General features: G+C 49.7%; 12 protein-coding genes across 28 annotated transcripts; 7 read left to right on the top strand and 5 right to left on the bottom strand.

The window, feature by feature from the left end:
* Window positions 1–7,668: 7,668 nt before the first annotated feature.
* Window positions 7,669–13,798, bottom strand: LOC116451343 (protocadherin-10-like). Its single transcript, XM_032124659.1, has 4 exons — window positions 10,707–13,798; window positions 9,498–9,556; window positions 9,305–9,393; window positions 7,669–9,089 (listed from the first exon to the last, which is right to left on the bottom strand). Exons 1-4 carry the CDS (start codon window positions 13,191–13,193, stop codon window positions 8,842–8,844), a joined length of 2,883 nt encoding a protein of 960 aa, XP_031980550.1. The 5' UTR covers window positions 13,194–13,798; the 3' UTR covers window positions 7,669–8,841.
* On the top strand, window positions 13,218–18,699 carry LOC116451700 (translation initiation factor IF-2-like). The gene is made up of 7 exons (XM_032125369.1): window positions 13,218–13,342; window positions 13,949–14,094; window positions 14,140–14,215; window positions 14,294–14,667; window positions 15,118–15,187; window positions 16,799–16,950; window positions 17,913–18,699. The coding sequence occupies exons 1-7, from the start codon at window positions 13,218–13,220 to the stop codon at window positions 17,993–17,995; spliced, it is 1,026 nt and encodes a 341-aa protein (XP_031981260.1). The 3' UTR covers window positions 17,996–18,699.
* A 3,733-nt stretch (window positions 18,700–22,432) lies between these two features.
* Window positions 22,433–33,172, bottom strand: ZMAT2 (zinc finger matrin-type 2). The gene is made up of 6 exons (XM_032124664.1): window positions 33,070–33,172; window positions 29,195–29,288; window positions 28,614–28,737; window positions 27,507–27,580; window positions 25,370–25,515; window positions 22,433–23,885 (listed from the first exon to the last, which is right to left on the bottom strand). Exons 1-6 carry the CDS (start codon window positions 33,085–33,087, stop codon window positions 23,742–23,744), a joined length of 600 nt encoding a protein of 199 aa, XP_031980555.1. The 5' UTR covers window positions 33,088–33,172; the 3' UTR covers window positions 22,433–23,741.
* Window positions 33,173–33,191: 19 nt separating this feature from the next.
* Window positions 33,192–38,921, top strand: LOC116451344 (histidine--tRNA ligase, cytoplasmic-like). Of its 3 annotated transcripts, XM_032124660.1 has the most exons (12): window positions 33,192–33,404; window positions 33,494–33,613; window positions 33,936–34,031; window positions 34,820–34,945; window positions 35,100–35,207; window positions 35,649–35,747; window positions 36,060–36,153; window positions 36,291–36,418; window positions 36,503–36,745; window positions 37,437–37,553; window positions 37,866–38,012; window positions 38,233–38,921. In XM_032124660.1, exons 1-12 carry the CDS (start codon window positions 33,207–33,209, stop codon window positions 38,287–38,289), a joined length of 1,533 nt encoding a protein of 510 aa, XP_031980551.1. In that variant the 5' UTR covers window positions 33,192–33,206; the 3' UTR covers window positions 38,290–38,921. The 3 variants fall into 3 exon arrangements, with proteins under 3 accessions (XP_031980551.1, XP_031980552.1, XP_031980553.1); XM_032124661.1 differs by lacking the exon at window positions 33,936–34,031; XM_032124662.1 differs by lacking the exon at window positions 37,437–37,553.
* A 93-nt stretch (window positions 38,922–39,014) lies between these two features.
* LOC116451345 (histidine--tRNA ligase, cytoplasmic-like) lies at window positions 39,015–53,540 on the top strand. The gene is made up of 13 exons (XM_032124663.1): window positions 39,015–39,123; window positions 39,821–39,910; window positions 41,558–41,677; window positions 41,860–41,955; window positions 42,696–42,821; window positions 44,825–44,932; window positions 46,630–46,728; window positions 48,899–48,992; window positions 49,130–49,257; window positions 49,342–49,584; window positions 50,719–50,835; window positions 52,192–52,338; window positions 53,036–53,540. The coding sequence occupies exons 1-13, from the start codon at window positions 39,025–39,027 to the stop codon at window positions 53,093–53,095; spliced, it is 1,527 nt and encodes a 508-aa protein (XP_031980554.1). The 5' UTR covers window positions 39,015–39,024; the 3' UTR covers window positions 53,096–53,540.
* Window positions 53,541–61,042: 7,502 nt separating this feature from the next.
* APBB3 (amyloid beta precursor protein binding family B member 3) lies at window positions 61,043–65,376 on the top strand. Of its 2 annotated transcripts, XM_032125306.1 has the most exons (13): window positions 61,043–61,147; window positions 62,028–62,218; window positions 62,549–62,625; window positions 62,885–62,942; window positions 63,124–63,264; window positions 63,615–63,742; window positions 63,860–63,865; window positions 63,947–64,061; window positions 64,148–64,235; window positions 64,391–64,474; window positions 64,616–64,731; window positions 64,858–65,040; window positions 65,135–65,374. In XM_032125306.1, exons 1-13 carry the CDS (start codon window positions 61,099–61,101, stop codon window positions 65,354–65,356), a joined length of 1,458 nt encoding a protein of 485 aa, XP_031981197.1. In that variant the 5' UTR covers window positions 61,043–61,098; the 3' UTR covers window positions 65,357–65,374. The 2 variants fall into 2 exon arrangements, with proteins under 2 accessions (XP_031981197.1, XP_031981196.1); XM_032125305.1 differs by having other exon boundaries at window positions 64,616–65,040; window positions 65,135–65,376.
* Window positions 65,377–65,461: 85 nt separating this feature from the next.
* Window positions 65,462–67,163, top strand: SRA1 (steroid receptor RNA activator 1). The gene is made up of 5 exons (XM_032125403.1): window positions 65,462–65,561; window positions 65,806–65,931; window positions 66,140–66,354; window positions 66,541–66,649; window positions 66,757–67,163. The coding sequence occupies exons 1-5, from the start codon at window positions 65,537–65,539 to the stop codon at window positions 66,975–66,977; spliced, it is 696 nt and encodes a 231-aa protein (XP_031981294.1). The 5' UTR covers window positions 65,462–65,536; the 3' UTR covers window positions 66,978–67,163.
* A 663-nt stretch (window positions 67,164–67,826) lies between these two features.
* On the bottom strand, window positions 67,827–169,019 carry LOC116451723 (ankyrin repeat and KH domain-containing protein 1). 12 transcript variants are annotated; one of them, XM_032125396.1, is made up of 38 exons: window positions 168,665–168,943; window positions 154,081–154,234; window positions 134,162–134,318; window positions 133,205–133,352; window positions 132,186–132,333; window positions 130,885–131,118; window positions 129,276–129,370; window positions 126,623–126,860; window positions 126,231–126,422; window positions 124,695–124,804; window positions 116,199–116,286; window positions 115,456–115,583; window positions 115,152–115,295; window positions 114,370–114,472; window positions 105,115–105,858; window positions 98,228–98,373; window positions 98,004–98,115; window positions 97,101–97,246; window positions 95,505–95,647; window positions 94,471–94,684; window positions 93,075–93,250; window positions 92,121–92,283; window positions 90,939–91,034; window positions 90,525–90,641; window positions 89,334–89,508; window positions 88,528–88,981; window positions 88,017–88,094; window positions 85,743–85,889; window positions 84,202–84,312; window positions 82,498–82,647; window positions 80,578–82,193; window positions 75,506–75,700; window positions 74,162–74,416; window positions 73,045–73,220; window positions 71,956–72,120; window positions 71,470–71,516; window positions 68,226–68,399; window positions 67,827–68,055 (listed from the first exon to the last, which is right to left on the bottom strand). In XM_032125396.1, the coding sequence occupies exons 1-37, from the start codon at window positions 168,941–168,943 to the stop codon at window positions 68,246–68,248; spliced, it is 7,998 nt and encodes a 2,665-aa protein (XP_031981287.1). In that variant the 3' UTR covers window positions 67,827–68,055; window positions 68,226–68,245. The 12 variants fall into 12 exon arrangements, with proteins under 12 accessions (XP_031981287.1, XP_031981288.1, XP_031981281.1 ...); XM_032125397.1 differs by having other exon boundaries at window positions 74,162–74,413; window positions 75,521–75,700; XM_032125390.1 differs by lacking the exon at window positions 71,470–71,516 and having other exon boundaries at window positions 67,832–68,055; window positions 168,665–169,019.
* A 711-nt stretch (window positions 169,020–169,730) lies between these two features.
* SLC4A9 (solute carrier family 4 member 9) lies at window positions 169,731–181,903 on the bottom strand. The gene is made up of 20 exons (XM_032125368.1): window positions 181,635–181,903; window positions 179,903–180,063; window positions 179,555–179,704; window positions 179,378–179,439; window positions 179,122–179,279; window positions 177,381–177,465; window positions 176,946–177,100; window positions 176,234–176,350; window positions 175,879–176,053; window positions 175,507–175,640; window positions 175,134–175,405; window positions 174,409–174,464; window positions 174,130–174,312; window positions 173,871–173,984; window positions 173,089–173,250; window positions 172,758–172,936; window positions 172,446–172,518; window positions 171,471–171,539; window positions 170,433–170,606; window positions 169,731–170,054 (listed from the first exon to the last, which is right to left on the bottom strand). Exons 1-20 carry the CDS (start codon window positions 181,901–181,903, stop codon window positions 169,731–169,733), a joined length of 3,072 nt encoding a protein of 1,023 aa, XP_031981259.1.
* Window positions 181,904–184,622: 2,719 nt separating this feature from the next.
* On the top strand, window positions 184,623–191,089 carry HBEGF (heparin binding EGF like growth factor). The gene is made up of 6 exons (XM_032125280.1): window positions 184,623–184,736; window positions 184,979–185,155; window positions 187,091–187,268; window positions 189,135–189,290; window positions 189,406–189,498; window positions 190,592–191,089. The coding sequence occupies exons 1-5, from the start codon at window positions 184,694–184,696 to the stop codon at window positions 189,476–189,478; spliced, it is 627 nt and encodes a 208-aa protein (XP_031981171.1). The 5' UTR covers window positions 184,623–184,693; the 3' UTR covers window positions 189,479–189,498; window positions 190,592–191,089.
* A 2,192-nt stretch (window positions 191,090–193,281) lies between these two features.
* Window positions 193,282–224,887, top strand: PFDN1 (prefoldin subunit 1). Its single transcript, XM_032125100.1, has 4 exons — window positions 193,282–193,362; window positions 193,568–193,734; window positions 208,825–208,909; window positions 224,724–224,887. Exons 1-4 carry the CDS (start codon window positions 193,330–193,332, stop codon window positions 224,805–224,807), a joined length of 369 nt encoding a protein of 122 aa, XP_031980991.1. The 5' UTR covers window positions 193,282–193,329; the 3' UTR covers window positions 224,808–224,887.
* A 2,234-nt stretch (window positions 224,888–227,121) lies between these two features.
* CYSTM1 (cysteine rich transmembrane module containing 1) lies at window positions 227,122–251,604 on the bottom strand. 3 transcript variants are annotated; one of them, XM_032125097.1, is made up of 3 exons: window positions 251,502–251,604; window positions 239,749–239,996; window positions 227,122–227,574 (listed from the first exon to the last, which is right to left on the bottom strand). In XM_032125097.1, the coding sequence occupies exons 2-3, from the start codon at window positions 239,975–239,977 to the stop codon at window positions 227,468–227,470; spliced, it is 336 nt and encodes a 111-aa protein (XP_031980988.1). In that variant the 5' UTR covers window positions 239,978–239,996; window positions 251,502–251,604; the 3' UTR covers window positions 227,122–227,467. The 3 variants fall into 3 exon arrangements, with proteins under 3 accessions (XP_031980988.1, XP_031980990.1, XP_031980989.1); XM_032125099.1 differs by having other exon boundaries at window positions 251,536–251,596; XM_032125098.1 differs by lacking the exon at window positions 251,502–251,604 and adding an exon at window positions 250,494–250,518.
* Window positions 251,605–272,131: the final 20,527 nt, after the last annotated feature.

The following is a 272,131-nucleotide window of genomic DNA, read 5'->3' as shown; positions in this document are numbered from 1 at the left end:
TCTCCTCTCCTCTCCGCTCTCCCTCTCCTCTCCTCTCCTCTCCTCTCCTCTCCTCTCCTCTCCTCTCCTCTCCTCTCCTCTCCTCCCTTTCTATTTCCAAAACTTCCAGTGTTTAAGCTCAGGTGAAGGATCCTGGCATTGTCACTGAGACAATTGCTTCTGCTCCAGCGGTACCAAAATTACAAGGTTGCCCTATATTTGAGGTGGGAGGCCAAAAATTTGGGTTAGCCAGCAGAGCCTGATGGGTGTGCAACTAATGGGAGGCATGATTAGTGCAGGGCACATCCAGGCTTTGGGAGATTCCTGGGAAGCCTGGCTCTAACTGAGAGAAACAACAAAAAAGTTTGCTTGATAGCTATGCGGAATATTGCCCTGGGCTCTGTGTTGTATGCAAATGTGATGCAAATATGGAAGTGTCCAAATTGCCTTATTTCTTGCTGTGGCCACAGCAGTGTGTTTGGCTCTTTTGGGTTAATGAAAGCAAAAAACTGTCATCATTGAATCCCAGAATAGCTGTGTTTGGAAGAGATTTCTGAATAATACTTAGTGTGTCATGTGTCCCCTTCCTCTGCTCAGAGCAGGTTCCTCAGGACTGAATCCAATCAGTGATTTTATTGTTTGCTTCCTTGGGATCAGCTTTCAGCATTTGAAAGCTGAAAAAAGTGGATTTATTTGAAAGGTTTTGCTTGGTTTGTTTTGAGAGAGATGTGTCCATATCATTCTTGTTTCAGGGGCCTTTCTGTGTACCCGAGCTTAATAACGTTCCCTGCCTTTGTCAAGCCTGCTGCTCTCTGCTCATCTTCAAGGCAACAACCAGCTGTATGTGTGCCAAAAGGTTTTACTGGAAAAAAACCCATAAAGCAGCAAGCAATCCAGTTAAGCCAATGAATGACAGCACCACAGCCCCAGCCTAGAAAGCACTGAGACCTGCATCCAGACTGATGCTTAATTTGCCACCAAAATAAGTAAATAAATCAAGCCTTAAGCACCCTGAGGTTCATCAGGGAAACAAAAGCCAGTGCAGACTAGCAGATTCCTCACTAGTAACTGGGAGGAAAAAAAACCCCTGGAGCCCAACTCACAGTATCAGCCCTTGCAACAAATCCAGGCATCACAGTCCCCTATATTTTGCAAACTGCAGGATATCAAGGGCTGCAAATTTCCATCAGCCACCCTGGTCAGACTTTGCAGCATGGAAAATTGCCCCTGGCCTCTAATTTTTTTTTTCTTTCTTCAACATTTTGGTCTCTTTTGGTCAAAAGCACACTCAGGTCCGCCCCACAGGAAGATCTGCTGTCTCTTCTCTCTGTGCAGGGCTTCAGTCCCGAAGGGCTCACAGAAAGCTGCAGCTTGAGGGAATCTGGAGCTGCTTTATTTGTTCTGGAGAATATCAGACAATGCTGTTTTCCCAATTTTTTGCTAATACAAACTTCTTGTCAGCCTTAGTCCACTGCCTTGTTTACCACTTCATGGCTTTTCTACTGAATCCCAGAAAGAAACCAGACACACAATCCTAATGAAAAGCTCAGCATGTAAAGAGAGAATTTATATTTCAGTTCTTGCCTTTGCTATTGGTTTTACAAGTGATTGCTCATCAGAAACCAATTACCCCAGAAAGACTTGGGTTTGGGTCCCTACTGATGTTAGCAGGATGAATAGCCTCATTTGCAATCTCTCAACTGGAAAACAAAAAGTAATGATAATAAAAAAAAAAAAAAAGTCTTTTCTAATTCTCTCTGTCCCCTTGTAATTCACAAGAAAATTAAACTAATAACTCTCTCTGTGAGCGTGTTATGCAGATGCCAGGAGTCAGGGATAAATGTATGAAACTATCCCAGGGAAAGTCCCCCGGGAAGGAACCTCTGAGCAGGCAACTATTATGCCTTGCAACACTCAGAGCTTCTCCAGCAATGCAATCTGTGCAGAGAGGAGGCTGTTTCAATTTCCTTTCTTCTCCCTCCCCCCTTTTTCGATTGAATTCCACTTGCAGGCAGCAAAAACTTCCATGGTTTTTTGCTGGGCTTATTTCCCACTCCATCTCCATTTCCCATTTGCATATAGAGGCCCCTTTATGAAAAAAATTCTCCCTGCCAACAGAATCAAGCCCTTCAGAAGTGGCTCCCAGTGGCTTCCTTCCTAATACCTTCAGCAAAAGGCGGGAAGGCTTGGGGGTGACACGAGGGTCCCCACTATGTTGCCAGGCTCTGTGCTGTGATTCATCCCTGCAGCTCACATCCAAGTTTTCAATTCATTTTTTCCCATTTTAAAGAAGAGATAGCATTAAAAAAAAAAGTCTGCAGTTTGTCCCTGCCCATCTCTAAGGGAGAAGGAGCAGGAGCAAACTGCTAGCTTCTCCCTTGCCAGATTGGAGTGTCTTGCTTGTCAGCTGTGATTTGCTGTGTAGTTCCACCCTGGTTTTTGGACACCACGACGCTGGGCACAGCAGGGCACAGGAGGCACAAGCACAGCAGACAGGATGGTCCCGTCCCAGCTGTGCATCACGTGGGGAACATGGAGGGGGCACCATTTCACCAGGGATCTGGCAGTTTGCAGCCGAATCTTCATGGGTCTTTATGGATACACAGAAAAAGCGGAGCAAAATAGGGATGCCCAGATGTGACTGGGTCAGGCTTCTGCAGGGTCAGATTTGATTGAAACGCACTCGAAGCTACAGCAAATATAACATTTGGACCCAAAGAGAGGCAGAAAAAGGCTGGAGGGTGGACCCTGCAGTGACAGGAGGAGCCTGCAGGAGTCTGTTCAGATATCAAAGGAACATGACCAACAAGGTGTATGACATCTGATGGGCATTGAGGGAGTTAAATGGCCCATGCCATGTGGCACAACGAGCCAAGAGGACTCTTGGGGAACATAGGAAGAGGATTCAGCCCCAGACGATCATCCTTTCGATGATCTCCTTACATTCTGGGGCAGCTGTCAGACTATTTTGCAGGGAGAGATTAAGAGGAAGAGGTGGTTTGGGTAAGCAAATGGATTATAACATTGCATTTCCTGGAAAGAGGAAAAAATAAATTTTGGTTTGGGGAAATAATTTCAGGATCACATTCCTGAAGTTTGGTCTCTTAGGGGATACTCAAAGCAAATGGCAAATCTTTTCTTCTGATCTCTGGTAAAATGCCGGTGTCACAGAGGTGCTGGGCATGTCTCCTCTAAATGATATTAAAAGAAGATCAAGAAGGGAAGTGGGGACAAGATGGAATCCTACAGGTGGAACTCAAACCTAGATTAAACTCCTTATATTTAGATCCCTGTGTGGACATGTTCCATCTGTACTCTGGGGGAGTTTTGGAGATTTAGTCAATAGAGACTGAACAACTGCAGAGCAAGAGCAGTGATAAATTAATCCTAGAGCCCTCAGCCATCGCCCTTGGCAGTGTGAAAAAAAATTCCTGTTAGCTAAAATACCAAGAAATATGGACATGGACTTAAAAGTAGATTCATCAAACCAGTCAGGCTCCCCTGTGATGCTACAGCTGAAGCTAACCTCTGAATTTCAGATATACTTGGGCTGAAAAAGTCCCTGTGTAGGGATCTGCGTTATTGTCTGCACCGTGCTGAACTCCAGTGCTTTTTAGAGGAAGATTTGGGTACAGAAATTGGGTGACTCACTGCAGCAGAACAGAACAAATTCAGACAGCTCATCTTTTCTCTGGGTTCATGCAACAGTTTAACCCCAATTTTTCTATTTCCCATGTAGCCTGCTATCACAGAGTCTCTGCATCCTGGCCTATCAGAAATCCTACCAATGCTCATAATCATTTTCTTGATTGATGATCGCTTTTCCTGCTTCTATTTCCTTTGTATGATTTATTTTCTATGCGGGCAAAATGTATGATAAGACAATTCCGGAGCTATTTAATGATATTTTCTCTTGTAGACATTATTGAAATGGATGGATTGGATGTGAAGACTTTAGTGATCCTTCTGGGAATCTTCACTCTCTCTTAATTTCTTCTGATGCATTTTTTTCACCTGTTGTTGCAGATATTCTTAGCGATGAATTAAAATAAATATCTCATCAGAAATGCCTGCAGATCCTCTGAATGTATTCCTGATAGTTGACTGCACAAATGTTTTATTTTTCAATCCGTTTAACATGAACTTGTTTGCCTTGCTTCCTGGCGCTGGAGAAGCACTCTGAATTCCGAATGCTGAAATAAAAATCACTGCTATTGTTTAAAACATGCAAAAATGTATCATTTATTCAAATGTAAGATTTGTAAGTCATTGAATTTCATGGGAGACGAATCATTAGTCAAAGTGCAGACTGCACTAGGGGTCATATTTAATTTATTTTCAAAGCCTTCATTCGTGCTTTTTGGTCCAGTGTGTCATAAGTTATTCAATACACAAAGGTGTCTACTTATGTCTCAAAGTAATTAAGCTGATTAAGTCATATTATCACTAACAAGAAGCATTAATTCCACTTGAGTGAATGCTGCAAAACAGAGCCAGTGACATTTCCACTGCTTAAACTGAAAACACATTATAGGCTAACTGGGAAGCAAAAGCTTCCCTCAGTCCTGGCCTGTTCCTGCATCTGATCTCTGTGGAGGAGTTGGCAACTGATGTTTTCAGAGCAGTGAAAAAGGAAAAGGTGCAAAGGAGCAGAGAAAATCAGCACGTGACAATCATGCAGATGTTTTTGAGTGTGGCAGAGGTTAAGTTTTATGACAGAAGCTAAAGGATATTTATTTCTACAAAACATCTGCTGAGATCAAAAAGGAAACTGGAAGAAGTGATCCAGCTAGGAACAGCAGGCTGTTCTGTGTGGTGGGGTTCAGGGAGACATTTAAGACACTGATGCAATTCGAAAAGAAATCTGAATGGATCTTGACCCAGTCTTAAATAAATTAAGGTGTGTTCCAGCATTATGAAGAGAAGAGAAGAGAAGAGAAGAGAAGAGAAGAGAAGAGAAGAGAAGAGAAGAGAAAAGAGAAATTTCTAGCATCTTTGGAGGATCTAATTAACCACTGAGTGCCACAGACTGGGCTGGATCCAAGGTCTATGCAGAGGCTCCCACTGGTCCATGGATTTTAGCTCTGTCCTGCCAATACCACGCCCTCTGGGAGCTGAGACCCACCTGTATCCATGGCTCTACCCAGCCTGACCCAGCTGCATGCAGAGTGCTGTGTCCATGCTGAGGCTTTCTGGGGAATTTGCTGGCTGCTTTTTGTTCTGTGCGTGGCAGGTGGGAGTAGAACTGAGCATCAGCCCTTCTGGGTCTTTCCCTCTGGCCTCTTTTCTCTCTACCTCTGGATTCATTTTGTCTCTCTGGGATACATTTTCAAGTCATTACAGAGATACAAGTAATGTTTCCATCCGAACAGTCTATTCAGCAAGAGCACAAACCCCCTGTTTGTGCTGGCGCCCAGAAGCGCCGTGTGCCTGCCTCGCATGGCCTGAAGCATTTTTGCAGCCAACTGCACCACATGGCAGCTTTCCCACTGTCCTAGAAGCAAATCTCAAGCTGGCTGGCATGTCCCTGAAAGCCAAATTTGCCTCTGGATCTCTGAGAGAGCTGGAACATGTGAGAGGGGCATCTAGAGAGTGTTCTGCTGAGCAGATCTCCAAAGGAGCTCTCATGCCCAGTGCATTACCAGGCTACAGAAACCAGCTAATGCTCATCAGCTGTGCAGGAGTGTAAGCACAGGGAGAGCTGTAAAAATAACTAGTTGTAGGGCAAAGACCTTGCATTTTTAATGAGACCCTGTCCCTGTGGGAGATCTTCAAAGGAGATCTCATCTATTAGATGGACGATTCTGACCAGACATGCCCTTTGAAGAGGGATAGTAGTGTGCTTGAATTACATTTATGCAAGTCCTCTCTCCCCTAAAGCAAGTCCCTTTTTATTGTCCTTTTTATCAATATGGTGATTGAAACGAAAGATTGAAACTGAGCTCTTGTCAGTGTAGCTTTTCCTTCAACTAAGCAGAAGTGGATACTCAGGGAATGTGGGGTGTTGGGGCCTGGGCTGGGTGCTGTGTTGCTCAAATCCCTTTTGGAAGACGCCTGACCCATACAAACGTGGGGGTCAGCAAGGAGTACAGAGGTGTGTGCGTATCTATCTCATCCCATGGGCTGATGGTCAGGAGTAATGGAGAGGAGATGAAGGCAATTCAGTGGGCACCAGTGAGCCTTGGTAGCAGGAACTTAAAAATGCCAAGAAAATACACTGAAGGGTGACAGGGAGATGGCAAATCTGTCCCCTTGATTGCTCGACCCCATGGTTTTCCAAAGGCAGAGGTGTAAAATGTCACTTTCAAAAGCCTGTGGTTTTAGGGGTCAACTTTGAGATCAATTTCCCTTTGGGGAAAATCTGATACAAAACACCACTTACATGTGTTTATTTAGATCTTGGATGCCATGAAGCACAGGATGTGCTGGGTGCTTTTGCTGTGTGAGCTGGAACACAGTGAGCAGCTCGGCCCTCCTGCAGAGGGGCTGCAGCTGAGCCCCCGTGGGCTCTCTGCAGAGGGGCTCCAGTCCTCTCCCAGTGCCTGACCAGCACCTAAAAATGCAGGGAAGATACTGCCAGAGTTAATCCAGGAGGGGGAGATGCTTGTACCCTACAGGGAGTCAGGTCCATTTGATGCTTTTATTACTTCTTGAGGCTGTTATTAATCTTATTGTATCACTTTACATAATTCCCTTGTTCTTTTGAAGCACTGGAACGGGCTAATGCTGTACAGAGGTCTCAGGCAGTAGCTGTTTGGGGTTCTTTCTTACCCTTAACGCTCTCTAGAGACCCTTGAAAAATGCACTTGGCAGCATAAAATCCTTCATCCTACCGTCTAATTGGGACAGGGAGTATTTCATCTACCCGCAGTCAGGCAGATATGAGCTGGGACTGAAGTCACCAGAAGCAGCCAGGTCCCTTTCATGTCCAAAGCACCGTCCTCCCGGGCCCCTGACTCCCACGAGGCCCCTTTGAGTGCTCCCTACCCCCTGCTTCCACTGAAGAGCACACTGCCCACTTGTAGACAAGGACTTTTCTGGGTTAATCCCAAAAGCCGCATTGCAGCCTCCCCAAGCCAGTCACCAAGTGAGTACACGGTATGAGAAGGACAACCACAGCCTGGCCACTTCAGGACTTCATTTGAAGTGGAAACACTTCCCTCATCAAGCCAAGAGATATCCCACCAACAGATACAGGCTTGACTATTCCCAGGGAGCTGGTCCCTACATGTGGCTCATACCCAGGCTGTCTCTGTGGCTCCTGAGGCAAGCTGCTGGTCCCTAGTGTCCAGGGGAAAGGGTAAATTAACCAGAGAAAGCACCATAACAGCCACAAGCTGTTATGCCGTTCGTGCCACATCCAGCCCCTCTCCCCAGCAGCTTGTGTATGCCCACACCATGGTGCAAATTCCCCCCTGCCCGAGCTGGAGCACGGAGAAAGGAGCTGTGTGACATCTCCAGCCCCTTCTGGCCATGAGCCCAAAGTGCTCCTGAGTCCAGGGGAGGAGGGAAGGGGACCTTGAGCCCCCGGAATCCAGGTGAAGTGAATAAAATGAGCTCTCGGCATAAAAGGAGCTCTCTGCTCCAGAACTCCGAAGGCCAGAAGGACAGATGTATTTCCTGGAGTTGGGAGAGCTGTGCAGCAATCCCTGCTGTCGTGTGCAACTCAGGGACAGCCAGGAGCCAGGGTGAGCTATTAAAATACAATTTATTGGTACAAATCAGACATAGTGAAACAAACTCAGTTTAGAAAGAGCTGTCATGTTCTGCACAGATGGATTCAAAATGAACTGTCCCGTGACCGGAGCAATTGGCAATGGTGACAGACAGACTGGTGGACAGGTGCAGGGTGTGCAAGGCAGGGGAGAGACTGTTCTGGGGCTGGAGTCCTGCCCTTGAGAGCTCCTGACTGCCAGCTAAAAGTTCTCAAAGAGAAACAGGGCAGACTTGGAGATGTTTGTCCTACGCAGGTGGGGTGCCCAGTGCAGGGGGTCCTCCAGGCATTCAGGACTTGGGGAAAACAGAGATCCGAGGGAGGGCAGGGGCAGGAGGGAAGAGACTGTCACCTGTGCTGGGGTCACTCCAATGGTTGGGAAACTGTTTTTCATTCACATGATGTTGCCTTGGGCTAGAGAGCTACCCAGCAGGGCCTCACCTTGTGCATCTCTCAGGTACTTAAGCTAGCAGCTCTTCTGGCCATCCGATCCGTGTGTGCACACGCTGCTCCTGGAACAAAGGCTGTCTCTGTCCTGCACCCTGGCTATGTCCAGCCTTGCAAGTGTTGGGTCAGGGTCTAAAGAGAAGCACTCATGAAGCCCGGGTTTTGCACTCACTTCCCAGAGAAAACAGATGCCAATTGCTGCTCTAGACATGCAACACATCCCACTGGATCTCAGGGACAGAGCAATGGTCACTGTCCCAGTGTGTAAGGTCAGGCTTGGCTGGGTCTGCATACACTTTCCGTGCCTACTGGGACAGAGATACAGGCATGCAGCTCAGTACATTCACACAGCCAGACAAGACAAAGAAGTGACAATGTTTACAGAGAGGAATGGTCCCTAAGGGGACATGGGAATGGGTAAACTCAAGGCAGATTTGCTTAAATCTGGTCATATGGACCTCAAACAGCACCTGCTGCCAACACAGCTCTGCAAGATGAGATGGGAGAAATTCCCCCTGCCACCACCCCCCTATCCCTGTAATTTTCAGTCTCTTGCTCCTTAAATCCTTCCCCCTTGCTCTGTTGAGCCACTCTCCCAGCATCCCATAAAGTCTTGAGCAGTCCATACATGGAGGCATGTGCTGCGGGTGGACCTGGCAGCTGAAATAATGCAGGAGATTCCAAGGATAGAGCCATCCAGGCTATTTCAGGTCGTTGTTGATAACCACACTGTCATGCATGTCACAGTAAGTTGTCATCTTCTTCCTCTTGCCAAAGGTGGAGAAGCTGTTTTTGTTCTCCCGGCCTGGGAAGAGGGGCCCATCCTTGCTGGAAAGCAGAGCGGGGGTGCCCGGGATGTAAACGTTGTGCTGATAATCCAGGGCTGGGTACAAGGGGCTGTACTGGGGTGTCCAGATGCTGTTGGGGCCTGATGAAGCTTTCTGAAACTCTGGAGGAAAAATGAGCTCAGTAAGATCGGCTCAGGTCATATCCACACCCCAGGATGCAAGTCCTGTGTCACCAACCTCCGTTCTGGTGCCTGGACACCCCTTCCACCCACAGAACTTCACCACTGCTAGGAACAGGGATGTGACCCCCCCCACTGCACCTCCAACAAGTGACCAGAGGGTCTGGTCTTCCCAGCCCCAGTGTCCCAATACTAACCAGAGACAGGGGTCACCAGCGTGCACAGCCTCTCGTGCTCCTTCTGAAGGGCTTTACGGATTTCCCCCACATCTTCCAGGCTCTGGGAGCTAAAGAGAAGAGACCGGTTCAAAGCTGTGTTGGAGATAACCTCCCCATTCCCATATCCCCCTTCCACCTGCTTCCTCTGTTCCCCCAGTGCTGGATTTGGTACCTTTTCAGGGCAGGTCGCTGTGCGCTTGGAGGCAGCCAGTCTGTGTTGGGCTGCTTGGCCTGGAAAACACAGGGAAGAGCAAGGCTGGTTATTGGGACTCTCTGTCAATCAGCCCTGGGACCCTTTGCCAAACAGCCCAGCCCTGCCAGCACTAGGCTTCAGCAGGCGGGGATGCAGGACCACATCTCCACTTTCCCTGTGCCCTTTGTGGAGAAGCAAGCAGCACATTCCCCTCTTGGGGAGCCTGAGACAACGTTGAGTCAGCTTGTTCCCTTCTGGACCTTCCTCACCCTCCTGAGATACTGGGGTGGTTTGGGGCTTGTCCTCTGCCTCTGGGAGTTTTAAGTCTGGCATGCTGGGGAGAGACAGGTGGTTTTCCTATTCTTGTTAATTTTCGAAAGCCTTTTTTGCATATGTGATGTTTACTTAGCCCAGGTCTGAGGTACCAAATGGTGAGAGATGCAGAAATTGGCTGCATGCTCGGTGTCCCAGGAGGGCTACAAAAACTACAGGAAAATCTAATTAAGCATTAGGGAAGAGAGTCCAGGGGTGCAAGGAGACACGTGGAGAGACTCTCTTGGCAGAGAGTCTTGGGATCTCCTCGGAAGGGCTGGTTTATTAAAAGTCAAACGTAAGTGGATTAGACGCCTCATCACTCTCCATCCTTGTAATCGTGTTTTGGAGAGTCTTTCATCGGGAAAATTAGACATTCCTCATTTCAATACCTAACAAATGTTGACATCAAAATCCCGCCCTGAAGACCCCACTCCCTGCCTGCTGGCACAGCCTCTGCAGAGCAGCAGCCAGGCCCAGGACACCGCGGCCCCCGCCAGCACAGGGGAAGCAAAGCAGCAGTGATGCTCAGACTGCCCCAGTGTGAATTGCCTACCCAGGCTAAGGAGAAGCCACCCCCACTATCCCACCTCCCCTAGGGCACTGGAGCATCTCTGTTGCCTCTAATGGGTACAAAAGAGGGTGAGAAGGGATTTCCTCTCGCCTCAGCCGAGCCTGACGCTCCCCCGGTAATTAGACCCGTCGGGAAGCTCAGTGGAGATCCCTCTGCCTGACTGCTCCTAATTCCCGCACTGATCAAAGGCTGTGGTTATTCTCTGGGAGAAGCCGTGCCTGCTTTCCCTCGTGGCAGAGGCTGAGGGAGGGGGCTGGGGGCACCCGCGGAGCACTGGTAAGCACTGCTGGGCATTATGTTACCTCTTTGGAGACCTGGAGATGCTGGTCTGGCCAGGACCGCTTCCCGGGATCCTTCTCGTTGTTCCGGGGGGGGCTGCAGGGTTTGAGGAACATGAAGTCACTCTGAGCAGACTCAGGACCAAGGCAGACCTTGTAGCAGTAGCCTGGGGGGCCACCCGCAGGCACATCAAGGCAGGTGGCAGCCGTGGTCCCTGCAGGGGGCTGTGCCGTCAGGTTGGAAGTCTTCAGGCCGTCAGAGGAGGGTCTGGACCCAGGACAGCAGTGGCAGCGAGGTGGTGAGCAGCTGTCCCCTTGGCGGGAACGCTGCTCTCCACGGCAGCGAATGGCTGTGAGAATGAGGATGGCAAGAAGGAAAGTGAAGGAGATGGAGCCCAGGGAGACAAGGAGATAGAGGGTGAGTGGGGAAGATGAGGACGCCTCTGGAGGGAGGCTGAACTCGCTGAAGTCGGAGAGAGTCTGGGGCATGGTCTCCACCACCGAAAGCAGGAGGGACACGGTGGCAGAGAGGGCTGGCTGTCCACCATCCCGCACCTGCACCACCAGCTGCTGCTGGCTGGCATCCTGCTCCAGAAAGGAGCGGAGGGTGCGCAGCTCACCCGTGTCAGGCGCCACACTGAAGAGGGTGAAGTCAGTAGCCTGGAGGAGCTGGTAGGAGAGGCGAGAGTTCAGCCCCGCATCTGCATCCACTGCCGACACCGTGCCCACGAGGTAGCCGGGCCTGGCTGAGCGTGGCACGAGTTCAGTGGCAACAGAGCCATTGCGTGGCATGGGAGAAATGATAACCGGAGCGTTGTCATTCTGGTCCAACACAAAGATGTGGACGGTGACGTTGGCACTGAGAGGGGGAAACCCCGCATCCTGTGCTTGCACCTGGATCTGGAAGCTGCGGATCTGCTCATAGTCAAGGGAGCGCAGGGCGTACATGTGCCCGCTGTCTGAGTTGATGGACACGTAGGTGCCCACAGGCATGCCATGGATGTGCCCATCTGCAATGGAGTAGGACAGGTAGGCGTTTTGTTGGCAGTCAGGGTCCAATGCACTGACAGAGCAGATGGAGGCACCTGGTGCGTTGTTCTCCATCACATAGACACTGTAGGAGGGCTGGAGGAAGCGCGGAGCGTTGTCGTTCACATCAGATACTGGGACGGTGAGGGTGCTGCGGGTCAGCAGGGCAGGCGAGCCCATGTCTCGTGCTGTGATGCTTACGTTGTACTCAGGCACAACCTCCCGGTCCAGCGCTTGCGTGGTGACCAGTGTGTAGTAGTTCCGGAAGGAGGAGCGGAGCTCAAATGGTACATTGGGGCCAACCTCACAGCTCACACGCCCGTTGTCCCCAGAGTCCCTGTCCAGAACACTGATGACAGCAATGACGGTGCCTGGGGGTGCATCCTCCAGCACAGGTGTGGACACAGAGGTGAGGGTCACCTCTGGCGCATTGTCATTGACATCGAGGAGGTGCACAAGCACCCTGCAGTGCACAGCCACAGCTGAGGGTCCGCGGTCCTTGGCTTGCACGTAGAGCTCGTGGAGGCTGGCCCGCTCATAGTCCAGGCGGCCCTTCAGCAGCACCTGCCCACTCCGGGGCTCTATGTGGAAGAGCTCCCGGACACGTGGTGGTGCGTGCCCACTGAAGGAGTACTCAATCTCCCCATTGGGGCCCTCATCCAGGTCAGTGGCATTGAGCTGGATGACCAGAGTGCCAGCAGGAGCATCCTCAGGAAGGCTCACACCGTAGGAGGGCTGGTCAAAGGCAGGCACGTTGTCGTTCGCATCCAGCACCGTGACGAGGATGTGCGCTGTGCCTGAGCGTTCGGGGACACCGCCGTCAAGAGCAGTGAGCAGCACCCGGTGCACACGTTGCTGCTCACGGTCGAGGGCACGCTCCAGCACCAGCTCTGCAAACTTGCTGGCATCACTGCGCGTCTGCACCTCAAGTGAAAAGAAACCATTGGGGCTGAGGCGGTAGGTGTGCACAGAGTTGGTACCCACGTCAGGATCCTGGGCACTCTCCAGCGGGAAGCGGGCACCAAGCACGGCAGACTCAGCCACCTCCAGCACATATTCTTGCCAAGGGAAGGTGGGTGCATGGTCGTTGATGTCCAGCACCTCCACCTCGACGCGGTAGAGCTCCAGTGGGCTCTCGACGAGGAGCTGCAGGTGAAGCAGGCAGGTCCCCCCGGCCTCGCACACCTCCTCCCGGTCAATCCGCTCGTTCACAAAGAGGATCCCGTTCTCCAGGTTCACCTCCAGGTGCTGCCTGGCCCCGGCCCGTGACACGATCCGGAACCTCCGCGCTGACAGGGTGGACACATCCAGTCCCAGGTCCTCACCCAGGTTGGCCACGAAGGCTCCGTGCTCCAGCTCCTCTGGCACGGCGTAGCGCAGCTGCCCCCGTGCCGGGTGGCGTGCCGGGGGCCCGGCCAACAGGAGGAAGAGGAGGGAGCGGAGGAAGAGCTGCCCCCGCCCGGAGCCTGCTCTGGCCCCCATGGCCCCGCAGCAATCCCGGGGACGATGAGTCGCACCCGCGCCGCCGCCTCCTCCCTCGCCTTCGCTTGCCTCTTGCACTTTCAAAGAGTTTCGGGCTCCCGGGGGGCGGCGGAGGAGGGCCTTGCCCAGAGCTGGGGGGCCGAACCGCGGTCACCGGCAGTCACTTAACCCTTTCTTTGCTGGCCTCCGCAAGGGGCTGCAATCCGGGTCCCGGGGCCGCAGCAGAATTTGTTTACCGGAGCCGGACGCACCTGGGGAGGGGACCACCTTCGGGGAGATCCCGTTAACGGCGGTGGGAGCTCCAGCGAGACCGATCGCTGCCCGGGGCACCGGTATTACCCCGCAGATGCTGCGTTCGTCCCCGCGGTAGATTAAGAGGAGCCCAGATCGCGGCTGCTGCCAAATCCCCCGGCCGCGTCCCCCGCCGTGCCGGTCCTAACCTTTACCAGATGGTTAAGCCCCTCCAGACTTGATTACATTTCCCTGCACACCGTTTTCCTTGTAATGCGGAGTTTTTAATTACAGGAGCAGGGGGATTACAGCCCTGGATAAAGCTGAGCCCATCAGCGCGGAGGCACAGAGACCCCCCCCCTCTTTCCCTTTCCCTGCCTGCTTGCACCCCCGACACCCCGCTTGCCCACACCCCCGCGTCCCAAATCCCGCTCCCCCACCGTGCACCCCAGTGTCAGCCCCCTCGGGCTCTCGGGGCACGATCCTGCCCAGATACCCCAGGATCTGCCTCCTCACACCCCCAGCGGTGCCCCCACCGCGGGCACAAACTTTCCGCCCCCCGCGGAAGGCGAGGGGGAGGCGGGAGCAGAGCGAGCCGCTGGTCCCCCGCCGGCCCCCAAAGCGCGACAGACGGCGTCCCCTGCGCCCCACCCGTCCCCTCCCCGCCCCGGTACCGCTCACGGTCCCTCCGCTGGCCGATCCGTTCTCCCCGCAGACCCGTCTCCAGCCGCCGCCGCGCCCGGCCAGCTCCGTGCGTCGTCTCCCACCGTCGCCGTCCCCGGGGGCGCTCGGTAACGGGACGGGGCGGCCGCTGCCCCCGCCCCGCGGCTGCTCAGGGTGCGGATAATCCCCTAACGATCTAGTTAAAGGCTCGAAGGGGCTCGGAGCGGCTTTAGCCGGGCACTGATATTTCACCGCCTTTGTCTCTGCTTGCCGGTCCCCGTTGGGAAGGGAACCGCCGGCCCCAACCGCTCCCCCCACCTTGCTCCCTACGGGGAGCCGAGTGGGAAGCAGGATCCAGGGGCCACCGGGAGACCGAAGGAGGCAGGAGGCGGCGGAGCTGGAGGGGTTTGTCGGGCTGGGAAAAGGATTTTGTCCCTGGGAGCGCAGCGAGACCCACGCGGGACGTGCCGCGCTCGTGGGGTCTCGGTTCGGGAAGGAGGGCTGGCAGGGGCGGGCAGGTGGAAGGATCGGAGCGCCTGGGGCACGCGTGGGCTCACGGGTGAAATCGGGACGGCTCCCGGTAAGTGAAGCCCAGCCTGCATCGGCAGCGCCGGTCACTGCCAGCCTGTCCCCCGCGCCATCTCCCACGCCAAGACCACCCCTGGCGGCGTCGTTGTCACCCCCGCCCCGATCTGTTTCTTTCTAATCCCCCCCCAATCCCCGATTTGCGCCCCCCCGCACGCCCCCCGCCCCTCTTTCCATCGCCGCCCAGCCCTCCCGGGGCTGAGACCCCGGAGGTGGGATGGAGTGGATAGCGCTCCTCCAGGAGCCGCCTCGAGTGCTGCTCAGGCCAGAGGGGGATTGAGGGTGGGGGTGAAACGGGACACAGAAATTTTCGGGGGTCTTATTTCATTCCCTCCAGTCCTTCCCCCGTCTCCGACCAAATGCATTCTGCAAAATCATTGGAGCGGCTCTGGTCCTATTGTTTGATTTAGAGTAAAATATTCATCACCACCTCCTCCTCCCCCAGGTGCACCGGCAAGATCCGAGACTCCCCGACTCCCTGCCCGGTCCTTCCCGCCCTTCTTCAGCTCTGCTTGGTAATGCACCCCCCACCCCCAAACATCTTCCTCGCTGCTTCCTTGGGGGGGGCCGGGGGAACCCTGTCATGTCCCCTCTTGCTTCCCTCCCCTAACGGAGGTCATAGGATAGCCCCATTCTGTTCCTTTCCTCATCTCCCCAGACCTTGCAGTCTCTTCCTGCTTCCCTCCCAGACCCCATGATTCCAGGGGACCAAGGTCAAACGCAGCGGGGAGGAGGGGCTGGCCTTGAGAGGGAGCACAGACTTGTTCCAAGGATCCCTTTCCTGAAGGAAATGGCACAGGCTGGGGGTGCTGCAGAGGGATGAGGAATCCAAAGAGGAGCCTTTTTTGGGGGAACAGAGCAGAGGAGGGTGAGCAGCAGGATGGGGGGGATGGAGTGGGCACAGTGCACCGCTAACACCCTGCTTTGTATCCTGTAGATTTTAAGGCCCCTCTTGTGCTGCAGAGGAGTGTTCAGCTGCCAGCCCTGTTCTCTCTGGGTAGGGAATCAGGATGCGGCTGGGAGCTTGTTTTTGGAAAATGCTGGAAGCTAGAAGGGGGTATGTCTGTCTGAGATGTCTTGGCACAGGCGGGCGGGTGGCCAGTTGCCGCAGGTCAGCACTGATGTGCCTTGGCAAGGCCAGACGGAGAGATCAGGGTGGGATGTAGGAGGAGATGCCGCAGGTTGAGCTGCCTTGGAAAAGTCATGCAGAGAGCAAAAGACTGGGGGGGGACCATCACTCAGCTGCCTGTGGGCACTAAACCTTGCCCAGCCACCACTGTCACTCCATTTTCCTGCCTGCTGCGTGCTGGGGCAGCAGAAGGGGCTGCAAGAAACGCTGTCCCTGCCAGACCACACAGCCCTTCCCCCAGCTCCCCAGGGCGCCCGTCTGCCCAGCCGTGCATGTGGCTTCGCTGCTCCCTTCTCGCTCCAAGCGGGAGCAGTTATAGTTTGTGGTGCCCAAGAGGGCAACCGCAGTGGAAGTGGGAGGGGTCTCCTGGTGGGAATGAGAGCAGCCCTGGCCCTGCAGCTGGGAAGTCACTCTGGGGTTGCTTCTGTAGGGTCAGGTGCTGGGGCTTTGGTCTGTGAAGCCACAACGCTCTCTGCAGCAGGATGCCCTCACCAGTGCTTCTTCCGCTCCAAAGCTTTGGTTCCCTGCCTTCCCTTGGGAGGAAAACCCATGCCCTGAAGGGGATGGTGGCCATTTTGGCGTGTTTATCAGGGCTGGTGGGCACTCTGCCTGCCCTCGTGTGCTGGGATGCAAGATATGACACATGCCCATCTCCTTTCAGGGACAGGATGAGAAAGTAAGGGCATGAGCTGTAGAAAGGAAATTCTTATTAAGGAAAAATCTTTACCATGAGGGTGGTAAAACACTGTCACAGGGACCAGACTGGGGAGGGGATTGTCATCCTGCAGATCCTTCTGAGCTGCACAATCTAGTTCTGAGTAGGGATACCCCAGGATCCTCCAGATGTCCCAAGAGAACGAAACCCTTGTGAACCCGGAAAGTCCCAGTCACTGAGCAGAGGTGAGTAGGTCACCAAGGCAAGGGAAAGAGCTGCCCAGAGAGCCCAGCCTTCCAGAGCACAGGTCCCAGATTTGTCAGGAGCCACTCCTCTTCACAGGCACCATGCCCGGGGTGGATGGAGCAACGAAGGATGCCGGGACTCTATTCCTACTGGAAGTCCTTGTCCATGGGCTTTGCTCTGCAAGGTGCTGGAGTTGCTTAGCACCCTCCTCTTCCTCTGCAGCGGTGCAGGAAGAAATTTTGTACCAGGTTATGTGTTCCAGGGGGTTTGTAGGTGAGAAGATGTAGCTGAGGTGACCAATTCAAGGCTCACTACTGGTGGAAGGCCCTTGACTCTCTTGGCCAGCCACACATGGGGACAACTCCCCCAGTCCCTTCTGGGATAGGTGGAAGCTGAACACAGGCTCAGCTCTGAGCAGACCTCTGCAGCTGTCACCTCCTTTTGAGCATTTTCAGGACATGGGGCCCAGTCCTGCTCAGCCTCTGGGGGAGGCAGTTCTGACTCCTTGTAGGACACAGACTTCAATGGCAGCTCAGGAAGCCAGGTCACCCCTCCTGCTCTGGAGGGGGGGAATTTCTTGCAAACCCAAGCTGCCAAAGGAGCTGTTCTCATGGCTGGTGTCTTGTTCAACTTGAAGTAAGACACTCGGGACCCAAAGCAAAAGCAAAGGGATGTGTCCCCATTATCCTGAGAGCTGGGACTACTCATTTTGTTGTGGGCATCCTCTTAGAAGGTTTACCTAAAATGTCCTGAGGGAATGTTTCCTTTCTGCTGGGAAGGACTAAGGAATGGGGATCAGTGAGCAGGAAAGAAAGGTGGGCAACAGTGTGATGATTGCATGGGGGAAGAGCAGAAGCTTTGTGAGAGAGGTGGTGACACCTCTCCTCTGTCAGGCATCAGTGTGACTGGTGTTGGAATATTAGGCACAACACCTGTGCTTGAAGTTCTGAAAGGTTAAAAAACTGATTTAAGGCTTGGAGCAATACCTCACAGGGAGAAGTGTAAGTGAAACTGCCTGAACTCTGTGCAGAAAGAAACCAGAGGAGAAATGATGGTAGGGCCAGGGAGGTGTTACCAGGAGGAAATGCTTTGGACAGTTAGAAGGAATGCAGAGCCATGGCCTGAGCCTGACAGCTTCGTGTATTGGGCAGTGAGAGGGGATCAAGCTGTCAGGATTTTCAATGGGGTCTGTGTCTTTTGGTGTCTGCAGATCCACGTGGAACAAAAGACTCCCAAGCTCCCCAGTGTATCATGATAAAATGGGAAGACTGGGCCCGGGAAGAGGGGTTCTGATTGATCTTACCTCCCTCAGCAAAGAAACCACTGCAGCTCTTCTACTCATGTTGAAGCTGGGACCCCAGTGAGGAGGCCAAGGGGCAGAAGTTGGAGTGGATGATTCCTCTCCCCTCAGGCATCTTGCAACACCCAAACAAAAACTGTGTGCCTGCAGTTCACATTGAAGTCCCACATCCCTGGGATAGGTTGATGGTTTCAGAAGGGAATTGCAGGAAAAGGCATGTCCTCCTTTATCCCCATTTCTAAAATCCTAATTCTTCCAGTCCTGGGCAGATATGGGGATGTTTCCTGCTTCCCTGTCCCTTCTTTCACTTCATTTCTCTGTCTCCATTCCCAGGATAGGGACCACCTCTACCTTCCCACTCTTCCCTGGTCCATGCCAGGGACTTTGTCCCCCTGAGACACACCCCACCATCCCCATCTTCTCCTGGGAGCTTTGCAGATCCTCCAGGTCTCCCTTTTCTCCCCCACCAGCCCTACTTCTTTCCTCTCTGTCTGAGAGATCAGTCATCGAGGGTGTCAACGCACACGCACCCGACTCCCCCGGGAGGATGGGGAGCTGGAAGCTGGGGGTGGTGTTCTGCTGCGAGAAGGCAAAGCTGCCATCAGCAGCCGCTTTGATCTGGAGACAATTACAGACGAGTGTAGGACCCTGCTCCACTCAGCCAATAAATAATGGAATTTGTGTGTTGACACAGACAGATTTCCCCCAAACTGTCAGAGAAGGGGAGACGGAGTGAGTGAATGGGAGCCCGAGAGGCTGGAGGGAAGGGGAGAGAAGCAGGAAGGAGAAGGAATGAAGCAGGCCTGTGGGAAAAGAGGGAGAAGGGAAAAAAAAGAACTTTGGGAAGGCAACACTGATGGGGGGAGCTGGGCAGGGAGGAGAAGGAGCCTAAGGAACACATATTTGCACAGGGGAAGGAAAATCAAGACAGGAACTGTGGGTGGAAAGGGGGGGGGGAGTGCTGCATATGCAGCTGGAAGCAGAGGGGAAAAAAATCTGAAGGTGGAAAAGAAAGAGAAGGAGGAACAAAGGCATGGCAGTGTCCCCGGGGCTCCCGGGCTGCCTGGCAGATCACACGCTCTCCGAGCAGGGACCATATTCCCGCAGCCCTCCGCAGAGCGGCCCTGACCCCCCCGAGGCGCTCAGCACTGCGGAGCTGGCGATGGGGAGGCACGCATGAGTTGGTGAAATGGTGCCACTGGTGCGCAGCCAACAGCAGAAATTTGCTCTGAGATCACAAGTCCCTGAAAAACCTCCTGTGGATGCCCTGTCCCCATGCTCCTCCTGCTCCTCCCCATCTCCCTCTCCCTGCTCCCTCTCCAGCCTGGAGCTGTTTGTTCTCTGGCTGGTGATGGTTTTGTACTTCACTTACAACAAAGTAAAACCTCCCTTGTGCTCAGGAGCTCCACACCGAGCCCAGCAGAAACCATCCATCCAGCAACCCTCCAACCTGGATGCAGCAACAGACCTGACAGGGATGGTGGAGGCACTGGGGTTGTCTCCTTCCTCCCAGTTTGGAACACTCAAGAGCCCTGTTTGTTCCCTCTTGGTCCCATCTGTGGCCTGAGCTGGCTCAGCCCCAGAAATTGAGTGTGTGGAGTATGGCCCAACCTGCTGAGGTCTCCAGGCCAAGCACCACTTCACTGTGTGTGTCTGTGGCTCCTAGCTCGATCCTTTTTGCTGAAACAGGCATCCAAGTTTCCCATCCAAGCTCCAGATGGGAAGCAAATACCTCCCAGTCCAGGGATTTTCCCCTCTACAAATCTTCACCTCACCTTACCTCTGCCTCCCACCCCTTCCTGAATCAATGCCCAGAGGAGCTGTGGCTGCTCCATCCCTGGAAGGGTTCAAGGCCAGGTTGGATGGGGCTTGGAGCAATCTGGTCTAGTGGAAGGTGTCCCTGCCCATGGCAGGGGGTGGAACTGGCTGATCTCCAAGGTCCCTTCCAACCCAAACTATTCCAGGATCCTATGATTCCTATTCCCTTTTGCAGCAACACCAGGGGCTGAACCTTTGTCCTTGCACAGATCAGATTCTCCCCTGCGGGCCCTTGTTCCCCCCACATGAGGAAAGCAGGACAGGATACAGATTGGGCCAAGCATTGACTGATCCAGGTGGCTCTCAGTGTCCATAGAGCTGGGAGGGTGCAGGAATACTGGCTCTGGAGTGGTGTGGGATGGTGCCACAGCAGGTTGACTGATGGGAGTGTGGGAGACCCAGGAGCTTCAACAGAGCAGGGGTTGGTGGCACAGACTCCTGGCGCCACTGCACCAGATCAAATCCAGGCAGGAGGGAGGGTTTCCGGGGATATTGCCTATGGATGTTGTTTAGCTTTAACGTTGGGAAATGGCAGGAATGCCTGCCTAACTGGGGCAGCAGTAGCTTGTGGCCTGAGCAGTGGGAGGACTGGAGCTCCTGCCAAGCGTTTAAATCGTTCAGGATGTAAAACTGGTGTAAATCACTGGAAAGCCAGGTCTTTCTGCTAATAAAGTCACATGGAATGATTCAGCTAGCCCAGACAGGGTAACACACAGAGCCAGGCTGGGACACCTTCGCCAGAATCACTTCAGGTCCCTGGTCCCAGTCATTTTACTGGGATGGTGGGAATGCTGCTGCTGCTGCTCATCTAGTCCCACGCAGGATGCGAGGAGAGTGAGGGCAAGGTGGATCAGCAGGAGAGGGCAGGGTTGAGGAAGTGCCCAGAAGCCTCCCAGGGTGCCCAGGAAGGGAAGAAAGAAGAGCAGCTGGGTATTCGTGCTCAGCCTCTCCATGAGGCCTCAGCCCTTCATCCCAGGATGAGGCCAGGGAAGAGGTCTGGGAAAGAGGAAGTGGAGGTGGCAAGAGAGATTTGTGTTTTTTCTGGGGTCTGCTGTGACACCCAAACACTGCCATCAATATTTAGTGGGATGGAGGCAAGGGAGGCCAGTTCAAGCCGAGCACAGTCCCCAGCCTTCCTCCAGGTCCTCCAAGCCACAGGTCACGAGCAACTTGCACCGCTGCCCAGGCACTGCGAACAAGCACCAAGGTGGCTCCAGGCACCTCAAAGCACTTTCAGGTTGAGAGCAGGCAGAACATCCCAGCCTGGATGAGCAAACCATGCAAAATGTCTCTCCTTACTCCACCAGATCCCAGTTTTAATTTGTGGAAGAGCTAATGAGAACCAGTAGGGGCAGAGCACCCTGGCCCTGTTCAATGGTGAGGAGGAGAGCTGCAGAACTGGGTGTTCTCCACCTCCAAGTAAAACCCCAAGTCCTGACCCATACGGGCACATCCAGCGCCTTAAATTCAACATGGAGATGGTGAGTGCTAACAAAGAGTCATGGAGAACCACTGCTCCAGCACTGAGGGCTGAGAGCCAGGGGTTAACACCACGCTAAGCAGCCGTGGGAGCAAAGAGTTAACATGGCTGGTACAGGGAATGTTATCTGTCTCTTCTCTAAATATTATTTCCTCCCATGAAACCAGCTTTTCATCCTTGGCTAGAGGCAGCTCCCGCTGCTGGGAATCCAGCAGGAGCTTGTATCTGCTGCCGCACACACCACTGCTCCCAGCAAGCTGCTGAGACAAAGAGCTGCGCTCCCCTGGCGCGAGCAGCCCCAGCACGGGGAGCTGGAGCTGGGGCTTTGGCCCCCAGGGTGCAGGTGGCCTCGGGATGGGCTTGGGGACAGGCTTTACACCAAAGAGGAATCTCATTAATGAAAGCACTGCACTGTGGAGGGATTTCCTCCCTTTCTTGCAGGGACCAGGAACAGCAGGCAGGGACGGGCAGGGCCAAGTGGCAGGAGGCCGTGCAAACCTCACCACCACCCCAGGAAGGTTTTTGTGAGGCTGCCCATTTCACACCTCACCGCTTGGGTGTGCCAGGATGGACAAGAACATCAGGATACACCGTGGGAAAACCAAGACAGCAGTCACTGGCTCCAAGGTCACAAGCTGGAAAAGATGGGGGCTGTGGGGCAGCCTCTGCTCCCTTCTCAGCAGCGCCAACTGAATGGCTGCGTTGAGGGGCTGGGTGTCTGCAAAGCTGGTGGCTGGAATAAAATGGCTGCTGTTAAATCTTCTCTGAAACATCCTAAACTTTTAATGTGTATGAAACCACGGCAGCATCCCTTTCGCACCCCGGAGGGCACAAAGGCGCGAGCGTCTCCGCTCTCCCATTCAGCCAGAGCCACGTGCTGCAGCCTGAACAGCGCTAGGAACGTGGCTGGAATGAAAGTTGCCCTCCCAGCCCGGGTGTTCAGAGAGCCGAAGTCAAAGGATTGCCAAGTTAAAAGGGTCAAACCTCCAAGGACAGCTGTATCTGACTGGCTATATATCATTTCAATAGCATCTTCAACGGGGATTATAATCTGAATTGAAGCGGAAAGACCTGAGGCAATGAAGCTGTCAGCAGGCTAAGATTAAGGAATTAAAACAGCAGCACAACATTACAGGATTTGTTCTAGATGTATTAGAAAGAGCAGGCTAAACACTGCAGCCTTCCCCAGGCTGGAAATTTCATACGAGCACGGAGAAGGGCAAGCACAAGGATTTCATCAATATACATAAAAAGAGAGAGGAGAGCGAGACAGAGCTACGAAAACCCAGCCATGCAAAATATAAATCCTAACTGCAGATGGAAATGAGTCACACAAGGTTTGACTGAGGTAAATAAAAGCAGAAATGAAGTGGATTTAGGGGGAGGCAGAGGTGAAAAGACACTGACAGCCAGTAGACAGGAAAAAAATGGCCCTTAATATACTAAGACTGGTAAAATCTGGAACACAGCCCAGCCTGTCTTGGACTGCCTGATGGGAAGCAAGGTCCCAGCCCTGAACTCCCTTCCCCATCCATATTCTTACACCCATCTCCAGAATTACTTTAAAAAGCTAAGAATGATAGCAGTGGCCTGCCTAGGGCAGCTGGGAGCTGAGCCAGGAGAGGAGGGCACACAGCTTGCCTCTGCCACCATTGGGGTCCCCAGAAGGCTACCCCAGCTTTGTGTTGCTGGGAGACACCAGCAGCTCTTCTCAGTGGGAAATAGAAGTTCTCAAAATAAAGAAGGCATCAAATTCCCACCAAAGGGCCAATTAAAACGTTCCATTTATTTCTGGCAAATTGTACACAACTTTCTTTCATTGGCTGTATCCTAGACCAGTCATGGGGAGGAATTTCTCCCCTACCTTAAACATACTGAAATTATGGGATCAAACACAAAGAAAATGAGGGAAGTCTCCCTTGCAGATAAAACACACAGGAAAGTTTCAGCAATCCAGACTCCATGCAGCCACCAGCTCTGCTCAGCACAAGCCATAAAGATGCACCTCTCACACTGCTTACTGTGGCACATTTCCTTCCATTATGAGCCTAAAAGCAACTGACTCCCTCCAGCATCTCAAACATAGCCTGGGTGACAAGTAGGGCCTGGTTGACAACTAGATTAGTCCTGAACCAGGCCAACTGTGCAGAATGGCTGCACTTTATTGACAAAAAAAATGTACCCAACAGAGCACTTCCCTGCACACACACGGCCACAGAGCAGCTGAGCAGCCAGATCTAGGACACAGAAGGAGAAGGGAAGCTAATGAGAGGCAGAGCTTGATCTGCAGCACAGGTAGAGCATGGAATTGCTTTTCAACTCTTCCAGCCAACTTCTACTGGGAGATTTACATACAAGTCCTCAATCAAGTCTTTGAAGTGTTATCCAGAGTTCCCTGGGTAAAAACAAGCTGTTTAGGAAAGAGGAGAGTCCAGAGCTGCTCAGTGGTTCTTTTTGGTTGAGCCAAAACCAGAGAAACCCATCACAGCTGCCATTTCATCATCCTCTTCAAAGGTCAGATCTTCCTCCGCCCGCCTCTTCTTCTCTCTCTGCTTCTCCTTCTTGTAGGCTTTGGCCTTCTCCTCCTGCAGCAAGGGACACAACAGCAAAACAATTTGCACCTCCTGAGCTGAAGGAGTTTTGAGACACCAGGTACTGCACAGTTAACACAAATCCTGCCCACAGCTGCCAAGTTGTGCCTGAGGAAATAAACGAACAGCAGAAATCCTGGCCTGCAGTCTTCAAGGAGGAAGTTTACCAGTGAATTCAGACCACCCCATGTCCCAGGCCAAGAGCAGAGCCACACACACAAATAGACAAAAGGAAGCATTATGAAACTCTCTTCTGAGCAAACATCACAAGTTTTGCCTGGAATTAAGGCTGAGGCAAGAAGGAGCTGGTTTAAAAGCAGGAGGCCATTCCCTTGTCCAACGCTTCATGCCAGTGACTGTGATGCCTGTTGGCTTCCAGCCTGGCTGAGTGACAGCTGCTCACTGGAACAGAAGCCGAAGCTCTGAGCAGCTTTGAGGGGGGTTTTGGCATCAAAGAGTTTGCGCTGCTCTAATCAAAGTGTTTTGCTCTATGAGGATCATGAGCCCTGGAACGGAGCCAGGTTTGTACCGGGTGACACCGAAGGATGGCTTCAGCTCCCAACTTAGCAACTGCTCCCACCCTTCTCATCACCATCTGCTGTGCCACAGCTCCTGAACACAGCTGTGCCCTGGAGAAAGCTACACCAGGAGTTGCTGCTGATTTCCTTCTTGCCATCCATTGACTGGCAGCAGCTTTTCAACCCACAGCACTCCCTTTGCTACTGGGGCACCTCCCTCCTATCCCTTAAATGGATGGGGCTCAGCAGCACCACATCCTGCCTGAGAGCAGAGCACGGGGCTGCTCTGTGAGTACCCTGAAGAGCTCCCCTGTGGTGAAGCAAAGCTCAGGGCTTGGGCAGGGAGACTCCAACAGGCAGTGATTTGTAACCTTGGGTTATGTCGCTGCTGATAGAGGAGAAGCAGCCATAGAAGCTTCTCAGCTGCCAGACCTTTGTTGGGTCTTCAATTAAACTTGATTTTTGTGTTTATTAACACCTAAGCCCCAGTTTTGAGAGAAATCTGCTTTTATTATCTCCTCACACATCTCCCACCACACCATACCACTCACAAAGCCCTTCTACACTTGGGGAGGCCACACAGAAGCAAGTGCCATGTGGAGGGGGATTCCAGCAATCCTAAGAACTGTGGAAGATAATGGATGAAGATGCAGACCTGCTACCAGACCACACAAGTTCCAACACAACCAGTGGGAGACAAAAAATGGGCTTATGCTGTTCTCAGTGGAAATCTGAACCATCAAAAATTATCCTCGCACAGAAAGAGGGGAAAAGCATTTCCAGGGACAGCAATACAAACTTTTCAAAAGCAAAGAAACAAACCCCACTCATAGGAGCAGATGAGAAGCCCACGCTACCAAGAACAACACTTCTGAGGAACAAGACTAGGAAGCAGGGTTGATTTGGCCCCAAAACATGTTTCTGGGGAGCTTTGCTTCCTCAGTTGTTGCTCAGACTCACCTCCTCACGGAGTTCCTTCATCCTCTCCTCAAAGTCATAGTCCTTCTGCTTCTCCTCCATCTTCTTCTTGTTCACCTCAAAGCGTTTCTTCACCTGGTCCAGCGTGGAACGCTCCACCCGCATGGACATGCCCAGATTCCTCTGGTCTGGAGAACAGCAGTGGAATCAGCAGTGCTCAGCAACACTTCAGTGCTCTGCACAAAGCCTCCATCCCTGATCCCGATTTAAACACCACAGCACCATCTTCCTGCCTGTCATCCATCCCCTCAAAGCAGCTTCCAGGGCCAGACTAAGGATTTCTTAGGTGGGAGAGGTGGGCTTTAGGGGCATACCATAACCCATACAAGAGGGCCAAAACAATCCAAAGACTGCTTGTAACAAGAACACAGACTATTCTTTAAAGGTTCCTTATTTGGATGCTCCCTGTCATGTTGGTGCTCTGATGTTTCAGGAAATCTTGGACCAGTGGAATAAAAAAGGGTTGGAGTGTTGAAAAAGGAGCCAGAATAAAACTGACAGGCTGGCATCTCTCAGCTGTGGGTGATGCTAAACAAGACATGAGTGGCACTCAGAGATCCTGATTACACAGGACATTCCTAGCTAAAGCAGAGAATACAAAGTCAGGCCTCTGATTCAGTAGCTCTTTAGAGCAGATTCACAGTTCTTCACTTGTGGGTAAGCCTGTGCTGATGGGGCCACCCCCAGAAATGTCTCCAACCCACATTCCTGAGTGGATCCAAACAGCCTGTTCACTCCAGCAGCCGTGCACAGGTTTGTCCGAGGGATGCAGCAACACTTGGAAGATTAAACTACACACCAGAAATTAGTAAAAGGGCTGCCAAGAACAAGCAGGTTTGAGCCAGATTTATGGGCTGGTTTAAAAGTTCCCAGACACACTCATACTAAGGTACTGTGCAATCAGCCACTTTCCAACCCCAGCTCAACCCTGCATCTCATGCCCATCCACACAGCCATGCCAGGATTTTTGATTCCAGATTCTCTCAAATGAACTTCTTGCTAATCTCCCAACAAGGCATGTCAAACAAGGCACGTCAGCACCTTCCCCCCATTCACATAAAAGCACACGTTATTACAACACCATGTTTTCTTTTCTGAGCTACAGAAAACCAGTCTTCAGGTTTCTTCTGAACCTCCTATTCTCAAACAGCCCCATGTGCAAGTCTGGAGCACACTCATCCCTGCCTACTTGTAAAGGGGTCATTTTCTGACTTCTACAAGGAGCCAAAAACACCTTCATGAGCAGGAGCAAAGTGTGTCAGTTTGTCCTGCTGCTCCTTTACTTTCTGTACATTCCCCACTCTCCGAACATGTCAAGAAGCAATACCCACAGTCAGGTCAACGAGGGTATAGCCCTCTTTTCCAGGTTAAACACATTACGGGAACGGACTGATAAACTGGGAGTTCTTTCCCCTTGTCCTTGTCTTGACTTAACTGCATCATCACAAAGTGGAGACAAGAAGAAGAGTGAGGTACAGGACACCACCACCACCACCACACTGCTGGACACAGCTCCAGGGTCAAACTGCCCCACTCCTGCCTTCACTCATCCTCTGCCTCCATCCTCACAAGGCCTGATCCATACTCTGGAGCTCAGGCACCAGCCAGTTCTGAGCTTTATACTCAATATCTAGAAAGAGAAGTTTCTGACCCAAAAATGGGCCAGTCCCAGACCTTTTACTTATCTAAGTACTTCTTTACAGTTTCAGTGCTGTAAAAAGCCTCTCTCCAGATTTACAGAGGAGACATCATGATTTGTGGGGTGGACTAGATGACCTCTGAGGGCTCCTTCCAACCCAAACTATTCCAGGATTTGCTGACCCTGGGTTTCTCACAGCATGAGAAAACATCACATGATGGGTGGGGAAAATATGTCCACCAACCAGAGTACACCAACCAGTGTTTCTGCTGGGCTTATTCCACAAAAGTGGTCCAGCACTCTGGAAGGTGTCAGGAGATCAGGGCAGCACCTCCACAGCTCTCATAATGAGCTTCTGCATCCTGATCCCCTAAGCTCCCTGATCCATGGATAAGTGTTCCGCCCTCAGACATGGGTGACAAAAGGAACAGTCCCTCCAACTCAACCAACCCTCCAATGAGGCAAAGAAATGGTCCTTACGTTTTTTGCCATTGATGTGATCCAAGAAGTTAATGGAATCTTTCACCACGCAGTCACATACATTACAGTAATACCTGTCAGGAGAGACAGGAAAAATGAACCCCAAAGTATGAGACAAAGCTCAACCCACAGAACAGCTGCCTGAGACAATCTGAATGTCACCTGGACACTTCTCCAAGACAAGAGGGCCCCAGTGAGGACACACCCCGATGGACAGGGCTGCCATGGAGGTACCAACCCTTATGCTGATGCCCCTCTGATATGATAGAAATCAAATTCTGAGCTGCTCTGCAAGACACCAGCCACAGCATCTTCCCCTTCCAGTCACACCCCACTGGGTGGGATGGACTTTGTGACACAGCCTGCCCTCCCCCAAGGCAGGGTTGGCCACTAGCCCAGGTTTCCATGCCACAGCCTCTCACCTGGCTGCAAGGTAAGCGCTACCATCCCTATCACCTCACAGAGCAAGTCCCTGATGAGCACAGTAGTGCTTTCTGCCCATCTTAAGAGCTGCTGCAGAAGTCCAGCCAGGGCCTGAACTGCCATCCTTGGATGCTGTCCAGGGCTGCACATCTCCCTGGCACTACTGCCCAGGGAGACACTAACAGACTCATTCCTGAGGTGACACAAACTCAACACATTCTTTTCACGCTCTTGATGGCTTAAGGTGAGCTCAGAACCCTTTCAGACTGTGGTGGAACACGATCCACACAAACAGTGGCCCAACACCATTCCTAAGAACAGTTGTCTGGATGTTTTTCCCATTCCTGGTGCACAGAAATCCAAATTAGCAGCAGTCCTGGTCTCAGTGCAAGCAGGCCTGGCTAAAGAAACCCAAGCAGGCAGCAGAGATCTGCCTCTGTTGGTCCTACAGGTGGGCGACACTGACACCAAGGAATAATGTCCAAAGGGGCTCAGCCTGCTGGGTGTCTTCCATATGTTACCCCAGGAGACACAATTTAGGTGTAGAAAAATGCAGCCCCACCATCCCAGGCTCCAAATAGAAAAGGACACCAGCTCCTGGTGCCCTTTGAGGGGTCCCTGCTGTGTCATAGCTTCCCAGTCTAACCAGCATGACTCTGAGACTTCAACAAGACCACAGCCTACCCTCCCATCTCTGACTGAGGGGTAGTTTTGGTGATGACAATGGTTTTCCCCAGCTTGGATTCCAGGTCCACTTTGTAGTCTCGGTGCCGCAGAAGTTCCCTTTTGACGGGCTGAGCGGGTTTGCCTAAAACACAAACAAAAGGTCAAGCTTGACATGCTGGATTTCATGTTCCCCTTGGTGAAGAGGGGCCTGCTGGGTAATTGGGACTGCCTAATTCATGCAGAAAACGCACCTTTGTTTTTAAATCAGTAAAGGATATAATTTCCTGCTCACTGTTTCCTGGTTCCTATTAGAACCAGGTACATCTCTGAGGTATCTCCAGCTCTGACCTGAGTCATATTCTGAGATCTTGTTTCCAGCAGCTGATTGTTCCCCTCTTTCCCCAAAGAGTCAGCCCCTGGAAAAATCCTCACTAATTTCTTTTGTCAAAAAATTATACTCAGTGGCAAACACAGGAGTAAGGATAGGAGCAAGCCAGCTCTTTCCCTTCGGGATTTGACTTCTCACGGCTCTCTCCCTCCCAAACTCCAGGGGTTTGGGAGCCTCACTGCCAATCCAGCACAGCCAGCACACTACTCACCATCTTTCTTCTCTCTCTCCTCCGTGAGCCGCTTCTCTGCAAGTTTCTCATATTCATCCTTGTCCCACTTCCGGCGGAAGTCCAGGTTCTTGGTCTGGGAGGGAAACAAAGTTCATTAACATTTGTTATACAGTCTGATCACCTCTGAGGGGGTAAAGAGGTGGAATCACTTGGCCTGTGAGGTCAGTGCAGTAAATTAGGAGAATTATATTATATCCCCACGTTCTCTGTCTTCCATCTAGGAATTATGGATGTGGTTTAAGATAATCACTCTCAGCATGCCTCTAGCTACTACTAGAATAATTTCAGAGCACTGAAAGAAGAAATGAGTTAATCTTAACAACTCCTGAGATGATCATCCAGGCTTTTGCCTTGAAAAGCAGACTCGAATGGGATTGAAACAGCTTGATCTAAGGCCTGGGAAGCATCCCCCGACAAACACAGCAGTAGGATTACACCTCCTTCCAGAAGTCAAAAGAACCCAAGTTGCAATGTCAGACAAAGAAGCTGTAAAACACAGCCTGAGCTATAGAGTTTGATTACACTGCAGGAGCAGGGAAGGCTGTGCCTGTCTGCTCTCAGCAGTGTGTTACAGGCATCAAAGTGCCGAGTTTGCCATGAAATCACAGGCACCAGTGTGGGATTTCCAAGCGAGCACATGTACAAGCAAACCAGATACAAGCTCTGAAACCCTGTCTGTCAAGGCAGGGCTTGGAGGTACCAGGGAAGCACCTGTACAAAATCCACAGGTTTTGCTGTCCTGCTCCTGCAGCTTCACACAGGGAAGGGCAGAAACACCTCCAAGGCATGCTGGCCCTTTGGGAGCTCCACAGAACTGTCTGGCAGGGACAGGAACTTTAATAGAATCCTGGAATGATTTGGGTTGAAGGGACCTTAAAGATCATCTTGTTCCACAGCCCCTGCCATGGGCAGGGACACCTTCCACTATCCCAGGCTGCTCCAAGCCCCATCCAACCTGGCCTTGAACACTTCCAGGGATGGGGCAGCCCCAGCTGCTCTGGGCAACCTGTGCCAGGGCCTGCCCACCCTCCCAGGGAACAATTCCTTCCCAATATCCCATCCAGCCCTGCCCTCTGGCACTGGGAAGCCATTCCCCCTTGTCCTGTCATTCCATGCCCTTGTTCAAAGTCCTTTTCCAGCTCACTTGGAGCCCCTTTAGGCACTAGAAGGGGCTCCAAGGTCTCCCTGGACAGAGACTGGTGTTCAGTCTTCCCCAGGCTGAACACCCCCAGTCTCCATAGCAGCCCTTGGAGCATATCCATGGCCTCCTCTGGGCTCACTCCAACAGGTCCATGTCTTTCCTGTGCTGGGGCCGTGGAGCTGGACACAGCATGCGCATGAAGATAGGCTGAATTCAGGTGAAGCTGGCATTGAAGAATACAAAGACTATTTTTTTGGGTGGCTTTTCACCCAGTCCCCAATGCAGAGGGCAGAAGTGATTGGGCAAGAAGTCCTATTCCACTCACATCCACTCTTGACCAAACCAGTTCAAGCTCTTCCCAGCGTTTGCCCCATCTGCAGCTCAGGCCCCTGCACTCAGGATCAGTCACGGTTCCACTCAGCCACTTCCTGAATTTCCTGAGCAGATAACTCCCCTTTGGATAGAGCTGCATTTCCCTCAGCATGGCAGGGAGAGCCTCTCAGTTTCACATTAAAGAAAGGACAAGATGTATTTAAAAACACCTCCGGGAGAGAAGGACCCCCCCCCACACCCCACCGCCTTCTCCGTTCAGCCAAATCGAGAATCCAATCACAATCCAAAGGACACAAATCCCATTTGGAGCTACAGCAGCAGCACAGCCATTTAAAGTTCTCTCCTCTGGCAATCCTTCAAATGGAACGAACAACTACTGATAGGGATGAAAATGCCTTGGGGAGGCGTAGAAAAATTCTCATTTATTCCCAGAGCTTCTTAAGCACTTTAAGGATGTCGTAACAGGTTTTATTAACCACCCTGAGCAAAAGAAAAGAAAATATCACCGAGTGTAAATTAACGTTTGGGGGTATTTTCCAGACTCTCCTGCATGCCAGGCATTATCACAAATCGTAGCTGGTGGGAGCCTGCAGAGGGGGAGGTTTATTAGCTGCTTCTCTCTCCTGTTGTAATAAAAGGAAAAGAGTCTTTTGCAGCTCTTTTACCAATCTGCCTCATCCAGGCGTGGGGAAAGAAATTAAACTAAACTGCGTGACAAAATCTTGGTTGGACAATATTTGAAGGGATGTTTCTGAATTGCTCTGGTGGAAGCAGTGGGGCTGCAAGCCCCAAAATCTTTATTTCAGAGCTGGTTTTGGGTGACAAGCCTCCTGTTCCCTCTGGAGAGGGACACCAATGATCTGCCCAGTATCAGCAGCAAAGCCTATTAAATGATACAGGAGTCTCCAGCTGGGCTCAATCCAACGGGAATTCTCAGCTGGCAATAAACCACAGGCTCCACCTCCTTCACGGGCAGACATCCTGCTCCTGACCTCCCCCAGCACTGCTCACTTCATGGAATGAATCCTGGAATGGTTTGGATTAGAAGGAACCTTGAAGATCATCCAGTCCCACCCCCCTGTCAAGGGTAGGGACACCTTTCACTATCCCAGTTTGCTCCAAGCCCCATTCAACCTGGCCTTGAACATTTCCAGGGCTGGGGCAGCCACAGCTTCTCTGGGCAGTGCCAGTGCCTCACTTCTCAGTAAATGGGCTCAAGGAAGGAAAGATGGGCCAAAACCCCTCAAAAACACAGTCCCTGTGCTGCTGACAGCTTTGGGATGTCACTGGAGGTGTTCAAACAGCCTGGCTCTCCAGTCAGGCAGCGTCTACCTTACCCATCCCATTTTAGCATTCACAGAATCACTGAGGTTGAAAAAGACCTCCAAGAACATCAAGTCCAAGCTGCGACAGATCCCCACCTTGTGACTCAGCCCAGAGCACTGAGTGACACACCCAGTCATTCCTTAAACACCTCCAGGGATGGTGACTCCAGCACCTCCCTGGACAGCCCCTTCCAATGCTGGACAACGCTTTCTGGGAAAAAAACTCCTCCTGCTTTCCAACCTAAACCTCCCCTAGTGCAACTTTTGAGGCTGTTTCCTCTCATCCTGTCACTGGTTGCCTGGGAGCAGAGCCCGACCCCCACCTAGCTGCACCTTCCTGTCAGGGAGTTGCAGAGAGAGGTTTCTCCACCAGGACAGGAAAAAGACAACCCTTTCCCTGGGGAGGGAAGGGAAGGAGCCACCTCCACGAGCCATCGCCCAGCCCCTGGGGATTGGTGGGGTCTCTCCCAGGGGGCTGGAGGTGGGTGGGCATCTCCACCCCGGGGGCTGAGGCAGCTCAGTCTCCTCATGCCCCCTGGCTGGGACAGGCGGAGGTCTGGCCCTAGGATGGGAGGATCAGAGAACCGCTGCGATTTGAAAAAGTCCTCCGAGATCATCGAGTCCAACCTATGACCCAACACCACCGTGTCAACTAGACCAGGGCGCTGAGTGCCACGTTCCGCCGTGTCTCGAACACCTCCAGGGATGGCGACTCCACGACTTCGCTGGTGGGCGGGATCGCCGTGGGACCACCCCACTTCCAGCCCTGAAGGTATCGGGGCCTCTCAGGGGAACCCAAACCTCCCACCGCCCACTCACAGAGGTGTAAAGAGCAGGGATGAGCCCCCTCCCACCCCACACGCACTTGCCCACCGCGGCACCCCCGGCCCCGCCACATCCCTCATCCCGCGGCCTGGCAGCGGCTCCGAGCGCGGCGCGGCCCTGCCCCCGGCCCTGCCAAGCCCGGGAGGAGCAGCGGGGGCGGCCGAGCGGCCGGCAGCCCACACTCCGTGGGCAGCCCCGACCCGGAGGACAGCCCCGGCAGCAGCACCTACCCCGCTGCCCGACGCCATGGCGAGCTCAGGGCACAGCACCGGGAACTGTCGCGCGGCGCCGTAAAGCGCGGACGCCCGCCCGGTCACGTGCCCCGCCGCCGTCACGTGCGCGCGCTCCCGGTGTCCCGGTGCCGGCCATGCTGCGGCTCGGGCCCATCGCCGCCGCCGCCCGCCGGCTACCGGCGGGGCCTTGCCCCGGGCCGCTGTGCCTCGCTGGGAGCCGGGGCAGCTTCGCCCGGTCCTGGCCGCCGGCCGGTGACCGCAGACCCCTATTCCGGCAGGTGCGGGCGGCGGCGGCGGGCGGCGAGCGGGTGCGGGTGCTGAAGACGCCCAAGGTAAGGGCGGGAAGCGGGGGCGGCGCCGGTGCTGTACCGCGTGTTCCCCCGCTCCCTCGCCGCTGACGGCCGCTCTCTGTCCCGGGCAGGGCACCCGCGACCACCCACCGGCGCAGACGGCGCTCCGTGACCGGCTCCTGAGCGCCGTGGTGTCGTGCTTCAAGCGGCACGGGGCGGCCGCCATCGACACCCCCGTGCTCGAGCTGCGGGTGAGGCGCGGCGGGAACTCTCTTCCCCCTTGGTGTGGGATGGGGACCCGCCCCAGGGGCTGTGGGTCCCCCTCTGCTCCCTCCTATGGGACTGGGGGGCACCCCCTTCCCCCGGGCCCTCAGGGCAGGTTTGGGGGCTCTCCCTGTGTGGGGCATGGCCAGGTGGACATTCACTCTTGGTTCTCCTTTTAGGGGGCACGGGGAGGTGGACTCAGGTCCGAGGGGGCTGGAGGGGGGATGTGTGTAATGCCCGGTTCGTGGGTCTCAGGGGACCCTTCACCCCAGAGCCCCCCGGGTCACCAGCCCCTTTGCCTCTCCCCAGGAGACGCTGATGGGGAAGTATGGGGAGGACACGAAGCTCATCTACGAGCTGCAGGACCAGGGAGGGGAGCTGCTGGCCCTGCGCTATGACCTCACCGTATCCTGTGCTCCCAAGGGGATGGTGGCACCCTGAGGGGATGGTAGCAGACCAAAGGAGTGGTCACGTCTGCCTTGAGGGATCCCTCTTGCCCTGGCCTGCCTGCAGGGTCCATTGGAGCGATGGCAGCCCCCTTGGCCATCCCATCTGGTCTGGCTGCCATTGTCCTGACCACACCATCCCCCAGCCAGGCCAGGACCCACAGCAAAGTCCCTTCATGCTGTGGACATGCACCAGTATGCTCCACTGTACTGGTTTTATCTCCTCCCAGTTACAGTCCCCACCACTGCTGTGGCCATCCCACCTTGCCAGAGCCACCTGGAAAGGTATTTGCTGCAGGTGTCTATCCCAGGCCTTCTCAACCTCCACATCTCTTTCCTTCAATGTTCATATGGCTGTGCCACGCGTTGAAGTCCCCCCGATCACACTGTGAGAGGGTGGAACGATGAGAGAGGGTCCTTGTGCGTGTGATGTTGTCATACTGTGGGTCTGAAGGAGGAAATGGAGCTGTCCCAGTGTTGAAGGAGCTCCGGTGGTTCACTGTACTCATCCTCAGCCAGGGGAAGGATCTCCCCAGAGGCCGTAGAGTTAGAGAATATTATGAGTTGGAAGGGTTCCACAAGAATCACCAAAGTCTAACTCATGACCCTGCACAGGACACCCCAAGAATGTCACCATGATTGTGAAAAAAAATTGGGAAGCGGCTGGCAAAGGGAAGGGGAGATGGGAGGCTTTGAGGCTCAGCTTCTACAGTCTCCACGTTCCCATCCTTAACTCCTCGGGCCCAGGTGCCCTTTGCTCGCTATCTGGCGATGAACAAGGTCACCAACATGAAGCGCTACCACGTCGCCAAGGTGTACAGGAGGGACAACCCAGCCACAACCCGGGGCCGCTACCGCGAGTTCTACCAGTGCGTGAGTGTTGTGGTGGCCAGTGCTGCCACCAAGGCCACAAAGCCTGCAGGGTTTTCCCGGCTGGAGTGCTTCCAGCTGCTGCAGAGCAGCAGGGTGTGCCTGGCCAAAGCCCCTCAGCTCTGCCAGGAGCTCCCATCACTTCTTCTGTTCCCAGGACTTTGACATTGCCGGGCAGTTTGACCCGATGATTCCCGATGCTGAGTGCCTGAAGATCGTGCACGAGATCCTGAGTGACCTGCAGCTCGGGGACTTCATCATCAAGGTGAGATTGGGGGGGGGTCTCTGTGCCAGGGTGGGAAGCAGTGGTCATTGTCCTGTGGTTTTACACAGGAGTACCTGTGCCCGCTCTAAGGCCTGACCCAGAAGTTCATCCCACCTCTCTGCCTCTTCATGGTATATATGCAAAGGCTGGGCCTCAGCTTGGACATGCCTTGAGCTGGGAATACCAGGAGTTTTCCTGAGGCTGCAGTCAGCAGAGTTCTCTCCAGGACTAATGAGAGTCCCCTGCAAAATTCCAGCAGCTGACTAGATCCATAGAGTCACAGGATGGTTTTCATATCTGCACACCTTCTCTTCCCATGGAATTTGGGTGCTGGGGAAAAGGCACGAGGAAATGCCAACAGCTGCAGCTTCCCTCACACTGGGACAAAAGGAATGACATCAGGGGGTGCCTGCAAGGTAAGCGTGCCTCTCCCTCCCCCAGGTCAACGACCGTCGGATTTTGAATGGTGTGTTTGCTGTCTGTGGTGTTCCAGAGAGCAAGTTCATACCTGCCTGCTCCACCGTGGACAAGCTGGACAAGGTCAGCACTGGGCTCGTGGGAAGACACTTCTGGTCTTGGGGTGGATGTCTTAGGCTGGGCAGTGTTGTGGCTGTTCCTGTTGCAAAGTGTTTCACAGGAGCTAAGATGGTGTTGTGTAAAGGGTTTGAGGAGTTCTTGGGCCTGGTTAAGAATAAAGCCTGGTGATCTGTTAAAAATTCCTGTGAGAGACAGAGGCATGATTAGTGAGATTGCTGACTGTTGTTCCACACAAGTTGTGCACGTGTGGGCTGATGGAGGCAGTGGGTGGGGAGAACGTCCTGCAGCGATGGATGCCCTTCTCTCCCCTCCCAGGTGCCATGGGAAGAAGTGAGGAGTGAGATGGTGGGAGAGAAGGGGCTCTCTCCCGAGGCTGCGGATCGCATCGGGGAGTATGTCCAGCTCCATGGTGAGCACCACGGGCTCGTGCCCTTGGCCTTGTTCTGGGCTGGGGATGGAAGGTGCAGGGCACACGCCCGGCTGGCCGGGGCTGCCCCGGCGGGTGCTGCTGCCCTGACGCTCCTGAGGCATGGCTGGTCCCCACAGGTGGGCTGGACCTGATTGAGCGTCTTCTCCAGGACCCAAAGCTGTCCCAGAACAAGCTGGCCAAGGAGGGGCTGGGGGACATGAAGCTGCTCTTTGAGTACCTGACCTTGTTTGGCATCACAGAGAAGGTGAGGAGGTGTGGGGGCAGGAGGGGGTGCTGCCCTCGTGGGTCCCCGAGCACCCAGTGACGGGGCCTCCCTTGTGCCCTGCAGATCTCCTTTGACCTGAGCCTGGCACGGGGCCTGGACTATTACACGGGGGTGATCTTTGAGGCTGTGCTGCTGCATCAGGAGAACGAGCACGTGGAGGAGGCGGTCAGCGTTGGGAGCGTGGCCGGAGGCGGCCGCTATGACGGGCTGGTGGGGATGTTTGATCCCAAGGGCCGGAAGGTGCCCTGTGTGGGGGTCAGCATTGGGATCGAGCGGATCTTCTCCATCCTGGAACAGAGACTCGAGGTAGGTGATGCAGGCAGTGCATTGGGGAAGGCTCTAGGAAGCAAAATACTGTTTATTAGAAGTCTCCAGCTCCACAGTGCTCAAGGGGAAATAATTCTGGGGAAGAGGGTGGCTCCTCCCATGCCTAAATGTCCATGCACATAAGACAGAATCCTTTTCTGCAGCCCATCAGGATGCAGGCGTGGGGAGCTGAGGGCAGCATTCCCTAGGAGATGTCAAGGAAATGTTAGAGGCAGTCCTGGCTCTGAGCTTGTTCCCCAGTCACTTTGTTCTTGTGTCTTGCCTCTGAAGTTTTCTGTCCTGGGGATTCTGGGGCAATGAATTTGGTAACAGCTGTGAACTCACTCTAATAAACCCCAGGAAAGCTTCTGTGGAGATTCATCATTCTGTGTTTGGTTCCAAGCTTGTGATTCCTAGCAAGTGAAACTGAGGTTATGTGTTTATACCTGAAGAATCAAAGGAGACATTGGAAAGCTGTCCTGGTCCCATCCAGGAGGGTGGCTAGGGTCCCCTAGGAACAGCAGCACACAATTAAGTAGTGTGACACAATGCAGAATCTCTGGGGGGCTCATTAGTGGTGCCCAGGTTGTCACTGACTGAGTGAAGGTCTGGAGATAGATGAGGTGAGGTGTTGCAAGCTGCAGTTTATCACAGAGTCACTCCCATGAGCACCCCATGTCTGTCCCTCCAGGCTTCTGGGGAGAAACTTCGAACAACTGAGACACAAGTGCTGGTGGCTACACCACAGAAACACTTGCTTCCTGCCAGACTGAAGCTCATCTCCGAGCTGTGGGATGCAGGGATCAAGGTAAAGGAAGGACTTGGGCGTGGCAGTGTCACAGGTGAGGGAGGGAGAGCCTGAAGGGAGCTGTAGTACAGCAAGACCAACTCCATTAGTTGTGTGTCTCTCCAAGATCTCGGCCTGTCTGAGACCACAGAGTCATTTGGGTTGAAAAAGACCTCCAAGATCAAGTCCAACCTTCAGATCTAGGCAGGCAGAGAAGAACAGCCCAGAGCAGTAAAGGCAACTGATTGCTGCAGGGTTTGGTATTGGTACTTTACTGCAGTATTTGTCAGAATGAAGTTGGGATAGTGATTCACCCTTCCCACTCCCTCCTAGGCAGAGATGCTGTACAAGAAGGATCCTAAATTGCTGAAGCAGCTGCAATATTGTGAGGACACAGGGATCCCCCTTGCTGCCATTGTGGGAGAGCAGGAGCTGGCAGACAGAGTCGTCAAGCTGCGAGATGTTGCAACAAGAGAGCAGGTGAGAATGCCTTTTTACATCAGGTTTTAAAGTACTTCCAAACTCTGGAGATCACTGAAGTGCTCTGGGCTTTCCCTCAGCATTCCTTTGGGAGGCCGTAGTACAGATCTGTTGGGTGACTCCAGAAAACCAGTCACAAACTGCATTAGTATCTTCACTTAGTCCTTAAACTGTGCTCTTCTCTAATGCTGCTACCTCCCCCTCTCTGTTTGCTTTGTAGGTTGATATCCCCAGAGAAAAGCTTATTGATGAGATCCGGAGAAGGCTGGAGCCCTGAGGACTTCTCTGGCGGGAGCTGCTTGGCTGAACTGCTGTACAACTGGAACCCTCCTCCAGCACCCTTAGCCATTCGCTGCCCGCTGTGGTCTGGGTAACATCCACTAGCCTAAGGCCCATTGCCTCAGCTAAGGCAGTGAGAACAGAGGAGTAAGAGGGTTTTAAAAGCTATGGACGGTGCAGCCACCAGGTTAACCTTCTGGTTAGCTTCTCTGAAGGACGGGTCAAGTTTGTGTGTTCCTAGTACTGCAGTCCCTGTACCTGTACAGCCACTTCCATCACTGCAGGTGGTGGTGACACAGGCACAGATGGATGTGGTGCAGCTCAAGCAGCATCAGGCAGAACTCCAGATTTGGGAGGGCGAATCCGTGGTGTGTTGGGCACCTGCAAGCTCAGGACATGTGGCCAGAGGGGCAGTGGAAGGCCACCCCTGCCCCTATTTGGGTTGCGGGGACCGGTCCCAATCCGCAGCCGGGCGGGCGCGGAGCTGCGGGACTGCCCTGGAGGAAGCACCTGTCCCATCACCGAGGGCACAGCGAGCGGCTGGAGCAGCTGCGCAGGCAGGGGCGCGCGTGGAGAAATTGTATTTTTATATTAAAAAAAAAAAATACAACAAAACAACAATAAACCCAACCCGCACCCTCCGACCTCTATTTCCCCGCGGTGGCGGCGCTGCGCATGCGCGGCCCTCGTCCCGCGGCGGCGTGTGGGCGCGGCGGCGGCGCGGGAGCTGCGCATGCGCGGGCGCGGACCCGCCATGGCGGAGGAGGCGGCGGTGCGGGCCCAGGCGGACGCCGTGCGGCGGCTCAAGCAGGACAAGGCCGATCCTGACGAGGTGTGGAGTATTCCTGGGAATGGGGTGCTGGGGGGGCAGCAGTGTGACTGGGAGGGGCTGGGAATGAGAACTGGGGCGCCGGCGGTGTTGGGATGGGGGAAGAAGGGCTTGGGGGTACTGGGGACACCGGTGCTGGGCTGGGAGAGGGCTGCTGGGCGGTGGCGTTGCGTGCTGTGGAGAACTGGGAGTACTGGTGTAGAGGTTACTGGGCTAGGGCTGGCGGCACTGGGAAGAGGGGTGTCGGGAAGGATGGGAGTGCAGAGCTGGGAAGTGGGGGGGCTGAGGGTGCAGCGGGGACTCGTAGTGGGAACTGGCGATACTGGTGTTAGATTGAAGGGAAGGATGCTTGGGAGTGTTAGGATTGGGAGGAGGATGCTGGAAGCCGCTAGTGCTGAGGTGCATGTAGCAGGAGCTGGTGGTGCTGGGTATACGAATGGGGAGCTATCTGTGGATGGTGATGGGGTCGTGGGAGTCAGGAAATGGTGGGAGTGTTTGCGTTGCCGAGATAGGGGTGCTGGTATCAGAAGTGGGAAGTACTGGAGAGGAGCAGGGAATGTCCCTCTGGTTGCTGAGAAACTGGGAGTAGTGGGTGTATTGAGGTTGTGGAGTCCGGGTGCACTGGGAATGCTGAGGCTGAAGGTACTGTGGAAGGCTGTGGGTGGTCTTATCCCCAGCTCCCTCCTTGTTCCATCCCCAGATTGCAAAGGAAGTGGCGAAGCTGCTGGAGATGAAGGCACAGCTGGGGGAAGATGAGGGGAAACACAAGTTTGTGCTCAAGACCCCGAAGGTAACTCCACACAGCACACTCTCGTGCCCCTCTGCATGCATGTGCACCCAGCAACCCCCCACATCTGTGGGCAGAAGTCCAGCATGGCCACACCTGTCTTTGTTCACATTTCTGTTTCCCTTTCGCTTTTAGCAGCAAGGGGGAGAAGGGTGAAAACATCCCCTGACAGCATTCAAGCCTGATACCCACTACCTTAGAGACTTCTGGGTGCTTCTGTGATTTTCCAGCTACTGCTGGCGTGGTCAGGAAATTCCCTTTTAATCAAGCTTTACTGTAGCTGCCCAGTGTGAGAGGTCTCATATCTGCCCTTAGTCTGAGGGGCAGAGTAATCCCATTTACTGAGCAGGTCTGGCCAGCTGCTGGAATTTCTGTGTCCTCTTGTGGAAGGACCCTTCCTTCACAAGTAGTTTTTCAGTCTCCAGGCCCCTGAGAATAGTGTCCATAATGCAGTTTCTGCTGAAATACTTTGTAACCTGAATGTTTCAGCTAATCAGAGACCAGCTGCTTCTGTGCTGTGGAGACAGTTACAAATATGCTCACAAACAAACCAGGCTGTGGTGATGCCACTGACATTGGAAATCGTAGAAACATGGAATGGTTTGGGTTGGAAGGACCTTATAGCTCATCTCGTTCCACCTCTGCCATGGGCAGGGACACCTTCCACTATCCCAGGTTGCTCCAAGCCCTGTGCAGCCTGGCCTTGGACACTTCCAGGGATGGGGCAGCCCCAGCTTCTCTGGGCAACCCCACAGGGAAGAATTTATTCCCAATATTTAAATGTCTCCAAACTGTCAGCTTTGTCCATTTCCTTTATGATTTGTTTTGTTAAATGTAATTGTGGTGTGACAGCTGGAAAGTGGAAGGGTATTTCACTGCTTAAAAGTGTGGAGAAGGGGATTTTGCAGCCCTGTTGAGTGCCAGAGAAACACAACTGAGTTTCCAGCCCATCTCAGGCTTGTCAGTGGCAGCTGAAGGCCACCTGAGTGACCTGTGGGTGAAGGTGCCTCCTCCTGCCTAACTGCCAGGCCTTAGAAAGTGGAAGTTGGAGGTCTAGCTAATTGACAATGATTTATATCTTACTGAGAGCATTAAGGTGGTCATTGGAATAATTCAGTGATCCTTAACACCAAAGAAATGGGAAGGGAGCATGCCCCTGTGAATCGTAGACCGATGTTTCACTGGTGTTGCATTTTGAAAGATGATTTTTCTCTATGTTTGGAAATTGCAGAGCTGCTGGTTGTTCTACAGTTTCAGAGCATCTGTTCTCTGTTTCCACCTTTGGGGTGGCTCACTGGGCAGGGGTCTGGCCAGTAGGTCTGAATCAGAGCTGTGGACAGGTCCTGGCTGCACTGTCAGGCTTGAAAGCACTGAATCTGACTGCTGGATCTGTTCTAGGTCCTTTGTTTCCTGTACTGTGAAACTCCTGATTTAGGTTTTGCTCTGCAGGCCGTGGCAGACTCTGTCTCAGCTGTGTCCTGATGTTTTCCAATGTTTTTAGTGCTGCTTTTTACCAATATCTGGTGTCTGGACCTGGTCTCTCTGCCTTTGTTAGCAGTATGGCAGCTTCTTCATATTGCTTCTGGCATCTCTCTCACGGCATGCCTCTAACCCAAAGTGTCCTTTGCTCCTTTCCTTCCCTCCCTCCAGGGCACGCGGGACTACGGCCCCAAGCAAATGGCCATCCGTGAGAGGGCCTTCAACGCCATCATCTCGTGCTTCAAGCGCCACGGAGCCGAAGTCATCGACACGCCCGTGTTCGAGCTGAAGGTGGGTGAGGAACACAGCAGGTTGGCTGAGCTGCTGAGGATCCTGCAGTTGAAAGTGTTGAGGGTTGAGTTTCCTTCTTCCATTCCTAGGCATTCTCCCTTTCTCTCCTTGTTTTCTGTGTGCTCTAGGGCTGATCCCCTGTCACTGAAGATGCTGTTTGTTCGTGTGTTGTTTTGTTGTAGGAGACACTGACAGGGAAATACGGTGAAGACTCGAAGCTCATCTATGATCTAAAAGATCAGGGAGGAGAGCTGCTGTCCCTGCGCTATGACCTGACAGTATCCTGCCACAGCTGGTGCTGAGGGGCCTTGTCTGTCCTCCTTTTGGGGCAGTGCCATCCTGAGGGGGAGGGAGGACCCCAAACTGAGAGGGAGAGCATGAGCAGGCAGTGTGGTTCAGTGGGTGCAGAACCCTTGCTCAGTTATTTACTGTGCATTGCTTCTGTTTGGTGAAGGAATGCTTAGAATCATGGAATATCCTGAGTTGGAAGTGCCCCCAAGGATCATCGAGTCCAACTCCTGACCCTGCACAGGACACTCCAGCCATGTGCCTGAGAGCATTTTCCAAATGCTCCTTGAGCTCTGTCAGGCTTGGTGCCATGACCACTTCCTTGGGGAGCCTGTGCCAGTGCCCAAAAACCCTCTGGGGGAAGAACCTTTTCCTGATATCCAGCCTGACCCTCCCTGGACACAGCTTCATGCCCCGTGTGTGGAAGTAAAGAAGATTTGTACTGAGTGGGGTTTCTCCCAAGCAGGGTTCCCAGGCCAGGCTGCTGCAGTACACAGCCCATGTGAGACTGAGATCCAGCCTGAGCTGCTGCTGGAAGAAGCCTGAGGGGACACTTAAAGGCAGCACGTGTGGAGACCTTGGGGAGCTGTGATAAGTCCAGCTGTCTCTTAGCAGTCCTTTGCCCCATGGGTGCTGGGTGGGGAGACAGTGAGGATCCAGCACTGCCTGTGACTGATAATGGGGGGGGGGATGATCCCTTCTTGTTCCCATCCTTAACTCTCTGTCTCAGGTGCCCTTTGCTCGCTATCTGGCGATGAACAAGATCACCAACATCAAGCGCTATCACATTGCCAAGGTGTACAGGAGGGACAACCCAGCCATGACCAGGGGCCGCTACCGCGAGTTCTACCAGTGTGTGAGTTTGGCTGTGGGCAAGGAACTGCTGGGACAGGCTGTGGGCTGGCTGGGCAGCACCTGTGGACTCATAGCACTGTCAGAATACAGGATGGAACGCTGGGTTACGCTTCCCTGTGGCTTCAGAAAGCTCTGAAGGATCCACTAATCTTCTCCTTCGTGTGTCCTTATGAGTGTGAAAAACAACTGGAGAGTGGGAGGGTGGGCATGACAGCTGTGACACGGTGCTGGCGTGGTGTGGAACTTTGTCATCGAGCCCCCAGGTATCACCTCCTTTGCACTGTCTGGGAGGGCAGCTCCTTGCTCCGTCCCACAGTGCTTGCCAGATGGGTGGCTGGGAAGAATTTCCTTCTGATCCCAAATCTGGCTACAGTTCAGCTCTAGGTGTGTTAGCAGGACATACAAACCAGGCAAGGCAGTAGGATACTACTTCTGTTTCCTGTTTAGTCAATTTTAACTTCAACGGAAGGGAAAACCCAGAGGCCAAGTTGCAGAACAAGTAACAAAGTAATTTCCTTTGTTGCTCTCTCATGGTAGCCCGAAGGAACAGCTTTGCTCTGCTCTACTGACACAGTCCCCAGGGACTCATATTGCAAACAATTTCTTTTGTTTGAGAATATTCCTACTTCATTATACAACCCCTGGGAACACCTTCCAGATTTGGCTTGGTGATTCCCATTTTCAGATTACTTGGGGTCATTGCCTCCTGTCTGATCTGCTACTCCAAGATAGCACTCCTAGGATAGCTGGAAATGGTCTTCTAGTATCCAGGCTAAACTTACTTGTACGTGATGGTTTCCTTCCTCTCGTTTAAAGAGTTCAGCTCTTTAAACAGTAGCTGTCATCTCTTGATATGTATTCTTCTCCTTTCCCAGGTAAACATTTGGGAAATGTTTAGAGAAATCTTCCCCTCCTTAGACCATGTAAATCAAGCTCTGTTACCTTTGTTTATCTTCTTTCCTTGGGGATGTTTTCATTCTTTTCTCAGCCTTGCACCTTTTCCTTCAGCTTTTCTTCAATATTATTCACCAGCCCTTGTTTTTTTTTCAGTGAGATTTCATCTGTGCCATTTACAGCGATATCAGCACTTTACTGATTTCCTGTACACTTCCTGTACTTCCTCACCCAACTTTCCCAGGGATTGCATCAGCCCTTTTTGCACTCAGCTGATCAGGAATTACCTATGGGATCCCACCTCTTCCTTCCTCCAATGCCCCAGTTTATTTTGAGAGCTTGGTGAAGCCTTGTTCGAATATATCCACATAACGAAAATTATTCTTGTCCCAAAATCTCACAGAAGACTTTGCATCTGGGGATTCCTAAACAGGAGTTGAGGAAGGGCTCTCTTGTTGCTTCTGTGTTTTATTTCTCTCTGAACACTGATGTTGTTTCCAGTCATGGGCTACCAGCCTAATAAAGCATCTTGATGTTGGGCTTTGGTTCGTCTCTGTGCTAGTTCATCTGGTAATCTCTGGTGGGGACTACTCAGGCTTCCTGATTCCTTTTTCTGTCTTAGCAGTTGAAACTTTGGTTTTGCTTTTCCTGCCTTCCCTAATCATTAACTTGATCGGCATGTGTATTAAAAAAAGCATCCTAAGAATCAAGGTGAAACATTTGGCATTTAGGTCATAGCAGATGGGAAGTAGTTTTTTCCTCCCCTTTCTGGTTCCTTTGTTCTGTTTATTTACTGCTGCTCCTCCTTTTTGTTGTTTATCGAGGATCTCTGTTTCAGAGTGTCACACAGCAAGTGCTGGGTCAGGGGAGCAGCTCACAGTGTACAAACTCTTTGAAATGCAGTGGACGTGAGAGCACTGCTGCCTTCCGTGGTAGAGGTCCTAATCCACATCCTGTCCCTTCTGCATCCAGTCTGTAAGGGACAGTGCTCCCTCACATCCCAGTTCTGTTGGTTTTTGTATACAAACTGCTGTTACCAGCAGTTGAAGCTATTTTGCTGCAGCCATGCTGTGGTGCTGAGTTGCTCACTGCCTTTTCCTCTGCTCCCAGGACTTTGACATTGCCGGGCAGTTTGACCCGATGATTCCCGATGCTGAGTGCCTGAAGATCGTGCACGAGATCCTGAGTGACCTGCAGCTCGGGGACTTCATCATCAAGGTGAGATTGGGTGGGGTCTCTGTGCCAGGGTGGGAAGCAGTGGTCATTGTGCTGTGGTTCTACACAGGAGTACCTGTGCCCGCTCTGAGGCCTGACCCAGAAGTTCATCCCTCCTCTCTGCAAATGTGCTTCCTCTTGTGCTAAAGATTGGACCTCCACCTGGACTTGCTTTGAGTTGGGAATACCAGGAGTTTTCCTGAGGCTGCAGCTAACAGTGTTCTCTCCAGAACTAGACACAGTCCCTTGCAAAAATCCAGCAGCCAGCTAGAATAATAGAATGGTCTGGGTTGGAAGGGACCTTAAGTATAATCCGGTTCCATTACCCTGCCATGGGCAGGGACACCTTCCACTATCCCAGGTTGTGCCAAGCCCTGTCCAGCCTGGCCTTGAACACTTGCAGGAGTGGGGCAGTCACAGCTTCTCTGGACAACCTGTGCCAGGGCCTCAGCACCCCTATAATAAAGAATTTCTTCCTAATGCCTATGTAAGCAGGTGATTGTCATATTCACTGCCTGCAGTAAAACAGGCTTTGGTCCAGGATTCCTGGCCTTATCCCAGCTCCTGATGTCTCCTTAGCAGGGGCATCTGCTCAGTGTATGTGGTGTTGCCTGCAGAGTCCTGCCTTTCCACCCAGTCCTTTTTGGAGCTGAAGCATTTTCTAGAGCAAGAGCTATGCCCTACTGTAGGCTGAGCTTGCTGTTTGCTTCCAGACACCTCTGTTCCCTTGGAGCAGCAGCAAATGGTGCTCGATGTGTAGGTGAGGCAGGATGGGAAGGGTGCACAGGAGCAGGAGAGCAGTGGGTAGGAGTGCTGGATGCATGGGAGGGTGCTGGGATCTATGAGGGACCCGGAGCTGGGCCATTGCTGGGCACTGCAGGGAGGTGAGCACTGCAGGCTGGATGTTGTGTTCCTGTTGCAGCCCCATGGGGCAGCAGGCAGGTACTTCCCCTTGAACCTGTCTGGGGTGAGATGGAGGAACTGGGTGTTTGGGCAGTGGTGAAAGTGGTGCCTTTGAGGATGAACACACTCCTGCAGTGGGGAGCAACAGAGTAACCTGCCTGTGGTTATTCTTGTCTCCTACAAAGCACATTCTGGTTCATGTGGATGCTGGAGGATTCCAAATTCCTGTGCAGTTTCTTTGTTTCTGACTAATTGTAGATGTCCTCACTACCCGTGGAAATGTCGAATCCAGCTGAGCCTTTGGCCTCAATTATGTGCTCTTACAGAGCATAATTAAGCTACAGAATTCACTATACTATCATAACAAAAAAAATCCTCACCGAGGATTTAACATGATCAGATGTCCCTTTGCTCTTACGCTGAGAGTGTAGGGTAGTACTCTGAATTCATGTCCTTGGCTGTGGTCTGTTCCTGAGCTGTTTTCACATGTCCACATGAAAGGACTCATAGGCCCTGATGTTTTTTTTCTCTCTGTTGAGTGGAGGTGTCTGTGGCTCTAGAAGGAAATGTGATGGCTCTGCCCAGGCTTGGTAGATGTCAGCTGTGCGGTTTGATCTGCTCTGGGAAGCTCAGCTCCCCAAGAACGGGAAAGAGAAATTGCAAATAGCAAAAAAACCCCTTGGCAGACACCTCCTATATTCTCTTCCCTGCTTAAAACTACAGGGGGACAAAGCAGGACACTGCTGAAGCATCTGGTTGAGTTCATAATTCCTGATGTGCTGCTCTCTTTCCCCCAGGTCAACGACCGGCGCATCCTTGATGGGATGTTTGCAGTTTGTGGGGTCCCGGACAGCAAATTCCGAACCATCTGCTCCAGCGTGGACAAACTGGATAAGGTATGGGCTGGAGCCCCAGGCTGCAACTGCTGCTGCTGGAGTCTCAGTGAATGAACCATGGTCTGTGAGAATTGGCTGGAAAACGCTGATAAGCATCGAGTTGTTCCCACCTTTCCCTGGAGGGGATTCATGCAGGACACAGCATTCATGGAGGAAAAGTAGATCCTCTGTTTTTTTCTCCAGTATCCCATAAGGTCCTGATGAAAGGAAAGGTGGGAGGGGAAAACTGCTCTTCACATGGGAGGTTGAACATCCCAAACCTTCACCTGCTCAAGGTGCTGCTGCTTATGAACCAGGCTCATGAAAACGTGCACCAAACTAGGCTAGGGCATTGACAAGCCTTTTTGAATGCATCAGGTTTAGTCAGGTGGTGTGAGGAATTACAGTTGTGTCCTGGAATTATAGAACAGCCCAGATTGGAAGGGATCTTGAGAGATCATCCAGTCAAACCTTTATTAAAATTTCAGACTTCAGGTACCAGGCAAGTGTGACATAAGCATGAAGTCTCTGTGAGAGCAGAGGAGTAGAGCAGTGCAGTCACAAGTGACAGTGTGTACTAGTCTGTAAGGCAGTTTGCAGGGGACAGGGCAGAGCAAAATGGAAATCCACAAGTGAGCAGGCTGACACAGTCGTGTTGTCCAGGACCCTGTTGATAAATGCTGTCCTGCAGGGTGCTGCTGTTCTCTTTTGGTTGATGTGATGTTCAGCATCCCTGCTGAGGACGCAGAGCCTGCAGCCTGTGCATGTTGCTGGCCAGGCAGTTCCAGCATGATCCAGGTACGACTGGACAGCACATGCCTCTGGCTGTGTGTGGGACCCTCAGGAGATGGACACAGCAATAAGAAGTGAGGTGGATTGGAGGAGGTGTCTATATTTTCCCTGAAAATAGAGAAGAGGATTGGAAGTGATGAGTAAGAGATCCCTGCTCACTTCATCCACGCTCTGCTGACTTGTGCTGGTAGCGCAGGTGCTTGTATCAGTCATGCTGTGTGTAGCCATTGCTGTTTGTGTGGCGTAGCCAGGTTTGCTGTGACACAGAACAGCCCCTTCAGTGTGCAGCTGCCCCTTTAAGACATGAGGCAGGAAATCTCAGGTTTTGGGCTCAACAGGCTGCCTGCTTTGGAAGAGCACTGGCTGTTGTGAAGGTCTCCAAGGGATTCAGGCCATTTTGTAGCTTTTAGGGAGGAGGGAAAGGTGCCAGTTGTCCAGGGACAACTTTTTATTTGCAGCTGATTATCTTGGCTATAGGCCCTAGTCAGATAAAGATGCTGGAGATCAGACTCTTCAGTGTGTGTACAGCCCTCCTTTAGTAGCTAAGGAAAAGGAACCTTAACATGAAGTGCAATCTAAAGCTTCAGATTGCTTGGTTTGGGATCTGAAGTAGAATTTGGAGCTCAATTTCTGTGTGTTCAGATTCATGTGGAGGACACAATGTGCTTTGTGCTTCAAAGAGTGCTCCTAACCTTCATGTTAAACCCTGCTAAACACAGCAGCTTGTGTCTCATGTGGTCATGGTTCTTTGTTGAAAGGTGAGCTCTGTTTTCCTGTGAGGGCCTCATCAGATTGTCAAATGAAGTCAACTGGAGGAAGTCTCACTCACAGCCCTGCTAGCAGAGATCCATTGCAGAGGCATGACCGAAGTTTGGGGTTTGGGGCCGAGTATGCATGGAAAAGCAATGGGAAGGCAGCACTGGGCTTCTTTCTGATAGGATCATTTCCTTGTGATTTATCTCAGTGGAGCTGGATGTAATCAAAACTCAGGTTCTCTTTGACCCCTTGGTCATTGGGAACATGGCAGCATATTTTGCTTACACTGGGTTTTTTCCATTACCCAAGCAACACCTCACACCTTTCCAGGTGATTCCATGACCAGCAACACTTTCCTAAATGGTGTTTATGATTAAGTACCTAACCAGGGAAACCCCAGCAGCAAGATGGCTCAGATTATACAGTGCTGATACTCGATTCTGGCCAGAAATCAAACAAAAAGTATTTTTATAGGGTTGGGTTACAAACAGGCTGTACCAGAAATGGAGTTATGCACACGTGACTGTGCTCTGAGAGCTGCTACTTCTCCATGCACCTTCTAACCATGCTGACGGGATTCTGCCGTGCAGAGGAGAGCCCGTGTCCCTTGTGCAGTGGCTGATGCCCTTCTCTCCCCTCCCAGGTGCCATGGGAAGAAGTGAGGAGCGAGATGGTGGGAGAGAAGGGGCTCTCTCCCGAGGCTGCGGATCGCATCGGGGAGTATGTCCAGCTCCATGGTGAGCACCACGGGCTCGTGCCCTTGGCCTTGTTCTGGGCTGGGGATGGAAGGTGCAGGGCACACGCCCGGCTGGCTGGGGCTGCCCCGGCGGGTGCTGCTGCCCTGACGCTCCTGAGGCATGGCTGGTCCCCACAGGTGGGCTGGACCTGATTGAGCGTCTTCTCCAGGACCCAAAGCTGTCCCAGAACAAGCTGGCCAAGGAGGGGCTGGGGGACATGAAGCTGCTCTTTGAGTACCTGACCTTGTTTGGCATCACAGAGAAGGTGAGGAGGTGTGGGGGCAGGAGGGGGTGCTGCCCTCGTGGGTCCCCGAGCACCCAGTGACGGGGCCTCCCTTGTGCCCTGCAGATCTCCTTTGACCTGAGCCTGGCACGGGGCCTGGACTATTACACGGGGGTGATCTTTGAGGCTGTGCTGCTGCATCAGGAGAACGAGCACGTGGAGGAGGCGGTCAGCGTTGGGAGCGTGGCCGGAGGCGGCCGCTATGACGGGCTGGTGGGGATGTTTGATCCCAAGGGCCGGAAGGTGCCCTGTGTGGGGGTCAGCATTGGGATCGAGCGGATCTTCTCCATCCTGGAACAGAGACTCGAGGTAGGTGCCTTTGGTGCTCAGCTAAGCACCAAATTAATGGTTAATCCCCCACTCCAGCAGCTGCTGAAGAGAGTGGTCCTTGCCCCAGCATTTGGAGAAGCCAGCCAGGATATAAGCTCCAGTTCTCTCTGGCCTGGCAGAAGATATCTGGGGCTCCCACTGAAGACAAGACCCTTCTTTCCACAGCCCTCAGACACGGCTTCTGCAGCTGCAGCTGGAGGGGGCACTTTAATCCTCAGCAGTAGCAGGTACCCGGGGCAGGTACCTTAGTGTCCCCCACTGCGTTAGGCATCCATGTGAGCCCATGTCCTCGTTGGCAAGGCAGCATTGTTCTGCAAGGGAGGCAGCAGCCTCACACATCTATTTGTCCCACCTATGGCACTACAGAGACCAGACAGGGATCATATGTTCCAGGGCAGGAAGCGCAGTGCCTCTAGGGGTGTTTCCCAGATAGCTTTTTCCTCTTCCACCTCCTCAGAGTTGTACTGTTCTCCGTCCCAATCAATGGGTGTTAAATAGGTCTTTGTAAGCTCCCAAAATGTGGCCACATGTTCCCCTCCCCCAGAAGTCTGGTGTTGGTTCTCTCTTGCCAGCCAGACCCAGCTGGGATTTCTAAATAGAAACTGAATTCCTCCCTCACCACCTCCAGTCCTGGCCAGGTTCGTTCCTTTGCAGGTGACCTTTTAAAGGCTTCTCCCTTCAGCAAGGCAGCAGGAAAATGCCACATGGAGTATCCAGCATCTGCCACAGGGGCTGGTGGAGCATTCAGCTTGCTGCTGTTTAACCCATAGTTAGGAGCTCAGCTGTAGAGCAGACAGCTGCCCGTGTCTACCTTCTCCTGGGTGTGTTGCTCCTGAGCTGCTTGGAGCAGATATTTAGGAGGCCCTTGGGTGTGCAGAAACAGAGGGGAGGTTGTGTTAAGCACACATCATGGAACAACTGCAGAAAATGAGATTCTGCTCTAGGATGGGATCTGTGGGACTTCCCTGACTCTGAATTTATGCTGTTGATCCTTCTGAGCCCAATCCTCTTCACTGCTAGATTGATGGAGTTGGGTGGTCACCCATCCTGCCCATAGAATCTCAGGTGTATCAGTACGTCTGTGGCATCTTTTGAGTCTTGTCCCCTCTCTAGGCCTCTGAGGAAAAGATCAGGACAACAGAGACACAGGTGCTGGTGGCCTCTGCCCAAAAGAAGCTCCTTGAAGAGCGACTGAAGCTCATCTCTGAACTGTGGGATGGTGGAATCAAGGTATGACTGGGTGATGGCAAAGTCGAGAGCTGCCTGGTTCACTCTCTGTCTGGGAATGGACCAGATCTGGCTTTGCTTTGGGAAGGAGTTACAGGGAGCAGGTGGGGAGCAGACTGCCTTCCTGAATGGAGCATTCCTCTTCCCAGTGTCCCAAATTACGGGCTCTCCACGAAGGGCTGGGCAGCAGGACTTGGTTGGCCCTATAACTGCAAGGGCTGCTCTGTGCCTTACCTCAGGACAGATTCCCAAAGCAGGCAGCAGGGCCCTGGTCCCTGCCTGCTGCGGACAGACTGCCTCAGTGAGGGGAGGGGAGTGCCTGGGTGCTCTGCTAGGCTCCTGGCCATGTAGGGACACCCCAGGTGACATGGACTAGGGTTAATGGCCTGGTGATTCCCAGGATAAGCAGTGTCTTGTCAGCGCCTTTGAGCTGTGTTGTGTTATTACTCATTGGCATAATCCTTCCCATTTAGGTTGGAAAGAGCCCTTGACGCCATTGAGTCCAACCATTCACCCAGCGCTGCCAAGGCCACCACTAAGCCATGTCCCCAAGTGCCACATCCACGTGTCTGTTACATCCCTCTGGGGATGGTGACTCTGCTGCCACCTTGGGCAGCCTGTGCCAATGCCTGACTGGCATTTTGAGGAAGAAGTTTTCCCTAATATCCAACCTGAATCTTCCCTGGCTCAACTTGAGGCCATTTCCTCTTCTCCTGTCACTTGTTACTTGGGTTGAAGAGCCTGACCCCCACCTGGCTCCACCCTCCTGTCAAGGAGTTAGGGAGAGTGAGAAGGTTCTCTCTGAGCCTCCTTTTCTCCAGGCTGAGTCCTCCCAATTCACTCAGCCGCTCCTCATCAGACTTGTGCTCCAGACCTTTCCCCAGCTCTTCCCTTCTCTGGACATGCTCCAGCACCTCAGTGTCTTTCTTGCCCTCAGGGGCCCAGAACTGAACATGGGATTTGAGGTGTGGCCTCACCAGTGCCCAGCACAGAGGGACTGTCACTGCCCTGGTCCTGATGGACACACTGATGCTGGTACAAGCCAGGTGCCTTCTTGTCCACCTGCATACACCTGATCTTGTGTTCAGCCACTGTCAACCACCACCCCCAGGTCCTGTTCCATGAGGCACTTTTCAGGCTGTCTGCCCCCAGCATGGAGTGTTTCATGGGGCTTTGTGGCCCATGTGCTGGACCCAGCACTCGGCCTTGTTGGACCTGGTGCCCAGCCTTCTCCATGAGTCCATCCTCTCCCCACCACACAACCTCACGCTCACCAGACTGGCCCAGCAATGCCTGGTTGAAGGGGTCCAGTGAAACATCCCAGTTTGATGATGGTGTTGTGCTTTGGCTTTCTCCCAGGCAGAGATGCTGTACAAGAAGAACCCCAAGCTGCTGAATCAGCTGCAGTACTGTGAGGACACAGGCATCCCTCTTGTTGCCATCGTGGGTGAACAGGAGCTCAAAGATGGAGTTGTCAAGCTGCGCATCGTGGCAACCAGGGAGGAGGTATGGCCTGTGGCAGCTTGCCATGGTGGGGGTGGCTATGTGACCCTCCAGACCCAGTGGTCTTTCCAGCAACTTCTGTAACACACAATATTGCAGTTCCTTGCTCCATGCAGCTTCCTGGAGTAAGGAAATGCTGTTGTCTCAAGCTCTGGAGAGTTTCCTATTATGTAGCCTCCTTGCACTCCTCAGTTCAGGAGCCTGCAGCATGGAGGGGTGATTTAGTGGCCTGCATGGCTGCTCATGCTTTCAGTCCATGATATGGGACCGTCGGTGGAGGTCCTGGAGGTGTGCTCTTGCAATGAGTGAGACTGAACAGAACTTGGTTAGCCCTGAACTGCAGGGCTGCTTTGTGCCTATTATCTCAGGACACATTCCCAAAACAGGCAGCACTGGAATCAGTGCAGAGGTCACTGGCTAGATCACTGCATAGATCACCTTGATCAGTGGCTTTGGAACCAATAGGAAAGAGTGGGAAGAGAATCATTCTCACAACCATTGTGCAGGAGAGGGCTTACTGGGGTTGCTGGTGGGTACCTGCTCTTTCAGGTTCAGCTCTGTGGCTGCTGCAGCCCGCTTGATCCCTGTAGAGGGACTGGTGCCACCTTGGTGTGACCTCCTGAGACACAGGGCCACGGCTGTGGGGGCATGTCAAGCTGTTGGAGTTGTACTGAAGCAACTTTTTGCTCCCCCTGTGTAGATCAATGTTCGCAGGGAGAGCCTGGTGGAGGAGATCAGGATACGAACGAGTCAGTGTTAAACGCCTTCGGACGCAGCTACTCCTTTGCTGGATTCTGGCTGATGGATTCCCTTCCGTAAACACCTTCACCAGGCTGTGCAGCAGTGGGTGGGGTGTCGGGGTGACTTTGAAAGCTGTATTTATTCTTGTCTTATGCCCTTCCTTCCCTGGTGGGAGCCAAGAGGCTGCACTGAGTCTTGCGCCGTGCCCTGGCCCTTGAGAAGGCTGCTGGGAAGATGTTGTGGAAGTGGCTCTGGCAGATGCCGGCCGTATGTCTGCCGCAGCGACCCATGGAGCCCCATGCTGGCAGCAGATCCTGGGGGTTTGGCTGCAGCTTCTTGTTCCCATCACTTTGAATAACCATCCTAGCCCATCTCTCTGCTCTGGCTGCAGGGGAGTGACCTTATCCCCAGCAAAATGTAATGGCGCTGCTCCCAGAAACATAATAAATCTGTCTGTCCCCTGCTGTGCCTCCTGTCTCTGCTTGCTGCTCAGGGCAGGGATTTGCTCACCTGCCTCATTAAGCCAGAGCTGTTTTTTAAAGGTCATTGTAGATGTTTCTGCAGCTCTGATGTTTCCTGCTCCCTCTGGCTACTCCTGGCACTGCCAGCCCCTGTGACAGGTGTGGAGCTGAGCCCCCACAGCCCGGTGGAGCTCCATGAGCAGCGTCCCAATCACAGGTGTTACAGGTCCCCCAATCTCCTGTGGGTGGCTTGGGGTGCCCCCCAGGTCTCTTCCCTGCTGAGCCACACATTTTGCCTGATGTGCCCAAACCAGGTCAGTTTTTAAACCTGTGGCTCTCTAAACAAGAGTTAGACAGGGATAAAGAATAAAGAAACAATGCATCTTTTCTGTGCATAAAAAGGGAAGACAAGACAAGGGCAGGGTAGGGAGAACAAGGTAAGAAAGAGCTAGGCAAGGGTAGAACAAGGAGGCAGAAGCAGAACAAGGCAAGGGAAAGAAAAGTAAGGCAAGGAAGGGGTAGGCAAGGCCTCCCTTCTCCTACCTTGCCAGCTCCTCCCTTGCCCTGCCATCCCCCAGTGTGCTTGGTCCCACTGCGGGGGGATGGAGCCCCCCAGGCAGCTCCTGCAGTCCCCAAGCTGCAGCTCCATCCCTTTGCCCACGGGATTTATTTCAGCTCCAGAGCCTCAGTGTTCCATTTCAGCTCCACAGTGATTTGGGTTCGGCTCCAGTCCCAGGGCACCTACTCCAGCCCTAGGGATTTTATGTCCCCTCTGGCCCTACAATCGGTGGTTCAGCCTCAACTCTACAACCTTTATTTAATAAACTATGTATCTAATAACAGAATAAGAATAGAATAAAAGTACAGTAGTTCAATAGCACAATAACCCATTAATGTAATGAAAAAATGATTGGAATACCAAAATAGCATAATAGAATAAAGAATAAACTCATAAGAGAAAATAAAAGTAGAATAATAGTAATAGACTAAAACAGCTTTATTGCCTTTATTTTTAAAATTACTTTAACTCTAGATCCCTGCGAGGCCGCATCCCTCCGGCCCTACTCGCGGGACCCCCATCCCCCGGGGCAGCGGCCCGTGCCCCCGCCGCGCACTCGAGCCGCGCAGCAGCCTCGGGCACCGCCGCTGACCGACTTCCGCGGGGCGCAGCGGGCGGGACGGAGCCGCTTCCCCGACAGGCACCGACAGGGCCAGGCCGGCACGGCCGCCAAGGGGCAGGGCCCGGCCCAGGCAGGCGCGGGGGTCCCGCCTGGGCTCACCGGCGCTCTCCGCACCGCGCTGCCGCTGCTGCCACCGCCGCTCCCGTCCCTGCCGCCGCATTGGCACCACCGCCCCCTGCGCACCCTATTTATAGCCTCCTGTCCGTGCAGCGCGGCCCGGCCCAGCCAATCACAGGCCGAGGGCATGCCCGGCCCAGCCAATCCCAGCCCGCCTGTTCCCTCCCCGCTCATTTCCCCCCGCCCCGCTGTCCCTTCAGATCCCGCTCCCGCCGCCGCCGCCACGCCGGGGGCCGATCGCGCCCTCTCCCCGCCGTCCCCTCCTTCCCCCGGGACAACTCCGGGCCGGGACCCGAACGGGGAGACCCCACCGGCCCTTCCCGGGCCCCAAAAGCACCTGCCGGGGGCTGCCATAGCGAGGCTGCGGCTCCGCCGTCTCCTGGAGCGGCGCCTCAGACGAGCGGGGGGGCGGAGCCGGGCTGAGGGGCCGGGCCGAGGCCGGGCGGGCCGAGCTTGGCGGGACCGCGGCCTGATTGAAAGGGCGGCTGTGATTGGACGAGGCGAAGAAAGGCGGGCCGCGATTGGCGGGACTGCGGCCTGATTGAAAGGGCGGCTGTGATTGGGCGAGGCGAAGAAAGGCGGGCCGCGATTGGCGGGACTGCGGCCTGATTGAAAGGGCGGCTGTGATTGGGCGAGGCGAAGAAAGGCGGGCCGCGATTGGCGGGGCCCGGAGTCCGTGGGGCAGCGGCCGTGGGGGCCGCAGGTGCTCGGGAGGGCGGGCGAGCGAGGGGCGAGTCCAGGAGCGCTCCCGTGGGTTCGGGTACCTCCGGGCAAGGCCTGGAAGGGGTCGGAAAAACAAGGCATGGAACAGGTAGGCAAGGGCGGGAATGGTGCAGCAAGGCAAAGGAAGGCAAATCGAGGCATGGGAGGAGAAGGCAAGGACGGGGTAGGCAAGGGAATGGTGGACAAGGCACAAGCTTGGTAAGGCAAGGGAGGGTTAGGGAGGGGAAGGCAAGGGAGGCATAATCAAGGTAATGCAAGGGAGGGACAGGGTACAAAAGGCAATGCAAGGGAGTGGTTGAAAGGCAAGGCAGTGCAAGGGAGCGCCACAAGCTTGGGGCAGAGCGGCTGGAAAGCTGCCCTGTTGGAAAAGGCCCTGGGAATGCTGGTTCACAGTGGCTGAACATGAGCCAGCGTGTGCCCTTGGCCTCCTGGCCTGTACCTGCAAGAGTGTGGCCAGCAGGACCAGGCCAGTGACTTCCCTCTGTCCTGGGTACTGGTGAGGCCACACCTCGAGTGCTGCATCCAGTTCTGAGCCCCTGACGGCAAGAAAGACATTGAGGGGCTGTTGCATGTCCAGAGAAGGGACCGGAGCTGGGGAAGGGTCTGTGTGTCGGTCCTACGAGGAGCAGCTGAGGGAGCTGGGGGGGCTCCAATTGGAGAAAAGGAGACTCAGGGGGGACCTTCTCGCTGTCTTCAACTCCCTGACAGGAGAGTGGAAATCAGGCTCTTCTCCCAGGGAACAAGGGACAGGATAAGAGGAAATGGTCTCAAGCTGCACCAGTGAAGGTTCAGGTTGGACATCAGGAAGTTTTTTTTTCACGGAAAGGGTGAAAAAGCACTGGAACAGGCTGCCCAGGGCAGGGGTGAAATCACCATCTCTGGAACTGTGCACAAAACAACGGGACCTAGCACTCAGTGCTCTAGTTTGGCTGGCGAGGTGGTGATTGGTCACAGGTTGGACTCGGTGATTTCAGAGGTCTTTTTCAACCTTAATGATTGCATCATGAAAAGGGCGAAGAAGAGCATTGAAAACCACCTTTGCTGATCTTTTTCATTTAGAATGTTTAATTATATTTGTAGACATTCATTTCTGTTTGCAGTTATGCTTTTCCTAAAGGTTGTGCATGTCAGCCTTAGGCTGTTGAAATGAAAGCTTCCAACAGGGTTAAAACTGGGAGCACAGATAGTAAATGTGAATTAAGCCTTTTTAGTAAATGGAGAATCTACTTTCATCATTAAAATGAAAACAAACCCAGATTTTTTGTTGTTGTTTGATGGCTCGTGTAGTAACCAAAGAAAAAAAGAACAAACCTAGTGCAACACAAATGTGAAACCACACAGTAATTTCAGACATTGTCTCAGTGGGCTGATTAACTGTTTGCAAATACTTAAACATGAGAAAGCGTAGGTGATAATCCATGTTCTACCTTCACAATAAGGCCAGTGGAGCTTCCTCTTCATAAACTGCTGAATATAAGTGTATTGCATAGCCTTTAACCTAGAAAAATAAAATTAAATAATGCCTTTAATAAAAGGTTAAGTAATAACACCAGACACTAATTCTTACCTGGTTTAAATGAAGACAAACTGTATTTCTGTAGTTGAAATTCGATGCTGGTGCAATGTTTCCCCCCATTTATTTATATAGCTTAAGGTTTATATGTTTCCTTGTTATACTTTTTAGCATGTACCTCAAGTCTTTACTCATCATCACTATTAGGCAGTGGAACTAATTAAAAAGGGACCAGTACTGCTGCAATGGAGGTCATTTAGATTTTAGTTTAAAGCAGTAAAAATATGCTTAGAACCTCTGGATATAATTTCACATCACTGGTAGGAATCCTGTGAATTAGCAGAGGAAAACAGCCACTTTGCACTGGTGATCCAGTGGTTAAGGAGTTGCAAAGTTCTGATTAATTCCTCCACTAACAAAGTAGCTGAAGCTGTTTGGTGGCCTGAGGTGCTGGTTCTGGGAAGAATCAGAACTGTCTCCAGGAAATTAGATGAAGCCAAGAGCAGCATTTACTCTTACTAACACTCAACATTTTAGCTGCTGATTTTAAGTTCCTGTGAGAAGTACTGGTTCCTCATATTAATTATTTGTGTTCCAGGGTGTGTGTGCTTCAAACTGGCAGGGAATTGATTTCCTCACTGTCAATCCCCACCCCCAGGGTTCCGGGCTTTCTGAGATAGTAGTGGGTGACAGCAAAATTTAAATGTGTTATCTGAGTGTGTGTGAAGCAGCTTGAGAAACTGAAACTATGGATACTTCTGCACTCAGTATTATAAGAGAGGTGTGAAATGATCAGAGGATATTAACAGCATTTCTTAAAAAATCTTATGCAAGAGGCAGTGCTCCAGAGAACTCTCTGGGATATGGGATGGAACTGTATGTACCAATTCAATCCATAGTGCCAATAGCTCACAGCAGCTCTGCAAATCAGTGCTGTTTACAGAAACCAGGCAGTTAAACAGAGGGAAAAAAAAGGCTTATTGGAATTACAGTTTCAAATGAGTTACTGCATCAAATGTGATGCTCTGGGATTTTTTCTGCATTTCAAAGTCTTGATTCCATAGGTTTAGGGGGTGGATTTGGACCTGTCTGAGTTCATCTTGTGGTCTCTTCCTTTCCTCTCTGCTTGACTTGCACAACTGAGGTGGAAATAAGTGATGGTGGAAGCACAGAAACAGCTTAAGCTGTGGTTTTTTTTCTGCCAGGTGGGGTGTTGGGACAGGGATATTTGATAACTACAGATAACTGAATCTGGGCTGCATAGCATGATCTTGGTTTTCCAGTAGCTGGGAGGAAGGTGGTGGAAAAGCAGAATTGCTGCCTAAGATTTCACTTGATTTCTTTTATGAAGGGTTTTCATAACCTGAAAATTATTGATCTGTCACAACCAGAAACCTCCTTCTCCAGAGTGAATGAAGACACACACCGGAAAAAATTGCCTGATGGAACATGGATATTTTCTTTGAAGGAGATTCTGTCTTTTGTCTCAGGAGCAGTGCAGAGAGAAACCTTGTATGTTTATTCCCTGGAAATATGGCCTATACAAAAGATCTGGTTAGGAGTCAAATTATCGATTTTGTTGTCTTAGGTAAAACTGAGCTGGACCTGCTGAGATCTGAATCTGATTTCAGCTATGGAGTGCTTTCATGACATGTAATGAGCCTCTTTAGGTGTCTTTTGATCTGCAATTGACAGATCTGAGAACCCAGACTGCTCCAAGGAAGCCCTGTGAGTTGTTTTTTCTCTTTTTGAGGGAAGTATCAGAGGGGCTGAGAGATCCCCCTTATATTGTGAAGAGATCTAGCTGGTGATTGTACTAGGAAGATAAAATTCAATCTCTACAAGGAGAAATCCTTTTCCACTTCTCCAGGATTTCATTATTCAGGCCAGAAGAAGAGAGTTTTGGTTTCTAACCCAGCACCAAAAATGACACTTGCCACCGTACTTCTGCTTCAAGCACAAATCAAACCAAACCAAACCCAGATCTCTCACTCTTCAGGGCCAACACCAGAAAATTAAGGAAGCTGTAGAATTACAAGATGTCTCATACCTTTCCCTGAGAAGTATAATGGGTATAGGCTTTCCTTATCCTTATCGTTATACTTTTCTTATCCTTTTCCTCTCATGAACCACCCAAAACTTCACCACTCTTTCCCAGGAAGCTCTGAACAGCACCACTGCACAGAAGAAATATGATTTAGTGAGGGTCTAGGACAGACTGCAGTGCTGAAACATGCTGCTGAGGCAGGCAGGCATATCTACCGCTGCCTACACATCACCAAAATATTTTCTCTCTTTTCTTCCTCCCCTAGTCCCTCCCTTTCCCCTTCTCATGCCTGTTCCCTGAAACATCCCATATGACATTTCATACAGTTCATAAGTTCTGCTCTGCGCCATCCCCAGATTCTCCTCCCTTGCTGTAAGTCTTGCATCACATGGGCCATCATCGCCCTTAAGCTTCAAGACATTGCCAGGAGAGAGTTACCTTCACCTTGGTGGGCTTGGATGAGCCAGAAGAGGAGTGGGAAGAGTTTGTGTTGGGGTTGTTGCCTCCCATCTGATCAGCTGAGTGTGGTTTTTGAAAGTGAAATGTGTGTTAAGGACAAGGAGAGACGTGCAGCAGAGGATACCAGAGCACTGCTAGTCACCATAATAGGCTTGTTCCTGGCAGGGGTGAGCTCACTCCTGCAAACTGGAAAAGGTGGAAGTCTGGGGAAAGCAGAAGTCAAGGTGAGACCTGTGACCCCTCAGACACATCTGAACACAGGGAGCCACGAGCCTCCCCTGCTCTCTCTGTTGGGCTGGGTTGGGCAAATAATGTCCCAAGCACAAAGTGCTTGAATCAAGTGTTAGAAATCCAACTAGCTCTGGACAGACACAGAAGAAAAAGCCTGTCTCCAAAAAAGCAGCTGCCACCAGGAGACAGAAATTATTGTGGACAATTGCAAGGCTGGATTATGGAGCTGGTACTGTTCTCAGGCCATAGGAGCAGGATTAAAATGCAAATAGGAGAGGAGGGTGTCTCACAAAATCAGAGGCATGTTAGCCCATGAAATGCGTGAATGAGGCCAAGCAAAGAGGCAACGCCTCACTGAAAGAGAGGGACCAAGCATGGAAAATCCATTTTGCACTTCCAAAAACTGCGAGCTCTGTGGATGACTGTGTAGAAAGGAGCAGGGCAGTTGAGGTGGCATGGGAGGCTCAAGGGCTGTATGCAGGACCACCAGCTTCTGGCTCTGAAGAAGAAAATGTGGAGAGGCCATGATGGACTGTCTGGAAAGGCACCTGTAGCAAACCATCTTGCTGCAAGTCTTGCATCACATGGGCCATCATCATCTTGGAATATTTCATCAGGCAACTGTAGCTTGGAACGACTTTGTCCTGAGCAGTATTCAAGGAGCTCCATGGGGAATTCAGGTGTACAACAAATGACTCCAGAGCTTCTGTTCCTGTGTGCTGAGCATGAGCCAGGATTGTCCACTCAGGGTAGAATGGAAAAAAGTCTCAAACTGGAGATGCAAAGAAGGGGAAGGTGACCAGCATGGACATTTGGATGCCTTCAGCACTGACTGGTGTGGGCTGGACACAGGCAGAAGGGAATGGGCAGACCTGGGCACGAATGGAGAATGAACATGGGATAAGCGTGGGTGGAGAGGAATGATGGTGATCTGTGGGAACAGGGAAGGGAATGGAGGAACCCTAAGAGTGGATGGAGGAGAAGGGAATGAACCTGAGGGCACAAGGGGCTGACCTGGCTCTGCTGTCTGTCGCACTCAGGAACCTCCTTTCCAGCCCCAAAAGCCCCTTCCCTCCGCAGGGTCCAATTTTCTGCCCCGAGACACACCCCAAGGGCCCCGGAGAACCCCGCCCCTTCCCCAGCTCCGTCCGAGCGATCCCCCCGCGCCCCCCCGGCTCTCTCCAGCCCCGCCCCCGGCCCGCCCCGGCCCCACCCTCCCGCCGCAGCCGCCGCGGGTCCGGGCCTGGGCAGGCGGCGGCGGGGGCGCCGCGCCGGGCGGGCGGCGGGGCCATGCTGGGCAAGGACTACATGCTGGCCATCGTCCTGGTCAACTGCGACGGTCAGCGCGGCGGGCAGGGCGGGCGCGGGCACAGCCTGAGGGGTCAGGGGCGGGTTGCAGGACCGGTGCCGGGTTGCGGGGCCGGTGCCGGGTTGCGGGGCCGGGGTCGGGTTGCGGGGCCGGGGTCGGGTTGCGGGGCCGGTGCCGGGCTGCGGGGCCGGGGTCGGGTTGCGGAGCGGGGCCCCGAGGGTGGGAGCGGCGGCCGCGCCCGGCGCTGTCCGCGGTGCTGATCGGGGCCCGGCCCGGCCCCGCCGCTTCCCCCCCCGCCAAGGTCGCCGGGAGCCCACCCACTCCGGGGCCAGCTCCATATCCAGGTCCCCCCACCCCCGGAGCACCCCCACCCTCCCATGCCCGGGACTTCCATCCCCCGGGACCCCCGCCCAGCCCCACAGCCCCGGCCGGTCGGAGCGCGCCGCCCCCGCGGGCCCGGGCTCGCTTCGGCCGCGCTGCGCCACGGGCTCGAGTCGGTGCCCGCGCAGGGCTGGGGGAGAGGGGGCCACGGCTGCCCTCCCTCCGGCTGCAGCCCCCGGGCACAATCGTCTGCCCGGAGCCCGGGTCTGTCCCGGCGCCTTTCCCGGCCGGGGGCAGGGGAGCACTGGGCTGGAGGCCGTGGGCCCTGGCCTCTGTGCCCCGCCGGGGTTCCGCTCTCCCCCCAGGAGCCAGCGAGGCAGTTCCCTGCACTGGGGTCTGCCACCGCCGCAGCCTTGCTGGCATCGTGCCACGTTCCCTCGCCAGGCTCCTCTCCTGGCCCATGAGCCCAGCCACGCACCCAGAGGCCACCGCAGGACCCTTTCGCTGCTGGGCAAAGCTGTTGGCTCCTCAGGGCAGCTGGGGGATCTTCCTCCCCACCCAGTATCTCACACACTCTCTCTCTGCACAGACAACCTCTGGAGCGACCAGAGCCTGGAGACAGACCCTGACCTCCCCCCAGGCTGGAGGAAAATCTGTGACTCTCTGGGTACCTATTACTGGCATGTGCCAACAGGCACGACACAGTGGCAGCACCCTGCACGCACCACTAGCCCGGGAGGGCACACAGAGGCTGATGGAGAGGAAACACTCCAGGGAAGGGTACGGAATGTGGGCAAGGGTGTGAGGGCTGTTGTTGGATTCCACCCCTGGCAGAAGCCTGCTGAAGGGCCCTCTGGGCATGACTGGTCCAGCCTCCCCTTGGAGCACCCTGTCTGTGTCACCCTGAAGTCCTGCTCAGCCCATTCGTGTCTGGGTTTAAGCCCTTTGAAAGGTTCTGGCGGGCCCCATCCTGCAGCTCCTCCTGGTTGGATTCATCTTGACTACCCAAGATGCTCACAAGCTTGCTGCTGTCCTGGGAGGGAGGGCTCCTACCTGGTGCCTCCAGACTGCTTCTCTTGCAGCTGTCACCCCTTTCCTCTTCTCTCCCAGGAATGTCAGGCCCCTGCAGCAAAGCACTCAGCAAAGGACAGGCCCATTCCCAGCCCCATGGCTTCGCTGTCCCGGAGGTAGGGCTATCCTTGTGCTTTGCTGGCTTGTTTGTGGGGTACTGTTGATCCTTGACCAGCGCTGGGTGCTGGGCCCTGGTGCTCCCCCCCCAGAGTAGCCACCCATGCTGAAACCAGCAGGACCATGCTGGGCACCCCCAAGGGATGCTTCCCAGCTGGTGGCATGGGGGTCTGCTGGTTCCAGGGCATCCTGATGCTTCCCTGGGTGCTGCAGGAGCACGCAGAGGGAGCTTCCCCTCACTGCCCCATCCCTCTGCAGGCACTCACTGTCCTGGCACGGAGATGACTTCCAGCACAGTGCAGAGCCCGGCTCCAAGGTACCGCACCCGCCAGCTTCACTGCTGCATCGTGGGCTGTGCTGGCAGACGAGGAGGAGGGTGGCAGCTGGCAGGGATGTGGATGGGAGCCAGAGCAGGGGTGACCACTCTGGCACGGTGAGCGGTGCAGGGCGAAGGTGGCTGTGCCAGTGGCACTGGAGCTCCCTGTGTCTCTGCTCAGTGCTTTGCTGTGCGCTCTTTGGGCTGGGTGGAGATCCCCGAGGAGGACCTGGCACCTGGCAAGAGCAGCATCGCCGTCAACAACTGCATCCAGCAGCTCTCCAACAGCAAGGGCCAGAGCTCTGCGGAGAACCAGGGTGAGGTAAGAGCCTGGAATGGTGCTGCCAGGCAGGGTCCCTTGCTGAGACTGGACTGTGCTGGAGGGGAGCAGGGACCAGTGCTGGTGGTAGAGTCAACTCTCCACACAGAGCATCCATCCGATGGTCCCAGGTGTAGAGCAGGTGGGTCTGACAGGGCTATTCCTTGGGAACAGTGCCAGGGTGCCAGGGTGAGTATGGGAATGGTAGCTGGGAAGGGCAGGGGAGGAACACGGCTGACCTCCCCAGTTGGGGCAGAGTAGGCTGGGGGGACAGGGGTTTGCCTACACAGGGCGTGGGTGCTGGGGATGCCCAGGCTGTCTGCCAGGCTGAGGGAACCACTGCCCCTCTGCAGGGCCAGGACCTAGTGATGATTCTGAAGAAGGACACCATGAGCCTGGTGGACCCCCTCGACCGCAGCCTCATCCATCGCCAGCCCATCCTCAACATCCGTGTCTGGGGTGTTGGCTGCAACAACGGCAGGTGCCAGGGGCTAGGGCAGAGCTAGGGGCCAGGGGAGTGGCTCTGCTCACTTAGGGGGAGGCACCCCAGCAGTGACCTGTCCCTTCTCCTCCCTCCCGACTGCTGCCACGGCTGCAGGGACAGGTAAGGGGGCACGGGGCTGGGGGAAAGTACAGGCAGGGGCTGCCCTGTCGGGGTCTCACTGACTTGCTCGTGGCCTTGCAGAGACTTCGCCTTTGTGGCCAGCGATAAGGACACCTGCGTGCTCAAGTGTCACGTGTTTCACTGCAATGTGCCTGCCAAGGGCATCGCCAAGGCTCTGCATGAGATGTGCTCCAAGGTGGGATGCAGGGGCCCCGGAGGGTGTGAGCATGGCCTGGGGGTCTCGGGGGTGAGGCGAGGCACCGGGACCCCCGTCTCTTGCAGATCGTGGCCGAGCGAGCCGTAGCGAGCAGCAGGCTGCCACGCGCCGCCACGCTGGAGCCCATCTCCGCCGAGGACCTGCCACTGCAAGGTACTGTCCCCAAGCACTGCCGGCTGCTCCCCCTGCCCACAGTCCGTCTTTGAGCCAGAACCCTCTGGCTTGTCCGGCTGTTTCCCCGGGGTCCTTGGGTATGGGGGCACACAGCAGGGGACACAGCAGTAGCCCCACCTCTCCCGTCCTGGCAGTGGATATCCTAGAAGCGGTGAGGCAGTCGATGCAGACCTACGAGGCGCTGTACATCGGCAGCCTGCCCGTGCCCAGGGCCATGGGTAAGCGCCGCTGCTCCCCCGTAGCTGGGGGACGCCCAGAAAGCTCCCCCGTGCAGTGGGGCGGCCGGGCAGCCCTGGAGGAGCCCTGCCCACACCATGGCCGCAGCCGGGGCCGATGGGATGGGGTGTCCCTCTCCCCAGGGATGGATGTGTTGAACGAGGCCATCGAGAAGCTGACGAGGCGCCCTGGGCGGGAGAACTGGACGCCGTCCCTCATCTACGTGTCCGACACGGCCATGAGGGTGCACCCGGCGCAGGTGGGGAGGGCACAGGGGGCTGTGGCCGGAGCGGGCACGGCGCTGCCTCCCGGACAGCGGACCTGGGGCGCGGCAGGGCCGCCCGGGCGGCGGCCAGGGGTGGATGGGCCCGCGGGGTCCCCGCAGGAGCCCGAGGAGGCGGCGCACATCTGGGAGTGCCAGGTGCGGTACGTGACCTTCCTGGGGGTGGGCCGGGACGCGCACACCTTCGCGCTCATCGTGGACACGGGGCGACGCTTCCAGTGCGCGGCCTTCTGGTGCGAGCCCGACGCGGGCACCATCTCGGAGGCAGTGCAGGCCGCCTGCATGGTGAGCACCGGCGGCTGGAGACGCCCGGCCCTGGGGCGGGCGGGGGTGACCCCGGTGCGGAGTCCCCCCCGCGCTGCCTCTCGTGTCCCCGCAGGTGCAGTACCAGAAGTGCCTCGTGGCCGCCGCACCGGGGGCGAAGGCGAAGAGCGCGGCTGGCCGGGGCCGGGCCGGGCCGGAGGCCGCGGGGGACGCTGCCCGCGGGGCGGCCAAGGCGGGGGGGGGCGGCGGCGGGGCGGGGGCCGGGGCCCGCAAGCGGGGACTCCTCTCCTTCCTGGAGGTGTTCCGCCTCCGGCGGGCCCTCCTGCACAGCCCGTAGCGGGCCGGGCCGGGCCGGGGCCGGGGCTGGGGCCGCCGGGGAGGAGCCCCGGACCCCAACCCCGGCCCCGGCCCCGCCTCCGGCCCCGAGCGCGGCCCCCGGCGGGGCGGGGACGCGCCCGGCCCCGCCCCTCCCCGCCCCAGCGGCCGGAAGGGGCGGGCCCGGGCGTGACGTGGCGGGATGGCGGAGTCCTACGTGAAGCCGGGTGAGGGGGCGCGGGGCGCGCGCGCGGCGCTTCCGGTGCGTGGTGGGGGGTCCCGGTAGCGGGACAGTGCGGCTCTGCCCGGGAGGGACCCGCGGGGCCGCGCCCGGGGATCGGCTCCGCCGGGGGCCCGTGTGTCGGGGGACGCCAGGGCAATACCGGGTGTGAGGAGCGCCGGGAGGGACGTGCCGGGGGTCCCGCCCGGGGCGGGGGCCCCTCGGTCTCACCGCGCCCTTCACCGCTGCAGGGAACCAGGAGCGCGGCTGGAACGACCCCCCCCAGTTCTCGTACGGGCTACAGGCGCAAGCCGGGGGCTCCCGCCGGACCCCGCTCACCCGCCGGGCTGCCCCCCCGCCTGCGGGGGCACTCCCAGGTCAGCACCGCGGAGCCCCCGCCAGCCCCTCCACCCTGCCCGGCCCCAGGGGCCGCTCCCCGCCCGGATCCGCGGGGACCTGCGGCCCGGCCCCCCCAGCCGCGGTGCTGGGGTCAGCGGAGCCGGGGCTCTGGGCCCCCCTTCTGCGGGGCCCGGTGCCAGCTGATTCCGAGCTGACGGGCTCGGCACCACCGCCTCTGCCCCGCAGGTGCCCCCCCGGACCCGCCCAGTGCCCCCTCCGACCCCGCAGCGCCGCCCCCCCGGGCTCTGGGGCCGCCCCCGCAGGGTGCTGTCGGCGCTGCCCCGCGGGCCGAGGGCCGGCCGAGCGCGGCGTGCCCGGAGCAGGAGGAGTGCAGCGTGTCCGCCGACACCGTCCTCGCCCCGCTGCGGGCAGCCCTGGACGCCTGCCGGGCCACGGTGCAGGTGAGGTCGCGGCCCCTCCCGCCACCTCTGACCCCGCCGTGCAGGAGGGGCGGCAGCCGGGGCAGCCAGGCGGGGGCTGCTTGTTCCCAGGAGACCTGAGGGGGGAAGAGAGCCGCCCCTGCCCCGGGGGCTCCCCTGAGCTGATGGGGGCACATCCCCTCGCTCCCAGCTCACCTCTGCTTCCAGAAACAAGTGTGCAATGACATCGGGCGGCGGCTGACAGTGCTGGAGGACGCATGGGCTCAGGGGAAGCTGTCGGCACCAGTGAGGAAGAGGATGAGCCTCCTGGTGCAAGGTATGGGGTGAAGGGGGGCTGCATCCGCACCAGCAACAGGCCCTGGGGCAGAGGCACTTGCGCGACAGTGAATTCTGTGCCCTTGATGGGGTCCCCTGTCCTGGCAGAGCTTCAGCAGCAGCACTGGGATGCAGCTGATGAGATCCACCGCTCGCTTATGGTGGACCACGTGAACGAGGTGAGCCAGTGGATGGTGGGCGTCAAGCGCCTCATCGCTGAGACGCGGGACCTGCCCACCGGAGAGACAACAGACGGCAGCGCTGACACTGAGCCCACATCCGAGCCCGCAACCGAGACTGCGACCGAGCCGGGGCAGGAGGAGCCCTGACACCAGGGACGGGGCTGTGGACTGTGACCGGGGCAGCCCCTGCCCAGGGCCACTGCTGCTGGAGGGAGTCTGGGCACCCCCTCTGCCTCCCAATCCTCATCCAGGAAAAGGGGATTTTAATCATTGCGACATTTTAGTGGCGATTCATTATGTTTAATAAACAGCACCAACCTGCCCTCTCCCACAGTCTGCCTGAGGTTCTGGCACTGACTGGTCCTGCGTCTCCCCGGGGTCAGCAGGAGATGGAATTGCTGGGTGAGGCCATGGCTGCTTCATCAGGCTTGGCCAAGGGGCTTGGGCCTTGGCAGAGTGCTCTTACCCAACAGGATGTCAAGGGAAGGATCAGCAGCAGTTGGCTGGAGCAGGCAGTACTGTCTGTCCTTGCTGCACTGGCTGGCAAAGCTTGGCCCCTCATCTGGCAGTGGGGGGCCTACAGCAGCCCCAGAGCCCAGCCCTGCTGCAGGAGGGGTCCAGGCTGGCTGGGGAGGCCAATGTGCCAACAGCCCCTGGCATGACCAGGGTTTGTGCTGCAGCCACAGCCCCGGCTCCCATCTGGGTTCCCGCTGTTCTGGCACAGCTCAGACCTGAGTCTGGAACCCAAGAGACCTGGGTGACCTCAGGGACAGGGAGGTCCAGGGACAGACACATGCCCAGTCAGGTGTTAACTGTGCTGTTCCCCCCATGTTCACGGGGCAGCCTCACCAGCTGCCTCCACCACAGCTGAGAACAGACCCCCAGGCCTTCACCACCCCCCACCTGAGTGTCACCCTCTGCACCCTCCTGGTGCTGCTCACCGTCCCTCCCTGGGGGCAAGGACCCCGCTGAGCCCTGACAAAGACACACACCAGGTTAGCTCAGGGGTTTCACGGTGTTTATTGATCAAGCATGAGCTCCTAGGCAATTGCACCAGCCACTTGTGCTAGAGCCTGAGGTGTCACACGTCCATCCCCAGCAACAGAGAGGGCTGCAGCCAGCTGGTCACGGTGCCAGCACCTCCACGAGGCCCAGGAACAGGCCCAGCCATGGCCTGGAGACGGGGAGATGGAAACTCAGATGTCCATCTCAAACTGGTCTTGATCTGCAAGGGCATGGATGGATACAGGACCAGGGTTAGGGTGGGGCTGGCTTGGCAGATATGGGCAGGCAAAGGGGGCAGGAGCTGGAACTGGGGCTAGGTTGGGATCTTGCCTTGTCCCATGCCCCTGGAAGGTGGTCCACGGGCAGGGGCTGCGGCCCTGGGCTGCTCACCTGGCATGGCCTCTTCGCTCTCATTCCGCTCCTTGAGCTCCTCCAGCTTGACGAGGCTGGACTGGGCCAGGGATGTGACACCGGGGGTCTGGGGCAGGCAGCAGGGAGGGGTCCTGGCCGCGGGTGAATTCTTGCACTCCAGCAGGAACTTGCGGTCGCAGATGATGCGGGTACCTGCCAAAAGCGGGGGGCTGTCAGGCACTGCTGGCCCTGGCCACCCCCGCCCCTGAGCACCTCAGCCCAGAGCAGGGGGTGGGACCCAGTGCTCGGCCATGGCTCATGAATACGTCTGGAGCCACCATGGGGCTTCCCACAAGGCAGCGCCTGTGACGCCCATCCTGCCCAGCAGCTACTCCCCACATTACTCCTCCCCTTCAGGCTCCTGGAGCTCTGCAGGATGCAGCACATGGTGTCCAGCCTCCAAAGGGCTACCCATGGTGGCCAACACAGGCCACTCCTGTGTTGCCTGGAGGGCAGGGCCAGTTCTGGGGCACACAGCGAGGCCCCAGCCTGCTGGCCAGGCAGCAACAGTTCAGTGCGGTGCCCTGTTCCAGGGTGGAGCAGCAAGGGGTGGGTATCCCACTGTGGGTACCCTAGGGACCCCGTTCCCATCGTCTCAGCCAGCCACCTGCTGCTCCCTGCAAGAGGACAACAGCTGGGTTCGATGGGACGCCTCCTCCTCCAGCCTGCTGGGTGTGCAGTGTCCACCTGGGGCAAACACTGCCTCCTCCCCATGCTCCAACTGCCTGCCAGCAACGCCTGAAGTCGCAAGAGCCTGTGTGCCACGTCTGCAGCCCTGCCATCCCCTGCCCCTCCCTCCCTGCAGCCGAGCGCCAGTTCCCTGCAGTGGGTGCAGCCCAGGGTTCCAGGAGCCCAGAGCTGCTGCCCAAGGTGCCGGTGAGCCCGGAGCTCCAGCTCGGCACCACAAACATCTTACACAGCCCGCGCCTGCCACAGCCCCACAGCACCGGGCTGGGCTCTCTCACCCCAGTCACTCCAGAGACGCTTAATTGAAGGCACACGATGGAGCCAGTGCCCGCAGGGTGGGCACATGTGGCTCTGCCCAAACATGCCCAGCTCAGGAATGAGGCACATGCTTCCCCAAGGACAGACAGCAAAGAAAAGGACCTGCTCAATGGCTGACCCAGGGCGTCAGAAGGGGGAAAGAGGACAGGTCTGGGGCAGCCCTGCCACCCAGGGCTGGTGAACTCGGCTGGGCACGAACTCTGGCGTTGCCCCCGTGCTTTCCCTGGATCCAGCCAGCCCGCCCTGAGGGACCAGCACTGCACTCACCAGCCCCCTGGCACTGCCACCAGCCCACTCCCCAGAAGCACAAGTCCCTGCCTCTGCCCTCCAGTACCCGTGGGGCAGTGATGGTCTGAACTTCAAGCAGGATCTTCCTACAAAACTTTGGGGTTCCCGTTTCCACTTCAGTGGAGGCTGCTCGGGCCACTCGGAGCTGGTGCCCAGAGCAAGTGCCTGTGTCCCCAGGGAAGGAGCTGCACAGGGGAGAACCCAGCAAGGGACCCATGCATAGGCTGCCTACATGTGGCCAAGGCTGTTCCAGGGACAGCCCCAGCCCCATCCCCATCCTGGGTCTTGTCCCCTGGTATCACAGAGTAGAGACTGTGCCACCCGCCCTGGAGCTGCAGCCGGGATGGGGAGACACTGGCTCTCCAGGATGGGGCAGGAGGAGGTGGCACTGCTTGCTGCAGCCAAGGAACCCATAGAAGCAGGCACCCTACCCCTCCTCTGCACCTCGCCCCGAGAGCACACACCTACGGCACCACAACACTGCTTGTTTTCAATACAGTTGCTGCTGACACGTGTCCCTGGCCCATGCAGGGCATTGGACTGGGTGATCTTTAAGGCCACTTCCAACACAAACCCTTCTGTGACTGATTCTTTGTATCTCCTTTGGTGTTGGCACTACCAGTGGGGCAGCAGCAGTTAAATTTTTTTTGCATTTCATCCTCAAATACCAAGAAAAATATCTGAATATACCATCCAGTAGTGCTTCCAAGGCTGATTTGCCTGTGGTACTTGGATGCTGCTTGTGCAGTTTGAGTTTTCAGTACTTCTTTATGTTTTTACTGGGGAAACTCCGCTGCTGCATGTAAGGATTTGTCTGGATAAGGTGGAAGAAGGTGGAAGGTGAAGTCTCCACCTAGTCTGAGACTGATCCATTAGATCAGACACTATGTGCACTGGAGTTTTCTGCTTAAGGAATGGATCCAACATTCCATGTAGTTACTGCATCACTTTGAAGCAAAAGCAGAAATAGGCACAGTCCAAGTGCAGAAAGTAGAGAACTGGGTCAGGAATTAATGTTCATCTTAAGCAGCGTGCAAAAATCCTCTTCTTCCTCACAGAAAGGACTTGAGGAGCTCTTAGCAGATTTACAGCATTACAAGAAGCTTAGAACTGAATCTATTACATTTTCCTCTAGTGGGAAGCACTTTTCTAAGATCCTCTTCTGGGCAGATGAAGGAACCCTGCATTCACCTATCAAAACCTGATCTCTCAGGCGACCACCTGCTGCAAGTGCCAGAAGCAGCAGAACTAATCCAGAAGGAAAAAACCAGAACACAGAAGCAGGTTCACACAAATAAAAGGCTCACAAGTGGCAAGGGCAAGGACTCTGCAGACATCTGTGGCTCCAAACCCTCCCAAACCTGACTGTACCCACGTGCTCAGTACATCACCCTGGGGAGATGCGTCACCAGGCACAGCAGCAGCTACTGAGGACAATAACATACAGCCCTTTCCAAAATTCTCACACACAACCTATAAATGCTGTTTGCCTTTTATTGAGTATTCAGGTAAATATTTCACATTAATACAGGCTACATAAAGTAGAGCCACTATACGACATGAAATTTACTCAGCTTTTCCTTTTAAGTCTGTAAACAATTATACAGGTATTTACCACCCTAAAAGGTCGGAATCATGTCATCAGCTAGTTCTCTGCTGCATACAAGGAGCATTCGGTAGTGTTTAGCCAAAAGCACTAGTTTTGTCTGATTTTTAAGTTTGAAGTGGCTAAACTAACTGGAGAACAGAATCAGTTTGTATAGGTAAGTCAATTTGTTCTTATACAACGGGCAATTGAGATTCCATTGTTACAGCCCACAGAAAATCGCTTAGTTAGGCACATGAAAAAAATCCCCAGGGTTCTTCAAGGTCATAAAGATTCCCAAACCAGGCTAAAAAAGGACAGACCCCCTTAAATCAGTTGACGTACTTGAGATGCATGTTTCCAATGTGAGGTGCCCAGGTGCCAGGCCAAATCTACAGCAAGAAATAAAAAGACAAATCTATTATAAAAACAAATAAAGGTTCCTTTAACAGTGTTTTACCACTGAGGGCGAGCATAAGGCTTCCCTCCAAATACAACCAGACTGTCCAAAGGCAGGAGTTCTCCAGCTCTGGCCAAGGTCTGACTGACAACCTGCAAGGATGGATACAAACCCTCTCACTTGTAACAGTCCATTACCTGGCTGAGCAGTCTTGAAATGCTGCTCGTTTTACCTGGAAGGTTTGGTACTGATAACGCCGTGGATATTTTATGAACACACACACACACAGAGTAGGGAAAAGTCATGCAAACAATCTCAATCCTAGTTTCAAAGAACTGAAAAATCCAAACGTGTCACCCAGCCAAAACTGAGTATCACAGCACCGGATAAAGCCCCAGGAAAGCACAGGAGGGAAAAGGCAGCCACACTACCTGCTGAGCATCAGTACATTCTGTTGAGTTCTGGACAACTTTGATCATGGGATTCCAGGCAGGATCTGGAGTATGGAGCCCGTTAAAGAGGGGCCCTCCTGGGCCATCTGCCAGTTGGGGGTGTGAGGGTATCAGAGTGCCGCCGTACATGGAGATGGGCAGGCCCTGAGGGGACAAGAGAGTACTGGTGAAGGATGTGGGGAAGGGTGGCTGTAGGAGCAGACAGGGCCAGGTCACCTCCATAGGTAACGTTCCACTAATGGCAGGAATCTCAGCACTGTGAGGGAACAGCAGGGCAGAGTATGGAACAGTGACTTCAGAGTTGGAGATTCCAGCCAGCTTAGCCATGTTTCTGAACTTACACCTAGCAGAGGCTGCAGCACCCACAGAGTTTTCATATAAGCCCACAAAGCCAGGCCAGCAGCTGAACACTGTGACCTCAGTGCTCCCTCCTCCCTGCAGCTCAGGACAGCCACAGTGCACACAGGGCTGCACTGAGCCAAACACACTCTGGGTTGAAGATTTTTCTCTAATTCTTAATGGCCATCTAAAATAATTCTGCCTGTTCAGAAAGAGCAAATTACAGAGCAGTTTTTTGCAAGTAGGAGAATTCTTTTCCTGTGTGTGAATGGCTGCTGCTTTGCCATCAGATGCCAAGAGCACATGCTATGGCTCCTTCTGAATATGCTGGGAGTCCTCTCCTCCTGCCACTTCCCTAAAGAAGGTATGTGGTATTGGGGCCATGATTTGTGCTGAAAGCATTAAACAAACTTGTAATCAGCCTCAAGAGCTGAGCAAGCTTTGTGAAACATTTCCAGGCGACTGAGCTTCAGAGAGACAAAACACTGGAGAGTGATGAAGGCCTTCAGCTGCTGACCAGAGAATATCTGCAACCTACAAACTCTGGCTTTGTTTAGATCTGCCTCCAGGCTTGGGCATCTTTTCTGGTCAGTTCTGGGAGGAAAAAAGGTTCAGGACTGGGGTGACGAGCAGTGGCAGCAGAGGCACACACAGTGTGAACAGGCAGAACAGGAGATGCAACAAAGTCAGGCCTGGATCATTTCATAAATCCAACTCTCTGTAACTTACTTTAGAAAAATCCACAAAACTATTTGGCATAGGTTGGTGGAAAATATTCGAGGGAGCCACTATTCCAGAATCATCTCTCTCCATTGGCTGATGCTGAGAAAACGTGCCCGGGTCCGACAGCTGCTGATGCATTGGGTGACTTCCCATGACAGGCTGAGACCAACCCGACAAGCCTTCTGCAAAGAGATTAAAAATGGCTGATTAAATTCATTGCAGACACTCGAGTAGAACTCAGCAGCTGCACACACCTGAGTCCACCCAAAGGCACCCTGAGAACACACAGCCACAGAGGGATCTCAGGTATCCAGACAAGGGTGGAGAAGATGGGGACTACCACAAACTGCGAGTTCCACATGTCCACTGCAAAATGCCTAAAATCCAACAGAGCTCCCAACACTACCTGTAAGCACATACAAACTTTTCTTGAAAAGACATGGCAATGCTGAGACACAAGTTAACCAAAGCGGGGAGGGCTTCACTGAAGCATGTAACAAATGCAGGACTCAAATGTTTGTATTGAAAGTTACCAATGGAAACACTCTACACCTCAAACGTTACACCTCCTCCTTTCCACAAAATCCAACTACCAGGAAACTGAATGTAAAACTTCAGCTGTTTCAAAGTAATTCTTTGGGAACCAAGGCTGCCTGGAACAGAAGTTATCCCATACTGTTCAAGAGTCACAAGGAAATCAGTGCAAAACCCAGCATCCACAGCTCTGTGTCCCTGAGTGCATCAGCTGCACCTCAGCTGACACTGTAAAACGTAAGTGGAAAACTAGAGAGAAACCTGGACAGAGAGAGCCAACAGTCAGGCCTGGAAACAGGCCCCTTAACAGATAGAAATTGTTTACTCTAAGCTCTGGATCATTCAGAGGACTCCATATGAGGTCTCTGCACCATTTCAGGCTCACATGTGCCCCGTGACCTGATCCAGGCCGGGCGAGCATCAGGAGGGGAAACCACAGCGTTTCCACTGACCTGTGCTCTCCCACACTGACGCCAGCTCTCCCCTCAGGAGGTACTACAGGGAGTACAGACTGTGGAGCCTTACTCCTCCTCCTCTCCAGCCCTCCTTTCAAACGCAGTCCTTGCCAGGGGCTGTACAAGGCACTCACCAGACACGCTGTTCACCCCGAAGGACCAGATGCCGCTGTGGCCCACGGGAGCTGTGAAGTTGGTTCCCAAGGGCGTAGGGGTGACGGAGCCTCCCTGCCGGATTCTGGCGAGCCTCTCTGTCCCGATGGGAGGGGGCACCTTTCGATCTTGATTGGTGTTACCCGTTTTTGGCTGGCCCAAATTAGCAGGTGCAGAAGCAGCTGAGAGGGGCGAAGATGATCCTGAGGAAACTGATGGAATAGGAGATTCACCTGCTGAAAAGAGTATTTCTCTTGCTTAATTACACACAAAATAGCAAGCATAATTGACATCCCATTTATTTCCCCAATATTATCTCAAAGCAAATGATAAAATGTTTTAAAGGCTTTTTTGGAAAGCATTCTTCAAGTCTTTCACAGAAATTCTGTCTAGGAATTATTTTAACTCTAAAATCAACATTATAACACAAATGCTTTCAGCCATCAGAATCATGACATTCTCATGACATAGCAGTGTATCTAAATTAATTACAAGAAAGAATAAGAAACATGGAAGAGTTTCAGGAAGAGGTGAAAACATCAGCCAAAATACCATAAATATTGAAACAGCCTTGTTTTGGTATCTACCACTTCCAGCAGAAGAGAAATCAGACAGCTTCCCAAAGCCACAGATGTGACCCAAGAGCATAAAGTCCTGCCAACTTCAGAAGTGTCACTGACTCTCCTTGGGAAATCCAACTTCCTTTGAGCACTCATTTAAACATTTTGATTCTTAAACTCAGAGTGGCAATGAAGTTGCATGCAGTGACATGAAAAACCTCTTTAGCTAAGATTCTGAATCAAAGACCCATATTTTCTGTAAAGCTACTTCCATGTTCTTTCCATTAGGAGGAAAACCCACTGTTACCTTGGATGATGCTTAACGATTTTGGAACATTTTAAGTATAATTCCAGATCCCAATTAAAAAAAAAAAAAAAGAAAAAAATAAAAAAAAAAAGAAAAAATGCAAGTATAACTTCAAACCATGGCAAACATGACATTTTCACCTAATATTGCACTCGTACTACTTAGAGGGGAATCTTTAGCTTGGTGTAATCACCTCCACTCCCCCACAGCTCCATGCCCTCTCCTCTCGAGAGCCTACAATGACTCATTTTTTTGCCCAAATGTGCCTTTAGTAATGCTACCAGAACTAGTGGCATGGGAAAAAAACCCACAAAATAGCACAGCTTGGGATTTGCACGCCATCCTCACAGCTGCTAAAAGCAATTGGAAAGCATTTTGTGCATTACTGGGTAAGTTCCCCTCAAGTTAGAAATCTACTAAAGACAATAGCTATGAATTTATAGTTAACTAAGACAGACCCATGAAGTTCCTACATGAATTTGTTGCGCTTGTCCAAGGATGTGGTGAAAAATGCTGTCTGTTAAAGCTGGGAGTCCCAACAGGCGCTGGCCCTTGAAGGTAAACCCGTGCTCCTTGTATGTTTGCTGAAAAGCCTGTCAAAGGACCTGAAGAAGAAGTTGTAGAGCTGTTGGATGGATCTAGAGAGGGTAAGCCTGAAATAAACATAAATTTGATTAAATATCTCTCTTTGGGAACCTGCTTCAAAGCACCAGAGAAAGCTAGTGCTCCAAATATAATTAAAGCATCTCATCACCTTTGGGGGCATCTGCACATGGTAAGGTCATTTTACAGGTGCACGATTCTCCCTTAGAAACCGCAGAGGCATTTCTGGAGGCTCTCTGGTTTGGCCTCAAGTTTTAACAAAAACAGCCATCCCTTTGGTCACTGAAAGAAAATGATCTTAGCAGGGAGGGCAGAGCAGGAAAGCTGGGAGTGGCCACGATCTTTGCTTATAAAAAGCCAAACAAATCCAACAGGGATACAGGGCTCTGTGAAAGTCCCAGGGGAATCCAGCACCAGGGAAGCAGTTCTCTGCAGGATGGGCTTTGCCATCCCATAGGTACCTTCATGGAGAGATCAGTCAGAGCACGCTGTGGCCACAGAGACAGGGCTGACGTGGCACAGCACCACAGGGGAGGGGGTTGCTTCCTCCAGGGACGTGTGAGAGGAAGAGAGAGAGATGAAGAAAGAGTTCAAAGTCCCACAAAAATTACTAGCAAGGGTGAATTACAGGTTTTTTTAAATAAGCCAAAGCTTTTAAGTACTTTTCCAAAATGTTGTAAAAGCTCTTATCACAAGTTATTACCTGAAAGCAGAAATGGGCAAGGCCGTAAGTTCACCTGAGTTTAGGGTTTAGTTTCAAGGGCCTATTAAACAAGATTAGTTTCAAAACCATTTAAACATTTCAAAATGACCACAACCAGGACCAGCCTATATTGCTGCAGAGTGAGGTTGAAGGTTGTATCTACATACACCCCACCACCAACAGCAGTGCTGCCAGGCAGTGCCTTAGGTCAGAAACTAGAGGGGCACCTTTCAGTACCTGGATAGTTCCTGAAAGCCAGGTCGTCTCCCCCAGTATTATCAACCAAGTCAACCTGATTTACTCCTTCCAGAAGTGCCAGATCCAACCTGCTCACATGGACAGAAGTGATTTGTTGGATTTGAAGGAGGTATTTTTCTCACTAGCCCGAAGGTTAAAAAGAGAAGTCCCCCTTATAGCCAAGGAGAAACACATCTTCCCCCCCCACTGCTGGAACATGGGGTGCTCAGCCGAGGGAGCCCCAGCATGGGAGGACAGTCTCCCTGGGTTTGCCACAGCACAGACTCCATGGCTCTGAGGAGGATGCCAGTGCCTGTGACTGCAGTGTGGTTGACCTGAGTTTGGCTGGTGTTGCAGCTGGGCTCCAGCACAGAGCTCTGGCACAAGCCGATGGTGGCACCTGCAGCCCAGGACTCTCCCTGGGCATCTGCTGTGGAGCCACTGACTGGACACTGTGGCCAGTCCACAAATGTGGCAGCCAAAAGGCCCCTATGGGGACCAATTCCACCATGCACCAAAACACAAACTGCCAGCTGGCTGGCAAACCACACAAGATCTCCGGTCTGCCCCAGACAGAAGGGTAACAGCTGCTGCCACCCAGGGGCACAGCTGGGTTCCTAAACAGAGGAAGAGGCAGGGATTGTGACAAAAGCAGCTCTCCTGCAGGAGAGCGATGCCCAGCTGTCTTTTGATGGCTCAGGAGGATGATGGGCACACAGCTTTTGGATACACAGCTTGTAAAGTGCAATGACTGCACAGTCAAGACCACTTCAGCACTGCTGGATATGCTCCGTGGGCTGAAGGGAGCATGACAGCCAGAGATGCACAAATCCAGAGGAGTCAGGTCACAAAGAACACTTTTTAACATTGTCTTTCATAAAAGTGGATGAAAAGCTTAGCTCGATATTAAAAATGGCTACTCTGAACAATAACTTACCAAATCCCAAGTGCAATAACGAGCTTCCTATTTGTGTACTTACCAACAAAATCAGGTTTTCTAATACTAAAATCTTCTGCAATACCATACTCTGCAGTTACTTGGGCTATGAACTCAAACTCCTCATCATGCTCTGAAGGCATAACTGAGCTTTTGAGAGGAGTGTATTGATCTCACACAAACTCTGCTCAAAATTCAGTCTATCACAGATGCCAGGCAGATGTTGGTTACTGCAACATTACCCGCACCTTTAGAGAAAGGGCCACAGCACTTGGTCACTCTGTGAAACAGAGTCCAGCCATTTCCTGCAGTTCCCCACTCATGTGCTGCTTTCTAAGCTGGCATATTTCAAGTTTGTGACCCCTTTTAAGAAGCAAGGTCTCAAACTCCTTAAAATGCAGAGCACAGAATAACAAGTAGATTTTTTTTTTTTTGGTCTTCTCCACAGCCTCCCCACATGGCTGGGCTAAGCCTGCCCTCAACTGCAAACTGCCAGGACACGAGATCTAAAAATGTGAGACTAATAGGCCATTTCCAGAAGGGATCCACAGCCAGTGAGGAGATCTGCAGAGACATCTGTGCCTCAAAGGAACCGGTGAATCAGAGAAAACTCAAGCTGCAGCTGAGCTTACCCATGAGCAGGAAAAGCAGACTACCCAAACTCCACCCTGAGGTGAGAACTTGTTAAGAAAAAGATGGTTTAGTGCACAACCAAACTACATTAAATCTTCACCCAATCAATTTAGAGGTGATCCCTTAGAAATGTTGATTGGTGGAAAAATTTGCCTTGGGCCCACTGTGCAAGAGAGGAACAAATTGCAAACCTCTGCCCCCTCAGGTGTAGAATCACAACTGAAATCAGAGGATGGGCGTCCACCTGCTCTGAGGCCGTTACCAACCCCTCTCATCACATGGAACTGCCAGGCCAGGCCCTGGCTGCTCCCTGTCCATTGTGCTGCTGCTGGCCAGAGCACGAGCAGTGACTGACCCTTCTGCCCCCTTCTCAAAATCTCATGAACCCTGTCACCAAGCCCTATGGAAACAGCCATGGAAGTCCCCAGTTCAACCCACCTTGGGGCTGAGCACAGGACAAGGTCCATTCCCCTGGGACAAGCTGGTGAATGAGAGGGGTGGACACACCACACTTAGGCTCTGAGGGAAGGCAGTAGAAGTCCTCAACCTACTGTACTCACTCATTTCCTCTCTATCACACCTTCCAAACACTCTCTTGTCTTCAAGCTCCCCTAACTCCCCTCCTCCTGGGACATTTAGGTTCTGAAACAAAGGTGATCAAAAATAGCATGAAGTAAAATGACATTAAACAAATCAACCAAGGACCTGACTAATCAGTCGCCTCCTGCCAGGCACAATTTTAGCAGTACACTACCTATTCACAGTTTTTCTTCACTTTGCAATATCCTAATCAAATCCTAACTCAGAAGAAGTGTGTTCTGTCCAAGTATTTTTGAACTTCACACATATCTCCCCCAAAGTCAACTGTGCGAGCTCTCCTTGGCTATCTACCTAACCTTTCTAAAGGCAGAAACAGATTTACACTGGTTTTTAAATACTTACAGTCACTTAAGGATATATAAAGTATGAAAGGATATAAAAAGTAGAAATACAAGAATTTTTCCCCCATTACAAGCAGATGATCTTAACATAAGGGAACAGCAAAATTGGTGCTGTGGGAAGTCCCAGTCAGCCGTGTTTGCACATGCAGGATGCCATCATCAGGGAAATCAGCAGATCCCATTTGCTGTAAGTTTCCTTCCCCAAGAATTATTTCAGCAACAGCCAACCCCAGTTTAGAGCTCTGTAGAGGAAAAGCTGAGCCATTGTCAAGTGGTTCTGGAGCCTGCTGGGGGTCTGTCAGCTCTTTATTAACAGTCTCTGATGAACAAGGTCCAGTTATTTTATCTTACACATCTGGTTCTGCTTGCTATGCTGAGACTGGACATGGCACAGAGTTCCAGGTGTGCCCTCACTTTGCAGAGCTATACAGCCCCAATGAAACAATTAAGAAAACTACAGTCATAGCAAACACCCCCCACTTTTGTGGTTAAAGCCAGTCAGAGAGAAGTGCTCTGGTTTGTAGAAGTCCTGCGCATTTGTCAGGCAACTGAGAGGAAAGGGAATGCTGAAGATCTTCTTTCCTTACTATCACATCTTCCAAATGCTCCCTTCTCCTTTAATCTGAAAGTTGAACTACTTGACTTGTCCCAGCCCAGCATTCAAGTCCTGAAGCTTTAGCCCAAATACCCAACACACACTGTGAGGGTAAGGATGACTCCAGAGCAAGGCTCTCCAGACACCCAGCTCCAGGGCACTCCAGTCATCATGGCAAGGACAAAGGGGTGGCACAGAATAGATCTCTTGAGGGTCCCTTCCAACCAAATGAGTGCTGTTTGCAACATAGTTTGAGCACTGAGAAGACAAAAATCCTGCAGGCAGAGCACAGCAAGGGCAGGGAGCTCAATGTGAGTGTTCCTAACCCATTCCAATAAATCCAGATATGCTAGTACTGCTATACTGAACTTCTGAATAAATCACCCCATGCAGCAGCACATCAGTAAGCTCCACAAAGTAAGCTTATTAAAATCCCAGAGCCATATCAAGAATCAAAAGGCACAGAGAGTTCACCCTCACTGAGTCAAGCTGGAATCTCATACAATATGGAACACCTGCATGCAGTCACTGCTGCAGCTGGAACCTCCAGGGGTCCTCAGGTTTGGTGTCACCCTACACTGCATTCCATTCCAACCCAAACCCTAAAATCGATGCTACGCTACAAACAGGTGGGAACATTCCTGTCTCACACAGAGGACAAGCAATGCAACACCTGCAATCTTCCCAACACCTGACAGCCTAGAAGAGCTGAAGAAAAAAAAATCATCAACATTTTAAAAAGCACTTGGAAAAAACAGGCCATCCTCAGTACATGAGCATTCTCCAACTGTCATTTGTTGACTACTTCTCCACCACTATGATGATCAAAGTGCAATGGCTGAAGAAATAATTTTGTCCAGTGCATGCTCTTAATGACTTACCTACAGGACTAGTTGAAACCCGTTGGGAAGGTGGCCTGAAACCAGGAGCCTTGGAGTTGTCGGGATGTACGTTTTCCACATGTCCTAGCACAGAGTTACTCAGAAAGGTAGACTGAACAGTGAAAGATGGGTCAGCTGCTGCTCGGGTAGAGAGTGGACAGTCTCCCCATGCTTGGTTAGCTGGCACCTGGTTGCTATCAAAAAGACTACTAAAGTGATTGAAGAGCGTTGCTGGCCCAAAGGCAGGAGGCAATGATTTGTTTGCTGGGTTAATGTGCATCTGAGAACCGTTCATAACGTTCATGGCTGACGAAAGCTGCACTGCAGCAGGTGGACCTTGAGAAGGTGTTAAAGGAACTTGATTCGTAACAAAAATAGACTGAGGATCTTGATGGAGGTTTGCATTTGGTACCACTGAATAGAAAGAACCTCTGGACTGCATCCTGTGAGTAACTCGAGGTGCTGGTACAGCTACTTGAGGTAAGTTACTGTTGTCCTGATTATCTGCAACAACTGACCTGGGCGATGCTAAACTTAAAGGAGCAGTTTCTGAGCTGGATGAAAAAGGCATCGACATGGAAGGGCTGATCTCAGACATGCTGGTTGGCAGTATTTCATCTTGGGCGTTGTTGAGCGGTGCGGGGCTGCTCGCTGGGCGCGTTTCGGTGCCTCCCGAGCTGCTGCTGGCTGACACACTGCAACTGCTTGCGACTGAAGCTGGTGTGCCCGTGCTTGTAGGTGGCTGCTCGGGGGTCGACACCTTCTCCTTGGGTGCTGAGACAGCCGAGAACGAGTCCGCTTTCAGGGCGGAATGCTGCGCTTGCGGAGCAGTAGATGGCAGAAACGCTGTGGGCACTTGCCCGTTGTTTGGGGGGGCAGAGGAAGCTGAGGGCAGAGTGCTACAGGTGCTCGTCACAGTTGAGATGGCTGTTGCTGCAGCGCTCGTCTTGGGGACGCAGGCAAAGAGCTGCTTCCTGACCGAGGAGGGAGTCCGGTTACTGGTCACGCACAGCGGCTGGGTGGAAGCAGGTACAGACGAGACGGTAACGGGACAACTGGACGTTGTTAATCCAGGAGACTCCGTCTGCAAAACGTTTCCATTCTGACTACCTACACGACTCGAACTATTATGCTTTGGAGAGCTGTTTGTGCTGCCAGGGTTAACTGGTCTCACCGGGAATGGTCCCCAAGTGTTCGGTGAAGGTGAAAAGGTTCCTCCAAATTGGGCCATAGGTAAGCGAGGGTGCCGGATCTGTTGCATAGTTTGGGCAGCCAGCAAGGCAAAATGAGGGTGAGAATAAGCGAGAGGAAGAGACACCGGAAAAGATGAGCGTACGTTCGCTGGGACATTCTTGTTTAGTTTGTTAGGAGGCTGGAAAGTAGATAGTGTTGATGACTGCGATGTGACCAGGGGCGGTGCTCCGAGAGGAAACGAGTTCTTGTTGGAAGCGGTCGCAGTGCTGACTCCAGATGAGAAGTTTGCATGGATTGATTTGGTACTCGAAGCAGGTGTTCTTATATGAGTTTTAGGAATCAAGTCTTCCAGTTCCTTGGCAGGATCTTGAATAAGGGCATTGATGAGTTGCACTGCGTATCGCGTGGACTCTGTACCGCCCCTAGATTAAACACAAACAGATTTATCTTTTGCTAAAGGAAACCTCACTTCGCGCAACGTTCCGTAGCCTCAATCTTACACTGATCTGTAAGTCTACTGTAAGTTCAGTGCAGCAAGTTATTCCTTGACTTCTGTGTATCTTAAGGATTATTTCTGAAGTCGACTGTCAGCATATCTTGGCAGCAGGAATGTATGTTCTATTCTAGAACAAAGAAGCTAAATAGATCCTGCTGTAGAAAGCAAACAAACTCTTCAATAAATGACACTGTGGACTAACTCAAGACTTTCATTTTGAGATACTGTACCTTATAGTGATCATTCTCTCTCCATTCTTATCTTTTTGCTTATCAACATCAATGTGGGCACCAGTGACATCTTGAATTGCTGTGATGTTGCACCCACCTCTTCCCATTATTCTAGATACGACAGAAGCTGGGACTGATAATTTCTTTGACCTATATCACAAAGATCAGAAATCTGTGAAATGCATTCAGACTTCAAAGACAGACAAAACCCCTTTACTGTCTAACAGTGGCTGAAGTAATATTCTTAAGGGCAGTAAGTGGTTTTCTGCTGATCCTTTTTTCACGCTTTGGAGCCCCTTTTAAAGTCCCCCACTCAAATTACTCATCATCCTCAGTACCTGACAAGGATTCTCCACTAGCATTTATTCCACCACTATTGTAACACAACTATATGAGCCTCACACTACTTCAGAACCACTTTTGGATTTTATTTTATCTTGGGTACCTCTCCAAAGTGAGACAAATCCTTAGCTTATCAACCTGAATTTGCATAAGCAGTGCTGCTTCTAACATAAAAACCCATGGCTTAGCTACTTTCACTGTTTATAGCAAGGAGAAGGTGGCTTTCCAGTGTTTGCCCAGTGATCAGCTCTGTAATATCACCTGCATCCACAACCTTTTAGTATCCACCTCCTTCAGACCTCAAGATCTGGAAGTGCAGTGTCACCGATAAACAACGGTGGGTGAAAGCAGGTGAAGGTGTGCAGTGTTGAGATTTAGGGAGCTGCTGGAAGCCCCTGTGATGGCAGCCTGAACTTGCAGGAGCAGGCTCACTGTCAGGCCACAACACTGTCACCAAAGTCAGTCAGTTCAGGGTTTTCCTGATTCACATGGTACTGACGGGTCAGAGCAAGCACACAGTATTGGGAAGAGTCTGAACACAAGCTCTGTTTGCAGACAGACCTCAGCCAAGGTCTCTGGGCCACCACTGTCCCCAGACTTTAAGGTGTGTTGGACTTCTTGCACCCAAAGCTGCTTTGAGGGTTGCTACTGATGTGCACTGGCTCAATGCTGAACAGTCACAGGGAATTCAAAGGGATTGGAGAAACCACTGCAGTCCCAGGTGCAGGTGCCTCTGAATGTGGTACAGATCCCCACCACCCGCTGGAAAAGCTGCCAGCTTCACCCAGCTATTCCAGTCTTGGAAACTAGTAAGTAACTTGATCCTCAGGGAATTGTTTGTCACTTAACAGGACTTCGAGGAAACCTATTTTATTTTAAACATCTAAACACGTGGAAATGTTTGAAAGCAACAGAACAGCTTATGTTGCTTTCACCAAGGTGTTTTTTCTTTCCTCCATTCCAGCCAGGACAGCACACTACAACCCTTCCCATCCCCAGAACCCCCAGTGCATGCGCCCAGCTCTATCCTAAGGCTGTTTCATGCTTTGGGTTTCTTTCCCCACCTCCACTTCCAAGGCTCCCCTCTCAAGACAAACATCACAGTCACTCCCTCCCCAAACCAGAGCTCTATCATCACCTAAGTTTCAAGAACACCTGTATTGCTCACAGGCTCCTGACTGTACCTTGATCTGCTTCCACCTCAGCCCACTGGGGACCTCTGGCAACCACTCAAAGAGGCATTTCTCTTCCAGGAGAGCCCACCCCAGTGCCCAATGCCCTCCCACCCATCATCCACAGCCGTTTCCCTCCCTCCCTCCCAAGGCTGATGGTTTTGACCTAGAAAAGTGTCTCAAAAAGTACCTTTTTGCTCCGGAACAGCAGCGCCCTCCTCTCTGCAGCTGAAATTGCTCAATTGGTGTTGGCTGCAGAGTGTTGCTGGGGGGAGGGTCTTTCAAAACTCTGCCCACTTGCCTGTCAGGGGCAGAAGGGATGTTTGCATTGGTTACTTTGATAGACATCCCTTCTAGCTGGGGGTCACTCACAGGGAGAGGGAAGAAGAATTCTTGTTGACACCAGGAGAGACTTTAGTAGAGGGAGGGCACTGCACCCGCGCATCTACGGTCACCAACAACGCTCTTTGGCAGGACACACTTCCATCAGTCAGGGCACAGCAAACACCAGTGCAGAACGCTGTATGGAATATTCCTTATGGCACAGGGCCTGATTCCTCAGGAAAGTGGATAGGGCAGGTTCTGGATGCCATGTCTAGAACACTGCCATGACCAACACAAGAGCAGACAACACCCACGCGAACATTTGGGCTGAGCCAAAGAGACTCGAGAGCCCCTGGAGAGCAGGAGCAGCCCCAGGTCAGAGGGTGGTCAGGGCTGTCTGAGGGGTTCCTGCCTGCACCACTCCCCAGCTGGGGGCCAGGCTGCCACCACACACCCAACAAGGCCACGTCACTGTGGAGAGCCCATTGGTGACCACATCAAAAGGCAGAGATCAAACCAACTCTAAGGGGTCAAATACATAAATTTTCATATTAAACTGCCTTTTAAACCTTTATTAAGAACAGTCTGTGGCTTCCACTAATCCAAATGCACTAAGCCCTCTGTACAATTATGTTCTTTGCACATAGCCTAAAATTCTCCAAAATGAACACATCTGGTCATTGCCACTGCAGAACACAAAAGCAGGAGGGCTTCCTAAGTGCACCCAAAGCATCTGACACCGGTATGTTTGTGCTGTATTCCTTTTTGATAAAGAGAACAAAAAAAGCAAAGCCAGACAATCACTCTAGTTAGAATCAGTAGACAACACAAAGGTTACAGAAGAGATACTGGGGTGTTAATGGCCATACACCAAAACCAAACAAATTTTCAAAGGAAAAGACTGCTTTACAGTAAATCTTTAAATCTAACTGTATATCTCTAAGCACTCACTTTAAGGTGACACAATTTTCCACTGAATCAGTGATCAAGGTCACTGGCCAAAGCACAATGAATTTTGGCCCTGAAGGGATCATTCACCTCTCATCTACTCACATCCATTCTGCCTTTAGTTCATGGGCAATCATCTGCCGTAGGGCTTTTCACTCCCTCTGCTCCCTTCTCCTTTTATCTCGTCCCCACATCCTTTACTCCACTAAAATCACAGGTTTGCTTTATTTTCCCATGCCAAATACGATGTTTACGTCATGTTCACATTAAGTTAGTGAGGAGCTACTACAAATTAGGGCTGCAGTTGGTTTCCCCAGCACTGCCAGAGAAAGTGGGGTAGGATTTTCTTGTAAGTTAATTCTTCAGTTATATAATCTTGCTGGACATTCTCTATTTGAGAATAATTTACAAGCTAAAAAGCTCACAGACAGTTTTAAAACATAGTATTAAAGTCTTTACCTTCTAACCACTTCTTTCCAGCCTTCTTCTCTTTTCTGGCCTCTTTTTGGACTGGTCAGATTCAGCTTTACATTTGGAGAGGTCAGAGGCAGGGAAACAGCCTTGTAAGTAGTCGACAAAGAATTCGAGTGACCTTCACCATCAAGTCTGGGAACAGAAATGTGCTGATTACAAATTACAGAATAAAATGTCAGCATACAGTTTACATTCCTGCAGCTTAAAACTAATAGCATGAACTGTTTCCATTCTTATTTTCTACCATGAGCAACTGTTGGGTGACTTTGGGGAGGGTTTTGTTTTCTACCTTTTAGTCCAGTCTATACCCTTCCTTCAGAAAGCAGAGTGTTAAACTGAATGAAGTAATACCAGAAGCACTAAGGACATCAGTATAAAACAGTTCTAATAGGTGGTACACAGCCACTTGGGCATCTCCTGATTATGTGTCTATAATGTGTTCTCCCTTCTTAAATAGCTTTTTAAGAACAGGTACTTTGGTAATAGTGTCTCTTTCTTATTAAATACTTGAAAATGCCTGGGTTTTAGCTCTGTCACAGATTCCTATAAAGTGGTTCTAGCCCTCACCCCCCACTTTATGAACAGGTAACTGAGACACAGGTATTTGAGCATAATGGTATATTTATGTTGCAGCAGCATCATTTGGAAGCAGGTGCCAGATATTGTTACCTGTGCTAATACTGCTCCAGCAATCATATATTGATATATAAAGTCTGGGTGAGAGAGAAAAAGAGGGAGAGTGAGCAGACAATCTCTTGTTGGCCTAACTGGTCTGTATGGAGGTGGAAACAGCAGCACTGGGAGCTCACAAGTTCCTCTGCAGCACTGAAACAGGCAGCAGTCTTCACCAGTCACTGACAACCTGGCCTTGTGTGATTCCACCAGCAAATTACAGCATAGCTCAAAAATGTAGAGGCCCTCCTGCTTCAGCTCTCTTGGTAAGCAGCACTCCTCTATTATATTCAAGTTTTTATTCATCCACTTTATTCCCCATTCTTTACAGCATTTATGTTTGCTGTGTCTTCTCACAGGCAGACTGTTTATACTACATTTCATACAAACTTCAGAGATGTCACCACATCTCAGTAACCCAAGCATGGGGATTACATGAAAAGCAAAGATTAAACAATAAGGTTTTTAAGATGGCAGCATTTTCTCTCTTTAGCTTAGTTCTAGCTCTCTGATAATACACCTAGCCAAGGCATCTGCAAGTTCTCTGGAGAACTTGTCCTCAGGTAACTGTAAGAATGAGGCAAAGAAAACAAGAAAATGCATATGAAAGAAAAGAAAAAAGTCCACCGGGGAATATAAATTCCAGAGTAGAATTAAAACTTTTGCCTGCTTTATCTGAAAACAGCTAGGTATTTTTCAGAAGAGCATCATTATGCAGTCTGAGTTGCAGTTTCAATTACAGCATCATTGTCATCAGCATGTCTGTGACTAAAGAGGAATTCAGAAAGAGCAAACTTAGCAATAATTTTCAGACAAAGTCTGCCTAGTGCACAGGCCAGAGAAGCCACCTGCAGAAGTTCATAAATATACCAGCCCCATTTTGATGTTTACATACTGTCTTGCTTCCTCAGTGTACTTTATCTAACAGAAGAACCACCTCTAACAAGGAGTCAGAAGGATGAATTTAGCTTGTCCTGCTGCAGGGAACTGCACAGGACCCCAAGGCTCTTGCAGCAAACCTTGGATGAAAGGTCCAAGGCAGAAACAATTTATGTTTGTAGAACAGAACAGAGACCAATTCCAATTTCTAATGCTCCTAAGTGGGAGCCCAAAACACACACCCTCTAATCACAAGGGCTGATGAATCCATTCATTCTGCATCTAACTTGAATGTGGGGAAAAATAGGAAAAAGAAAAAATCCTAACTCTCCTTCCACTCCCAGACAAGCATCTCAATCAGTCTGACAACAGCCCTGCCTCATTGCCCTTCTTAATGCCACAATGTCTTGTGTTCTTATTGAAGCTGGCCTCTCAGTCAGCCTGGTGTCCTGCAGATCAACCTCCATGCCCTCTCCTGCCAGTGCAGAAAATGGAAAGAGAAAACTAAACTATGGGGGATCAGAATTGTACTACTTAGATGTAAAAACAAACAAAGACTACAGACCCACATGGGATCTAAGCTTTCTGATTCAGACCAGTTCAGAAAGTGGTGTTGTAAAAGTTATCAGCACATTCCCAGGCAATTGAATGACCTTTTGAACCATTCATGTGGCCCCTGTACATTCTCTGAGTTCTTCTGACTCTCACCTCTGGCTTGACAAGGTTATATCAAACTGGCCATCAACCTGGCAGGTGAAATGCTCGGAGTCATCAACTTCTTCTCTCCTTAAAAGAAAGAGATTGCAAGTCAAATGAGTTAATGATGAAACCATGAAATAATCAAAAGGTAACAAGACCACTTCTGTACGTGGATGATAAGTAAAGCTGGCACTTCCTTATTAAATTCTCAGCATATTCCCTTTAAGATCTATTCTAACAAAGCTGACAATGCAACATGGATGCTTAAAAAGTGCAAAGAGAAAAGGCCATTTTGCTCAAGTAGTATTAAAAACTAGCCAACAATGCCAAAAAATCTTCTTCTTACAAGATTTTAAAGAGGTTATGTTCAACAAACTTAACACAGCTAGGCAAATAAAGCAGCCTCAGTCTCTCTAGGCTCTGGGAGTGTACAGTTGGTGTAGAGCTTAAGCTACAGAAAATTTACACTGGCATAGGTGGAACCTTGTAAAACAACAGGGAAGCAACAGGGCAGTCTCACCTCGTTGGTGTTTTGGAAGCCGAGGTGCTGTTTTTTTCTTCCTGAGAGGGGATGAGCAGTGAGGCATAGCGCCGCTCCGAGGAGTTTGTATCCATTGTGAAGTTCAGCTCTTGGCTTTTCCCTCCACTGCTGCTTTCACTATTGCAATCTGTGCTATCCAAGTTATCTGAATCACTGTTCCCACTCGCACCACCACCTCTTGGCTCTCCATTTATTTTATTTTTATCTGCTTTTTGCTGTGCTAGAGATATATGCTGATCTGGCAAAATTATCTGCATATTCTGAGGAGTCTCTTTTGTTTTATTTTTCTTATTTTTTCTATTTGTGCTGGGGGTAGTCACCACATTAGCTCTCTTTTTCCCGAAGGCATTTGTGAATGTAGTTGAAGTTGCAGAAATTCCAATTGTAGTTGTAGTAGTTGCACTTGGAGGCTCTATAGGAACTTCTTGCTCCACTGAAAGAAAAGCAGTTTACATACAATCAGAACCCACAAAACAGAGAAATCAGTGCCCTCACTGAACACACTACAGCTGAAGTTATGCTCCTTGCTGAGCTGTCAGACTACTTGCACCACATTCAGCTGTAAATCCTCCAAGAGTGAAAGACTTTTGTGAACGAAGGAGGGGGTGAAAAAATGAGCAAAGGAGTTTTGCCAGGAGCTCTGACTATGGAGGGAAAAACCAGGGCAGCAGCCATGCAACACTGTCAAATAGGAGAGACCAGCTTTCCAACAGATTCCTTTACCTTGATGGTCAGAAGGCGGCACCCCCACAACTGCACTGTTCATAGAAACAGTTGCTCTTTACCTTCATCATCGTTTTCTTCTTCATCGTCATCTTCTTGCAGTTCCAGAGTTTCCTTAGGCTTGTTTTCTTCATCTTCTTCTTGTTTTCTTTTTTGTTCCTCTTTCTTCTTCTTTCTCTTTTCCTTTCTTTTCTCCCTTTTGGCTGCAAGAGCTTGTTTTCTGCTCTCCTCTCTTGACTGTGTAGGAGAAAAGAATCCATATTTAAACATTTTCACACAGACTAAATTATACTTATTATTCAGATCTTCTCTCGAAGTCTGGGGGGAAGGAGAAAGGAGAGCACAATGAACTAGAATGACTTCGGCACATACTGAATCATCACACAGAAACTGGGCAGACCTTATGCAACAACAGGACTAGCTGGTCCCAAAACTTCTAAGGAAGATAACAAAGTAACAGCCAAAATAGAAGTATTAAAAAAATACAGTTTTACTGAAAAATCAGAAAAATCTCTCATCCTCTCAGTCCTTTCTCAAACAAACATTTAATAAGCTCAGTGATATTTCTGGTGTGATGTATACATCTTTGATTCAAAAGTCAGTACTCAAAAGAGTATTTAATATAATATGGCTTTAATTTTAACCATTTAAAAAAATATTTATGGAATCAGTCATCTGCTGCGTTGTTTGTGCACAGCAGCTGATGTGTGTTTAAAACGTCCACAACCTGGAAAATTTAATAAACTAATGTGGAACATGTCAAAAACTGTAAGAACCTCATTTACGAGAGCCCACTCAAGAGTGTGGTACTCCAGAACAATTTACAGTATTCTCAGCAAAGGGAGAAGGGGATTTTCTCCACTATCTGCTCAACTCCCCTGAGCAGAAGTCCATAAAATGCTTATGGACTATGATTTACACACATAGAAACACACCATGTACCACACCATGAGACTGGAGACCTCCCTTACTCACACGTCCTCTGTGATGAGGTGACCCCAGAGAACTACTGCCTAAGGGAACTATTGGTAAGTCGAAGCTTTCCTAGAAAGGACAATGAAGTGGCTGAAGCAGAAGTCAGTTTTAATTCGTCACCCTCATTACATGCCTCACTTGTGTGATAGATTAGGGGAAGGAACACACATACAGTCCAAGCATGAAGACTGACTGTCCCAAGAAGCACCAAAGGAAATTCAGCCTAGAGATTCACACACAGTTCAAACACTGCTGCACAACAGCAATGCTCTACTCACCTTTTCCAGGTCTAGCTCCTTCAGCAGTATAGTTGCATTTTTATTGGCTTCTGCAGCCTGCTGGTCTTTAGCTTTCACAATTGTCTCCACACACTGGTGACACTTTTTCAACAGGTCCTGAAATGCAAGCTTGTCTTACTACCACAGTAATAAACAACAACTGAGGAGCGAGGCTTGCTCTACAAACATGAGATTAGCTCCTCTCCATTCAAAAACATACAAACTGTTCCACAGAATAGGATCTAAATGTTGATTTCCTTTTTAAGTGCTGTATTAAAAAGGAGACATGCACCAATCTCCAAATCAGACATATATGAGCAAACATGTACGTTCAGTTTTTGAATACTTAAGAATTTCCCATGGATATTTTTTCTGGAAATTCAGGCCAGGGTCTTCTCCCCAGGTCCAACTCACCTTGTCCGTGATGGTCGCTATGTAGCGCATGCACTCAATGTCTGAAGGAAACTGGTTAACTTCTTTCACCAGGAACTGAACTACTTTCACATGCCCCTAGAACAGCAAAGAAAATTCGAATCTTTTGTATATAATTGTCAACATTCATCATCAAAATACAGGCGTGATATCTCTTAGCTCAATGCAAGGACTGAAAATAAGCAAGAACATTTCTGGTAAGCTGCTGTTTGGCTTGCTCAGTGCTGACGGCACAGCCACTGCTCTGCTTCAAGGTAGCAAAGCCACCAACAAGCTCTTCCACAAGTTATTTTTTATTTTAAAATACAAGGACAAGAGGCAGATCTTCATGGTTTTAGTAACAGCCAAGACATGAGACAACCCTCTTTAGACACCATCTGTCACCCAATCACTCTCCTGCCACTCACCCCATGGAGCTAACTTAGATTGTTCAATTACAAGCTAAGTCAGCTCAGGGAACTGAGCCACCTGAATGTTATCCTGGCAAGCACATTCCTCTGCTGCCACTGTGCAACCACACAAAGCACCCAACTGCTGCTTCTGAAGTTGGGTGAAAGCCAGGCAGTGAGAAAGCAGGGGCAAGCTCAGCACTGTTGTTTGTCAGAAAAGCTGCACACTTATTTGCCATTTTGTTAAAGGCAAAGCAGCTACAGTTAATAAATTCCTCTGCCACAGCTATGCTCCTTGCATCCAACACCACAACTGATGGAACCATCACAAAGCAATGTTCTTCCTGCCAAGAAGAAAATGCAGTGGGTGACAAAAGAGCCAACTATACAGTGTCCCATCACAACAGATTAGGAACAGAACAAGAGAAGCACAAAGGAATCAGGACAGCTTATTGCAGAGTGGCATTGTGTTCATCTCAAAAGCAGGATTGAAATGAACAGTACAGACTGCAGAAATATGGAAACCTCAAACAGTCAAAGTTTTTGCACAGTGTACAACCGGAAATTATAAAGCTAACATCATGTATGGAAGAAAGTTCTTCAAGCCTCAGAAACTGGATCAGTGTGAAGTACAGTAATTATGACTTTGAAGCAGATATTTTATCCAAGTAGTAATTTTGCCACATTATATTTGATTCTTCCAAAACCAAGCATTCAGATTCAAGACCAAACGAGAGGCACTGTTTTGAAAACATAAAAGAACTTGGTCTCCTACCTTGCGAAATGCTGACATAAGAGGGGTAATTTTCCGATTATCTGCAGCATCCACATCTGCTCCTGCTTGTACAAGCAGCTGGACCACGTCGTAGTGCCCACCATTAGCTGCCAGCCACAGTGGGGTGTTTCCTTTCTTGTTCCGAACATCAATGTGTGCCCCTCTAAAAGCACAAACCGAGTGAAATGGGATGAGTAAAGGTGGAAGTCAGAGAGCAAGACCACAAAACATCACAGTGCAACTGGATATAGAACTTTAATAACTGAAATATAGTGGCAAGATATGAGAAATTCTGTCCCTGAAATTTGCTGTTTCATTTGCAGGGAGTGACACGGGGATTATTTAAACCTCCTTGACAGAAATGAACATTCATTTCATGTCACCTACTGCACCAGAGATATGCAACCAGCAACCTTTAAACTAGCAGTGTGGTGACTACCCACAGGACAAAGCAGCCCCTTCAGATTTTAGCAGCACACTGGATTATGCTTGAAAAGCTCAAGAGCTACTTCCAGGCTTTGCCCCCCAAGTGACAGCACTCACATGGGAGCTGCTGGATTCATACACGAACAAGCTGTCCAAGCCAGACACTGTCTGCCTGCCTCTGGTCCCAGCTGCCTGCTTTGCTTAATTAACACTGCAAAAGCGAGATATTCCAGGACAACCCTGAAGAGTAGGGAACAGATTAACCATCCTACTTTCAAAGCTTCCCATTCCCTTTGCTCTCAGGTGCACGAGATAATGTAAACAAGAGCATCCTTGCCACAGAGGAATACAGATATGGAACGAATGTGCCACTAATCATTAGTCACAGATGCTTTGGGTTGGAAGGAACCTGAAAGCTCATCTTGCTCCAACCCCCTTGCCACGGACAGGGATGCCACTCATGAGATCAGGTTGCTCAGAGCCCCACCCACTCTGGCCTTAAACACTTAATGAGAAGAAATGATTTACCTGTTAATGAGGAGCTCGCAGAACTTGTAGTGACCCTTATCTGCTGCAATTGTTAAAGCCGTATCTCTTGAGGAAGGCACAGGTGGGGCATTCACATCTGCTCCTTTATCAAGGAGAACCCTTCCAACCTCTGCATAGCCTCCTGAAGCTGCTTCCATCAGAGGTGTGAGACCAGTCTGTGCAAAGAGAACGAGTTACTCTGTGAAATCTGTACAATATACTTCAGATAAGACATAAATGATTCCTACAAAGGGAAATCAGATTTTTATTTAGCTGCTTATATTTAGTTTAGGAGCCTAACTTCAAGCAGTTTCTTCCTCAAAAAAAACCCCAAAAACCCAACCAAAAAAAACCCCAACAACAAAACAAAACACCCACACACAAACCAACCAAACAAAACCAACCCAAAACCCAAACACTCTCGGGCTTTGATTTATACAAACCCAAGCAAACGGTTGACTAAGAACCACCAGATACCTGTCTCAACAGCGAATGCAAAGTATATAACAAGATCTCTACAACAGAGGTTAGAACAGATTCAAATGAAGACACAAGTGTTTCTACAAAAATACTCAGAAACTGGCTTTATAGCTTTTCTCTAGCCTCCCTTGGCACTGAGACTGATCTGGGCCCAACTTAGTTGCCAGGTCAGACTGTTAAAAAAACTTACACCAGCTGCTAACATGCCCAACTGACCATTTGAGAGCTGGCTTTTATCCATATCCCCTTTTCTCCAGCCACAGTCATTCCAGAAGCAGGCGGGGTAGACAGACACAGCAATTATTTCAGCAGCCTTAGGAGTTACCAAAAATTCCTTTGTGCTGGGGAAATCAGTCTGGCTGTCTACACAAGCTTTAAGCTTGCTTTATGGCAGGAGACACAAAGCTGTCCCAGAGCACCAAAGGATGGGACCTGTGGAGCATTTCAGAGGCACAGAAGGTCACAGTACTGAAGCCATGGGTTCTACAGCAATGTAAAAGCTTTACAAAGTTTGACTGCACTACTTCTGTTGTAGACAAGACGTCTGTTCTATATGAGAATCACAAGTAACACTATTCTCTTCCTGCCTAGACTTCACTTGCATGTAAAAATATCTGTATCTCTTCTGTTACTGAGTATCACGTCAAGTTTAAACCTGAAAAAGTCTAGACAACAGTCAATCTAAGTTTCTTTATAAACTCAGAAGGACCAGTCAGCTTTTCCCTAATGCAAAAAAATTCATCATCACTGATGCTTTTTTATTTTTTAAAAGAAACCAAACTTATTTCAGAACATTTAAGTGCTCTGATGTAATAACTCCTCTGAGCCCAGAGAGGCTCAAAGCTACAGGAAAATTTGAAGAAACTGGATGACTCAGAGGCAGTAAGTCATAAGGAAAGGCAAGTCCCCCACTTACCTTTGCCCTGTGCTCGACATTGGCCTTCCTGTCCAAAAGCAGACTGACCACCTCTGCCCGGCCCTGGAAGCAGGCCAGGGTGAGGGCTGTGTTGCGGTTGGTCTCGATTTGGGCGTTAATATCAGAGCCCATATCAAGCAGCAGCTTCACGGCAGGGACGTGGCCATTCATAGCAGCCAACATCAGAGGAGAAATCCCCAGCTTACTGCCAGTCCTAAGGGAAAGAAACAAACTGCAGTGCCCACAGCCAAAGACCAGCTCTGGGAAATAGAAGTGTATCCAAGAGCAACAACGTATTTTGTTGTAAGTCGGAAAGGAACATATAACCTACACAAAATATAGGCACTGACCTAAAATAGTAGCATTTTTAACTGATTAAGAGAAACCACCAGAGGAACTGTATGCAATAGACAATTGCAATTTATAAACAAGGAAAATACATCTCAGCTGTTAGACATTCTGATGGCCAAAGCAGACATAAGCCTTAAGCTTCATATACTAAAATTGAGGCTACATCTGATTTTTTCAAAGAAAAACATGCTTCAAGCACAGCTGCAGCTTGAACTTTCCCTAGTTAAGAGTTCTCTTGCTCTATCCAGTGTTAGAATATATGTAAGTTTTCTTAAAATGAATAGAGAGCAGGCCTAAGAGACACTGCTGTGTAAATTTGTTCCTCTGCCTGAAAAAGACATCTTCAAACACAGAGCTGCCCTGAGCACTTTGGCTGCCTCCTTGACATGGTTCTATTGGAAATAGTTTGACTTCCAGACCTGAGAATGGTGGAAAAGGGAAATAATAGATTTGCAAACTCTAACTAATCCCTTAAAACTTAGGTATAAGTCAGGTGAAGTCTGTGATAGTCAAAGGCAATTTAGAAGCACTAAGATAACATGAACATAAAAGATGTCATCAGTGTAGAAAGACTGTTGTAAGGAGATCTGAAAGCACCTGAGATTCCAACCTGTGCCTCAGGATGGAGCCAACAGGGAGTGCCTGTGCCATGCTGCAGCTCAGCTGGTCACATGGTACATTACCTGGAATTGATTTCTGCCCCAGCATTGAGAAGAATCTTGATGATGTTAACGTAGCCACCAGACGCAGCAAGGCTTAACGGCGTGTAATCAGACACATTCCTGTGTTCTTTATTTGCTCCCCGGGCCAACAGCAAATCAACAACCTGAAAAGACAGGACATGTATTAACAGACATATTGTGGCCTTTGCTATTATCCAGGGAGTGAAAGGATGTTATCACAAACTTTCCAATGTGCTACCAGTTTCCCGTGTCAACAGACAAGATTCCATAGGAAAACCTCCACCCTCTTCTGCTTGACTTTTCCCTATCTCTGTACAGCCCCCACAGCCCATGACCACAGCAGCTGAGCACTTGTCCACCAGAAAGATTATTTTACCTAAATAAAACTGCAAGGCCTTAAAGTGAAGCTCTTCCTGGGAATCTTAAGTTTGCAAACAAGAGATCTGCCCCACTCCCATAATGTCTCACAGTGAGCATCTCTTTGAGAAAAACGCATCTGACAACTTGAATTCAAATTACACTTGAGCCAAGTTTGACCAGCTGTATTATATGAACTTTCCAAAAAAACTTGTGGTAAAAATCAGAGCAACTGATGTTAATGGAACCAGGATGAGGAAGGACTCCTCTATCAGAAGTTGCTTAAGAGAAATAACAGGGAAGAAAATGAAAACATTTTGGTGATGTACTGTACTTCATTTTACTATTAACATAAGCTAGGTGATTTCCAAACAAGCCAGAAAAAAGGTTGTCTTGCTAAGCCAGAAACATAAGAGGTAGATTCTGGGATAAAGAAAAAAAAAAAAGAGGAAGAACAGAAGACCTCAGCTGTTCAATACATAATGCTACTACCACAGCCCACGCTGATCTTGCCTTTTTTTATGAGAAGCACTTTTACTGTTAAAGATCTGCAACTGAAAAGCGAAGTGGAAACTTTCCAGTTTAGGCCAATTATTTTAATCCTTATATTAATCTACTTCAGAGCTCTTGGCCATCTCCATGCCATCTTCTAAGGTATTATGCACATGACTGAAATAGGAAGGATTTAACAAATCTTATTTGGACAACACCACACACACCAAATCTGACAGAGCTCTGAAACATCCTTAAAAGACTGGTACGTGTCCTGCATTGCATCTGCACTTATCAGCCCTGTGTATTATCACTAAAGCCATGTACTGCCCACACAAAATCCTAGTTTCTGTCCTTGTGTGCCTCCACTGGCTGTTTTGGGTTTGAGAACAGGGAAGATGGGTAAGGGAAGTTCTCAGTGAATAAAGTTACTCAATAAATATCTGCCTCCTTCACAGAGGTACCTACCCTGTGAGGATACAACGACTGAAGAAATACCACAAGTTAACACAAGTGACCATGACCATTAACTAACAAAACTGGGATAGGCAAGGGAGAGAAGAAACAAGTCTGACATTTCTTCTTTCTTTCTTGGAAGAGGAAAAAGCCTTAAATCAGCTACACTTAAACAGGTGAAAAACCTTCCAGAAAAAAACTAAGATGTACCATCAACAGAAGAAACCCAACACTGAACAAAAAAACCTATCTGCAAGTAACAACTCAAGCCCTTTGAGGACACGTCTGTACCTCCTGGCGTCCACCGGAGCATGCCAAGGAAAGCGGAGTATCCTTTGTGCGCTCGGACTGTGCTTCTATATCCCCACCTTTGTCCAGGAGAATTTCCACGACACCAACATGTCCAGCAGTTGCAGCCAGAATCAAAGGCGTAAAACCTAGTAACATGAGATTGCATTAAAAAGCAACCCTGAGCACCTCGTGTTATTAAGGAGCAGAAATTCACAAATGGGTTAATTCACAATGACTTCTTATTGATCATGTCTCTCCCACAGACTGGGGGCTTCCTGGTGGATGCCACAGTCTCAGAGCCTTTCCCAACTCTCTTCCAACCCTGTCACATCGAGGTTCTGATTCCAGCCAAAGGCTCTTCAAAAGAAATCTAAACAGTGCTTGAAGTGACCAGTTTGGATTAAGTTCCAACCAAGTCCTCTCCTTGGAGAAGTCACAGCTTTCTGCTTAATTACTGTTTAATAAAGGTCCAACCAGTGACCACATCTGCCCTGTGTGTGTTGCTGATTGCCAGTGGCCAGTATGAGCTCCAATGCACGTGGCATGGTGGTTTGGTTCTCTCAGCTCTAAAAGATGTGAGATTTTGCTGAACTCTGTCCCTGAGAACAACGATACCCAACTTGACAACTGCCACCCTTCAGCTCTGTCAGCCAAGATTGGATGGTTACCCCCATCACCTCCTCTATCCAGCTTGCTGAGGTCATTTGTAGAGGACAAGTCATAAGGACAGAAGTACCTCATGGTTCACAAATCTGCTTAAGATCCCACTCAGGTGCAGACAGAAGCTCACTGGCTTTGTATGACCAATGCTACTATGTGAAGTGCAAGAATGAAGCTCCCCTTTTGAAATTCACTGTTTCCAGCTGTAGCTCATGGTCAAACTGTGTGCTGGCTTTCACTTACCCTTCTTGTCTCTGTGTTCAATATTGGCACCACGTGCGATCAGCACAGACACGAGTTCCTCGTGCCCTCCCGCACACGCGAGGGTCAGCGCAGTGTCGTGATTACTTTCAGTCTTCGCAGATAGCAAAGAAAAAGAAGCAGGTATTCAGAAATTAAAAACAAAGAGGATTTTAGTATTTCTTCAACAGTACTAGATCCACTCAAAGCTAACATCGATTACTCACATGTGCATCGATGTCCACTGATGGATACATGGGGAGCACGGACTGCGAGGGCACACTGCTCGCTGCCTGCGGGCAGGGCTCGGGCGTCGGAGACTCGGTAGTGTGTGAGGAGCTTGTGGAGCCGCTGGGCACTCTGCTATTCACAGCTGAAAACAAACACCAGGTTATTAATCCACTCTCAGGAATGTGCCATTTAATATGAAAAATATTAAGCCCCATAAAACTGCAATGGTCTAACATCAAAACAGTAATGGGGGAAACAAATTGAATGTTCCTAAAAACAAAAAGCAGCTTTCCGGCAGTTAAACAGTGTAAGCATCATCTCCAAACTGTGATAAGTTAGAAAACAATTTTATGAATTAGTCTGTATGCATTACAAGTGTGAATTATGAAGGTGATTAGTTACCCTTTTCTAATTGTAACCTTCACTGTTAAAAAGAGTTCAATCATATGCTCAGTTTAAGCAGGCAAATTGTTTATCACTAACACACAAACCTAATGGTTAAAAACATAGTCTTATCCTGGAATCCCAAAATTTTTCACATAAAGGTTAGTGCACACTTAGCCTCCAGAGAAAGTTTTCAGAGCAAGATGACTGACAGCAATTCACACTATTAATCATGTCTCAGAGTTAAACCAACCCAGAAAAGTGGAAGGGAAGCAGACAGGAGGGGGCAGTCAACAAAAATAAGAAAGCTGAAAACTGTGCTCCCTAAAATTTATTCTGATTGATACACAGCCTGTAAAAGATGTCATCCTGAAGATCCAGCATTGCTCAGGGACACAAGGAACACAATTTTATCTGCTTTTTAAAAAAAAAATAACAATAAAAAAATTAACAACTGAGCATCAGATTTTTTTCCACCTAGTTTTAAATCAACAAGCAGAGAAATCTCCCTGGACATATCCACTGCAGGGCCAGGGCTCCTGCCTGCTTCTGGAACCTGACGAGAGTCCAAGTGGAGGCCGGATCCCTGTAATCAGCAGGGATTACCTGCCACGAAGGTCTAACACACCTACACACTAGCTCCATGTGTGCTTTAGCTTCAGTAATCTCTGCTCATAGAGCAGCTGGATTTGACAAGTATTGTCACTGCTGGATTGCCAAATGTCTCCATTGTGCAGCCTCATCAGCTGGAACACGCAGTGAGCTTTAGTTATTCCAAAACACACAGTATTTAGCAGTATTCCTGGAAGAAGCAACTGAAGGAAAACACTGACAGCTACAGGTAAGAAACAAGCAGCAGCATTTTGCTTTTGTCCAAGCGTTAAGGGAAGAGGAAGGATGAACTCAAACCTGTGTATGACTTAGAGAAAAAATTTTGCAAACCTTTCCCAGCTCAACCTTCCTCATTCCATTGACAGATCACACACCAGCAATTACTTACAGGAAAATGGTGTAGATAGAAAAGTCATAGAAAAAGCCCCAACATGACCATTAATACCACTAACTCAGCCTATAGAGCTGCCAGTGCCTGACAAAGTAAACACAGACTGAAGCATGGGAATATGGGTCACTGGGTTCTGGAAACATGGCAAGGGAGGTTCACTGAAATTTGAGGAGGTTCCATTTTCAGTTGTACTTTTAAGCAAAGCATTCTCCTTGGTGCATAGGCAAAACCAGCATTAACATTTGGTCACCACATTTAAGCAATGAAGTACCAGATTTGAATTCCTGTTACAGCCTTCGTGAGCAAACCAGATTTGTATTAAAAGTTTCAAATACAAAACCTCCCACCTTCATCTGCTCACTATGGATTATCACTTATAGCAGCAAATGAGCATTAATTAATGCAATACGATTGTTTTCTTGCTTAATGCACTGAAGTGCAAGATAATAACTGGATTTCTACAGATCACTCCTTCCAAAATACAGACACCATATCACCCTGTTAAGGTGTTAAGTCAAGCTGGTCCTTCCTCGTGGAAGACACCAGCTCAATTTCTTCTGATCTTGCAACTACAACGTAAACCCACATGCATGTGCTGTGCATGCAGAGCAGGGTGTGCAGAAGGACTCCACTGGAGCCAGCTTAAGGGTCTTAAAGTAATATATTCAGTATTGCTGTCACAGGTTTCACAAATTCTCTGTATTTCACAACCATGACTGAAAATATCAAAGTATTTCTCACATACTTTAGATTTTCATCATGTGTTTGAAACATATGAGTGTGCACTAAGCACTTCATGTGCACAGTAATAATGTTAAACATGACAGAGAACACCAAAGGCAGTAGAAATGAACATAAACCCTGCATTGATACCCTAAAATCTGGTTTAAAATAAAATCTAACAAATATTCCTACAACACCCACCAACTAATCACCCCCTCTATAACTGCTGAGTTTACAAAATGGCAGGATTTTTCTAAATGCTATTTTTTACTTCTTCAGTGAGGCTGGCAAGCTGGGCCCATAGAGCAGCAGCATAATTTGTGCTCTGTGGAGCAAAAAAAGCCTGAGAACTTCTGCCTCCATTTCATGAGGCTGATTTATCTCAGCTCAAGTTACACAGCAAAATACAGATTTTTAACTGGAAAATGACCTTGCAGCAATGGTTCCAATGTGGCATTAACATGGAACATCTGTGGTACCACAGCTTAGCAGTGAAAGCAGCACTGACACTGCTTGCCCTTGACTCCAAGGAAATACCAATTTTGTGACAGAGGTTTTAGATGTGTCCATAGACTTCAATACTCAAAAGACTTGCATTTAGAAAAAAATTATCCTGCACATGACAAACTCCAGGTTTCCCATGTTCTACAAAGGGTTAGCAATGTTCCAAAGGGTCTGTCTTAGTACGAGTTGGAAGCTGAATGCTGGTCTTTAAAGACATGGATGACTCTTTTCAAAGTTACAAAAAAATATCAAAGGAAACATGAGTAAAACAAAAGAAAGCAAGAACTTGGTATTTTATCCAAGTACAACTCTGGAGCAAGCAGGTCTGGATGAGATTTCAGCTGTAGGCTGAAACTGTGGCTACCCAACCGCTGTGATGACACGAGCATTGGCAGTCAGGAATACTGGACTTAGGTTTGAGTTCCCCTTTCCTCGAAGGAACTGGGATTTTCAGGACAGAGAGAACCATCCTTTTTCAAGCCTGAGCAGCCTTTCAGCCTCACCAGGCAGCTTCTCAGTAACCTGCTACTGCAGAGGCTTTTGCACATTGGTAACTGCAGCTCCTTTCATCGGTCACCATTCCTCCCTCTATAGACTGTCCTGGCAACCAGCTTTACTCCAAACACCAATCCTCAACACTAACTCAGATGTCACCTTCCAAATCCTTACCTTAAAATACCATAATTCTGTATCACCGACTACAACCCGATGTCAGAACAAAGTTTCTCAGAACACACCTGAAATTTCAGTTTAGAAATATCAGCTCACAGGACGAGAGCGAGACAGAAAAGCACACACAAGTCTCTTGACTAGAAATACCACTGAGCAAAACAAAGAGAAATATAAATATTCCAACCAGAGACAAACCCCAGCAACACAGAAAAGTAAGTTCCTCATCTTTAATACCCTAAATCAGAAAAAAGCCTCAATTCAGATACTACAACTAAGAAATTTACTATGGTAAACGCAGAAGGTGAACTGAAATGAAACTCCAAATATGCAAGAGGGTCCAAGAAACCAAATAGATACTGAGTAACAGAAATGATAGCTGTGTTCCGAATTAATTTATTGCTTTCCCACTCTAAACTGCACCATGTCTCTGTCTCTTTTGTAAACCTGGTTAAAATTTTGACTAAGTCACACCTGTAATGTACTATTAGGTGCAAGATTTTTGCATCAGCGTGTCTAAATAAAACTCCATTACAACAAAAACATTCTGGAGTGGAAAGAGCAGCTTCATTTTTAGGTTTTAGCCGTCCTTCCAAAAGGTACTAGGTTACTTCTGTGTAGGTTTATGAAAGAGGGGACGTGTGCCATGACTCACTGACACTTTGCACCTTGACATCCACCACCTGAACACCTCACACCTGAGGCATTCTCGCAGCAGAAGATAAATACTCCATTTGTCTACACTGTCACTGTTAAACTGGTCAGCAAAATACAAATTTGTAGCTTCATAGAAATTGAAGTTCTTACTTATAACTGAGGCTTGGAAAAATTTGCCTCCTACATCATAGAATCCCAGCATGGTTTGGGTTGGAAGGAACCTTAAAGCTCATCTCATTCCACCCCCTGCCATGGGCAGGGACATCTTCCACCACCCCAGGTTGCTCCAAGCCCGGTCCAACCTGGCCTTGGACACTTCCAGAGACGCAGGGGCAGCCACAGCTTCTCTGGGCAACCTCAGGGCCTCATCATCCTCACAGGGAGGAATTTCTTCCCAATATCCCATCTAACCCTGCCCTCTGGCAGTGGGAATCCATTCCCTCTTGTCCTCTCCCTCCAGGCCCTTGTCCAAAGTCCCTCACTTGGAGCCCCTTTCGGCACTGGCAGGGGCTCTGAGGTCTCCCCTGAGCCTTCTCTTCTCCAGGTGAACACCCCCATCTCCCAGCCTGGCTGCAGAGCAGAAAGGTTCCAGCCCTTGGAGCATCTCCGTGGCCTCCTCTGGATATCACCACTGGTAAGAGCAACAGTAAAAGGTATTTCAGGGCAGGGGGAAAAATAATTTCTGTTCTTCTGAAGCAGTCCCCATCAAAACTGAAATACTCAGCAGGAATAAAAATATTAATACCTCTTCTAAACCCAGAGTCACTCACTACCATCACTGCAGCTCCAGTAGTGGGATCAAGGGGACCCCTCAATGACACCCCGAGTGCAGGACACAAGATCCCTAAGAGCCAGGCTTCCCAGGCACAAGCCCCTGAACCATTTTACCTGGCATCTGCAGTAGGCATGTAAAAATCAGATCTTGTAACAGTTTTTATTGCTCAAAATGTCTTTATAAAATTAAGGACTAATGCGCAAGTTTGTGGAAAAAGTGCATTTTAGATATGGATCAAAGAGTTTGGAGTATGAGTAGATAAATTCACAGTTTGTTTTTACACAGGTATAAATCTGAGATATAGTAGGATTATAATTTACATGGGGTCACTTTTACACTGTCTGGATTTACAAAGTGAGAAAAATATCTTCTGACAATTTGTTTTGGAGGGAAGTGAAAGAAAACTATGAATTTCAGAAGAAAACATATTTCAATAAAGCAACATCAATACATTTTTGCAGAAGCCTCTGGAACTCAACAGCTAAAGTCTCCTCAAGTTGCATTTCTGTAAATGTAGTTTCTAATGCAGAAGAAGGTGCTATTTGTAGTGATTTTTAAAAAAATAAATCTCATGTCTTAGCAAAAAATGCCTTTAATTACTTAGCAAAACCAGTAGCTGCTTTCAGAAAACAAACCAATGCCTATTCACTTTTAAAAGTTATTTTTAAGATGATAGTTTTTCTGGTTGTTTGCAATCTTTTTTCCCACAGCACAGTTCTCACACTCAGCTGGACTGCAGCACTTTTCACAGTGGGGACACTGAGTTTGTGGCTGTAGAATGAGCTGTTGACCACGAGAGGGTACAGACTCCATGGCTTTGTGCCAGACACGTTCAACTCTCAGCAACAACAACTACTCCAAAGATTAATCCCTTTTTGATTATGTTTTGCATTACCCATTCAAATTTTCCTCCTTACACACTCCAGTACTAAAATCCTGAGTAATAAAAATTGAGAATGTTTTAATGTTGGCTGAGTATTCTGAAGAGCACCACAGAGCAGGGAGGGAGGCTTGCCATGCCAGAACAGGGGGAACTAAGACCAATGCTCTATAAAACAACTGGAATTACACTGAGGAGAGGATGGGAGCTGATCCAACCACCCCACTACTCCACCAACTCTGGGTTCCATGGGAGGTTGCAAAGTCACAAGTAGTTTTGACTTGCATGAGCTTGATGCAATTACCATTCCAAAGGCTCCCAGGAATGGCTGGCCAAAGATCTCACTGCACACTTCTACAGCCTTGACGTGAACTTCAGAGGACATGGCAGCGACTACGAAACGGGAGGGGCAGGGGAGACAGACAGGAAAATAATGGGCAGGGGGACAGGCACAAGGTACAAAGGAAAGTTGAAAAACACTGAATAAAAAGAAACTACAGACCAAACAACACTGGCTATATCCTACATACCTCCAGCAGCAAACCTCAATCCTAGTCAAGTCCACGAAATGAAGTCACCCAAAGTGATCCCTGTTTTTGCACAAGGGGATTCACACAACCTGATGTGTGGGCATTCCCATTCCTCTTCACACCGTACCAACACGTGGAAGGATGCTGGGGTTTTTGCTTTTCATCCAGCTAACAGGACACGTTTTTGCCATGTGGAACATCTAACGAGCAGATATTCCTGTACAACGCTTGGGGTTTAGCAGGGATTCTGCAAACACAAGCCATCACAGAACGGAGCGGTTGTGCGTGGATTCCAGGCTGCGCTTAAGCTCCAGCAGCAAGGAGAGGGACGTGTTTGTCCATAAAAGTGACAATAATTTGGCTTTTTCTAGAGATGGCTACCACATTGAAGAAAGTCACTGATAAGCCTGCACAGAAAATTCTACAGAAGATATAAATCTGTCACACTTTTGGGTTTCCTAATGGGCACTACTAATTACTCATGATGAGGCTTTTTAAAGAAGCACAGAAACAGATGAGGCCAAAGGGGCTAAAATAGATGTCCAGTACAGGAAGTTTTGCACTTTGGAAAAAAAGATATTTAAAAGTATCATGTTAGAATTGGAAGTCACTGTTAGGATTAATAGCACTAATCAGGAACTTTATTCTTAAGCAAGTATTCCCAAACTGGAAAACCCCAAGACGTATTTGGAGGGAAGGAGAGAGAGGGAAACTGAGCACACAAATTAATGCAAAAATAGGTATATTTCTTAACCCACCTGCTATTAGGTCATCAAGAGTGTCGGTAAGCGTCTGTGCTGGAGTGGCAACCATTAATCCGTCTGGTTCTTGAACTAAGAGCCCCTGCCCAGCAATTTGCTGCTGCTGTCCTACATTCTGCTGATTCCCTAATGCTTTCTGAAGTTCAAGAGACTCTGTCCCATTATAACCTAAGTTACCAGAAAAATTACATTGCGGTGCTGGCAAAGGCTGGATAGGGACAAACTCTATTTGTTCAGCAGGTGGTGGAGACTGGTGTTGCTCATCATCTTTAGACAAGATTGTGTCAACCTGAGGTAACCCTGAAAAGTTATCCTCTGGCAGACCCTTATCGGCTTCCACTTCTGGGAAGACCCCTGTAAGTGAGCACTGCTGCTGCAGGGCAGGTGGTGTGTCTGTCTGACCTTTGGTCTCCAAATATTCTTTGGTAAACTGCTGCTGGGTTTTCATCTGCAACTGCCTTTCCACCTTCTGCAGCTCCTTCAATATTTTCTTCTTCTTCTGTACTTGTTCTTCTCTGTTCTTTTTAAGTTCTTCAATTTTATCTTTATTTAAAGGTTCACCTTGAATTAATTCCAATGATTTAAGTTGTGCTTTTTCAATAGCACTAATTCTCTGTCCAAGTTCATTCAGCTTGCCTTCAGTCTCTTCTACTATGCATTCCAAAGGCTGGTATGGGTGAAAAGGTGGCAGTAGGTCCTTATCTGCTACCTGCAGGGAACTTGACTTCTGCTTGGATGCACCTAAGCACATGAAAAATGTTTGAAAAAATGCCATGCTGAAGATACCCCAAACCTCCCCTCTCACCCACCAAAAATAATAATAATAAAAAATAAAATAAAATTTAAAAAAAATCTTTACAACTAACACCGCACAGCTGTCAAAGCACAGAAAGGTAAACCCTACACTCCATGTTAAGACAAGAAAGGACAAAGCAGATAGCCGGAATTTTCGGTATTGATCCTCATAACCCTTTGAGAGCACAGCTATAGTTTACAGTTTCTGACATACTTGACAATGCACTTGGGAAGGGGAATCAGCAAGAACAGCAAGGCAATTTACATGATTTACTGAGTTCCCAAAGTTCTTCTGCAGAGCTTAAGAGTATTTTCCAGAGGCTGACTTCCAACAGCAAGGTTATGAGCAGAAAGACTCTATAGTTGAGAGCAGACTAACTTGACAGTAAGATGATACTTTGAACTAGGATTTCTCCAAACACTGTAGCATTCACCTTCACATTACAAGCAGAATCCTGCCACTGCAAACTTCGTACTTACAAGTGGAGTGTGAAGTTTTAGCACCTTTTTAAAAATTCTGGGACCAAATGAACAACTTGCTCACTTTCCCTTCCAATAACAAAGGAACAATACTGTTCATTATAAAGACTTTAAAAATAACCTTCACCAAGGCCCACCAAAGCCGGGCAGCCCTGCCCCAAGTGCTGACTGCCCTCAAGCAAACCATGGCTACTTTCCCCAAAGCCACATCTGGGAAACTCTAGTCACATCTTACTAAAAGGAATCTATTAAGTGCTAAGATTTCAATTATTACTTCAGTGTCAGAACTTTAATTAAAAATGCGAAAGGTTTTAGCCTGATTAAATAATTTTCTGCACTAATACTCATTTGCTTTACCCAAACACTGATATATGGAGCCTTCAAAAAAAAAAAAGTTGAAGTTTTACAAAGCAGACTCACATAATTAATCATTAAAAGGGGTACTAAAATGATGTACAGTTTGAGCCATGGCTTAATAAAGTTACCAAAACATCACACAGTTAAGTGAAAGTCTGGATGCAAGAACTAAGTTGTAGAGGAGTCACCAGCCCTGGAAGGATTAAGTTTCCTGAAACATAGATTTATTTCTCTCTGGGCCATCCTTCACAATACACTAATTCACAAACAACTTCATTTTGCATTGCTGTCAAAACATGAGTCGTGTACACTTCACTTTGAAATGAATCTTTTTTGGAGGAACTAACTGTAAACCAAACAAATGTGAGATTTTTCTCTCATAAAGAGAAAGAACAAATATTAAAATAGAATTGGATCAACTCTGCACTGCATACCTTCAGCAGACTCCCAGGAGTGAAAGCAAACCGTATCTAATTAGATGGGAAACAACAAGAATCTTACTGATCCCAGGAAACAGCCCAGCATCCCACACGTGGCCCCTGGAGCCACCCTTCAGGACACTTCCTCTGCAGCTCTGTACTCTGTGCAGGTCAGTAGTTCCAGCTGAGCACCTCTCCCCATCACTGCTATTACCTAGCTCTGAACCATGAGTGAGTCCCCAGCCAATTTCTCAGCAGACAATAAGGAATTTGGGGGAAGTTCAGCAATTCCTGGCTCTGTGCTGGCTGTTTAGCTCGAGCCTGCTCTAACCTGTGGCCCCTTTGGCTTTGTCACACACTCAGGGTTTATCCTTTAATTTTAACAAGTGTAACTTACAGGTTTTTGAGAACACTCTTGAGAAATAAATTTGCACTCACCAAAAATCTCTGAAAGGCTTGTCTATATCATTGTTTTGAAACGAAGCTGTGCTTCACTGCTATCATAACCAAACTGCAAATGAACCCTGCCTTCAGCTGAGATGGGAACCCTCTGCACTGCTCTGTTTAATGTCATCCCTAAGGCTCCTGTATCTATCATTCCCAACCTAACAGAAGGCATTCCCACAACCCAGCAACTCTGGACACCTTCCATCACTCTAGGAAAGAAAAGCTACAGTTCAAAGAGCCCCTCAAATAATAAAGTATCAATGTGGTCCCTCTCAATTAAGTCTGTGCTGGGGAGAAAACAAACCTGTCATGGGAAAGCTTTTTTAGGAGCACAAAAGGAAGGAAAGAGCAGAAGCACAACCCCACCTTGAGAGCTGGGCTGGGCTGAGGAGCCAGGGCTGGGCTCAGACAGCACCAGACAGCAGCTCCAACCGAGAATCATCACGGAAAGGTGGGACAGTTTCTGAAGACAGGTGTTAGGAGACCAGCTGGGCTCTCAAGTTCCAGAAAAGGTACAGAAATTTACATTAATCAGCTGCTAATTAGATAGACAGGCCACTTTTCAGGTTCCAGATCGCCCTTTCTATGCCAGAAAACAGTTGCAACCTGTAAATGGAGATACTGGAAGAGGACGAGGGGCAGGAAGAAAGATCTGCTAAACCTGCCATGTCCACCAGAACAGTCAGGTCAAACCAGAGGTGGAGAAGAGTATATAGCTACACTGTTGGCAGCTTTGAATATGCAAATATTGGATGTACTAAAAAGTAGCATTTCCTGGTTTATCCAAATCTCTATATTACAATATCCTGAAAAATACTGTGCCCATTTTAGTACATAATTATGAACAGATACTTTATACTTTCACTTTTGAAATATGTAAGTAGAGTGAGACTTAAGAATCCAATCACAGGCCAGATCACAATCACGTCAACCTTTTTTTTTTTTTCATTTATTTTGTACATTTATCTTTTGGGGGCAGCATCAGTCATCTACACAATCAACCTACTACCAAATTACACCTAGCAACATTAAGCTGTCAATCTGGCCTCTAAAGCAACTGTTTTCATCATTTTTAGAAGACTTGTTTAATATGAAAGTTGTTTAGACTGAAGATGACTGAAATCCAGATGTTGCTACACAGATACCACCTGCTATCCAGTACCACGATTACAGGAAAAAAAATTGATCAGCAAACCCAGAGTGGTACTGGGCATGCTAGGAAAGCCACAGAGTAAAGAAGGGACTGATTCCCCAGTTATTTTGTGAGCAGTATGACCAATTGCTCTTTGATTTGCATTTCCACATTCCCCCAAGTTCTGGTCCCTACCCTGTACAACTCAGCCTTCACCACAATTCCTGCAGAGCATGCACATACCTTCAGCCAGGTTTGTGACCAACATGTGTGACTCAGGGTAAGACCTACTCTGCCCAAACACAGCTTCCCATCCACTCCTCTAATCTCCACTTCTCTCCAGGAAGTGACAGGTGTCTCCTACAGCAATTTCCTGTACTTCTCCCATACACTTAAGACCATCTCCCACAGACCTGAGTTGCAACAGCCCATTCACCCCAATGAGCCTCTCCCAGGCATCATTCCTGTCTCTTGAGCACCCAGTAAACATGCAGAGAGGACACCATGACCAGGTTTTAATGCTTATGGCTGCAAATGACATTTAAAGTCCCTAAACACTGTGAGCAAGAACCTCAAAAAATAGCCTTCAGTTTTGTAGTCCTTGGGTGGCTTTCTCAAGCAATTGCACTCTTCTAATTTAAATTTGCTTAGAACACATTTAGTATTTATACAGTTGCTGCCAACAAACAAGCCTCATACCATATTTCCTGAGTGGTTATGACTCTCAAGGAACTTGCTCTTCTAGCCCTGACTGATAATCCATAGGATGTCACTTCTCCCTGGAAAGAACTAATTTATATGCCTTTCAGTTGTATTATACTTAATGTTTTATTAGACAAAATTCTGAGATTTGTGGACAGCTCCTTAATTTCTGTTGTCATTGTTAAATGAAAAAAAAAAGTGGATTGAAATCCAAACAGTAAAGTCCAAAAGATTTTTTCCAGCATAAAAAAACGACAGTAAGAAAAAAGTCAGCTGTGTGATACCCATTTGTACATTCAAATACATCTTCTCTGCTGGAGACCCTGTTACATAAATCTGTATGAATCACCATGTCATTTGTATGCTCTGTAACAGAAATGCTTGTCCGTTGTTCTTGCACTTGAGGTTTTTTTTTTTTAAATCTGATTTCACTCAGAAGTTGAGAGTTCAATTTGCAGTCTGCTAAAACTCACCAGCCTAATCAACATGAATAAAATGAACTCAATATTGAATTGTCATGAAAATTCTGTGTTTAAGTAAGAAATTCATCTCTAAGGACCTGGAGAAACAATCAGTTGCTCCATACACACACAAATGCAAAGTACAATATTACATAATCTTGCTGATTTGGAAAACAAAAGAAGTCTGCTTTTCCCAAGCAAATTCATCTGCCACGTGGTTTTTAATACATACTGATTTCTTCTTTATAAAGAAGAGGTTAATTGGTAGAAGGCTGAATGATGACTTTGTAGGTTCACAGTATCCCTCCTGGAACCATGGAGTAATTTTGCCAGTCTTTATCACACCTGCAGCTGTTTCTATGGAAAATTGCAGGGAATAGGTGCAATGCTATCCAACAGGCAACGGCTACACAGCTGAAAGAAACCAAGCCAAACTGAACTCAATTTTCAGCCATTCAAAAATTTGAGTTCTTTCCAATCTTAGTCTTCTTCCCAGGTTTCCTCTGGTGGCTTCATGGTATATAACTGGAAAATTGCTAAGATGTAATTGAATTAGTTGGTGGCAAGCAGGTGACTGAAGCTTCAAAGGAGCAGAAGTTCACAAACCACCGTGAAAAGACTGTTACACATTTGTGCTCCTGGGACCTGCACGTGTCTGGGTGTCAAATCACCTGCCTGCACTGCTGAGGATTTGCAGAAAAAAAGTCTTTAGGTCTACAAAGAAAGTATTAGTAAAGCTCAGAAGTCAGGACACATGGATGGTGAAATCTCCCTTGGGAACTCATCCCAGACACCTGGGCCAGCTGCTGACCCAGGCAGGAAGTTTCCAGGAGGAAATGGCAAGAGTTGTCAGAAGATGTTGAAGCACATTAAACAATGAAGCAGCTGGAACTGTGCAGTAGAAAAATCTGGTAAAAACCAGAATGCAAAAGCTGGAAAAGTTGGAATATCAGTTTGCTTTACTAATGCTTTTACCTCCATGAAAGTCATATAACTTCCTAGATTTACTGTTAACCTGGCCCCTATTTTTATTAAATCACACAATGCATGAGATCTCTGCTGGGATACATAACTCAGTATTAGGCATAGAAGTCAGATATCAGAGTAAAAAATATTTATTGAATTTGTAGCCATTGAAGTTACATAGAGTTTGTTTTTCTTCCCCTTCTCCACACCATCAGATTGTTAGATCTAGCATGGGGATCCAGGAGATACCATATATTGAATATTTAGCTGAGAAAGCTTATAGATTCCAAAAGTACCAGTCAACTTTAGGGGAACTCTGGTCTCCTTCACAGGGATCAAAGGCAAGTGTGGGCAGCTTTCACCTGAGTAAGTCTACTGGGTCTTGTAGAACTCTAAATAAACCCCACACCCCAAATGAGAACCCGCTGCAAGTTACTGCCCACTTAAAAATGACAGTAGAAAAGTCTAATGACAGCATGTTGACAGGTTTTAAGTACTTGCTTTAGGCCAATTAGTTCATTTGTAAGCACAATTTCAGAATAAGTATGAAGTAAAACAAATCTGGAGAAAAATTTACTGGAAACCTGGTACCTCATTCTCCCAAAACAGACTGCTTTGAACTTTGACATGTTTGTAAACAGCTGATGTTAGTCAAAATACTTTGACTAAGGAAACGACCCTCCACAGGCTCCCTGAGCATCCTTTGCTGTCCCAGCGTGTTTGATGACGATCTAGAACGTGCTCTGTGCTCCAGCCCTGCACTCCCCAGCACATTGCACAAGGCTCTGCAGGAACCATTCACAAAGTAGATGGGATTATCAAGAGCTGGTTTCCTGAAGAAATCCAGTGGCATTCCTTTGGACTGCTCCCTGGGCTGGGCTCCTCCTCTCCCAGGGAAGCAGGTGCAGGGCCACGTGGAGCTGCAGCACAGCCCTGCACTGGACAGCCCTTGTGGGGTCCCCTGGGAAGGACCCTTGGGCCTGTGGAAACAGCACACTTGGGTTTTGTACCCAAAAAGCTCTTTGTGCTGAGCTGCTGCACCACAGCTGCTGCTGAGCAATCCTGCCCCTGCTCAGCAAGGGCAGCAGCTGGTAGAATCTGCCAAGGAAGGCATCTCCTGCCTCTCCCCGTGGAAGCAAAAAGAGCTGAACTGCACTGGGATTTCTTTTACATGGACACAGCAGACACATGCTAAATGTAGTGCACTGAGAACAATCCTTCCTAAGCAAGTAGGAGCCGAGGTCTGGTCAGTCCCATAACTAATTCTGTTCCTTTTTTTACCTGATTTTTCTTCAGTTCTTTCCAAATTACCATCTTGGAGTGTCACCTTTATCTACGTCTCTCTGGATTCACTGCTGCCTCTGAAATGATTCTCTTTTCAGTTGCTAAACACTGATATTAAATCCTTTCCCAAACTAATTATTCAAATGGTAATGATCCCATGTGCCTTCATGCTTTACTGAAGAATAATAATAAAATTCAAAATTAGACCATAAATTCCTCTTGAAAAACCTCGTGTCATATCTGAATTGTAATAGAAACACTTAAATGTGTTCAAGTTTTACATTTGACTTGCCAAGAACTCTTCAGAAAACAAAGTGTCATTATTGCATTTCTTGCAAAACTCACACAGGTCCGTAAAAAAAATCTTACCGTGCTAAGGTTAAGAAGGCAAGGTACTGCTCTCCTGCCTCCCAGTAGCTCACAGTTTATACAAAAACTCAGGGGCTACTTCTAATCAAAGGCAAGTAATTGTTCTGCCCCCAGATAAACAATTTTGTTATGCAAGAACTTGACTGCTCTCCTGCCTCAGAAATAACGACCACCTCAACTCACCCCCTCTTTTGCCCCTCCTCTCCCACAAAGTTTAGTGATGGAAGTCTGGTGAATTAAAGCCACTTGTGTGTAGCAAGTTACAAATGGCAGTTCAGCACAGCACACCAACTCTGCACTCCAGTGAGCGCACAGCATTTAGCACAAAAATACCATTTCCCCCCTAAAGATCTGACAGATACAAGAGCTTTGCACAGAGTTTTTGGGAATGCTTCATCAGCCTGATGACACATTTGGGATTGCTGCATCTCCTGCAACACAGCAGGAGTTTTGCTGACACGCATGAAGCATGTCCTGAACCCCTGTGAACAATGAGATCTCCCTGTGCCCGTCCCAACGTCATGGTACTGCAAAAAACACACCTAAGGATGTGCTGACATTGGCAATACAGTGTTTGTAATGAGAGCTGCTTCCTAAACTACAGTCAACTATTTGCCTTACATAATTTAATTAAATAACATGAAAGTTTTAGCTTTAAAGTTCAGTCTTCTGACTCAGCATCAACTAATCCCTTACTGATTCCCATGCACCACAAAATGTGCTCCCAGAACACTCCCACTCTGCAGTGCTAACAGACATTGAACTGGAAGGGCACACATGCTGGTATACAGCTTTTTGATGGGTTATTTGAACCAGAAGTTGTATATTCTTTTCATTTGTTTGGTATTCATTTTTATGAAATCCAAAGCATCAAGTGTTGCACATCCTAGGAAATGAGACAGCAAGGGCATCTGAAAGGTCACAGACATGGCATATGCATGGAGAGGGACACAGCTGCACATTCAGGCACCAGCAGGTACACGATGTTTTTCTCTCTTTATTTGTGCCCCTAAGGGATTCATGGTTGTTTGTTTGCTCTGGAATTGCTCAGTGCTTCCTCAAACAAAGGATTTAAGCCGATCTAGCTAACAGAGCTTTGGATACTGTAATGTTTAAGATCCCCATCCAAAACTGTAGATCATTAGGAGCTGCAGTTTGTAACCTTGCACTCGAGAATCTGCTTCTCTTTCTGAGCTGACTTAGCAGATACGAAGATTTTGTTACAGAATCCACAGCTGGAAACAAACTCCTTAATTGCCATTTAATGACTGCTAGGAGTTTTAACCAATCAGTTTGACCATGTTCAAAGCAAAAACTCTGATGTTATGATTACTTACAAGAGAACTACTTCTAATACAACAAAAACTCTCCTGTAAGTAGATCTGCACCAGTATTTTATAGGGCCAACATGCTTGCATTGCTACTGAAGGAACAGGAAAAAGTTGGTGCATCGAGTTCATGGATAATAGCTGCAACTATTCTAGAAGACCAATGTACAATATTCAAAAGTGAACACCACACCTAGAGTACATTAACTTTTTTATCTGTCTGCACTATGGCAGTTACCATAAGCATTTCCTTCCACAAAAAATTGAATAAGCATAATTCTAATAAATTAGAATAAGCATAATAAGATTAGAATAACCAATGTTGCTATACTGTAGAATGCAAGAAAATAAGGAAAAAACTATGAACTATATAAAATAGTTTTAAATTATACTTCATTAGAGATGTTCAAGAACTGATGGAATGGACTACACTATGCATAAGCTCTAATAAAATGGTCCCCAGTCTATCCATTTCCAAACCATACATATTCTCTGAGCGGCTACATACTGACCTTTCACCACTCCCAAGAGAGGTGGGGAGTTCTCTTGAGGGGTCCTGTCAGGCTCCTGGGGAGGTACAACCATAGCGAGCGTATGCACCGGGACACGGGGAACCTTAAACAAAGGCACAGACACGCGCTCAGGTAAAAACACCTTCTGGCAGAGCAGATCTTCAGGTGTTAATAGAAAGGTACAGATCGACAGCACACTCCAGCCCACTCCTCCCAAACTGTGTATTCTATGCTACCTCTTGGTATGACCTGTCCTGTGCTTTTTTACTGGGATAATATGTCAAAGTTAACTGTGCTACTCTGTGTGAGATCCCAGGCTGTGTTGACTGGAAAACTGTTAATTGCTTTAGGCTTTTAGTCAGCTAACTCCCCTGGAAAACTGCCTCTTCAGACTTCAGAACTCTGAATTTACACAATATATTTTCTTTTATATAAGAAACAGAATCAGTAACACCATGTGAGGGGTGTTACTAAAGCCACAAGGCTTTAGAACTGTTGAACCAAAATACTGAGCAAATGCAGGAAAGAAAACAACATCCTTTTGAAATCCTAGGTTTGGGACTATCCTGTCCAGGGAGTAGAAAAGGGAACAAAGCTCATGTGTTCTTCAGGTCTCTGCAGCTAGGACCAACCAGTTCTCTCACTCTCTACCATTCTCATGTGTGCAGGGTTTTTAAAATTCCTTCCACTGTTTATGTTCATTTTTTGAAATTAACAACTAAGCAAGTGTTTGTTCCCAACGTTGATGGTGCTATTTAAAAAAAAAACTCCTTATGCCTTACCTGAGACTGATCCTGAGATGGAGGTGTGAGCTGGGACAAGTCTGCTGCAGGAACCGACAGAACATTGTTTGGGTAATCCAGCAAGTAAGAAACAACATTTGTGTGTCCTCCCTTGGCAGCTTCAATGAGCATTGTTGAGCCATCCTGAAGTGAGATTTTGGAAACAAAAAGCCAGAAGATTAGTTTTTCTCCCTGGTGCAGTATCCCCACATAAGATATGATTCTATGATTTAAATTTAGTACTCCAAAACCAGCCAAGTGGTTCTTTCAGAACCTATGAAACACAACAGCTGCAAGCAAATACCTTGAGCCGATGAGTAGGATCTGCCCCGTGAGCCAGGAGAAGCTCAACCACAGCCAGGTGACCTCCAGCACAGGCCAGGGACACCACTGTGTGATCATTGTTGGCTGTAGCCCTGTTCACATTGGCACCTAGTAAGAAATGATCTTAGAATTAAACACAAAGAAATCCTTTCTAAAAGAAAAGTATCGACAAGTACAGTATTTTGTGGAACAGAGACAAACTTTACTCTTGTAATCCAATTACTTCCTACACACTTCTAGGGAAAGAGCAAGGGATTTTGACTAACTGATTGGCTTCCACACATCCTCCTCCTCACCTTGTAAAGACAAGGCAGTTGCAACAGCAACAGTGGGCTTTTAAGTGTTAAGTGAGGGAACACATGGCGTAAGAAGCACAATTCCAAATGTTCACTCTGAGCTCTGAGCAGCATCACTATGTGGTGCAGTTGCTACTGTTTCAGACAGTACTTGATGTGCTTTTCTGAAGGAGGAAGTGCTTTTTTAAGAAACTGAAAATATCTGCTGTACTTCAAATCTATCTACACAACAGAGTAGGAAAAGTAACTAGCAAAATATTTTGTAATTCATTCTATCATGAACTACATGAAATTCAAAAAACCCTTACGTGTTTGACAAATGCTCATATCCACATAACCAGAATACTTTTGAATATAGATCACAAACACGTGGCACTGTAAAGTGGCATTTTAAGCTTTTTAATTAGTTAGGTAAACTAGCATTTACCTTTGCTAATAAGGAATTGCACGGTGCATAAGTGACCAGCTCGTGCAGCCTTCATTAGTGGGGTTCTCCCACCTTCAGATTCATGCTCCTAGAGAAGAAATAACAGGTGTATAAATGGGCAAAAAATTGTACCATTGTTTCAGCTCCTGAAGTATTTTGTGGTGGGACCAGAATTACCCATCTTGTAGAAGATCTATCTCACAAGCAGACTGTAATAAATATAAACTGACTGGAGTCAATTTTCATGTTACCTAAAATACCAAATTACACTGTTAAAAAGGATTAGGACCACATCCATATTGGTATCACACCAGGAAGCTTCCATACTTACACTCCCTCTTTTTTATTTTAGTGTTCACATGCATAACATACATGAGAACAGTAACATCTTCTTTCCTCCTCAGAAAGGGTGGAAGATTGAACACAAATGTCACCCAGCATCAGGAAGTGCACAATAACCACAAACTGCAGTGCCTCAGTCCAGAGAGCTGCCACGTGCTGCCAGACCTCAAAACTGCAATAATGCCTCAAGTGCACACAACATTTATAAAACATAAGGAAGAGGATCAGAAATAAGAATGAGACAAATCACTGCAGGTTACAAGAGGATTGGAGAATAAAGCAGAAAGACAATAAAAGGATGATACAAACCAACAAAAAGGGAATGAGGATCAAGAACAATTTTCTAATCTAAAAAGTTTCTGAATACTGAAAAGATGTGGTTGAATACAACCGTATTAGAGCAGTTACAGAACTAGACAATGTGCCTGCTATGTAGACATGATCAATACCACAAAGAATGCTGAGCAATGATATCAACCCACCTGCAGAAAAAGGGGAGAGAACATCATCTTCCTGCGAGTGTTTGTATGTGCACTCTACATTCAGTATTACCCTATTTAAATAATGTTCAGTCTGATCAATAATATACTAGGAATGCGTGGTTTTTAATCAAATATCTGGGAAGCCAAGCTCTAAATTCACTCTTTACTTCATAATTTCATGTATACCTGATAGCGAAAGTTAACATTTAGTACTGACAGTGGATGACATGGCTACAAATCAAGAAGAGATTTGACAGAACAACTCAACTCCTTCCCATAGTTTCTGTGTTCCTGAAAACTCTGCATATGTCCTTTGACATATGGCTTACTTTGGTTACAAGCTGCACATTAAGTTAGTTTTTTGTTCATACACTTGAAGAGGAAACCTCTTGACTGGATCTTCTGTTGGAGACTGGCCCCCAGTCCAAGCCCATCCTTCACTGTAAGAGGTTACATTGCTCCTCCCCTGCTCTGCTCCTCAACCTTCACAAGAGCTCTGTGTTCCTGTCCACCACTGCTTTAACACACAGCTAAATCCCACAGTAGTGCTCTGATTTCTTTACTTATTCAGTAGTATAACACACAATCATATGCAGGCAGACAGAAAACCCTACAGACTTACTACTGAAGTCATATCTTTTTCTTTTCTTTTTTTGTTTATTAAATAAATTCCCTCCACAGGGCAATGACTGCTTAGATGTCAATAAATACCTGCTTCTGGACTGTCTGCATGGCAGAAACTGGCAGAATTTCAGGACTTCTAAACCTAATTATGCTAACATGTGGCCCTACGATTGCAAGAATTAGTATAGTGCCCTTGAGCCCTGACGCTTACTCTGGTATTTGGCATAGTTTTTCCTTCCTCAGCCACTGCCAAGAGATCCTAAAAAGCCAGAAGCTGCTGTGTGCCTGAAGCACAGCAATCCCCTGGTTCCACCAGCACATCACTCCCAAAGCAGCTGTGGATGCAAAGAATTCCTAACCACCACTCTGCTCTGAGCAGGACCTGGACACTGCTGCCTGAACTATCTCACACTTAGTTCTAAATCCTCGCTGATGCAAAGATGGCAAGATGCAAAATTTATTTTAGGTCACCTTAGCTATATTCAAGGTAGCAAAAAGCTTCCTATATTGCACTGAGATACAGCAGATAACTGGCAGTAAGGTATAATTATTTGCAACATTCTGCCTTCCTAACAGACTTCACTGTTGGAAGTCTTAAACACGGACGCCAGGAGGCTTCCTCATTGAAATGCAATGCAGTGATTCTGCCCAGTTTAACCAACTGTCACTTCCTCAAGCAGGCAGAACTTGATCCTCAGCTACTACACACTTGCAATCCTTGCAGCACCATGCACACCATCAGTCCAGCCAAACCAAACCATTTGGGTGCCCACCTGCTGCAGATCTTCAAAACTTATGGCATTTTGATGGTATTTTTCACACTGGAGGATGGAAACGCATATTTTATTTTAAGATGAAATTAATTCTGACTTCAGCACCCTCTATAGCCCTAATAATGGCCACCAGACAGCATTAACTCAAGCTTTAAGGGAAGACATCTAGGACAAGCCAAAATAAGAAGCTGAGACAATACAGTGCCTTTGTCTACACACATCCTGTCTTTTCACCTAGAATAATCATAAATTTCAAAGATTATATATATCTATATATATATTTAGATCTAATCTCTTTTTCAGCTGCATTAGATAATCAAAATCAGGACAGAGAAAATGAAAGTTGTCCCAAAGCATCCCCATTACCTTTCCAATGTGCTTTTTCCCTTGTATTTATATGAAGTGCACACCAGTGTTTGTTTTGTATGATCTAAACCCAGTAAGTTGTCTCCAAACACAATTCCCTTGCCTCTCTGCACTGTAGGACTCACCACAGTATCCTGTCTCTTGTCACTGCTCCAGCCCTGAGGAATATGGTAGTTACTGCAATCAGGAAGAGGAAGAAAGCAGAACACCTCTGCCACATTTGGAAATAAATCCATTCTCTAAACCCCTGGGTGACGTGCTCTCCTGCTAATTCTGCTGGGATAGAAAGAACACCTGAGAAGAATTTTCTGTGTGTTTGGGTAACGGATAGGAAGGGAAGGGAAAGTGAGAGTGTTACCCAAATCAGGCAGGAGTTTACACTGTCTGCACCTTTTCCACTGAGACTCAAGAAGGAGATGAGATTCCAGTCAGCAGTAATTATTTCCTTTCTAGACAAATCAATACTTCCAAGAGCAGAGCAGAAACAGAGTCATCAGGAGCATCTTATGACAATCACTGGTATTTTTTAATTCTTCCTTTTGAGTTCTCTGGTTTAGGCAATTCCAAGATCAGCTACATAGAGGCTTTCCCCACACACAATTCTTCTTCACAAATATTTATGGTTATATTAATCACTAGGATAGTTTCTCTGAGTTTTTTTTTCCCAATGTCTCGTTATTTAAAAGTTCCGGAAGAAAATCTGTATTTTCAAAGTAAAGGTCCAACTTTTCAGTTCTTTAACAAGCCCCCCTCATCCATGTCAACAGTGAATATTTAACAGAAATCTAAATATTATTCTAAACAAAATGATCTAGAGAAAGCTTTTAATGTAAAAAAATCCAGGCCCTAACACTTTGCTGATTTTCAAGACTGAACTCCTATTCCAGCAGTCACCAACTACCTGCCCCAAATAACCTTCCTGAAAACTCAACTAGCCCTTTACTTTAAAGCAAACACCTAAAAAGGGAAGACCTTAGAGGAAACTAACAGATTTAAGAGGGCTGCTATCAATGAGACAAGCTGCTGCATTTGGGAAGGTTGGGATATTATTTTTTTAAAACCAGTTTTAGAAAACCCAACAGAAGGGAAAATATAGGACAAGAATGCCCCATCTAGTCCATACAGTGAGTCTGTCTAGATCTTTGAAGAGACTGAGATGCCTTGAAGCCATGCTTGTCCTTAGCATGTGTCCTGAGGCTGCAGCTTACAAGCATCAAAGGCCAACCTCACCTGATGCCTGCCCGGCTCTATGCCCTCCAAAACTGTCTTCTTAAAGTCCTCCTGTTTGTCCTGCAGAAGGAAAAAGAAGAACTCACGGCTCTTGTTCTACAAACAAATGTTCCTGGTCATGAAGACCCGGAACGTGAACTTAAATGGGATGAGATCCACCAGCTGGAAACTGGCTTGCTGGCATGAGGCAAGCAAGAACAATGGTAAGACCAAGCAATGAAGCTCTCATGAGTTCAGACTCCTACCATGAACCATCCAGATCCACAAAGAGAGCACAAAGGTCAGACACAGCATCTTGTTACAGACAAGATGGATTTTTTGTTCACTACTGGCAAAACAAAGAATTTCATTGTACTTTGCACTATCCAGAGACTTCAACAGCCAAAAAGTGTTGACTACAAAAATGAGCTTCACATGTCCTACCACGCTTTATCTGTACAAGACTAAGAGCCAAGTCTAAAAAATCCAGAAACCCCTGACCTTCCCCTGATGGTGCAAAAACCAGTAAGGAAAAACAACAGCACCTCGGATTCCTCACTGTAACAGCAACACAGCAACCTCCAGAGTTGTTGAATTCAAATCCAAGAAGACTGGCTGCTTTTGTAGATGTTTAAATGGTGCCTCATACACAATGCATCAAACCCACAGTGTGTCACACACATCAAGGAAAGTGAGTTTTTAATTTAGGAGCTATGTTACTGTGAGGGATGATATCCCCTGAAGGCAAAACAACGATCCCTGCCATGACAGAAACATGTCTGTAAAAGCATTGTGTCATAGGAGAAGAATTAAGAGGTAGTCTGGCATGCATGTTTGGGGGTTTTTTTGCAATTAGAGTTGTGTGGATGCCAGGTAGCCAGTTTTAGTCTTCTAAGCAAAGCAAGACGTGGAATCTTACCAAGTACTGAAGAGTTTTGTGGAGACCCTGACAGTGTAAAATGAGAAAAATACAAGGATGAAGCTCTCCTCGTGGGTTCTCTTCCATTTCTCAATTTCTGCATAAAAGCTCCCATATATCTTGTAGGAGAAAGGTAAACTTCATCACTAGATCAACTCCTATGTAGCAGAGCCTCATGTACAGCTGCAAGAGGATCCAGGTTAAAAAATCCCAATTTAAAACTCTTTTCTGTATTTCCCAGCTGAGAAAAGCTGAGATGATCTCACTGTCCAGAAAAGAACATCTCTCTTTCATTTTCAGCTCCACTGAAACAGACAAAGACGCAACCACCCTGTCAAGAGCAGTGCTGCCTTCAAAAGGGACACCAGAATCTCCTTTAATCCCGGTGTGATTCTACATCAAATGGGAACAGGCATCCAAAAAGGTCCTTTTAGTTTATTGAAAGGTAAGCAGCTTAAAAGCAGGATATCACCTCTCATTAAATATCACCAATACTCATTGTGAGATTTACAGTCCTTAACCTGGTTCCTGTGGGAACATACATGTACCTCCCAAGTCTTACCTTACAGAACCTTTGAGATGAAGGTAACTACTGGGAAAGACACAAAGAAAAAATAGGAAAGAAAAAAAAAAAAGAAATCTTATAGGAAAAATGATCCTCTCACCTTTGAAATCAGACAATCCTTGCTACACTGGTAAATAGATGTATTACTGAAGTGATGGATATTTTTTCCTGAAGTTACTAAACCCTACATCTGCTTTCAAACAATGCTTTAATCAATTCATATTTCAGAGTTTCAATCTCCAAAATTTTACTTACACAGATCAGAAAATCTAGGTGTTCTGTCCCCATAAAGGTTGCAAACAAGTAAAATTTAAGTTTGATCCAGTGGTAAGAGCTCAAGCTGAGACACTGGAAGTTCCTGCTCCTGAAGGGGATGGGGGAACTAGAATGTAACTATGGCACAGATGGGAGCACAGGTTGAAGGCTTCAGATGTGCCTCAGATTCAGTCATTCATACACTTGGCAAAAGCAAGCTGATTTCAAAATGCATACATTAACAAGAAAAGGTGCAGGCCTGCCAGCTAGTTTTGCTACAGATTTTGACAGGCCAACTTTGTAAGGACATGGAAAAGATCCCTTAAAGAAGGGCATCAGAAAAGCACAGAAGAATTGTTAACAAGCCAGACTTCATGAACAATTAGTCACAAATTCATCAAAGTACCATAGAGGATTGAGCAGTTCGCCAGCAGACAGATGAGCACTCTGACACTGCTCATTTCTAGTACAACTTGTCACTGCAGAGCTTTATGAAAAAATTAACCACAAACTGAAGAAAGTTCATCCCAGCCATCATTTTTAAAAATTCTCCTGGTAGTTACAAAGCCACATTGCTTAACATATCTAACAGAGCTCTCAAGATCTTCAGAGGTTCCTGAACTGAATTACATATTTGATATCTAGTCCAGAGGATCAGTCCCTGAAAAGCATCAGTTCCCATTCTCACTTGCTGTTTCATGCTGAGATGTGGTGGCAATGATCACTCCCAGTTCAGACAACTCTACTGGGGACTAAAATCACTTTACATAAAACAATCACAGAATGGTCTGGGTTGGACAGAACCTTCAAAGACCATCCCATCCAACATCCCTGCCATGGACCAGGACACCTTCCACTAGACCAGGCTGCTCTTGTTTTATTTTACTGTTTAAGACATAACCAGTCTCTTTCTCAAAAAGAACTGCTTTCCAACAGGGTAAGATGTTGCATGTCCAGCTCCTCAGTGACTCTGAATTAAACCTCCGGGATAATGAAAGTTTCTGGAAAACAATGAAGCATCAGTGAAAGCAATCCCAGGAAAGACAGAAGCCACAGGATGAAAAAGGAAGGAAAGAAAAGCAACAGCAGATGTACTTCCTTTTGCTGTGCCGAAGCACCAGCAGTAGAGCAAAATTAACTGGACAAATGTAGACAGACCAGCTACATGTCTGAGTCCAGATCTTCATTCAATTCCTAGCTTGCGGGGACAACTCGATGGAAACAGCTAAACTCATTTGAATGAAAATTGAAATCTAGAAGAACAGTCTCCCATGGTACTGCCAAAGAAGCTTTTTCATACCCAGCAGTAAGGTAACACCCTTCAGAACCCTCCCTCAGCCCATGACAAACATAACAAATCTATTCAAAACACCTCCCAACTTCGAATAAAGCAAAGCAACACAAGGGTTTGAACAGAAACTGCTTCAAACCAGAGGCACCTGCCATCAGCATTGCTACCATTCTGCAGGCATTTCCCAATTAACTTATAATCAGAATTCAAAACTGGCAGATTTACATAGCAGGAATTCCTTTCAAAGCAATTTTCCTTGCCTGTTCCACATTTTCATTGGCAGTGCAAGAAAATGCAGCGAAATAAAACTTTACTTTAGAAAGGACTGAGATTGTCCTCTGCAATACTGAGAAGTTGATGCTGGTGGCCACAAGCACTGCTCACCTTAGTGATGGGGGGGGGGAAAATGACACAACTTCAAAAATTTGAAGTGTCATTTAAGCAGCAACTCTTGCATGTTTTAAAGTTTATGCACAGCAATTTTTTTTTTTTTGTCATTTCAGGCTTTGCTCCCTGCAATGAGATACTCCATGGGTTTTACCTTTATATAACCAAGTACTTCAATATTTCTTTTTAAATACCCAGTAGATCCTCCCAAACCTATGCTGCCTCTAGGAGAGTGGCTCATGTTTGGTACCCAACACTGAATTGAGCTAAGTGCAGTAGGCATGCCAAAAATCCCATAACCCTCCCCATTAATATGACTTTCCTCCCTGATAAGAGCAAATAAAGCAGAACATTACTGACATTACTGCAGAAGAATTAATAAGACCTAAAAAAAAAAGTAACATCTCAAAGAATGGAAATATATTCCCAATTACAGCATTAGTTTATTTGTATTTCTAAATAAAAAAAAAACCAAACTACATTAATGACTGAAATTAAAGTAACTTCATTAGTATGTTGATTTATCAGGTTCAATGAGAAACTTTTCTGGCATCCTTGGTTTTTTAAAAGGAACAAAAATTCCAGAAAATCCAACCAAAATCCCAACCCACATCCAAAGCAAAATAGAACACAGAAGCAGTGAGTACATATGGGGGGGAAAAAAGGAGAATACTCCTCCTAGGCAACCAAAATAACAATCTTTCCTGCTTGAGCCTTGTTTGACATAAGGCTCCTAAACACTTTTGGAAGACTAAAGTATCAATTGCTTTTAGTAATTAAATGTCAAATGTTACATCCCTGTAGCTGGTGAAAAGGCAGTTCTGGGTTTCCTGATACATAATAATGAAAAAAGACAATTATGTAAACAACTTAGTTTACATTACAGAAGACAAACATGGGGAAAGCAATGTGCTAAACCCAAGAGTTAGAAAGATCAGATTATGTTGATCATTTAAAAGACATTGCTTTGTTTGGGGTTTTTGTGTAGTAGTTTGCAAAAGTTAACAGACTAACAGTGTTCACAGACCAACACTGACACAGAGAAGCAGTAGTTCCTAATACCAAAACATTTTAAATTCAGAGCAGATTACCCATAAGGACTTTCATTTGGTAGACCAAAGAGAATACGCAGGCTTTTTATTAAAGCTTCTTTCATGCCTCTTTTCAGAGCCATACATAAATGTCTATCCCTAAGCTCATCACTCTGTTCTCTAAGCACACAGGCTTTGCCTTACAGTTTGAAACCAAAGCACTTTGCCCACAAGATGCAGCAGAAGCCTTACCAGATCAGCACCAGCCTGAAGCAACACATCTGCCACATCTGTGTGTCCATTTTCACAGGCGTAGGTCAAAGCTGTATCTCCCGTTGCTGTAGTGGCATGAACATTAGCTCCTACAAAAAACCCATTTTTTTCTTATTGCACATGTCGTTATAAAGTATTTCACATCAGATAAACTTAAGAATCTGACAACAGCTATATCCTACTGACCAACAGCCTCCACAGTCCAAGGGCATTGCTCTCATAGTGAAAATACTCGAAGGAGAGGGGGTAAGCCAAGGCTTGGAAAAAGCATGACTGACAATCTAAGCAGTTAAACCTACACGCTCACTTATTCCTACAGTCCCTCTACAGCAAGAAAGATTTCAGTTGTTACAGCAAGTAAAAGGGAATCCAGACAGTTGCGCAGACTGTCCATTTGACCTGGAGCTGTATGCCAAGGGAAGCCAGACAAAATGCACATTACTGAATTAGTATTAATACAACAAACCCATACACTTCTACAAACTTCCCCTCTTTCCTGCTCTTTAAAATCCTTTGCTTTAAAACCATTTCGTTGAAATAATTTTTATATAAAGCTTCATATACACTAGCTCTGTGAAAACTAACCATGACTCTTGATACGTAACACACAATTCTTAAAAAGAGAAATGCCAATGTGATTCGCCATTTTCTTATTTTTAAGGTGTGAGGTATAATTAGAGACTCCCTGACGCCAAAACAAGGCTCCTTAATCAACTTTCTACACTATCAGCAGTGAAGTGCAAGCAGTGAATGTTCCAAGGGAGCTGGTGACAGGTGTCACATGCACCAAGTGGCACAGTTGTTACTGTCCCTCGATGAGCACGGAGCTTTACTTTCTAAAATTACAAATCCACCCAATTTTATGCTTATTCTTAGAAAAGAGCATACAAATAAATCATCTTCCACAACAAGGAAGATATCCCAAATACAGCTTCTTTTTCTTTATTATTTTAAGCAGAACACTTTAGACTCTACCAACTTTATAAACTGAAAGATGAACATTGAAGCATCATTTCATCCCAAACTCCAGCAAGATTTAATTTTTACTACTGTATAATGTAGTAGTAAAGCTCATTCATCACAGAAGTTCAGCACATTCCAGAATCTGTCTTGCACACCACTTCCAGCACACCATTCCTAAAGAACTGGTTATTCAGGGAGACCGAATGCAGATAACCAGGCTTAGTCAAAGCTGCAGTAGCAAGCAAAACCAAGCATTATCTGTATGAAAATTTTGTCCTAGATGCAGATAGCTGGAAACAATGTTTCTAATGAATGTGGATGCTTTCTAGATATGGAACAGGATCCAGTGCTCCAGGAGGCACTTTCCTCTGTTAACAGTATCAAACAATACTGAGGTGCAACATACGCTTTTTCCTTCTTGCTAAGTTATCTGAGAATATTGTTTCTTGTTACACCACTGCCACTGTCAAAAGCCCAGGTATCTTCCAAATCATACAGAACACATCAAGTCTATGGTATCTGTGGGCTTAATCACTTGCTCTGAACACATACCTGCTGCCAGCAAGTATTTCACCAGTTCAAGATGACCCTCTTGAGCAGCTTCCATCAAAGGTGTTGAGCAACCAAGCTCTATATCAGCTCCTGCCTTAATAAGGAAGTCAGCGACTTCAGAAAAGCCTCCACAGCACGCCAGGGTAAGGGCTGTTTCCTGCGTTTCTTCTGTCTGTGCATTTATATTTGCCCCTGGGAAACAAAACAGCCATTACTGACCTGGCCACACACCGGCTGGGAAGGTGAATGCTCATCACCCTCACACAGTTTGGGTGTTTGAGCTCTGCTTGGTGGGTACTGAGCAGTGCCAGCCCCACGCTCCACCAGAGCAATCTGCACAGGACACCTGGTCATGGATCACACTGTGTCCCTCCATCACCATGGGATCTCACCTTGTGCCAGCAGCAAGGCCACCATCTCTTCGTGGCCTTCCCGGGCAGCTTCCATCAGAGGTGTGTAACCTTCATCATTAACCTCCTCCAGGTTGGCTCCCCGTTCGATCAGCAGCGCTGCCAACTCCACGTGCCCGCCGCAAGCAGCCAGAGTGAGTGGGGATTCGAAGGAATCCGCGGGCATGTTCACCTGGGCACCGCTGTCCAACAGCAAGCGTGCCACCTCCACGTGGCCATCCTGCAAGCAAAGGGCAACCCAGGAGTCAGACAGAATTGAAGTCACTTGATGCTGTAGCTGCAACCACTATCATACTAGGTCTGAAAATGATCCTACAAAGACAGGGCCTTTTTACCTATGATGGTTTAATTATGACAGTTGTGGTAATACTTGGACCTAACCAACATTTAGGTTTCCACCTACATCTAAGTGAGGTTTAAATGCATGAGGAAAAAAGAGCTAGATATTATGTTGGTGTTTCTATTTCTTGAGGGAAAAAGAATTATGGCATAAGACTTAAAATACCCAGCACAATCTTTGGGATACAACAGTACTAGAGATAGCCAACAAGTGTCATAAGTAATAAACCCACTCCATGACTAGACCTCAAAACAAGCATCAGAAAAAAAGATTTTCTTATTCTTTGTAGTAGTAGTTGATTCATGACTTCTACACACAAAAAACCAAAAAGCCCCAATTGACAACTTCTAGACCCTGGGAAAGACACCTGCAGAGAAACTGAAGTGGGTAACAATTAGGCAGGTAACAGGAAGAGAGGACTTGGAAAAACTCTTCAAGGTGACATGAAAATGGGGTGAAGCCATAGAATAAGAGAATTAGGATTGCCAGAGCAGTCTGAGTCCTTACCAATCAAAGCACATAGATGCATCCGTCAGCTTCTGAAGAAAGTATTGTTAAACTTCTCAGTTACTTGAAATAGACCAAGTACCTAAAATCCACATTTCACCCAGGCTGTAGTTGGTAGAGTCACAACATTGGCAAAACGGGAAAGCTTAAGGTGACCATGAAGCAGGTTGTATGTAACCTGAGATGGACAGCAATCAGGGGTGCACATTAAACAGGCTGTTGTTCTCAGAGAGGTTGGCTAAAAGGCAACAGCCACCTCATTAGAGGCATTACCCTAAGTGTGGCACTGTCCCGACCAAAACAAACTCCGAGGCACTTACAACAGAATTGGTGATCAGAGACCAAACATCTCAGCAACCTGTACCTGCTGCATTCCTTAGATGGAAAGAGATGAAGACTGGGAACAGTCACAACAATTTGTGGAACAGCTCCCTTGTGCAAGAGTGCAGCCAAATGATAACAAGAAACAAATTCCTTGCTATGGAGTTGGGACTTCAAAGGCTCATCTTCCTTCCTTTTGCTTTCAAATGTCAATACACTCTTATGTCAGAACACCTAGTCTGAAACACCTAAGAGCTGAAAACACGCAGGCAAACATCACAACTCTCTCCTCCAAGTGAGGTGCTTCACAGCCTCCAAGTCAAGCCAGCCCTCGGATTGTTTCACCAAGAAACTAAGAAAAAGTAAATAAAAAACCCAACCTAAACAGAACAGTGGACTGATTAACCTTTAGTGTGCAGTCATGCTGCAATTTCCTTTAGGTGACAGCATACACCCACTGTCCTTCTGAATTCCTTACTGGCACCAGGCTCTCCTACAAGGAAGTCTATTCAAGGATACTATTACCAGCTCACTATCAGAAGACTTGGACACAGCTCCCCACGTTACAACCTGACCTTGGTCGCTTGCATCATCACCTCACAACTGCACTGGAAGAACACTTGATCCTCCAGCTCCCAGCAGACTGGAGGAACACTGCAGCCTATCTTCTAAGGATTACAGGCTACTGGGAGAAAATTCATTTTCTCTCTTTTTGCTGTGCTTCCTATGGAAACAAGGTCCCTGTTCTTTCCTCAAAGAAGTTCCCCAGCTTGAAGAAAAGAGAAAAGGTCACCCAACAACAGAAATGGTTGCAGATATGCTTTCACACAACAGCACACTCTTTATTAAGATGATGCTCTTGGATAGGGAAGTTTTTCCTCAATGGCTGCTTTGAAATTATGTGGACAGTTGCTAGAGAACTAAGGACTACATTATTTTTCAAAATAAAATGGTCGAAAGAAAAACCTCACAACCTCATTTACAGAAACCTAGAAGAGAGCGAGTCATCTCTCCATGTAAAACACTTCCTGCAGTGATGAACAGACAATTGTAAGGCATGAATCAATGTCTCGGGGTAACTTCCAGCTCAGTGCACTTCTGGAAGGCTCATTCCACAATATTCGGAGAGACTTTATTTATAAAAACAAAGGTGGAAAACACACTATAAAAAAAAACCAAAACGAACCCCCAAACCAGTGTACTGCGCTGCAGATTAGTCACCCCTACACTTCACACAGGGAGCATTTAAAACAACACATCAGTCCCCAAAAATTAGAGTATTTTTTTCCTTTTGAGCAGTCAGAGTGAGAAGCTGGTGGGAGCTACAGCAAGCACTTTCTTACAATAACAACACACACATTCTCTTGCAGCCCCCAAAACAGCTTGTTACCCAAGGCTCACTCTATTTTATCACCTCCTGCATTCCTCTCTCCCTGAAGAGGGAGAAGTACAAACAAAGGTATTTACCATGCAGGCCTCCATCAGCGCCGTGTGCATCTCATCTGTTTTGTGTTCTTGATCAGCTCCAGCTTCAAGCAAAAAACGAACCATATCTAAATGGCCTTCAAATGAAACAGATCAAAATAAATAAGCATTTCACAACATCAACTTGTAGTAGTACAGACAATACACTTAATGAAATCATTCAGATTTTCACAGTTTGCTATGACAATCTTCACAAGTTATAATTGGCAAACCTTGGCTTTTAAAGTACTCTTTAGAAAAATACCAATGTGAACAAGTCAGCAGCCTTCAGACAGCCTTTCCCAAAGATTCTGCTCAGCTGTGAGATGAAGACACACCTGTCTAATTCAAGTTTACACAAGAACCTTTCCTTGTGACTTCAAGCTACAAAACTCTGCTTATTCCTACTGGACTGTATAGTGACAGATCATTTAAGAGTTCCAAGGCAGCATACAGCTGGGGGAATTATGTTTTAGGGATGGGTCCATGTAGATCTGAACTCAACTTTAAGCTATTTGATAACACCCACAGACATAATTCTGATACATGCATTATATCATATTATCTGACACTATTTTTAAAGCTTCTACTGAGCTTTACCTAAACTTGATTTCAACTCTATTACAGTCTGTCATTTTAGAATTTGCCCCTTCTAAGCTTTTAGCCTCCTAATGAGCATTCTCCTCCAAGGCAAGACTTAGTCCTACATAAACTGACAAGAAAACAATCAACCATGTTGTCAAAGATAATACAGGACATCCCTAGTCAATCAAGGCACATGACTCAATTCAGTTTTAGGTCACAAGAAACAAGAACGACCCTTCAGCATATTCAGGGATACTATTACTGGAATTTCCCTGTAAGGAACTACCATATGCTGCAGGAAACCCATGACAAATCCAGATGCAAGTCCTCAGATAGGTTATACATAACGTGTATCCTCCAATCCTAACCATAGAGGCAACCTCTAAAGTTACTATGACAATAATCCACATCCTTTGTTTCTATTTGTAGAAAAACAATGGTTGGAAAACCAACTACAGAAGCACAGTGGATTACCATTACACTGCTACTTTACACAGAAGTTTAAATAGCAAAAAAAATTAAGTCAGAAGTCCCTAAAAGTTCATAATACTTAAGAATTCATAGACATTCTCTCGAATTACACTGAAGGAAAAGAATCCAGTAATAATGGAGGCATTGTCACCCCATCAGGTATTACAGAAACACACATTCCAAATCTGCATTTTTTGAAGAACCAACAGAGATGTGTCCAGAATTCACAGACAGCTGGTGAGGGAACCGGGAACGAAATAGGGAATGTGGTAGTGTGGGAAGGAGAGAATGGTGGTGTGTCAAAGCATAAGTGTGGACATAGCCAGTTACAAGTTTTCATCTGCAACATGTCAAACACATCCACCACATCTGGACACAAACATAGACTTAAAACCACTATACCACAGAGGAGCACTTCCTGACATTGAGTTTAAAACCAAAACCCAGTACTACAAAACTCTTAGGAAGATATTCGAAGTATTGGTGAAAGTTTTAGTCAGATAAATCCTAGCAAATAAATTTAAACAAAAATACAAACCAAGGCAAGAGACAATACCTTTATAGCATGCGAGTGTAAGTGCACTTTCTTTGAACTCGTTGGAGTGAGTGTTGATTCCTGCACCATATTCCAGCAATACTCTTGCAACCTCGACATGCCCTGCACTGGCTGCTTCCATCAGGGGGGTATGTCCGTTCTCATTGTGGTCTTCTATGTTAGCACCAGCTTTCAGTAGCACCTTCACAACGTCCACGAAGCCCCCGGCACAGGCATACGTGAGAGCAGTGTTCCCTGCAGAGGAGAGTTTGCATGAGAGCCCCTCCCATCACCCTCTCCTAATTTGGGGAAGGAGATCAGTGTTAACAGCTCAGAACAAAACCAGGTACATCACCAGCAGCAGCCTTTCACCTCACAGCAACGTCACTCCAGCCCATCATTCCAGGCTGGGTATAAAATCCCAACATAACTGTAACATGTAAGTTTTAATGCTAAGCCAGTATTAAAAATCAGGATTTTTTTTTAGTTTGAATATTACGTTTCCTACTTTAGCACACAAAAATAGATCAAATAAAGACACACAAAGAGATCAATGAGTAATTTTTACAGTAGAGTTGGGGGGGTTGGTTTCTTTGTTTTGTCTTTCTTTTTTTTGCCTAAGACTGTATCCTGTAATTTCCTGAAAAACTTCTACTGGCTGGCTGAGAACAAATTTATAATTTAAAACTCTGGTACTGTAAGTGACAGACACTCACATATGGCTCATGTTTTAAATGCTACAGTCAATTTTAAGGTAAGTTTGCTTAACATGGCTAAACAGCAAGATGAAAGAATATCTCATAGTTCGGACACACAGCTTGTTTGAAAATTTGAACAAAGTTTAAATTCTATCTTAATAAACAGAATCCAACTGCAGGTAAATGCTCTCAGTGAGGTTAGTTAAGCTGTGATCAAGAACCAGCAACATAGAGAACATTCAATGCACTCAAAGAATTTTAACTCCTCTTCGGTAAAAAGAAACAGAAATAACCGGTCTTGATGGGATGCATCCCACGGTCATCTTACTGGGTAATTTTGGATTATACCAATGAGAAAAGATAAGCTTCATGTATTTTTCTTGCCCTCTAACACCAGAGTGGTTTTCACAGGAACAGTGCTTTCTATCAGAATTTATATTAAAACCCATCTTTAATAATGGCCAGTTAAGACTCCAAACACATTCGCTGTGGATCTGGTCTATTCCTAACAGTTCCTGTCACGTTTTCTTGTGAATGAAAGTGTTAGACAAAAACACAGATGTTCAGAAGAGCTGTGTGCCTTATGTGCCAGCCTTACTAACTGTGCTCTTGCTCCCCAGTTACCTGTGGAGGACTGTGCATTGACATCTGCACAATGGACAAGGAGGAGTTTAACGATATCCACGTAGCCTCCACTGGCAGCTGCCATCAAGGGAGTGATGTCGCCTTTATTCCCTCGATCTTCAACGTTGGCGTGCATGGCTAGTAGCACCTAGGGGAACGTTCACTACAGTGAGTAAATTGTAACACAAACCATTTGGTTTTAGTTCAGCGGGGTTTGTGAGACTGGCTCCCCAGCCAGCTGCGACAGCCCCTCGCAGCCCAGCCCCACTGTGAAGCCCAGTGCTAACCCAGGATCATTTACAGTTCCTGCCTGCACTGGGCTCTGCTGTGGCAAGTCCTGGGTTCCTGCTTTTGCTCATATCTGCAAGTTCCAGTGAAATACTGACATTTTCAAAAGTCACAGGGCAACGCACTGACGAGAATGACAGCACACAAACTGTCACCTGCAATAATGACCAGGGCAACCACAGGTCAAGCTCGTGAGAAGTTCTCTCCCTGTCCTCGGTCTGGGCACTAAAACATGAAGTTGGGCATTTCTGAGAACTATCACCTAAACATTTCAAAGCAGCTGCTCTTAGATACAGGAGCAATATAGCTCAAAATTAACAGAAATTAATGCACTGTTGATACAAATGTGATTTAACAAAAGGACTGTGCAACTGAGACATGAGTTTTTAGAACGTAACCAATTGCAGAATTTGGGTTTGCTGCTCTGTTAGATCCTCTTGCGTGGCAGAGCAGCTGGACTGCATCTAGAACAATGCCAGAAAAGTAGATACATCACAAAACATAGGATTCATTCCTCAGACAAGTCCCTTCGATCTAAAGGCATATATGACTGCATTCTCCATTAAAGAAACCCAAGCAATAACTGGAAACCCACAATAAGTTGTATTCACTGATATTCTGTTGAAATAATAAAATTATAATAACCATAATAGCTAAAACGTTTACCTATTAAAGAAGCCCCTCAGACAATGCTTCACAAATGTTTAGTTCTAACCATATTTGTTACTTACTTGTGCCAATTCATAATATCCTGCTGAGCAGGCCAAGCAAAGCAGACTCTCCCCTTCTTCAGTATGTTCATTTACGCTCCGTCCTTCATCCAGCAGCTTCCGGACAGCATTTACATCCCCATCAGAGCATGCTTCTGCCAAACTGCGACTGCAAAATCAGTTACCATACAGTGAGCTCAAAATACACCTGCAATAGGTGGGCAGCTTTCCTAGGCATGGAGGAAGCCTTTAAGTAAAGGCTCTTGACTTCAGTGCTAAGCTTTACTTGAAAATACACCTTATAGATTTTTTTTTCAAAAGTATATATATATATATATATATACAGACACATTATTTCCACAGATGAAATGGAGATAGACACCTTCCTTATTGTTTAAATTAGCTTGTTCTCATCAGTTGCTAACTCATAATACGTTCTCAATACAGACCAGATGCAGAGAGGAGTGCTCAAAGCTGGTTTTTGTGGTGTTTGCAAGACAGGAGCAAAGCTCCCTGATGCTATTCCCACTTCAGGGAATGCCAGACACACAGAGGCTGTGACCATGACAAACTGCTGACTGCAGGTGCCAAGACAAATTCCTAGTACAGACAAAACCAAAAAGTCAGCAGCCAAGTATCACAGAGACCACTAATACGAATGCTGCAACCAGACAAACTTCTGTAATTAAGAGAACAATCACCCACTCTTCTACAGCTAAGAATTTAACCTTTCTTGAATAAGAACTCAACTGTCTGGTACACAGAAAGAACAGCAGGTTAGAAAGTAACTTTTTTTGTACTTTTCCCTTACCCTGTGAAGCCAATAACCTGATGGGACAGTAGCTACACCTACAGATGCAACACCTTTGCTTCTGCGAGGTACAGCAGCTCTATCACTAAGCACTACCAATAAAATGAACTGGATTTGAAATAAAATTACATTCCATAGCTGGGGAACTGGGAGTGGTCAGTACGTACTTGTCCACCTGTCCGTTGTTGTGATTGTTCTCGGCTCTCATCCGCGTCAGCGCGGCGGCCGCCTCATCCAGCGCGCAGCTGACGGACGACGTCAGTCTCCGGAGAACCTCGGGATCTGCGAAGGCTTTGCCATCGGCAGTGGACAATTTACCAATTCCTTCAGTGCACGTTCGTTCATCAGTCAGGTTAGTATGAAAGTCACACAAAAGAAATGCAAAGACACTGTTTTAGAGTTCGGCCACATGCACTATTAGTTAAAGATCATTTGCAAACATGCCAGGTAATTAGCTACTTAAAACTAAACTATCTGCTAACATTTGCCCGAGACCTGAATAGTTAATTAACTAAAAAAAAGCAGTAAAAACCCTTTCAACTTTCAACTGGCAGCTTTGTTACTTGTCCCAAAGTCTCAACTCATACCTTTGAAGAACTTAAAAAAAAACCCAACACCATCATATTGGGGAAATAAGTATAAACCCCAAAACAAGCCCAAAAACAGAAGTTTGGGAAACAGGCTTGATTTAATATTTTCTGAATATGAAGAATTTTTCAACTTAAAACACTTATTACCCCTTTCCCACCCAAAACAAAGCACACTGAGGTCTAATACATCTTTTTTTTTTTTTTAAGAGTAGGAAAAAACTTTAAAGTTTATTGGTTTAAACCGCCCAGTTCTAGCTACAGCCACAAAAGTTACAAAATGAAATTTCAAATATTTTAAGTATACTTGAAATCAATGCCTCTCCTTCGCAGACATAACATAGTAGATATGCTTAGATTCAAGGAACTTTCTTAACAGTTTCTTTTTTTATAACAGTTTCTTTGCTCAAGTTTTACTTCACACAGGCTTTACTTCTCACAGTTCAGCACAGCCTATTTAACACATGCAATCACTGCAGTGTGGGCAGGGCTTGTATCTTCATGTACAAATGTACAAATGGCACCTCCCAGCCACTCCCAAAAAAACCCAAACATAAATTAATTGATTTTGTGTGCTACAAAAAGCAAATGGTTACTGGTTTATAGATCAGTCACCTTCACCAGTCATGAACCAATGACTTTTCAATTCCTTAACTGTTAAAAAGGGTCAAATTAGATACTAACCTCTGGAAATAAGGCACCTTATCCCTCAGAAGATTTGCTATTCGGTATGTGCATATCTCTGCAGGTTTGATTTACACCACATTTCCCACAACCCAGCTTGTAATTATTACAGAATAAATACCCAAATAGTATTTTAAGTTTGAATGTTGTCTTCAGACAACATATTTCCCCAGTTTGAGAGCATCCAATTTGCTTCTCGATAATGTAAGAATCAATACTTACCAAATTTCTCCACCCTAAACCTCTTTATGCCAGCACACACCAAGCACACTGTGTGACATGACCCTGCATGGCTGGTGGTGCAGTGCTCCAAGTGCCAGCTGGCAGCACTGGAACGTGGTGTTGCTGGAAATGATGGAGAGCCTCTCTCCTGCCATTGAGACGACACCTTCCCTGGGATGCAGCAGTTTGCTTGGCCCATGGAAATGAGCAGTGGAGGTTCAATGAGCTGCTTAAGAGACTTGCACACCTCCTCCCCGGCTCCAACACTCTACATCTGGATCCCTTCAGTATTGTCAAGGGGCTATGAAAACCAATTTATAACTAATTACCCACTCCACAATGAAATCAGAAATCACAGCTCCATCTGTCTGGGTTGGAAGGCTGGCTAGCCCAAAGCAATCTGAGCACAAAAATGAGGGGCCATGGACTCTTTGAGGCCACTGGCCACATGCCCCCTTCCACCTCCAAACTGTCAAGGCCATCACCCTTGTGGCCACTGCTGTTCAATACAGCGAGGTTATAAACAAGCCTCAAGTGCCACAGCTCACGCCTCAGGTACTCGTGTAAATTGAATTTCCTGGTGGTGTATAAGGGTTGGAAGTCCTGACATCACTGCAGCTGGAGCAGGTGGGACAGTGGGGGACAGTCACTGCAAAGCTGGGTCAAGACATCAATTCAGTACCAAACACACCAAAAAAGTGACAGTTTTTATACAGCTCTGCTTCCCCAGGATGCCTCACAGAGTAACTGCTGAGATGTTTACACTACCTATTTCTGGTGGCAGAGCTGGCTTACGCTGCCTTGTAGTGTACATAAAGCACTGCTGAAGGAAAGACAAAGAATTAAGTCTTCACAACTCAGCACTGAGGCCTTATCTGGGACTGCTGCAACCAAAGCTGAACACCAGGGTAAACAACATGGAAAAGTACTTGAGAGAAATCCACAGGACCCCTGAGCTAAGGCTAAAAATGCACAGATTTAGCTTACAAGGAGCATCACAACTGCAGTTTCCGTCCACTTTAAAAGGGTCCAGTTGAAGGAGCTGTTAACAGCTCTACTGTTGACAAGAGAAGTGGAAAACATGAAGTCCAGCCAAAAGAAACCAACCCAAAAAACTACCAAAACACCACCACCAAAACCCCACACAACCCAAAAGCCAAAGTGACCTGGCAGTCTGCAACTACAGTGGATATCTCCATCATTTCAGCCCACCAAGGCAGTAGAACTGACAGGTTGCCTGGACAAGCAGCACCTACACTTGATACCCTCTCTGTTTTAACAGTTTGTTGTGGCATTCATACCTGGGATTTCTGAAGGCAGAAGTCACACCACAGATCTCCAGTGCCTGGTAAAGACAAATGAACTCGCTACACTGACACTACAGCTCTCCCATTCCTAAGTATCTGTTTTCATGGATTACAGCCATTAATGGTGGTCTCTGGAGGACTCACCAACCACAGGTCACCGGCTCTTCCTTCTGGACAGTCAAAGCACACTTACAGCTCACTCCAGTTTCCAACTTTGTTCCAAACACCAAGCTATAACCACACCAAGGCCTTTCAGAGGGGAAGTGGAAGGTGCCTTTTATTTACCTCATCAGCTGGCGCTCAATCCAGGTGCCATCCCCAGCTCTTAATTTCATACTTTTATGTTGCACATGCCAAAACTAATCAACAGCCACAGAAGACATCAGAGCTGACATTTGTTTGGCTGGCTGGATCAAAGGGAGACAGACTACAAGAATTACCACTGCAGACACCCATTCATTCACTCCCCTTTTGCACATCATACTCAATAATTTACTATATAATAACAATTTGAAGTTTTTATTTTGCTATGATTAAGGATGATTATGCTGTAATGCTCATATGTCTTTTAATCTCTAATTTACTTAATTTTGTGCCCAAACCACTTGTTCTTGTGTCACTCTCACACACACAGGGATCGCAGCAGTCTTATTTATGTGCAAGATCTGAGCCAAAATTCTTCTTGCCTCCTTCCATCCACCAAATACAGAAAGCATCCTCAGGACCATTCTATGCACCCTTGCACAAAAGTGATCAGAATTTCTCACATTATTACAGTCTCTCTAATATGTTACTGATCTGATACTACCTGAATTGAACCCAGGGTCTGACATTCTGTACTTCCTGGAATATTACACAAGCCTCTACAGAGGCCATCCTTTCCATCTTTTCATGGAGTGATCAGAATATGGGATCCACTGCTTTTTATTGAGAACAGTTCACAGCCATTAATTGTATGGAGAGGGTGATGTTTCTAATGCAAAGTTACAGCTTACCACTAAAATTATGAAGAGTATGCTTTTAAGCGAGCCAAAAGGAAATGCCTTCATCCAACATGAGCTGCCATGCAAAGACCAAAAAGGTGAAACCAAAAATAGCTTGGATAGAATTACTGTAAAGCCTGTGCCTTCTATCAGCATAGGAACAGTGGCCCTGAAAGTCACTATTTCAGGATATTCCTGAACAATAGAAAACAGGAAGAATAAAGAGTGGAGAGACTTTCACCTGCACTGTGATGCTCCTGCTTTACCCTCTGCAGGAAAAAGCAGGGCCACTGCAGGGCCCACAGAGCCAGACACATTTTCACACCTTCTGTAGTGGGCAATTCTTCATCTGAACACCTGCTGCTGGAGCCACGTGCCAGCTGTTCACAAACCCTGGTGGGAACAAGGCCAGCAGCACTATCCAACAATGGAAGAGGGAGATGGCTGAACTCAGGGCCAGATGTTCCACACCTTAATGCCATATTACTGAACAATTTAAATTAGCCTGACTTTGATTACAGAGGTGTATTAGAACAAGGAACTCACCTCTCAAGGGACAAGTTTGCTCATCAGATACACACCTACATTCCTATAACCACCACTCCAATTTCCTTGTTGACTTTCAGACTCATCAAGGTATTTCCACCTTGTAACTACCAAGGTTAGAGTTTTAAGGTAACCTGAAATGATCTGGTAACTTCTCAGTGTGATCTGAGTTTAACAAGTCAGAGATACAGATACCACCTCAAAAAAAATGAAACACCAACAGGTTTGTGTCTTTGGAAAACACAGTTAAGCACCTCATGGGACACACAGCTGGTATCAACATATACTTTGAACATCAAAGGAGACTGCTCCAAAAAGTTCAACATATCCAAGAGTTAATGTCCAATAATCCTCACAAAGCCCTGCAGATTCAGTGCTGATTGGGTGCTTTCCCTGTCAGTTCCAGCATGCTGCATGTTCTAACACACACCAGAGGACATTTACTTGTAACACGTCCAATTTATGTCCTCACATTCATCATAAAGTCTAACTCAACTTCAGTTCATACAGAATCAGCTGGGGGTCCTTCAGGGCTTACACACCCCAAAGACAGGTTGTGACAGAAACGTGGACAGCTTTAAAAGCCCAAAAGAAGCACAAAATGAGAATCATGGCCCAGAAATGCATCTCTTATCTTTTTAACAGTATGTCAGGAATCTGCTCTAATCAGCTTGGTGTACAAGTAGCACCTCAAACAAGGTGAAGAGGGTTCAAGGAAGGACAGGGAGGAACTTAGTTTTAGGTTCTTTACTGGAATCTCCATTCAGAGGAATTGACAAGTTCTGTCCAAAGCAACTGCTACAGCCTCGTGCCAACAAGCAGCAACCCCACCAGAACAGTGTTAACTCCAGCACATCATACAGCTACTACAAGACAAGAAGGCAACAAGCAGAACTGAACACATGCTGTTCTGTAAGGTCTCAGGTGGCTAATTGCCCGTGTAACTGACAAAAAGTGTGCACTTGGCTCCTCTCTGATGAAGTCTAAATATTTTCCCAAACGCAAGTTTCGTATTACATCAGTTTCACAGCCAGTAAACCAAAGAATAGCATCCTCCGTTTGCTTGTAAAGAGCAGTCCAAAGCCAAGCAAATGAAAAGGAACAGTCATTTGCAAGTTTCACTGCATTCAGATATCTAATTTGCAGCATCAGAATGAGGGACATAAATATATTTACAATTTTTTAAATATATTTTAAATATTAACATGTAGCTTATTGTATGCTGATTGCTCAGACTAAAGTCCTCAAGGCAAAAGCCACATATTGAGTAGATTAGAAAATACTAATAATTCATTCTAGTGTACTCATCTTCTAAAATTCATATGCTTTTAAAAACTTTCACATGAAGTGTTGTTAAAAAAACCTAATTCACATAAAGAACATCAGAGTTACAGGGAAAGTCTACTTGTAGTATAAGGAAAATAACTGTTTTAAGTGAGAGTACACCCTGAGCAATGCCATTTGGGATTTCTGGGTAAGCATTTTATTTTGGAGAAAAGCATTATCCAGAATGCTTCTCCATTTTTCAGTGGGTCATTTCAACACTACTATTCCCAGACATGGAACAGTAGAGATTTGATATAGTAGGGATTATTTTAGCTTTGTTTTCTAAAACACTAAAAAAACTACACTGAGGCTTTCAGTCTTTCCAAGCCAAGCACACGCCTTTGGAATCGCTACCACTGAAAATCACAGTTATGGTTTGATCTCAGCACAGTTCCAGTGCAATGAAAACTCAGTGCACCTCCACCAGCCCTGGTGTATCTGCTCTTCACACGAGAACATATCCTTTTACATACACATGATGCAAATTTTCACTATAAAACTATTTTCCCGTCTCACCAAGTGCATGGCACAAACAGAACTCACTGGCTGCAATTTTTATTTTTCTTCTTCTCAATTAGTATTTGGACATGCTAAATAAAACTCATTTAGCACGAAATTAAGAGCTACAGCTTGAGGGTTTATTTTATTTATTAGCATTTTACAATATTTCATGTGTCACCATCACAGCTCCACATAGACTTCAAGAGCAGCCGAGTTCTCAACTGCTACAAATCATATTCCTGACAGCAAACTGACACTCAAAGATGACATTTTCAGTGCAATCTGAAAAATCACGTTCAGATCATCTGCTAAGCAAAAGCAGAAGTTTATTCTGCTGGACTGTATTTCATGGTCTTAATCTCAAAATATCACTTCTTCACAAATCCACACTCTTAAACATAATAGGAAATCACCCACAATATCCATCAGCAATATTCACAAGTGAAAGGGGATGCCTGGAAAAAACCTGAAAGGCCATTACAACATACACACACCTTTGGAGAAAACTTCCCCTAATTTGCACCTACTTGACACTACAAACTCTCAACACTACACTTGCATTTCAATGCACTTGTCAGAACAGGAGCCAGCCATCTCCATCACATTCTCTCCACTTTCCAGCAGGGCAGCTGTAGCAGCAAGATTTTCCTTTTCCAGAATCAAAAGCCAGGAAGCACTTCTCCAGCTACAATTAGTTCTTACTGTTATTTCAGTAACATTTTTATGGCAAGGGTTCCTTTTTGAGATCATCTCCTTTTACATCAGTGTACTCAAATATCTCAAAATCTGAAAACTAATTTTAAATTACACACAAACACGAATCCTTGATTAACTAGTCAATATTTATTAACATTTCTTTTGAGAAGTTAAGATTCATTAGGTTTCAATCTAGAAATTTAGATTTCAATTTAGTCTCCTGTCACTTCAATAAGGGTTACCTAGTCACGGAATTCACTACCTCAGCCACCAACTTCCACTTTTAGTAAAGCTTGGGAGCCCAGTAAGCAAATTCAGCAATGAAAATCAGCTCTACATAGATTTACAGATGTTTCTAGAAAAATCCCAATCTTCCCAATGAGTCTGCAATTTCACCTAATTCCTCTCCACCAAGCCAATCCACTGCATTCCTTTGTTTTCAGAATGCAAGGAAGAATACAGGTATTTGACAGATAGGGAATATCAGACATATTTTAGTTTAGAATATTCAAATAAAGGATTGGTTTAAACCTTGTAGCAGAGATTCGTTGCCATATGAGAGGCCAAATAGGACAGAATAATACCAGAAAAATTACCCACGTAACTACCTCCTCAATAGTCCTCATCTTATTTAAAATCCTGACCATGCCAGACTTTGCTAGGGCAGAACTCTCAATTTTTCCTTCAGTTTGAGTTTTTCCCAAGCTTTCATTAGGAATCCATTTTCTCCCAGGTATGAACATTAAGTTACCTTTTCTAAAGCTAAAATAACATGAGCTTTTCTGTGCCAATCTAACCTTTGGCCACTTCCAGAAGAATGACTTTGTGCTCCTCCTCTCCTCGTGTTTCCCCAGGCATTCCCAGCAACCCCACTGCCCTCACACTGGCAGAAAGAAGAGGGAGTTTTCTCTCAGCACAGCAAGATAAGTCTGACCAGCAAAAGGTCTTTCTAGGCACCACCAGAACTGGTAAAAGAAGAGAAAACCATGCAGGACAGCAGACTACTGCCTGACTATGACAGCAAACAGCCACTAAACCACCCTACCCACCTCACGGACCTTCCCCATCACTCATTCACAATGTCTGTTCCAAATGTTTGTTTCCTAATCCAGGATCTTTATAAAGAAATTCAATCTTTCAATTTTTCAAGATTTTGCTCCTATTGAATCGCTGTCAAGGAAACATTTGGCTTACTACAAGGCAACAAGTTCCCAGATGCAGCCCTCAACACTGCTGATTCCTTACAGGAACCACGACTTCCAGACACTCTCATCATGCATGTGCATAAAATTGTGCTGATCACTCAACCAAATGCACTTTGATCCCATACATATTACATGTAGTTTATAGGGAAGCATCATGAATTACTCTGGTATCATGATGACACACGTACTTCAGCAGCAGCAAGCAGCTTTTCTACCCATCTCACTGCAGGTGAGCATCTGGAAGAGAACTCTGACTCTTGGCTTACCTTGTGTTTTAAAGCAGCAGCTACAATTAGGACAGAAGCAATACTACAGTGAAAACAATTGCCAGTTCTGTCTGAGAGTAACAGCTATTTCTGCCAGCTCCAGTAAATTGTTGGGGTTTGTTCTGGTTTGGTTTTTATTTTTTTTAATGAAAAAAGCACTTTTACCCATTGGCAACTAAGACCTTCTTCCCAACTTGTTTTTGACTGCAAGAAAATATAAGATTTGAGAAAAATATTTAAAACACAATACTAACTTTAATTCAAATTATAAAGGAAAAGAATGGGATCAAACAGTGCTTTATAAACACCTATGTGACTCTGAAAAACCTGAATTTGTTTTGGTGCTTTGCTGGGATTAAATGGGAGTTACTGGATATCACAGTTAAATTGGAGCTCAGCACTTCATTTTAAAAATCTTTTTCAATGACCAAGTCAGGGATTTCTTTTTTAGGTTTGTTTTTTTTTCACCCTTAGCACAGATAAAAGCCAGCAATACACACCCAGAATGATTTGCCACAGCAGCAAAACCACAGCAAACTACTTGGGTGCCCAATGCCTTTTCCCTTCCAGTCTTCTCTTTCTTCCCTCACTATCTCTTCCTGCAACAATCCCACCACACCTTCCACAGGGCTGCAGCACCAGCGAGTATTCAACTCCATTTGTACTTATAAACCTAAAACAAATGCTCTTTTGCTTGTATCACGCTTGCCAGCCTCGCTGTGATTAGCTAAGGGAAAACTTCAGCCACAGGCGGAATTGTTCGCCTGGCTTTGTCTGGCTTTGAACTGGACACAGTTGAACGGCAGAGTCAGCACATCTCCCGAGCTGGGCAGTCACCTGCTCCCAGCCTGCCCAGCAGAGTGTGAGCACACACATCCCAGCACATCCCAGCACATCCAGCAGCACAGAGCCAGGCACGCAGCGCTGAAGGGACACGGGGAGCTGCCGTCACCCACCCAGAGCCCAGCCAGAATCACAGGAGCTCCGCTCAAATTCTGAGCTTTGGGCATCAGCTCGGACACTCCTGTATGTCAAGGAAGCGTCCAGGCTAGAGACTGAGGAGAAAGAATCTGATTGCTTCTGGGTGGTTACACAAAGTAGTTTTTGACCCTCAAGTCACTCTTGGGGAATTTATTTTAAGCTAAGATTGTAGTATGTACAATATTTACCCACACGACTAGAAAGGTGGCAACTTAGTAAATGATCCAGAACCAGAGATTATGACCTCTGTAAAGAAACCTATGAATTTTTTACTTTGTGGCATGAACTATGGGAAAATGTACACAGTTCATTTAATTATTTTACAGGAAAATATCAAAGCTAATGGTTGGCAATTACTCTTCATTTCCTGGCTCTTCCTTTCATGCCTTATCAGAGAGAAGTATTTTCCTCATTTCAAGTCTGACAATTGCTTGGCTCCAAGAATCTGAAAGATATATGTCAAAGAGCTAAGACTGCTACTGAAACATGGAAAGGAGGAACATGGAAATGACACTGTCCACAGTGGGAGGGTAAGAAGCAAAGAAAAACCTCAAATATCCCTGGAAAACACCAAGAGAAGAAAAAAAATATTCACGCTGAGAAAGGTGCACAGAATTCCTGTTCTTAACTTCCAGCATTCTAACTCAGCCCAGCATTTCACGTCTCATCCTCTTTAGGGCTTGTGTCCCTTGAAAACAAGTTACTTTACAGCCACTCCCACCTATTCAGTGGGACAAGGAGAAGAGGACAGAATTACTTTCTGTTCTTTGAGTAACCTAAGGCTTATGAAGGGAAAGTATCTATGGAGACTGACGCCAGGATATGACCCCCCTGCACAACAGAGATGCAGGAAGGCAAGAACTCAAGTAACCTTTGAGTGCTATTTATAGGCAAACAGCCCACTTGAACTCTTCTCAAAATTTCTGGCAGTCAGTGGGAAACTGAGCCCCAAGGGGCTGTTCCTGAATCACAAAGCAACTCTGACTCAGTACAGTACTCAACGACTATCTGTAAAAAAAAAAAAAATCTGAAAATAGTACTACATTTTCAAGCAAAGATCTAAGAGTAAGCTGAGTGCCAGTAACATCACTGACTTAACTCGGAAGCCCACAGACTTCTAGCCCCCAGTTTATGGCAATTACGTATGGCAAAGCAAGCCAAAATACTGAGTATTTTCAGAGACTGATCAAGTGCATTTCTTTTAAAAACAATCACCACACTAATGGCGTATAGCACAGACTAGTGTATAAATTCATGTTTCAAACTGAACATCTGAGAAACTCTTCATAAAACCCTCTCCTCTGCCTAAAATGATCCACAGCCTTTCAGCGTACTGTCATCATGACATACACGCTGCATAGCAAAAGATCCTGAAAGTAAGACCTTTGAGAATGCCAAGGTAGATTGGAGTACCAAACTACCAAAAATCAGGAGACTTAAGAGTCTTCAGAAAGAAAATACGGAATTTATTTTACCGCGACCCAACTTGAAGAAAGAACACGCCCATCTGCTATTAACCCTCTACAAGAAGAGCCATAGGGGGCTCATCCCATCTTTTCTTTTTTGCAGCATCCTCTTGCAGTTTTAAAAACAATAGGGAAGACATGAACTTCCATCCAGGTTCATGTGTCTGAAGCTCTGGTGCTTCAGATAGGAGTTTGTCCATCAGAGACCACAGAATCCAACATGTGGCACCACAGAGAACAAGTTTTACTAAGTTTCTTCAGATGGAGAAACTTAGTAAAACAATGCAGAGAGAAACTGTAACAAGCATGAATCCAATGGAGGGAGTTGCTTCCAATAGTGAGTATGGAAAAATCCAGCCAACTGAGGTTCTACCAAAGCAAACTTCTTTGCTTCTTTAAAGCAAAGGTCTTTGCTCTTAATCTGTGTAAAGACTAAAATAAAGTTGTTCTGCCTCTTGCTGTGTCTTTACAGCTGGGGAGGATCAGGCACTGGGTGTGCTCACTATAGGCAAAGGCTAACAGCCAAAAGCACAGCCACAGTGCGAGTTTATCCTCTTTTCATTAGCAAATCTTCCTACTTTCCCTTCAGAGACTTCCAAAGCATGCTGCTTACTTGGTTTTGGCAATACTAGACAAAGTCAGGACAGGTTGGTTAGAACATTCTTGCTTACTGTGGTCTTCCTCTGCTACTCAATAGCCAACTAATTCTTTGAAAGCAAAGACACAATTTTAGCCTTTATAATGATTCTGACTTGAGAAGCTTTTTTAAAGGACATATTCAAACATGAGTGTCAGAAAAAAAAATATATACACACACACACACACAGGAATAGCCAACTGCACACACAGGAATAATCAAATGCACAAACATGGAATAATTTGTAACAGTACTTCAGAAAAGTAGTGGTAGATTTAAAGTCAAATTCAACTTGCAAACCAAAGGCAAAAAGGCAGACAACAAATGGAGATATATAAACAAAAGCACAGCTTGCAGGACAGATGAAATAACACTCCTCTCTCCATGCATCAATAGAGCTCAACTTCAGTAACACGACTCATTTGGGGCATAAAGTTATGAAGAACAGAGATCACATACAGAGACTCCAGGGGAGAACAAGAGCAGATGAAAGTCTAAAGAAAATGAGTTAAGGGCAGAGAAAGGTTCAACGTTATTTAGCAAAAAAACCCAAAACCAACCAAACTAAAAAAAAAAAAACATAACTGAGGGTGATATCAGTCTGTAAGCCAGCTCTAAGGATGGCTGCATTGGAAAAGGGAACACTGAACCCAGACAGATGCATTTAAACAAGCAGACAAAGCCACTAAAAACCATCAACTGCTTTACTACATCTTTCTTCCTTGCCTCCCGAAGGTCTTCCAAAGGAAGCAGCTCAGGGCTCCCTTCACCCTTGAGTTACGTATTTCAGTACATAACCCTGAGGGCTGGCAGTCCAAGAAACCTTCTCATCCCAAGGACTGCAGTGGGCTTGGCATGCTGTGGAGCTTCCAGCACTGGAGATAGTCTGTCTAACCAGCTCCTAAAGCCACCTGTCAGGAATGGCACAAGCACAGTTGAATTTGCCTGGGGAGAAGGAAGAGAAGAAGATAAAACTGAAGCTACTGAGACTTTTTTCAGCCAGATTTTTAAAAAACCTTAAAGAAGCTGTACAGAATTTGAGAGAAAAGTGATGCCTAAATGCCAAGTTAACAATTCTTGGTTTGGAGGCAAGCGTTGTTACACAGGGGGAAAAGTCCCTCAAGAACTGCACTGTGCATTTTGCTCCCACAACAACTACTTTCCTTACGGATACAAGCAGGATAACTTTATGCAATGCAATAATTTTTTTTAATATATTCTAGTATGTATTCAATCTTTAAGTATTTAAATAATTCATATTCACAAAGAATATAATCTGCCTTTTTGGGCAAGATGTTTAATGTACTACAACTCATTCTAAATCTAGAGATTTAAGTTCTTAGCTTTTGAAGTAAGGTCTGTAAAACAGCACAAAATAATTTATAGCAGGAAATGAAGATGCTCGTATCCCATTGCAAAAAAAGCCACTTGTTTCCACAAGCAGAATCAAAGATGAGTGGCAGCATATTTTTACATATTTTGTTTTTCATTCACCTGGTGAAAAGTAGCTTGACTTTCTAGAAATAAGCAGAACTTAATAACTTACGCTATGCATATACTATATCGGCATTTATTTTCTTAGAAACCTGCTTGTAATTACTTCCTAAACATACAACAGTAGTATTTTGTCAAAGGTGAGTAAACAATTAAAAAACCCAACTGATTCATGTGTTACCCTGCAAAGTATTGATGAGTCAGTAAATCTGTTACTTCTGACACTTTAAAAGACCCCAAATATTTGATAAGAGTATAAAACTGTCAAAGGTGTTATAGATAGCTGTGTTATAGCCCACACCAAGAGCTCCAGTAACTCCTCTCAGGTGTCCCCAGACACTCACAGCACACGACCCAGAGGGTTTTGGCAGCCAACAGCCCTGCTCTAATGCAATGAGTCCTCACAGGACACTTCCATCAGCTCCAGGAGGGGTGGCTCTACATCCAGACTATCAACCTGACTTACCAGTTAGTCCAGTATGAAGCTAAGTGGCTGGCACTGGTTACTGCCACCATGCTTGAATATTAAGCTACAGAACATCAAAAAAAACCCCAAAACAAAACAAAACAAAAAAAACCAACCAACCAACCAACCAAAAAAAAAAAAAAAAAAAAACACCAAAAAACCAAAACAACCAAACCCAAAAGGGAAATCTGATAGATTGATTCAGATCTGATCATCTGCACACTCCAAAGCATCCAGCCAATGCTCAAACTCTCTTTTGAACACTTCTAAACTCTGATTTTATCACCATGTGCTAAGGAAACGACATGACAGACAAATGCAGACAACAATAAAAAACGCAAACATAGATTTCAAGTCAGTGTAATTGAGGTTTTTTAATAAACTCCTAAGACTCTTCTCACAGGAAGTACAAGCAAGAGATTGAGGCTTGTCTACCTCCTCACCACTCTCTCACTCTCTCCTGACACATTTCATTAGAAGAGTTACATTCTGGGGAACTCAAACTTCTGAGAGCATAACAGTTTCATTTCCCACAGTTCCCAATTCTGCTCCCCTGTCTCCCACCATCCCAAGGACAGCACAACACCAGAGCCATCTGCTGAGAGAGGAAGCAGAGACAGGGACCAAAGAGAACAATTCTGAGACCAAAGAGAACAACTCTGTACCAGGTACATCCTGCCTCAATTCAGGCACTACCCAGGACTGTCAATAAAGCACTGCTGCTTTTCTCCTGCCCAAACTCTCCCTACATTCCTTTTGGCTGAGGCTACTCCAAGCACTAAAATAGGAAGAAGTCCTGAAATCAATACTGAATGGAAAATAGTTTTTAACCAGCAAGAATATGTTCCCCATATTGGAACAAGAGAGCAAAGTGTGTTCTATCTTACAAAAGAATCCAAATTGCATGAAAAATAAAATATAGCAGAAGGAAAATAGAAAGGAGAAGCCAAGTTAATACAAACTATATTCAGGACTGAAAAAATCCTGAATAAAAGGAGGATTGCACAAATTGTTTATGGCAAAATCATGAAGAACTTGCTGATTACTTATGATACCTCTGAGATACATACACAGATATATATAAATATGTAGTCAACTTGAGAGATTGAGGAGAACCCTGGCCATTTTTTATACTTCACAAAATAAAACTGGTAATTTTTTTCTCATCTCTCCCCACTCCCCATCCCCTCTAAGAAAGGTTAAAATCATCTTTGCCAAAGAACTCCAAAAGTATAGCTTTCAGAGCTGGTAAGGTAACTTAGCCATCTGATACCTAAAGGCATCAATTTAAGTGTTATGACAATGAGACTGTTCTTCACAGCAAAATCCATCTGGAAAACAGCTAAAAAATACGAAGCTGGTACATTTAACACACTGTCAAAGCACGGAAGTTAAGTTGACTAAGAGCAGGATTAGACTAGACTTTTTCTAATCTAAAAGCCTACTAGACTAGAAAAAATATTTAAATCATGCAAAATCTCAGAGATATATAATATTAATAACTCAATTACATGCACACAATTCAGTTTATCCAACTTACTCAAAAGCACAACATATCTGTATGTTTCACATACCATATATTCCTTCCCACTCTGAATCTTTAGATGGTGAAGAAAGAAAGTGAGTAAGTCACTGTAATGTGCCAGTATCTCAAAAGGATGAAGCTTTCCAGTTAGCATGACAGTGGTGATTTCAGTGGCAGTGCAGTTTTTATCTCTAAAGAAACACCTACCATGAAGCCTATTCCAACTGCCCTAGGGAAAGCTGTTTCTCGTATTTGGTCTGTATACCATGTCCATACAACACCAAGTATTTTAGATCAGATCAAATTATGGTGAAAAACCTTTCTTGGTTTACAATCTGTCACAATAACTGGACTAAGGTAAGATTTTGGCCGTGTTGAAGGAGGCTAAACACACTTCAAATTTGACATTGTGACATTTTTACAATAAAGTTACATCTTTGCTCAAATTCCAACAATCCTCTCTGATTCCCCCCCAAAAAGACCCTACTTCTCTTTTTTTTATTTCATAACACCAATACAGATCTAGATATGCATTTGCTATATTCCACAAGCACACAGGAGCAACCAATAAATTGACAAACATGAATCTGTTTTCTGCAGACCTCCACTTCTATAGTTTCAAGTAGAGCTTGGACAACCCTTCAGACATTAAGTTTCTAATGCCCACCTTCATTCAAATCACAGCTTAGTTACCCATCAGCCCTACAAAAAGAAACACCAAGTCCACACATGAATCTTATTCATCACAAATAACATAATCAAAGAATTTCTCTAGCCCAGTTTCTGACACTTTCCAAGGGTTCCCTCGGACGCAGGATGAAAGCAAGCTGTGCCTCTCTGGCACTGTTCTTTTAGACCACAGCTCACTCCCTGGTAACCCTTGTTGTTAGTGATAATGAATGGATTTGATCACATCACAAGAATTAAAAAAAAAAGCAGGTTTGGTATAGAAATAGCATACACAGAGGAAAGCACTCAATTTCACTATTGCTGAATCTACTCTAACCTTTCAGTTTATCCTAAAGCAGGTAGATCTCATGATCTCATGATCTGTGTTCTATATTCCCACTAAGGAGGTGATCACTTCCACTTCTTGCCTTTCCCAGTTACAAAATACACAATCTATTCTCCCCCCATCACCCTACCAGCTTTCCAAAGAACAGTATCAGGCCCTCAGGCCTGAATGAACTATTGAAATTCACAGGTATTAACAGACACATTATTAGAACTCGACTTCTCTTTCACCATTTACACTACAATTAATCCCTCAAAGTCTCAAAAACACCAAACCATTTATGTGAGGGGCTCCAGCCACCTTAATATTGTATTTCAACAGAAAAGAAGGATGTGCATAACTCTGCTCCCTGTTTGAACATAAGGATGGACTATTCGCATGTTTCACTAAACAAACCTTTGGCTCAACATTCTCCCTCTCAAAATATTTTCCTCACAAGCCTCTTTGCAAACAATAGTAGGAGTCCTGAAGAACTCACTGCTTACAGAACTCCTCCCTATGTAGATACTCAACAGGAACATCATGTGCTCCAAAGGCAGCCAAAGTTTCTTTACCACTTTCTTCTGCATCTTTTTTTGATGCTTTATTGTCAAAGTGTTTCAACGTTCAGATTGAACACACTTAAAATCTCTGCTGGTAGGGACACAGGCACTCAAGCTATTTCCTCAAGTGACTTCCCAGAAAACTCTGCCAAAGCACGCTGAAACACTGTCAACAGGGTAATCTAACTGCAGGGATTTACATTTTGACATTTCACAACTTTCTGTAGAATTCTGTGGTTTTGGTGCAGAATTCACCAAATGGGCATCCAGGATTTTTATCTGGCCACGTGCCTGAACCAACACCTTTCTCTGTGCTACAAAACAACCCACAGAAAGAGGACTGCACAACACAAGAGAGTCATTTCCCCTTCCTGATGCCGATACAAGTTGGGAACAGAAAATGAAACGGGTTTAACCAGTCAAAATTTCCCCACTTTGCCCTTTTATCAACACATGTTGAGGACCCACAAGGAACCCAAGAAGAGCAAGAGCTTGCAACACTCTAACCATTCCTTCCCAGTAGCAAAGAGCTCTCATCTCCAGCTATCAACTAGTGTCCCTAAAAAGGGCTTTTAACGGACTTTCTTACTGAAGATCCACACAAGAATCATGACTTTTCAAAGCTGGTATTTTAAGAAATCAACAGTACCCTAATTAACAGTGGAGAAAAATGTTTCTAGTGCAGAACAGGACTCCACTCTCAGAATACCAATAATCTGTTTAGTTACAGCCTGAAAAATGGAAACAACCTCCAAACAGGATGGTTCTCATTCCATAGGTTATTTTACCTATATATCCCATCTCTGCTAATAGGAGTTAAACTGAAGGAAGATATGCAAGATTTGGTTTGCTTAGGCTAAAACTTGCCAAACAACAGGATTCAATTGTTTTAATTTATCTTCTATTTCTGAAGGTTGAAACATATTTACAATGCTCTCTTGGTCTTCAGATTGTAAAACTATTTTTTTGTGAAATAATACAAACACTGACAGTTGTTTAAAGATAGTTGTTCATTAATAAAGTGCCTGTTCTTTCACAGAATAAAGTATGGTTGTCTAAACTGAAGCTCATCAGGCAGGTTTTCAGAGGACCTGGCAAACACAAGAAATCTATGTTTGTGTGCACATGGATATGTACATGTGTGTAATTGCTGCTATGCCAAGAAAGGTGAGAACAACCCTCTTGCTAGAAATTTGGCTTAAGGCTGTCACCTTCAACATCCACAATCCTTGAAAAAGAATAAGCACGTTGAACAAGCAAGTGAAAAAATATCCAGCACTCTCATGGTGGGTAAATACAGATATATATACAGATACATAGAAACATTTTCAAGCAGTTCAAATAACCTCTGGCTTCTACACTTGCGTATGCAGCAGCACTCAAATCAAGACAGCTACTTACAAACAAAACACAACTCCTCCAAATCCTACAGTACACAATAGCTGAAAACCACTTCTGCACAAGCACTTTGAAGAACAATATCCCATGTGGCTGCAGTTGCTGGAGCTTACTTTGCAGGACTAATAAACGACATGTCCATGTGAGATCTGAGCACTAAAGGATTCAGGAAGAATGAGCAAAACTAGTTTTGCAAGTCATACTCATTAAGATCCTAATGACACAGCCACAGATCCGGCATGTGAGAAACCCCAAGAAATCCAAGACACTAAATACAAAACTGATTTTCCTCTAGGTTGTAAGGCAGAATCAAGCCTATCACAGGAGAGGGGGACCATCACAACCAAGGCCAAGCTACCCCTGGAAACTACAGACAAGGCTTTAAATTAACTTCATGTTTGAGCCATAGTTCTGTCATCTACTTTTCCAAGCTGTCCTTAATGCTGAGGACTGAACTGAGACTAAAACAACAGCAGAAACCACCTGCTTTTGCCAAACTGCAAAAGAATACAAAGGCCCAACACTAGGCTGCCATGATGGAAGCCCAGAAGCTCACTTAGGGTTAAAAAGGGTATTTTCAGCAAAACCAGGCAGATAAATCCAGTGAAGATAATAGAACATCTCCCAGAAACACTAACTTCTTTTTCACCCACTGTCAAATTATGGCTTTTATTAATGAACTACCAGATTCGCAGCATCTTCTTTAGGTTAACCTGATATTTTTAGTGTTCCAATTCACAGTGGGAAAGACAAGTATAGCTTAACTAGAGAACTTTCCCCAGAGTATTTTCACTCTTTTGATCTCACACATTCATCAAGTGGCATTAATTTTGTCCAGTCTTTTTAGAAAGGGAAACAAAGTCCTTAAAAAAAGGCACTCTTTTTTTGATTTGTGCTTCTTTCCGGATTCCTTCCATTCTCCCCGTGTACTTGGGAAAACCAAGGCAGGGAAACTTCAGCTTAAAAACAAATCATCTAATCTTGGGGACAAATACCCAACTACTGCTTAGAAATCTGCAGACTGCATTCTCACAGGTGTTACAAGCAGCAAAGGAACCTCCTGCATATGTCAAATACTGTGAGATCCCTGTGAGCACTGCAGCCCCAGCTCTAAGCACCTCAGAGATGCACTGCCCCATAACACCAGCCAGATCCACTGGCAATTTATAAAGCCAGAAACAGGCTTTGGGACACAGCAGCCACCAGGTACATGAGAGGACCCAATTTTCAATTTTAAAAGTGCTTAAAAAGGACTAAATTATTCAAATTCCCTTAGTGCATGGAGTATCCCAGGAACAGATTGTCTTCCCTGCAAAACAAAGTTTGGTCCTCAAGAGTTACAGCAGATAGGCTGCTGCAACTTCCTGCTGACAAGAGCTATGCTGTGTTCTACGTTGGGGTTTTTTCAAATCCAAAATGCAAAGAGAACCCAAATCCCAAATCCCTGCCCCCTTTGCTTCCTCAGAATAAAGTTCTCCTTTAAGACTGTACACAGCTAAGAGCTATTTTATGTAGCTCTTTAAGTGTTCCAAAGTAACATCTGAAAACTCCAATTTCAGCACACCACTACAAGTCTGAGTATACACCCATGATGATCACATGGGATTTGTTTCAAAGCAGGGGTTTTACATCTTTTTGTCCTTGGAATTTTGAAACTAACAAATAATTTTCAAATCCAATGCAAACACCCCAGTAACAAATCATAGGAGGATTTGAATTAGTCAAGCTTTCACTCTTAAGCTAATAAATGTAGAGACAACTATGTTCATCAAGTCTGGTTCCAAAACAGGAATGTTTAATATGTATTTTCCAACACTGATAACCTCAGAACTACAGAACGCAAAAATGTTTTTGTGAAAATTAAAAAAAAGAAAAAAAGTATTTTTTCTGGAGTAATGAATTAATAATTATATATTGACCAAAGCAGCAGGAAAAAAAAGTCATTTTAGCAAGCCTACTTCCTTCTATTCTCTCCCCATTAATCCTCCCTCTGGTAACATATGTAATCTCAAATCAATGAAATACCATTTAATTAAAATTAATTTTTCTAACTTTGTATGTACAGAAAGAGTGGGCCAAGCAACCTGCAACACTTGTAAGAGTTATGAGCTTGTTTTCCGTGTTCTGCTCATCATGGTAAATTTCCAGACTCCTGAACACTTTGCTAGTGTCAGAATTTATGTGCTGACAGATCCATGTACAAGTCAGGTTCAGAAAAAAAACTATACAAAGAAAGTACCTGCTGCCTCCAGTAAGGCTTCTAGTCTTGCTTGTGTTTCTGGATCCACAGTTCTCAAGTCCGCACCTTCTGCAGCACTCGATAAGAATAACTCCGATGTGGTTTTAAGTACTGGGTTATCAAGATCTTCTTGGTCCAAAATAAATGATTCAACCTGTTTGCCAAGTTAGAAAAACAGTTTTACTATTTTTGAAGCTTTAAAGTAAATCTAAAATATTACCAAAAAAATACCACAGAAATAATCTAACTGTACTATCATAATTGTGTTTTATCTGCCAAGAACATAGAACAAACCTGCAAAAAACATCTGGTAAACTCACTCAAGAGGTAGTTAAAAATTACAAAAAAAAAACCCCTAAAACCCTACATAAAAAAAAAATACTGCAAAAAATTACAGTTTAAAACACCTTAAATACAGCAAGGTGAACTCAGATTAAATACTGAATAAGTGTTATGCATGTTTGCACAGTTAACAACTCAAGCAGGCAGCCACAAGAGGCTGTAACATCTTTGTCACCAGAAGCTCATCTACCATGTTATTAATAAAAGCCACCAGTAATGACTTTGGTACAGCTGAACCTATCTGAATGCCAGGGAAAGATGGAATGTTTTCCCGAGATGCCTTTCACCTCTCTTTTAAAAGTAATTTCAATGGAGGTAGCACAAAGATTTTGTTTTGATCATGAACACAAGAGTTGACCAAAACTCAACCCCAAAACAGCTGTCTCCAAGCTGGCACTCAGTATTAGCCCAGTCTGCACTGCTTTCTGGACAAGAACAGATCTGCAGAACGATTAAGCAGGCAGGTATTCCAACCGAGCAGCAATAATGCTGTCCCACCAGTGCCCCACGTGACCTCCAAACACAAGCCCATGGAATTACTCAACATAACACACTGCAGTTTTATGACAGCTTGCCAGAGTAAACAAGGAGGACACCTGACTCACACTCTAATGAGAGCAGAGCTGCATTTCAGAATCTCCCAAGTTCAGACATAATTCCCTCTATTTTCAGTAATATTTTAAGACAAAAACACTATTTCATAATTAGATGTTGTCTGTTATCTGTACCAACACTACTGGTGCCTTAAATACGCCATAGAAATGAGACATTCCTGTTACTCAGCCACCAATGCCCTCTCCCACTTCATACCCCAGCCTCATCTTCCTTTCTCAGTTTTCCACAAAATACTTCCCCCTATTTTTCTCACCCCAGCAGAAAACTACCATCTCGTTTCCCCTGGAAAGGGAAAATTTATACTTAAAAAAAAAAAAAAATCAAATCAGGCCATCTGCAAATTCATTAAGCGCTCCATTGTGTGAACAATGTTAACAGGATCTGGGAGCAGCACAGAGCACTGCTATTCAAGAGCAACTTGGGTTCGCTCATTTCTTCCCCTTTTTGATATGTAAATGGCTGTAACACTATCCCCTGGTGTCTGAGCCAGCCCTGTGTGTCAGTGAAATGCTAACATTGGAATATAATGGGAATCAGGGAACAAGTATGACTTTTTAGGAACACCGAACATGAGGTCCACATCTCAGTGGATATGTGTGATCCTGGCCAGCTTACAGATAGTAGATCTTGTGTACCAGACACAAATATTAAAGGTAAGGCAGCAGGCTCTGATTTGGTGCTCAGAGAAGCAAGATTTCTAGGTTAGTCCAGGCAACGGTCCTAAAACAAGACAACTGTCATTGCAAGAAAGAGAACATTTAAACGAGCAGAAAAATAGCGACCTAAACCAGTGATACACATTTGTACTACAAAGAAGAGCTATTTACAACTCACAGCAAAATGCATCCCTACAGTAAGATGCCCCTCAGCAGAACTCAAATTCCAGGTTAGTCCATAGCCAGCTTAAAGACTCCCTGCTTTCATGAGCTCTGATGCAAAACTGACTTCTAGGAAAATTCACCCTTACCTACGTGAGTACTTCAGGGTTTTTCATTTTTTCCCACAAGACTACACAAGGTACTAATATGATGGAAATATTATTCCTATTACAACATGTTTGTGTGATCTGGTGAAGGGCAGAAAATCCTACTGCATGTACATGAAAATTCATTATATACAGCTGAGAACTAGATACAAGAAATTTTATTAGATGCTTATGGACATCTTTCTTTGTCAACTACATCACTACATTTAACAGCAGTCCTCCCTCTTGAGGACACACCAAAAGCAGCAAAAAAGTCACCTACCACTGAAGCAACTGCACTTGAGAACAGCAAGCACTGGAGAAACACTCAGTGGCTCCTGGCAAGCCTCAGGGTTCAGCCTTGGGAAGAGCCAGGCAACCCTCAGGCAAAGGGAAGCACAGCAGCCTTGCAGCAACCTGCCAGAAGCTGCCCTGCTGCAAGTTCTAAAACTTCATGGTTTTGACACTTTGGGAAAGACACGGACCATTTTCTCCCCAACTGCTACCAGCCCAAGCTCACTGGGATATGTTTACTGGATATTACAGGCAACAGTGCACCCCTTGAACCTAAATCAGTGTTAATCCACTATTCACAAATACTCAGCTTGCAAGGAACCTCTCTCTCCCCAACAGGGAATACATTTTCCTTACAGGAACCTCTAAACAAGTCTGTCTTTTTAACAATGATTGTGCAAACACTACTAATTAAAGTGAATTACACACACAGTTTGTACTTAAGAATACAACTTGGGTAGTACTGGTGCAGTCTGCTCTTTTCACCACTTTTTTCAACTCTTCCTGCCTTTCTGCTCTTCCTTACACCAGCAACTGTACTTCCAGAGACCTTGCACATTTAAAATCTCACAAAAAATCTTGCTTCACATACAGTATTTTCATCATAGTTTTATATCACAGGAAAGCAGATGCTTTCATTATTACTGCACATGTTAAGCATCAATTTTTAGGTTTTGTTTTGATTTTTTGTAAGAGCTTAATAACATACCCACAATACAAATATAACTTCAGTGTGAAAATACTGAAAATCCATATGCAAAATGTTAAAATAGCTGCATCGCCGCCAGTCTCCCAGAACAAACTTCAATGTATTTTCAAGTTAGAACATCTGACATTTCTGTAAATCAATGCAGTTTCTCACACACTAAGACAAAGCTAGAGAGAATGAAGAGTTGGATATCTTATCACTCACAGCAGAGTGAGAAATCACCTAATTCATCAGATGCCTCTTGTGAATGGACATGACCTACAATGATCACATATTAGTAATAAATTGTTTTAAAAATCACACTATCCCAAATATGTCAAACAAATTTGGCTTTTCAAACAAAAAATAAACTTATTTAATAATCAAAACAAGCAAGTAAAAAACCCAAACACATTTCATGTTAGCATTCCTGGAAGACATATTACACTGTTCATGTGGCAAAATTTAGGCACTCTGCTCTATTCTAATCAGATCTGCAGCAAAGTGATAGAGTAACCAGTCACTGTGCTATTTTTGGATTATTTTGCGAGCTGCTTTGGGCAGCTAATAAGCATCTTACTTGGGAAGGCTCATTAGGAACACATGGATTCAAGATATTATTCTAACTGCCAAAACAATTTCACCTTCCCAGTCAAAACCCAAGAAGCTGCACAGGACCGGAGGGCAGGGCTTCAGCACACCGTGTGTCTCGTGCTCTTCCACAGCAATGATGGACCTTGCCTGACGTTCTGCCAAGGACTGCAGCAGCCTCGCAGCTCTGCAGATCCAGTTACACCCCTGGGTCCTCCCTCCAGAGCAGCTACATCGCAGCTACGCGGCCTCAACTCCATCAGTGTCTATACCTTAATACCACGACTGAGTTTACTGCAGGTCAGGGGTAGCAAAGGGACTTTGCAGGCACCAACATCGCCACTAACACTGGCAATTCTGGTGAGATGGACAATGACATGCAGGGTTACAACACATTTCTAATATTAAATCTAAACCGATCTTCTTTATGTTGCACTACTGCAAAGTACTTTTCCCAGAATAGCCTGGACCTGCTCACAAATAGCCTGTTCCTGACAGGCTACAGACGATGGAAAAGCTTCCTGGGTAGCTGTACAGCACTGTTCTCTCCTCCTCCTGCAGGCAAGGGCAGCAGCAGAGACAGATCATTCTACCTTCCATTTGTGCCAAACTAGTGCCCCTGGGAACACTATCTTTACAAAAAGTGTTGATAGGAAAGGAAAGGTGCTGTGAAATTATTATTTCCTTGAAATTGTATTTTCCAGGAACCCCTTGAGCTATGAACACTTTTTTGGGGTAACAATACTCTTTGCTCTGTTCGTGGAGTGTTAACAAATAAGGACTCCCAAGCTCTCGACTGGGACTCCTGAACTCCTATTTTTAATGCAAATAAATGAGTACCTGAATTTCTCTTTTATGTTAGGAAACCCTTCCTAATTATTTCTATAACAATTCCATTTGGACATTTTCATTCCATAATTAACAACATGTGCAATGCTGTATTAGAATCACACTAGAAAGTTCGTGTGGATTTGTCTGATAAACCCAACCTCTAACAGTTTGTGGTGTCGTGTCCTTTATTAAACTGAATGTCAATATTGGATTAATACTTGCAATCCTGCTCTAAAAGTTTTGAGGAATGATGATAGGACACAGCACTAAGTTAAGACTAAAAATGAGTTCGTGTTTCAAATTTGACATCAAACACCTTTGAATTTCACATATAAAGGATGTCAGCTTCAAAACCATAATTATTCCAAGGAGAAAGTAAAGTGAAGGACTTTGTCCCTGACAGGACACTCTTAGATGCTCCCTGCAACAAGTAAGTGCAGCACTACCCCCTTGGTGTGGACTTAACACCACCAAAAGGCCCGGTTTTGATTTACCAGAAGATGCACTTTTCAACATTCTTCCCCTGCCAGCCCAGCCAAACATTTTTGCACCTGCTTAAGGTGCCTTCCTGCACAACCATTTCAGTTTCAAGAGATGGAGTAAAGCAAGAGGAAGAACCACACACTAATGTGGGTATTTTCACAAAACCTTTCAGGGGGGTCTCAGGACACTGTCCTTTCTTGGCACTTCAAAGCTACAGAAAGAAAATAAACACTTCAGGGAAGTACTCTAGAGTCAGTACCTAGAAACAACATAGAATCAATGGGAACAACAATTCAGACATAATTAATGATATAAAACCATACCCACTCTGTTTGGCTTGAGCTGTAATTTCTGAAGACAGTTTCTTTCATTAAAAAACAGAAGTTCCAGCCCAAGAAGACAGAAGCCATGAAGACAGTCGTGACCTGTGAATCACCAAGAGAGCATTGTCCAGCACTATGGATGCTGTGATTACACAGCACCCTGCAAGCCCAGGGGGGCACAGCGTGCTTGGGGTCATCACCACCTCAATGGAGAGCATAAAGTACATGAAGCATCATTTCCAGTCACTGCTCACCTTGTGACAAGTCAGGCAGCTGTCAGACACTTTCATAGGTTGCTTTAACACATCAAAAAGGGAGAAAACTCAGGGGAGGAAACAAGTAATTTTTCTACCACTTTACTAAATTTCATGGACTTACAAAGGGGTCTGACAAGCTGGAAGATCATTCTTCTGGAAACAGAAAGGCATTAGATCACCTCAGCTCCCTGTGAAGCCATAAATCTGACCACAGCTCCACCTTTAAGTGGAGCTGTCAGTGCTCAGCACCTGCTGCAGCAGGCAAGGCATTAGATTGGGAGGATGGGGAGAGAAGGGGTGTAAATCTGTTTAGCTCTGATTGCAATAGAAAGCTGACTGACTGGAGGCAGGATTATCTAAAGGACAGCCTTTATTCCCATAGATATTAAGCAATTACCGGCTAATGAAACGAGCAGCTATAGGATCTGGGCTGCGGTGAGCTCATTTCAGAAAAGGTTCATGTTGCAGACGCTGCTATAGATACAGTGTAAATACAGGTGGACACAACCTCAAGATTTGTTGCTGCAGGCAAGGAAAGGCCCTCAGACACACAGTGTGGGCCATGAATCCAACATCCACATGTGTAACACCATGTTCTTGATGCACTACCACACGAGCTGACTAAAATGATGGGAGAAACAGCAGGCAGTGAGCAAGGAGTGACATCTTAATGGCTACTCCACCTCAGGGTCTCAAGCCTGGCACCCCAAGTCACCAGTCAGTTCTCAAAATTACAGCTGTTCTTTGAAACATGCAGAAAAACCAATAAATCAGAATTAATGTTTTGTAGTACTACTCTTCCATTCCAGAGATTGCTGACCCTGGTTTTCAATTTTCTTGCACTCGTACTGAACCATAAGCAGACATTCCTGGACAAGCACCTGTCAAAAGGTTCATGTCAATTTAACCACTTACCTGATTTCTCTCTTAAGCAAACAACTGACACTATGCTATTTAAGTAGTTCTGAATACTACAAACTACCCCTTATCACATGCTTCTGGAAAGAGCCGTCTGATCTATGGATCTTCTAGAAACAGGAACACTACAATTTATTTTTATTAAAACACTGTTTCACAACAATAAGCAACATGATTGCACCCTGTTAGCCCTCACAGAATTAAGGCTCAGAACACACAGGTTGACTCCTCTTGGTACGAGAAACTGGCAGTGTTACAAAGTTTCTCTGTATAGCAGAAAAGAAAGCTTTACTCATCTCAGTAACTACTGAAAAAAACCAAAGAACTGTTAAAACCAGCCTGTAGCTACCACATATTAAATGTCTGATAAACAAAAATAATTATGACTATATTTTCCCAATGCACAAAACAATCTTTTGCAGCAAGGAGCTGTCATGTACAGAACTGGAACTGACAACTGAAGCTTATTCAAAATTCACATCAATCCCAGTAAATCAAGTGCCAATTCTTGACCTGTACTTTATACCAAAGAAAACCTTTGAATGGAGACCAGGAAACTTGACTAAAATAAGCACCACTTGCACTAAGCACTCCTTATTTTCTTGTATTCTATCTCAGTCCACTCTAAATCATGTTTTCGGTGCTCCATCTCCCCCACGTGCTCTGGAATTCCCTCCTCACCTCTTTTTTTCTATGTAATATTCCCACAGAAATAGCCCCTCTTCTTTCCTCACAGCTGGCGTAACTCAGTATTCTGATTTATTAGAATATAAAACAGAATTGTTGCATCAATTTAGCCAGGGCTTTCAGGATGGTGTCCTTGCTCAAGTATTAAATCCCAAGCATTAAAACAAAGTGAAGGCAACTTTTAAGACAGAAGAATAGATGCATTTGTTTGCTGATGTAAAAGCTCACACCCAACCAAGATGGGAAGCATTCTAAGCCACCTTCTTGGAAATGACCTTTTAAGATCTCTTTTCAGTCCAAGGGGACAATGCCTAAACAGACAAAAAAATCGCACAAGTGGATCTTGAATACAATAGTAATTCGATAATCTGATTCCAGGCCAACCTATACATTTCAGACAGAGGAGTCTCAACATTTAAAGTGACTAATTAAGTTATCTAGAGGCTTATAGCAAACTGAAAATCATCCTGGGCTTTCTGCCCCTCTCAGAGCCCAAGCTAGTGGCAGCTATTCTTTTCAAGGCCTGGATAAGCAGGTCTGTGCATGCTGTTCTACTGCCAAAGCAGCACAAACCTCAATGTAACTCCTGAGCCATCACTTAGTCATTTCAAAGAAACTATCAGAGAGCCCTGCCTAAGCTATAATCCACTGAAAATTCAATATGTAGCACTATAAGGGCTTTAAAATGTAACTATTTTATAAAAACAATTAAAAGAGAGACATTTATCTAAACTGTTGGATTTATCCTAAGAAATCCTAAATGTCAAGCATTCATGTGAGAGACTCCCTTCTCCCCTGGCTCCCTTTCAGGCTGTGGAGGAACTCTATAAACAGGTGATGCTCAGAAGTCACCATGACCGATGATCAGAGTTTGGAAGCAGATCATTCAGCCCCAAATACTGATCTCCCCTCTTCCCTTGGTTTGAAATACGACTGACTTACGACCTACCTGCCATGTGACACTCTTAGTTTTATTCATGATTTTGGAAAGGGAAAAGTTCAACAGGTTTAGGGACTTTCCTAGAAGAAAATCTTAGTTAATTAGTAATCCCTATGTTTTACTGAAGGCAAGGGAGAACAACTTAGGGACCCAGCTAAAACCTAATGCTAAAACATGAAATGTTAAAAATATGTGAGATGACTTTCTGGTGGCCCACTGTCCATCAGTCAATAAAACATTCTCTTTTTTTTTTTTTTATTAGGGAATATTTTCTTCCTGTAAGATGGGTATGCAGCTTGGAACCTTTGAAAAGCTCCCCGGCCAGAAGGGCCAGCCACACTTGTCTCTTCTCAGCTACCACCAGCATTCGGACAAACACATCATCATAATTCAACTGTGAGCAATCCCTCTCAGTCTACAGCACTTTTCCTACAGATTCTGGGATGCTTTGGAAGAGCTAAAGATGAAAATACTTCTGAAAAAAAATCTTGACTCCCTCTTGAAAGCAAAGGACAAAAGTGAGTAAGGGGTCTCATCTCACAAAAAGCAGGAAAGAAGTAACAGGATCAAGCACAGGAGTAATTATTTTATTTATGTTTTATCATAATAAGTGCTTTCTTCCTGTACTTGAGCAGAAGATACACAATACTGCAAAAACTGAGAAAATTTTCTAGTATCTCATAAAACTTTCAAATAATCAACATTACATAAGAAAAAAATTCTTAAGCAATGAGTTGCAAGAGTAAAAAGAAGATACTATCCTATAATAGGATGCATTTCCATAAATTTCACTTGCTCAGCATTCCTCCAAAAATAGGCTACATAAAACCTCTGCACTTTCACAACAAAAAGGGAGAACTACTTGTTGGGGGGAAAAAAAAAACCCAAACTATCTGTATTCTATTACAATATATATCTGTGCATATTATGAACTACAGCATATCATCCTAACTAAATGAACCCCTAAATTCAAACATTAATTCACCTGTACCCCCGTTTCTCAGAGGCAGCATGGTTTTATAACACAAAGGTTGCAACCTTGTTACTGCAGTCTGTTGCTACAAAAAAGAAGCATTTGTATCATTTCAAACTCAAACTAATCTTTAGTTTATCATAGACCAAGGTCATAGAGGTATCAGCAAGAAAGTTTCTATTTGAGATGAACAGTGCCTGGCCTCAGTGGTTAAAACTTCCTAATTTACCTAAGTACTTGCACAAATCACTGATTTCTGAAGTTTGCTTACAGTACCCCGTTCCAGCAGAAGGCCATTCCCACTAGGAAGATAAGGTTCACACGGGGCCTTTAGGTGGTGTTTGCATGGCACATGGGGGGCTGCTGGGCAAGAAAGCATCCGCAGAAGACAAATGAAAGCACCCTGCTGAAGAGTGAGGCTTCAGAGCTTAACTTAAACAGAGTGCTGCAAAGAGTCCTCAAACAAGATGCAGGAGTTATTTTTCTTGCTTTGTGAAGTTTTCAGTGGGAAAGAAACCTAAGAAAAGTTCCTTTTTCCATATGAGTCAAGACTTGCCTCTGTTTTAAATCCAAGAATCACTTTTATTCCACAATAACAGCTTAATATTTTAAAGGAATCTTCATATATGGTACAAGAACTCAAAATGACCTACTAAGATCGAAGCTCTGCAGCCTCCTCACCTGCAGGGTCCGAGCCCCAGCTGTGAACTCCAACAAACACCCCAATTCAGTCCTGGAGCTGCTCCCAGTTTTAAAGGCCAGGCCACACATGTGCACAGAAAAAGGAGTGCCTGTGTATTCCCTTCCCTTCACACTGACCCTTCTGTCAAGTGAATGTTGTAGGGATGGTTTGAGCTCCAAGCAGAGGACAATGTCTCAATGGCACCATCCAGCTGTCCTTACATCTGGATTTCAGTATCCCTCAAGGCAAGGAAAGGAGACAGGAGAGCAAACCAATATCAAGCCCATGGGGGAGCAGCTGGGTAACCCCAATTTAAATCAGAACACAAGAACCCATGATTCACCATTAATGCTCAAACAAACCCTTCCCACCCCCCACCAGACTGTAACTAGTTGACTGGTGAAACCTATGTGCAAATTTGTACCTAAATATAGATGTTCTGCTAAATTTGGAAAATCTCTCCTTCCCAAGGGGTTGCACTGCATATTTATGTAATTATACAGTAGTATTTCACATCTTTACTTTCTACACCTATCATTAGAAAACAGTTGCTGACATTTATTTTAGGTCATGTACTCAACTGGGTCAAGCTGCACTAAAGGGAGACCCAAGTTCTGCAAGAAACCTTAGAAACCAGTTCATTGTAAAATGTTATTGAACAGTATTAACCATAATTACACTGCTTGTTTCTGGTTAGCACAGCCCAGACTTGCAAAGTTACTGAGATATGTACCATGATTTTTCTGAAAGCTAGATGCCTAACCAGACTGGGAATAAATGAACACTCTACTAACCAGCTCTCTGCATCCTGAAGAGTCACCTCAATACTTCTGGAAACCTGAACATGTTATCCCTTGATGTTTTCTAATCAGTGAATTATTCCTGGAAGAAAATGTTACATTTTCTTCCACCTCTTACCTCCTCAACTTTGAAAGACCTTGTCAAAAGAAAAATATCAACTGCTAAACTGAAAACTACATTTTTCAGAGAAAAGGCTTTTCTGCTTAATACTATCTACCTGAATTTGCATCCACTTTTTGAATTTCTATTCCTTACAGTAAAGAAAAAGCTGCTATTTACATTGTTTCTAATACAATGAAAACTAAAATGTCTGAGCATTACATTAACCTCAGAAGTCAAAAGATGCATTGTGCACAGCATTTACAAAGCAGATCCATGTTAAGGTTCAACAATACAGCAATGACTTTAATAGACAACACTGCTAATTTGAAACGGACTACATATTTATTCTGAATTCCAAACCCAGTTTAACAATTAAGAGACTTCAGACTGCAGCGAGGGGGGCCCCAGAAAAAATCTCCAGGTATACTGAACTGCTGTGGAGTGCATGCCATTCAACTACTCATCCTACTCCTTGTAGGAGGTATGTTATGTCTGATTTTTAATTATGCTTTATGTAAATATCCCCAGAGGCTTATGCAATAGGTACAGGCTTAAGTAAGGCGAGCTCGTGGAGGCAGCTCAGGAGAGGGAAGCCGAGAGCTGAGCTGACTCCATAGCCAAGGGCTGGTTGAGCTCCAGTTGTCATTGAGGGCCTCCAAACCCCTGAATTACAGAATATGAGAGATTTGCTACATTTGTACACTCACTGCCAAAGGCCACTTACTGAACCAAGCTCCCAGATCCCCTGGTACTTCTGTCGGCACCGCCAGCTTCTCCTACTTGATTTACAACAGCTCAGCAAACGCACCGTCCCCAAGCACTAACACAGCCACATTTATCACCTGCTTCAACTCTTGCCTGCCACACTTTGCTGCTGTGAGGGTTTTGAGGAGGACCTGCATGTTCTGTGGCCACCAAAGACCCCATGGACATGCACTACTCAGCACTGCCCTCCCTGCACACCTTCACCTTGACCTACAGCACTCCCAGCCAGGGTGGAGGAGGCTGTTCAATGCTCGTGCCTTTGGCACCAGCGTAAGTGCCAGCAAAATTCACAAGGAGTGGTAATAATACACTTAAAGTCACACCAAAAATTTCACTCTAAACAAGTTGCAGGCTGTGTTCACACCCTGATCAGGCTTGGAAGGCAACTAAGCAACTATTTACACTGAGGTCAAAAACACTTCATTTCTCAGGCTACAACCAGCGGTGGAAGTTTCTCCGAGCACCCAGGAGATTCACAGCAGCCTGCTTTACACAGGAATAGCGCAAACCTCCTGGCCTCGTCCCTCCATGCCAAAAGACATGCTTCAGCTTGCAATTGTTTCTCTTTGCATGTGATAATTTTAACTGGTAATTCTAGAAAATATTCTGCACAGCTGCATTTAATTTTCACCTTGTGGACCTGATACAACTCATTTGTACAGGATCCACTTTAGTCCTTGGTTTCCCAACCAAGAGCCTGGTCACTACCATAGGCAGACACTGAGCTAGGAAACCAGAAAGCTTCGATTTTCTCCCAGTTCTGCAGGCCAGGATAAATGGGGCACACCCTCTTCACCTGTAAAATGGGGACAGCACTCTCCACTGTAAAGTACGTGGAGATCTGATCTAAGAAATGCAATATATTTTCAAAAAGGTTAGGTTAAAATATATTGCTCTTTTCATTCTCTAGATAAATGCTTCATTACACCCTTTGTCCTGCACTTCCCTGGTGATTTTCTTTTTTAACTATTTTGCCATTTTGACCAGTCCAATTATTTTAGCATATTAAAACTCAGACTAATACAAGGACACAAAACCTAAATACCACTGCAGACATGCAGCAGAGCCTACAGAATATTGTACCATTCTTTTTATGGCTTCAAAAGTAGAGAGGAGAGTACAGATCAAGGCAGCATGGCAAAAACTCACTTTTTTTTTTTTTATTTTTAATTCTCCCTTTTAGTTCTCACTAATTCCACCCACTGGTAATAGCTGAAGGCATACACCCAAATCAGTGACTCATGGCACAAGACCACAGTCCAAACAGTGACTGACTAGCTTCTCAAAGCAGCGCTGTTCAAGAATTGCAGTGTTCCATCCCTGGACCTTAACTGCCTTTTCTTTGCTCAAAAAAGAAAACAAAACAAACAAACAAAGAGAAACCCCCACCACTGACAACAGGTGCTTCCTTAGTTCTCAGAAAAAAAAAAAAAAAAAGAATTCCCCCTTGGTGCTCCCAGCCATGTAGCCTAGCCTAGGCACATTCTTCCCACCCATGCTTCTTCCCCAGGTAACTCTCCACAACCAGAAACACAAGACAGAAGAACTCCCCAGGCAATTTCAGCTTTGAGATTAGCCCACCTCCTCTCTGCGTGTGTTGGAAAACTTCAAGTATTTCAATTCCAATTGATTTCTTCTGTTCTATATTTTAAACGATGAACGTTTCCCCAGGTTTTTCCAACGAAACATTTAACAGCTGTTTGGGAACCTTTATTTTTTTGACCTCAATGCCAACCTCCCAGACACATTATTTATAATAGGCCGTCTTTCTTAATACTTGCTATTAGTCAAAAGAGTGCTTAGTAAACACCCTACCTGTCCAATCTTCACATCCCTTAAATAATGGGGTGGGTTCAAAAGGGATAAGCTTTTAAAGTAGGACTCTGCTCACCTTGTAAAGAGCCATAAACACCCTGACATAGCCCACTTCCCATCATTTTCCAGGTTCTGTAGCTACCGCTTTGTATCTTCAAAGATACATTAAAATGTGACATAAAAGACCTCCTAGAGAGCAGACACTCATCAATTACTTGTGTCCTACTCTATCTACGGTAGGTCTTCCAGCTCCCCAAAACAGGTATGTACCGGAACACCTAATTCCATATGGGACTGAACGTGTCTGTCCAGGACATCAATCGCACAAGGAATGCTCACATACAAGTGCTCATCTGCCTGATCATTAGATTTTGAGTTTAGTTAAACGACCTGCTGTTAGCACCGCTTCTAATGTAGCTTAGGTGGCCATGAGCAAAATGCAAATGTGGATCTGCATCAGTTTCATCACTTTTTTATTCAGATAAGACCTGGTTCAGGTTTCAGGAGGGCTGGACACAACACAGTCATCAATAGAAGGCAAAAAATTTAGCCACAGGAGGATGACTGCAGGCTCCCCTCCTTCCATCTCTTCAAAAGGAACAAGGACACATCCTGAAGTACACTTGCTTGGCCTCCAAATTAAAAATGGTATGCATCACCTTGGCTATTTTCTTCCTCCTGCAGAAGCCCAAAGGAACTGCAAAAAGCCTGCAAGCAGTAGCCACTTTCTCCTGCTTTCTGCTAAAACTAGGTAAGGACTGTGATGCAGCTGTGATCCCATCTTTTGCTAAGACACTACTAAGGAAAGAAGATTCACCCTTTGGTGCAGCAGTGTCAGATAAAAGCCTTCATTTATCTTCTCTCCCTAGGCTACGTAAAGCACCATTAGATGCCAGTTTACAGGTCCAACAACGCTCCATTTGGGTTGGGATAAGGCCCCCGTCCCACCTCCACACCCTCCCTTTTAACCTCTCCGCAGGTTTGGAAGATCAAAGGAAGACACCTCCATTACCCTCTTCCATTTTGTTAAGTAAGAAATATTTCTGTTGCATAAAAGCGTGTGTGTATAGATATATCTACAGGAATTTATCCGTGTCTGGGAACCCCGAGTCCAGGGCAGGAATAGTGGGGCTGACGACTTCACTTTGTTCTCCGTCGGGTGCAGGATCTCGCCTCCCCCTCCAAACCTGCTCCCAGGTGGAAGCCGCTCCTTGAGATCAGGACACATCCTCATCCCGCTCCGCGGCCGCGGCGCGCAGAGGGCCCGGCCGCCCCCGGCCCGTCGCCGGGGCCGCCGGGAGGCGCGGCGGGGCGAGACCCCCGCCCTCGCTGCCTCCTCCACGGCCCCGGGCCGCGCTGCCGTGCGCGGCCGCCGGGACCCGCCCATGGCGGCGGGAGGCCCGGGACGAGCGGGTGCGGTGCGGCCGGCGCGGCGAGCGGGAGGGCGGGCGGGCCCCGGCCGGGCCTGTCAGGAAGCGGCGGAGGGGAAGGAGGGCGGGCCAGGATCGCTCACCTCGGACACCTCGTCCTCGTCGCTGCCGGAGCCGCCGCCGCCCCCGCTCCGCAGCACGGCGGCCGCCAGCTTGAAGTCGAGGGCGGCCTCACCGGCCGCGGGCGCGCCGGGACCTCCCGGCCCGCCGGGCCCGGCCTCCCCGAAGAGGCGCACGGCCCGCAGGCCCAGCGGGGAGGGCCCGGCCGCGGCGGGCGGCTCGGCGGCGGCGGGCGGCGCGCGGGGCGCGACCGAGTCGATCTCCTCGTCGGCGGCAGCGGCGGCGGTGCCGTCCGTGAGCATCGCGCTGGTCCGGGCCCGGCCGTCTCCGTCCCCTCACGGCACCGCGGCAGCGCCACTAACTTCTCACACCCTACCCGGCCGCGGCCGCCGCGCCGCCCCCCCCCGCCGCTCCGCGCACGCCTATTGGGCGCGCTGGGCCGGGGGCGGCGCGCTATTGGCTGCCGCGCCCGCCACTCAGGGACGCGTCACGCGCTCCCAGCATGCTGCCCTGAGAGCGCACGCCGAGGCGGTAAGAGTGCGCCGCCCCGCCCCGCTCGCACAACCTCGCTTCCTCAACTTTGCGGGATATGATTGGCCCCCGTGAACATCAATCATGTGCCTTGGCGGAGCTGCGGGCGCCGATAGGGCAAACTGGCTGTCGATCAAAGCGCATCCAGGAATCACGGTTTTGATTGGTCCAAAGGCACATCGCTCAAACTCACGGCGTCTGGCGTCTTCCGATTGGCTTCTGCGTGCCCTGGGCCCGCCTCCCCTTCGAACCCCTCTGAAGGGCTCCGTCAGCGCGAGATACCGTCACACGCCTGCCTGTCCCGAGCGGTGATTGGGTCGTGCAGCTGCCAATCAAAGCGAAGGGCACGCCTTTCCCCTGGCCACGCCCCCTCCCGGGTGCAGGCCGCCATAGGCTGGGCGCCCAGGCTCTGTGCTCCGTCGGCCACGCCCACTGTGACGTCACCGCGCGGCCACGTGGCCCAGCGGGCCGGGGGCTTTCGGGTCCCGCGGGGGTCTCGGGCCCTGCGACCCCCGGCCCGGGGCGATGGCCCCGCACAGCCCCGGCCCCCGCCCCGGCCTAGTTCACGGAGAGGTTGATCTGAGGTCCCGGGCGGTGCATCGGCTCGCACTGTGGGGGGAGTAGAGGTTTCGGGGCTGGCTCCGCGCCCACCCCGGGCGCTCCCGCGCCAGCTCCTCCAGCGGCTCGGCCCCCGGGGCAGCTGCGGCCGAGCGAGGCTCCCAGGACACCACCGACCTCCTCGGCTCTGCTCCCCTGCTCCGGCCGCTCCCGGGGGTGTGTCCCCGCCGCCCCCGGCCCGGGCAGCGGCCCGTCCAGCCAGCTCAGGTCGTGCGCGGAGAAGATGCGCTCCAGCCCCTTCCGGATCCCCACCAGCGCCAGCAGCTGCGGCCGGGGCCAGGCACGGGTCAGCGTCGCTGGGGCCGGGGGACAGGCAGCATCTCTCTGTCACAGCCCTCTGTCACCCCAGGAGATGCCATGGTGGCCTGTCACCTCTCCGGCTCTGTCCCAGGGAACCATACTTGCCTAGCAGTGACACTCAGCCTCTGGTGACAGCCCCACGGCCCCAGCCCAGGGTGTGAAGGCTGGTGGCAAAGCCCCGCAGTGGCCCCAGAGAGCCTCTGCCAGCCCTTGGGTGTCTGAGCACCCCCATGCCCCCCCAGTGCTCATGTCCCCTCCCAAAGGATCATGCCGGTGATGCTCAGGGTGGGCAGCACCCAGCCCAGCACCAAAGCCGTGCTGCTGATTCAAGGGGTGCCATACCATCACTGGGAAAATAATAGCGGCCATGGTGGACTTGAGAACCCAGAGCAGGGCCAGGCAGAGCAGCTGGATGACGGTGAAAAGATGCACCTGGCGCAGGGGCACATGGCGGAGGTAGGCAAGGTCTGGCTGGTGTTTGGCTGGCATCAGGAGCAGCCGCACACGGTCCATGAGCTGCAGCGAGAGGATGGCAGGTGGGTCACACCTGTCCAGCTACTGGGCAACTCTCACCCACCTTCCTGTTGGGACCAGGGCCAGCAGGATAGGGTTTCACCATCATTTCTGCAGTTCAGCCCTCCTGCTGCCTGTGCTGACCCCCAGCTGATGCCTGAGCGTTTGTCTGCAAGACCAGGGGTCCTGGTACCACCGTCCCCCCAGGCCAGGGGAGCGTTTTCCAGGCAGACCTCTAGAAAGAACTCTAGCTGCCCTTATAGGGTTAATTGAGAGATAACACCCCTTGATCCCCCTCACTTCACAGGAAACTGCTGCAGCCTCATCCAGAGCACAACTCCGGGTTTCCCAAGCAGAGAGAGGGTGGGAGGTTCCCAGCCTGTCATCCAGAGCAGAGTAATTGCAAGGAGACTGTACTATTTAGAGTAAAAAGTGGTGTAGATAATTCTGGAATGGGGATTTTTTCCCCCTCAGTTGGTTTCTTGGGAGAAGAACAGAACTGGCACATGAGCAGCAGTACCGGAACCAAATGATTGTCATGTCCCAGCTCTGCCTGCAGCTCCCAGGTGAGGAAATCCCTGTGGCTTTGAGAGCAAGTCTGTATTATCCACTGGTCCCACTTTTCCCAAACCACCTGAGCCATCAGTGCACGAGTTTCTCCTGCTTCTCAGCATCCCAGACCCCTGCTTTTCCCTTTCCTTTGCTCTAGAAAGGTCCCTTTCTCCCCCCTTGTCCTGGTGGCAGACAGCTCCATGCTGTACACCACACAGAGCTAAAATCCAGGCTCTGCTGTGCAGTGGCAGCTGTTGCTGAGCAAACCCAAACCAGCCCCCACCAGCACCCCCTCCCAGTGCAGCCCTCCCTCACCTGGATGCTGTTCAGCGCCGTCACCCCCATGTGCAGGAACACCCCATAAAGCACCGGCATCGGGATGTGCTGCAAGACAGTGGGATGGGGGATCAGCAGGGCTGTTCCCTGGGGGTCCATGCCTGCTAAGTGTCCTCTCCTGTAAAAGCCTGCAGGTGTGTCCACAGCCTTTGCCTCCTTTGTTCCCAACAGCCCAGCCTGGCCTTATTGAACCACTTGAGGTTCACATGAGCCCATGTCCTCCTTCATGGTCCCTTTGGATGGCATCTCATCCCCCAGGTGTGTCACTGCACCTCAGCTTGGTGCCACCTGCAAATGTGGCTCATCCTGCTATCTATGCCTTTGATGAAGATATTAAATAGTATTTGTCCAGTAGGAACACTTGGAAGACACCACTTGTTACTAATTTCTGTTTGGAATTGGGCTACTGACTGTAAATCTCTGGACATGACCATCCAAGCAATTCCTGACCCATCTAACAGTTCTTCCATCAAATCCAGTTTGGAGGTAAGACTGCTGGGAGGGTCCCATATCAAAGGCTGTACAAGACCAGCCTCAGAGGTGAGGAAAGAGGTCGAGAAAAAGAGACCTCCTGTCTGCCCACAGGTAATCCAGGGCCACTGGAGGGGCTTTTCCTAGCACGGCAGTGGCAGCAGTGAAAGCCAACAGCAGCCAGGTCATCCATGTGGCAGTGTGGAGAGGTAGTGGTGGGGTGTGTTTGGAGAGCACAAGGACCCCGATACACATGGGGAGGACAGACAGGTGACATGGGGCCACAGTGCCTTGTGTGCCAGCCCTCCAGTGGCACTGGAGACAAACCCTTGGCCCAGTCCCTACCCACACAGTGCACAGCTCCCTGCCTGCCAGACAGGCTTCCTGTGCTGGTTCGACGGGTCAGGGTGAGGAACCTCCAGCCTTGCAGGATACGGCCACCCCACGCCTTGGAAAAGAGGCCAACCCAGCCAGGCTTCCTACCTTGAGCACAGGGGCCATGAAGACAGAGACTCCCATCAGGATGAAGACAGCCAGGCCTGTCAGCCTCTGCTCCCTGTGGGTGGCAGCACAGGTGGCACAGGTGCCCGGGGTCCCTTGGGAGCCCACCCCCCTGCCTACCCTGCTGGCCCCCAGGGTCTCTGCACTTTGCAGTTTTGATGGCCACAGGGAAAGGGGTCAGCTCTGGGGAGATCCCCAAAGCCAGGTCTGATGGACAGCGTGGGCATGTCCCTGTCCCCTGGCTCCACAGCCATGGGCAAGGCGTTTCCCAGAGTGGGGCCCAGGCTTGTTTACCTGATGCCCAGGAACTCGGGGTGCTCGCCAGGGGCTGAGGTTTCACTCTCCTTCCTCAGGCTCTCCATGTGTGCCAGGGAGATGACGGTGGCTGAGACATACCAGGGGAGGCCGGTGACAGAGGTGACGACCATCAGGAGGGAGACACAGAGGAGGTCCAGGTGGAAGCCTGCTCCTTTCTGCAGGGGAGAAGGCAGCAGGGCTGGGGGCATCTTCCCACTTTCCTGGCCAGTTTGAGGTTCTGCTCTCTCCTGGCTGCTTCTGTGGGGCCCAGCCAGGACCTGGGTCCTCTGCATTGGCTGGTGCTGCCTGTTCCCTGTCCCCTGCTCACCTGCAGCTTGTACTCCCTGCGGTTGAGAATGACAGCTGTGATCTGCTGGTCCATGAAAATGAGGATGGTGACGAGGACAGCAGGCACCGCGGACACCAGGCAGACCCACCATGGGTTGGCTCCGAAGGGGAAAACAATCCAGCCCCGTGCTGGGTTTGTGGGCTGTGGAGAGCAGGAGGGTCATGGCAGCTGCCACCCATTTGTGGGGTGTGCAGTGCAGCTGGGTGATGGGACCAGCCCCAGGTGCCCAGGCTGGAGCCCTACAGGCACCCAGGGATGCCCCACCTCGGGAGTGGAAGAGCATCCTCACTCATCCTGGGGATGCAGCTGGGCAGAGTGCCCCACCAGCCCTCCACAAGGACACCCTGGCTGTGGCAGAGCAGGGTGTTGCTCTTGGACACCCCAAGCCAGGAGCTGGGCATTTGCCCGTGACAGCAGGTGGAAGAGGTGGCATTGGGCAGCGATGACGGTGAGCCCGAGGAGGTGGTGCTGAGCGCCAGCTGTTCTGGGGTGCTGCCAGCCCAGCTCCACACCCAGGGCGAGAAGCCCAAGCCCGGAGCTGAGCTTGTGGCTCTTGCTCCAGTGTGATCTGTATAGTCCAGGACTGAGCCAGGTTATTTACAGTGCATGGGATCAGCTGTGTTCCACCCTTTCTCATTTGCTGGGGTGCAGCCTGCACCCCGAAGGGCTGGAGCCAGTGATGAGAAGGACAGTGACTTCAGGGGCTACTGCGGTGGGCACAGACCCAAACCCTGACAGTGCTGTGCCCACCCTGCTGGCACCTTCAGCTCGCTGGGGACAAGAAGTTTGGGGGTCTCCAGGCCCAGGACAGCATCGACAGCGCAGGAGGCGAGGATGGCCAGGATGACAGCGAAGTCGCTCACCAGCTTCCGCACCTGCAGATGGAGATGGAGAGGGTTTAGCCCAGGCTGGCTGGGGTGGGGGCTGCTCCAGGAGCAGCCTTGGGATGCAGCACCCAGAGCCATCCCCACACCAGTGGGATAGGTGGCCATGTCACTGGGGTGGCTGAAAGATGCTCACCCCCACAGGGAAGTAGCGGCTGCTCCTGAAGCGCTTGAGTGCGGTGCAGAAGAGGAAGGTGCCCCCAAAGAGCAGAAAGGAGATGAGGGTGACATCAGGCACGTAATGGCAGCTGGTACCCAAGAGGTGCCCACCTCGACCCAGGCACTGGGTCCTGCTCAGCCCTTCTGGGGTGGCAGGAGGCTGCGGGGACAATGTAGGCAGTGAGGAAGGGTCACACATGGACACCTTGGGCCCACCCCAGTGCCTCACCCGCCTGCCTGGGAGCAGGGGCTGTACCTGCCGGGTGGCCAGGGGTGAGGGCAGCGACGTGTCATTCCCTGCAGAGCTGTGACCTGCAAAGCGACAGGGGGTCAGATTGGTGCTGGTTTCATCAGGATAACTGGGATGATGCTGCCATCAGGCTGGGTCCCCAAGCTCTTCCTGAGGGCTCAGGGTGCTGGATGGGGCCCCATGGGACCTCTGAGGCCCCGGCTCTGGCTGATGCCCAGGGAGCACCAAGGGGGGATATCCCTGTGAAGGGTTTGGCTAAAGTACCAGACACTCAGAGGCACCATTGACCCCAGGCTGGCCAGCACTAATGTTTGGCACATGGTGTAGGTCCCGTTGGGGTCAGTGTGGGTCATGTCATTTCCAGGGTCGTGTCTTTAAGCTCCAGAAAAGACCCCCTGATTTACAGACTGGGTGAGAAATGGCAGAGCAAACCCATCCAGGTGCCCCCTTCCAGCCAGCCTCTGGCATCCCCCATCCTGGAGGCGTAGGAGATGGGCCAAGGCTCTCCTTGCTCCCTGTACTGCCCTGCCTGGTTCCTGGGCAGTTCTGGGAGGCAGGAATAGATGGACAGACTGTATGGAGGGAAGTGGAGGATGGTGCAGTGTGGTCAGGCAGGTGAGGATGGGATTAGGCAGCTTCATCCTCCAGTGCCTTCCCCCATCCAAAGAGGCGAGAGGTTCCCAACGGGATCCTGGGGCAGCAGCAACCCGCCCACGGCTGCTTGGGCTCACCGGGGCTGGACAAGTTGCAGGTGCAGCTGTAGGAGGTGACGTTGTCCAGCCGGTACTGCCAGTTGATGGGGAAGGCATCTGCCAGGCTCAGCATCTTCTTCAGGGAGTCATAGATGAATATCAGGCTGATGAGTGCACAGAAGCCTTCCTCGGTAAAGCGGGTGAAGTACCGCACCAGGTGACTGGCCTCGGTGGCCACCAGCACCACACCAAAAAAGGCCACCCAGAGCCCAATCCAGAGGCGGAACTCCAGGTAGTCCAGGCTGTGGTCCCTGGGGGAAAGGGTGACTCAAAGCCTCGCCAATGACACCTGCCTGGAGTGATGGTGGCCTGTGACAGTGGGCTGAGGATCTGTCCCTGACAGCGAACTCACTGGCTGAAGGAGAAGAGGAGGCGCTCAAAGACGAGCACGGGGCCGGTGCTGCTCAGGATGGTCAGGGGCTGGCCCGAAAAGAGGCAGAAGATGAAGCCAGCAAAGGCCGTGCCCAGGAAGCTCTCCAGCACCCCCTGAAATGCAGGGAATGGGTGCCAGGTGCCAGGCACATGGCAGGGAGGAGGCTTGTGGGCCTCTCCCCCACAGCAGCACAGAAGAATACAGGGTCAGTGCTGGGGACCACGGGGGAAGGAGGCAGAATTGAGGTGATGCTCAGGATGTCCTGGGGATGCTGGTAGGAGGTGGGCAACCAGGGGCCCTCTGGACTGGGCTGAGTAGGGTTGGTACCAGGCACCCTACAGCTGCACTGACCTGCATGTTGGCGGTTGCGTCCCCCAGCATGCCCCCGAAGGTGATGGCGTTGGTGACTGTCGCCAGGTAGATGTAGAGCACTGCTGAGAGGCACTGAGGGTGCAGGGCATCGGAGAAGTCACTGCCGTACCATGGTGCCTTCCTCTGGATGTCTCGCAGCAGCCCCCCAAAAAGCCTGGGGTGGAGGAGGGAGATCTCAGAGCAAACAGCCCGGAGAGATGCACGGCAAGGGATAATCCCTTCCCCTGGATACAGCAGCTCAGAGGGGCTTGGACACAGTTGCTCCATGAGAACCAGTGACCTGCCCCAAGTCCAGCACCCTGCTGCACCTCCCACTGCCCTTCCAGACACTGACCTGCCTGTCCTCTCCAACTCCTCCCCGGAGTGTGGGTGCCCTGCGCTGGCTCTGTCCCCAGCTGCTGTCATGTCCCCATTACCATGTGGCTGCTGGTCCAGTGGGTCCACAGCGGTCCTGTGGCAGAGCAGAGCCTGAGACAACAAGCTTCAGGTTGGGACCCTCAGGACCCCGGCACATTTAGGGGGCACTGGGAAGGGAAAAGGAGAATGGAGAGAGGACAGGGATGCAAACAGGGCATGTGTATCCCCTGATAACGGAGAGAAGAATGACCAGGAAGAGGAGGAGAGATGGCAGATGATGATCATCAAATGTCTCTTCCAACCCAACCGTGATTCCCTCTGGCAAGCCCTGGAGCCAGCCCTTGCAGGACTAGTTTTAGTGGAGGAGCTGGGCAGAGCCCAGGGGTGTCCTGCTCAGAGGATGAGTTTCACATCCAAGTGCTGAATCCCAATGTTCCCATCAGCTCCCTTTGGAGGACACATGGTGGGGATTTGCCATCCACTGCCAGCAGGACTAACAGGGACAGCAGGACTAACAGCAGCAGGGACCAAAGCAGGGACGTGTGGAGGGGCTTGGCTGGGAGGACACCCCTGCTCCTGGGCAGCTTCATCCCCACCGAGATGGAAGTTCCAATGTTACAGGCAGAGGTATCCCTGCAGGACCCTGCAGAGGGGCTGGCAGGGGTTGGGATACCCTCCCTCCAGCCCACCTCCTGCGTGGAGATGGCAGATGGCTTGGTGGAGGAATTCGGGTGCTAAGGTCCCATTTCCCAGGAGGAAGCACAATCAGCTCATCCAGGAACGCCGCTATCCCTGCGATGAGGTCCTCTCGGTGCTGAGCCTGCCGGGCAACCCTTTGGAAGAGCTGTGGGGAGATGCCGTGGTTTAGCCACCATGTCCCTGCGTTAATCCACTTGGAACCTTCCTCCCGGCCTGCAGCCATCACCAGAAACAAACCCATCCACTTCAGGGCAACAGGTGCCCTACATCCTGCATACCCACCCAAGCTTTTGTTTTCTTATCCCGGGCAAGGGAGGCCACCAGCTCGCCCCATCCTCTGCTCTCCACTGCAGCCTGCAGAGGAGAGGAGTCCTGGTGTCCCCATTCCAGGCCCATCCCATCCATGGTTGCTGCACCAGGCTCACCTCATCTGTCAGCAGTGTGGCCATGGCCCTGCCAACCTCGTGGTAGGCTTTCACTTTGGGGGGGCCCAGCAGGATGAAGAGGAACCTGTGGCAAGACAGCACATCTCCAGAGCAGCCCTCTCCTCCCCAGGGGATGCTTCTCTGGGTGGGGGAACCATAGGGATGTGGGAATGCTGGGGATGGTGGCTAGACAAGCCTGGGGGGCTTGTGCCACCCTGAAAGTGCGGTCAGGGGCAGAAGACGGGACACGTCTGCAGTGTCTGCTGCCACTGCATGGAAACCTCACAGAGACCATGGGACACCAGGACCCTGGCTGGATCACAAGGGTCTGCAGAAATCCAGACTGGGAGGTGTGGGGGAACAGGTCTTTGGGACAGAGGAGGAGAAATCCTCATCTGGGGGTGTCTGTGGCATCATTTTCCTGGGAATGTTGCTTGCGGGCAGGATAATGGAGTGTTAGGGAAGGAGAGCTTGCCAGCAGCACAGGCAGCAGGTTTGACAGGACCCAGGGGACATGGGAGGAGACTGGAAAGAGAGCTCAGAGCCCTTGATAAAATATGGTGAAAATCCCACACTTCAGAGGATGGTGCAAAATCTCCAGAGGGACAGTCCAGACAAATGTTTAACTGAGTCCTCCACGCCTTTCCAAAATTGGCAGAAATGGTTACAGTCCTGAAAGCCTGAGGTTGTCAAGAGTTCCAGTGACCATGGCCTGAGCAAACCCCCAGAGAGGGGGCAGGGAAACTCCTCTGGCAGTGCAAGTGGGACTTGACAGAACCCCCTGATGCTGGAGGCATCTGGAGCCTGCTCCAAAGGCACAAGTTGCCACATGGGATTGCTTTCACCCGGGCATCTGCAGCAAGGCGATGGGAAAACCTTAAGACGCCAGAGACGGATCTGGATGAGAGACAACCCTGAGGTGGTGGCTGCACCTGTGGAACAGACTGGCATGGCCAGCAAAGGGGATGGCACCCTGGGCAAAGGGATGGGCAGGGACAAAGTCTCCCTCCCCCTCTGGTTTGGGGGAGGAAAATACGGGGCAAGGGGTTATCATGAAACCCTCGAGACCCAGGGGCATTCACGGGGACTTGCCACCCCACTCCCGCGGAGGAGAGAGCAGCAGGTAGGTGGATGTGTGTCCTGCTCCTCGCCGCTCCTGGAGGACGGCTGCTCTGGGCAGACTGACCAGGAGGTGGCAATGTCCCTCCTGATCCCCGGCTGCTTCCTCTGCGCGCTGCCTGAGCAAGTCCCCGGCTGAAGGCACACTGCCCATTTCCCCTCGCGGCTTCAGACGATGCATTCCTCAGCCCCGGGGAAACCATGGGGACCTCCTGCCCTGCTCCTCTCCCCCGACCCCGTCCCACCCGTCAGGAGAACAGCGGGAGGGCAAGAGGCTTCTAAAAACCTGCATCCCGCCCCGCCGCCAGCCCCCATGCTCCCGGCAGTAAGCGGAGAGCATCCAGAACCAACTAAGGACAGGGAATGCAGAGCCCAGTGGGAATGACACAGGGGATGTCCCTTCCAGGCTGCCCAACAGATGCTCCACACTCAGTCCGTTCTGGAGTGCTCCTAAGAAGCTGGGAAAAGCAGGAGGGGAAGCAGTGAGACAGGATTCTGGGAATGCGTGTGGCGCTGGGTGCCATTCCCTTTGCTTTGGACAGGCAAAGCCTTGTCTGGTGTGGGAGGAAATGGAGAGACAGGGATGGGGGAGGGCACAGGGCCCCCGGCTGTGCTCTGTTACCTGCTTGGAAGAGAAACCTCGGCCAGTGAGCCGAGGGACACCGCACATCTGAGGCGAATGAAGGCAGCAAAGGGCTTTTCCAGGAATTCAACTTCTCCCACAGCAATGTGGGCTGCTTCGGCCCCCGGCAGGACCTTCTTCTTAAATCTGTTTCTCAGCTGAGAAGAAAAGGATGCAGCAGCTGGGTACTCAGGATGCCGTGGCTGGGCATTCAGGATGCAGTAGCTGCTCCCAGCCCAGCTCCATGCTGCCGTACCTGCTCCTTAAGAGGCGTTTTGGAGATTTGGGTTCTGGGCTCAGACCTGCCTTTGGCTTTCCCTGCAAAGAAAGAGAGGAAGCAGCAAAGTCCATGTGCAAGCAAACGGCCAGCATGGGTACTGCCCCGGGCTGGAGGCAGTGGGAGGATGCCTGGTGGGACAGCCGGGTTTCCTACCTCGGCAGGGAGAGAGACCAAGCTCGGCAAGGAGCTGCAGCAGGGATTTTGTAGGCTGGTGCTGTGGCTGGAGGAGCAGGAGGGCTGCCAGGCGCTCCCTCAGTGCAGGCTGCAGCTCTGCTTCCTCGGGCTGCCCACAAAGTGCTTTGTCTGCATCAAGGACAGGGACAGCTCTGAGTCCCCCTGGTTCACTGCCCATTGGGGAGCTACCCAGGGGAAAACCCCCTTAGCTGGAGTAGCAGACAAGCCCCCCAGGTACCAGTGCTGTTCTACAGGCATCTCCTGGTGGCCTGTTCCTCTCTGGTGACCAGCCCATCCCAGGAGATGACCTTTGCATTACCCATGTACCGATTATTTCCTTGAAACTGGTGGCATCCAGGTCCAGGAGCATCGTCCCCTTCTGCAGGCATGTCCTCAGCTGGAACAGGCTGTGCAGGGAGAGAGCTGGGACATGGGGTGTGCTCCAGCGCTCCCCACCATCCTCCACCTTCTCCTCGAACTTTATCCACCTGCCCAGGGAGATGTGGGGGGTCAGCAAGCAGAAGGGTAGGTGCTGCGCCCCATGCCAAGCAGTGGGAGCTGGAGCCTGGGTCCATCTTTGAGATTTGCATGAGGCTGGCACAGGCAGGGAGGAGTTTGGGTAGCTCAGAGGGGCCTGCAGCTGGTTCACAGCTTAGGGGTAGCTGGGCAGACAAAGTGGTCACGCCCCTATTCCTGCAGACCCGCACCTTGCTAAGATCTGATAAGGGGAATTCCAGCTGTGATGAGACGTCAGGATGGTTCAGGTTGGAAGGGACCTTAAAGCTCATCTCATTCCAACCCCTCCACCATGGGCAGGGACACCTTCCACTATCCCACGTTGCTCCAAGTCCCATCCAACCTGGCCTCAAACACTTCCAGAGATGGGGCAGCCACAGCTTCTCTGGGCACCCTGTGCCAGGGCCTCACCACCCTCACAGGGAAAAATTTCTTCCCAATATCCCACATAATGCTGATCTCTGGCAGTGGGAAGCCATTCCTGCTTGTGCTGTCCCTCCAGGCCCTTGTCCAAAGTCCCTCTCTATCTCTCTTAGAGCCCCTTTAGGCACTGGAAGGGGCTCTAAGGTCTCCCCTGAGCCTTGTCTTCTCCAGGCTAAACAACACCCCACCTCTCTCATCCTGTCTCCATAGCAGAGCTGCCCCAACAGAGCTGTTCCAGCCTTCGAATCATTTCCATGGTTTCCTTTGGATGCACTTCAACAGGAGCTGGATGTGGTGCCCCAGGGGGGTGTCACACAAAGCAGAACAGAGGGAGCACCCCCTCCTCACCCTGCTGCCCGTGGTGCAGCCCAGGATACACTCGGCTTTCTGGGCTCTGAGCACACAGTGCCGGCTGACGTCCCATCTGTCACCCACCAGCACCCCCAGACATTTTCCGCAGGGCTGCTCCCAGCCCATCCATTCCCCCAGCTGTGCTGGGGCTGGAGGTGGCCCTGCCATTAGCAGCGCTTGCTGGAGTCAGAACAGAAGCGTCTTGAGCTGTTTCCACGCTCGGGCCATGCCAAATATTTTAACGCCGGGCACAGACAGAGCTTCCCTTTGTCCCCGTGGGTGGGCGCGCAGCTCGTCGTGCTGCACGGGCAGAGCGTGCCCGGGCACCGCAGGCTCCTGCCGAGGGGCAGCCGTGCGGGGATAACGGGGCTGGGTGCCGGGGAGAGCCACAGCCCGGCGGCTTTGGTCCCCACAGACCCCCCCGACCCCGAGCGGAGACCCACTGCTGTCCCCAGACCCCTGTGGCCCATGTCCCCCTGCCCCTGCCGGGTGGTGGAGGGGTGCTATGGGGCACGGGGACATCCCAGCCCCGGCGCAGCCGCTGGAGCCTTGGAGAGGCGACAGAGAGGAGCAGGAGGAAGGGCGCTGTGCCTGGCCTGCCTGACATCCTGCCCTCTCCCATGAGATTAAGTCAGCCCAGCGCGGGTACTGAGGAGCAGAGCCCTGCCTTGGGGCTGAGGCTGAGGAACCGCCAGCCTCGGGATATGCTGAGCTGGAAGGCTGGGCTCCCAAAGCGTGGCTCAGGAGCTTGTCTCTCAGGTGTGCCTACCTGGCCATCTCCCTCCACTCCAGCCCCGCCGGGCTGCTGAGGAGCTGGTTGAGCTGGATGAAGAGCGGCGGGCAGGTGACGTCCCCCCTCTCCTCCCACTGCAGGGCGGCACCAGCTCTCCTGGCCGCTGTGGCCGTGCTGGAGGGGAAGATGCTGCAGCCGAAAGCCTGTGAGGGAGCTCCAGGGTTGCTGCTCTCTGGTCTGGGCTGTGAGCAGTTGTCTGCTGCCCGGAGAGCCGTGCCACCCGCCCCGGACACGTGGGCTCTCATGGTCACCGGCACCGGCAGCCACAGGCGTGGGCTCCCCTCCGGCACTCACAGGATCCCACTCATCCCACACCTTATAAAACCTGTGAACTGGTTTAAACTGACCACAAACCAATACACAGGAGCCAAGCCCAAAACAACCATCTCAAAACAGCAGGGTCAGCCCCACAGGTCCCAGTATGGTTGTGTCCTGCCACGTCCAGCCGCCCACCTGGGCCAGGCACCAGGGCACCCACCTGCCTCCTGCAGGTGACCTGTGTGGACAAGGATGTTCATGGGGACCAGTGTGTTCCCAGTCCTGTTTGCACCCTGCAAGGGACTGGTGAGGGGTGGCAGGGCCAGCCCTGGATAGCTGGTGGCAGTATCGGTGCCTGTGCCTGTGCCCATGGCAGGAGGGGTGGCACAGCCACAGCCCTGACGCCGTCCTGGCCCTTGCTGTCAGCCCTACCACTGGCAGCCCCTCATTTCCCCACTCTGGATTTGCTCAACGGTGCCACATCCTTCCCCAGAGCACGTCCCCATATCCGCTTTCCCAGGAGGAGCTGCCATGAGCCGTGCCACCCCTCCTGCCATGGGCACAGCACGGTGTTTGGAAGGCTTCTGTGTGAGCTGCAGCAGGTGAGCAGATGGAGGGGGAAGGACGTAGGCACAGCTGCAGCACCCTGCCAGGGACAGGGACAGGGCAGGGCCTTCACAGCACTGCCAGCAGAGAACAGCGCCGGTGCTCGCTGTGCCCACCGCCACCTCCACCGCGCTTGGCCCCTCGCCCCCCCGCCAACAAACCGCGGGGCTGTGTGCACTGCAAACACGGCGGCGGGACCGCAAACACCAGCGGCTGCGGCACGGCCGGGCTGTGCTGGAGCCCGCTGGACCCGGCAGGATCCACCCCTGGAACAGCTGGAGCAGGGCCAGGCACCACCACGGCAGACTCACGTTTTGGGGAAGTGTGGGTGGGAGTGTGGGTTCCTGAGGTCCTGGTACCTGCCTCGCAGGAACTGAGGCCAAGGATCTGGCTCAGGGTGTCCAGGCTGTTTGCTCTGCCATACCAGTGGGTACCACTGTGTGTGGAGGGGTGCCCTTAGCTGGGGTAGGGACCACGGGAAGGCCCCTGGCAGAAGGACCCATCGATAAGGAGCGTTCACCTCCCCTTCCTGTGGGGGCTGCCTCAGCAGCATAAGATGGGGCATAACTGGCAGGAGGTGCAGGCAGGGAGGCTGTGAGGGGCTGCAGGAGATGGGCAGGGGTCATGGGAGGCTGTGGGAGGCAGAGGGGAAGAGGCAGCCGGAGGCAGAGGCAGGAAGCAGGGGCAGGCAGGATCAGCAGCCTGCACGTATCTCCCCCCCCCCACCCTTGCCCGCTGCCAACCCTCTGTGCCAACAGCCTCCCTGGCTGACGTGAGCTGGTACCTCCCTCTCCCGAGCTGCCAGGTCAGCTGGCAATGCTGCCCGCACACATTGCCTGTGCACACCCTGCCCGGCCTTGGGGACGTGGTGGGGGACTGGCAGGGGCAAAAAATTCCATCTCAACATGGGGACCTCCCCAGGAGCCAGTGTGCAGGACTGCCCAGGGACACGCTCCTTGCCCGTGCCACCACCTTGCTCCGCTGCCAAAGGCTTTGGGCTCCTGATGGCCAGAGGAGGCGGAAGGAAAAACAACCAGTAAACAATTGCAAAAGTCAAGTCTGAGCAAGAAGGAGGGCGTGAGCAGGATGGGGGGGGGGGGGGGGGGGAGGGTGCCAGATCCAGTGATATTCCTTGGAGACAGCAACAACAATGGCAGGAATATTTGCTCACGACTAGCTGAGCCCAAACCGGCCAGGGGCTGGGAGCTCGGGACCTCGAGGAACCAGCCAGGAGCCTCTGCTGGCCCAAAGGGGAGCTGGGGCAGGACCCTGCACTCGCCCACCGCTGGCGTCAGTGACATTTCTTGCGCTGTCACCTGTGCTGAGGATGGGGCCAAACACAGCACACGGTTGCCAGCATGGTGAAGGGGATGGGGAAGCTCTGGCAGTACCCAAACACAGCAGGCTGAGACAGGGACAAGGACGGTGGCTGGCTGGGGCGGTTATTGTGAGACGAGGCTGTCACCCAATCACATAGGGACCTCAATAGGGGCCCAAAGGGGGACTTGGGGACAGAAAGGGTCTCTGCTGCCATCTCAGACTGCCACCACCTCCCTGTCCCACCGCTGATGCAGTGGCACATGGGTGGCAGTCTGCCCCCTTTCTGAGGGTCATCCCATCCCCAGGGCCAGGAAGAGGTGCAGCCCTCACTCCTGAGGTCCTGCCTCTCACCTGATGCTCCTCTTGCGAGGTGCACCCACTCCCCCAGCACCCTCGGGCCACCTCGGGCACCTGCCAGCCGGTGCCTGGGGCCACGGGGACCATCGGGATCCCCCTCTTCTCACCCTGGCTGGGGCCACACTTTCCCCAGGCCGTCTCCTGCCCTCTGCACCCTGCAGAGACCCTTTTCTTCTCAGGCTCTCACCGCCCAGCGCATCCCGCAGCGGCACCGGGGCGGCGGTGGCTGTTGAGTCCCTGGCCCACCCTCTGAGCGCGGAGAACCCACCGGCCCCAGGTCACGGTCCCCGACCCTGGTCCCGGTCTCGGCCGGCGGGACGGCCCCGGGGCGGCGGGGAAACCCTCCCGGGGGCGGGGCGGTCGCTCAGCCCCTCCCCGCCCCGCCCCGCCGCCCGCAGCTTTCTACCCGCGGCGGGGCCGCCCTGCCGGAGAACGGGCACTGCCGCGGGACCGAGCGGAGCACGGCAGTGGCTGGACGTGTGTGCCCGCGGGTCATGGACGGGCGGGCGGTGCTGATCCAAGCGCTGCTGGCGGCAGGTACGGGCTGGCGTGGGGAGGGTCCCGGCTGCGGGTAACGCATCCCAGCGCCGTGCTCGACTGGAGGGTCCCGAACATGTGGGGGGAATGGTCTTGGGCAATGCGGGCATGGTCGGTCCCGGGCGCGGGCAACGCGGTCCTGCTCCTGGGTATGGGTGGACGGGAAGGTTGACCCCTGTCCCGCGTGGGGGGGTCCTGGGTAGGGCAGTGTCAGCCCCCGCTCCTGACCGCTCTCTCCGCAGTGTGCTCGGCGGCGGCGGCGGGCGGGCTGCGCCGGGACGAACTGCACAACGAGGTGCTGCACAAGGGCGGCGGCGGCGGGGTGCCGGTCCCGGCCACAGCCCCGCTGCTCGGCGGCAGCCCGGAGAAGGAGGGCGGCGGAGCGGCCTCGGGGAACGACTTCAGCGAGCTGCCGAGAGGTATGGACGGGATAAGGGGTCCCAGGGCGGGGCCGGGGTCGCGGGACGGGCTGGGCTGGGGGCAGCTGGAGCTGGAGAGGTCGCGAAGGCGCCGGGCTGAGCTCGCCTCAGTCCCGCGGGTGCCCCAGCAGCAGCTCCGGCTCCGCCTCGGAGGGACTTGCGGTGGTGGGTGGGAGCAGTCCCCAGGTACCGAGCCCCGGCGGCAGCAGACCCGAGTGGGACTCGCCCGTGGGGCACCAGCACGGAGCAGTGGAGCTCCTGCCAGGGGCTGTCCGTGTTTCTGAAGTCCCCGGCAGGGCGGGTTCCAGGGGGTCCCGGGCCTCAGCTGCTTGGCCGGCAGGAGGCAGAGCCCCTCGTGGCGGGGTTGCCGTGTCCGGGCAGCCGCGCTGCCCTCCCGGCGGTGGCCGTGGCGCGGGGACCGCCGTGAGTCACCGCCGCCCACGCGCGGCTGCTCCTCATTCCGCGGCAGGGCTCGTCAGCCGGCGGCCCCGCCACGGGGGCGGTGGGGGCACTGCCGCTCTCTGGGGCTCCCGAGCACCCACACCGGGCTCCTTGCCCCGGGCTGGCACCAGAGAGTGTCCCGGGGACTCTCATGGGGGTTGGACGGGGGCCCATCGCGGGCTGAGGGGGTGGTATGTACCTGTGCCTCGAACACGCGGCGTGCCGAGGGCAGTACCTGGCACCAGGAGCGTGCTCTGCCCCGCGCAGCTCGCCCTCCCATTTTCCCGTGTTTTTCTTTGCTTTCTGGCTGTGCCAGCAGACTGTGACAAAAAGCTGGCAAAACCGGGCTGAGCCACTCGCGCCGGGGGGACTCAGCCCTCGGGAAAAGCAGCAGCGTGTGTCGGCTGGCTATGGCTGGGAGATAACCCGCAGGGCAAGGGACGCAGGGGACGGAACAGCCTCTGCTGTCAGCCTCATCTGGGGGTTTCTTCAAGCCACAGAGTTTCCTGGAGTATCGGTTTTCTCCAGTGTGGAGCGTGCAGCGCAGTGTGGAGGATGTCGAAATAACTTTGCTAGGTGTGCAACCGGTGTGTGCCGGCATGAGAGGCGCTGGTTATGTCAGGAAATGGCTGGGAAGGAACTGGGCAGGTTACAGCTTGCCAGGTTGGACTCTGCTGCACTCTCCTCCCCGAGCAGCCCAGGGCTTAGTTCACTGGAGCTCCTGAGTGCCGTAGCTCGGGGGGGCTAAAAAATCCCCCTTGGAGCAGTGAGTGCTCTCCAACTCCTCAGCACCTAGTGAGATCAAGCTGGGGACTGATTTTTTTGGCATCTGCTCATCTTAAAAACCATTCCAGTACCGTTGCTGGTGTTGGGCTGTGTCTGAGTGAGGAGCTTGGTGCTCCAGCTTCCACCAACCCAGCAGGGGATTGGCCTGGCACCAAAAGCCGCTGGTTATTGCACCACAATTAAAACATACCGTTGTAATTCACGGGAACGATGCCCTCACCATCTCCTTGGCTCTGCAAAACCAAAACTTAAGGCAGGCTTGCTCTTTTAATCCTGCCCTGGGGTGAGCAAGGCATCCTTGTGCCCACGGGAAGGAGAGTCCATCAGAGTCATGAATAGGGTCTTAGAAAAGCCTGCGCTTGTCAGGGAAATAAAGGCCAGATAAAGGGGCAATTAGCAATGTTCTGTATTCAGTGGAAACTGGTGCATATAATAGCAGCATTTGAGATGTATAAAGCTCTGTTCCCCCTGCCCGACTCCTTTCTTTCCTTGAGAATTGTTCTTATGAATCGGAAAGGCCATGATATTTGTGAGGAGCTGAAAAAAATGCCCCCCCACCCCAGGCTCGGGGGCAGCTCCCAGCACAAAGGGCTGTGGGAGCCACGGCTGAGCAGTTGTGGCAGCCCTGGGATGTGGCTCTGTCTTCCCTTTGGTTGGCATGTGGAGCTGATCTGACTGCTGTTCTCTCCTTCCCAAATTGTTTTCCAGTTGCCTTCCTGTCAAAGCCTCAAGGCCTCGTTACTCCCAAGAAGAAAGGGAACGGCAATAAAAGAAGAAAAGGCAAAGGCCTGGGGAAGAAGAGAGACCCGTGCCTGCGGAAGTACAAGGATTTCTGTATTCACGGCGAGTGCAAGTACATCCGAGAGCTGGGAGCTCCCTCTTGCATGTGAGTTGCTGGCGTGTGCCTGTGCGGGGGGGAGCCTTAGTCACGGTTCCTTCAATTCTCCAGGCTGGGCAGAGGAAAAGCAGAGATATTTTTAGTGCTTGTTCCCTCTCCGAGCAGGGACAACTCTGACTTGGCCTCTTCCTTGTACTTCTTGAGAAATGTCCACCCTTCCCCCAAAACCTGTTACGGCCTTGGAGCCAGCATTCCCTGCCAGCACGATGAGCTCTGGCCGAGCTGCTGTGCTGGGGGCTGCAGAATGGTGTGTAGGGCTGGGGTCTGGCAGCTGAGGGCTTCTGCAGGTCTGATGTGGCAAAGCTCATCCTGTATATACCCCACTCTGAGATCTCGGGGCTCCTGCATCTGTCAGGGTGCATCAGTGCAGGTGGGAGGAGCATCTCTGCCATGCTACCAGCAAAGCAGAGGGGAGGCAGCACCTTTGGGGACAGGCTACCAAAGCCATGCCTGAGCTGTCCTTTTGGCCTGATGAAAGACAGGGCTGTGTACCCCTCCTTGCCCACCCCTCAGGATGCAGAGCAAGCAGGGACTAGATGAGGCAAGTGGAGGAGAAAGTGTTTGCCTGCTGCTGGGGCACCTGGATGCAGCACTGCTACTGCGGGAAATACCCCGGGGTGCATATTTGATCCCCGCTGACGTGGGCAGGACTTGAGCTGGCAGATATGTAAGAGGCTTTGTTCTTCACTATCAATCCTCTAAGCCACCCAGCCTTGAGCCTAGGGAAGATAATAGCTCCCTGGCTTATGGTGCCCACAGGATCTGCAGTCCGCAGGGATCAAGCTCCACAGAGCTCCTCTAACCGCCTAGTTTCTCCCTGTGGAAGCTGTCATGAAGTTGGGCCCTTGCATGGGGGACTCAGGACTGCCAGTGAGGGGAGATCTTTGCAGGCTCGGTTTGGGTTAGTGACCCAGCACAATGTGGGTTGCAACACCCTTGCTTAGGACTGGGACAGCCAGGTGTCCCCTGAGCAGATCCCTGGGGCTGGGAGTGAACCTGGGACACAGGCAAGCAGCAGGGTTTTGGGAGCTGCCTTTTAGTAACAGTGGCCAGCTTCCCCAGTCTCCGCTGATAAAGAAGCCTCATGGTCACTGATGTCACTCGGTTGTGGCTGCTCTTGGTGGCTGGCTGTGCCTCTGTCACAGGGTCTCCTGGAGTGTTGCTTCCTGGGGCACAGGGTGGAATGAGGATGCTGTTGGAGTGGGTCCTGCACCTTTGCCATGTGCCCAGCCTTGCTGCTGTGTCTGGGAGGTGATGCTGGCATGTGGCATTGTGAGCCCAGGAGGAGGGTTGGGCTGAGTGTGGCTTGGAGATCAGCCTGAGGGTCAGTGGTGCTGGATATAGAGGGATATATATATCTGGTTGCATCAGTGTGATGTGGCTCAGGGAGGGCTGGAAGCCTCTCAGCCTGTGTGGAGCGTTATTTCTGTTACATGAGCAACCTCCCAAGTCTCCAGGGATGGGACACCTCTCAGCTGGCAGGGTGTGCAGGGACATCCTGCTCCATGGGAAATGCTGGGCCAGCTGCCTCACTGCTCTCTTGCCACTTCCAGAGGTGGTCTGGCCAACCTGTGTCTGCCTGGGGTGGCTGGGAAGAGCACCGACCTCAGTGCCTTCTACTGGGGGAGAGCTCAACCTTTCTGGGAGTCTTCACTTGGTGCAGGAGAAGCTTAATTTACCAGTACAATAGAGATGATGGTGACACCAGACCTCCCAGCATGGGGACCAAGGGGAGCAAGCAGTCTGCTGGCTGAGGCTGAGCACACAGGCATCGCCTTCCAATGGGGTGTGGGGGACACGAAGACCTCCTGTCCTTGCTCATCACTGACCTTTATGACTTTTCTTCTTGCCCAGATGCCAGCCAGGGTATCATGGAGAGCGCTGCCACGGCCTCTTGCTGCCAGTGGAGCACCCACCCAGTGCGTACGACCACACCACAGCCCTGGCTGTCGTTGCTGTTGTCCTGTCCTCCCTGTGTCTTGTCATCATCGCAGCCCTGCTGATGCTCAGGTGAGTGGGATGGGACTGAGCTCTCAGATCTGTGTCCCGGGGAACACCATGTGCAAGAGGAGAGGGTGGCAGGGACTTCTCCATGCCCTGAGCATCCCTTTGCTTGGCCTCACAGGTGTCACAAGAGGGGTGGCTACGATGTAGAAAACGAAGAGAAAATCAAGCTGGGCATCACTGTGAATCACTGAGGATGCCAGGTGCTGGCGAGGTGAGCCCCTGGCTGGGCACGGGGCAGCAGTGGGGCTGGTGGACATCCGAGGGCTCTGCTGTTCTTGCTGGCTGGGACTGCTGTGTGGATCCTGTGCCAGAGCTAGGCAGGAGCTGAAGGCAGCTTGAGCCTGGAGAAGCAGCTGGCTGGATTTGGCCGGAGAGCCTGGGCTGCACTGTGGAGCTCCAGCCCTCTTTTCTCCCCTTCCTGCTGAAATCCCTGTCCCTCTGACACCGCTATCACTCCTACCTCCTTCTTTCTAACCCCAAGTCCCTGCTCTGTGCTGGTGTTCCATGCTTTGGGCATGTTTGATAGTAGGGAAGCTGCGTCTGTTTTGTTTAGGTTTTTTTCCCACTTGTTTTGCTCCCTCTCTGACCCTCTGAGTCACTTCCCCTCCTTAGATATTGCCTCTATTTATATATATGTGTAAAAAGCCCCTTTCCTTGTCATTCCCACTCTGCTTATTACTTGCACCAGAGCAGTGCCTATCAGCTTGGCACAGGGGAATCTTGCTGCCAGCCCATGCCATATTCCTCTGGCTGGGTAGGGGTGTGTGCTCTGTCCTAGGGGTGGCTGCGGGGCTGGGTGCTGAAAAGATATCAGACTTCCTCTGGTCTGATCTAAATCCTGACGTTAGATGTGGTCCAGCATATTACAGTTACTTCTCTTCTTCAAAAAAAAAAAGTCATTGTTCTTTGTGAAGATGAAGTAATGTCTTTGGAGAATTTCTGTCATGTTCGTCATAGTGCTGGGGGTGGGAATTTTAGCTGTTCATAGGAGCTGAATTTTTGGGAAGGAAACTTGGCACAACACTTTCTTCACTGTCCCCTTTACCCTGGGCACTACGGGGGTGGATGTGTCCGGGGGAAAAAGTGCTGTGGTCCCTGGAAGGGAAGCATGGTGGGGTATTTTGGCTCCCATCCTCCCGGGTCCAGCCCCGAGAGGCGGTGAGTGGCCGCTGGGGCTTGGGTGGGCACGAGGTTCTCCCGCCGGGCTGGGTGAGACGGCACCTCTGTCCCACCGTGCAGGGATTGCTCTGTGGCAGAAGAGCAGCCCAGGATCGTGGTGTGACTCTCCCGCCTCTCTCTTGCAGGGGTCGGCACTAATGCACTTCTACCTCCTGGAAGAGGCGAGACCGCGGCGCCAGCGGCACGGGGCTGCGGCACGCTGGGGGCTCGCCGGAGCACCAGGACGGCACCCGCGGAGGGGCCGGTCGGGCAGCGGCGGCAGCGCGGGAGCTCCGTGGGCATCTCCGGCACGGAGCGGGCTCGGGAGCGGTGCTGACCGGGGGCACAGGGCCTCTCCGGCGGCTCTCCGTCCACTGCAGTGTGTGCCGAGGAACAAGCTGTGAAAGGGAGGAGACCGGGCTCGGGGCTTCCTTCGCCGCAGGAGGGGGGGAGGGTAACAGCTATTTAACAAGATATTTTTCATTTTAAATTATATATTTATTTTAGATAAACTGTACATAGTATTTATATTTATTGTAGGTCTGACCCTGCATCCTTCATGTAGGTCAAGATGACAGGGTCAGACCTCCCTTATTTTTTAAGTGCAATGCAATATTCTAATAAATAACACTTTGTAACAAACACTTGGGTTGTTAATTTAATCATGGAGGTGGAAAGGAGTCGGAACTCTGAAGGCTGCATTCAGCACCAATTCCATGCTGGTGGGGTACTGCCGTCAGCAGCAGAGACCCTGAGTGTGCGGTCAGGGCTGCTGGATCAGCTTGTGCCATCCTTGGGGAGCAGTGTGGTGTAAGGGGTTGGGGGCAGGATCCATCCCGGCTTGGCCCCATGGGGATTGTTTTGGAGATTTTCTTCATCTTTGCCAGCCGATGCTTGGGAGGGGTGTCATGTTTGTGGGTCTGCTCACCAAGCAAAGCTGCTTCTGGTATGAATAAAGCCACTCTGGCCACTGATCCATTCAAATGGGAATGGTCCCTGGTTTTAAGCCAGCATTTGCAATTTAGACACTGGAACATATGGCCCAGAGAAGCTGTGGCTGCCCCATGCCTGGAGGTGTTCAAGGGCAGACTGAATCTGGCTTTGAGCAACCTGGTCTCCTGGAAGGTGGACTGGATTGTCTTAAAGGTCCCTTCCACCCAAATAATCTTACGATGGTTCTATGATTTGGCAAAAAAAAATTTCCAGAGGTAGACTCCCACCTTTCTTGAAAGGAATCCCAGCTGTTCTTGGGGTGATTGCAGGTTCCTGGAGCTGAGGTAATTCCAGCAAGTATCACTTCATACAGTGGGTCAGGAATGATTCCTTTTTTGCAGTAGAAATAACCTCTTAATCAGTTCCTTCCTCTCCCCTGGGGGAAGTGAGTTCGGGGGAGTTGCTGGCTCTGGCAGAGAGCCTTGAGGCAGAGAGAAACCTGCTCTCCCCTGCCCTCAGCATCTGTAAACTCCAGTTAGCAAAGGGGAGAGCTGAAAAGCTGCTTTCCACACCAGCTTCTACACTGTGCACGAAAGCCAGGTAGTAAGGAATCTGCAGAGCTTTTTTGGCCTAATTTGCCCAAACTTGAGCTCTGATAAAGTATGAAATAAACTCCTCTGTCAGTGAGCATAAAGCTTGCATAGGAGGCAAGTGTGGGGGGTCATCATGGTTGTGCAGCTGGCGAGCTTTGTGGTGGCAAAGCCTGGGCTATGGGAAGGGGGAACACAGCAATACCTGAGCTTTCCAGTGCTTCCTGTGATGGGGCTGATGGACACAGCTGCGGCCAAGGGGAGAGGGGGTGACAGAGTTATGGTCTGGCCAGCAGGTCGAAGGTGATTCTTCCCCTCTAACATGTTCAGTTCTGGTGTCTCCAACGTAAGAAAGACATGGAACTGTTGGAGCAAGTTCAGAGGAAGCCACAAAGTTAGTAAGAGGAGTGGAGAATCTTCTCTATGAAGACAGATGGAGAGCTGGGGCTGTTCTGATGGAGAAGAAAAGGTTGAGTGGAGAACTCATTGAAACCTTTCAGTGTCTGAAGGGGCCTCCAAGGAAGCCAGAGAAGGACTCTTCATCAGGAACTGTAGTGACAGGACGAGGAGTAATAGGCACAGATTGAAAGAAGGAAAATTTGGTTTAGATATATGGAAGAAATTCTTTATTGTGAAGGTGGTGAGGGACGAGAACAGGTTGGAGAAGTTGTAGCTGCCCCATCCCTGGGAATGTCCAAGGCCAGGGTGGATGGGGCTTGGAGCAACCAGGGATAGTGGAAGGTGTCCCTGCCCATGGCAAGGGGCAGGTGGGATGAGATGATCTTTAAGGTCCTTTCCAGATCCATAACATTCTGTAATTCCCAGCTAAGGCACGGATGGTTCTCCCTCTCCGGGGTCTCCGGGCCTTCTCCCAACCCCGCGCGGCGCCGTCAGCCCGGGGACACCCAGGCGGGGCCGGCCCGACGGGGGTGGTCACGGCCCCACAACCCCACCGGCTGTAGCCGGCCCTGCGAGGGCACCGCAGGGCGCGGCCTGCCGTGAGGAGCCCCCAGGGCCGGTCGGTGCCGGTCCCACGGGAGCCCTCAGGGCCGGTCGGTGCCGGGGCCGGTCCCACGGGAGCCCTCAGGGCCGGTCGGTGCCGGGGCCGTTCCCCACTCCGGTCGGTGCCGGGGCCGGTCCCACCGGAGCCCCCACGCCGGTCGGTGCCGGGGCCGGTCCCACGGGAGCCCTCAGGGCCGGTCGGTGCCGGGGCCGTTCCCCACTCCGGTCGGTGCCGGTCCCACCGGAGCCGCCACTCCGGTCGGTGCCCGGACCGACCCGCGGCCCCCGCGCGTCCCGCCCGCGGGTGGGGCCCTCCCTGCTCCGCCCCGCCCCCCGCGCATGCGCCCTGCGCCGACAAGATGGCGGCGCCCGTGGACCTGGAGCTCAAGAAGGTACGAGACCCCCGCCCGTGTGTTTCTCTTCCATGTGTGCTCTCTCCTTGTGTCCCACCCTTCCACTGTATGTCCTGCCCCCTCCGTGTATCCCCACCTGTGTTCCCTTCCGTGTCCCGGCGTTGCCGGCCGGTCCCCTCGTGCCCGCAGCCCTGGGCCGGTTGTGCCCCCGCCGCCCCTCACCCCGGCGTTCTTCCCCGGCCAGGCCTTCACGGAGCTGCAGGCCAAGGTGATGGACACGCAGCAGAAGGTGAAACTGGCCGACCTGCAGATCGAGCAGCTCACCAAGACCAAGAAGCACGCGCACCTCACCGACACGGAGGTGATGATGCTGGTGGACGAGACCCGCATGTACGAGGGCGTGGGACGGATGTGAGTATCGGCCGGAGCGGGGGACACCCCAGCTCTGTGCGCCGGGAGAGGGGCCCCTCGATTCAGGAAGGACAGTGAGGGGCTGGAGCATGTCCAGAGAAGGATAACGGAGCTGGGGAACGGGTCTGGAGCACAAAGACTGGCTGAAGGGGCTGTGGGCGCTCAGCCTGGAGAAAAGGAGGCTCGAGGGGGACCTTCTGCAACTCCCTGACTGGACAATGGAGCGAAGTGGTTGTCAGGCTCTTCTCCCAGGTAACAAGTGATGAGAGGACATAGTCATAAACTGCATCAGGGGAGGTTTAGGTTGGACATTAGGAAGAATTTCTTCACAGAAAGGGTGATTAAAGATTGGAAGGGGCTGCCCAGGGAGGTAGTGGAGTCACCATCCCTGGAGGTGTTTAAGGAAAGAGTAGTTGACAAGGTGCTGTTCGGTCATAGGTTGCACTCAGTGACCTCAGAGGTGTTTTACAACCTGATTGATTCTGTGATTCTGAGACCCCCAGCCTGAGTCTCTGTGAAGCCTCCAGTCTGCTGCCCTGGGCAGGAGGCTCTCCCCTTCACAAAGAGCACACCAGCTTTTTCTCAGCAAATTCATTTGTTTCTTTTTTCTCATTGTCTTTCATTTTTAATTTCAGCAATCTGCCTGTGAATGCAGTGAGGCTTACTGGGTTTCAGCTCTTGGTGTTAGGCACTGGCTGCCTCGAAGAAGGGCTGTTACAAATTATATTGGCTTTGTGTGGTTTTGCTTGCTGGCTCAGCTCCTGGCCTCACTGCTCTCCTCTGGCACCTCTGGGGAGTTTGTAATTCCAGCTAGCAGAGCAGTGGCATTTGTGAGAAGGTCCTCACAGATCTGCCCAGCATCAGTCAGTTCCAATGTAGTTTATGTTCAACTCCTTGAAAACCCCCTGTGCATAGTTCCCGTGCTCAGGGCTTTACTGGCACAGATGTTCTACAGAAATGTCCTTTGCAGTGTCGTTCCAGGGAATGGATCTAATGTCATTGTTTGGATTTTTTTCAAACCCTTGGAAGCGAGCATAAAGCTTGTATGGGTAGTCCCAGTGCACTCTTAAAGGTGTGCTTATGTGTGTTGGATGGCTGTCAAAAGAAACACCTTAAACCAGAGCTGAGGTGTTCTGATGGATTTCTGGAATGCACTTTGGTGGGATTTCAGCAGCCTCTGATAGAAGACCATATAAAGTGATCTTTGAGTAGAATGGTTTCAGCATATAAAGAGGTTTCAAATCTGAAACACGTGTTTGCTTGACAAATATCACATTAGATTTCTGTGTTTCTGGTTTGAGAAATAGGATTTTGTCTCATGTGAGTTGGGTAACAGTGATGACTGCTCAACTCGGGATGTGGTTTGTGAAATACTGGATCTGCTCTGACTGCTGCCAAAAGGGGTGATAGTATCGACCTCTTCCCCACCCTTTTACCCCACCTTCTTCGTGTCAAAGTGGGTGATCACAGGACTGAGCAGTGAGCCAGGTCAGACTGCAAGTGCCCTGATCCATGAGCCCACGCAATTTCCAGACTGAGTTGTAGGAAGATGGCAGGACTGGGAAGCCAGGAATGGGGTGTACTTTGCCTTTTCCTGAGAGTTTTCAGGGGAGTTGTACCCAGGCTAATGGAGCTGTTCAGAGTGGCAGAGTTCCCTTCTTGGTTCCCACTAAATAAACTTTTCCAAGTAGGTGCCTTAAATGCTGAATTTGGTGGGGATGCTGGTGACTGGTACCTCAAAAGGAGACAGATTCTGGTTTCTTGCAAGAGGCGACTGATTGACCTGGGCAGGCTGTAGGGGTAGCAAACACTCGTGTTTGGAGTAGTCATGAGATGTCTCAAAAGGCTTTTTTGTTCTGTTTGGGTTTGTCACAGAGCAGACAGATGAAGAGTAAAAGATAATTCTGGAGTCAACATGTTTTTCTAAAGCTTTTTTAAAACCCAAAAGTACAGAGTGCCTTTGTACTGGGGAAGTCCCTCGAGGTACTTAAGAAACGTGAGTGTGTCGGTCTTTATCAATAATCCTGCCTGTGAATCAGATGTGGGGAGCAGATGTTATTTTGTCATGGTTTGAAGTGCATTGTTCTGCTTTTCTGCTTCTGCCTCCTCCTTAGGAGTAAGACACATGCCTTCTTGGTGCCCTAAACAATTTACCCTTCCTGTGTGCAGGGGCTGCGGGAGCCCCAGTCTTCTGGAGTCCTCTCTTCCTTACCTTTCCATGACCAGACAGGTGTGAGGCCTGGCTGGCAGCTCTGGCTCCTCAGGGATGGCAGAGGCGCCAGCAGGAAAATATTTGCATTGTGATATTGTTTAAAAGCTGAACTCTTCATGGTCTTTGTTGTATTAGTCGCTATGTAAATACAGATTAAGAAAGTGCTCTTCTTCTGAATGCTACTCATTCATGCTTTTTTTTCCCTTCGTTTTCCCTGCCTGAGCTTGACAGGGTATTTCTGTGAGCTCTGCCTGTCCTGGCTGTGGGGCTGAAGCTGCCTTGCCAATTGGCACTGATGCTCTTGGTGTGATCTTGTGTCACTTTCTAGTGCAGAGAGCTTGAACCAAGTACACGAGGAACTTCCTGGTGCCCACTCCAGCCCCTAGCAGAGAATTTATAGCTGAAATTTGGGCTTTTAGCAAAGCAGGCCAAAGCAACCCTTCAGCAGAACTTAAAATCCAAGGGCAGTCTGGCATCTGGAGACCAAAGGAGGTGGTCACTATGGTTCTTCTGGACACAGAAGCCATGTTCTATGAAGTGGACTAGGAGATGTCCTTCATGGACATGTGAGTTCGGCCACCATAGGCATATTTGTGATGTCTTAATTTCATTTGCATAGTCCAGCATGCAAATAGTGGAGCTCTAAAGGGTTTCAGTTACCCAGGAAAGGTGGAGGTTTGTGTCACTGTTTACTCTGATTATCAGGGCTCTTCTGCTTGAATAACTAAATTCTTGAAATAAGTTTTATGCTTCTATTCCTGTGCTTAACTTTTTTATTTAAATTTCCTTTTTTTCTTCTCTAACCCATCTAAGCTGCCACTTGGAATCTGGCCTCTGATAGGGTTTCTGTGTTCTTCCTCCAGCTTGGGTGGTTTGGGCTGTATGCAGTGGGCTAGCACGTACCCTTCTGTAGGACAAGATACTCCAGGTCTTCGTGGAATTTGAAGGCTTGAGGAGCTGTGGTGACGTGCTGCATCCTGCCTGGCTGGGTACTTCCTTGTGCGCTACTTGGAAAGCAGTTTTGTGGTTTTTATTTTCTGAACAACTATGCTGAGTCTCCTTCCTTCCCAGAAGGCTTTCCCTCCACTGCTGATGAATGTGAAGGTTTTCATTTGTTGTTCCTTAACTTGTTTTTTTTTTGGTTGGTTTTTTTATTTTTTTTTTGGGAAATACTGCAGTTTGTGTAACGTGCTCAGGCCTTACTGGGCTCCACATGTGGGGCTCAATTTACTCTTGCTAAAGCTATTTTTGGTTTGACACAAGAAATGTCAGTGCCACATAGTATGAACTGATGAATTGCTGTGTACTGTACATATCCTTGAGGCTGGGATCTCATCTGGGTGGTGGCATCTTGCCAAATACATTTCAGTTCTGTTACTTCATACTCTTTTGAAAGGCCCGTTACGTAGCCTGAGACAACTACCACTGTGCTGGACTTCTGCTTAAGCTATTTGTGAACTGATATCATCGTGTTGCTTTGAGAACTATGTTGAAAGTTAAAGCTTCAGAATTCTGTCTGAATATTTCAGACCTTTCCCTTTACATTCTTCTAGCCCATAACCTGGGCAAGATCATTATTTACAGAAGAAAAATGTCTAGCACTTGGCGTGGGGCACAGTGAGGAGAGTGCTGCAGTTTTTCGTGCTGTGCCAAAATAGACAGTCAGTTTTGGTTTGATATTGCTTTATCATCAATTTACTTGTACAGCAAATGGGAGAACACTAAAAGAGAAAATATAAGTGAGAATCAAGCAAATACTGTAGCACAACTTTTGGCTCAAGATTTAATGCAAGTATATTATCACAGCTGTCCCTATAAAATGACTTTGTGCCATTACAGTATTTTATGGGACAGCTGTAATAATATGATTTTGAACTTTTAAATTTTTTTTTTAAGGAGTGGTTCAGATTTTTGGTGGCTGAACCATATGCAGGTGAAACCTGAGAGAGAATAAAATGTTCTTGATGATTCCTTGGATTTAAATGCATTCTTGCTTTTACTGTGGTTCTTGGTTTTGTTGGAAAATGAGGCATGGTCAGTCACGGTAAGCTCTTTCCTGAACCCCCAGAGGCAGCAGTCCCTGCTGCACATCACTCAGTACAGCTGCAGGAGCTGCATTTTCACCGTTTGTGTGTGTGAAGTGTTCGATTCTGCCAGCACAGAACACGGCAGCTGCCCTGTGCTTCCCGCTCACATGTCAAAAATTTCACAAAGAGCTGAAAGACACCCAAGGCTTAACCTTGATGGTTCTGTTACTAACTATAGGCTGGTGTGTGAAATCCGAGCGGCCTCTCCATGGCCCATCTCCGTGGGGATGGCTTGGTGAGGGCTGGGTGCTGGAGCCTGGCTGCCGAGGAGCTGACAGGTGCCACATGAGTCCCAGGGACCAGCGTGTTGCTTGCAGCCTCTGGTCAATATGTGGTTTAGAGACTTGAAGTTCCTCCATGTAGCTATTGGAAAAGGGAGGACTTATTTCCTACAGTGTGTCTGGTGTGTGGAGAAGTTCAGTCAGGCACTAAGCTGTGAAGAAAACAAAATTTGGGTCCAGCTGCTTGACCACTGCTTCTGCTGCACATTGAACGAGCTGTTGGGAGCTGGTGCATGAGGAACCAAAGGCTGTGTGGGCAGAAGCCAAAAGGTTTTCCATCACACAGTTGGTTTTTATTGCAGGTTTTTCCTGATTTTGAGCTACTCACTTTTGTTGCAGCCTGAGCAATGATCTTCACAGTGTTGTTAGGTGTGAGTGGGGCTGTCAAAGTTTGCAAGATCTTTTTAGAGAGCTGTCATGGAATGCAAAAATGAGAATGATGCACGCAGGGGTGATGCAATAGTCGTCTGTGCTGCTGCCTGTGACTTGGTCTGTGAGGTAAGGGGCAGCAGTTGGTTGTCATCCCCTTCCTGGTTAATTAGGAGTGTGAGAGGAGCAGAGCTGATCCATGGACTTTGTGGTTACTGCTGGCAGTAGTGGGATACTGGGAATCTGGACTTCTGGATTTGGTTCCAGCTCAGAAAGGGAGCTTGTTCTCTTGGGCACAGGCTCCTTTTCCAACTTGACTTGATTTCCAAACACATTCCTTCCCTGCTGCCCTGCCCCCGCTTAGTTCTTGATCTTATTCCTGCTGCCCAGGGCTCATTTGTAATCTCCTGGATATCTTGGTCCAGTTATAGCTCTTCTGCCCTGCTGCTCTACATAATTTCTCCATGCAATACTGAAACGTCAGAGAAGAAAAGATTTCCATGGCTTGTGTGCAAGATGTCTATCTGCCCCATTCTAGGAAACAGCTGCATTCCTTTAAAGAATCAGCTTTAGACAAGAGAACTTGGATGTGTCTGAAAGTCAGTATTTGTGAAATGCATAAGCAGCAGAAACAAGGGTCTTACAATAAAAATAATAGCTAATTTAAAATAAAAATAGGTCTTTTACTTACCCCCAGTGGAAGTAAACCTGTTGGTTATAGTCCCCCACCTACTGTGTGGGTGTTCTGATAGAAGATTAGCAATACAGCTTTTCCTCTTACTTGTCTCCCTTGCCTGGGGACATTTAACTCTTTAGGAACATTTTGCTATTGGGACTAGGACTATGACATTCACACGAGTCTGTTCCATTCTCTTCTTTATCCCTAACTTTTTCCCTACCTGTTACCTAGACAACACAGAGGAAGGAGCTACCTGAGTAAACTTACCGGAGATGAAATCTAAACTGAGAAGAGTAAGGGTCAGAAGGGAGACTGAGTGCTCCTGCAGGCTGCCTTTGTTGCTAGAAGAGGGAGTTCGATGTGCTGTGAGCCACAGGCAATGTGCTGTCATGGAAATGCCAGAGCCTTCAGGAAGCCTGCACTCTCAGGGCAGCACTTGCAGGTTGGGCTCCTGTGGATTGAGGGCTGTAGTAAGACACCTTGGCTTTGTCCCTGCCTCTAGAGAGGGGGAAGCTGAGCTCTCTTGCAGATACAGCCCATCTCTGGCTCAGAGTTCTCTTTGGATATATGCTAGACAAGTATTAAATGTTCTGAGGAGCTTACACAGCTCCTGCTTTTGTGACTTGCTGTGCCAAATGACTTTGCAAAACCATTATGGAACACGACTGACTGATTTCTGACGTTCTCCAAGCACTTAAAATGTCACTCTGGTATTCTGAAACAGCAAGGAACTTCCATTTATTTTAATATTTAGTCGATTTAAAGTACTGTATTTTGAATCTTTTTCCCCACTTCCTGAAGGAAGTTTTGGAATCAAGGGTGAGAGTCCCTGGAGAAGCACTGAATGCTAGAGCACTTCTTTCAGAATACAGGGCTGTTTCTCTGGTTTAGCACAGAGGATGTGGCTTTCCTGCAGAAGAGAAGAATGGCCAGATCACTGGCCCAAAGAAGTACTGGGAGAGTCCTTGTTGTATTCCTGTCTTGCTTGGAGATGCCCTTCCAGGTGTGGAGTCAGTGGATATGCAGCCAGCAGGGCAGGGTGTGACAAGGTATTCAGGGCCCACAGCGGTCAGATGGAGGTGCCCAGTCAGTCTCTGAGCTGGGATGTGAATGTCAGCACAAGATACAAATTTTATGTGGAGCAGCCTTAAAACAAATGAGAAATCTAAGTCTGAACATCATGGCCTTGTCACCTGTTCAAAGCCTGAAAGAAGGAGAGGCTCGTTCATGATCCCTGCATTAAAACACTGAATTAAATATGAGAAAACCAATCCCATGGCATGAGAACTCCATTTTACACAAGTTTAATTTGGAGATGCAAGAACCAAAGTGCTGCATCAAATCTTAAACCAAATGCAAGACAACATCTGTCTTGAATTCTTACTTTGTTTCCTCCAAAACTATTTGCTGGATTAACAGAATGTTTCAGCCAATTTAGGGAAAAAAAAATCAGGCTTTCTGAGAAGAAACAATTTTCAAAAACAACATCCAGCCTTTTTTGGTCCACAGATGCTGATTCTAAAAGGTTTGTTCTTGCTGATTAGGACACAGCAGTGTGGTTGTTTTAGTGCTAGCTAATTTAACCCCAGAGTCCAGAAATATCTGTCTATTAGTGTTATGCTTGAATTCTTTCGGCTGTGTAATCTTTTCGTCCACTGCTGTGATGTTTTCTGTAGTGCTTTGATGCTTTGTTGTAGCAGGATTTGGGATGTGCAGAAGCCAAGACTGGTGTTTATCCACAAGCTGAGTCTTCCTCCTCACTTTGCATTTCAAAGGTTTCCTCCTGGGAAAGGCAAAAAGCTTTTTCCTTTTTTTCTTTTCGCCTCTTGCAACTGTGGATGGATTTGCTTCTCAAAAAAGATGGATCCTGATTTTTTTAGTTTTCCAGTGCAGGTTCTTAGGGAAGGTCTGCTGTTGAGAAGGGCATAAGTTTGCCTGTCAGAGTATAGCAGTATCTTCATGTCACTTCATTTGCTACTGCAAAGTTCACCTTTCTGATCACAGAATATTTATCAATAAGAAAAAAATTAAAATAGAAATGTCTTTAGGATTGATTTACCAGGGTGCTTACACCAGTGTTTGCCTGTTTATGTTTTCCTTGGTGCATATTCATGTGGTGGTATAGTTTTAGTTCTTTTTTTTTGGTTAAGCATTCTTTCATGGGAATTTGTGGGGAATTCTTAAAAATAGAGCAGATTTTAGAAATGGATCTTGACTTCCTATTATTGGAAAAATTGCTTCTGTTTTCTGCTTCTTGCAATTTTCAAATCTGGTACAGCCCAGACTGCAAAAAATCTATTTGAGGTGCATGTGTTGGTTGGCATGTTGTAGTCATCTGAGTTCCCTTGGCTTAAAAAAGCCCCAGCTCATCATTGCTGCATACTAACAAATTATACGAAAACAAAATTAGAAGACAAAACCACTAAATCAGGAATATAGGGAGGAAGAACTATTCGTGGAGATTTCAATTGCACGAACTGCAGTTGTTCTTGCGGTGTTTTCCCACATGGATTTAATCTCAAATGTTATGAATTCCTGCATGATAGAGAGGAGGCATTTGCTTGCTTTTTTTTTTTTTTTAAATTCCATTTATGTCGATTGAGCCTTCAAAAAGAATTTATGATGCTCATTAAAAGCAGACCACAGTACTATTTTATTATTTTGGGTCGTGCTATATTTAATACACACTTAGAGGTATATTCCTGATTTCTTTTTTTAAAGAACCAAACACGAACAATGGTATAAATCTACCATCTAGTTAAGTGTCTGGCAATGCAGAAACTGCTGTTTGCAATCTGTGTTACTATCTTGGCTTGAGGTAATGTAATATGCTGTAGCTGTTGAGAGATGCCCCCCGAAAAAGTGAAAGCTCAATGTAAACACGGCCTGAAGTGCAGCCCAGGCCCCTCTGCAGGGCTGGACGCGTTGGGCCAGCCCGTGCCAAGGTCTGAGGAAGCAAACGGCGTGGAATTCTTTGTTCAATTCCTTTAGCTCCTTAGAGTAAATAGGTTTATGGCTTACAAACGTTCATCTGAGTAAAAGTTACCCTTGTTGAGGCCTACGTAAGACAGGGTTTGGCCGGAGTCCAGCGCCGCTAATCCCAGTCTCTGCGTGCTCCGGTGTGCCAGGCTGGCTTTGCACAGGTTGCGCTGCCCTCTGGGGATGTCTCCTGCCCAACCAGCTCCTGGTGCTCATCCACCCCTCCGAGGGTAGCAGTAAAATGACATGTGAACTATGAACTGCTGCTCCTTGGAATGTATTCATGTATAATCCTCCCAACATAAGCTGCGGGATTTGTTTTGCTTTAAGGTATGCGGGGGGGAATAGTTAGGGTCAGCTATATCGAGGTGACCCGGTGAGATGACTGACCACTAAAATAAATGCAAACATAGGAAAAGTTTCAACTCATCTGTTCAAACTCCATCTGTTCTGAACCAGCTCTAGTTAAGGCATATGATCTGTTGATTGGAAATTCAAAATCAGGCTGAAAAAATGTGAAACCCTTAGACATGAAGGGTGGCAGCACAAGCTATAATTAGTGATGATTTTTCTTTTTTTTTTTAATATTGTTTCCTTGTCTTGTTTGGAACTGGGTAATTCATCTAGGGTGACTAAAACTGGAATTTGGAGGGGTATAAGCTGTGCTTGGTGTGAGATGCATAGAGAATCATTTACAGAAGCACCAGCAAATCCTGGGAGAGTAGATTGGGACTACTGGGTGCTGGCAATTCTGCACAGCTGGCTCTGGTTCAATCAAGCTAGATTGCTTGGGATCAGCTCCTTGGAAGCCTTTCTTCCATTGGCTTTGAACAGTACTTAAAATGCAGTAATCTCCTACTGAGTCTGCTCAAAGCTTGAGCAGCAGTGCAAGTTCAGAATTAAAAAGCATCTTTAAATAGATAAGGGCATGACTGGTTTTAGCCAAACTTTTCTCACGGAGTGGTCTAATGCAAGCACTTGGTTTCAAGGAGCAGGACATTCCGTGTAAACACTGCTGTGATATACCACAGCATGTTAGGTTGTTTAGAAATACAGTAAACATGTTAAAATAATATTACGGCTTTGGGCAAAGTTGGTTGTTTTCTTTTCGGTTTTTGTAGAGAGTTTCCCAAATGGAATGAGAACCATGTAGCTGAAGTTACAGCAACTCTTTGTGTGAGCTGGGAGCCAGGTGAATGGACTTACAAATCTGTCATTCATCATTATTCTGGCAAAATAACACTGGACATATGTACCTGTAAAATTGTCTCTCTCTGGAATTAGGCAGAGAGCTGTATACCCATCTTGGCAGGGGAAAAGCTGAGGCTTCCCCTGCTACCCTGTGCCAATTCTTGCAGAGCCAAGTAGGAAGAGCTTCTTTGCGGGGTGGCTATGAGAGGGTCCTGTGGCCTGTTGTGGGGCTCCTTCCCTCCTGGTTTTAATGCTTGAACACAAGCAGCCTCTTGCACAGGCAAGCTGGGCATAAGAAACACTGGGACTGTGTTTCCTAACTCCAAGGGCAGAAGAGAGGCTGCTCATGCCCAGGACAGCTGCCTGCCGTGGAAAGCTCGAGCTGTAAAGGCTGAAGTTTGTTGCAGTTGCAAGTAATTGAAAGTAGAGATTCTTCATGGAAAACCTGAACTATGAGCATCACTGTGACTCCACCTTTAATAGCTTTAATGACTTGTATGTCATAATGAAGAGTGGCGTGTGCTGAACAAACATCTCCATAACCTCATTCATTAAGAGGCGAATCTTTCAGTATCTAATATTATGTCTCAAAGTCAAGTAAACAGTACATTTTGGTACAAACAGGCTGAGTTATGGAATTACTTACACTGGATGATCATTGCTTTGTGGGTGTGTATGTGTGACACAAAGGAGCAGACAGATGATGAAGTGGGCAGCACCTGCTGACCTGACAAGAGTCTGAAGGCCGTTTGGGCCAGAGCATCAGGGAGTACAATATAAACACTGATCAAATGAAAATTATAATAGAACATTAGAATTGTGAAGGGCTAAGAGATCCCTTCAGAAGAAACAAGCAATGAGCCTCGGAGAGTGTATATAAACCACTTTCTCTGCCCTAGGGAAACAAAATTCCTGATGTGGAGCTAGCAAAGGGAGGAAAATAGAAACAAGTGGGACTATTTAGAGCGAGGTTTCTCTTTCAGTTCCCTTGTGCTCTATTTTTCCTCTTGTATTGCACTTGAGAACCAACAGTCACTGGGAGGCTGAGCAAGTAGGTGCAGTCGATTGGCAACCAGTTGGCTCTGCTCCATGGAGCTGTTCTTGTTGGCAGCCCAGGTTTGGCTGAACACTGCTGTACTCAGGGACCCCTCTCCTCTGCAGCTTTCGTTTCTGATTTTCTTTGTTTTATTTTGAGTTTTCACCATTATCTATGAACACTGGAAAAATCATTAGCAAGTCCTGCTCTATTTTTACTAACCATTCCCTTTGAAATGGGTGGCCAGGTGAGATGGGGTAAACTTGTCCATTCTGACCCAGATATTTGTGGTGTTACTTTAACAACAGTGAAAAAGTTCCTGTGTGAAGAGGTGATTGTTAGTAAGCTTTATAATTGCCACTGTGGTGCTGAACATGTTTCTGAATCACTGTTTCATGTTTGATAGTGTAGGTGTCATGTTTGACAGGTCTATTAGTGTGTGCTGTGACGCTTCCCTGAGAGAAGGCAGAAACGGGTGAGCTCTCGTATCTGGGAAAAGACTTGTGTAGCTGCTTGTCTTCTGTGGATTAGCAGTACTTAAACTCCATCCCAGCTCAACACACAAACTCTGGGGGCTTGGAGCCTCCCATGGACTCCAGCAGAGTTGTGAAAGCAGCTCTTGGGTCAGTATTAGCTGTGTTGCCTGCTGGGCTCCGCACCACTGAGCAGAAAGGGGCTCCTCGGCTTGGTGACTCTCACCTGGGGCCAGCTCTCAGCTGGTGGTGAACCTCCAGGCACTGAATTAAGTTAGCGTGTTTGAAAGGCTTCACAAACTCACTCAGGGAAGAACTAAGTTGTCAGAATGTTCTGTGCTTCTTTCATGAGCTTGAAAATCTGTACATGAATAACTACATCTAACTGAAACCAGGCAGCAGAATGACACTGCCCTATTTCTCCATCTTGGTGAGGAAAAAAGCTAAAAATCATCAAGTTGATGTATTACTTAGGGTAATTGGAAAAATGAAATTTAGATTAAATTTAAATTCGAGTTTATTACAAGTGCCCTGCAGCACTTCTTACATAATGAGCCGAGCAAACTTCTGCTTTTTCCAAGTGCTGCCATAAACCACATTATTTCCTTAGGTAAGAACTTTGGCCAAGATCTCCATAATGTCTGTACCCCAGACTAGACGCTAAAAAACTGATGAGTTTTTCGAGTCCTGCTTGTGTTGGAAAGTGAAGCCACAGATTTAAATAATTAACTGTGGATGTGGATTTATAGTTCAGCTTTCAAAGACCTGACCTTTGGCAGCTTCCAGGGCAGCACCTGTGCACTTGAGGCTGAGAGCTCCGTGGTCATGCGGCGGGGAACTCAAACGGGTGGCTTTAAGCAGCACTGGTGAAGACCTGCAGGATGCTGCTGGCCTAGGCAGGGACATCTGATCTGCTTCTGAGCAAGTTTGTGAACGGACACAGGTTCCAGCCCACTGTTTTATAGCAGGCAAATTCAGGGTGGTTGTATTTGTGCCCAGCTGCCCGCATAAGTCTTGTCAGTGCTAATTTCAGCCATCCAATTTTAATTTGCTGTCGCATGTCTGCCAGAGCATTGCAGGAGGGTGGGAGGGAGGATATTTTCCCTGATGACTGCTGTTGACATTTGCAGAATAAAAGTGAAGTCAGCCGGTTGTTTGTTGGAGGTTTTGGTGCCTGTAGCAGTTCCGAGCCAGCTGGGATCACCCAGTGCCTGTCACCCAGCAGGGACCTTCCCAGCTGCAGCATGGGGAAAATTGCTCAAACTGTGTTGGTGTTGAACTTTGTTTTTGAGACCAGAGACGTCAGGGAAACCAAAATGATCAATCTTCCTGTACAATTTGGGGAAGCAAATGAGAAGGGATTGTATTCTTCTTTGCTGCCCCCACAAAAAAAGGAAATAATTCAGGAAACGTTCACATACACAGGCAGGCTCAGGGAAGCAGTGACGTAGGAAGGGACTGATGGCTTTGTGTACAGAAGGCATCTTGCAACTTTGGTTTTCACTAATGGCAGCTACTGCAGAAGCAAGGCAAAATTTGAGTCTACAGGGGGTGTGTGTGAAAGCTGATGTTTTTATTCTGGTTTTGTAGGCCTGAGGTAAGAGCATCAAAATGATGTGTTTGCTGGTGGTCCTGAAAAGTGCCTCTTCTCTGGCTGGATCCAGGCTCTGTATCTAAAAGCAATGAAAATAACTTCTCTTTCCTAGAAGGGTGGTGTTGAACTTAATTTTCACAAAATCACCTGTGTTGTTATTTCAGCAGTCTGGTGTATGGCAGGACCCCGAGCCATCACCACTGTGTGCAGGTCAGTGGTGGGGACACCTCCCAAGGGGAGGGGGGGGATTGAGGGGACAAAGAGAGTCTGAGTGAGCTGTGTTGGTAAGAACAGGAGCAGATAGAGAGCAAAGATGATGCCAGCATAAGCATGAGCCAAGAGTGGGAAAAAATGAGAGAGATTTGAGAAAATTGCAACATGAAAGATGTAGCGGAAGTTCCTGTGGAGAAGAGGAGGTGAAGCGGAACAGGGAAAGAAGTGGGAGGAGGAGGAGGTGGCGCTTCTATGCACAGTTAATAGCAGCCCCAAAGAGAGTTTTAATTGGAAACCTATTATAATTACCCACGGTTTTCCTCCCATGCGTTTCAGGAATGCGTGTGGCAGGTAGTGTTCCTTTTGGCTGGGTTTCTGATGCAGAGGGCACTGGGTTTCCAGCCAAGTGGCAGATCCGTGTTTGTGTTTACCAGGCTCTGAGCAAACACGTTAATAATGTCATTTGTCGTGGGAGATGACTCCGCCAACTGAATTCAGGTTTTTCTGTAGCAGACGGGGAATGCACTCTGATTCTGCCCTGTCTAAAGCTGCTCATTTTAACTGTTGAAGTATGAGCTGTTGTCACCTGGCAGGAAGACATTGACCCTAGTTGGTGCTAGAGGAGACCTTGAACTCATTGGTATGACCCACGGAGGCTCCTTCTAAATCCCCTGGGGGACTTTCTAAGTAAGGAAGGGGGTGAATCTGCAGCTTGTACATTCTTAATGTCTGGAAGGATGAAAAACAGCCATGCAGGGTTCCTAAAATTTGTTTGAACTTAGTTGTCCTTTACCTCTTTGTGGGATGCCAGTGCCACGTGCTGGAGAGCTGCTTTGAATGCTGGTGCTCCTTCAGAGGCTTCTCTGAGCGAGGCAGGCACCTTTCTGCTTGTTGGCAAGCAGGACTCAGATGTTATGGATGCATCTTTCAGATCCCTTTGGCAATTGAAAAGAGAACAAGTGGAAACCAGTGGCCACAATTTCAGTTAAAAGCAGCCACTTCCCACTCCACAGAAAAACCCTTTGGCTGGTGAAAGTGTAGAAATTTGGAGGTCAGTGAGGGGTTGGGTTAAAGCCAAGGCTTGAGAAGTGGGAGCTGTGAAAATTCCATAGCTTCTGCTGGAAGCACTGTCTCTGTTTTGTCAAATCACAGAAGGGTGTGGGTTCTTCACAGACCATCCGGTTCCACCTCCTGCCATGGCAGGGACACCTTCCACTAGCCCAGGTTGCTCCAAGCCGTGTCCAACCTGCCCTTGGACACTTCCAGGGATGGGGCAGCCACAGCTTCTCTGGGCACCCTGTGCCAGGGCCTCCCCACCCTCAGTGTAAAACATTTCTTCTCTGTGTCCAACTGAACCGTGGCCTGTTGCACTTTAAAACTGTTGTCCCTTGCCTGTCACGACAGATCCTGGTAATATCTCTCTCTCTGTCTTTCATATAAGCCCCTTTTATACATTGAAGAGCTGCAGTAAAGTCTCCCTGGAGCCTGTTCTTCTCCAGGGCGTACAACCGCAACTCGCTCAGCCTTTCCCTGTGGAAAGCTTCGGTTTTATTGTGCGGGTTTGTTTACCTTGCGAGCACTAAACCTTTAATAAACAGCTCTTACCCGTCAAGAGTCTTCCTTGACTACATGCCATCAACTGATTTAAATCCCTTTGAAGGGAAGGTGCTGACAGACTCCCCTTGCTGGCTGTGTGCCAGAACTGCTTCCAGATCATTCAAGGACGCTGAATGATAAAGGGAGATCTCTGTGTGTCCATGTTCATCCTCCCAGAGCATAGGTGGGGCTGGTGAGCCTTTGGGACCAGCCTGGTGGGCTCTGGGAGCTGTCAGAGCAATTTCTGCCATCTCTGTCCAGAGCATGGGAGTGAGGATGAGCACTCAGAAGAGGTGGCTCTGGTTTAACTTGGTGTGCAGCTGGGGAACGCTGATATAAAAAGCATCCAAAGTTTTCTGTCTCTTCTTTTTCACTTGTAGGTTTATTCTTCAGCCTAAAGGAGTGATTCATAATCAGCTCTTAGAAAAACAGAGAATAGCCGAAGAGAAAATTAAGGAGTTAGAGGTAAGTTTTTGGCAAGTGATGATGATGAAAGTAGAACATTAAAGGTCAACAAGATGCTGTTTGCTACATCTCTTGTTTTTATCTGGTACTTCTCATGCTGAAGGATTGTAACTAGATGAAACAGCCTGTTACAAGTAACCTACAAGTAACTCAAAGCACTTGGTTCCTTTCCTAGCTCTACAAGCCAGTAGGGATTGGTTGTTCGCTCTGTGCCCTGGTATGAAAACTGGGAGTGAGGGATTCAGATGAGATTGGTAAGAGCAAGGTCTAAAACAAGCAAAAGGATGTTTGTGTGGTTATTTGCAGCAGATAAGTGATGTAAAACTTTGCCAGTGCTTTGGGTATTTAAAGGTTACACTGGCTCAGAACAATTGCACAAATTCATGGAAGAGAAATCCATCGAGAATTACCAAATATGTAGAAATGGCATCCTGCTCAGGAAGTTCCTGAGCTAAAAATGTCTGGAGGGTGGGAAAGTATGAGGAGGAAGTACTGTATAGGCCTGCCTTGTCCTTACACTCTGCCCTAAGCATCTGCTTGGGGCTGCTGTTGAAGAGCCCATCTGTGGGGAGATGGGACTTTGTTTTGACAATGTGGTCAGAGCACTTCTGTGTTCTTGTGTTTATCTGGTTGGAGTATTCAAGGCAGAGAAGGATATCTAGGAAATAAAAAATAGTGTCTGCGCAAGTCCCAGTGTTCAAACAGGCTATCTAGTGAATCTTGACTATCTTCTTGTGGCTGCGTGTACAGCTTACAGTTCTTCTGAGAAGAAGTGCAAAATGTACTTTTCCAAGGCTGTTAGTGTGGTTTTTTTATAATGCTCCTAAAATATCATTAATAAAAACCCCTGTTTCTTGGTCTTTGGGGAATGACAGAGAAAGCAAAGACCAAGTTGTGTCACGCTGCTTTTCCCATCTGTTATTGTTTTGGAGAAAGTGATGTGGAGACCAAATAAGTAGGGACAAGCAGGAATAGGAAGTCTGTGTTCAAACCCACTCAGATCTGTGCAGTTCTGTCTCTGTTATCTCCTACTTACACTAAAGCAGAAGCTGAGTCTGGATTTTTTTTTTTAATCCCTTCTTAAAACTCATCCTGCCTGAGGAGCTGTGGAGCAAGTCCATCCCCAGATGTTGTGTTGCCTGGAGCATTGTCTGTGCCAGACACTAAGGGGGTTTGTGTTTCTGCCCATGAGAACTCTTTCTGCACAGGTCAACAAGAGCTCTGTGGACAGGCTGTGTATCTAAGGGGGTGTGCAGGCAAGGCACAGTCATTTTTATGGTTATGTGATAAAAGCAATTGTATCCTTGCTCCTTTGGAGCCATCCCAGATGCCAGTGGCTTTGTGCAAAGACAGCCCTGCAACTGGGGTTGGAGGACTTCATGGCAGCACCTCTGGCTTTGGAAGCAGGTGGAATGTGGCTGGCAGCACCTCTGGGTTTGGAAGCAGGTGGAATGTGGCTGGCAGCCTGTTTATAAACTGCCCCTGGGGTCCCTCCCTGCCAGCTCCAGCAGGCTGTGGTCAGCTTCTTGGCTACTGTGCCCTTCAGCTGTGCCATCTGGGTTTCTTCCTGTTCCTGGTGGGGAATTATCTTACCTCCTGAACTTCCCGGTCGCTGAGTTCAGCAGAATGGATGGAATTTCCCACAAATTATAACCTCTGTTGTTCTTGCACAAAGCCTCAGAACTGGCTGCTTCACAAATGTGTTTTTCTGCTTCATAGCTCCCTGTTGCTGAATCTCTGGTTATGGTCATTGAGTTGAAGTTTCCAGCAATAGCGACTGTCTCAAAAGGTGGTTGGAGTAGACAGGTGGTTCCCAGATGGGCTGGTTTTTCTTTTTAATCATGAATAGTAGGGCTCAGATTGCCAACACATTCAAAAGTTTGTTTTAAGTGAACATTCAAGTCCATCTTTTAACTGATCTCCTTCCAGTTGGCTGTGGCAGTTTTTTGAAGAGGGTTTTCCTTAGGCGTGGGATTCCCCATGGAAGAGGACAAGCACTTTAGCTGACAACTGAGATTTCAGGGGAAATACCTGAGTCCAATTCAGAGAGCACTTATCACAGGAGCGGGGGATTTTGCTGTCCTGAAAACAAGTTGTGACCGAAGCAGGAAAGAATGTGAAACTTTGTGACCTTGTGCTTCCACTGCTTCGTTGTAAAATAAATATCAAACCAAGAAAGGTTAAACATCCCTCCATTCATTATTAAAACTGGAAGGGTTTTAAAGCTTAGGTTTATATTTTACATTGTTAACTACCTTATGACTTACTCACATTTCTCACTTTGCACAGCTGAATCAGGCTGGTCAGAGCAATCCCCCAGTACCCTATGGTGTGGCTGATCTCATAACACATGTAGCTGAGCTTGAGGCAATTGTGCTTTGCTATGATGACATTATTGCCAAGGGTTGTGAAATGTGTATTTTTTGATACATGCCTGAATCTGAGAAAGGCTCTCCCCTCTACCTTGGTGCTGTTTGCAGAGGAGCACAGCACAGAGGGCTGGGTTCACTGCTGAGCTCTTCTGGAAGTCCATCCAGCTGTGTAGCAAGGAGATCTCCAGCTGCCTGTTCCTGAAAATCTGGCTTTAACTTGCTCCAGAGGTGTGAGCTGGTTTTGCTGACATTCACAGCTGCCAGTGAACTTTGAAAACCCTGAGGAGTTTTGTGCCTTTTCTCCCTCTGACACTCTCCACTGCAGTATGTGACTGTAGTCATTCCCTTTCCCTCACTTCCCTCGCATGGGTGTCTCCACTGTTGAAGCAGTGCATTGTATTTTTCAAGGCAGCATCACAAAATTGATGGGATGCTGCTGGTTTGGGCCTCCTTGCTGCTCACCACATGACAAAGCAGCAAGGACAGCCAGGGCTGTCCTTGTAAAGGGCTGGGAAAATAAGGCTCATCTGGAACAGGCATTATGCTTGGTGAGAGGAACTCTGTTCTGAAAGCACCAAGGGGTCTGGGTGTGCATGAGGGGGCAGTTAGTTATTCTGCAGAAGTTATCTGAAGAAAACCAAAGGTAGTTTTACCCTGCTTGTTAAAGCTATGTATGGCCGTGAATATATCTAAATATATATATTGAATCATAGAATGGTTTGGCTTGGAAGGGGCCTTAAAGATCATCTCATTCCACCCCCCTGGCTTGGGTAGGGACACCTTCCACTAGACCAGGTTGCTCCAGGTACAGGGCAGCTACAGCTTCTCTGGGCAGCCTGTGCCAGGGCCTCATCATCCTCGTGGTAAAGGATTTCTTTCTAATTTCCCATGTAAATTTCTCCTCTTTCAATTTGAACCCATTGTTCCTTGTCCTGTCACTCCAGTTGCTGGTGAAGAGTATCTCTCTGGCTTCCCTTCAGGTCCTGGAAGGTGCTATGAGGTTTCCACACAACCTTCTCGTCTCCAGGCTGAACAGCCCCACTGTTCTCAGCCTGTCAACTTCATACACACCTGTGTGGCATTCTGAACTTCACAACTTCTATCTAATCCTTTGGAATCCAAACAGACTGCCCAGGCTTGCTGGCACAATAGCTGTGCCTGCTGACAGGCTGTGCCAACAGGGCTTACCCAAACCTCCAGAGATTGGTGCCATGTGCTTCCTCACACACTGGCATGGGACACGTCCTGCTTAGCAGGAGCCATTGGATTTTTCCAGTCCTGATACTATCAAATTCTTGTTGTGTTTCACGGTGCAAGGGGTATGTGTTAAATCTATTTTGAAAGCATTCTAAAGGGATGAGCACAGACTCTTTTTAGCTCAGCAATGTTTGTGCAGTATTAGGAGAAAAACCAAGTAATGTTTTTCTTCCCTTGTTTTTAAGGAAACATGATATGTGAGGGGTGGAACAATGCTTTGTTTCAGGAAATGTTATCCGTTTCCATTGTAGGGCTAGATGGATTCTGTTTTTAAATGTGGCATTTTAAAAAGAACAAACTCTATGATGTTATAAAGACATGGAAAATTGATTCTTCGTTAGGGGTGGAGAAAGTGATTATCACTGTGTGCTTTCTCTGATAATATCTGATAGTCCCCTTCTCTCCTGCTATATTCAGCTTGTTTAGTTGTCAGGCGTTGTCAGACTAAATTGCTAAAAATAACAAATAAGGGGGAGGCTCTGCTGGGCAGCTCCGTCTGCTGTGTGCCACTGAATTTAGCTCCTTCGGGAAAAGGGCAAAAGCAACCTGCAGCTTTCTGGTTGAATTGGATTTTGGTTTTAAACTCTGACCACAACATAGCTGTGTGCTTGTTTCCCAGGCAATTCTTTCACATGCCTGTGGGAGACTGAAAGTTTACTGCTGCAGAGATAAAGGGTTGGTTGGTTTTTTCTCTGGCTGCCTGGAGTAGAAAATACAATCAAGACAGCTGTACCTAAAGGCTTGATTTCTAATTCAGAAATCCTTCATGCGATCCCTAAATTGGATTGGATTGGATTGGATCCATGTCCAATTTCCCTATCCCACACAGAAAATATCTTTGCTCTCCTTCCTGGTGGGGGAAGGAACACTGTGCTCTCAAACACCGCTGTGCTCCATGTTCAAAGCCTCAGGTGATGTTTGTGAAGTGACAAATTTCGTGAAGTTACGAAGTGACTGCACTGAAATGCTTCAAGGTGACCACCGACTTCTTCCCCAGTGTTGCCTGAGCACAATCTTGCTCGTGCTGCGGCTTCCATTTCTCTCATCTTTTTCTGGGAGCTTTAAAATGGCTTTGCTGCAGCCCTGAGGCGCAGTGGTGGTGCCCCTGCCGTGATGAGTCGGCTCTGACACTTGCCACAACAGTGTTTTCTTCCCCTGTGGGAACAAAGATTTCTGCAGGTGAGGTGTGGCTGGGGAGAAGCGCTGAAGCCTGGGGCAGGTATGGCTGGGATGGACCTGCTTGGTGTGGCCTCGGCCTCCGACGTGCTCTGGTGGCAGCTCTCCTTCATTTTGTACTGAAACCCTCAGCATGGAGGCCAATTCTGTGGGTGGCTTTAACGATGTGAAAACAAGCCTCTTGAGATTTGTGGTGCTCTTTGCAGACCACGAAGCGTCCATCAGAAGGTAGCAATTGTTAAGCTGTTCCCAAGTTAGACCTATTTCTTCCAGGGATTTACAGCGCAGAAGTTCTCATCGCATGGTTTGCTTGGGGTAGGCCAGTGCCCAGGAATGTGTGCTGGGCTCTTTAACTAAACAGGGGGAAATAAGGAATGCTCCTGTTTGCTTTGGAGAGGGGAAGCCTCAAGAATAACCCTCTGTGCATTAACCTGGAGCAGATTCTACTTTGGATGAGGGTGCTGTTCCCTCATTCCATTGCTGGCATGTGCGCACGTATCGGGGGCAGGATTTTAAACACACCTTGTCACTGAAGTTGCCCCTTGTTTCCCCATGTGTGCATAGGCAAGGTCAGTCCCTCTGCTTGCTGTAGAGGGAGGCAGGACACCTAACGTGGGGACAGGTGGAGTATGGAAGTAAATTTACCGTGTAGGATTAGTATTTGGGCTTGCATGGACGTTTTAGGAGGAAGCTATGGGATCTCCACAAATAATGGATGTTAGCATGAAGATGAGCTGCAGAGCCTCATCAGACCCTCGGTGGGGACCAGGCCAGGCAATACCCAGCATCTTGCATGGCTTTGTGTGCCTGAGGCAGCTGTGGGTGTCTGGGCAGGTCCTTCTGGACACAGACATTTTGGACTTGGTGGCGTTCCTGGGAAATGTGTTTCATCTTGACTCTCTTGGCTGGTGTCATCCCGTGTCTGAGTCTGTGCCCTCACTGAGGGTTGCTGCTGTGTTTCAGGCTGCAAAGCTGGAGGCTTAGCTTGCTTTTTGAGGGCATGGGTGGTCCAGCTGCCTGCCTGTCAGCTGCAGAGCATCCACAGGCACTCCCGTGGGAGAGCAGAGTGCAGCCTGCATGGGCAGAGCTGTTACCAACGGTCTTCCCTCCATGAGAGCCTTGTTTTGAAGAAGGGATTAGCCAAAGCTCATTTTTTTTCCCCTATAGGTCTGGCTGTCTTACAGGGAGGAGAATCTGTGTTCTCATTCCTGATTTTTGAAATGAAAGATACTTTGAGCAATTAGAAAAATAGGCTTTAAAATGACAAAATTTTGAGGAGGTTGAGAGTGTAATGGTCACAGAGCTAACGCTATCAGCACAAAATCCTGCTTTGTGGAGAGGCCTCCTGACACTGGACTGGGGCCACACAATTTAAGGTAAATACTGGAGGAATTGGGGCATAGCTAATGCTGCTCTAATTCTTTCTATTCCCTAAACTGACTCTGCTGATGGTTACAGGAAGAACAGGCCTTCACAGCTGTGAGGAATCATTCACTTCACTTGCTTTTTAATGTTTAAAGCCTCAAGGTCTGTCCTGTTTGTCAAAAATGTGGGTGGCAAAAGGATTGTGTTCTTACAGCTGAACTTCATGGGTGTTTCTCTGTTATGTGACTGTCACCTTTCATTGCAGACAGATGGAAATCAGCTGTGTGCAGCTAGCACCTTGCAGCTTTTAAAGGCAACAAGTGCTCCTCAGTATCTGCAGGGAAGGAGGTGGATCTGTTTAAAAGCTGGCTCTTAGTCCTGTGTTAGATTTGTTAGATAAAGATCAAATAACAGTATGTTCTGCTTTGAAAATTGTGTAAGAAGCTTGTCATGTGTTAAATAGTGCACAAGTCACTGGTTGCAAAACATGATGTTGGAATCTTAGAGGCACAGGGAGAAGAAATTCTCACATTTCGAAGGGGAAAGAGGATTCCCAGCTCTCTGGAGGGGTCATCCACCACCTTAGGCCTGGGATGGCTTATAAAAACTGGTGTCTCACCACATTTTTGTGAAGAATGCTTGTGGAATGACGTGTATTTATATCATCACATGTGTGTGGGTATGGAGTGGCAAGGCTGGATCTCTCATATGGAGCAATCATTCACTGCAACAAGTCTTCAAACTCGCAGGTTTTTGCAAGCAGTTGTTTAATTAGTAATTCTTTGTTAGTCTTCCCTGTACTGCAGACTGCAAAGTAAGCACACAAACCAGCTGAGAGGGCAAAGGCTTTATGAAGGAAGAACTGGAATTTGATGACTTAGCTTTCACTGTTCCTACCTTTATTTTTAGGTGGATAATTGTAGATTTTAAAAGCAAGAGAATAATTAATGTGGGGGTTGTTTGCTTCCTTTTAAGTCCTTTAGAGACTAGTTATAGATATGCTTTCAAAATAAATGCATCTCAGAACTTCTTTTAGTTTCTTTTTTGGGGGGGGAGGGGGGATTACTCTTGATTAAAAAACCCCCAACAACCTAACAGAGAACTTTTCAAGCAGCTCTTGCCAGTACACTCACATTCCTCTGTCATTCAAAGGAAAGTGAAACACATTATGTATTAATAAAAACCCACTTCTGCTGCTGTGTCTAAATGGTTTTGTCCATCCAGGAGCCTACATTTAGTCATCTGAGCCTGAAAACATTGCTTGTTTCCTCTGATTAGCATTAAGCTGCCTTTATGGTTACACTGAAATCATTTTAACACCAAGTTGGTTGATAAGTCTGTCGTTTTAGAGCAGGGTCTGATTCATTGTCAAAGCTCTCCTTTGTGCTTATGGCTGCAGAAGTATCCAAAGCAACGAGCTGAGCTGGATGCGGGTCCCTCTCCAAATTCCTCCTTGCATGAGTAATAATTAGTCACAAACCCAGCACTGCTGTCCTTGCCTTAGTCACCAGGCCCCTGCAGTGGCTCCTGGCTGGCCTTTGTGCCAAGCAGCTCTGGGGAGGGGGATTATCTGTGCCCGATAAACCTCCATCCTGCTTCCATCTCCTCCTCCATCTCGCCTGGGGAGAACAGGAAACGATTATTTGGAAAGCGTGCTCCTGCCTGTTGGAGCCCTGAGCCAGCCTTGAGTCAGCTTTACAAAGCCACACCTTGCTCCCAGGTATGCAGGGCAGCCCTCACGTCACGCTTCCTGCTGTCCCCACCGCCCGGGTCACCCCTGCTCCATCCCTAATGCCTTGGTGGTGGGCATGTGGCTGCTCTGAGTTCAGGGCTGTCTGAACGGGGTGGGGAGGGGGGATGCTGCCTAACTGGGAGATGACATCATCTTTTTGTTGCTGATTTGTCTTTGAAATTTATGGAAATGATTTTTCTTTTTAAGTGGCCTTGTTTGGCCAGGACTGCAAGAGCTGAAAGGTGTGGTGTGGTTTTGCAAAAGTCCTACTGCCAGGAGGAATCCCGATGAGCCACACCAGCTCTGTGGGACCACAGAAACTGAGGCACTGGGTTAGGGAACTTACCACATGTTGCAAGAGGCAGTTTGGTGAGGGACGCTTCCGCTGAAACAGAACGTGGGGGTTTTCAGAATCTCTGTGAGTTTCCCCTCCCCAAGTTCTCTGTTCGACCTGATTCTGCTGTCATAACCCTGGTTAGGGTGCAGTATCTGACCTGGAGCAATGTACTCCTGGAAACTGCTCTACATGGGAATTGTGCCAAGAAGGGGTGTCTCTAAAGGAATCCTTTGGGTTGATAATACATTTCTGCTGCCACCTACTGAAAGGTTCCTATCGACTTGCTTTTGTAGTAGTTCACATCAGGCTGGGCTGCAGGAGTTCACTGGAATAATCCGTCATTTCCCAGTCACAAAGAGGAACTGTCTCCATCTCTGCTGGAAGCACTGCCCTGTGGCTCAGACCGTGGGTCTGCAAAGTGCTGCTGCCACAGGGCTGGGGTTGGGCAGAAAGGCTGGCAGGCAGGCTGGCTTTCTGCCCCTTGCCTTGCCCCTTCTTCTCTTGAAGGTACCAAGTATGGAAGTTAATGGGGGCTTTTCCAACTAAGCTTTTTCAGAGTATGTTCCTCAGGGTTTCGAGGTGCTTCAGTAATGATGGGGGAAGCCCTGCTGGTTGTGCTGTGGTAGGATCAGTTCATTATTTGCACCAACAGTTCTTTAGGCAGGTGCTTTTAAAGATTCTCCTGAGTTGGCACATGTAGCTGTGTGCTTGATGTTTTCTCTTCTACACTCTAACCCAGGTAGTTCTGAAGTGACTGTGGGTCCCCGTTACTTTGTGGAAGGAGATGAGGAAAAAGGGTCTGAATCATCACTTCTCCTCTTAGGTATATGGCATCACGCTTCTGTCAGCAGCTGTCGTCAGAAACCAGCTGGGCTCCCTTCCTATTCCAGGTCATTCACTCTTGAGCAAACTCTGGGCAACTTCCTGAGGCAGTAACTCTTCTTGGAAAGTCTTGAAGTGTATCTAAATATTTGGTGGTTGCTGTAGAGTGGTAATTCCCAATGTGTACATGTGCCATGGTGTTGAACTGGGTGAGGACCAGTGCTGGGTGGACCCACCAGGGCGTAGGGCTGCCTGCAGACCTACCCCACCCCATTGCTGGTGTCCATTATTTCAGCTTCTCCTGGAGCAGGAGCAGCTGGATGCTGTTCAGCAGGTCCACCTCCGTCCTGTTTAGGGGTTCCAAGTGAAATCCCATTAAACAGAGCACATGTCCCCAGCACATCATCTTCTGTGGGCTTAGTCTGACCGAAATGTTTGCCTTGCCCAGGGTGTGTGTGCCGGGGCTCGGAGCGCTGTTCTCCACAGGGACTTTGGGCACTGCCAGCCCCTGAACAGCAGCAGTGCCCCAAGAGTGAGGGCAGCTCGGGCTGCTGCTGCCTGGCCCCCAGTACCCGGGCAGCACAGTTTGCTGTCCTCCCAGGGAAGATCCTTTTCCAGCCAACCATGTGCTCCCAACTCTAGCTCAGGATCTGCTGATCACTTTCCCACAGAGCCCTCAGGGAATGCCAAAAATGGTTTGAGTTAACTTTGGGGGATACAGAAGCTCTTGGCTAGCTGCAGGTTTACTGAGGTGGTGTCACAAGATGAGTTGTCTCAGGGCTCCTCTTTGAGGCACTGCATCGTGCCTGAAGACTGCAGCGTTCCTCAACGGAAGCCTTCTGAGTGTGAGAGTGGGATGCCAGAATCCGGTGGCTGGTAGCCAAGCAGGCTGAGAGCCATGGGAAGGGAGGGATTCTCTGGGAAGGGACCTGCCAGCTTGTTTTGTCCTCACAAGTTGGGTGTAAAACAAGTTCATAGAAAAACAGTTTAAACAACAAAAAAAGGGAGAAAAAAGAACAGGCTGAAATGAATAGGCTTGTCCCAATACTAGATGCTTAAATTTCCATGGAAACATTTTTGTTTGGGCTTAAGGAAATCTGTGTTTGCAGGTCAGAGGTTGAAGCTTTCTTTCACTTGCAGAGGTGACGTGAGAGAAGTGGAATTTGAAGAACAAAAGTCGATAAACCATGACTTGTCACAGGAAACTCACCTGTGAGTGGGAGGGTATGGCAGCATGGATGGGCAGGGCTGCCGTGTCTGTTCCCTCTGGGAGCACAGGGCTGTTTGGGCTCTTGGAGTGGAGCGAGAATGCTGTGCCCTGTTCCACTGAACCACCAGCTCGAGCCAAGGCCCTGCCACACACGGGGCTGGCGGCGGCCGACCCGCTCTCCCTGAAGGCAGAGGCCTCTGAATCACAGTGCTGGGAGGAAGACAGTGCTTTGATCATCAAAAGCTCATCCAAGAGAAGCTGATTAATAGTTTTTTCTTTCTGTGGAATCTGTGGATGCTGGCTCTTTAATCTGCCAGGAATGCCAGGTCCGGGTGCGTCATATTGAGAAGCACCGGCCTCTCCAGCAGCGTGATGCAATGGGAGCGGAGGTGGGAGGCTGGAGCAGGAGGTGACTTCCCGCCGTGTCAAAAGGCCATGGGCCACTTCTGTTAACCACAGCTCCTTTTCTTCTTCAGGGCGTGAGCTGTAATTGTATTTGCATTCAATCTAGTCTTTCCACAGCTGCTGCCAAAAGCAAACAGCACAGAGCTGGTCAGGGAGCAGGCGCTGCTCGCGATGGGGAGTGAAGGGTAAGGGAGAGCCGAGGAGCGGGGTGGTGGCAGGGGCGAGTCCTACGGCGTTGTTTGGCTGCAGCCACCCGTGCCAGGGCACAGGCTGGCCACGCCAGCACGCCTTGGTCAGGAGCGTGCACAGCAAGGGCTGGCTCGTGGTGCTGCCTGCACAGCCCCTGGCTGGGGCCGGCCAAGCTGGTGCTTCCAGGAGCCTGCGCTTCCTATGCCAGCAAAACACAGAGGCAGCTGGGGCTGGTGGAAACCCCCAAGAGCTGTTGCCTGCTCCCCCCAAAGCCATTGCCTGCAGCCCCCCCACAGGTGTGCGTCCCACCAGGCCCATTGTGTATCAGTGCCCTGCCCTCCCTTCTCCTTGCAGGCAGGGCTGGGGCTGGTGGTGCTTTCCCTGCCAGGCTGGGCAGCTTTGTCTGCGGAGCTGTCAGCTGTACAGCCACCCTTCCTCCTGGGAAGGGTTCCTGGCAGCTGGATGTGATTGTCTGTCAGATGGGGCTGTGTGAGTGGTCAGTCCCATTTTTGGCTGCACGTCTGATGACGTGGCACAGGGTGTTTTTAGTCCATGTAGCTGTACCAAACCACACACAAGTTCACCCCTTGCCCCACACACGTATTTTAGGAAGGCTGCAGGAAGCCTTGGAGTGGAGAAGGCTCCTGAGAGCTGGCAGGGGAGAATATGGGCCAGGTTGGTGACCCATCTATGCTCAGGGGTAGGAGAGGTGCAAAGTCCAGTTTCTGAGCCCCCAGGATGTGCTGGGAGGCGCAGCTTGTGGGTTTGGCTCTGCTGCCCAAGGAGGGATCTTGCCCTCCATCCTGGTGCCAGACAGCTATTAGCATGGCAATTCTGTTACCAGAAAGCAGATTTCAGTGAGAACACTTCCTTTGGGGCTAGTTTTGAGACAGATCATCAGGGCTGTGGTTTGTCTTGTTCCCAAGTGCTGCAGCCCTTCCTGCCTGGGGAAGGAACTGTTGTTGGGAGTGGTATTAGCTTAAAGGAATTAGGAAACTGCAGGCTGGGAGGCATTGACTGCACTGGCTTTTAGGGGGCATCCTCTGTGGGTTTGCACCCTGTCAGTGTTCTGCAGATGGCCCAGACCTCGCTGGGCTGTGGCAGCAGCCGTGTGTCGGTCTCATGTCCCAGTGCAGGTGGCAGAGCACTTTCTGTGTGGTTCAGAAGGGGGATCAGGGGGCTGTCACTGTAGAGGAGAGAGTGGATGAGAACTGGTGGGTGGCCTGTGGCAGGAAGAAGTGAGGATGCAAGAGCTTGTCCTGGTCTGGAGCAGGTCAGCTGGCTCCGTTTTGGAATGTGTGTGAAGCGTGCTGTCCACCTGGAACTGTGTGGCTGCAAATCCTGCTACCTTCCCACGTGCCCTCTTCCATGCAGCCTCCAGCTCCCCTTCCTTGCTCTGTGGGGGAGAAGCTTCTCCAGCACTGATGGGACCTGCAGCCCTGGGTCATCCCTCCCTGTGAGTGAACTGTGCCTGGGTCATGGGAATGCACTGACCTTTGTCCGGGAGTGGCGGGGGCTGGCAGGGCCTGGCACTGTCGGTCAGAGGCTGTTCCTCTGAAATAAGTTTCAGTAACACCCCACAAGAGAGTTTTGTAAAATAATTTTCTAGCAAGTGGCTGTGGGAATTGTGAACCAGGAGGGGGAACTGGGCCCTTGCTGTGGTTGGAGCCCTTGGCTGACACCAGCTGCTTCCTGTCGTGCCCTCCAGGTTTCCTTGTCACTGCCTTGCCACACTCCTGGTGAGACTGCAGGGGGACAGCAGCACGCCAGGTCACTGCTGTGGAGCCTGGCCCTGCTTGTCAGCCGGAAGCTGGGGCTTTTCTGGGAGCTCAGTGTCATGTGGCAACTTCCCCCTGATGCCTTCTCAAAGCCAGTCTCCTTTCTCTGTTCTTCCCTGGAGCTGTGTGGCTCAGGCAGTGGCATCTGGGGCCAGTTTGGGCACCCACCTTACCTGTCCAGAGGCCCACAGGAGCTGGGGGAGGGTGAGGGCAGTTTAGGGCACTGGTGTGGCGAGTGAGTAGGAGCTCTGGGTCAGCAGCTCACAGGTCATGCAGCCACCAAAGCCAGAGGTGCAGGGCCAGTGTGCTGCCATGTCCCCTTGGGCTGCTGCCATGTCCCCTTGGGCTCCAGACTGGTGAGCACTGGAGCTACAGCTGTAGAAGTGAAACCAGAGGCTTCAGAGAGCAGCGGCCCTCTTTGGTTTCACGAGGGACCGAAACCAGCAGCACAGTTTTGGCATTGCCCTGGGAATTCCCACAGGCTGTACTTGCCATGGCACAGGTAGCAGAGGATGATCACCTGCAGCAGGAAACACATTTTCCCAAGGAAATGCATCAGCTCAGCGGGTGCTGAGGTGAAGCCCAGCAGCCACAGGCTGGCTCAAGCCAGGGGCTCAGAGGACATAGGGTTAACTAGGGCTGCGAGTGCAAATGAAAGCTGTGAGTTGGAAGCTGGAGGTGGGGTTTGGGGTGCAGGGTGGCGTTCAGGGAACAGATACCACCAGCCTGGCAGGTCTGGCTGGACCGGATCAGCCTCCAGCATGACTTCAGAGCTGCGCTGCCGTGTCTCTGCCCCCTGCTGTGAGTAGGCAGAGCGTGTGTCAGCTGCTCGCTCGGCGCTGCTCCCCGGGAGAGACGGAGTTTCCTGTCTAGACCCCAGTAATCTCAGCGAGGAGGGGTTTGCACGCAGGCTCCTTCTCCAGTGATTACCGAAGCAGAAGCCGGGCTGCAGTTCTCCCTGCCTGGGGAAGAAACACCTCGCTTCTGCCACGTGTCTCGGAAAATGTGGCGCCCGTCTGCTCCTCGCTTGCTCATGATCCGGGCTGTGGGCTGGAGTGGGAGCCAGCCCCTGTGCTGGCTCCGGCACTGCCTGGCTGCAGGACAGCTCGGGGAGTTTGCAGCCCTCCAGCTGCGGGTGCAGGGCTCCCCTTGATGCTCGAAGGATGCTCCTGGAGCCCAGGGATGGGACTCTCTGGAAACTGCTTCTGGGAGGGAGTAGTGGGAGCAGCCCAGATTCTTGTGCTTCAAAAATTAGGTGACCAAGGAGAGTGAGGGAAAGAAAAATTCCCTGAATCCTGCCCTGCCTGGGGCTGCAGGTGCTGCCTAAGTGCAGAAATGGCATTAAACCCAGGCCCTTTGCATGGGGAGGGCAGAGCATGTCACTGTGCAGGGTGGGCAGTGTGGGTCCACGTGGGTGCTCCTCTGCTGCGTCAAGGTCCCTTGTCCTCGTGGAAGTGGGGCCAGCAAGGCTTCCCAATGGGATGTCTGAAATTCCGCTGCAAGGAACATGGAGCCGTGGCTGCAGCCTGCCAGCTCCTGGGCTCTCCCAGTCCTGCTGCACAGCCTGCCTGTGGAGAGCTGCTCTCTGGAAGTGTCTCCTGCTGCCTGGTGGGAGCAGGAGACGGGGCCAGGGGAGAGGACAGGAGGGCAGGACCATTTCATGCACTAATTCAATGGTGTTCAAAAAAACTTTAGTAAAAAATGACCCCCCAGAAGTCAGCTCTACTGCTGCCACTCTCCTCTGGTCAGCAGAGCGAGGTGAAGCTCAGAGCCACGCGGGTTTTTTGGGCCTGTCTCCTCTTGCTGGCCTCAGACTCAGTTCCCTATGTGTGAAATCCCTCGATGTCTGTGCGGGCAGCGTGGGGACAGCACGGCGGTGACAGAGCCCTGCTCCTGAGTCACTGAGTCACTGGCACTGGGAACCTGTGGCTGCTCTTCTTCTCCCTGTGGTTTCCTCAAAAGCAGTTCCTGTAAGCGAAAGGGACCCTATGTGCCTGGGGACCACAGAGAGGGACAAGGAACCCTGAGCCATAACCCTGGCCCTGGCTGTCAAGAGCAGCCTTTAGTATTTAAATACAAACCCTTCAGCCTTTAGAAGCAGAGCTGGGATGGGCCTTGCAGCTGAGTGAGCAGCTGTGCCATGGCAAGGGGACAGAGGGGCAGTGGTGGCAGCAGGACTGCTCCATGGGCTAATGGATTTTCAGCATTACAGGACCACAGTTTCAGGGGCTCACGGAAGTCAGGGCGAGGCTCTCAGGGCAGCATCAGCAGTTCTTGCCCTTCACCTGGCCTTGGGCTGGGTGGGCTTTGGGGGCCACTGCTGCTGAACTGGGCTCCTGGCACTGGGGAGGTGACTGGTAGAGCCTCTGGCAGGATGCTCTGGGATGAGGCCTGGACTCCTGGAAGTTAACAACAATCCTGCCAGTGCTCACTGGTAGCTGGCATGGCCCAGAGCAGGGCTCTACATGGGCAGCACGGGAGCCTGTGCTCACAGCAACGCCGGAGGAGACTGTTGTGTCTGTTGTTTGGAAACCCAGAGAAAATAGTCCAAAGAGCCAAGCACTGATTTTTCCAGCCACAGAGGAGCACCCAGACTAGCAGGAAAAAACACTGCATGCTGAATTCCTATCTTGGGATGCACATCTTGGGGCTGCTTCCCTGCCAAGCCCAGTCTAATTACAGATGATTAAGGAAACACGTATTTGGTGATGATGCCAGGGAATTTCTGATAGAAAGGAGGATATAGGGTTAGAAAATGGCCTAGCTAGGAAAAAGAACCTTTTGTGCCCAAGGAAAAAGGGTTTTGCTGTGTCTCCATCAGGAGGCCTTGGCGTGTCAGTCCCTCTCTAGGCTGCAAGAGTTATAGGATCTGATTTGATTTCCTTCCTTGCTGAGGTAGATGGCTCCCACTTTTTGCAGTGCCGCTGTTGCAACAGCCCCCGCAGCTCTGAGGTTTCAGGGGGGAACAAAATTCAGTCTGTGTAAACATGAACCTGCCCCTGTGCCTCTGGGAATGTGTAACTGCTGTCCCCACATGGGACACCTGCAGTGTGGTGGGTGCCCCAGCCAGCACCCACAGCTCTGCTTGGGCAGCTTTGGGCCCTGGTACCCAGGTGTGTGCTGGCAGGGCTGGGGGGGGATCCTGATTTTCCTCTGGTTTCTGCCTTGCAGCAGAAGAAGTCGTACCTGGAGCGGAGCGTGAAGGAAGCAGAAGACAATATCCGGGAGATGCTGATGGCCCGCAGGGCGCAGTAGTGGCACCCCTGGGTGCTCTGGGCTGATCCCCATTGCCTGACCCCCCACCCCACCTCAATAAAACACTGTGTGGCACACAGCTCCTGTCTCTGGCTGCTCTCCCTGCATGCGTGTGATGGAGAGATGGGGTGGTGGGAGGAGTTGGCGTGAGGGGCCTGCAGGAAATCGTGGTTCCCTGGAGTAGCTGTACCCTCATCCAGTGGACACCCACTGCCTGGTGTGGGCACTGGGGAAGGTCCTGCTGGGGAGTGGTGGTGCGGGAAGAGGGAGGTGGGCAGGGCTGGCACAGGCACAAACACCACCAGGGTCAAGGACACAGCCATGAGCACAGGCACAGCCATGGGCACGGGAACCGGCTCTGGCCCAGCCAGCCCGCGCCAGGAGGTCGTTCCCGCTGCCCCAGGTCATTCCTGCTGTTCCGGGCCGTTCCCTCTGTCCTGCTCCGTTCCCGCTGATTCCGGCCAATTCCTGCTGATCCCGGGTCATTCCCGCTGCTCCCGGGCCATTCCCCTGTCCCGGGCCGTTCCCGCTGATCCCACTCCACTCCCCTGTCCCGCTCCATGCCCGCTGATCCCGGTCCATTCCCTGTCCCGCTCCATGCCCGCTGCTCCCGCTCCATTCCCTGTCCCGCTCCACTCCCCTGTCCCGCTCCGTTCCCGCCGCTCCCGTTCCATTCCCGCTGCTCCCGCTCCATTCCCTGTCCCGCTCCGTTCTCGCTCCATCCCGCTGCTCCCGCTCCATTCCCTGTCCCACTCCGTTCCCGCTGATCCCTCTCCATCCCGCTGATCCCGGTCCATTCCCTGTCCCGCTCCATTGTCCCCCTCCATTCCCGCTGATCCCGCTCCGTTCCGTGTCCCGCTCCGTTCCCGCTGATCCCCCTCCATTCCCGCTGCTCCCGCTCCATTCTCTGTCCCTCTCCGTTCCCGCTGATCCCGCTCCATTCTCTGTCCCGCTCCGTTCCCGCCGATCCCGCTCCATTCCCTGTCCCGCTCCATTCCCGCCGATCCCGCTCCATTCCCGCCGATCCCGCTCCATTCCCGCCTGCCCCGGCAGCCCCGGCGGTGCGCGGCCGGACACCGCCACCGTGTGGCCCTTTTGGGCAGCGCACCGGCCCGGCCCCCGCCGCTCTCCCCAGCGCTTTCCAGAGGCTCCCGGAGCTGGGGGAGTTTCCAGGTCCCGTTGCCGACCCCCCCGGGCTGTCATCCCATAGGCACACGGGGGCTGTCACACTCTGGGCTGGCCCTTCGCTGCCCCAGGCTCCCAAGCCGTGTCATCTGGCTCACCACACACGGCCCCAGCTGCAGCCGCTGTCCCACAGACACGGGGCTGTGGCTGCTCCGCCCCGGCAGGGCCATGGGCACAGGGCAGTCACACGCTCCACTTCCCCCCACCAAGGAGAGCGAGCCAGGGACTCTGCTCCTGATTCCTTACAGCTGCCAAGGAGGTGCAGTGACAGGGAAGGTGACAGTGCCCATTCCCAGGGCAGGGACCTCTAGGAACCAGGACACAGACCCGAGCTTATGGCTCCAGAGGGGCAGCCCCCAGACGAAGACTCCTGGGGAGAGGGGATTGCAACCCCAGACACATCAGCTTGCCCCAGACCAGAGCCCCAAACTGCACTGCTGAGCCCAGAGTGGAGCTGTACAGAGCACCTGGGCTGCACCACCAAGGGACAGCGAGTGCAGTGCCCTTTGCAGACAGATCCGAGATCCCTGGGTGATCTCCAGGCAGTGCCACACAATGCCAGTGTGTGTCAGGACACCAGGGTCAGCTTTGCTCCCAAGGCTGGGGGAGCAGCACGGTGGGACACATCCCCCATGGAACCAGCAGCAGGTTTTCCCCACTTTTCTGCAGAGTAAAGCTTTTTATCCCTTTTCTGGCCAGGCGTGCCATGGAACAGCTTCAGCTCTAAATCCTCAGCACTAGATTAATCCATGGCTTGTCTCTTCTTACCCATTAATTTACCTCCCACAACCCTCGGGGCTCTGCAGCGCGGGCTGAGGGATCACAGCTTGGGACCAGCCCTGCCCCAGGAGCTGCTGGTGCACACACAGAGCAGCTCAGCCTGTGCTTCTCCCAGCTCTGCTGTCCCAGGAGCTGCTGGAGAGGGCCCTGGTTCCAGAAGGGGACCCGACTGGCCAGACCCACAGGATAAAAACCTGACTGTGCTGCCCTGTGTGGGATGAGGGGGTTGGAGGTGCCATACCAAGGACTCCCACTGACAGAGTCAGTGCCCACAGGAGGCCAAAGACAGACAGCACCATGGGGAATAAATACCCACCCTGCAGACAGATTTACTGAAACAGCCGGGACCTAGTGAAGAAAATCAACTGTTGGCTTTAATTATTGCGTACGTCTTCGTCTCTAGGGCTAGGAAAATCTCAACTGGTAAATATACATTTCATCAGAATGCCTTTGGCTGAAATACACCATTAGCACATTCTTCAAAGTTACAACAAAAGTCTTAGAAATGTTAAAAAGGGATTTTTTTCCTTTACTAAAATAAAGGAGTGCACCCCCCACCCCGACAAGGCGCTAGGACGGACAGACGGGAACTCGTGGCTGTGCAAAGCAGAGCGTTGATTACAGTAACAGAAAGAAGTCGGGACAGGAGTGGGGAGCCTGCATAGCGCTCGGTGAGCGGCAGGGCGGCAGCGGCGTCAGGTCAGCATGTCCCAGAGGCAGCAGCAGCAGAGCGCGGTCCAGCACGCCGTCAGGCAGGCGCTCTCGCCCGTGTCGTCCCTCCGCCGCTCCTCCACGACGTACACTGCGGGCAAGAGGGGCTGGTGAGTCCGAGCAGCAGCCTGCCTGTGACTGCCGTGCACAGTCACGACACGCAGTGAAGAGGACAAGAACCAGGTGTGGCCCAGCCCCCAGGTCAGCTTTCCAGGAGGTGGCAGCTCCCTCAGCTGCAAGCACCGCTGCAGCCTGTGAGCCTGTCCGCTGGGACTAGCACTGCTGTTCCCCAGCAACTGCTCCAGCCCTACCACACACAGAACTGTCTCCTTCCCTAGGATGACAGGGCAGGGACCAGTCCTTGCTGCGGCTCTGTGTCCCTCCTGCATGCGAGGGGACTGCCAGCCCTGTCAGCTGAGCGCCCGAGGCACAGGCGAGGAGGTGGCAGTGCAGTGACACCTCACGGGCCAAGGGGCAGGTGCCCCAACGCTCCAGGTATGGCCTCATGGACAGAAACCATCCCTGCCCCGAAGCTCCTGGCAGCCTGTGGGGATTTGCTGCACACTGCCAACTGCTTGAGCGCACAGGAGGGAGCCCCAGGTTTGGGTGGAGCTCTCCAGGCAGGGTCTCCGACTTGAGGCCAGTGTGCTGCTTGCTCTTTGTGCCAGCTCCTGAGGCCCATTAGGACAGGAGCAGTTTATCTTTGGTTCCTCCTCGCTGAGCCCAGGCTGTCACACCCAGACCTGCATCAGTCGGAGGGCAGGCAGGTGACTGTCCTTCCTGACAGCTTTCTTGGGTCTGATCGTTGTGGTCTGTGCAGGAAACGTGCCCTCACACTGGAGTCCAACCCAGGCAGGCAGCTAGTGCTGGCAGGCAGAAGCCTGGGCAGGACACAGCTCATGGCATTGCCCTGGCCCTCCCACGGGCTTGCTTTGTGCTCGGGAAACCATTCCCCAGTCACTCCTTAAGCTCTGCAGAGCAATGGGTGGAGGATGTGCTCCAGCTTACACAATGCCAGAACTCTGACACCCCCAAGGGAGGCAGAGAAGGAGAGTCCAGCACCCCCCAAACGTCTGTGCTTGCAGACAGCTGTGCCCGAGCCTCAGGCAGCTCCCTCTCATCAAGGGCAGTAAGGGACAAGAGGCATCCTCTGCACAGGCAGAGCCCAGCTCCAGGGGAGCCCCTGCATGGCATCAGCACAGCACTGCTGTCCCCCTTCCCTCTGGCCACTCAGTCACAGCAGCTGCAGCCCTTGCTCCAGGAATGTCAGCATGTACATTCTTCTCCCTTCAGCCCCAGGAGAGGTGGCAGTGCTGTGACGGAGCAGGAGAGGTGCCACGCGCTCTCCTCCCTCAGGAGCTGCTGTCCCTGCCCGCCCCTCCAGGGCCCAGGCTGGCACCTCCCAGCAGGAGCAGAGCAGGACCTGACAGAAACCTGGCTGCCTGCGCTGCTGCCAGGGGAAGCACGACCTCCTCCCCACAGCCCCGGGCAGGGCTGTGCCCAGGGCCAGCCCCTGCCACACCCGCAAGGAGTGCAGAACAAGGTCCATGACTTGTGAGCCCGGCACCCTGGCTGCCTCTTTCATCCCTCTGAAAGGGTGGACCACGGACCCATCCCATCCTATCCCAAGGGGAATACATCCCATGGCACACAGGACTTTGGCCAGGCCCTTCTCTCCTCCCGCAGCCCCAAACCTGCACTCAAAGCCATGCCTGGAAGACTTGCAAGGAGAACATGGAGGCCTGTGAGCCTCGACCTTACACAGCAGCGTGTCAGCAGCTCTGTCCACTGCCTGTTCTGCATGGAGAGGTGACCCAGGGGCTCGGTCTGGGCTTTATTCTCCTGGTGGATCCAGGAGCTCTAAACAAGCAGCTCTTTGGTGCATTTGTTTGCTCTAAGAAGGTCCTGTTATGATCAGTGGAGGCAAAACACCCACCAAATACTCCAAGAGTCCTGTGTAAGATGGTGACATCCCTGTGCTGGAGCCCTGACACAGCCCTGGCTTCCAACCAGCTGCCAGGCTGCCATTCAAACTGTCCCACCTCTGAGCCATGGCGAGCTGGATTGCTGCTGCCAGAGCACTGCCATACCCAAAACTGAGGGCTCCAGTGCCCTGAGACATCCAGATCCACACAGCAGAAGGAGGCTGCCCCTTGCCAGTTACAATCAGCTGTCCAGGACTGCAGGGATGCAAGAAGTGTTTGCCTGAAGTATTTATGATTAATCCATTAGAAGTTTTAAGCTACAGCCAAGTGTCAGGGACACGCCAACAAAGCACGTCCAAGGCATGTAAAAGGTGCTGTTACACAACGCTTGCTGAAATATTAACCGGAATGGCTTTCCCAAGCTTGGGCCTGGGCAGAGGGAGCCGGGCGCTCTCACCACGGCTGCTCAGCCAACTCGTGTGGGACAAGGGGGTCACAGTGTCCGTGGGTATCACCTCCTGTCCCTGCCAGCCAGCCCTCTGGCACTGCCTTGTCCTGGAAGGGGCTGCCCGGAGCCAGCCGAAGGACCAGGCACAGCTGCCCACTAACAGCTGGGGGCAGGACTGGGACAGGGCAAGGGACAGCAGCCATGTCAAGACCTTTCCAGAACTCACCATGGGTTTGGGGTGAGCCTTTCTGTTAGAAATGGTGAAACAGCACTCACGTTTGTTCCCTCACTTCTGCGAAAAGCTGGAAGCCACTTAAACCAACAGCACATTGTGGCAAAAGCACCTTTTGGCAGAAACCCTCTGAAAAAAAGCTGTGGTCTTCCCCCATGACAGGCAGCTGTTGTACTTCAGCAAACCCGCTCACCTTCCAAGTTCAAGGAATGCCCCAAAGATAGCACCTGAAATACACATTTGAGAAGTTGCCGCCTTCCACTGCAGAGCTCCTCTCCAAGGAGAGCAAGTCTCGAGGGCAGCTCTGCCTCTGCCAGCTCACGGGAGCTGCTGCAACCACTGCTGTGGTCTGAGCGTGCACACCATCAACACTGGACACATTCACACGTGGAGAGCATCTGGGCAATGCTCTGAAGAGAGACAGCCACCCCTCCCTCACAGTTTGTGAGGCTTTCTTTGAAGCCACATCAACGCTTCAGGAGTTGCAGCTTTGTCGCTGCACCACACAAATTGCCAGAGAGATTTTAACCACAGATACACAGCATTAATGCTGAACAGCTTTTCTGATCTGGGTGTGGGGCTTGCAGAGGACAGAAGAGGAGCAGAACAGCTGAAGGGTGGTCAGCTGTTCAGCTACAGCTACCAACCAGCTCAAAGACAGGCTGGATGAACTGCTCCCAGCCCAGCCTCTCACTGAGCTGGACACACCCTACACCAATCTGCTCATTTTGGACACCTGAACGCTGGCTTCAGAGCACTTACAGAGTGACACAAGTACCACAGGACATCAAGAGCATGTGGTGGCACCTTCACCCACTCCTCCCAGGCCATGCAGTAGTGCTGTACAAACGCCGTGTCAACCCCCAAACTCCGTATCCAAACCTCCTAAAAGCATTTTGTTGGGAAGTCTTGCACAGCCCATGACTGATGCCAAGTCCCCCCACAGCTTCCCAGCTGACTGCAACCAGCAGGATTCCACTGACAGACATCAGATCTTCTGCTGGGATACCTTTGTCAACAAAACCCAATCCACAATCTGCCAGTGAAGGGAATCGTGGCTTTTGTGAGATTCCTCAGTGCCTGAGTGCCTCCAAGCTAAAGCCACCCAGTTTTCTGTGGCGAGCCTTATTGGGGACCCTCATCAGCTGCTTTGTGCCTCTCTTTTAGCCAAGGTTGGGCACTCCAACCACCTCCAGCACAAAGGGTCCTCGCCATTATGAGCAGAAGCCTGGTGGCCACAAACAGAAGAGAAACAAGGGTGATTTCTCTTGGAGGCACTAGACAGCACTCAGTTCTAGGCTCCGGTTTTGATGGTTTCGTTGTTTTTTCTAAAACAGGATGGGAGAAGGTATAAGCTGAGAGACCCTCCCACCTCCTAATCAGCCTCAGAGTGTAGAGCACAATGAATCATGCTTACCCCGAAAACGGGGTGAGCCTTTCCTGTAATCACTCCCTGTAATCACACAGCAGTGGCCTGCACAAACCAGTGCAAATAACTCCCACTTTGTTTTTAAAACAAATACTACAATACCTTCTTATTTCATGTACAGTCGACTTTATCTTAAGCATACACATTTTGTTTCTTCTCATACCTAATTGATACGTTAATCATTAGCTCCATGAGGGAGAGGAATGAGCTGTACTTTTCACCCGGTTTGGCATAAACTAAAATGGTGAGCTTAGACTGCAATGCTCCTTATTGCAGTGCTTTACTGGGTCTACAAGGATTGCAGTGCAAGGGCACTGGCTTTGATGCCAGAACCAGTCCATCCTCTCCCAGGGCCCGCATACAGACATCACTGTCAAGGTACCAACTTACCTACATGGGGGTAGTGATGGTGCCTGAGAGCCCTTGAGCTCCACAAGCTCTCCCAGAAGTCCTGCTGCACATGACAGGGGCCAGGCCCTTGCCTGGGCATTTCAGGTATGACAGGAATGACATCCAGGCACAGAGAAGCCAGCACGGGGCAGGCTCAGCGCCTGGGGAACAGGAGGTGGAGAGCAAAGCCCAGCATCCACCAGCTGCAGGGACTCCCCTCCTCTTAAGGTGGGAGGGCTCAAATCACATTGCCCTGAAGTTTACTTTCCTTTAGCCCAGCTGTGTGCCAGCACAGACCCCTCACCTGCACTCCTGGCTGTGAGGCAAGGCCTGGGGCACATGAGAGGAAGCAGCAGTAAGTAGTTTACAATCACTGCCACTGCAGCCCCAAAACCCTCCCTTCCTGTGCTATCAGAATGGCTGTTTGCCATGGGAACAGCTGGTCAGAGCAGGAGTATTAGTTAATACCAGAGTCTCATCTGGGAGGGAGTGCACAGCAGAGAAGGGACCCATAAGCCTCTTCCCAGTTGTCAATTAAGTGGGTTTTATCACAAGCCACTTCTGCACCAAGAGCTTTATTTTCACTTCTTCAGCGAGCAGGAAACTGCTCGCCACCGTTTGGAATGATTTTGTGCTGCCTGAAGCAGATTGCTAAGTCAGGTCAGCCTGTGCATCTGCTTTTACCTTCAAACCATTCTCACCCAGGTCCTTGGAAAGCTCTTCTGTTCAGGATGGAGGCCAAAGAAGGGAAAGTCAGCACAAGCACACCCAATGGATGCAGAAGTGACAGTGACTGGAAATCAAATGTCCAAGAGCCATCTTTGAGGTGCACACTCTGGTCTGCAGACCCAGAGCTGCAAGAGGAAGGAACACCCAGCCATGACCTCCCAGACATCCACTTGTCCTGAAATAAACCCCACACAGGCAGCAAGTGTGGAAGAAGAGATTTCAGGACTGGGGAACAGGGACTAAACTTTCGTATGAGCTGCCACCAAGGCTGCTCTCTGCACCAGGCCTCTCCAGGGCACAGCATGGGCACAGATGAGATCTAACTCCCTTGGCAAGGAAAGCATTTAATTGTTCTTTCTCCTCTCTGGGGGTATTTGCTCAAGCCTAACAGCTTCAGGCCTGTTATTTTCCAGCCCCCCAACTCCTTCCTGCCCAGAAGCTTTCACTGTGTGCACAGTCTCTACCAACACCACACTCAGATTTCAGGAAATACCTCAGTACACTCCTGAAACAGATACCACAGCCAGATGGAAATTCAATAGCCCACTTCAAGCAAGAATCTTCCAAAGCTTCAAAATGCTCAGGACAAGTTTCACAACTCCCAGCTCCAAACACAAATGGCTTCTGCCAGAGCCACCCGAGCAGAAACCAAGTGTCACAGAATGAAAATGCCACGGAGTACAGGCAGCTCCACCTGCAAATCCCCTCTGCCACCAGACAGCCACTGCTGACCCAGCCCAGATTTCAGCCTGGGCTCAAGCAGAAACGACTGAAGTACAGCTGCCCACACAGGTATCAGACCTGCCCTTTTCCATGGCCACAGGCCTGGGTTCAGGAGTTGGAAAATTCCTGCCTTTCTGTTCCCGTAAGTTTGAGCAGCTCTGACGCTCACCCTAGAGAGCTGTTTCAGCTTTCAGGAAGCTGAACAGGCCACACATTTCAGGGAAATCACTGAGCAGGTGAGCCAAGAGAGCACTTTCCAGAGCCAACGCTGCACTGGGCAAAGCTGTTCCCCTCTCACACACCAGTCTGGGCGCCAGGCACGGGTTAGGGCTCAGCAGGAACCATGCAGAAGATTTTCTTGCAGCTGAGCTCAGGACTGGAAAAGATGTTGTTTCCTCACTTGAACACAGAGGGATGTGCGATCCTTGAGATAACAAAAGTGATACTAATCAGCATTTATGGCGTATCAATGCGCCTGGGAAGGATTCAACACCCCAAAAAGCAGGGCTACAAGCAATCCTTACAGGAATCAGCACACCTTGTGTATTGAGTGTTCAGGTCTCTGCAGGATGTCAGCAGGCATCAGCCAGCTCTCCAAAGCACTACAAACCCCAGCACACAGGTTAGAAAGTGCACAGGACACATGTCATACGAGAAAAAAACCTGTCCCTCAGCTCAAATGTACAATAATTCAGGGCTTCAGACCCTTCTAGACTACAACAGATGAGAGACATCTCCCAAAAGTACAGATTTTGAGAACTTCCTCTAACACTTTTTAAAATCAGTAAAATCTTAATTTACTGTTAAAGCAAGGAGATGTTTTTAACCTAGTCAGCCACAGGGCTTAAGAACAGCACAATCCTCAGCCTGTGTCAGTGCTTACACTGAAAACCAGCATCAGTCCTAGAGTTAAACAACACCTGGCTTGGAGGGATTCACAGAGCACAAACTTCATCTTACAAAGGTCTTGCAAGCGTGTTCTGGGTGACTGACAGGAGAGGGACAAAGCCCAATTTAAAGCAAAGGGAACACGCCCCCGTGAGATCCTCCTTGTGCAGCCCCACAGGGTCAAGTACCACAGTCTGTGCAGTGTCTGCAGTGCTGGGAAAAGGCCGTGCATGATTTGCTCCTCACCCAGCCTGGTGCCCAGCTGACAACGACTGCAACAGCAGCCTTGTTAAATTCAGCCCACGGTGTTGTCAGCCTTGGCCTCCTGAGGCCAGTTTGTCTGAAGCTTGTTTTCAGATACTGGACCTGAATTGGGAATAATTTTCTTTGCATCAGGTTGTTATCAGATTACTCCCTCCTTGAGGGTGAAAAGCAGTGAAGGTGAGGTGAGACAGCAGCCCCACGACTGCCCTGTTTGCCAGCCAACAGCCCCCGCTGTTTGTGCAGCCAGGGACAGAGGGAGGGATGATACAGCAGTCCTGGAGGAGAGAACGCTGGGTTTTAAAGCACACTAAGGAATGAGAAGCAGATAAGAGGACAACTGCCAAGTAAGATTTTTTTTTTTTTTTTTTGCAGGACTCCAGCATCTGGAGTTGCAGCTCCTGAAGGCACAGGAACAGTTAAACTAAATGTTCCAACAGACTACTTAGAAAGAGGTCAACAGACAGAAAGCCTGTCCTCCAAATTAACTCCTGCTGGGGAAGGCTCAGCTCCACATGGTTTGGGAAGCAAGGGGGTAACCACTGAAAGGCACTGGAAAGCCTCACCAGAATGATTCTGATCCCCTCCTTTCCACACTGAGACAGGTAAAGAGGAAAAATCATCCACCCCTCCAGCAGCAGGCAGTGCCTGTATCTAGGTGACCTGTTTATTCTGCAGCTGGACAAACATTAGGAGGCAGACAGCATCACTGTGACTATTACTCTTATCGCAGACGGCTTTGCTACAAGTAATCAACCTCCAGAAACAAGATTTCCACCCTGTGTGTACAATGGCTCAGACGCAATGCTGAGCTCTGTTTGCCCGCAGTGCCTGCTGACAGAGCCTGGTTCCCTTTGGCACAGCATGGAATAGCCTCATCCATCACATTGGCATGTATCAACAGGGAGGGGGGAAGAAATTAAGCTGGTCAAATTGCTAACATCAGCTTCTGCTTTCAAAATTAGTTATGTCACTTCATACTTCGGCTCGTTCCACTTCTTTTGAAAGTATACCATAATCAGCTGCATTACATTTCACCTCTAATTTACACAGACAAGAAAGTACCAGCTGAGCAGTCACCAGTTACTGTGGTTTCCTTATGCTAGTTGATAACAAATAATGAAAACACTGGTGGGGAAATGAGATATTTTCTGGAACAAGATATTTTCCTCCTCCTAAGCAAGCCCCTGCTGTAAAGAAGAACCTGCTCCCTACACAATGCGGCACACAGGAACCACGTTCCTAAAGCTGTGTTTCCCAGCTTTGTTCTGGTGCAGGCAGCTTCCCTCTACCCACACCAAGCACCACGTGGCACGTCTACCCTGTTCCAGGAGCTCACACCCACATGGACTTCGTGTGGACAGACACGGAGACAGCCCTCAGCCTGGGCAGCAGGAAAACTGGAGCCAGAGATCAGCAGGTCAGTTCCCAGCGCTAGGAGGCTGAATCACACACCCTTAAGGATAACGTCCCTCAGGCTCAGCATATACATTATCATCTCTAAAGGCAAAGGTCAAGTTGTTTATTTCTAATGAACAACAGCCAAGTCAGTTGCCAGCCCTTGCAAGATGTAAGAAGTGGGGTTTCTTTGGAGACTTTGGTATCAGTAACCTGATCGAGCCTAAAAGCCATCCATCCAAAAAAAATAAAGCCATGAGGTCTTCTGTGACACCTCAGCAAGTCACCAGTGAGTCTCCAGTTCACTGCTCCTTCATGTGGAGAAAAAACATGCTTTGAGGCCTTTCATGGCCTGAGGTAGCTGGGGTGACTCTGAGGGGGTGCAAGCTTGCACACACTGGCCTCCATCCCCTCTGGGAGAAGGGGCCAAGGAACACTGTGATCAGCTGGAGTCTCCCTGTCCCACGGTGTCGTATGGGGGTGGCCACATGGGAGTCATATGGCCACCACCACTATGTCTTAACACATAACCACAAGCTGATTTCTGCACCCCAGATGTCCTCGTGGCTGGCTAATCCTGCACAGACAGTCCAGAGGGGAACACACGTGTTCTCCTTGTCCAGAGCTGTTCTGGACTGCAGCTTCCTCCAGCAAGCCCTTAGGTTTGTCCCCCAGTTCAATGGCATATTGAAAAGATGGTGACACCTTCCCTTTCTCACCTATTTGTAGTGGAGTCATTGCTCACTGAACAGCAAGAACTTTCCTTCCTACCCTTGCCAAGCACAACCCCAGCAAGAGGGGCTGAAGTCTCCAGCCTGGGCTAACAGCTCCCACCTCCTGAGGACACAGAGAAACGGGTGCTGTGGGTGGGGAAAGGTGTGGCTGCAGCACACATGGGCAGTGTGACTCAGGCCAGTGCTGCTCAGCCTGGAGTCCTTCACCAGCAGCCTTTGAAACAGGCTCAGAGCTCCTGGGCAGTGTGGGTGACAGAACCAGCAGCCAGGTTAAGCTGCTTCCCTGTTACACCTCAGATACAGCTTTAATACAGAGAGTGGGGCATGTGAGGTTTTTTTTACTTCTCCAAGGGCTGAGTGGACAGGCTTTGTCCATTGCTATTCCTGATGGGCTACAAATTAAGATGAAAAAACACCATCACCATAAAATGCTACTTTACCATCAGATTTTGAGAGCTCAGCAATAATCATTTCCATCTGTGTGATCCACTCAAGACCAAAATATGATAAATAATTACTTCCACACATTAGCAGTAGCACATGGGCTACGATCTACAACATAAGAGCCCACTTTGCAGTTTGCCCACACAGTAAGATTATGTAAACCATAAAATTTAAAGTATACCAAATTTCCTAATTTTCACTGTGGACACATGCTTATTCAGAAATACTAATGTACTACTTGGAGTAGCTTAATTCATTAGATTAAGCAAAGTCATGTAGGAGAGTAAAATATCCACTCTGAAAAGGAAGCATCCATGCAGTAGCTCTTCCCAGATAAGTGTTTGGAAACACCACAGGAAGCCACATGAAATCATGCTAGACCAGCCAGGCTGACTGCAATGCCTTGATTAAATTTAGATGTCAGTTTTTTATGTTAGAAGTTCAGCCACACTAATACAGATACATAGCATTAGTGTAACAGATTTATAAAAAAATAGCTTTTTTAGAGACATCCACTCTCAATTAGACGCTCCTGGGGTTCTTAAACAAAGCCCCATTGAAAGCTCTTTTACAGCTTCAGAGGACAAAGGTCAGGTTCCAGTTTGACAGACTGGCCAAAAGGGAGCAAGGGGAGAAAAAAAGGGTGTTTAACAGAAGGAGAATGAAGAAAAAGAAAGCTTTTGCAGAGAAATGCAAAATTATAGCCCTGACTTCACTTTGCAGACTTAATAAATGTGTTTAAAATAAATGTGTGCCATCCAGAGGGACCTGGACAGGCTGAAGAGGTGGGGGCATGTGAACCTTGTGAAGCTCAGCTGGGCCAAGCAGAAGCTCCTGTACCTGGGTAGGGGCAATGACAAGTGCAAACACAGGCTGGGTGGAGAAAGCAGCCCTGGGGAGGACTTGGAGGCAGGGGATGATGGGATACTGGGAAGAAATTCTTCTCTGTGAGGGTGGTGAGACCCTGGCACAGGGTGCCCAGAGCAGCTGTGGTTGCCCCACACATGAAGTGTTAAAGGCCAGGCTGGATGGGGCTTGGAGCAGCCTGGGATAGTGGAAGGTGTCCCTGCCCATGACAGGGGGTTGGAACTGGCTGATCTTTAAGTTCCTTCCAACTCAAATCATTCTGTGATTCTATCACTTTTTTACGTCCACTTCAGCAACAGTGGAGCTAATTAGAGGCTCCCAAGGTGGGTTCAGAGACCACCTGTAGCTGTGGGAAGGCAGTTCAAGGACAAGACTTACCAGAAGGTTTTTAATTTATGGATTAGAGTGCTGCTTCTGCAGAGCTGAACTTGTGTTAGCTTAGGCTTAACAAAATCAAACCTCCTGCAGAACAAGCCTGGGCTCTCAGTGCAAGACGCTCAAACACTTCACTACTTGTCCTCTCCAATTTGCCAGCCTATTCTTTGTGCTAGTCCACAGGTTTGTGAGCAGAGCAGAGGACATTCAGTGTCATCAGTTCCCTGATCCAGTTTGATATGAGATCCTTCAAGCTTCCAAGGCAGCAGAACTGTCTCAAAGCCAGACTGTCCAAAGGAACAGTTCCTGTCTCCCTTCAGCCTCTGCCAGCACATCCCTTTGTGTGGCTACAGCAGCAAAGCAACACTGGCACCAACCAAAGATGTTCAACATGGAAAACAAGGAGTTTTCCCCCACCCAGTACTAAGAAACATCTCTTAGCCACCCCAAAACCCCAGGGAAAACCCTGATTACATTTTGATTCCATGTGATGGAAGTGGTGGGAAGCATCACCATTGCTGCTTCCTCCTCCTCCTCCTCAAAGGCAGGGTTCTCACTCTGTTACAGAGGAAGTTGAACTCATGATTTGCCCTCAATTCAGGTTCTTATTCACTCACACCAATTGCTCACTGCTTAAATTTGGGCCTTCTCGATAGACCCACACCAGACTGTTCAATCCCACTGAACAGTCCACCTCTCTCAGCTTCTCCTCACAGAAAGGAGGAGAAGCTCTCATCCCTTAATCATCTTCTCTGCCTCTCCTCTGACAATCTGAGCCTGCAGCAAGCACTGCAGTGAGCCCCAGGAGAGCTGTGGGTGCCAGAGCATACCAATGTGCCATATTGAGGGGACGTGGCACACAGATGGACCAGCCAGCTGCCAAGGGAAGGTGCATCATCCTCCCTCCCTTCCCCAGAAATCTGGGTTTTTCCACAGAATGATAATAACTTCAGAAAAAACCAAAATGCCCAGGAATGAGCAGATCACTTGGACAGATACTGATGGGCTCACGAAAACCGAGGTCCATTAATTCAGTACGAACTGCACATTTGAATATTATAAGCTTTAACTGTGCAGCCTTTGGTTGGAACTCATCAAACAAGAGACAGGTGGAATGAGAGTTGTGGCAAATCTAAAGCCTGTATAACAACCTCAGCTTAAGGATTCCCTTGAGGGATCAGCACGAAAGATGTTTGGCAGTATTCTCCAACAACCAGAGAGAGAACTGTGAGAGCAGCAAAACAAAGCAGGAAAACGAGCTGTAAACAAAACTGCTATTTCAAACAAGTCACCACCTCCTCCAATACATTCACCAGCCTCCTTTAGGGCCAGGTGCTGGTGAACATATTACTTCAAGGTCAGCGTGTACTCATGTGAGGCAAACAGGTGCCCCAATGTCACGCCGCGGCTGCTCGGTCATACCTGTATTTTTCGGCCCATCCGCGTACACCGGTCCTGGAGGTGGAGGTGCGTTCTGCCATCCATACTGGGGATATCCTTGGTAGCCTGGCTGGCCCGGCTGGTAGGGCCCGGTGGGTCCAGGGGGATAGCCGGGGTACGGGCCAGGAGGGCCCCCCGGCTGCTGTGCATAGGGTGGGTACGGGGCAGTTGGGCCCGGGCCGGGGTACGGTGGAGGATTATCGTAGCTCATGTGGGATGCGGAACCTGTCCTGCAAAAGAAGGAAACAAACAGGAGACCTGGTTTGCTTTTGTCTGCTCATCCACGACCATGTGAGTTCCACTGCAGACTGCTCTCCAGAGAGCCCTACGTTGTGTGAGAAACAGACTTCAAAATACCTGGTCAAGCAGCAAATTTATTTTTAACCCTATCACGGGGGTAGGGATGGGGTTGAAGTGATTTCTCTAAGTGACACGAGTTTAGCTCAGCAGTAGTAGCATGCTGCTTTCCAGTCATGCATCAGCTATTCACCCTAAGTCTTGCAGCAGCAAAGCAAAATCCTCTACTTCCACTCATGATTAAAATGCTTTTAAGAGAGATTTAGAAGTGATTACTTCATGTTTCTGTCAATATTGGAAAGGAAAACCATGGAGAAACGCAGCCTGTTCCAGGCACTTGATAGCTTTGACATGAGAAAGAGTGAACACAAATGTCCATTACGCTTCTGCTAATTGTTAAAGCACCCAGACCAGCACTCTGGAGCAGGGCAGTATGGAATAATTTCCTGATGACACTGTACCCCAGCACGTTGTGTAGTCTTCCAGTCATACACAACTGAATCATTAAGCAGCCACAAGGAATTAGGGCCTTGGGCTCAGCCTCACTCAAAAAGCAACACTAAAGACACCTCAGAGAGCTCATAAAACCCATGTCATGCATTACTCATGGCACAGCCATCAGAAGACAAGACTGTCCCAATACTGCAACTTTAATGAACCTCTAAGCAGCATGACTAAGCAAACCATTTCTTACATTAGGCTTTTGGAGCTTCTCCCTGTCTGAGAAACAGAAGTGTATATTAGCATCCTACGCGTTCAGGAACCTTCTTGCCCGAAGCAGCGGTAGCCTGCTATTTCCTTCCCCTATTACAGGGTGCAGACGGGTCACCAGTTGCCCTTTGCTACACACCTCCTCCCACACGCCACAGGGAGAAATACCAGGAGCACAACCTGCCTCTGCCAGGCTTGCAGTGGGAGGGGCTGGCCAGCAGGATCGCCTTTGGATGGCACTGAGATGGGCAAGCAGCCGGACTGCTCAGCCCTGCGCCCCCGGGGACGGGCAGCAGAGACCATGGGCACAGGCAGCGAGCTCAGCCTGAAGAATTTCACCTTTGTACCGCTACCACCGGAGCCCAGCGCGATGTGCGGGGCAGAGGCCAGGCGAGCCCAGCCCCTGGGGCTATGTTTAGCTGCCGCAGTCCCTGGCAGTGTAGAGCGAGCTGTTTGTTTACAGCCTGCTGTTTCATCACCTCAGAGCGCCGGCTGTCCCTCCCCAAGGAAGGATCCCAAGGCTCCCGCTTGTTTACACGCTGCTCCTGCCCGAAGGTCGCCAGCGCGATGCCAAGTGGCACCGCGGGGCTCTGCCCCGCACCCAGCCCGGCTGAACCCACACAGTGCCTGGGATCTAGAGGCTGCTCCAAGGGAACAGGGCCGCCGTCCCGTCCAGAAGGACACCGAGAGCCCTTGAGGCTCACAGGCTGCAGCTGTCACTCACCTGAATTCGCCCGAACGCTCCTCATGGTGTGCGAGCCAGGCACAGTCACAGAACCACAAACATGCTGAGCTGGACAAGGATCACCCAGCCCAACTCCTGGCTCTGCATAGACACCCCAGCAATCCCACCCTGTGCCTGAGAGCATTGTCCAAGGGCTCCTGGAGCTCTGGGGCCGGGACCATTCCCTGGGGAGCCTGGTCAGTGCCCAATCATCCTCTGGGGGAAGAACCTTTCCCTGATACCAACCTAACCCTGCCCTGACACAGCTCCAGCCGTTCCCTCGGGTCCTGCCCCCGGTCATCAGAGTGAAGAGATCAGTGTCTGTCCCTCCTCTTGCCCTCACAAAGAAGTTGTCCCACGTAACTGCTAAGGCAGTGCTGTACCCTGCAGATGACATCTTTTAATGGCTTTGTCAAGAGTTTTAACTGCTTAACCAATGTCTGGGATTACAGGAATTTTATCTATGGCTTGTTTTTTTTCCCCCACTGCTAGGCCAGCCAGACCACTTAACTGCTCACTTTAAAACAGACAAGCACAACATACACTTAACTCAAGGCTCTTTAACCACTGCACTGCAATGCAACCCCCCTACCAAGTCTCTAGCAAGGAAATTCTTTCTTCAGGAAGGCAGGGAAAGGCAGGCAGCAAACCCTACAACTCACTTCAATGCAATCAATTAGAGAACTGGGACACAACAGGCCACTAATGCTCATCTAACCCAGAAAATCATCCCAAAATAACATCCAAAAGCAAGTTTCCAGGGAAGAATAAGGCCAGAGCGAGTGTGTGTGTGTACACCAACAGAGCACTGCATGTGGCAGAATAACCATTTGGAGCCCAGGCATGGCCCAGGCAACCCTGTGAACCCCCCTGGTTTGCTCAGGCTCCCTGAGCCAATGCACAGCTGCTGTGCCTGCTCCTGGCACGAGAGGATCCAGGGCACTGCTGCCTGCCTGGTGGAAAACTGCCTCTTGCTCCATCAGGGTGACTGCAGGAGGTCACCCTCCTGAATTTAGGTTTGCACCAAACCAGGGAGGTGGCATGTGGGAATGCCCTGTTCCAGATCAAAGAGCTCCAGCCCAATGTCGGCTCCTTGGGCAGGGGACAACCTCTCCATTCGTGTTCCCCTTCTCTGTTCAAGGGTGTAATTTAGCATCCTAGCTACAAATATATGTGTTTTTATATACACACACACACTAGGCTTTCAAAGGCAGCAAACAACAGAACATGTTTTGTTCATAAACCTTAAGAACCCTCGGGGCTTAGCTTGCTTTGATGAGCACTGTCCAGCTCCAGCAGACTCACATGGATTACTTCAGTTTTTCAAAGTCCTTCTGCCCAAGAGGACGATCAACCCAGGCCACCCTTTCCAGGGAAGGTTAGTCTTCCCTCCTGTCCCTTTATATGCATCAATTCATTTATCCACATTCAATATCATTGATATTTTAGTGCTGAAGCAAGGGTGAACACATGCTGTGATTCTTCAGCTGGCTGTGAACTCAGATTCAGTCAGTGGATAACACTCAGCCACCCCACTGCTCCCTTGCCATGGGACTGCCAGGGGCCACCCTTCTCCATCAGGACTGGCCATTCACTCCCTTTGTTAGCCAAGCAGGGAGCCTGCTCCCTGTCCTGTGGCTGCCTGGCCTCTGGCAAGCATCCAGCATGGGAACATGCCAGAATCCCTTTGGAGCCAGTGGGACCACACAGGTAACAAAGCACCTCTGCAGAAAGGGCTGAGATGGGGATCAGGTGTGCCTGGTAAAGCTCAGAAACCCCTGAAAGAGTGTGGTAAGATGAGAGTCTGGTTAAAACCAACAGCCATGGGGATGAACAAAACCACCTGCACATCAGCAGCTCTGCAGAAATGTCTGTGAAACAGTGAGAAGGAGTTAAAAATCCAACGGCTTGAGCAAACAGGGAAGTGGCAGCATAGGGAACAAGAAAGAATTACTAGTGCTCTTTGTTTACCAGCTCCATGTTGGCTGTGTCAAAACAGCTTTTGAAGAGGAGGAAGGTTAGGAGTGGAGGCAGTGACTGAGATTCCACCTGCTGATATGGGAGAGGGACTGAGGGGAAAACTGGCCAGAGCCTACTAACAGCTGTACAGATGCCTGGGCAGAGACAGCAGAACAACAGAACAGAGGAAAAAATGGAGATTAAGAAGAGCATATTCCAGGTTGAGGGTAAAGTAACATAACTGAGATTAGGCAAGAGATAAAAGAGAGTGTCCAGCATGAACACTCAGCAGCCACTGGGGATTTGTCTGTGATGAGTGAGGAAAGCCCTGAAGAATTCATCAAGGTATTCAGCAAACCCAGGAGGAAGTTGTGGAACCTAAGTTCTCGGAAAGAATCTCTCCTTGTCCCCCAGTTTCACTGCCAGTACTTGCTACACATACACACACCCCTACTCGCCCTTTTTGAGCTGTGTGACAACACTGAGATTTCCTTCACTCTCATGATCTCATACATGATTTCACATACTTCCTAGTTCTATTTACTCACCTGGGTACGTGTTTGCATGGCAGGGATTTGCAGCATGAAGCAAATACTTTTCAGAGACATACCTGAGCTCTTAGTCAAACACATCATCAAGCTTTGCTGTGGGTTCTTACCCCAACTGGTAATTCTGTGTGAGCTGCAACCAGGACCAGCCCCTGTGAGGTTGCATCAGAACTCATATCTGTGTGTTTCCTAGTGAGCACCTCTCAGAGGCAAAGCTCAAAAGAAAGAAGCCAACCATTAGTGAAGCCCTTTGTTTTCCATGACGCTGCAGGAGGTCCAGCAGGAAGAGCCGGTACAAAGCTCAATGGTCCCTGCACAGCCTCACTAGTGCTAAACTTCATTTAGTACTAGACCCAGCAAACAAAGAGATTTCCTTGACTGTCACTAAGTATTTGTCCCGTCTGTTGCTGCTTAACAACAGAGAAATTGCTAATCCATCTGAAGAGAATGGCAAACCACGTTCCTATTCCTCCTCCCCACCACATTAGTACTTTTGCTAAGGAGCAAGTTCATTAGTACATCGTTTCCTTAAGTCATCTTCAAACTCATTTGTTCTACACTGCTGAGTAAACATTATTTCCCCTACCCCAACAGCAGGGTTTCATTTTTAAACAAGCTGCTTATCACACGCCAGAAGGCTGCACCATTGCTCAAAAGGTCTGCAAACCAGAAGCCACTGAAGTACGGGGTCGTATAGGGAATGCACATAGCACCAGATGTGTGTGTACACACAGAGGTACCAACAGGCAAGAAGCACCATCCTGTGTGAGAATATCAGTCCTTCTACAGGTGTAACCTGGCTCTGGCTAAGGTTTAGCAAAAGGTGCAAGTTCAGAACTATAATGCTTTGCATACACTACACACAAACAGATATATATTTAACCTGTCCCTTTTGGCAACCAATCCTTAGAGAAACAGATTTCACCATTAGACTTTGAAAAAACTTCTGATCGCTTCACATTTACTGCCTTGTAGAAGGCCAGCAAACCAAGGCAGCTGCTACAGAACTAGTCAGTCACTGCTCCTGATCCTCCTCTCCCAGCACACTCATGAATTTATTATCTTTTTTGTTTTCTCCAGGCATCTCTCCTGAGCTGAAGACTGTCTGCTTCAACAGAGCCTGCACCATTCCTTGATTATTCTTTCCAGACATCATTGTGCCTTTTAGTGTCACCATTTGTCTAGGAGGAAGCAGGCAGACTCTCTCTGCACAGTGCCACAGCTGTCTTCTGCTTCCCACCCCTTTCCCAGCCCACTCCCAGGGCAGCTCTTGCCATCCATCAAGCTAAAAACAGAGCTCAAGCTGCACTGTACTAATTGCAACTGCAAGATCCTTCCAAGTGGGAATAGCTCCTGTAGAGCCTGTCACTGCACACGTACAGCTCACAACATTGCTCACCCAAGTGACAACACACAGTCTCTTCCACCATTTCACTGGCTCTGCCACAAGCCTCTGAAAACAGCCTTAGCTTCAACCTGGGAATGTCTCACCATCCACAAGTTGCCACCTCTAAAACTAGGAAGGAAGGAACAGGAAGCCTAATTTAGATGGCATGTGCAGCCCTGAGGCACAGCCTGGGGGCCTGGACAGGGAGGACTTCTGGTCAGAAGGTAACATGGTGCAGAAAAACAACCAAGAATGAAGAGAATAAGGGGAAGCATGATGGAAGAAAGCTTTTCTGTTAGCACAAGGGATGCCCAAACAAAGACCCTTCAGAGCCTGCCAAGATGACCCAGTTTCACCCTTTTCCCTCCTCCAAAAGGCCACGTACAAGGCTGGCGCTCCCAAACATCTCTTGAGGTCAGAATAATTACAGCCACCATAATTATTGCCAAAATGACTGGAGAGCAGTAGGAATCTGCTTCTTCCTGTTGGCACCTTGTTACCTTGGCAAATCTGAGGAGAGCATTTTTACACAGTAGGTGTCCACAGCTACTAATCACCTGCAAAGAAATACCAATCCCTACGGACAGCTGCCTGCAAGTCAGATCCTTCAAATCCAATCTCCAGAGCAAGAAAATCCATTAAATAAAGAGCTGTGCATATGGGGTGAGAGAACAATCTAACCAGGGTACTGAAACAGGGCAAAACACCTTCTCTAGCACAGGGAACAGTGCAAGAAACAGCCCTATGAAAACAAATGGGCGATTAGTAAACTAAAAAAAAACCCAAAAACAAACCACCAACAAGAAAAACCCAAAGGAAATCAGCAGTCTGGAACACAGGAAAAAAACCCCATAATGACCCAAAAGCAATTAGCAGATTTTTGGAATTTAAAGGCGAGAAGTTGTTTTTTTTTTAGGACAGCAGGACAAGCATTGCACCTCATGCTGCTGTAGTCAGGAGGAATCACCTTTTGGGTATGGCAGGTATTGATTCAGCTGGTCTTTGCACAGATGAAGATGGAGGGCACGGTGAGAGACCAGACCCTGAGAAGGACAACTGGGGCACCCTGATATAACCCACCCCTTCCAATGCCTGCAGCGCTAGGAAGTCGTTTTCCAATACAGAGCTCTAATGGAAAGTACATTTAACATCAGCAATCCAGCTCCTGGCAACCAGCCTAGCATTTAAATTACATTTCATATGAACAGCATCCAAATGAAAAAGAGCACAAGTGGCTCTTAAATTGCACTGGCTCTGTGTTTCCCTCTCACCAGCTTATTTGTCAGCTCCATTTAGTGATTGTACGAAAGGTACGTTAAGGATAAATTGTAAGAGATTCCATTCTTGCTCGGTTTGCTTCCAGGAAAAGCTTCCTCCCTGGTTTGCCCTCCCACTTCACCAGGTAGCTCCATCAGCCTAGAGAAATAGCTGAGGGGGAACAAGAGCTGCCCCCACCTTTTCTGACAAAAGCTGTTCAAAACTACTTTAATTTCCAAAATACAGGTCTAGGCAAAAGCAAAAAGCCCAGCTTTGTGCTGTAAAAGGAAAAGCTAAAACCCACTCCTCTGTTGAAGCCCATTTCCTTAAGAGGTGTCCTGGACTCCAGGACACTCACAGTCCTTGAGAAGAGGGGCATTTCCTCACATTTAGTTGAGTGGCTGCCAGGCACTTCCTGAACAAAACAACTGCACCTGTGTGGCTGAAGCCACCAGATCAGGCAGCTCTGTGCACTGAACAGTGGTTTGGATGAACAAGCATTTAACCCTCCTGAGCCAGGTATTCCCTCCTCCTGGTGTCCTCCATGCCCTCCAGGGTTCTGAAGCCTGCCCACATGTGAAAATGGAAAGCCTAACTGATGTTTGAGGCTGACACTGGTGTACCTATGAACTGTCCCAGCTCCCCAGTCCCATCATCTGCCCTTCCTTCTTGGCAAAACCATAATGGATATGCCCATTTCCAGGTGATTCTGGTTTCAGAAACCAGGATTTGATCAGCTCTAAAGGGCTGTAGTCATGCTGACAGTTTTTGCCTCAGAGGCAACATCCTTTGTGGAGCTTCACGGTCACAGATCTGCCCCTGCTGTTCTCCACAGAACTCTTATCAATGTACCTTCACACCCACACCACATTCATGCCAGGATTTTCCTTCTTCAGACAAATGTCAGTGTCTCATGAATTGTTACTAACACACAAACCTCTTCAGAAACACTATCCATCACTTACTGCCTGCAATATGCTGCCCACTGTCTACCTACATGTTCTACACGGCAGAAGGAAAGTATGAAGCTGACATAGTTCCTACAATAAAAGCATTAGTGGAAAAAAGAAATCAAATCCAATGCCCTGCTACTGTTATGACATGAACTGCATCCTTATGGGGAAAAAATGTCAATTGTTTCAGACATCTGATGAAAGGTTTTAGAAACATATACTTCAACACCAGGAACTAACAATTACAAAGATGGAAAGCATCACTTCACAGCCCCTCAGGTGGTGTCAGCCACGGCACTTGTTGCTGACATGCCAGGTGAGACTCTGCCCAAGTACAGCAGTGCCTGTGGCAAAACCCACCAAAAAGCAAAGTCCTTTACACAGAAATCATTTCAGAGAGAAGCATCAACATCTTGATTTCAGGTTTTGAATGCTTTTGAATGCACTGCTCTTGTTCAAGTCTTTGTATAATATGTTGCCTTAGATAATTCCAGAAATAATGACTACAGCTTGCTGTTAAAGTGGTGCATTGACTGCTTTAAGATGCAACAAATACCAAAACAACAACAAAAAAATCAATGAGAACATCTGATTGTCAGGTTAAACTACACCTGCAAATAATAGTTGAAGCAAGGAGCTTTGTTGGTCGAACTGAGAAGAGAATGTGAAACAAACAGTATGACTGGCAAGAAAACTCGTAAGCACAGATAATACATTCATATGTTATTCAGATGGTGTTGTGGCAGCATTCCAGCCATGGAACAGCAGCAGTCTTTCAGGATAACTTCACCAGCTCTGAAACACTGGTGGATTAAGTGGAAGATACTACCCAGAGCCCATGATGATTTTCTAGCACCTCAAGCAGAAGCACACCAGCAGCAGCACACAGCTCCCAAGGCACGGTCATGTTGCTGTGTGCAGACAGAAATACAGGCATCTTCTACAGCTGAGATCTCATTAGTCAGAAAGAGATTTCCATGATAGGCTGGAAAATGGAATGAGACTGAGATTTGTCCGCCCCCTTCATGTTTTCTCACTTTTTCTGCTTTTCTATATCCTTCATGTGGCTCTACCATGATGCTTTACTTTGCCTGTAGGGCATATGCAAGAATCCTCTTTAACGTCTGCTTGTCACGGGCCGCAGTTTCTCCCATACCAGTGGTCACCAAACCAAAAAAGCCTTTGTCTTACCCTGTTGGGGGCTGAAAAACGTCTACACTTCAGGGGACTGCCCTCAATAGCTGGTAAGACCAAGTAATACCTCAAGAAGACATTATAATCCTAGTGTGCAAATCTCTCTCTCTGATATGTAAGTGACAGAAACAGCAGCTTTTGCTCAGCAGTGGTGGTGCCTGGCATAAGGAATGCAACAGACCAGATGCTTCCACGGAGATCCGCTCCTCAAAGCCCTCTGCAATCCTGACCAGCTGTGCGCAGGCACTGGAGCACAGCACTGCTCCCTCCCAGGACAGCACAGTGGTGGCACTTCCACATAAGGGGACCCCAGCTGGGAAGAGCTCCCAGGATACAGCTGTGAGGGTAGCCCAGCATTTCCTGCCCCTCAGCACAGGTGTGAGGCCAAGCCCTTCACCCCGAATCCTGGGGAAGGCAGCCATGCTGGGATGAGCGGGCTCGGAGGCTCCCAGGCTGCCTGTGGGAAGCCAAGCTGCTGCCGGCAGGATGCCAGGCCTGGCAATACTGACCGTCTGCTTGAATGACTCGGGCTCCTTCCTATCTTTCCCTATTCCCAGAAATGACAGTGCTATTTTCTGCTCATTGAGCCACTGGGTTTGAGGTCAGAAGCAGGAAGTTAAGACAGGATATGCAACCCAGAGAGTAGAAAACATCAATACCAACAGTAGCGAATGAGCGAACCTGCTCATTCAAGGCTCCAGCTCCCACGAGAAGTTTTCAGGGACCCCTGATAAGCTTCCAGCCGTGCCACACACAGATCACAAACAGGGGGCAGGAGAAATGCAGACCTGTTTCTTGAAAATCCAGAGTTATACGAGCTTGCTCTGCCCTCGTAGAAAAAAAAATCAGGTAACATATACATCCAATCCTGCATAGAACTACCCCGAGAACAGGCAGCTCCTCTGTTTACAGCACACAAAGCCCTCCAGGTACTTCTCCATCACCCCGGTGCAATGCTATGAGCAGGAACATCTCTGCTTACACTCACAGAACAGCTCTGGTTGTCTGAGCAGCAAACCACTGCCCATTTTAAATGTAAAATGGACCTGGGGGGACACACGGCAGCAAACCAGCAGAGCTCTCTGCTCTGACTGACGCCAGGGCACCACCTCGCAGGGTCTACTCAGCACACACAGAGCCCCCACCCATGTCAGAGCCACTCCTTTACACGACAGTCTCCTCTTCGACCTCTGCTGCAAGGACACCCACCAGCCTCTGCAGATTATCAGTTACAGCTCTCACACCATTTGGGGAATGACGAATCAGTATTTAACAAAGATGGCCTTTATAGCACATGAATAAGGGGCAGAGTGAAACAGACTTCGTGCTGCAGAAGTTCCTGTGCTTGGTAAAAACCACTATCCTGCGCAATAGATGACTATTATCTAACATGCACATTAATCCCTGACTGTCCCCAAAAAGCACTGAAATACGATCAGTAGAATTTATAAAGTCTCAGTGTTTTCAGCCTCCTTCCCAGTCTACCTGATACAGTAATATTATTATTATCATCATCAAAAATTTCTAGGAAGAGTCACTTATTATTTAAGCAACTGATGAGAAATACCCCTTTCCCAGCACAGCAGCACTTCCCACACCTTGTATCCTATCACTGTATTTACACAGCACAAGGAGAAGGCAGCTGCTCAGCACAGTCATTATAACTCACCCACACTTACTACCTTACCCAGACTTACCCTACTTACAGTCAGGTTGCTCACACACGTCTCGTAGTACAGGCATCAAAAGCAGAGAGCATCTCTTTTTTTCCTTTCAGATAAAGCTAAACACGAATCTGGAGTGAGTGGGACAGCTCTTGGCACTAGCCCGGACAGAGAGGGTCTGCCCACTGCCATCAGAAGGGGTGGCAGATCCATGTGGCAGAGGAGAGGAGACAAGCGCTCTCCTTCCCTCATTCTCCTATTTCACCATGACATTTAATTATCCAAATGAGGTCTCCTCAGCTATAGGAACAGGAAACATAAATCCAGGACAACCATAATGGCTTTTAAACACACGATGCAGCACTATTATTTTTACTCCGAGTGCTACCATACCTCTTGCTCTACACTAAATAATCCTCAGCATCAGTACCACCCGCGCCCACCCTGCTCTCGCCCCTCGGTGCACGAACAGCCTCAGCCGGGCAGCACCGCGTCCCCCGCGCACAGGGCAGCGCCGGGAGCCCCCGCCCCGCTCCGCCGCGCCAGCCTGGGATTGTTTAGGGCACCTTTGGGACAACGACGGCATGGCCGGCGCTGTCAGACAGGGCGGGACCCCCGGGCTGGGGGACGCGCCTGAGGGGGGTTCACCGGGCTCCTCCTGCCCCGACCCTTCCGGAGCGCTGTCCCCAGCGCGGTCACCCACCGCAGGCTCCCAGGGACGGGACGGGACGGGACGGGCCCGACCCCTCACCCCGAGGAGCCTTCCTGCTCCTCATCCTCCCGCTCCTCATCAGTCCTGAGCGGCCCCGCGCCCGGCCCCGCTCCCCCCCACCCGCCGCAGCTCCCACCCGCGCCGAGCCGAGCCGAGCCGAGCCGCGCCGAGCCGAGCCGAGCCGAGCCGAGCCGAGCCGCGCCGCGCCGAGCCGAGCCGAGCCGCGCCGAGCCGAGCCGAGCCGCGCCGAGCCGAGCCGAGCCGAGCCGCGCCGAGCCCAGCCGAGCCGTGAGGGCGCGGCCCCCCAGCCCCTCACGGAGCCCCGGTACCTGCGCCCTGCGCGTCTCGCGCCGCCACCCGCACCTGCTGCGCACCCCGCGGGGCGGTGACGTCACGGGAGGCCCAGGCCACGCCCCCAGCGGGGCAGGCACGTCACGGCCCCGGGCCCGCCCAAGGGGCGTGGCCACGACGGGGGCGTGGCCGGAGGGAGGGAGCCGGGTGGAGCCGGGCCATGTCCGAGCCGTCGCGGCTGTCCGAGCTGCTGCTCTTGTCTCTGTCCTGCCCCGTCCCTGTCCGAGCTGCTGCTCATGTCTCTGCCCCTGTCCCGTCCCTGTCCCAGCTACTGCCACTGTCCCTATCCCTGTCCCCGCCTCCATTCCTGTCCCTAACGCAGCTGCTGCCACTGCCCCTGTTCCTCTCCACGTCGCTGTCCCTGCCTCTGTCACTGCTGTTGCCCCGGCCCCGGAGCGGAGTCTGAGGAGCCTGAGGTTGGAAAGGACCCGCGGGGCTCCGGGCCCTGCCCGTGGGGAGGGGGCTTCCCGGCAGCGCAGCTGAGCGGGGCTGAGCAGGGCTTAAGCCAAGGAAGGACAGCGGGGTCAGGGTGGGCATGGGGGGCTCGGGACGCAGCCACAGCCTGCTCGGGGCCGGGGTCAACAGCATGGGACCCGGAGAGCCTCGGCCCCACCGGGGACCCCCGGGCATGGCAGGGGCTGGGCTGGGCCCCACAGCCCCCCCACGCCGCCGCTGTCGCTTCCCTTCCCTGCGGGGACTGGACGGGACACCTGGCTGGTGACCGGGACCTTTGCACGGGCGCTGTCGCCTTCTGCTGATAACGGGACGCGTGGGTAGGAGAAGGTCCAAGCACAGAGCCTGGGAAAGCAGTTACGGGTTTGCCCAGATAAAATAGGTCAAGGACACAGGTTGGAGTGTTCAGTCACCGTCCCTGCCCCTGGCACATGACCGTGACTCACAGTGGTGGCCAGCGGCGAGGGGACAGCAGTGGCCGCCTGTGGAGTGACGCTGTGCCTGGGGAGCGTGAGGTGGGGTTGGGGACTGTGGTGGGGACGTGGCTGGGGACAGTGCTGGTCCCCAGGGAGTAGAGCAGCATGACCCTGCTCCTGTGCTGCTGTGCATGCTGAAACCAGCTTCCTCTTGCCCACCATCGAATAGCAGATCAAATCAGGCCAGCATTAAGCTGGGTCCCTAATGAGGCTCAACAAGGAAGAAATTATTTAAATTAGTTACATGACATGCTATATTCTTGGGCGAGAGAAAAACAGGATACACAGCTACCCCTGCTCTGTCTGAAGAACTCAGCCAGCACCCGAAGTGTGTCCCGAATGAAACCTGCTGGCTGACGGGAGGTGTGAGAGACATTCGAGAGCCCTTTCCAGGGCACCGAGCAGAGTCTGCGCTTCCCTGGATGTGGGCAGTGAAGCACACACACACCCATCGTTCCCCAGCCTTGTCTGCCCCAGCCATGCTGCTCTCCTCACACAGAATCATTTAAGTTGGAAAGGCCCTCTAAGATCATTGAATTCAATCATTCCTCCAGCACTGTCAAGGCCACCATTAAATCAGGTCCCCAAGTGCCATATCTACATGTCTGTTAAACCCCTCCAAGGATGGTGACCCCACCATTGCTGTGGGCAGCCTGTTGCAGTGCCTGAACACCCTTTTGGTGAAGAGATTTCCCCCAATATCCAACCTAAACCTCCCCCAGTGCAACTTGAAACCATTCCCTCTCATCCTGTCACTTGTTACCTGGGAGAAGAGGCCAACTCCCACCTTGCTACATCTCCTTTCAGGGAGCTGTAGAGGAAGAAGGTCCCCCCTGAGCTTCCTTTTCTCCAGGCTGAGCCCCCCGAGCTCCCTCAGCTGCTGCTCATCAGATTTGTGCTTCAGACCCTTCCCCAGCTCCGTTCCCTTCTCTGGACATGCTGCAGCACCCCAACATCTGGCAGAGCCTCCCAGGAGGCAGTTTGCTCCGCAGAATGGGAAAAAACCAACCAACCGACCAACAAACCAACCAACTCCTCTGGATCATTTTATGCCACACTTGTGGGTCCAAGTGGCTCATGCAAAGGGTGTGAGGAAGTGGAGGGCTGGCATGGAGAGGCTGGGGGAAGGCACTGCCCACGTGGGCACGAGCTGGGGCTGCTGCTCCACTGCCCTGGAGCTGCAGACAATTCCTTCCCACGCAGTCTCCTCACCCTACGATGTCCTTTCCATATGCCTTTGGAAATGATACTGCCCAGCCAGGACCTTGCAGCAGGCACAATATACACTGTTCTGCTGAGCAACACTGGACTGGTCCTGGTCCTTGACTCCAGTGCCAGCAGGCACACACTGTTGTCCTGTTAAACATTAATTGGGAAAGCAGCTTGAAAAGCATTGCTTGGCTTCATTAAAATCTTCAAACATCACTTGATACTTACATATCCTTATTAGCAGTTTGCATATACTTCAAATACTAACGCAGGCCAGGCTTTATTGCTCTTAGTGCCCCTCCAGCAGAAATTATACATTAATTTCTAGGTGCAGCTGTCTTTACCCTGGGCTGGTAGGGAATGCTGTACAATAAACTGGGACTTAGCTCCTACAAAGAGAGGACAAGCCAGCTCTCCCCTGGAAAAAGGAGAGGCAGGACACTGAGTGAGGACATGTGGAAGGTACATTCACCCAATTTCCATCAGGTGTGTTAGCACATCCCCGGAAGGCACCTGAGAGGTGTGGGAGAACCCTGGAGGCGTTACACATGTTGACCTGATGGGCTCACATGAGCTCCCACGCAGGCTTCGCTGCGATGTGTGGTGTGGCTGCAGCGGAGGGCGGGGAACTCCTGAGATACAGGAATGGAGCTGTTTGAACATGGTGTCTGAGATGGTGAAGGACAGACCAGGTCTCGCACCCTTTGCACTTCTGCTGGTGTCTTTTCCCCCTTGCTTTCTCCTGTTCCCTGGCATGACCCACCATTATTAGCAGATGTGGGAAGGGAGGTGTGAATCCTCTTTATTGGGAAGCCTGTGCTGCCTGGAAACTCTGGTTTAGCAATATTTATCTCCCCCCAGCCCTCCCTGTGCCTGGCAAACTCAGCGGCTCCATAATCAAAGCTTTTGTCTTTGTTGTTTACTTTTTTCTTTCTGATTGCCTGAACAGCAGCAGCCAGAGGCAAGGAGTTGACCTTGCCAAGGACGAGGGCAGGAGCTGGACCTAGACAGCAGGACAGGCTGTGGAGAGCAGGTGAACAGGAACAGGAGAGTGCAAGGCCATTGCAGTGGCTGTTTGCCCCTATTCCTGTTGGTTTCACACCTCTTTCCACATAGTGGTTTGGTAAAGCCCATTGCAAAAGCCTTGTGAAACACCCCACTGTCTTTGCAAGAGGGTTCTGTGAGACTACAGGTTGCAGGCAGGGCCGGCTTTGTTGGTGATTGATTTTGGTGGAGGTGTCTACAGGGCAGAAGGGACCGGGGAGGAGATGTCCTTGTCTCTGTGACAGTGCCGGCTGAAGAGATCCTGCTCCATCCCCAGACTGCCACCAGCCTGTGCCTTCCTTCCTGCTTCATGCCAGTGCCTCCACAAAAATACCATTTAGGACCTTGTGAGCAGATCCAGGATCAATGTAACACCTCAAAAGGAAAATGCTGCCCAGGAGGATAAAGTGCCTGGATCTGCACTCTCTGTGCTGAAATCCCAAGCCCTGACTGGGACAAAGGTCTTTCTTACCCATCACCTTCAATATTGGGAAGTTTTCCTGACTTGCTTGGTCAAAATTCGTGTCTTGAAAGTTCAGATCTGCAGTTGCTGTCAGTGACACACGTGGTTTTGGAAGCAGGTGTTGGTCTGCCCTGCAAGGAGCTGTGCCTGGGTGCCTGATCCAACTCGAATGAGTGCTGCTGGATCTGGGAGCCGATGGGGCTGGTGCTCCTGCTGGCAAACCATGGTCTATGAGCTGCGAAGCAGGAGCAAGCCTAGGCTGCAGAACCCATGTGTGAACGGGTCACTGCTGTCCTGGCTGGTCCAGCCCCAGTCACAGCCTCCAGGCATGGAGTTGCTGAACAGATTCAATATCCTTTCACATCTGTCCAGCCTCATCTGGGTGAACCTATGTGGCTACAAATATGCAGCTAGCAAGAATTTCTCTTGCTTCTGTCCAGTCCCGTGAGATATTTTTCTCTCTCACGGAACATATTAGCAGAGTTCTATAAACTACGAACACCTGCGACCTTGCAAAGCTTTGTTTATGGTACAGTAAAAAAATATTTTGACAATGGATGTTTTAGGATTTTAGCCAATCACACCAAGGGATGGCTGATCCTTTGACCAATTAGACTATGAAGAAAAAAGTCGATAAAAGAGTTGTAAAATAATTAAATAAATGAATCTTTCTACACAATTCCTGCCTGTTGGATCTCTCTTCTCCTCCCTACCACTGTGGGACACCGTGATAAACCTAAGCCCTGCACTCTGAAAACTGTTTCTGTCAGGGAGGTTGTTCTTCTGTCCTCACTCAGGATGGGTTCTGGTGTGCCTCCCACTGACTCACAAAATCCTCCAAGTGCTCCTGGTCTCAGCTCTCCTGTCTGTGGGTGAAATGGAGTGTTGCTGGCAGCATCTCCCTCTCTGCCCTCCCCTCTTCACATGGCTCGCTGTGCCCCAGCCCTGTGCAGGATGGTCCTGAAGCTGCTCTGCTCTTCTGCTCAAAGGTCCCAGGGCTTTGGTGCTGGGTCATTCTGAAGGCTTGGGTTTCTGCTCTCCATAACACTCGGTGTCCTTTGATCTCTGCCTGCTTCATCCTTATCGCTCACTCCCACTTAGTAAAGTAAGATTTATGCTGGTAGATAAGATAGGAAGGCAGTTACATTTGGGTACGGGAAAACAAAACATCATCAAGAGCCAGGCTGACCATGAATGGAAAGAGAACAGATCACCTGGCAAGGTCCAAGGCTCAAGGACCCCCTTAGGAAGGTGCCTGCTACAGGGGAAGCTGGAGTCATAGCTCTCCTCCTGCTATACCAGGCTAAGAGAGGCTTGGGATGTGTCTCAAATCCACGGATGCTCCCTGCACTCCAGTGTGGCTGGCAGAACTGGGATGTGCTCTATTGAATTTATAGCTGTTGGTGCTGTTTAGCTGGTACTGAGCAGGCTCCTGTGCTTGCCATGGGGATCACTTTCCTGACTGTATATTACAGTCTAGTGCTCATTAGTGGCTGCTTTTTGCTTTCTCTGCTGCTGTAGTGCTTATCACCTCCCTGGATCATGCCTGGAAACACTTTGATAACAGCCATGGCGATGGGCCTGGGCTGGCACGTGGCCAGGGCAGTGCTGCTGTGTCTGTGCTGGACAGGCTGGAACTCCAGTCTGAACCTGAGCTGAAGAGACTGAGATGTGTGAATGAGTCCACAGTGGAGCACAGATCCACCTGCAGGCCGTGGAGGAGCCCACGCCAGAGCAGGGGGATGCCTGAAGGGGCCTGTGCTGGAGCAGGTTTGCTGCAGGTCCTGTGACCCCGTGGGAGATCCAAGCTGGAGCAGCTGGTGAAGAACTGCAGCCCGTGGGAAGGACCCACGAGGGGAATTGGAGGAATTCAGGATGGGCTGTCTGCCGTGGGTCAGACCCCAGGCTGGAGCAGGGGCAGCAAAGATTCCCTGCAGCCCGTGGGGCAGCCCATGGTGGGGCAGCTGTGTCCTGCAGCCCGGGGAGGACGAGGATGTGACCCCACACTAATGGGGAGTCTGGCAGGAGCCTCTTGGTGCAGCCAGGCTGGGGACAAAGGCAGGAGTTCAGTGCAATGTTAAATCAGGTAATGTGGCCCAAAAGGACCAGGGATGGAGATTGTGATGGATCTGTAAATTGTTGTAAGCCACAATTTGAGTTGTTTCAGGAATTTGCGTTTCAGGAATTACTATGACAGGCACCATTCGACCCAGTGCAGGAAGAGCCTCCCAAGAAGCAGTTGCAAGGCAGCAGTGACCTGACCTGAGCTGCCTTTGGTGCCCAATAACCCCCCCCACACAGCCCCTCTGCTGTCCTGAGTGACCACCAGAACAGATGGAGCTCAAAGTCATGGACTAGATGAATTCAACAGACATTTTGTTGATGCTTTATAAACATTTTCTGGAGTGGTCCACAGACTAAGGGAACGATATCTGTGTGTTATATCAAAGAAGGGGAAGGGGGGTGGTGGGTATTGAAGTTGTATTGAATAGTGTGGGACCTGGACTGGTGTAAATGGTATGGAATATGAGGTGGAATGTGCTGGGTTTGGCTGCGGTAGAGTTACTTTTCTTCCCAGTGGCTGCTCTGCGCTGTATTTTGGATTTGTGCTGAACACGGGGTTGATAATATAGAGATATTTTTGTTACTGCTGAGCAGAGCTGGCACAGAGCCAAGGCTTTTTCTGCTTCTCACACTGCTATGCTGCCAAGGAAGTTGGGTGTGTGGTGGTGGTGGGGAGGAGACACAGCCAGGATAGGTGATCCCAACTGACCAAAGGGATATTCCACAGCATCAGTGCTTGGGGTAGCTTGGGGTGGCCTGGGGGACCACTGCAGAGGGGGATGTGCATGGAGGATGTGTCCATGTGGATGCAGTGCTCCACAGGCAGCTCTGGGGAGGGGAGGTGGTGCAGGATGAGGCTGAGCACAGGAGGCTTCAGCAGGGGTTTCACCAGGGTCCTGCATGATGGCTGGAAAGGGGCACAGATGAGGTTGCACAGAGGGAATTATGTCTTAGTGTTTGCAGCTTCCTGCTGCCAGTAGGCAAACCACCACCCTGACAGGAACTTACAGGAGAGATGGGGCAAGACTATTTACAAGAGCATGTAGTGACAAGACAAGGAGGAATGGGTTCAGATTCAAAGAGATTAGGTTTAGATTAGATATTAGGACAATATTCTTCTCTGTGAGGGTGGGGAGACCCTGGTGCAGGGTGCCCAGAGAAGCTGTGGCTGCTCCATCCCTGGAAATGTCCAAGGCCAGGTTGGACGGGGCCTGGAGCAGCCTGGGATAGTGGAAGGTGTCCCTGCCCATGGCAGGGGGTTGGAACTGGCTGATCTCCAAGGACCCCTTCCAGCCCAAACCACTCTGTGATTTTGTGACCCTTCAGAGCAGACAGCTGCAGGTGTCCTGTGGTACCCAGGAGCCCTTGGCTGCTGCAAAGCAGATGGAAGAGCGCTAGAGAGAAGGCTGAAATCACTCTAGGATGTAGCTTAAGTAGCAGCTCAGCTTTGCATCTGCGGCTCCAGTCCTGTGGCTCCAGAGCCAGGTGGGCTCTGGAGTTTAGACTTCCCAAGAAGGAATTTGGATGTGCAGTCCTGACAGCAGCCCACAGCTGCAGGACCCCTGTGCCCTGCGGGGACAGGTGAGGGGACAGTTGTGTTTGGCAGCAATGCACTGGCACCCTCTAATGACACAGCCATGAATATTCGGGGGGGCCTGGGTAGCTCCTGCAGCCCGTCCTGCCGTGCTGCTGCTGCCTGCTGCTCTGCTCACAGCTATTCTGGAGCCTTCAGCGGGGCAGGGCCCCAAGCTGGGCTCCCCCTTCTCCACCTGCTCTGCTCCAAATCCACACCTCAGCTGCCCCTTGGTGCCGCAGTTTCCCGGAGTGCAAACATCAGGGAGACAGCAGGGAGGGTTTGTGGCCGTGCATTGCTCTGCCAGGTGAGCTGCCAGCGAGCACTCTGTTCCCATCCCTCAGCCCCAGGAGCAGAGCCAGCTGTGGTTGCCTCTACACCACTGCAACAGGAGGGCTGGTGAGCCTATGGCTGGGTCCTGTAACCCCAGTTTTGGCCACACTGCCCAGGCTGCCTCAGGAAGCCCCTTTCCTCCCATTTGTCCTGCATCAGAACACTGGCACAGTTAGCCAGCTTGGTTACATGGGCTCCAATCTCTCCCTTCCAGCCCACTCTGTGGCAAAGCCAGAGAATGTGTCACTGAATTGGGATCACAGAATTGTGGAATGGTTTGGATTGAAAGTAGCATTAAAGCTCATCTCGTTCCACCCTCCTGCCACGGCAGGAACACCTTCCACTAGACCAGGTTGCTCCAAGCCCTGTCCTATGTGACCTTGAACACTTCCAGGGACGGGGCAACCACAGCTTCTCTGGGCCTGACCATCCTCACAGGGGAGAATTTTTTCCCAATATCTAACCTAAATCACTCCTCTCTTAGTTTTAAAACTATTCCCCCATGTCCTATCACTCTGTTCCTGTGAAAAAGGTCACTCTCCTTCTTCTTTATAAACCCCTTTAAGTACTGGAAGGTGACAATGAGGCCTCAGCTCGCTCAACTTCATCCCAAATGATGCTGAACCTGATGAGAACTTGAGCTGCACAGTTGTCTTCTTGGTAAGATAGTGCCATGGCCAACAGTCTGGGTGCCCAGAGTGGGCTTCAGACATGCACAGCAGGGCACTGTGTCCTGTATGGAAGCTCAAGGGAGGGGAGGCTCCTCTCCAGCTGCCCCAGCCCCACCGAGACCCTGCTGTCTGACTCTGGGAGCCCAATGGGGTTCAATTTGCTCAGCAAGGATGGTTTGGCCATGCTCAACCATCTGGCAGGACCTGATGGCAGAGCCTGCCACGATGGCAGGCAGCAGCTCTCTTGGTACGGAGTGGGCAAACACAGTCAGCTCTTCCCTGGATGTTGTGTTGGTTGACAAAAGGCTTTGGTGCCCTGGAACTGAGTTGGGCCATGGAGGGTAGCAGGACAGTGCCAGCGCTGTCCTGCCAAACTCATGGCCAAAGTCAGCATTTCCTACCTCAACTGGGAGAAAGGGAAAAAAGCTGGGGAACGGCCCTAGCAAAACCAGGATTGTGGATCCTTGTGCAAACAGGCCAACATGACCTTGAGCAGTGAATCAACAGCCTGAGCAGGCCAGGGCCAAGAGCTCCCAGGGAAGCCTTTGTCTCCTCTGACAGACATGAGGACTGAGCTCTGGTCCATGTCCCAGGGCATCCCTCCTCTCCTGCGGGAGCTGCCCAGCACTATCAGCCCCCCAGGAGATGTGCACAGAAACCTCTCCCCTCGAGAGTGGGTGGCTGTGGGGAGGCTGGGCAGGGCTTTGGGGACTCTGTACAAACAGGAGCAGAGGGGTAGGATGGGATGGGAATGGGGATGAGATAGGAACAGAATGGGTGTGGGCTGGGGTTAGGGATAGGGATAAGGAGGAGGATGTGAGAAGAGTGGAGTGGGATGGGAATGGGGATGAAAGGGATGGGATGGGGATTGAGGTGGGGTTAGATGGGGTAGGGAAAGGGATGAGATAAAGATGGGGAGTGGGATCAGGATGGGGAGGAAAGGGGGAGGGGGAGGGATAGAGGTGGGGAGGGGAAGGAATAGGGCTGAGATAGAGCTGATAGGTAGGGTTGAGGAATGGGGCTGTGATAGAGCTGGGGAGAAGAAGGGGATGGGAAAGGGGAAAGGAGAGAATCAGCTCTTGTTCAGAGAGCACACGTTCAGGCAGCAGCTCGCACTAGCTCAGCCACATTGGCCACAGCAGCTCTGGAGAGCACTGAATGCCTTTCTCTTCTGCTGCTGTCCCAAGGGGCTGTGCTGCTCCGCCAGCCAACTGTACCAGCAGGTTTTTATTTTACATTTATTTTCCTAATGGCTTGGGTGGCCTGAAATCTTGAGCAGTGAATTGTGACTGCTCAAGAGTGGGTAAAAATCCACACAATGGCTGTGCACTGCAGTGTGGCACCAGGGATGAGTCACTGAAATTGCAATTAGGAAAGAAAATAACAGTGGGTTTACAAGCTCCTTTCCAGGAGCATTGCGCTTCTCTGGAATTACAATGGTTCCTCAGAGTGGCTTGTGAGACATTGCTCCATGACAAAAAATACATGGAACTGGAAGAAGTGGTAGCTGATGTAAAACAATTTAACAATGAAGGGAGGAAGGAGAACCAGCATTGATTTTTACAGTGACAGCATAGGTGCTTTGGGAGGGGCATGTGGGGTGAGCAGAGGAAACCACAGCAAACCCCAGGGATGTGGGACAGTGGAGCTGTGCCCTGACATGGAGCCCAAGGCGATGCAGGTACTCTGGGCAGAAAGAGTATGCAGGGAAGGAGGCCCTGGGAGGGACAGGGAGCCCACGAATGTCCCCTCCTCAGCTTGCAGCACCTTGCTGGAGACAACCTCAGCAGAGCGCAGCAAACAAGGAAGATGCATCACCCTTGGATTGCTGGAGTCCTGGAAAGCAGAAGTCAATGTTTTGTTTGTCTCCCAACAGCTTTATTTCCAGGAGGGTACAGACTGCTCTGCAGTGAGCAGGAGTGTAAAGCACCGAGCAAAGAAGCTCCATCGGGAATGGGCACAGGTATCATCTTTGTGGCCTTGTACCAGCATCAGGTGTCAGTGAGTCCTGCGGAGAGGGTGACCACAGCCCTCAGGCCATACGGTGCCAACCACACTTCTGACTTCTGTCTCCTCTTCTTGCACCTGCCCCAGCTCCAGGAGGAAAGGCCAGCAGCTCCTGGGGGCTCGGCAGGGCTTGGGCAAGGGGACTCGGTGTGCATCCATCGGGCTTGGCTTCACTCTGAGGTCAGCAACTGCACAAGAAACTCTGCAAAACCAGGGCCTTGGAGATCCCAATCATCGCCTCCACCCCAGTGCAGAGACACAGCTGTGCCACCTCTCCCGGGACCAGGGCAGAGGAGAGCTGCTCCTCACCCTCTCCAGGCCAGCAGCAGGCGTCAGCCAGCTCTTGCCTGTGGGCTCTGAGCAGCCCTCATCTGCTTGGATTGCCATGTTTTTAATTATTTTAATTAAACACAGAGATGTTGCGAGGTGGAGACCAGACAGACACTGCTGCTGCTGTTGGGGAGCAGAGCCCTGCCTGCTCGCTGTGGCCACTCTCCTGCACTGTCACCATTCCCAAAGCGACAGAACACAACACTAAGAGGGAGCCAGCAGCCCACGTGCCGTTTTCCTGTGCCCTGGCGCTCCTGAGCAGCCATCAGGGACAGCTTCAGTGTTGTCAGCCCAAGATATTATTAGTCTTTTCTCTCCCAGGACTCCCAGCAGTGCCAGACCTGATCCCTTGTTGCAGCCTGGCTTCTCTGGGAGCAAGGCAAAGATGCTTGGTCTCTTCAGCTTCACTGACACAAGGCAAGGCTCAGTCCTGGTCAGCACGGGCTGAGATTCTGGAAACAGCTGCCATTTGGCTCCAGGAGGTGAAAACATGGAGGGTCTACAGCTGGTTAGACAGGTTTGGGCTAAAAACACCCTGTCTGGCTGCTGAGTGCTGGTGGAGACTGACTGGAGGGTCAGGTGCCTCATCCTGAAGGTTGTGAGAGAGGCAGGGACTGTAGACTTCAGAATTCTGAAGGGAAGGAGGGTGAAAAGCGAGAGCACAACCCTGGACTTCGTGAGAGCAGACTTTGGCCTCTTCAGAGGTCTGCTTGTAAGAGTCCCATTGGACAAGGTAGAGAAGTACCCAAAGCCTGCAGGAAAGCAAATGTCACTCCTGTCTTTAAGAAGGGCACGAGGGAGGATTTGGGGAACTACGGGCTGGCCTGCCTCACCTCCATCCCTGGAATGGGAGCAGTTAATCCTGGGTATCATTTCCAGGCACATGAAGAACAAGAAAATCATCACTGATTCCCCATATGGAAGGCCACACCTGGAGTATTGCGTCCAGTGCTGCTCTTCCCAGCACAAAGAGAGGCTGGAGAAACTTGAGACAGTCCAGTGGAGAGCCACAGAGTTGTGAAGGGACTGCAGCATGTCTCATGAGAGAGCTGGGACTCCATCACCTGGCTGACTCCTGGCCAGTGAACACCAGGACTGAGCCCAGCTAGGGAAGGGCAAGGTGAGCACAGCACAGTTTGCAGAATAAGCTGATTTATTGTATGGCCAGAAGAAATGATAAGTACTTAAATAACTGCTTTAGCCTATGTTTAAGCAGCTACACAGCTCCTTTGAATTTTCAGAGCTGCTGTGAGCTGAGCTGCTCCTGTGGGACACACAGAGTTTGTTGAGCTGGCTGAAAGACAAATTAGAGGTCAGCTCTGGGCAACTTTATTTCACAGTCCTGGGCTGGTACTTCACACACACACACATTTCATGTGAGCATCTCATCTGAGTGCCAGGAGCAGCGCACACAGAAATGAAGCATTGTCAGCCTTGCCCCTAATTTATGAGGCTTTCAGGCAGCCAATTCCTTCCTGCAGAATGAAAGCTCCTGGCAGAGCAAAGGCAGACAGGAAGGGTCACTCCTCCTTTTGCTGTCAAACCAACCCACAGTAATGTGTGACCCACAGGCGACAGCTCTGCGCCTTCCTGAGGGGAGGCTTGGGTGGCCACTGCCACCTAGGGGGCTGAGCTGGGGGCGGTGAGAACATTTCCCGTAGGGATTGGTGTGAGAGACGAGGGATGTGCACAGGGGCTTCGATTGTGCAGTTCAAACGTGTGCAGCCCACACGTGGGGGCGAGTGAAGAGGCTGGTGGCTCACTGTGCCTGGCTGCAGTCCCTCTGTGCCAGGGGCAGGAGGCAGCCTCCGGGATGCTCCATCCCACCAGCACACCTCCAACCTCTGCCCAGGGTCTGCAGGATCCTGGATCGGGGAGGATATTCCCCCTTAGCCTCACTTTTGCTTTGCATTTCCTCCTTCTGCCCCTCTTGTGGAGCAGAGCAGGAAGAGTCAGTGTAGATGTGCCAGGGGAGGTGGGTGGCACAACCTCGTAGTTGAAAATGCCTATTTCACGCTTAAGGAAATGTCCAGACTGGATTTTGATCCAGCTGTGGACATGGCACATATTTTCTGTCATATCCCGCTTCTCCCTGCCAGCATTTGAAGCTCCTGTGCAGCTTTTTTCTAAGGAAAACATAATGGCACTGTAAGGTATTTCACAGCAATTAAATAGAGCAGTGAGTTGCAGAAGGAGTTTCAGGAAAAGCAGTGTTATAAAACCGGTTTTCTGCGGCGCCTCTGGGGGCTCGTACCTCGGCTGAACTGCCACTGCAGCCTTTCCGAGCTGGGGGAGCAGCTTTAGGGGTCGTTTTCCTGCCTGGCCATCCCTCTTCATGCAGCACAGGGCAACGGAATCACCCTGATATCTCACACATACAAACGTTTACTCAAACTGGCCGAAATCCCAGCGCTGGTGGGGAAGGACAGGGGCTGTGACGGAGCCCGAGCATCCTCAGCCGAGGCAGTTCTGCTGCCGGATGGGGCCGGGCAGGACGGATGAGCTGACACGTGGGCAGCAATCTAGGCCAAGTGCTCAGCTCCAGGGCTGTCCTGGCCTGCAGCAGGGATGGAATCAGGGACACGCTGAGGATGCTGCTGCGGAACCTGGCAGTGAAGCGGGGTGGGAAACGCCAGCGAGTGAGCGGGGGCTGGCAGAGCAGGGACTGTCCTGCCACCGGCACAGATGCCCATGGGAAGATCCCAGGGGGATCTTGGGCAGAAGGGAGAGGAGGAAACCCCAACAACGGCACAGGGAGTTACCACCAGAGGGCACTTAGATATTGCTCTTGCTGAACAAATGGTGTTTCCTAGCGAGACGCCAGCTCCGGATTGCCTGACAATGCACATCTAAGCCTGAGTCATTGCTGGCACAGAAAGCAAAGGAAAGCACTCAAAAGGCATTTGAGAAGTCATGCATGAATGGGAGTTTACTAGCAGGACACAGAGGACTGAACTTTTCTTTCAGACCCTTTCAGAGGGGTCTGCCAAGGGCTCTCCACCCCGCCTAGTCCAGCGAGGTGAGCAGTGCATCACCAGACCCTGACCCGTGTGGTACCCACAGGGCCTGGCACAGGGCAGAGAACACTGTTCACACTCCATCCTGCTCGCTGCAAATCTGTCCTGTCTGCTCCTCACTGCAAGTGCTGAGACAAGAGTTACAGCCCTGGCAGGGATCCTGGCTCGGCATCTGCTGTGGTGCTCACCTGGTGCATCTGTGCCCTGCTTTGTACTCCAGAGCTGGGCAGAGATAGAAATATTATGTGTATTCTGGGAAAATTTGCAGGGAATGGGTAAGGAAGGAACTGTGCAGGATTTGGGTGGGTGCCAAATAAAGCCTGCAGGAGTGAAGACAGTCATGGACTGCAGGTGTGAGGACAGCCAGGTAATGAAGATGGAGAACCACTTCACGAGGATGAAGGAGAACAACTTCCATCCTGGTGCTGAGAGCAAGCCACAGCACCCTGTGCATGACCCAGGATGTCTCAGAGAGGCACCCTGGGGCTCAGGGTAGGATGTGGGAGGTGGGGGCTTATCCAGGGTGATGGTGCAGCTGCAGGTCTTGGTGCCATGCTTGGAGATCTGCTCTGAGCACAAAGAGCTTCATGAGGATCCCGGGGCCAAAGCAGCGAGAGCTGGGAGTGCTGCAGGTGTAGGTGGTGGAGAACTGAAGGAGGGTGGCCTCTAGAGAGGAAAAACAGGCAACAGAAAGCTGGTGCTGTGTTGGTAATGTTAGTGACTCCTGCAAATATCTAGAGAAAATTGGTTTAACCCTGCAGGGGGAAAAGGGGCCTCAAGGCCTCACAGGAGAATCCTCCCAGCACCCTGTGCCCTGAGAATCTCACCTGGGTGGGCCCAGGGTGATGGGAGGACAGGAACAAGGCTTGCTTTATGATGTGGCGTCTCTCAGCATGTCCTGGGACCATCTTCCCCGTGATTCTCCTGCCTTTGGAGTAGGCAGAGGCCCATCCTGGGCTTTGCAGGAGGATTTCCCAAGATGAGTAATATGAACCCTCTATCCTTGGGAATTGCTTCCAGGGGACATAGGAGAGCAGTCTGAGGAGCCCTGTGTGCTGCAGCACGTGGGCACTTCTGACTGGGTGGGATATGGGAAGAGGAGTGATGGTGTGGGGAGGCAATGGGGTCCCCATCTCTGGGGTTCTCCCATCACGACCTGCCTGGCACGTGCCCTCCTCACTCCAGCCAGGGCTGTTGCCTGTGCCAGGACTGGGTTCCCTCACGCTCTTAGGTTTGGCTGATTATTTGCAATTAGCACTAATTAGTGTCTCTTTTGACAGTGCCTTTTCTCTGCTTCCCCGTGCCTTGTCCTTGTGCTGGGCCCATTTCCTCCTGAGGCAGCTCCACCCGTCTGGGCAGCAAAGTCAGAGGGTGAATCTGGGGCTCCAACCCGCTGTCCTGGAGGACCTGCCCTTAGGGGCTTCAATTTAGGGGGCTTCTGGTGCATCTTAGCTTTCCTGGGGGCTCCCTGGTTTGCTCCAGGTGTGCTGCCCAGGCAGCTGTGGTTGTTCCCCAGAACCAGATGTTGAGAGTGATATTATGGGGTCTCTTTGACCACTGCTGGCAGAACGGGACTACGGGGGCACTGCTGGACAGCCCTGCCCTTTCCCATGCCCCCGGAGCCATCCCAAGCCCTGTCAGGGGGCTGAAGCCATAAGGCTGGTGGGCACAGGGCGGCTGACACTGCCTGCCCCTGCTCCTGGCTCCACAGGTCCTCAGGATGTTAAACCCCACTGGGAATTGGTGCAAGAGAGGTCTGAGCAGACAGACACATTTGTTAAAGCTGTCTTACCCTCTGGAAGAGTGAGCTGGGGTGGCAGTGAGAGGGACAGGATGCTCCTGGGAGAGATGCCCTGCTTCCCTGAAAGCAAGCCCAGGAGAGACAGAGAGGAACCCTCAGCCAGGAAGGATGTAAAAAACCATTGTGAAAATAATACATCATAGAATCATAGAATCACAGAACGTGCTGAGTTGGAAGGGACCCACAAGGATCATCAAATCCAACTCCTGGCCTTGCATGGACACACCAAAAATGCCACCCTGTGCCTGAGAGCGCTGTCCCAGAGCTCCTTGAGCTCTGTCAAGTTTGGAGTCATGCCCTGGGGAGCCTGTTCAGTGCCCCACCACCCTCTGGGAGAAGAACCTGGTTTTTGTGAATGCCAGTGCAAGCCCTAGAGAATTGTCCACTAAACCCACAGTATTTTATAGCTGATTAATCTAATAGGCTGCACAGGAAGGTATTATCACCTCCCCAGGCTTGGAGCCTGATTGCATCAAACATAAATCTTGTAAATGGATTTGTACTTTTCTCTGGGCTTTATTTTAGAAAATGAGCATTTTATTTAATCTCACAACCATTCAATGTGTCAGGGAGAGGTGGAAGCTCTGGGCAGAATTAAAGTGCATTGCATTTGGGCTGGGGTCACTTTGATGGGCTGAAGCCTTCGCAGCACGTGTGGTCTTCATGCACCAATGAGAAACTTCTGTGCCAGCCAAAATCGGGTGGGAAACAAAAGGAAGGCCCCCGTTCCTGTCAGGAGGTGTTGGGAGACCAGGTGCAGGGAAGGCGTGGTGGTGGTTTCATGTGGATGTTGCTGGGTTTGGACACAACTTTGGTGGATCTTTGAGCTCGTGGTTTTGTATGTCTGGCTGGAGGAAGAGCTCAGGACTGCCCAGGAGCTGCTGAAATCCCCACATCCTTTGTGCTTGGCTGCATTAGAGACCTGAAAAGCTCTGGTATGTATTTTTTCAATACTCACAACAGTGTGGTTTGGTGCTTAGTAAATAGCTGTTTGACAGCAGAACTCACAGCAGCTGGCTTCACTCATCCTTTAGAGATGCTGAAATTGGAGAAAAAGATTTAAAAGGCAGAAAAAATTAAAAGGAATAAAGAAAAGCTGCGAGGAGGCAGAGTCAGAAAAGACATGGGCACCTTAGGAGAGCCAAATCCAGCTGCCAAAGGTCAAGAGGTGAGGGTGGGGAACCCTGCAGGTTGTCAGGGGTCGGAGGGCAGGACCTGCTGGTCATCTCCTCCCTTCTCTGATGTTTGGGAGAACCAAAGCCCCAGCTTGCCTCCATCTCCTCTTATCCCAACCCAGACCTTTCCTTTCCTCTCCACATCTTCCTGGGGCAACCTGTGCTGAGGTGAGGAGTGCTGGGTTTGCACATGGCTTGCTCGGGATTGCCTACTAAAGCGAGGGGAAAATCAGCTTTTTACCTCATCTCGAAGCATTTAAGCCAAATGCTCCTGTGGGGACACTAGGTGAGAATCACCACATTGTTTTGAGCAGGAAATCAGCTTTTTTAGAATACACAGAGAAGCATTTTGTAGCCAAGCTTCTTGGTGAGATATTGGGACATGGCTCCACCCTGGGAAAATGGGCTTGCTGCAGCCTCGTGGAGGGATAGTCCCTGAGCCCCAGGACAGCCCTGGAGACCTCTTAGGTGAAGCAAATGTGCTGAGAAAAGGCTTAGCTGGTGAAATACAGGTGTGGAGGGACAGGGCAGAGGCAGAGCCTGCTGCCCTGGGCTGACACCGGTGGGCGTCCCCTCCTGGCACTGGCTGCTGTCAGAGAGGCTGTAAATAATTACTATTAATATTCTACTTCAGCTCAAAGCCCATGTGCTGGGCGTGCACAGGAAGCAATTATTATTATTATTGTTATTAAATGAGTTATTCCTTTCAAAATAGCAATGTCATTAAAAAAAATTGCAGCTAACTCTGCTTTTCCCCAAGGAGCAGGTCTGCTGAGGGCTCACATGTGTGACGTGGTCTCTGGCGTGACGTTGCTCCGCAGATGGTTTGTATTTTTCTGAATCACTGATTCCCATTTTGTGTCAAGGATCTGTCTGGGCAGAAAGACCTCAGGGGGCACAACTGAAAGGTGAAAAAGGCAAAAAGCCAGTTCTGCTCTGACTGAAGTGGGGCCCTAACCCAGCTCTACACCAAAGGGGCCCAGCACTGCACTGCCTTCCTCATCCTCCTCTTCCTCAGGCACCACTTTCTGAAGAGGCTGAGGGGTGCATCCAGCTTCACCCAGCAATGGTCCCCTCACTGAGGTCCAGCATTCCCAGTTCCCAGGCAGTGTTTGTGTGTGTCTGCCCATTGCCAGGGCTCGGGCTGCACCTTTTCCAACCACCTGCATGGGAGTTTCGGAGCCACTCACTCTGCTCATTTGGCAAGGACCTGACCTGCACGTGTTCCTGGCAGGACTGGGCTGAGGCTTAGAGGTGAGCTGGGGTGATGGCCCAGGAGTCCACGAGAAGCCTCACTGGGCACATTTGTGGTATGAAGTGAAAAAGAGCACTAGAAATTTGTCCTTCATCTGTCTTCCTGACCCATCCCTGGGACACTGAGATTTCCCTTTCAGTAGGGGCTGAACAACTGGGAGACACATAGGTCACCAGTTCCCCAGTGCAAGGCTCATCTCCTCCTCCCCAGAGGGCCTCGGGTAGCAGGTGAGATCTCCTAAGAAGCTCATCAGGCATCCCACTACCCACCATGGCCAAAACCAGGGCAGAAGCCCATGTTGTAGGGAGCGAGTCTGTGTGAAGGCCAGCAGAGCTCAGGACACCCTGCCCAGCACGTTCCCAGTTCCGTGGCACTGGGAGCCGGTGGTCTGGAAGCAGACCAAGAGACCATGGGAGTTGGGAAGGTCTCTTTCCTGCCTGTTCCTCGTGGCATCTCCGGCTGGGGCCAAGGGTGGTGCCAGCTTTGTGCCAACACACAGGCAGTAAGATTTGGCGGCCGTAAGACTGACAAATGGGGCAGTGGTGGTGGCCACCATTAGTTCCATACTTAATGGCCATGTGCCCACAGCTGTTTTGGGGGAGGGACTGGGTAATCCCTCCCACTTCCCAAAAAGCCATGGACAGGTGGCTCTTGCAGCCAGGGGCTGCACAGGCCATGCCAGGGATCCTTGTGTCCTAGCACTTGGGTAGGGACACCACGGCCCGTGGAGGCACACGGGCAGTCCCCCGGCTGCGACACCAGCAGGGCTCCAGGGTGTGTGTCCTGGCTCCAAACAGGATCCTTCACTCCCTGAGACACTTCCTGGGGCTGCTCCCTCCTTGATCACCTTTCCCAGGTGTTTTGCTGTTGTCCAAATGTTGGTGCTTCAGGAGCTTTTTTAGTTCATGAATGTTTAGCCCTTAGTAGAGCCACGGATTTTTAGAATCAAAAGGTCATTTCTAGGTCACTGAATAATTACTATTGCTGTCCCCACTGTCACTAATTCCATCACAGAGAAGCAGCAGCCTGCTGCGCAATCCTCGAGCTGCAGGGTGAAAATGAAGGGAAATTCAGCACAGAAAATGCAAGATTAGGGGCACTTAGTGCCACAGGCTATTGGGAGGAGAAGCAGGGCCAGGGGCACCAAAGCTGGGCACAGGGACTCCGTACATCCCTGCTGCTCCCCACGCGGGGCTCAGCTCATCCTACACACGATATTACTTTCAGAGTGCTTAGCACAGTGAGGAGGTGCCTGCAGCCCCTTCGTGCTGCCCCTCCACCACAGGTCTGGGCTGCGGGGTTTTGGGCACACACTCCTTTCTTGCAGCCTGTGGTCAAAGCACCGTGTTGGTCACAAAGTCTGTGGGGACATCAGCGTTTGCTGTGAGCCAGGGCAAACCCTCACAGGGCAGGGGGGAGCCACCAACTAGAGGGAAAGCTGTTGCTATTCATGGAATCATGGAATGGTTTGGGTTTGGAAGGGACCTTCAACTCATCTTGCTCCACCTCCCTTGCCATGGGCAGGGACATCTTCCTCCAGACCAGATTGCTCCAAGCCTCATCCAACCTGGCCTGGAACACTCCCAGGGATGGAGCAGCCACAGCTCTTCTATTGCTGCTAGAGGGGAGTTTTTTGAGGAGCAACAGGATCTTTCAGCTGCCTGGGATTATCTTGGGATAGATTCACTGCCTGGCAAAGTGAGGGGGAGCATCACCAGCTAGTGGGGGCACATCTGACCTCCCTCACTCGTAAAAGCTTTAGGGACCCTCTAAGAGCAGGAATTGCTTGCTCTGGGGTGAAGCAGCTCCTCCTGCGCTTACGGGAGCCCGGCAGCTACACTGGGCCACCGACTGCCCTTGTGATGGCCAGGATGTCATTCCATCCCTCAGCCAGGGCAGCATGCAAAGCGTGGCAAGGTGCTTTTCCATCACCATTCCTGGGAGATACACTGCAGGGCCATTCCATGACCAAGATGGGAGTCCTTGCGGGCAGTGAGCTGTGCTGGACGTTACAGCCATTGTTACTGTCCATCTCACACGGCAGGGTAGGGAGAGGTACTTTGGGCATCTCCTGCTCCCAGTTTTAGTGCAGTTCAGTCCTTCTGGTCAGTGCTGGAAGTGTTTGCTCGGACTGTGATGGATGCAGGCTGGCTCAGGGAGACATCTCTGGGAGGAAGAGCGAAGGGACACACAGGGAAGCAAGCATCTGTTGTAGGGTCAGTCGGGCTGAGCTGGGCTCTGCTGTTCAAAACCAGCCCCCTCATCTTTCCCACTGTGTTTATGGCTCTCCCAGGGCATTGTCAGGGTCAGGTTCTTCCAGGCATCCCTTGGCACTGAGTTTTGGCTGCCTCATGGAGACAGTTTCCCCGGCAGTCCCTGCCTGACAGCAGCCCGGTGACAGCAGCTGCCTCCGAAGGCTCTGGACACGTCTGTGTCCCAGCTTGCCCAGGGGATGCAGAGCAATGGCTCCCCAAGAGTCACACTGCCTTCCTCCTTGCCTGGCAGCAGAAATCACCCTCTGTCCTTGCCACGGCTTTTGATTCTCAGGCCAACTTGAATGTTGGGTATGTTGTAAAATTCCCACTTTCAGCATCTCCATATTTTAGACTTGAAGAAACAAATCCAGGACAAAATAATTCAAGTATTCCTTTTGCAGTTCCCATGCTCTGCTGGGTTGAAAGGGAAGCTCTTAGGAGATGGATCAAGGTCATGTCTATGTGTCTTCATTGCAAATATG

The sequence above is a fragment of the Corvus moneduloides genome, chromosome 15 (assembly GCF_009650955.1).
Source record: "Corvus moneduloides isolate bCorMon1 chromosome 15, bCorMon1.pri, whole genome shotgun sequence".
NCBI lineage: Eukaryota > Metazoa > Chordata > Aves > Passeriformes > Corvidae > Corvus > Corvus moneduloides.
Note: the sequence above shows the minus strand (reverse complement) of the source record. Positions and strands in the feature narration are given on the sequence as shown.

Bases quoted from the DNA above. Each gene is read 5' to 3' on its own strand.
- LOC116451343 (XM_032124659.1), bottom strand. From the start codon at position 13,193: ATGGGGGCCAGAGCAGGCTCCGGGCGGGGGCAGCTCTTCCTCCGCTCC. The intron at 9,394-9,497 runs GTACCAAATCCA...TCTTCTCTTTAG, and splicing joins CAGCGACCTGCCCTGAAAAG to CTCCCAGAGCCTGGAAGATG. The intron at 9,090-9,304 runs GTTAGTATTGGG...TTTTTCCTCCAG, and splicing joins GCTGGTGACCCCTGTCTCTG to AGTTTCAGAAAGCTTCATCA.
- LOC116451700 (XM_032125369.1), top strand. From the start codon at position 13,218: ATGAGTCGCACCCGCGCCGCCGCCTCCTCCCTCGCCTTCGCTTGCCTC. The intron at 13,343-13,948 runs GTCACCGGCAGT...TCACACCCCCAG, and splicing joins AGCTGGGGGGCCGAACCGCG to CGGTGCCCCCACCGCGGGCA. The intron at 14,668-15,117 runs GTAAGTGAAGCC...CTCCTCCCCCAG, and splicing joins TGAAATCGGGACGGCTCCCG to GTGCACCGGCAAGATCCGAG.
- ZMAT2 (XM_032124664.1), bottom strand. The intron at 27,581-28,613 runs GTAGGCTGTGGT...CTCTCCTGACAG, and splicing joins CCTCAGTCAGAGATGGGAGG to GTATTACTGTAATGTATGTG. The intron at 23,886-25,369 runs GTGAGTCTGAGC...CCCTTGCTGCAG, and splicing joins TGAAGGAACTCCGTGAGGAG to GAGGAGAAGGCCAAAGCCTA.
- LOC116451344 (XM_032124660.1), top strand. From the start codon at position 33,207: ATGCTGCGGCTCGGGCCCATCGCCGCCGCCGCCCGCCGGCTACCGGCG. The intron at 37,554-37,865 runs GTAAAGGAAGGA...ACTCCCTCCTAG, and splicing joins TGTGGGATGCAGGGATCAAG to GCAGAGATGCTGTACAAGAA. The intron at 38,013-38,232 runs GTGAGAATGCCT...TTTGCTTTGTAG, and splicing joins ATGTTGCAACAAGAGAGCAG to GTTGATATCCCCAGAGAAAA.
- LOC116451345 (XM_032124663.1), top strand. From the start codon at position 39,025: ATGCGCGGGCGCGGACCCGCCATGGCGGAGGAGGCGGCGGTGCGGGCC. The intron at 46,729-48,898 runs GTATGGGCTGGA...CTCCCCTCCCAG, and splicing joins GCGTGGACAAACTGGATAAG to GTGCCATGGGAAGAAGTGAG. The intron at 50,836-52,191 runs GTATGACTGGGT...GCTTTCTCCCAG, and splicing joins TGTGGGATGGTGGAATCAAG to GCAGAGATGCTGTACAAGAA.
- APBB3 (XM_032125305.1), top strand. From the start codon at position 61,099: ATGCTGGGCAAGGACTACATGCTGGCCATCGTCCTGGTCAACTGCGAC. The intron at 62,626-62,884 runs GTAGGGCTATCC...ATCCCTCTGCAG, and splicing joins ATGGCTTCGCTGTCCCGGAG to GCACTCACTGTCCTGGCACG. The intron at 65,041-65,134 runs GTGAGCACCGGC...GTGTCCCCGCAG, and splicing joins CAGTGCAGGCCGCCTGCATG to GTGCAGTACCAGAAGTGCCT.
- SRA1 (XM_032125403.1), top strand. From the start codon at position 65,537: ATGGCGGAGTCCTACGTGAAGCCGG. The intron at 65,562-65,805 runs GTGAGGGGGCGC...TCACCGCTGCAG, and splicing joins GGAGTCCTACGTGAAGCCGG to GGAACCAGGAGCGCGGCTGG. The intron at 66,355-66,540 runs GTGAGGTCGCGG...CTCTGCTTCCAG, and splicing joins CCTGCCGGGCCACGGTGCAG to AAACAAGTGTGCAATGACAT.
- LOC116451723 (XM_032125390.1), bottom strand. From the start codon at position 168,943: ATGCTCACGGACGGCACCGCCGCCGCTGCCGCCGACGAGGAGATCGAC. The intron at 95,648-97,100 runs GTACAGACGTGT...CTGTCTTTTCAG, and splicing joins GCTCCGGTGGACGCCAGGAG to GTTGTTGATTTGCTGTTGGC. The intron at 74,417-75,505 runs GTCTGTCTTAGT...TACTCTTTTCAG, and splicing joins TTCATGTAGGAACTTCATGG to CAGGTGAATCTCCTATTCCA.
- SLC4A9 (XM_032125368.1), bottom strand. From the start codon at position 181,903: ATGAGAGCCCACGTGTCCGGGGCGGGTGGCACGGCTCTCCGGGCAGCA. The intron at 177,466-179,121 runs GTAACAGAGCAC...GTCTTGCCACAG, and splicing joins GAGGTTTCTCTTCCAAGCAG to GTTCCTCTTCATCCTGCTGG. The intron at 177,101-177,380 runs GTGAGCCTGGTG...ATCTCCCCACAG, and splicing joins CCACACTGCTGACAGATGAG to CTCTTCCAAAGGGTTGCCCG.
- HBEGF (XM_032125280.1), top strand. From the start codon at position 184,694: ATGGACGGGCGGGCGGTGCTGATCCAAGCGCTGCTGGCGGCAG. The intron at 185,156-187,090 runs GTATGGACGGGA...ATTGTTTTCCAG, and splicing joins CTTCAGCGAGCTGCCGAGAG to TTGCCTTCCTGTCAAAGCCT. The intron at 187,269-189,134 runs GTGAGTTGCTGG...CTTCTTGCCCAG, and splicing joins CTGGGAGCTCCCTCTTGCAT to ATGCCAGCCAGGGTATCATG.
- PFDN1 (XM_032125100.1), top strand. From the start codon at position 193,330: ATGGCGGCGCCCGTGGACCTGGAGCTCAAGAAG. The intron at 193,363-193,567 runs GTACGAGACCCC...TTCCCCGGCCAG, and splicing joins TGGACCTGGAGCTCAAGAAG to GCCTTCACGGAGCTGCAGGC. The intron at 208,910-224,723 runs GTAAGTTTTTGG...TCTGCCTTGCAG, and splicing joins AGAAAATTAAGGAGTTAGAG to CAGAAGAAGTCGTACCTGGA.
- CYSTM1 (XM_032125097.1), bottom strand. From the start codon at position 239,977: ATGAGCTACGATAATCCTCCACCGTACCCCGGCCCGGGCCCAACTGCC. The intron at 227,575-239,748 runs GTATGACCGAGC...TCTTGCCCGCAG, and splicing joins GGATGGGCCGAAAAATACAG to TGTACGTCGTGGAGGAGCGG.